Source organism: Gopherus flavomarginatus, chromosome 4 (assembly GCF_025201925.1).
Source record: "Gopherus flavomarginatus isolate rGopFla2 chromosome 4, rGopFla2.mat.asm, whole genome shotgun sequence".
Taxonomy (NCBI): domain Eukaryota; kingdom Metazoa; phylum Chordata; order Testudines; family Testudinidae; genus Gopherus; species Gopherus flavomarginatus.
In genome coordinates this window covers 81,981,383-82,232,682 of record NC_066620.1, presented here as the reverse complement: position 1 = coordinate 82,232,682, position 251,300 = coordinate 81,981,383, and the positions used below count along the sequence as shown (strand labels likewise).

General features: G+C 43.2%; 1 protein-coding gene and 1 long non-coding RNA gene across 2 annotated transcripts; both read right to left on the bottom strand.

Moving 5' to 3' along the window:
* Positions 1 to 40,133: 40,133 nt before the first annotated feature.
* IRF2BP2 (interferon regulatory factor 2 binding protein 2) lies at positions 40,134 to 46,270 on the bottom strand. Its single transcript, XM_050951542.1, has 2 exons — positions 44,285 to 46,270; positions 40,134 to 43,695 (listed from the first exon to the last, which is right to left on the bottom strand). The coding sequence occupies exons 1-2, from the start codon at positions 45,261 to 45,263 to the stop codon at positions 42,980 to 42,982; spliced, it is 1,695 nt and encodes a 564-aa protein (XP_050807499.1). The 5' UTR covers positions 45,264 to 46,270; the 3' UTR covers positions 40,134 to 42,979.
* A 90,997-nt stretch (positions 46,271 to 137,267) lies between these two features.
* Positions 137,268 to 246,750, bottom strand: LOC127050031 (uncharacterized). The gene is made up of 3 exons (XR_007774137.1): positions 245,418 to 246,750; positions 196,174 to 196,499; positions 137,268 to 137,408 (listed from the first exon to the last, which is right to left on the bottom strand). It is a non-coding gene; the product is annotated as an uncharacterized LOC127050031 (long non-coding RNA).
* Positions 246,751 to 251,300: the final 4,550 nt, after the last annotated feature.

Below are 251,300 nucleotides of genomic sequence, written 5' to 3'. Positions count from 1 at the left end.
TATCCACGCAGTGTGCAGAGGCGGTCAAAAAAGCAAACAGGATGTTAGAAATCATTAAAAAGGGGATAGAGAATAAGACTGAGAATGTATTATTGCCCTTATATAAATCCATGGTACGCCCACATCTCAAATACTGTGTACAGATGTGGTCTCCTCACCTCAAAAAAGATATACTGGCACTAGAAAAGGTTCAGAAAAGGGCAACTAAAATGATTAAGGGTTTGGAGAGGGTCCCATATGAGGAAAGATTAAAGAGGCTAGAACTTCAGCTTGGAAAAGAGGAGACTAAGGAGGGATATGATAGAGGTATATAAAATCATGAGTTATGCGGACAAAGTGGATAGGGAAAAGTTATTTACTTATTCCCATAATACAAGAACTAGGGGTCACCAAATGAAATTAATAGGCAGCAGGTTTAAAACAAATAAAAGGAAGTTCTTCTTCACGCAACGCACAGTCAACTTGTGGAACTCTTTACCTGAGGAGGTTGTGAAGGCTGGGACTATAACAGCATTTAAAAGAGAACTGGATAAATTCATGGTGGTTAAGTCCATAAATGGCTATTAGCCAGGATGGGTAAGAAATGGTGTCCCTAGCCTCTGTTTGTCGGAGGATGGAGATGGATGGCAGGAGAGAGATCACTTGATCATTGCCTGTTAGGTTCACTCCCGCTGGGGCACCTGGCAGTGGCCACTGTCAGTAGACAGAAACTGGGCTAGATGGACCTTTGGTCTGACCTGGTACGGCCGTTCTTATGTTCTTATGGATGACCTCCTGAGATCTCTTCCAATCCTAATCTATGATTCTAAGGGCCTGATCCTGCAGAGCGCTAATGCCTTCCACACCTTTGGACCACTATGGGAGTTGACGGCACTCAGCAACTTGCAGGATTAGACCCTTTCATTGATGTGAAATCAGGACCATTGTGCCCTCATTGACACTCGCCATTCTTGAAAACAGGTTTTCTCTCCTTGCTGGCCCAAGGTGGAGAACAGCTTCTTGTTTGCTACACCAACTAAAGGTGCAGATGTGCAATGCTTCTTCTCAAGTTTCCATCAAGTCCAGAGCCCTGAATACAGTGGCACGAACAATATGCATATAACTATTCTATGCAAGAAAAAGATTCAGAATATAGTGTTACTGCTCCCAGATCTGCTGCCAATAAAACACCTGATGAAAAGCATAATTCCTTTGATGCAGCCTCAATCAAGTACTTTACAAATAAATGTGGATCTAATATATGTTGTACTTGCAACATGGTAAACAGAAAGACCACTTGTGAAATCAGTATGACTGACTACTCCAGAGAAATCATAATGTAAATCTCTGAGAGCTCTGAATTGCTCTTTTGTTCTATGGACTTTGGCTGCAAATTGTTCTGGATGCTATAGGATATTTGATTGCTAATGGCTCATTTCATATAGAACTCTTAAGGACATCCTATATCTTTCGGGCTGTCAACCATCGGTGTATATTTTTCTTCATTTGCAGTATCATAGTAGAAAAAATATTAGATGAAGTTAAAAGCCAGATGATAACGGGACTGAGAATTTGTCTTCTATATGAATATTAGTTGTATTCCAGTATTATTGTGTTGGAAAATATTATTAACTCTGCAAAACAGAATGGATCTATCATTTGTTCACTAATTGCCCTTGGAACTTAATCACTCTGGGCCAAAGTGGTTAGGCACTAGTGTGAGTCAGTAGGGCTGGGTTCAGGTTCAGGGCCTGGCTTTGCCACAGATTTCATGTGTAAATCACTTAACATGATATCCTCAGAGGTATTTAGGTGCCTAAATCCCTTTGAGAAGCCGGACCTTAATCTCTCTTGCTCCAATTCAGCAAGGTACTTGAGCACATTGACATCATATTGATTGAGACTCCTTGTGGGCTTAAAGTTATGCATGTTTCAGTACTTTGCTTAATCAAGGACTCTGAGGTTCATGCCCTTAGCTATCAAAATGGTGTCAATAATATGTCCCAACCTTATTGCATGCTCTGATGCGCTCAAATATCTTGGTGATGAGTGTCACAGATAATCTTATAAATACATAAACTAAGAAATAATTCCCCCCCACACCTCCGCAGCCTGTGCTTCCCTTTGACAGCTGAACCCAACATCCTTCAGTGGAGATTCAACCCTACCTCAGTTTCCAGGACTGGCCCTCCCTTAGATGTTTTGCCATGGGAGAGCAGTCCCCTACCAGTTGCTCCATAGAAACCCCACAGGAGGATACTGCTGAAGGGACTTACTGGCTGGCCTAGCTACTCAACCCCCACTCAGTGCTGCCCATGCTTCAGGATTCATTGGCTTACTGTGGGTCCCCACTAGTTTTCTATCTCTGTTTCACTTGCATGGTGTTTCTGCTGCCAAAGGCCATTCACCAGAATGTCTGTATGAACATAGCCTTTTCTAACTCCATTTCCTCAGCTTTTAGATGATAATGAAATTATGTAATGATATAAACCATATTGAAATAAGTGACTTTTATTCCGAAATAAGTGTGTTCATGCACAGATTCACAGACTTGTTCCCAAATAACAAAAAGGTGTGATTTAAAATTAATTTAGTTATTTCAGCGCAAGTTTGTGTTTAAACCAGCTCTTATATTAGTTTAAAACTGGCTTTAGAGCAGTTTTATTTGCACTGCTACATTTACCAATGGAAGACAAAATAATATAAACCTAGCTGAAATCGAATTAAGAGTATCCACACAAGGTTTGGCCTTAACTTAACATCATACCTTTAGTCAAACAAATACAACACTGAGTGTAGGGCTACATTTCTAGCCCTTTTCCTTGTGAAGATGTAAAGTGGTGTAAGGAGATTGCTAAGGTTCAAAGGACCAATCATCCAGGTTCTCCTTCAGCTGCAGGAGACTAAGTTTGGGGTGCACCCCAGAGAATCACCTCTCTAACCCTTTTCAAAACCCTTAGCTCGGCCCTGTGTGCAATGAGATGATCATGGTGACCAGGAAATGATTACATTTAGGGTTAAGGGGTGATGCATCAAAAAAGTTGTTTCCTGGGCTAACATAAAGCTCATGCTCCAATATGTCTTTTAGTCTATAAGGTGCCACAGGACTCTTTGCTGCTTTTATAGGAATTGCTGCGGCTGGCTCTGCTTGTTGACATTTTCAGTCCTGCCTGAAGCAAGGGTGGGCCTGGCTGGGATTCACAATAGGCAGCTGTCATGGTACAAGTGTGCCCATGGCAGCTGCTGGAAAACAAACATTCCTCCTCCATCCCCCACCAGTGCTGCTAGGATTGCATGGCAGGGAGTACATCATGCAGCCCCTGCCCTGGCCAGCTGCTCCAGCAACGTGTGAGGAGGAAGAGAGGAAATAGGACCAAGCTGCTGCTGCACTGAGTATACGTCTTGCTGAAGCCATCTCCCTGACTAGTTCCACCCCAGTGTCAAATCTACAGAGCAGGTACTGGGAAAGAGCCAGGAGCCCTGCTCCTCTCTCACCTACCAGGGGAACCCCCCTGTCCCATCCCTCCTCAGTGATTTGTTCCCTCATCTGTTAAACTGCTGTATTCTCATAACTAAATAGTGCCCAGTCACTACTGTAATGGGGTCCTTTGAGGTTTGTGTAATAATAACGATGGGCAATTCTGCAGGATTTGGCCTAATAATGATTAGTAGTAGTTGTATTATGGTAGTGGCTAAAAATCTCAACCAAGCTCAGGGCCGCATTGTGCAAAGCACTGAACCAACACACAGTGAGAGACAGCCCCCGTCCCACAAAGTTTAAAATCTAAATAGTATCATTATCCCCTGTATTAGGAGATGATGCCCAAAAACCTGTTCGACTTTTCCAAGTCCATACATGAAATCTGTTGCCTGGTAAGGGACTGATGCCATTTCTTTCGAGTCCCAGTCCGATGACTTAACTGCAAGACCTGCCTTCCTCTCAGTAATAATAATCAGCATCTGTACAGCACTCTGAAATGATAAACAGCTATTTATTAGTTTAACAAGTGACACATTGTTTTATTTGTGCAAATTCATTATAGAATTTCCTTAAGGGCCTTGCTGACACTGATAAACCCAGATGAATTTGTGGGAATAACCTTTCCCTCTTCTTTGCACAATAGCAGACAGATGGAGTTACTGAGATACACATCTTGTGGGTGTGGGTCAAATTTATTCTTTAATTAATCTTGGTGTAACAACTGCATGTTTGTTCTGACATGAGAATCATTTGATGTAAAACCTTTTTGTATCACACCTTCTCAATGTGGTGATCCTTTATGATAACTCTTTTAAAAGAATTTCCTTGAGTGATCTGTCCACACCTTTCCCTTTTAGTTCCTCCCAAATGTCTCTCTGATGCTCAGGTCACCCTGTTCACCTGAAATTAAAACAAAATCCTAGTCTGAACAACCACAGGATAATCTGTGATGTCAGTTCTGAACATAAAGCGGTCCCCATGATATTATCAACTCTATTTGTTCCTCCTATCTTTGGAGCAGCATATATTTCACAATGGCAATAAATTTGGCAGGTTTTTATCCTGGTTCTTTATTGTATAAGCCCTGGGGCAAATGACAATGGAATGGAAACTTGAATGGGCTTGTTTAATAGACAGACTTAAATAACGCATCTGCAATACTGCACTAAGGTTGTGTCTATACTAGCCCTTTTTCCCCAAGGATTTCCCAGCACCGCAGTGGGAAATGCTAGTGTAGAGACAATGTTCAGGCCGTGGCTAGCACTTTAATCACTGTGTTATCTAACCTTGCCCAAAGCAGGCCTATGCTATACAGCATTTAGAAGGCTGGCAACTACCTCAGTCCAGTCCACGCTAGCATTCTCACCTTCACTACTACCAATGAGCTGTATTTTAGAGAAAACTGGCTAGTGTAGATAAGGCTATGGGGTCTGATTCTGCTGGCATGGGTAATCCTTACTTAGGAGAGCGATCCCATTGACTTCATTGACCTATTGCCTGTGTACTAAGGGTGCAGGGTCAAACCCTATTTTCCTCTAAGTTTGAAATGTCTTTCCAACATCTGACTTTGTGCTGGCAGGAGGACTGGCTCCAGGCCATGCCCTTTGTCTGAACAAGTCATAGTCAAGGTAATACGATTCCCCAAAAAACTCAAACCGGAAACATTATGATACAGTAGCAGCCTGTCTATAGGCCTAATCCTGAGAGGTTCTGAGCACCCACAACCCCTGTTGCAGTCAGTGGGAGTTGAGGTCACTCTGCACTTCACAGGATGCTCACAGCATCTCTCTGGCTTCAAGGCTTAGGATCAGTGATTTTAATGGTGTGAACACAGCTAGAGGGCTTGGCAACCGGAGTATGTTCTTATACATCTAAATTGACATCTATTTTAAATTATAAGAAGACTTTTATTTATAAAGTAACACACACACACACAAGCGCTCAGGGTGCTGAACAGCAATCACAAAACCAATTTCTCATTCATTAATAAAAGAATAGCCTGACCTCAACAGACAAGGTGGGTAAATAAAGACAACATCATGAAACAGCAGCAGCCTCAGTGGTAGTCATTTCAAAACAACTCCTAAGAAAACAATACATTGGTTTTTTTAAATGTTTAGAGATTAAGTGAGTCAGATTTCAGGAGACAGCAAGTTCCACCATGTTGGGGCTGCTACAGCAACAGTTTGATCACCTACTGACTTCAGGCATGATGGTGGAACCAAATACCATATGGTTTGAGAGTGCAAAATCCCGTCTGGGCAGGCTCAAGGAGGGGGTCTCAAATATAACCAGCGCCAACCCCATTCAGAGCTACCTAGTCCAATAAGGCTAATTTAGACTGAATGCACTACTCAATATGATCCCGATAGCTTCAACGCTTTCTGACAATGGTGATGCTGCATTCTGAGCAAGCTGCAAATCAGCTTCCCTGATAACCCAGTGAAGAGGGAATTGCATCAATCGAGGTCAGGAGGAGGTGCATTGCCACCTCCAGGTGTCACGAGATGAATAAGGGGATAACACACACAAATTGCATAGCTGAAAACCACAAAAAGGGCCAGATCCTCTGCTGGTGCAGATTGGCTCATTTCACTTCCATGGAGCTATGCCAATGTACAGCAGCTGAAAATCTGGCTCAAAACGTATTCTTTATTTGTACAACTTGCTTTATTGTCCAACCTTCAATTTCACAGATATACCAGAAAAGAATCGGATCTGTATTTCCCCTTTGGATGTGTTAAGGTAAGACCTTTAGCTGGACACATGTGCCAGAGAAGTATGCGTATACAGAGAGGGAGACTATATGTATTCTAAGGTGCTCAATCTGCAATGGTGTCATTTTTACACTGAACAACAGCACAGCATCACTATCAATTTCCCCATCCCCATCTGCTAAAAAACAACCGATACTAACTGCATACCAGAAATACCAAGTCCCCACAAAGCCTCTTTTTTGTCTGATTCACTAGATCTGTGGCAGCACTCCAAGGTTTTTTTGTTTGTTTGTTTGTTTTGGGGGTGAGTGGGGAGGATGACTTCCTGAGCATACCAACAGCCTCATTTTGATCTGTGATACTGAGTGCTTATTTCCACTTCACAGACTGTGCTGAGCAGTGCCACAGAGAGCCAAATCCCAGAAGTGGAAGAAGGGTAGTGTGGGGAGGAAAGATGAAAGCAGAAAAGAGCTGCATTTATTAAGCTGTTTTTCTTTCAGTGAAAAGCAGCATTTAGCAGTGATTTCATATATCATGTGAGAGGTGGCTTCCTGCCAATTTCCAGGGATCCAAACAACCCACTGACATCATATGCTAAATATAGAACAGCCCTTGCTTTAGGTGAATAAATAATGCAGCTGCAAAGGCATAGGTCTTCAGTTACACATTTATTATGACCAGGCTGTCAGGTTCTTATAATCAAAAGAATCATGTCCAATCCCAATAAGGAATGATTGGCAAAGAACTCAAAACAATTGCAGACAATAGCTGATTACGCCAGTCTGCTGCTGATTTCCATGCCACTGAAATGAGAGGTAGCTGTAAACCATGTTCTAGCTTTTCAACCCAGATCTGCTGTGTCCCTCCCTCTTCCTTCAAGCCGGGCTGTAAAGCTGAGAGTGGCTGGAGAGGTTATGAACAAAAAACATTGCCAAAAATGTGAAAACTTCATTAGCTCTTGTTAGGAGAGGGGGAGGAACGGGGAGAGATGGGAGAAGATATGATCAAATTATGCCAGCAGTAAAACAGCAGCCTCTCTGTATGTAACTGCTTTAATGCAAGAGACTTTCTAAACTCATTCAGAGACAATTTTTAATTGATGCCATCCAGTGCTAATCACTCTTGATTCCTCTAATATTTTTATTTAAGGGCACCTGTATCTAACTAGTAGGTAACCAAGAGCTGTAGTTGGCAATCTGGTAGCTAGGTGATGTCCCTGAAACCACCTGAAGAAGGATTAAGATTCATAATAAAATCCAACCAAAATTTTCTCCTTTCAGATCTAAAGCATCATCAGATGGGAGGGACAGTCTCTGAAACCATTCTTAATGAGGGAAAAATGGAAAAGGAGAGCAAGAAATAAGAGGACAATGCACCATAAGAGCTGCCGCAAGGTGTTGGATCAATGACAACATTTGCATGAATTCTTTTTTTACACAGTCTTGGATACAATAGAGGTTGTTACTATGGAAACTAGTATAAAAGCATCACACAGAAGGGAGAAGGTTAGAACAAAAGATGAAAAGTAAGAAAGATAAAAAATTTAGATCACACATAAGGAACACAATGAAATGACATCATCCAGGCTCATTGTTTGCATCAGTGCTCAATAACACATTGTGGTTTCTGCTCTGGACTGCTGAATGAAGAACTGTTATACTTGTGAATGATAAAGAATGCGGTAAAATTTGAGTTCAGGAATTATCACCATTCCGTCATAAACAGAAGCATTTAATACACCATGCAACTATGGAGTCATCATGCAGTATGAGAAATATTGTGCCAATGATTGTAATATTCTCAGAAAGTTATAATGACTCAGGTTTTTATTGCTATTAAGAAGCAAAGTGAAAATAATTTTACACACATTTGATCTTTTGGATATTGACAAGCCTTTGAGAAAAGCCTATAAGAAAAATATGGCCTAATTTTCAAGAGTGTTGAGCACCCACAGCTTATATAGAATTCAAAGGGAGTTGCAGATTCTCAGCACTTCTGAAAATCAGAATATAAATTTTGAGTCAGAAAGTCTCATCAATTTCCGAAATATCAAAGGTGCATAAAATTAATTGCACTTTGCATCTTAATTAGGGCCTGATACTATTCAAAGCTCCGCACCTCCAAATGAGAATCCTCAGCACTCACCTATTATAGTCCTGAATCAGGACAATATTTAAGCATGTGCTTATGTGTGTGCCTGAGTGGGAGCTGAGGGAGATGAGAATCTCTGAAAAGAACCAGTTTACATATTTAGGTCCCTGGATATAAATGAAGGTACCTAGATTTTAGGCACATGAGTTCAAAGTTCTTGGCCTCAGCATTTGGCTGGATCAGACTCCGAGTTTGCACGGAAGACTAATGAGTAAAGAAAAGTTATAACTTAGATGCTTCTCATAGCTGGTAAATAGAAAAGAAAGTGCATGTTGTGCAGGCTATCGTCAGAGGGAAGAGGAGGATGGGCATCAAAATGCTGGTGTGTGGAGCCTGCTGTACATAGGAGACTTGCATCATTATTCCAGTCACAGCACCATCAGTAAAGTTAGAAGGGTAAACCCAAAGGAACACGTTTCTTATGACTGAGAAACTTTCAGCGTGCTCACTGCACTAGAATAATGATAAGTAAATGCAGTGCTCAGCCAGAGTATAACAACTGTCAGTGCCATTGTTGTATCCTGTCACTAGACGTGCTGAGACTGAAAGTCCCAAACCATGTAGATAGCCACAGATACTGCCACTATACCATTTGGTAACTGACAGCCCACACTTCTGCTCTGGGCCAAGTAAAACATGTGACCAATTGTTTTCACATTTGTGATCAGGCTCCCCAGCCTCTGGATGGCCATCAAGCAAGTGCAAAGTACACTTGGGACAGATCTTGCAATCCTAGGGAGTATCTCTGGGGACAACTTCTGTGTATTGTTGTAGGCTAGGGATTGTATTCTACTCCTTGGGTGGCAGGTTACCTCATCTCCTCCAGGAACTAAAAACAGTTGTGTGTCGGAGGGTTGATTATTGCAGTCCCTGGGATTTTAAACAGCTCCAGAGAAGTACCACCCTTGGGACTGGTTTGCATATACTGGTCCAAACAGGTGCCAGAGGCCAAGGAGACAAGGAAATGACTTATTTTTGATTCAGTAAACAGACCTGACATTTGGTCCAAAGATTGGCCCAACCCTGCATTGTCTCCATGGGACTGAATGGGAGCTACAGGTAAAGTATTTAGATCCTGGTTTTGTTATATATGTTTTCTCTGTATGCTTTTATCCTGGAATAAATGTACTTTGCTCTGGAACAGCTGTGTGGTCCCTAGTATGTCACTGTCCTTCCAGAAAAACTAAAGATCAGAGGGATTGTTTGATCTGCTGGAGATAATCAGTGAGTCCAAGGGGACTGCAGTTTAAAACTCCTGGTCAGGAGGGACAGGGACACAGGCCCCTGCCCACAGAGAGGTAATGGCTGGAGGCCTAAGAGATTCCTGGAGCTGACCATGAAAGGGGCCAGAGATGCAGTTACCCTGAAACTGTGACAGCACTTATACAAGCAGCACAGCGGGAGCACAAACAAAATAGGGAGAAATAGTAAGAAATGCTCTGTGGTGCAGGGTCTGGCTAGTTTGAGACTCTAGATTGAAGACACAGGGCAAAGGAACAGAGAATGAGTGGAAAGGAGGGGCTGCAGGCTAAGGAGAAAGTAACAGCCACCAACAACCACATTGTTACTGGGGGTATTGCTGACAGCTGTTTGATATCAGGATATCAGCATATAAAGGAACCTATGTGAACACATAGGTAGCAGAGACATATGATTTCCACAAGGAACCGACTAACCTGACTATGTATACCTCAGAAAGAGTGGATCAAATCATTACCTGAAAAATTACCTCAGATGTGCCTGTAGTTTGGACAAGTCAGATCAAAGTTACTTTATTGGCATGACTATAATGCATGCATTGCCAAAACTAATATATAATACAAATTAAATGATATACTAAGTATTGTTTCATCCTCATCCAACACTAATACTGTAAAACGAAGAACCCTGGCCTCCTTCCTAAAAAAAAAAAGGGCATGAGAAGAGCCAAAAAAGAGCAGGTAGAAGAAAAAAATGATTCTACACTGTGTTGGATGTTGTCTTGACTAGGGAAAGTGGTTGAGTTCCGGTTGGACTTAACTAATCCATGCAGGGTAAAATCCTGTACCTCCATTTAGCTGGTCAAGTTGTAACTGAGACGCTTGTCTTTTTTATGTTCTAGCTTAGACAAGAGCATAGGGTACAACTTAACTAGCTAAAACAGAGCTTAAGAGTTTACACTACGAAAAAGGTTGAGTGGAGGTTGGGTTTTGCTAGCACTCATTAGCTAAACCTGACCTAAACTCAAGTGCTTTTCCTACTGCAGACAAATCCATTGTGGACTTTGTTTCTCTGAAGGGATCCATTGCTATCCTAATCCACACTATGTTAAGCAGCAATCACATGCCATTTTCAAGCTTAGAGGGAGTTGAAGTTGATCAAAAGTAGCAACCACAATATTCACTTGTATTAGCTACCTAACCAGCTAGAAGTCAGATCTTTTGTTAGACAGGACAGTAACAAACACCTATAATTGCTGCAGAGGTTAGATGAGGCCATCTATTGTCATTTGCTTTAGTGGCCTGAGAAAAGCAGCAGGTGTCTGAACTAAACCCAACTGTCATTCCTTAGGCCTCTTCCTATTTCCACCACTCATCTTCCCTTCATAAGCCTACAAGGTTTTCTTTGCAGGTCAGACTGTTGACCCATCCAGTCCCACCTTGTATGGTGCATGACTTCCTTCACCAAGAGAGAAAAAGACTGTATATACTTTGAGACTTTATGCTCTCTAGGGCAAAGAGAATCTCTTCCTCTTTGTAAGCCATCTAGCTCAATTTGGGCACTGCCATGATCTAAATAACAACAACCTGTTCCTTTCCTTTCTGTCATCTCAGTCATTTGCCTTCCCTCCCTTCTAACCCATACTTTAGCCCTTCCCTTGATCTACTCTGACCCATTTCTCTCCCTTTGTCCCTTCACCCACTCTTCTCTCCTGGGGTGCCTTGGAGCTCCTTCTAGTCTGAGAGGCTCCAAATTGCATTGCATACCTGAAGGAAGCACTGTGTAATGCAGGATTTCTACAATGCAGGGATCAGCTAGCATCTGGACTTTCATTTGTTCAGCAAAGGTAGGGATCATTTGAGGGAGGTCTGAAGAATGTGTGAAGCACAGTATAAGTCTTTACTTCAACTTCAAAAAAAAGATGATGATTTGGGTTGAGTTTTGATCAACAGGACAGATGACGTTTGGGTTAGAGCATGTATTTATTGAACCGGTTTATGCAGCTTCAGATGAGATTTGCCAGGACCCAGCTGACCAATTAAAATAAACCTTACCTAAGTCACAGGCCTTGGTTAACATAGCCCACTTAAAGCTCTGTCTTCCATGAATAAAATTAATCATTCACTGATTCCTTAATCAGCCTTATCCTCAGAGGTGTAAATTACAGTGACAGATGTATAATCAGGGAAGTCTTCCAAATTAATCTTTAAAAAAAAAGGAAGGATCTCAATGCTGGCTGCACTAAGCAAGGCCCTTCTGTCTATAACAAGCACAACAGCAGCACTAACAATGCCAGGCAAAACCAAGCTGAGAAATGGCCAAGTCTGAAGAGTAAGCCATTTTTTCCTAAAGCTAGTAGCAGCTGACTAGACCAGCTATCATTCTTTATCATTAAACTGTCTTCCACTGGAATAGCCCAGTCCTGCATGGTTCTGAATACTCTCTGCAAGGTACTTCAACTCAGATTTGTAAAGGTATCTAGGTGCCTGACTCCATTTAAATCACACTGATCTTTAAGCACATTGTGTTCAGTGGGATCTGAGGACACGCAGCAACTCCCAGAACTGGGCTCAGAGAGGGCTCACCTGACATCAATAGGACGACGCATGTGCTTAAACATAAGCATGTATCTAAGTGCTTTGCTTCATTGAGGCATGAGTGTTCAGCACCTTGCAGGATCCAGCGTAGAGGGAACAGATGGATCTCCTTCAGACAGCTTGCTCTGGCATGAGAAGAAAAGAACAACATTATCCAGACAGCGTATCGGTTGCTGCTGGAACTGGCCTTGATGCTTTCAGTGAAACTGCTCAAGTTTTGCCGGTATCTTGTGCACTTCCAGTTATTCCTAGAAGATACTGTCCTCCAACAGATGGAGTTGGAAGCTGAAAGGAGAGGAAGGATAATGCTGCAGCTTCCAAAATATAGCCATATCTTCCCAAAATTTCTGCAGCCAAACATGGTCATCTTCTTTTAAGAGCTAGTGTTCCACTCCATCAAAGGTGATGTACCTGGCACATGACACAGCCCTGATGATGGGTTTGCTCTTTGTACATAATATGCACAAAGTGGTTAAAGAGCCCATCCAGTGACTAACATCTGCATAGGATGTTAGAGTATTTTATTTATTCTGTCCTGGAAATGTGGAATTAAATAATTTTGTAAATACATATTTAATAAAATGGGAAATCTAAGTAACAGAGTTTCAAGTTTAAGATTTAAAACTCAAAATTGGATTCATTTGAAAAAAAAATTCTTTAGTTTAACCTCGCACTCTATGAGAGTTTTGGGTGTGATCGGAGGACAGGATTGGGCCCAGCATGCTGTTTTATGTAGATACTGCTTTATAATGTGAAATAAAAATAAAATGGATTCTAGAAAATGTTAAATGTTTAATGATATAATTAAGCCTTATTAATGTAATGTTCTTTATTTTGCAAATTAAAATTTCACAAGAATTCGTCAGACCTTTATTTCTTATTACTTCCTCAGGGAGTCTGTCATACTTATTTGTTATGTAGCTTCATAAACATTTGATTGATGTTAAATGTTTCACATTAAAAGATCAGTTTATATTTCAGTAGTCACAGCCTTGTGGAAATGTTATTAATACGAGTCAGTATTTATAACGTGCATTAGTTCTTAATCTTTCTTTTGATATTTTTATTGTCATTTGGACAAATATAGTTCATTACAGATGAAAAATGGTTTAATCTTGAGGTTCTTTACAATGATCTTGTAGAACAATTCGTTTTTAATGCTACTTTGGTTCTGCTTCCACTGCATGCTTCCCTGCTCCTTTTCTTTCCTGTTGCTACTATGTCTCTCCTCCATGTAGCCTCCTACTCCTGGAACTCCCTTCTGAATGCAGTCCACTGTCTGTACTGCCATTCTCTTCTCCTTCGAGCCCTGCCTTAAAACAAGTCTGACACACTTCATGACACATATAAATCCTAAAATGAAATAAAAACATCTCTAACATTGAAATAATAATGGGTAGAGATTTGTAACAAGTTAGCAGTTTCTAGGCTCCTCTGTTGAGCCACCCTAAGCCCAGGACCGAGACCCCTGCAGAAAGCTGCAGGTAGTTACTGTTGACTGTGACCGGAGGATCTTTGCTCCAGGAAGCATAGAAGAGGGAAAAGGAATCTGGGGCAGAAGTAATTCAGGCTGAGATAGATGAGGTTCTGCAGGGAACCCCTAGGTCCAGCCAAGTTTAAGGGAAAAGTTCAGCTGAGATTTCTGTATCGTTATTTGAGTTACCTGTACAGCCAAACATCCACATAAACTGGACTACATGAAGTGTGTTTGGAGCAGGATGGGAATACTTACATTCCAACTTTAGTTTAGCAACAATATCTAATTGTGGACCAGAGATGTGAGCCCTGCTAACCAAAGCAAGCTATTATTGTTCGAAACCTTCCTCCTTTTTTCCTCTTTGTTTTTATAATCACTTGCCATGCTCTGTCTCAACGTAAGACTTGTTCCTTCAAAACTTCACTTGTACGTGGAGTCCTTACTCTAGTGTGTAAGTCCCACTGAAAAAAATTAGACTGTTCGCTGGAGTACGGATAAGGCTCATGAGTAAGTGTTGCAGGATCAGGCCTTTGGACTGTCACTTTTGGGGGAAGGCAGCATGGGCCTGATCCTGGATGCTTACAGATGCTAGTAACCCTTATACTGGTAGTTCAACTGATGTCAGTGGGACTATTTTTATGAGTAAGAGTTGCAGGATCAGGCCCTCGTCTTCACTAGGTGTCCTTGGGCACATCCCTTAAACTCCCTGAGCCTCAGTTTCTCCATCTGTAAAAGGGATAATGATACCTTACCTTGGCTGTAAACCACTTTCTCAGATGAAGACTACATAAGTACTAAGTATTATTATGAAGGCTGGGGAGGAGGGGGTTAAGACACCCGCACACTTGCTCAGGGTGTGTAGAAATTTTGCCTGGGCAAATGGACAGAAGGGGCCAAGTAGCTTCTGCCTCCTTCCCTGAAAAAGAAAGGCCATGAAGGCCATTGATCATTTAACAGGTGGCAAAGGAGGGAAGCAGAGCGCTCCTTGGGCTGCTCCTTTCACGCTGGAGTGGGGAGTAAGCAGCAGAAGTGGAGCTGAGCTGTTAGCCCTCTCTGGAGGACAATATCGGAAGAGCCCTACAGAAAGGTGGGGCTCAGTATTAATTGATTTGGGGGGGAGTTGCAGCATTCATTGATTTATAGGAGGCACTATTCACTGGGTGCAGCGTTGGGTGAGATAACAATGATTTTTACTTGGGAGAGGGCAGAATTGGTTGGGGGATAGAACAGTTTCATTTGGGTATGCGAGGTAGAACGGACCTATTTTGGAGTGAGGGTGTGGCCATGCAAATTAAGAAGGCTTCAGGTTTATAGGTATCAAGGTGATCAAGGTGAATTTTCAAGTCCTGATTATTATTATTACTAGTCTGTCAAGCAACTTTCACATGCAAGTTGCTGTGTAAATGAAAATCATAACAACATTATATATTCCATGAAAGCCCAGAATTCTGGAAACCTCTCCGATCTAAAGTGGCCTGTGGGAGCTGACTTACAATGTTTACTTTATAAAGTATTTCTATACTGTCACATAGCTACCCATGCTTTGAAAATATGTATTTTATAAGTATGTGTAGTGCTATGTGATCAGAGAATGAAAGACTCTAAATGCCTATGTACAAAGGCCAAAGTTACCCATAGAAGTTAGGTGCAGCATCTCCTTCAATTTCAAGTGCCCCTTTCCCTTGTTTTTTCAAATGAATTGGATTCTCTACAGTCGCCTGTCACACCACTCTAAATCAAGCAACTGCTGTGTGGTTTAGATTAGAAGCACCACGCTCATTGGTGTATGTATTTGGGACACAATGACTCACAAGTGGTACATATAAAATGCCTATATTCATACAGCTACTCCTGACCACCACAGAAACCCTCTGCTACCTGCATTGGCATTCTAGAGAAAAGAGGAGAGGACAACTTTTGACAATTTGTCCACCAATTTTTACATATCATATTGTGCCATACTAATCATGGTGTAGGCACACAGTCACTGTTGTTTCCAGTTTTGGTAGGGTACTGTTTGTCATGTATGCTAGGGCTTTGCCTGCAGTAAACTAATTAGGGCCCGGAAGTCTCTGACAGCGGAAGACAAGATAGTAAAAATGTCTGAATCCTGCACTACAACTTCCACTGATGGAACTGTACAGTGGAGCATTACGACTCCCGATTTTCCTAGCATAGATGCAGGCAGCTCTCCTGTCAATGCAGTTTTGCTTGCCTAGTTTCCACTGTGGGATGTCCAAGAAGCTTCATTAAGTTTACATGGGGTCCAATTCTCCATTGTCTCGCACCTTGTATAGTCATTTACACCAGTGCAAAGTGAATGTAAAACCCTACTAACCTCAGAATGGGTTTCACAGCCACTTTGCACTCTTCTAAACAACTATACCAGGTGAAGGACCATGGTGAGTGAGTGAGGACCATGGTGACTGGAGACCTGGTGTGGCCCTAACATCCTTTCAATCAGTCATAGCTGCAGGAAGAAAACAGGTGGTGCCAAATCTATATTAATTAGGCAATAAAAGTGCCAATAATTTTTTCTTCACTTTAAACACATGCCACTTTTTCTGAAATGTAACAGCTTGGCAGCCAGATTTCCTAGCCCTCTGTTACAGCACCACATCCTAGGGCTTTAAGTTTACTTAACATTTTCTTTTTATTTTACCAAGATGAGCTGACAGCACACTGTAACAAAAGGCTTGCACTCACATTATCATTATCTGTAACTTGCCAACTGACATTTCAAATAAGCAGAGAAAATCTAACTAAACTTGCAAAGTTTTAAGTGCTGGAGGTAAAAGCAACTGTCTGTCTGAGTGAGTGCTTGCTATCAGGAATTTATACCGATTTTCATTATGGTTCCATATACTACAGGCACATATCAAATGTGGCATTACAAAGAGGTGGAACCTTTTGGTTTTCCAAGAAGTCTGATTTGGAGAAGGGACTGAAGAGTGAAGTTGCAAAGTTTGCAGATGGTACAAAATTATTCAAGATAGTTAAGTCCAAAGCTGACTGTGAAGAGTTACAAAGGGATCTCACAAAACTGGGTGTCTGGTCAACAAAATGGCAGATGAAATTCAACATTGATAAGTGCAAAGTAATGCACATTGGAAAATATAATCCCAACTATACATATATAAAGATGGGTTCTAAATTAGCTGTTACCATTCAAGAAAGAGATCTAGGAGTTACCATGGATTTAGCTCAGTGCACAGCAGCGGTCAAAAGGGCTAGCAGAATGTTAGGAACCATTAGAAATGGGATAGATAATAAGACAGAAAATATCCTAATGCCACTATATAAATCCTGGTGCACCCACACTTTGAATACTGTGTCCAGTTCTGGTGGTCCTATCTTTAAAAGGATATAGCAGAACTGGAAAAGGTTCAGAGAAGGGCAGCAAAGATGATCAAGGGTAGGGAACAGCCTCTGTAGTAGGAGAAACTAAAAAGATTAGAGATGTTCATCTTAGCAAATGGCCAGCTATGGGAGGAGGTGATAGAGGTCTATAAAATCATGAATGATCTGGAAAAAGGGAATACAGAAGAGTTATTTACCCTTTCTCACAATAGAAAAACCATAAGTCACCTGATGAAATTAACAGGCAGAAGATTTAATACAAACCAAGGGGAAGTTCTTTTTCCAGATGACACACAATTAACCTGTGGAACTCATTGCTATGGGATGCTGTGATGACCACAAGTAAAATAGGGCTCAAAAAAGAACTATATACGTTCATGGAGGACAGTTCCATCAATGGCTATTAGCCAAGATGGTCAGGGACACAACTCCATGCTTGAGGTGACCCTAAACTCTAACTGCTGGAAAATGGGAGGGGACGAAGGGGTGCATCTCCAACTGCCCTGTTCTGTACACTCTCCCAGAAGCTCTGGTGCTGGCTGCTGTCAGAGACAACATATTGGGCTAGATGGACCATTAGTCTGACCCAGTACGGCAGCTCTTATGTTCTTATGTGGTTGAACTTATACTTAGCAAATTGTTTTCTTCCTGGAGTTGATACAGGAATTTTCAGGCTGTGGGAGAATGGATAAAATGTGCAAGTCTTGTATGCATTTTCATTACCACAGTTATTATGTACACAGAATCACTACAAATGTAGTTGTTGAAACAGTACAGAATAAGTGTTGTCCCAACTCTTTCCAGACTGTGATGGTCACTTTTTCTGATACCATGAACCCAAGACTTAGATAGCGGGTTATTCCCTCCACCCCCACCTGCTTCAAATTGTTACTGCAACCTCTGCTAAAGGACAAGCACAGTAGTATCTTTTTCAAAGCTAGTTCTTTAGCACTTGTTAGTCATGGATCTCAAAGTGCTCTTGCCATGGTAGGAAAGCATTAATGCATGGTTATCCCTCTTTTAGAGACAGAGAAATGGAAGCATGAGGATGTTAGTATCATGCCAAAACTAAACACAGCAAGTTAGTAGCAATGTCTGGAATAGAATTCAGGCCTCCTGACCCTCAGCCTGTTCACTAGCTACAGCTTTCCATGAAGGGATATTGCTGCATTTTTCTTGATTACATTTGATTGGGGGGAGGCGTGGGGAGAGGAGTTGGTCAAAAATAGAAGACTGAGTAGTTTGCTGGCCTGTGACAAGCAAGTAATGTACCTGGCTGTTTGGCCACAACATACTGCTTCTCTGGTTATTGGAATAGGGGGCTCTTCACCTTGGTTCAGGAAACACATTTCACTTCTGCTGAAGGTTTCAGGATGTCTAAAAAGAAACAGAACCAGGGGTTTCTTTGAGCTATGAAAACTGGCAGCTAGAGCTGGGGAAAACTTCTCACTTACACTGTTAAAAACATACCACCAGGTACAGGAACAGAAACATTTAATGACATCCCAACTGATTATGGGAAGAAGTGTAGTCCCACTGTCTTCCACACAGTATCTAGCTCTAGACTATATTGAACAGCTGACATGTCACAGTGGACTAGGGTGAGTGAGATCCCTTATCACTCTATAGTCCATAAGGATCAGTCTCACTGTCATCTGTGTCACCACCATACAGCTTTCTACAGCAGTGCCAGCACCATTAGACCTCCTAGTGCTACTGCCGTCGCTGCATCTGTTTGCTTCTGAAGACTCAGATACTTCTGTTTAGGAATCACGACAGGGGAAAGCACTTATACTTAGGGGTTGAAATTGGAGCTGAAATCTATTCCTGGCATGGACTCTAAACTAAATTCAAGGTCAGAAATCAACAGAGTGCCTGCCCTATTGGTATGTGTTGTTAGATGCTGCTGTCACTGTTTATTTGGCAGTGACAAAGTTTAGGTTTACTAAACCCCTCTTTCTGGAGTCTGCTGATTCCTATTCCTTCCCCACCCCCATCTGCATTACTCTCCAAGCTTTGCTCAGCAACCAAGTTATGTGACCCCAAAATGAGATGCCATTCACAGCAGACTGTGCAGATGTTCACAACAAGAGCAGCCCTCAGCTTGTTTATATTCTTTATCATCAGTGAAAAGCACTCTCTTAAATTTTCTTCACTAGGGTTCAGAGTTATTACCCCATTGAGATGAATGCGAACGGTTCACTCCACCCTGAGAACTATTGTTTCAGGTTGTGTGCACATTCAGTTAAACACCACTGCATTTTCTTAGATCTGTCTCACATTCTGAAGGCTATTTTCACAACACATTATTTTCACAACTACAAGGTCTAGAGATTTAATTTTTATAATGAAAGTTCAGAGTCTGGTGCGCAATATGACAGCCACGACAGTGGAGTGCCGGCTCTCTAAAGCCTGCTCTACACTTAAAAATGAAGTAACCTAACTACATCACTCAAGGCTGCTAAAAATTTTGAGCCTTGAGCACTATAATTAGGTGAACCTAATCACTGGTGTAGAGGCAGTTGGGTTGATGGAAGACTTCTGTCAACCTAGCTACCGCCTCTCAGAGAGGTGGACAGTGGTTCTCAAACTTTTGTACTTGTGACCCCTTTCACACAGCAAGCCTCTGAGTGCGACCCCTCTTATAAATTAAAAACACTTTTAAATATATTTAACACCATTATAAATGCTGGAGGTAAAATAGGGCTTGGGGAGGAGGCTGATAGCTCGTGACCCCCCACATAATAACCTTGTGACCCCTTGAGGGGTCACAACCCCAGGTTTGAGAACCTCTGAACTACACAGACAGAAAAACCCATTCCATTGATGTAGGAAGTGTCTACATTATGGCACTACAGCAGCATAGCTGCAGAGCCTTAGCTGTGCCACTCTAAAGGCTGTAGTGTAGACATGCCCTGAGCCATCACTAACCAGCCCTATCTGGCACCTGCCCTTTTTGCTTCTTATTCCTCTCTTAAGCCTGGTCTACACCTAAACTTAGGTCGACCTAGATATATCACTCAGGGCTCTGAAAAATTTCATGTCCTGTGTGATATAGTTAGGTTGACCCAGTACCGACTGTGGATGCAGCTGGGCTGATGGAAGACTTCTTCTATCGACCTGCATACCATCTCCTGGATAGGTAGATTACCTACAGTAATGGGTAAAAGCCTTCTATTGATGTATTAAGTATCTATTCTACAGCACCACAGCTCTGCTGATTAAGCCACCGTAATATGGATGTACCCTTATTATCACAGTTAGGGAAAGTTACTGTATTTGAGGCCTCAAAGCTTGCAAGCAGGCACAACTGCTATACCTTAAAAGTGTCTGCTGCGCCTTTGTCTTGGATATAACTATGGAAAGCAACTGCCACTTTTTTTTTGGGGGGGGGGGGGGGTGCGGTTTAAAGGAAGCTGCTTGAGGGCCCAGGGCATGGTTTGCTAATGCTGCTGCTATAAAGTCATGACCAGAGTTGTCTTAGAGCAGAAGGGAAATGCTACAGCGGCTGTGTCTGCTGATCCTTCTAGCAATGTTTTGGAGGCCCTGTCACTCCCAGATCTGTTTTCTTTAGCCTTAACTCCTGCTTCTTGCAGCTCTTTAATTAGATGAGGAAGAGACTGAAATCTGTAGAATGAGCCATGTTTGTTTTCTACTGTAGCACTGAAGTTTTCACAGGTACATTTGTCTGCAGTGCCTATCAGCACGGTATCAAATACCTGCCAAAAGTCTAAAGTGTAAATGCAGAGCGATAGTTCTTTCTCTCTCTCCAGTGAGCTGGGACTAGTTTTTGGAGTTATTGGGGGAAGGATCAGTTGAAGAAGTACAGTCTGCACATTACTCTGAAGTGCTCTCTCCTGCACACGCAACTTCCACTCTTCAGGCTGACAGAATGTAGCAGCCAGAGGAGGTCATGACCATTCAGTATAAGTCACCCTCTCCCTCCGCTCCAATGTCATTTGTACGAATCTTGTGAAGGAGCAGGGGGGCTGTTTGAAGAAAAGGACCAAAAGTTTGAATGCCTCAGTATTCAATGGCCAGCCAGACCAGAGCACTGGGCTGACAGTGCTGCTGAACAGCAGGAGTGCTGTGTTTATGGAAATCATGTCATCATCCTCTGCAGTTCCCAGGAAGCTAACTACAACACCATGGGCCAGGCCCTCCGCTGGTGTCAATCGGTGAAGCTGAAGTTGTTTACATCAACTGATGAGCTGATCCCCTTAATTTAAAAGTGCAGCAGAGATGAAGCTGCACCTAACTCTGCACTTGGAGAGTCAAGGCCCAAGTCTCCACTGCTTTGTACATGGTATCGCTGTTAACATCTCTGCAACGTATGTGTAAAATGGTACCATTCTGACTCCGATGTTTATACCTATGTTGCACAGGCGTAAACCTTGCATAGCACAAGATATGAGGCAATGGACAATACAACCCACAAAGCCCTGCCATACCAATTCGCTACCACCATTTAAGAGTCATTCCCTCTTGGGAGCCATTTTTAAAGGCAATGCTCAGTGGGGATTTTGCATACAAAGGAAAGGCAATAAGGACAGTGAATAAAGAGTACAATAGTCCGAGGTAAATTGAAGGTGCTGAATGTTGCATATACAGATGGATAGGTTGTCCATCCTCTTTCCCTCTCTCTGTCTCATTGTTGGTTACACTACACTCTCTTATTGCATCTTGCCTTAATTTAGATTGTGAGCTCTTCACAACCGGTGGATAGCCAATTTATGTTAGGGTGCTCTAGAACACCCATCACCATGGTATCTGTGTGGGATTTTTGTCATTACATCACATGCAGAGTATGGGAAGAGGACTTCCTTCTGTTCCAGTATCTCTGAGGAGACAGAGGAGCTAGGACAAGTGTGCTGTCCAAGGAGAAGTGGAAAAAAAATTATGTGTGTTCATATAATATCTCTCCATAATTGCTGTTGGTATCCTGTCATTCCAAGAAAGCACATATAAGCCTTAGTGCTCTGAAGAAAGGAATTGGGAAGTATCAGACAAGACTAATGTCAACGGTGTCTCCACTGGTGGTTTGTAATGGGACAGAAGTTCTCAGAAGCCTAGAGTCGTCATTACTTCCTCCACCAGAGCCAGCAAGTGGCTTATATTACTACAATGCTCCAAATCCCACTTTAAGTCCTCCCTGAGAGAGTAAATATAGTTTGTGAGATGGCTATCTTTAGAAGCCTGTCTAGTCTCTAAGGATGGATCTTTCTCAATGTTCTCTTGCTAATACTAGACTGTTTCTTTCTCATTTGTTTACTTCTGCATGCAGTGCATCACTCAGAAAAAGAAAAATACAAGGGGAGATAGAATGTTCTTGTGGTTCAGAGACAGAATACTCAGGAGACCTGCTTTCCATTTCTGGGTCTGCCACAGACTTCCTAGGTCCAGTTACTTAGTCTTTGAGCCTCAGTTTCGCTATCTGTAAAAAGGGCTTCATAATATTCACCTAGCTCACTGGTGTGTTGCGAGGCTCATTCATTACAGTGCTCCTAGTTCCTCAGAAAGAAGTGCTGCATTTTCAAGCAGTGTTTTTTAAACATAAGGTTTCTCAAATTCAGAGGATTATTATGGTGTGGGAAAGAATAAAAGAGAAAGTAGAAGTTTTGTGAGATCAGAAGTGACCCTGGAGGTGTATATTCACCAAACTTGAAACGAAAGGCAGTGGTTAAAGCAGATTTAAACAATAGGGGGAGCTCTTACCACACCAGCTAAGGAGGGAGGAGCTGTGGGGAGCACTGCTCTCCAACAACAGGTAACCATCAACCCTACCCTTACTTGCCTTACTAAAAGAGAATCTCCTTTAGCTTTCAGCACTACAAGGCATATGCCAGTTAGTTGTACAGTTCTGTTTCTAATGTTTTGTGTGCATAATTCAATGTGGAAATCAGGAACTTGGGGCCTATTTCTGCCCATGGGTATCCGAAGGCACAACCAGGCCCTCTGATGAGTAAACTGTGTACACTCTTTTAAAAATTAAGCACAGTAGATCAAATTCTCTTCCCATTTACATGTATGCAACTCCAATTAACTTCAGTGGGAGTTCCATGCATTTAAAAGGGCCCAAATCTCCTGTCATTAAGTTTATAACAATAATACCACGACCATATAGATAAATATGTACAGTATAATGTAACACCCACCACCACCAGTATGCAGTCCTCTCTCTCAAGCAAATATGTCAAAGTGTTCCCATGCAATTGCCATTACAACTCTGTTTGACATTTAAAGTCCCACCTCTACTAGGGAATTGATTTTTACTAGTCCCTTGAGTGGTTGCTTAGGACAGATTTCATTGTATATCAGAAGAGATGTCAGAGAAGACCCTTAAACAGCTCTGTCTCCAGCACACATTAGGTTTACCCTTGTGGTGGACAGCTCCATTGTGCCTAAGGAGTGGAGATGTCAACCATGGTCATGCCGAAGCTTCACTCTACCTTTTAGGTATCCTGAGCCCAGACTACTGAATGACTTGAGGATAAGGACAAAAAAAAAAGGGATTTTGAGTAGCTGTGCTTTGGGAGGGCTTCATAATATTCACCTTGAGAACAGAAGACAAGTTTGAGGTGCTCCGGGCTTAACCAGCAACCTAGTATCCTGGAGGTTCCTTTGTAGAAGCACCAAAAAGGTTGCTTATTTATCCAAATTGATGTGAACCTTTAAGCTTCACCAGGCTAGAAGTCTCAGAAGACCAGATTTTCTTGTGAGATTTTCATTATTTCCATTTGGGCTAAGAAATACCAGGAGGGTAGGTTCTCCCATAGTATTTCAGGACTTAGAGAGGGAAGGGGTCAACAAAAATCAGGAAGGGCAGAGATATACAACACCCCACCTCACCACCAAAAAAGTTAACTACATTTTTCTGAGCCCCAGAAGCAAGTGTTGGGGCAACAGTTTTTCTCTATTTGGCCATCTCCTAGCTACTCAGGTCCAGAGAGATGAAATTTTTTTGAAGAAAATTCGAGGTATTTATTAGAGGTGAGGTAAGCATTTCCAGCAAGATATTTTAGATGTGTTTCACTTTTCTGCTGTAGATCATCTGTTTTCCTCAGATTTATTTGGTATTTGAAGTTACTTGCCAACTGCTCTTGGTTATACATATAGTTCTTGGTCTGGAGAAATCAAGTTTCAGAAACTGAACAGTGTTGAGTCACATGGACCATGCTGTTGTTTCTGCTCCCTGATTGGATGGAACTCTATGAATCGGGGTTCCAGTGAGAATGCTTTACAAGTTAGACATTCTCTTTGCCTGGATAATCTCTAATATTTGCTTAAAATTTGCTGCTTCTGCAAATGATATTGAATGATACTTCCCTAGAATATGAGCAGAAAGTGAACACCAGAGAGATGTGAATGGAGGCAAAGAGAATTCAATGTCTATTTCAGTGACTATTTCTGGAAAAATTTTAGTTATTATCACAGTGGAGTTTGGTTTTATGAACTGCTCCTCCTTGTGGCTGTTCAGCTACATGAAATAATAATTAAGTTTACTTGTAGTTTGATAAGAATGTGGCTATTTGTTTGTGATGCTGCTCAGTAACCAGGTGTATTCCAGCTTGTGGCAGTTTATTGTCATACACTGGGTCAGAGTCTGATCTGATCCCCAGCCCTCCTCAGGAGTTTAATCTCTAAAACAAATACACAAGAGAAGAGAATTGGGTCTTATATAGTTTGCCTACTTTAGCTACTGAAGACATGAGAATGCTGAATTACTGAATGCACCGCCAGTATTGCCTACACACGTTGTGCACAACTGTCATTCCCTGAAATTACAAGCTAACAAAATAATCTTTTCACTGCTAATTTTCAAACAAACACTTCCCTGTGGTGTCTTCTTTATCTAAGCGAAGCCAACAGCCATACCATAGGCAATTGGTGTAGCACAGATCTCAGCTGAGACTCCGACATAATGAAAGAGGGATTACAGAGAGATAGTTAATGGACACAGCTGCTGCTGTAAGCTTCACTCTCACAGGCTCCACTTAATATGAGAGGCATCATGTTGCAGATACTTCTCTTGTGCCGCTATATACAGTGTCACTGGGGAACTCTCCAGAAACAGAACAGCATCATTTTGGTTTTGTCTGCCAGACTGAGAACACCAATCATGCTCTTTGACAAGAAGGACCTCCCACTTTCCTCTCCACTACTGAAAAAAGTCTCTTCCAAGCTTCTGAGGGACAGATTCTGATCTCAGGTACACTACTGAGAATCTACAGCCACTCTAATAAAGCAGACAATGTTACACTAGCATAAGCAAGATCAAATCAACCCAGAGACCTTCTGTTGAGATAACAGGGACTAGAGAATGTACAGGTGCACAGGGAGGTACTATGATATAAAGATACCTAATAGCAGCCAGGACAAATTTCACCTATGATTTTGAGAATGGTAGAGAATCCAAGATTAGTTCGGAGTCAGAGGGGACAACAGCAGGAGAGGTTCAGTTTTGAGCACTGAGCAGCCTGCTGCAATGACTCTTCTCTTGACAAGAACTAAGGAACACACTGTTCAAATCTGTCCACCATTGGCTGGCTAGCTAGTAACTTAAAAAAAAAATAATCAAACATCTTCATGCCAGATAGACTGCATATAACTGTGTATGGGGCACTGCTGAGCCATCTGCAGATGCAACAGAGCTGGTGCTTTCTGCAGAATGGGTTTGGAGGCAGAATTTATAAGGTATGGTTTTCTGTCTCTATTGGATCTCCTCTTATACACTTTTCTTCTGTTATCTTTAAAAGAAAGAGAGAAAGTATAGATGCAGAACTGGAAGAGGATGCAGCTTACCTCTCTGAAGGCAGGTGTGCGATTATGCCTTAGTTTTCCAAATGACTACTGTCTTCCCAGGGCTGGTAGCGCAATTTAGCCCTCTAGTCAAATCAAAAGACACCCATCGTCCTCCAAAAAAGCCCCCTGCCTAGACTCTGGCAACCATTACATCCTTCCCCTGTGGCTGAAGGGGGCTCCTCCTCCCTCCTTATATCAGAGATCAAGCAATCCTTGGCACCTCTAGGCCACTGCACCTCTCAGAGACCTTTCTCTCCATTGCAGGGTTTTACCACTGCCTATGGTAGTACCAGAGGGAAGCCCAGGACCTCCCACTATTGCAGATTTCAGCCTTGGAACTGTGTACTATGGAACAGCAGTCTGCCCTAAACCCCAAATTGCCTTGCATCATGATTCCCAAGGCCACTTTGGTTTAGGCCTTCTCCCCAGCCTCTTGCACTCCCAGCTCCACTCCCAGCTTCCCTCCGCATGGGGATCACCACTGGTCTTATTCTAGAGCCCTTGCTATTGCTCTTCCTCAGGTGTCCTCCTCACCCGTCTCAATTTCAGCTAAGCTCCTCCCAGACTCCTTCCCCAGCTCCCTCTCAGCCAAGAGCCACCCAGGAAAGCTTCCCCAGCCAGCTGTTGCTTTCCTCTGTTCTCACTCCTGCACTGAGACCAGAAAGCTCTTTATCTCCTATTGGCCCCTTCCCAGCAGGCTTAGCCATAGCCAACAATCACTCAGTAGGGTCCTGCACTCTTTTGTGGCCCCGTCACATTAAGCAGTTTCGGGATGCTCTCTAACTAAAAGAAGAGTAAAATGTGTTTAACCCATTTGCCCCTGCATAGAGAACACCTCCATTTTTCAACTTGATGTGATTAAAATGAACACAAGAACAGACCTTCAACATGGTGTATGTGAAGGAAGAGGCAAGTTAACCTGGACAAGCAGTACTACAGGCACTACTGCTAAAATAATCTGCACCGATAGTTTGAGAAATCCCCCTTCTGTTAATCACCAATATATTCATGCATACAATTGCACACTGTAACAACCACGCTGGTCATTCCAACGGTAGGGCATTAACATGACTTCCACTTTTAGATGCAAAGGGGATAAAACTGGGCATTTGGGCAGAAATGGCCCAAAATCTGTTGGAGCGAAGGGGGCTAAGAGACATTGCACCTTCCTCCCACAGCCATCTGGAAGCCTCACTTCACTGCTGGGGTTTTGTGGGCTTAAAAGGCATGGCTGAATAGACAGTGAACACAACCATTCTGCGTACCATCATTCCTAGGCAAATCTGTTGGGATTGTCAGTGTTAATTTCCATGGTTTCTGCTCTGTGCTGCTAGCCAATACATACATGTCTAGCGTAGTATATATCACATTAATGGGCATTATGTGCAGTGAATTAATATATTATACTATTTATCTCTAGACTGATTCTTGCCTACATATTTTATACCTGTCTCTGGAAATTTCCACTACATGCATCTGATGAAGTGGGTATTCGCCCACGAAAGCTTATACTCCAATACGTCTGTTAGTCTATAAGGTGCCACTGGACTCTTTGTCACTTTTTATAGCACACACATATGTCTTGGGAAGTTATGTTAACTGAATGTATCATTCCCTCCCCACAATTCTGTTCACCCATGTCAAGTATCCTTGCTAAAGTCAGCCATGGCATTAAAAAATAGGAAGCCTGTCAAAGCCAAATGCATGAATGGTGTGTCCTAGCACAGATTGGGATAAACCTCTCCACCCAACCGCTTTGGAATGTAATATGCAAATGAAAGATAAGAAAGAGACCGAACAAAAACAAGTTAAGGAATTGTTATGAACTGGTGAGTTGGATTTTAGTGCCATGTAAAAAGTTTTGTAACTTGTAAAATCAGACTATAAATACTACTAGCTGAAAGGCAGATTTTTTGATGCACACTTTCTGTTTAAGCTGAACATGCTGTGAGAATATTCTTTTCGGAAGAAGGGCATGTCTATCTCCTTTTTGTATTGTACTGCTTTGTCTTCAGACAATGCATTTGGCTAAGTTCGGTGTTTTGAACATTTTTAAGAATAAAGCATGAATGTAGTCAAGCAATTTGAGTTAATAGTGCCATTAAGTTCCTTAAGAAGTTGGGGGTTGACCCAGGAGCAGATAAGGAAGGGACTGATATCCGGTATCTGTAAGGCAGCTGTCAGGCAGGGGGGTAAGGAGGTCTGAAAAGTAGCATGGTGGGGTTTGCTCAGTGTATAAATTTTTCAGAGTTCTGAGGATGCACACAAACCATGCCACCCGTCCTTCCTCCTGCTATTCTCCCAATGGCAAATCACCTCAAAAACCGGCACAGTTTTCCAAGTAAATGTAACTCTTACATGTTTTTTTTTCCATAGAAGGACACAGTAGGGCCCAATGTTTTTTAATTCTTCATTAGTAAGTACAATGGCAAAGCTTGAAGTGGACAGGGCCAACTAAAGTAGCAGACTGAAAAAGAGAACAGTTGAGAGCTGTGCTGGAAATCTGACACAGCAATCTCCAACAGACATACAGTGCACCATCAATATCAAAATCCAAAGGTATTTTTTTTGTAAATTTCCTGCTTTTTTTAAGAGACAACACTATTTGCAATTGTATCAATGCACATGCATGGCAGAGAGATGCAAGCACTGGGAAAAACTGGTGCATTTCAGGTTGTTAAAATAAATCTAATAGAAAAAACAAACTAAATCTGATCTGGAAAAAACTCCAGCATTTATCAAACCTGCCATTTGCCAGTCAGGGAGCACCATGTCAGACTCTTATGTATGCTCTGGTTCCATCCTCTGTCAGCTTCTAACGCTACATCTTCACTACAGCCGGGATCGATGCTCGGAGATCGATCCACCAGCGGTCAATTTATTGGGTCTAGTGAAGACCCGCCAAGCTGACAGCAGATTGCTCTCCAGGCGATCCCTGTGCTCTACCCCCAACGAGAAGAGTAAGGTAAGTTGATGAGAGAGTTTCTTCCATTGACCCCTTTGCGGTGTAGACCCTGTGGTAACTCAACCTAAGGTACATCGACTCCAGCTATGTTATTCACATAGCTGGAGTTGCACAGCGTAGTGTAGGCATAGCTTAAGTGCGCTAAGGGAGTAATAATGAAATATGCCCCAATTCACAAATTCAAATCATTTCCCTTTGCCAGGTAGTCTGCTTCTGCAACCCAGTACTAACAACACTTCCCTAAACCGCTAAGGATACAGTAACAGCATAAATAGATTTTTAAAAGCTGCCCCAACCCTAAAAATGTGTTACAAATGAATGCCATTCCTACACAGAGATCTGCAAGTTCTTGAACCATAAACCGGGCCCTACATAATTTATATCATATAGCAATGATAATAATGAAGTATAAATCTGTTATAATTTATTTATGAATAAATAATAATGTACTATTGGTAATACATTCAACTACAATACATATTTATAACAACAGGATTTCTTATAAATAATTATAACAGGGCAGACTGTGCATTAGAAACGTGACTGATAGTACACATCTAGGCCCTACTCCTACAAACACTTTTGCATGCGAGTAATTTTACACACACGAATAAGCCCATTGAACTCAGCGAGTGTATATGTTTGCAGGATGAGCCCCAGCTTGGGTCATTCCTAAAAGGAACTGATTACAAAACTAAACTTTTAACCAAGGTAGCACAGAACAATTTAATTCTAAAAAGTTGTGCTTCATTTTATGCCTTAAAAAAAACCTTACTTTTGCATTATTTTCCTTTTTTAACCAGTTTCAAAGAGAAAATAAAACCCAAATAATCCTCTCTATTTTATAAATATTATTTTGTTTAAATTTAGTCAAACTATATTTACATCCAAGGAGGACTTAATTTGTTTTATCTAATCTTGTTTGATTATTCTACACCAGGGCTATTGGTGTAGTTTTGAAATTATTGAGCTCTAGTAAATTTATGGGTCGTATGACCAAAGGCAGGTCTACACTTAAAACACTGCACTGGCACAGCTGCACTGATTCAGCTGGGCCACTGTAGCACTTAAGTGAGGATGCTCCTATGCCGACAGGAGAGCTTCTCCGATCAGCGCAGTCAATCCACCTTCCTGAGAGGTGGTAGCTATGTTAACAGGAGAAGCTCTCCCATCGACATAGTGTTATCTACAAGGGGAGTTAGGTCAGTATAACTATGGCACTCAGAGGTGTGGATTTTTCACACCCCTGAGTGATGCAGTTACACTAATATAGGCCTGTACTGTAGACCTGGCCCAAAAGACTGACATTTATTTATTGAAAAGTGATGAGAGAGGTATACCTAAAGGGGTGTGCCATATGCTGTTCCTGTTCTGAGCAACAGCAGTAAGTCTGTTTCCATTCTGCATAAAAAGGAAACTACTGCATGGAACCCATATTAGTTTGTGGCAGATTACAAAGGGCAAAATGCTTGGCTGGAAGAGATGCCCTTTTTCTCCCTAAAAGATAAAATATTAAGTAAGGAATTGATCCTGCATTCTTTATTCATTGACTTGAATCAGAGTTTTGCCTTTAAGACTATAAGATTGGGTCATAAAAGTAGGGTTTTATTCAGAATATCAGTATGGTTCAATTGGCAACATTCTTGCTTCTGTCCCAGAATTGCCACCCTTGGACTCAGTCTTATCTTCCTTTGTGATATCATAATACAATGCTGTAGCATTGAATTTTGCATGAGACATTAAAGCATGGTCCCTTATTAGTCATTTAGCCCTTTGAATTCATTTCTTGTTTCTGATGCATAAATGTTTCCCATGCATACATAGGCCTGGAGAATTGACAACACCACAATTTATGGGAAAATATTCCTTAATCTGGGCCATTATTATCCTTCCTACAGTTGGCTTACCACCCTTTCTTCACTATCTCTTTTTAGGTTTCAGAGTAGCAGGCGTGTTAGTCTGTATCCGCAAAAAGAACAGGAGTACTTGTGGCACCTTAGAGACTAACACATTTATTTTTAGCTGAATATTGTTTCATCTCTTGGGATGGCCTATGTGAAATTCTCAGACAACAGTTTTAAAACCATTTGGACTGTAGTAGATCTCGATTTATTAGAGTGTGGCAGGAAGTCATTAACCAAAAGAAACAGTACGCATTGCATATCTGTATTCATGCAAGGCAACTGTAGCACTTACTCAACTGCTTCCCTGTCAATCTCTGGGGAGGAGCTCTACACCCCAGTGTAGGCTGTTTGTAGATATGCAGCACTGTCAGTATGTTTATCTCTGTATCTAATGCATTATTTGGATAATTTCAATATGAAATGGGTACATCTCTCAGTATACTCCATATTCCTTTGTGTTTTAATTGGAAAGAAACAAACGAACCCTAGGTCAAGTCCAATGAGAAGATTTAATGCGACTATAGAATATTATGGTCTTCACTCAGTTATACCAGTACAGCCTCACCGAAGTCAGTGAAATTGCACTGTGCATAGAATCTGACTGTTATTATTTAAAAGGGTTCTAGAAGATATGGGGAGTGGGAGGTGGATAAGAAAAACATGGTGGGCAGCGCATTCACCTCAGATGATATCACACAGAATGACATTGTCTGTGTTAAATAAAAAGCACATGAACTAATAATATTGCTGTTAATTATGGACTGGTTAACTCTGGGGATTAGCTATAAAATACAGTCTCTCATCCACCAGGTCAAGTTCTGTGTAGGTTGGTAGTGACTGAAAGGTGTCACCAGAGGATGATTCTTCAGTGGCCTTCATGAAATGAGTTGGTTGGTCTCACTCCAATTCCTTGTGAAGTTCTCCAGAAAAGCAAGCCTCCAAAATTGACATGCTCAGTAGAGAAGGTAACAACCCCCAGAGCAGTTTATCCTCTTAAGGGCACATTTGTGGCAGAGAATGGAGAAGCACACACTGCTGCAGCTGACATTGGTCCCAGTTTGCAGATAATAATTAGACAACTTCAGTTTCCAGGGTTGCCAATCTGGCATCTTTAATAAGCACTAAAATCACACAAAAAAATCTCCAATCCATTACTATTAGTACTCTGAGAGCTGTGGCAGGAGGCCAAGTGACTAGCCACTCAACAAGTGCAGTAATTCCCAGAAATACTCTGCCTGGAATATCTTGCTGCTATTATGACATGGATTTCAAAAACGAAAAGAAGAAAATAAAAGATCAAAGTCAGTACTGCCCACTGACTGGTTATTATTGACATGTCTCACAACAATGGAAGCTAGTTCTGTTTGTGTCCAAAATTCTAATCCAAATAATAACTGAACCAAGATGGTGCTATTTAATGACCTCCTATGCTGTAAATACATCCGGGGGGAAATGAATATGTTCAATTATTGTTACATGATGTTATTCTTCTCTTCCAAGAAAAGAAAAAGGTCTACACAAAAACAAAAACTCCAGCAATCTAATCATACAAGGAAGTCTAGTACTGTAAAGCAATGGGGGGGAAATCAGTCTATTTCATACCATTTATGCACTTTTTTCTTCTCCTAGTCAAAGGCAGGGGACAGGGGAACAGCTCAGATGTCTAAGCTTAAATTTGGAACTACTTACCCTGCCTACAACTTCAAACGCCAGCAGGTTCCATTCAACCCTTCATCCTTCAAAGGTAGATAAACTAGGATCCATCCCCATTTACTGTATGGGGATATTTGGCCAAGGCCCCAAAAATCAAGTTGTTTCTACTTTACATGGACGTTAAAGATTCAATGTCACTTTTTTAATATGAGTAGGAGACTTCTGCTCCTTTGCTGATGTATTAAAAGATATTACTATAAAACTGTTACAGGAGATTATATTATCATGGGGCAAGCAATCACATCTGGAAAGAAAGCATAGCAAGAGAAGCATGACTCAAACTTTGAAAATGATCAAAACAGCCATCCGGTGAAGGACTTCAACACTGGAGTGAGAGACTGTCAAGTTACAAAAGTCCATAAAAGGTGATCTACAATGGAGAAGGTGGATTTATGCACAGTTCTTGTTTCATTATTGCATGAAGTAGATCTGAAAAGGTATGCCTGGGTAGAGACAGGCACCTAAGAATGAATGCAATCCACAAAAGACAACATGCCAGGCAGGAGCTGCCAAAACTAGCCAATGGGAGGGGTGTATAACATGCCTCTCTCCTTTCATGGAGTTAGGCACCAGTCTCTGCTTGTGATCCACAACTGGGAACCCCTCTCCTGGAGTCAGGCAGCTTATACACCAAAATTGTTTCTGTCAAGAATGAGTTCGGTGCCTGCTTCACTTCACACAAAAAGATGGTGCTTTGAGCATTGGCCTGCTAAACCCAGGGGTGTGATTGTCAGTCCTTGAGGGGGCCATTTAGGGATACGGGACAAAACTCTGTTGGATGATTTAATTGGGGATTGGTCCTGCTTTTAGCAGGGGGTTGGACTAGATGATCTCCTGAGGTCCCTTCCAACACTGATATTCTATGAGGGTGGTGATGCCTTAAACCTTTAGCCCAGTGATCTGGAATATGGAAGACCCAGGTTCTACTCCCAGCAGCCTGCCTGATGGGTAGAAAGGTTTTGAACAGGGATCTCCCATCCCTCAGGAGATGGCTTTACTCCCTGAGCTATGGGATAATGGGGGAGGAGAGGGCTCAGTCTCTTCTGTTGAAGCTGCTCTACTCTGGATAAATAATTAGAGATCATTGAACCAGGGGGAATTGGCTCCTGGGTCACCCAAGTGGGTGCCCTACTCAACAGACTACAGAGTCATTCCCCCTCATTCCTGGGCCCAGTGATTCTTTAATTACTTATCCAAAATGGAATAGCTTCAACAAAAGAGATTGAGAGAGCCTTACATCAGACAATAGCATAGCTCAGTGGTCAGAGCATGCTCCTGAAAGGTGGGGGACCCCTGCTCATATCCTATCTGCTCCTGTGGCAGAGGGGGGAGAATTGAACCTGGCTCTCCCCCATGAATGTGCTAACTACTAGGCTAGAAGTATAAGGTAGGTACTAGCAGTGCCACTGCCAACCAGATTTTTGAAAGGGACCCAGTGCAGTAGGCAGCCTCTGAGCACACCTACTGGATCAAACCCTGCAGGCAAAATATGCAGAAGAGCACCTGTATTCCCCCAGTTCATGGATCACTCTGAGGCCTGTCTCCTACTGAAGCATCTAGGCACTTAGTGAAGCAGCAGCACACATGCTTAGAAGCAAAAACATAGGTGCCTAAGGAATTTATACAGCAAAAATGTTGTCACCAACTGAGTTCAGGTAGCAGCAGAGCAAGAGTCTTGCGAATTGCAGTGGGGTCTAAAACTGCGACTTAGCTGCTTAAGTTTGGGGGGCTAGGGTCCTAAGTACTTCTTTAAATGTGGACCTTTAAATTTGAGAGAGGACACATCATAATATAGTTGTTAGATCAGGGGTATAGGAGTCAGGAGCACTATCTTCCATTCTAGGTCCTGCCACTGACTTGCTGTGTGATCTCTGGCAAGTCACTTAGCCTCTTTGTGCCTCAATTTCCTCCTCTGTAAAATGGGACTACTACTACTTACCTGCCTCGCTTGGATGTTGGAAGATTTGTTAATGTTTGTAAAGCACTGGAAGATTCTCTCATGAAAGATGGAACAGAAGTGAAAAGTATTATTATTAAAACAAAGCAAAATCCTTAATCATAAAATAATTAATTGTACTTACAACACTCATTACATTTTGAAAGCGTTGACAAGCAATAAGGGCTTGTCTACACTTAGAGTTGTTCCTGATTAACTGTTCCTGATTGTCCCCTAAATCAGAGGTGAGCAAACTATGGCCTGCAGGCCACATCCGGCCTGTGGGACCCTCCTGCCTGGCCCTGAGCTCCTGGACAGGGAGGCTAGCCCCCAGCCCCTCCCCTGCTGTTCCCCCTCCCCCTAGCCTCAGCTCACTGTGCTGCTGGCGCAATGCTCTGGGTGGCAGCGCAGCTGCAGAGCCGTGGCCTGACCCGGTGCTCTGTGCTGCACGGTAGCATGGCTGCCTGTCCTGGCGGCACAGTTGAACAGAGTGCAGGGGAGTTTGGGATGGTGGTCAGGGGGTGGGGCTGTGGATAGTGGTCGGAGCAGTCAGAGGGCAGGGAACAGGGGGTTTGATTGTGGGCAAGGGTCCTGGGGCGGGAGGGGCAGTCAGGAAGAAGAAGGGGAGTTGGATGGGGTGGCAGGGGGCAGTCAAGGGCAGGGGTTCTGGGGGGAGGTCAGGGGACAAGGGTGGTTGGATGGGGCAGGAGTTTCGGGGGTGACATCAGGCGGGTGAGAAGTGGGGGCAGGCCATGCCTGGCTGTTTGGGGAGGCACAGCCTCCCCTAACAGGCCCTCTGTACAATTTCAGAAATCCAATGCGGCCCTCAGGCCAAAAACTTTACCTGCCCCTGCCCTAAATCATGAACAATTCCCTGTATCAATAAGCCCAAAGTAATCCTCCCAACTAGGGTGACCAACTGTCCCGATTTTATAGGTACAGTCCCGATTTTGGGGTCTTTTTCTTATATAGGCTTCTATTACCCCCCCCCCCCCGGTCCCAATTTTTCACATTTGCTGTCTGGTCACTCTACTCCCAACTGAGTTGACTACCTACATTTCAAGGAACTAGAGAACTGAATAATCAATATGGAGCTGCACCTTTATAAGGAATCCACTTCATTCATTTACTGGTGGTGCAAAATAATAATAAATAAATTTGTAGCACAGCATATAATCCCTTGTATGAATACTACTTGAAAACATACTATTTAGGTGGTCAAATGCTCCTTAGTAATTCTTAATTGCCGGTCACAGGACAGACATGAGGCAAAAAATAAAGGACATCCCTTAAAATACAGGCAAGCATATCATCTTACACACAACCCCACCATGAGGTGAATGACCTACTGAAGGCCACACAAGTCAGCGGCAGAGCCAAAATTAGAAGCCAAGAATTCCTGGCTCCCAGTTCTGTGTTCAGGTCATTAGACCACACTGCTGCTCTTCAGAGATGGCTTTTAAAAACAGCCTTAAAATCACTCCAAACATGAGCCCCATTTCCTCCAAACACACAGGATCTGAAAGGAGTTTACCTGTGCAGGTCTCCCACCCCACCTCTACACTGGAAGATTTGCCTGATGATCTGCGCTAGGTTCAGAGCATGCGTGCGGGTGCCAGGCGTTTGATCTTTCCTGGGTTGTGCAATGCTGGATTCTCCCCCTTGGAAGAAGCAGCATCGCTAGCAGCAGCCGTTTACTATATTTGGTTCACCACGAGGTGACCCGTCCAGATAAAGAGCTGTAGTCAACACACACGAATTCCTTTCTTGGTGCGGCGGAGGGAGGCACCGAGGGGCGGCTGGGTGCGGGGGGGAGGGGGATTATCACCTTCCTGGCTTGCTAGCTCTAATTATAGCTAGCGCAGCTGGTGCAGTTCCCTTTGCTGCAGGCGCTGGAGAGTCAGTCAGGGAGGGGGAACGGGAGCCCTCAGCCCAGGCAGTTTCCGGGGCCTGTGGCTGCTCCTCCCGTAGCCCAGACTGCATTGCTGCACGATGAGCCAGCGCTTTGCTAGTGTTATTGCACCACAGTCAAGGGCTCTGTGCACTGTGACTGTACAACTGCCTCATTCGGAAGGGGACTCCCTCCGCCTGAATTCCTGTGGCAGGCACGTTTGAGTGTCTCTTGGCCTCTTTTGTGATGGGCGGAGGTTTTGCGGGCTCTCTCGCGCTCTCTTTTTGTGAATTGCATCTCCCTGCTGCTCTCCTCTGCACGCCCAGTCTGCAGTGCAGCCTGGTGAGCTAGTGCTTTGCTATTGCAACACGGGAGGACGAAATCCCAGCGTGGTCCCCCTACCCCCTAGACTGCAAAAGGATCAGGATTCAGCCTCTAGCGCTGAGAGAGAACAACTGATGGTGTGTGGCCATAGAAATCACAGGAGGAGCCTCAGTGGGGAAGGTGAACTTGGTTGTGTAACTACTCGTGTTGGGAGGGACTCAGCTTGTCTGTAGCAGAAGAGTGCCCTGAACAAGCCTCGATCAGTGGCAAAGCACGTGACTCGACTGCAGCTCAAAAGCTCTGCCTGGGAAGTTAATAACTCACGACAAAACCCCACTAATGAAGTTTACACTTGCGAGCGTACTAATAAGACGCCACTGATTGCGGTGGATACTGTGAAACCACGGCACTGACTGCTACTGTAATTAAAAAGACAAAGTGAAGGATGTAACCAGTGTGATAATTAAACAAGGTACAGCCTCCCACTGCACCTTTATTTCCCTCCCCTTCAAACAGACACCCAAACAAGACCTGAAAGTTAGGCAAGGCAGGGTTACATTTTAGTACTTTGAATTGTGCAATGAATCTGGGTCAAAGAGGCATCAGGAACAATTAACAAAATTACGGAGATGTGTACAGGGGAAATCCTGGGTGGATGAAGAACACCAGTGGGTAGGTCCATGCTCAAAGAGCAGCTGTTTTCTTCTTCCTCCATCTGTCTCTGAGCAGCTCACCTTTGTCTTGTAGGTCCTTTTGAGGCTCCTGCTGCTGCCTACAGTAAACAGGCTCCAAGCTGCCTCCAGGGCACAGCCTTTTTATGCCAAGCCTATGCACCCACCACTCCCATCCACACACACTCTGCCTCTAAAGTAATCACTTCTAGTGCACAGCAGAAACTGGCTTCACTGGAAATCATGCAGGGAAAAGAGTAAAACCATCAAAGGAGGCCTGCTTTTGAGGAACTGTGGAACCTCCCCCCTCATAGAAGTCCTATAATAATGGTGCTAAAAGATTTAAATTTGAGAGATATGAGCCATGTAAACAGCCAAATGCTGTCTGGAGTAACTGGAGCAATCTCATTAAAGACCATGGCATTTTCTCTCTGTAAATGAGAACAGAACCTAGCCCTGGGATTTTAAACAGAAAGTGTGTTATCGAGAGAAGTAGCTGGAATTCCTTCTAGGGCCAAGTTTTCCAATGTCAGTGCAGCAAATCCTCCGGAGTTTTTTGTGTTTGCCTTTGATCCTGTCTTGTTCCACTACATGTATGAAAATACTCAGCACTGGTAAGTAAACACCGCTGTGCACTGTCCTCTCCTCCCCCATCCCCCATTTATTTCCATTATGTAACTCCAAGGCAATTGCCATTCACCAGGGTACAAAGTTATCTACAGCAGTTTGGTAACACACACAAATTAAATATGACACAAGATACTGTAGCCCTGTTCCAACTAGCAGACACTGTAATATTGTTTTTTTCTGTATGATTTTCTCATACTAAAAGTATGTTGTGTTTAAGTACAAATTATTAATCTTACTATTTTGCAATGTTATGTGTTAAGGATAATAAACTTTTAAAGATCGTGAATGGTAGAAGCAAGATTGCAAGTGTTAAACTGTGATAATATGAACTCATCTGGTATCATGATTCTTCTCCATAGGGGACTTTGACTGTTTTACTGGGATAAATCTTCCCAAGCTAACTCAGTAACAACTGTTCTTCAACTGCAGAGAGAGGAGTTAAGATAGACAATGCACACCTAGACTATCTAACCTCAGTTATTGGAACAATGGATGTTATACTTTAAGTTCTCAGTCCAGCCATGCAGACCAGCTTATGCAAATTTTGTAGAAATCATTTTCTGAAGTGTATTTAAGATCTTCTTAAAATACTAGGGTTGCATGTCCCCATTTCTCTTTCTTATAAAAAGCAAACATTTTCATAAAATTTCAGCTCAACTTCATTTGCATGAAAAAGATATGATTAACAGTTAAACTGAGGCCTTAATGCTGAATTTGTACAGCGTGCATCTCCCAATAGTCTGGAAAAGGCAGTGAATCAGTTAATCCTGGCGCCCCAGCTCCAGAAAGCCTGGAGTGATGAAATGGGTAAATATGTATTCCATTCATCTGTTAGCACAGCCTGACCTTGCCCTGTAACAGAGGAAAGGCGTGTCTTCTCAATCTCTCCGACTGAACAAAAGGCAAGCAAATGACTCAGGCCTTCTATAGTGTCCATGTGATTGAACATTTTCTGAATGATCCCACTTCTAGTATTAGGAATCAGAAAGAGAAACCTTTTATGCATTACTAACCAAATAAAATAAATATATAAATGGTCCTGAGGCACTTTCTTTGGGGTCTGCCACATTGATAATATGAAACGAAGTGTGAAAAAACATTTTAGGCTTGTCTATTAATGTCAGTCTAGATTTTTTTTTTAAACAAATCCAACAAACTCTGCTTTAATTTATGGTTAGAAGGAATGTAATAGTAAAATGTAATCAAGAAGAGTTTTATTTAGAGCTGCTGTCACAGATAATGGATAAGAAAAACTGCTTTTGCAACCTTCAGGTTGCATCTTCTAAAATAAACCCTTCATCCTGAATCCCCAGCACTCCATTTAGCACTCCTTACTCTGGCTAAACTTTGACAGAAGTAACAAGTTTTATCTTTAAGTGCATGATTTAGGACCCTAAATGTAAATATTTGACACAATCAAAAGATTTACTTTTAAAAGTGGTTCATTTGTGAAGTATCAAATGTATTCCTTCCACCTTTTTTTATTTTAATGAAGACACTTTATTTACATTCTTCCATGGTAGCTTATGTTTTACTGCACAACACTGCGTTACTACAGAATGCGCCAAAAGCACCTTAATTATTGCTGCAATCCATGGCCTGATTAAAATGCCAAGTGATAGTTAATATAGCGTTTGCCATCCTCATGGTCTGGACTTTTTTTAAAAAGGATTCCAACCAACTTACAATAAAGACAAATGGCCAATCCTGCTCTCCTTCCTGGCAAGAGAAGTTCCCTGAAATCAGTGGGACATTGTTGTTATCCCGGTAAACAGGGCAAGTGGGATTTGGCCCAAGTGCAGAAGGAAAGGATCCAGGGGTTCTGTTGACATAACAAACCACTAGAGAGCACACTCAAATGTATTTATGCCATTTTCATAAGTGCTAGTTCATAAAACACATGGTTGCCAGGGCCTGGTTTACAGCATGTCTCTTTAAAAAGAAGACAGCTCCAAAAACATACCAGGTTTTCTGAGGCCACCACAAAGGCCATTTAGTCTCCCTTAGACCACGTTACTTTCCTAACCACTAGGGGCTCTGATGGACGATACTGCACCATAATGTAAAAACCAAGGATAAAAAGGGAGGGCTTTTACCCTTTTGCCCTCTACTCTTTTGGAGGGAAGGAATTTCTTTTTCCCAATTGACAATTCATTCTGCCCTTTCCATGTTTCAGCTCTCTTGTCCCTACTTTTTACTGCCTATATGCAACTAAGGACAAAAAAACCCATATTTTTAAAAAATCCTGTTGATTTTGCCACTACATCATTGCACTTCAGTGGCTATAGCCTTTCAGTTTGTTTATTTTTTAATAAAAACACTCACAGGAAGTGCATAAAGCTCCTAATATTTTATTTAATGCCAAAGATAAAAAATAGGTAAAAATAGTAATATGTTAGTTCAGCAGTTATAAACAACCAAAGCATAGTGCAGGTGATACTCCAGTAAAAAGTAAAAACTTTAAAAAGAGTAATTAAAGTGAGATTTGAGAATCACACATTCTTCATTAAAACACTTTATTACTACACAAACTATCACTTTTTAAAACGTTTAAAAAGATTAATAGTAGCACTGTTGCAGCTAAAGCACTTTTTTAAAAAAAGCTTTGTAGCCAAGGAAACAGTAAATTGGTTTAGTGAATAAAGTGATCATTGTGATGTCATAACTCAGCAAGCAACAAAATAAGACACACTTAGTTCAACTGAAATTTGAAAAATGCAAAAAAAAAAAAAGCATACTGGTTTCAAGCACTTTTGTAATAATGAAATGTCATTATGTGTATTAGAATCAATTGAGATATTGGGACTGGAAGTCAGAGCAGGTACAGTAACTTTTTAACATTTCTTTTCTACCTGTGTACCATCACCTAGTACAACAACAAGGCCTGATAATTCCCAACCTTTGAACTACTTTAAAGAACAGGTCCAAAGATACTGTTGGGCCACAATATATTGGCACACTTCCTCCAGATAAAAGATTAAGTGAAAGGCCTCCTTGGAGAGGAACACAAATGCCAGTCAGACCAGGAAGCAGGATATGCTTGAGTAGCGGAAAAGTTACCTTCCCACCTCACCTCAAGGTGTTCAAAGCTGAACAGTTGGCCAACACAGCAGAGCAATCCTTTCATGCAGTTTTTAGTAGGGATATCACTTTATGAAAAACACACACACTTCCATACTATAAGTTATTATCAAGCAACTTTGAAGAACTTGTTACCATCTATCAGCTTGAAATCCATTTTTTAATAAAGTGCTAAATACAGATTTACAGAGACCATAGTGTTAGAAAGTATCCTTTACAGTTGTATATATGTGCGTTTTTTTCCAACTTGTCTGCATGTTTACATAAGACACCAATCTGAACTATAGGTATAATTTTAAAGCATATTATTGACTCAATGAATTGGTATACCATGCAAGTCTGTATTTAATATTACATTGACCTGTAATAAGGAACATAATCTTAGTTGTGTGCTCACTGAAACATTTAATAAAAAAATGACTGTGCATGTGCAGTTCTGAATTTTAAATATTAATGATCATTTAAAAAAATCTTCCAAAAAAGTTCTACTCTGCATTAAATAGCAGCCTGAATATTATCATAACACTTGATTAAAAAGCATCCCAAACTGTTAAAAGTTAGTTGAACAGATTTTTTTTTCCCCTAAAAAAATGGAAAAATTTATATTTGCCCCAGGGATGAGAACTTGTAGTCATGTTTCTGCTCAGAACAATTGTTTATGACCAAGTTAAACACATCTAAACATCAGGGGGTTTGCAGTGTTGCTAATGAACTAAACATCACAAAACATCACTATAAGACTTAGCCATTTCTAGTAAAGATTTATTAAAAATAAAAAAATCCGCTTGCTGATTGATGCAGAAGCTCAATCAAAAGAAATGACTTTACAAAGAATACCCCGAAGTAGTTAAAAAGGCGGGGCATGCCCCTTTTGTGAAACCCAAATTGCTTTCATTCCACCAGTTTATTTTTTCATTTTCAAAAAGGTAGTATTAGGTTTGTTTTTAAAACACACAAAATAGAGATTACAAGTTTCTTCCACCCACATTTGGGTTGTTACTGATATGCCCAAAGGCAATCCTGGCAGCATCTCAGTTGCTTCTGTCATTGTACCATCTTGTACCTGCCACTACCTAGAAATATGATGTAAGAGATAGTTAACAATACCAATAGTACTGTAAGTAACTGATAAGCAAACTCAAAGTTCACCTGCACTATGTGCAAATTAAAAAAAAAAACAAAAAACTTTCGTTTTCCCCAAGCATAAATAGTATGTGAGTGGCACTAAAAGAGCTATGGATCTTTAAAGATGGCAGTGCTATACTGGTGTATACACCAATATAGTAATTAAGTTTATTACCAAAATTCTGCATTAACATTATGTAATTAATGAATAAATGCAGTTCTGTAATCTTACAACCAATCACTTGAACTGTGGTCAACTTTTCCTTTTAGAAAAAAAAAGCAAACAACCCAGAAATCCCTAACTCAGCAGCGCCTCTCAGACATCTCTCAACATCCTACTATGAAGGCAACTTCCTTCTAGAAACAGAGTGGAATTGGACTCAGTCTAAAAAAATTGCTATTGCAACAAGAGAAGATGTTTCAGAAAGAAACCACTTGTGCTTTCCAATATTCACCTGCCTTTTGGCTGTAATGGTGACATCTCATTTCACCCTATCAATTTCTTGTCCCACTACCATTTCATATCAAATCTGCGCGCAACCAGCTTGACTCTGAGCAAGACCCAAGAATAAGGAATCACAGACAGTAAGGCGATCTTTACAATGTCAGAAAATGTATTTGGCATTTTAAAAAGAAACAAGTGCATACAAATACAGCTAGAAGCATATCTGGTTTGCCAAGTGCTCTCTAAAAAAAGCAGCGCAAGTCACAGCCTACATTGAACAGTAACTGTCACCAAGGAAGCACAACAAATAGTTGCTATAACAAAAAGAGGAAATGCCTTTAGGTACATACCTTTTGTCTTCAAAAAAATATAGAAACACAATGTATTCAAAAAAATCAAAATTATACAGCCATGTTTTATGAAGTCTACATTTCCCTTGTCTTGGAGATATATATATATATATTTATAGATATATACACAAGTCAAGCAGTTTTAGTTACAGGTGATGTTGGGTTGTGAACTGGAAAAAGTCATGAGTCTCTCTCTTTTTTCACTTTCACATCTCCTGCAAGAATGGTTGCAATTTCCCCCTGCATGAAAGCCCAAGGGACATTGGAGCCCACCAGAGGGCATTTCTCCCCACTGGGACAATACACCTCGCCACTAGCTCCTTGCTGTTTGATGCTTTGTCTGGAGCAAGGGAAGCAGAACTTGTGGGAAGGGACTGAGGGGCACTGAACAAAATGGGTGTCTTCCAGGCGCTCGTGGCACAGGGTGCAGCACAAGGGAACACTGGCTGCTAGAGACGAGTCCGGGAGGCTGGCAGGATGCACCGGCTCCAAACCCCCAGCACTGTTTGTCCCCTGACTTGGCACCTCCCTGCTTGGACCCAGCCTTCTTTGGTTCATAGAGGATGGAGAGGGCGGGCTGTTGCTATTCCTCCTGGTGGTGGAGTGAACTTGGTTGGCATCTTTGGAGGAGTGGTTGCCCCCTGCATTGTCTGCTACTAAAATGAGCGCAGCCATAGGAGACTGGCCATTCTGGGCTGCTTCAGGCGGTGTGGTCCGGTTGGAATGAGGCGAGGCAGTTGGTGGTGGTGGGGACATGAACGATGTAGCAGTCATGGACATTTTCATCCCCTCTGATGAGGTTGGCAACCAGGGTTGTGACTCCCCATTGATCTTAGGGGGTCCAGCTTCACCTTCTGGTTCTGGGGAAGGCTTCCTCTTCCTCGCTGCCCGAGCCCCTAGAAATACAAAGGAATGGGGAGGAGAAATGCATAAGGAAAAATAAATAATAATGAGCAATCATATGAATGCAGCTATAAGGGGATTGCAGCTACACAAATCAAGCTTGAAAAGACTTCCATTTTTAAACGTATACACAGCCAAGGCGTCGCACACAAATACCAATTAGACAGTATGACGCATGCAAATACATACACACAACATGGCACGCAGCCAAAGTATGTGTGTGTATTCTATACAACTTGTGCATGTGCACACTCACCCACCACTTGCAGGCATGCAATCTGCAAACGCACCCCTCTAACACACAGGCAGGCAGGCGGGCGGGCTGTGTGTGCAGCGCTGCTAGCAGGCTAAAAGGTTCCTGGTGCCTTCACTGCAGCTCCTATGGCGAGGCCGTGGCAAGGAGGGAAAGCCCTCTCCCTGGCAGCGTCTACCAGCCAGCCCTGACTCATAGCTCTCTGTTGTGCTGCTTCAGCACATGAACACGTTGCCGCCTAAGCAACGGTGCAGCGTTAGGCACCAGGAAGTGGAGTTAGGAGGTCGGGGTTTGCTAAGGGGGGGGGCGACACCCTCTTTCCCCCTCACCTGCTTTGGCCACGGCCCCGTTGCTCTCGTACCCCAGCAGCCTGCTCCCCGCCATGCCGGGCTCCTTCTTGAACTTGCTCTCGAAGGGCACCGCGTGGCCCCCGTGCTGGTGCAGCGCCAGCAGCGTGTCCCGCACCGTCTTGGGCTTGCCCAGCCACTCCTGCTCCGCTCCCCCGCGGCCCTTGCCCTCGACCCCCAGCTCCTCCGCCGAGCCCCGCGGCTGCTTCTCCTTGCTCTCGTGCTCGCCCGCGCCGCCGCTGCTGCTGCTGCTGGAGGACACCGAGCCGGGCCGCTTGTGCCCCAGCTCCCCGGGCGGTGGCGGCTGCTGCTGCTGCTGCGAGACGGAGACCTGCATGGGGGCGGCCGCCCCGGAGATGGCGGCCAGCGAGGCGGCGGCGGCCCGGCTGCTGATGCTGATGGGCGCGGGCAGGGAGGCTCCGTTCATCAGCGGCACCAGGGTGGGCGGCACCGTGTGTGTCCGCCGGGGGTTCGGGCTCTGCCGGTTCAGCTCGGGCGGCTCCTCGGGCTTGGGGAACCCGTTGGGCACCAGATTCCCGTTCACCAGCCGGCTGCCCCCGTACTCGGCTCCCAGGCGGGGCGGCTGCCGCTCGGAGGAAGCGGCGGCCGCCAGCGGGTAGCGCTCCAGGGGCTGCGGCGGGGGCCGGGGCACCGCGTCGCCCGCCACAGCCGTGTGGTTCAGCTGCTGCTGTTGCTGCTGCACCAGGATCTCCTTAGCGCTGAGCGGCGGCTGCTTGGCGTGGGGCGGCGGCGGGGCCCGGCCCTCCTGGAAGCTGTGAGCCCGCTTGAGCTGCCGCGCCGTGTCGATGACGAACTCCACCCGGTCGGCCCCCTCGTAGTTGACGCAGCCCCGGCAGACCGGCTCGGTGAAGTCCCAGATCATGGCCCAGGGCATGCGGGGCAGGTCGCACAGGTAGCACGACTGCCTGCGGGAAGCAGCCGCCACCGCCGCGGACGACATGTCCCAGCCCAGGGGCAGCGAGCGCCCCCCGCGCGTCCTCCTCCTCCTCCTCCAGCAACCGGAGAGCAAACGGGCAGGCTCCGGCTTTGCAGCTGCCGCAGGATCTTCAGCCGATTGCCCGCCCCCTGCAAACAAGCGGCTCCCGGGCGCGGAAGCCTCCGGGCTGGAGTCACTGGGACGCGGGAAAGCGCATAGCCCCGTCGCTGCACACTCGGCTGCCTACTCCAGCGCGCGGCTCACTCCGCCTGTCCCGCTCGCTCGCTCACTACTGCAGCCCGGGCGCTCGCACTGGGGCGGGGACTCCAGCAGTAGCAGCCGCCGCCTGTGCGCTCTGCTCCAGTGACTCGATTCTTCGACAGTGCCTAGAAGCGCCTGCGCGCTGGGTGCCCTTTCCTCTGGCCGCCTACTGCTGGTGCTGCTCCTTGAACTTCTGCCAAGAGTCCCAAGACAACAAGAGCTGCAAGAGTAGCCAGCTCCCTCCTACTCAGCCGAGGGTGGGGGAGCGGCAAGGGCTTGCACATGTGAATGGGATGCAAATAGGGGTCTGTGGGGTCCTTTCCGCTCCTTTCACCATCTTCTTTGCAGCCTAGATAGTGTTTGTGAAGTGCTCTGAGGAGAGAAGTGCTAATTATGTTAGGCAGGATTGGAAAAATATTTAACAAAAATGTTTTTCAAAACGATGCCACCTCGATTTTAAAAAAATATTTTACAGGATTAATTTTGTGATGGTTCATTTTTGGCTGGAATTTAATCTAACCTTTGTTCTAATCCTGCCTCTGATTCGCTTCGTGGCCTTGAGGAAATCACTCCGGGCCCGATCCCTTTGACTTCACAACTTTCCCAATTTCCCCGCTCCGTTAAAGGAGTTAACGATACCCAACACCCAGAGGTTTGCGAGGGTTAGTTCATATGTGTCCAGCACCTGGAAAATCGAAAGCGCTAAGTAATGTAATTTCTTTGTAGACGTATAAGGATTGTTTTTGCATTGCAAGGTGGAAGGGACCATTATAAATACAATTGCTATTTAGCTCTTCTGGATTTTTAAATAATTGTTTCATTTGGTTCGGAAATGGGACATTCTAGGTTTCCTTGTCATTTGCAGCCATAAACCATCCGTATGCTAGTGCAGATTAGCAAGGAAACACAATCTCTCTCCTCCCCAACCTGTGGACATTTTTTTTTCCTTCTTCCGCACTAAGAATTCCAAACAGCTCGTCTGACAATTGCAGCCAGTCAAAAAGAGAAAGGGATGTTGTTCTGTTCATCTGTCATTTGCACATGAAGTCATCATTCAACCCAGAAGTAGTCCACATATATAGAGAGAGCTGTGTGTGTGATTGTGCAGAGTAAACAAAGTGGAAGCTGTTCTCTCAAACCCTTGCTTTTGGGTCACCATTCCCACAGTGCTGCTGCTGAGTTATGTAGGTTACAAAGGGAGGGATGGAGGAAGCTGAGCTCTAGCCTCTGACGTCCGCATTTTGTTTCAGGGCTGCAGCTGCGCCCTGTGCGCAGACTCAGTGAGGGACGTGACTCTATGCAATTGGCACTTGAAACCTTATTAAACGAAATGCACATTCCAGGGACAGACTCAAAGAGAGACTCTACAGCCAGCACCGCCGATGCCCCGTCACAGCACTAAGTACCGCCTCCCTTGCTGCTATTTCTGGGTTCTCAGAGCTCCCTCCCACTGCCAGGCTTAACTTTTACTTAACGTAGCAAGAAGAGCAGCATGTACAGTACACAGCAATGGGTGTGTGAGCCGCATTCTATCCTATAGTACTCTCTCCCTTTGCACTGACAACCAGCTCAGGCTTTTGTTACTCTGGTTTACTGCTCGTCGCCAGTAATTGAGACAGACTGGCATGAGGCTGATTTTCCCACTGCAGACTATCTTGCTGTTGGGAGATTTGTTACTGCAGAACCGACTGGCGGAGGGCATGGGGCTGTCTTGTAATTACAGACCCACCAGGGCTTTTGATGTTTTGTCATTTGCAGCCCGTGTACAAGATACGTAGTATGGACACAAGATATTTTTATGCAGCTAATTAGTGCGATGTCACCAAGTAAATTGGTATAATGTCCTTGCCCTATTTGCTAGCGAATGCTTTCATGCAACTGCAGAGTTAAGCTAGGGAAATGATCTTTCCCCCGCCCCCATCCTCAAGCTCAGTTTCTTTATCTGTCAACTTTTCGATCTCCACTCCCGCCCGCCCCCCAGAGAATCAAACGCCTTAGACCGCTGTCTCTCAACACCTCCCCCACTCCCAACCTTTCTTCTTTCGACTGGAAAGAGCTGGCTCTGTTGGACGAGGCGAGTGTAACTTATATGATCTCCTCTACTGGCTTGGCCAGGGGGATGGAATCTTGCTGAGGTTTCTACCGTGCTGCTCTTGAAAATGCCAGGTGCCTTGCAAGGTTTTTTTAAAAAGCGCGAGGGGACGGGAGAGAAATAAACCACCCTCGGAAAAACAATTGTGTTGATCTTATGTTACATGAAAAACCCTGTTCTAAAATTACACGGAGGACATTTAATCCCCAAACTGAAGCGTTTTTACATGCAAACGCCGCATGATTTTGTTCTGGGGGATTTCCAGAAACGGTGCCGCTTGCTAATGCGTCTTCTGACAGTGTCATTCCCACCACCGCGCGCGCGCGCGAGGTGCAACCGGTGTTGATGCAAAACCCGCTTCCCCCCACCCACATCAGTGCAAGTGCAACGAGGATTTTGATATAACACCGCCCATCCCCATACACACCGTGGAACTAGGGGTAGTACAACCCCTCCCCCTTCCCGAACCAGTTGCAACCGGTGATAGCGCAGTTCCCCACACACGCCACTTGCCCCGGGGGTAATGCAATCTGTCCCTTCAAGGGTTAAGCAGTTCCCCGCCCGTAGATCCTTCCCGAGCGAAGCAAAAGTAATGTAAACACTGCCTTGCACATTCACTCAAACCAAACCTTGCCCTTTTGGGGCTGCCCCGTCAGCTATAAACGAAATGCAAAAACATGGTCTAGTTGTAGGATATCTCGCTCCTTCTCTCTGTATACATGTACACATAAAACAAGAGTGTTCCTTTTATTTTCCCATTAATCAACCGTTAATATTTGTAACTTCATTGGGGGGAAGGATAGCTCAGTGGTTTGAGCACCGGCCTGCTAAACCTAGGGGTGTGAGGGAAGCCACTTAGGGATCTGGGGTAAAATCAGTATTTGGTCCTGCTAGTGAAGGCAGGGGACCAGACTCAATGACCTATCAGGGTCCCTTCCAGTTCTAGGAGGTAGGTATAGCAGCCCTAGTGACTTTCCTGAGGTTAGCTTGCCTATGAAATGTCTATTTTTTGGACTACACTCCCGTCCTGATTTTTTTTTCCAGGACTAAAAGGGTTAACACGTCTTGTTTTCTGCTTCACAACAGCTCCCCGTTCATACTGTGTCAAATTCTTTTAAAGCTACTTTTTTTTTCCTTCTAAAGAAGCTTTATCAATGTATACTAAGTAAACAGATCTTTGTTTTTGCCTTCCACCCACTGCCCTTTCTCTCCAGACTGAAATTGGATTCCTTCCAACCCGGCTGCAGAAATTGCTGCCTACACATTCACAGAGGAGCGTAGGGTTTCTAGGGTGAGGCAATGCGTCTGCGATTCGCAGAGACAAGGCAGGAATTGTAATTGTACTTCATCATGTGATGACTTATGAAAGAGGAAGTTAGGATGTTTTAGTCACGTACTCCTTTGCCCTCTTGCTTAGCCTCTAGGTTCTTTGAAGGAAAAATTGCATGTATGTTGGTTGGGAGCCAAGAACGAGTGTTTGTTTATTTAAGATCATGAGCTGTTTGCAGTGCAGTTAGTAAAGGCTGGGGCGAAAAAACCTTTCAGCTTGGAAGGCTTTAAACTGGAGGGCAAAATTGTAATTACTTTCCCCCCATAAGAACCAGAGCTTGTTGGAGAAATCAAGAGGAGCCATTTTAAGTTTTTAACTATCATTTAATTGCTTCCAGTTAACTCTGGAAAAACAGGAGGGAAACATTACAGCACTCATTGTGAAAAAGCTGAACATGAATGTCCTCAGGCAGTGGCTGGGTTAAATAGAAAATGTGGGTTTTATACCACAGCCTATAAGGTCCCCAAACCTGATGATTTCATGGCCTTACCAGTATGGAAGTCAAACGGGGTATGTTCAGTTGTTCTTTTTCTTTCTTTCTTTCCTACAGAATCTAGCCCATAGGGCTTAATCTATCTCAAATACCCATTATTATATTATTTTAATACTATATAGAAGAATAGAGTTACTGCTAGAGGACACCTACTGGGGGTTTGTGGTAATACAATGTTGCCTGCAGAGAACTATTGAAGGCTTACTTTACTCTCAGGGTACGTCTTCACTACCCGCCGTATCGGCGGGTAGCAATCGATTGCTCGGGGATCGATATATCGTGTCTCATCTAGACACAATATATCGATCACCGAACGCGCTTATATCGATTCTGTAACTCTACCAACCCGAACGGAGTTGCGGAATCGACATGGGGAGCCGTGGACATCGATCCCGCGCCGTGAGGACGGTGAGTAATTCGATCTTAGATACTTCGACTTCAGCTACGTTATTCACGTAGCTGAAGTTGCGTATCTAAGATCGATTTTCCCCCATAGGGTAGACCAGCCCTCGGTTTAATTGATTTCAATAGGACTGCCTGTGGGTGCATGATGAGCAGTATATGTCCCATTATAAAGAATAATGTACCCTCAATTTTGCATAGTGAGACTGTTATTTCATCAGTGCTTTCTGCTGATATAATTGAATTATTTGCACCACTAGGGGGTGGAAACTTAATAATTGTAGGCCAAGCACCATCCTCCCTCCTTTCCCCACTTCCTCCTTTGTCCCCCATGCCAGGCGCTGTGTGTGCCACCCATTCCCTCCGCGCTCCGAACTCCCCCTCCCCACTATTATTATTTCTTTTCTGTTTGTGTGGGAGATATGTCATGCAGAGTGTCAACATGTTAATTGGGATTGGGAGGATGGGCAGAGCTGTGATGGGGAGGGTAATAGTTATGCTGGAAGGTGTTAATTGGTGAAGCTCGCCCATTGCTAACAGATCCGCCCACCCCCCCGCCTAAGGGGAGGATCTACAGGACCTCAGAACCCCACTGATTGCGGGGGACAACTAATAAAAGAACAGGGACAGGAGTGAGGTCAAAGGGTCATAAGAAGGGAGCCTGACGGGGACACCGAGCAGAGAACCCCGGACAGCGCTCACTGCTCCTCGAAGGCGTCAAGGGAGCCAGTGGACGCCGCCCAGAGGAACTCCGCCCGGATACGTGAACGGACCAAGGATCAGAAACAAGCCCCACAGTCACCGGAGTCCCCATCGGCCAACCTCCTCTCCCTGGTTGCATGGATGGCCTTTTTAGCCAGGGAAAGGAAGAGGTTGACCAGGAGGTCCTGCGACTTTGTGGGGCCACGGATAGGGAGTGTGTAGAGAAGAGGTGAGGGAAAAAGTGCAGCCAGAAACGCACCAGGAGATTGGTGAGGAGCTGGTATAGGGGCTGCAACCTGGCGCACTCCAAGTAAACGTGCGCCAGGGTCTCCCTCACGCCGCAGAAAGGGCAGGTGTCTGGGACAGGGGTGAACCGCGCCAAATACATGTCCGTGTTCACGGCCCCATGAAGGAGCCATTAATTGCTGTGTACTATTGGGTGTCTGGGAAGTGGGCGGGTGAAGCCCGCCCACTGCGAAAGGATCCCCCCCCCGCCTGAGGGGAGGACCCACAGGACCACAGAACCCACTGATTACGGGGGACAACTAATAAAAGAACAGGAACAGAAGTGTGGTCAAAGGGCCATAAGAAGGGAACCTGATGGGTACACCGAGCAGAGAACCCCGGACAGCGCCCACTGCTCCTCGAAGGCGTCAAGGGAGCCAGTGGTCGCCACCCAGAGGAACTCCGCCCGGATGCGTGAACGGACCATGGATCGGAAACAAACTCCACAGTCATCGGAGTCTCCATCAGCCAACCTCCTCTCCCTGGTTGCATGGATGGCCTTTTTAGCCAGGGGGAGGAGGAGGTTGACCAGGAGGTCCCGCGACTTTGTGGGGCCACAGATAGGGAGTGTGTAGAGAAGGAGGTGAGGGGAAAAGTGCAGCCAGAAACGCAACAGGAGATTGGTGAGGAGCTGGTACAGGGGCTGCAGCCTGGCGCACTCCAAGTAAACATGCGCCAGCGTCTCCCTCACGCCGCAGAAAGGGCAGGTGTCTGGGACAGGGGTGAACCGTGCCAAATACATGTCCGTGCTCACGGCCCCATGAAGGAGCCATTAATTGGTGTGTAGCTCCTGCCCTTCGGAGCTTAAAACAGCCCAGGAGAGGGCTGGGGCTGGGGCAAGAAGCCTGGGCTGATTGGGAGAAAGCAGGCTCAGCTGTGGCCAGGTCCCAATCAGGCCCAGCTGGCCCCTGTAAGAGGCAGTGAGCCAGGAGCCCAGACAGTCTCCTTCTGCTTGTAGAGGGAGAAGGGTCTGGCTGCAGGGAGCTAGAGACTGGGTACCTGAGTGGAGGAGGGCTGGGGACAGGCTGAGGAGCTCCAGCCTGGAAAGCCCCAGGCTGCAGCCTTGATAAAGGCCAGGACAGGTACTGGGGCTATAAAGTGGTAGTCAAGGATAGGCAAAGGCAGCAGGTCTAAACCTCTCTTTGCCAGTGATGAATTGCATGTACACTGCAGTCTGCCCCAGGGAGTGGGGCTAGATGGTGACTGGCAGTAGCCATGTTCTGAGGCAAAGTGGGAGTAGAGGGTTGGGGGTTTCCCAGGGAGGGGATACCCAGATTGGTGGGGTACTGCTAGGGGGCAGCACCCCAGTTAAAAGGGCACCATGGTCCAGGGAGGGACATAGGGGCCAAGAGGACAGGTGGATCACCGGCCTGCAGGGGGCACTCCTGGCTGGAAAAGAGCTAATTCCCGAGAATAACCAGTAGGAGGCACCACAGGGGTGAGGCCGCACGTCTACATGGTGCTATCAATTGTTGATCTATAGAGAATTAAAAAATCCATAGGGTTCTCTCCATTGAGAACTAAAATATTCCCTGAAATTTTGTAATTGATCCAATGCTGTGTTCAAAAGTTTTCATGTTCTATCCAAACAAACAGAAAAATGCCATCTAGTTGAGTGTAGAGCCTCCCAAGTTGGGACAACTAAAACCTGACATTAAGTTACAGCCTTAATTTATGCACATTTTTGGTTATGCAGTTATTTTGCATTTGTGAGAACTAACATCTGTAGAGGTTCTGCTCTGAAGATACTTCAGGTTAAAACTTAAGGCCCATTCCCGAGGGTTGCCAGGTGTCCGATTTTCAACCAGAACACCCAGTCAAAAAGGGACCCTCCCCAGCCTGTTGAAAATGAGCGAGCGAGTGAGTGAGGGTGGGGGAGAGCAAATGATGGAGGGAGGGCGGGGATGGACTGAGTGGGGTGGAGCCTTGGAGAAGGGGCGGGGCAAAGGTGTTCGGTTTTGTCCTATTAGAAAGTTGGCAACCTTTGCAGCCAACATTCACATTGACTTATTGACATTTCTGCCTTGTTATTGCTATTGAAGGTGGCAGGTTGCTTGAAAGGATTTATAAAAAGGCAAATGGAAGCTGACTTTAACAGGTGATTTGCTTATTGAAGGACTGCAAGATATGTGCCAAATGGTTCAGAAGCTAAAGCAATCACAGGGACTTGCGTGTAGATAGCCACTCACTCTGCTTAAGAGAGAGGCTGTGATGGCCATTTTAGAAACCTTAGAAGTTTTCTTTTTCATTTAAAATACCATGTTCTTCTGTGTTTAAAAAAATAATAATAATTTCTATTTACAAATTTTGAAATATACAATTCACACTGCAGCGCTGGTAAGGCAGCACATATTACATGCCGTTCATTCAATTGAAACTAATCCATAAGGAAACATTACAGCAAAACTTTTCTAGTGAAAAAGAAACATCCACTGGCGAGACAAATGCCAAACGGTCCTGAAGGGGCCTCATTGTGAGGGAAGTTGAATTTGATAAAATAACAGCACAGCCAAGGTTTAAATGAAAAGTACTACATTCAAAGATGCAGCTTAAAATAGCCACACTGGATTTGCTACTTTCCGTCACAAAATGCCTGTGAGATTTTTAAAATAAATTTTTAGAAAGTAAAATCTAGGTCACATCCTGCCAGCTTTATTCACTGACTTCAGTGGAAATACTGACAAGAGTAAGTCTTGTCTTATTATATCCTTTTCTAATAGCATAGCAAGGACATAGGGCAGGGGCAGGCAACCTATGGCACATGGGCTGAAGGCAGCACGTGAGCTGATTTTCAGTGGCACTCACACTGCCTGAGTCCTGGTCACCAGTCTGGGGGGGCTCTGCATTTTAATTTAAATTTTAAATGAAGCTTCTTAAACATTTTAAAAACCTTAGTTACTTTACATACAACAATAGTTTAGGTATATATTACAGACTTATAGAAAGAGACTTTCTAAAAACATTAAAGTGTATTACTGGCATGGAAAACCTTAAATCAGAGTGAATGAATAAATGAAGACTCAGCACACCACTTCTGAAAGGTTGCTGACCCCTGACATAGGGCCTGATTCAAAACCCACTGTAGTCAGTGGGAATCTTGCATTTACTTCAATGGGCTTTAGAATAGGCCCATTGTAAGATCTTCATCCTGCAAACATTTATGTACACTTGTAACTTTATGCATGTGAGTAGTACCAGTTAATTTAAAGCCATATGTGATCTTAACTGTTTGTAGGATCAATGCCTAAACACACATGCTAATCTTCAAACACGAGTACTCCCACTGATTCCCATGGAACTACTTGTGCCTAAAATTAAGCCTGTGTGTGTGTTTACAGGAGCACGCTTATGTTTTTAAAAGCTGTTAATAATCACTGTGTTGGATGTTTCTATGTATTGTACAGCTATTGTTCACAACGGAAGCTAACTGATGGTAGCAGAAGTAAAGGGAGACACTGAATAAAAAATAAAATGCCAAAAGGCGAGATGAAGGTCATCACACTAGCTCAGTTTGGAAGAAAATGTGTCAGAGAATCAGAAAAAATCCAAACAGAAGTTTGATGTCAGCTTTTTACTTTATATGGAACTCTGTTATTGACTCTCTGAAGCCTGCTATGAGGGACTCTTTTGGAATAATTTCTCAGTGGATCTCGGATACCATGTTTGCAAGGCACTTGTGAAAAGGAAACATCAGGAAGGCCCTGATATGCCACTTGTTCACAGATAAGGCCTGAAATATGGAGATGCTAAGTTTTGTCTTATTTTATGATTTTTTGATGATTTATATTATTTTGTTATGATTTTTCCTATAAAAAAGTATTCATGCATATATGAGTATGCTAATTTTCAAGAAGATACATTTTTAAAAACTAAATGCCCAATTCTGCAATGTATAGCAGACTACTGTGCTCCTGCTGAGTAGTTTACAGCAAAATTTGTAAGAGCAAAATGAGTTTGTTGGACGGAACATGTTAAACCTTTTAATTAATTTTGTTTTTAATCCAGCAACTGACGTTTTTCATTTTCAGGTAGCATAGTTGAAAAATCTAGCAAAATGACCTTATTTCTCTGTGTTAGAGAGTCAGATGCAACAGATATTTACAATGTGTCTTGCCAGGAAGGGAGAGGATTATGAAAATATTTGAGAAGTTCAGAGGCTACTACAATCCAATTAAAAATAGAGACTTATGAGCAATGTTTTCAGGTGCCAGAAGTGAGGACAGTTGATAGGCCAAGCTTCTAACAGTTTTCCTCAGATTGATAAATAGGGAATGTCACATTCTCTATCCCTACTTCGTGTTGCTTCTTTGCATCAAAAAATGCAATCAACAATTGGATTTGTTTAGATCTGAAAGCGGATGGAGTGCATTCTGGCTTTGGATTTCCTGATGTGAGGGGTGGAGGGATGACGGTGACCCCAGTGACCCCTTTTAAAAATAAACAGGAAGTCATGGAATCTGTGACCCCTCTGTGACATAGATGTAGCTGTGTTCATTGCTTTATACACATTAGTTCAATAGGCTACTAAATGCCCCACAGAAAATGGGAAAAGGACAAGCGCTTCACAGGAAGCCTGTTACAAACTGAGACCAAAACGCAGAACTAAGACTATCATTTGGCAGGCACTATATATATATGTGTGTGTGTGTGTGTGTGTGAAGAACGCCTACTTTGGCCTGCATACAACTAATAAACAATTAATCTTTGTCCCAAGCCTACATCCTATGCTTTGTCAAAATACTATGTAAGACATGAAATTATTAAAAGGAAAAGACAGAATCCATTTAATTGCAGTCATGGACAAATATAAAAAGTGATTATGCTCAACCAACACAAATACAATATCCAGGAGCAGTCTGTGTCAGTATATTCCTAAAGTGTTGTGGTGATTTCAAGCTCTGCAACGCTTTGTCCATATGGGTCCTTTTTGAACAAAGATCCTCACATATAATAAAAGTATAAAATCTCTGAGCCAAGGCCAAAACCATCTCAAGGCTTGTGCCAGAACCATTAAAGCTGTTTGCAGTGTGGAGGTTCCAGTATTGCCAAAATGTTCCCCTGAGGTAATGAAGTTGAGCTGGTTGTCAATTCCATACCAGACCAGCTGGAATGAACATGTTCCCCACTGGCCTCTGTATATAGGCAGACCCAAACGCTGCATACAGTACAGCAGTTTAAATCTTTAAAGGGACCACAATCGGCTTGAAATCTAGTCCAATTAAAAGAAAAGTTAAGGATAGTTTCAGGTACTACCCTTGGCCTTGTTTCTCCCTGCCAAATTTTTTTTTTTTGTGGTTTTACAATCACATTTTTCTATTTGTTTAAATGTTGGTCTCTCTCTGCTCATTGAAATCAATGGGAGTTAGGCACTTATCTACAGTGCTTAAGCTGTGCCAGGGTTTGCCAGGCTGAGCCACGGCACATCTAGGCTTGGCAGTTCACAGCCCCGGCACCTCTGGGCTTGCTGCATCAATTATGAATGTAAAAAAAATTGAAGCACTGCTGACATACTTAGAGGATTTGGGCCTAAGTGCCTAACTCACTTCTTAAAGTGAGGCTTAGACTTCTAAATCAATTAGATACTTTTGAGAATTTTACTTGAAGTGCTGTCAAATAGACAAAGTAAACAAATTAAAAAGACAGAATTGTTTATCCCTCTTCTCGTTCAGTAATATTACATAATGTGTGCAACAATGATAGGTAAAAACATTCAGCTGTTAAGGCCTTTAATGATATATTTCTAACCTCTGAAAACAGCTACTACTTCATTGTTTCCATCATGCATTTTCCAGTTTGAAAAAAACCACCACAGTAAGCACTCTTGCTCACTTTGACCACCGGAAGGAGGCCACTGACAGGAATCATAATTAATACATGCAAAATTAATAATAATTAATGATAATTTGCACTTCACTCTGTGTACACTACCAATATGTCATAATAATAATGATAATGCAATTAACTTAGCTCCATAATACCCTGTTAGGCAGGTAGGTGTTAGTCTCATTTTACAGATGAGGAAATGGAAGCACAGGCAAATGAAGTGACTTACCCAAGGTCACACAGAGAGTCTGTGACAGAACTGGTTAAAAAACAACAACCCTCAGATCTCCCAGTTCTGGGCTTTAGCTACAAGATTATGTCACCAAGGATGGACTCTTCACATCACTTGTTTCCCCTATATTGGGTGTGCCTGGGGGACCATGGGTAGATTGTCCTTGCATTAGTGCCAGTGCAGCTTCAGTACCTGTATGTGAAAAGGATCTTCATATTTAGTATATGGAGGATTGTATTAGGGTGTGCAGGGTAGGCTCCAGGATTCTCTTTTATTCAGTGGTCTTAACGTGTCATTGGACTGGTGAAGAAAGAATTGCTGATGAAAAGTGCTAGGCTGACAGCCCTATGACTGAACTCTTCTATCAGTAACACAACTATACGGTGGACACATATTTCCACAGTGACTTACCAAGATCAATAAGGGTGAGAGAGTAGTGCAGTGCCTATGCCTTTTCATTCATTAGCCTTTCCTCAGAGACTGCCATCAAGAGAAGCAAACTGGAGTGGAGGCCAGAGTAGAGGAGTTTTTTATTATGGGGATATTTGTACGCTAAGAAGTAGATTAATGCCACCAAACTCATTCCACATAGGGCATCAAACAACTTTAGAAGGCAATAACATTTCAACATTAATGACCTGAGCTGGATTTTAATTGCTGACCCAGAGGTGAAAGGCTCTGTATCTCATTACCAATCCCCTGAATCATCTACTTCCCCTCCGCTATTGCTAAATGTAACATCACACACATTATAATTAAGAAAAAAAAATCAGACCAAATAAAAAAATGGTTGGAGCTTCTCAGAAACATCTCTGTAATAGCTGCTGCCTGACTCAGCCTTCAGTTAACATTTGTGTGTGTAATACAACTTCTGTTGTATCTTACGTAATATTGGTATCCCGAGGAACCATCTCTGGAGGGGGACACACCCAAAGAGAGGGATTCAGCCAATTCCATGGTAGCACATCTTCTCTTTCTCGATCCAAGGATCAGCATAGCAAGAGGGACTTTGAAATGAACTGGCTATGAGAAGAGTGGGAGTGATACACATCGACCAACACCAGTCCTGTGGCCTCCAGCTGGATTACTTTTCCAACAAACTCTCCCAGTGAAGTGCATGCCACAGCACAGGGCCCCAGCTGGCCAAGAAGAAACCTCCCCTGACTCCAGGATTCCGGGTGAGATCAAAGAGTGTGTGCATCTCTGCGCCCACCTGCACTAGAGAAGGATTTAGCCCATATTATCCATATTATATATTATATTAGTAGTTAGGGCAAGATTTAGCCCATATTATATATTATGCCACAAGCACACCTGTTAAAGGAACCTTAAGACTGCAAAGTCAAGCATTCAGAAGACAGGAAATGCCAGAATTCAACTTGCCTGTGCAACCTTAATTTGGCTCCTCGTGTGTATGCATTATGATACAGTCTTTAATTATATGATCACATACTATTATGTTCATGGAACCCCTGCTTTATTCAGTGCACAGAATGGAGGGTGTTCACTTAATGAGCAGCTATTCAATATTTGTTTTCTCCTAATTGTTCAATATGTTGCCCCAGGATTTATTTACAACAGACTATTCAAATCCTGCCCTGAACACAGAATTATTAATTTTATCATGGGCTTTTGTATGGTGCTCATCACTATTGTATCTCACTACCTCACAAACATTACAGCCCCGTGAAATGGGGAGGGGTTGTCAGTAGTGGCAAAAGATCCCTAAAGGTGAGGGGGCCACAGCTACCCAAACCGTGGCGCCATCCTCCCTGCACCACCTCTTTTGCCGAGGCCCCGCCTTCACACCCTCTCTTGCCCCGAGGCCCTGCTCCAATGTCACCTCTTCCTCTCAAGACTCTGCCTCCCCACTTGCCCCTCTCTGCCCCCCCCACCCCGTCCCTGGCCCTTTTGGCCAGTAAAAAGTGGGTGGGCCATGGGCCACTGGGCCCTCCCTATTCTGGCACCCTTGGGTGATGGTGTCCCCATTTTACAGAGCAGGTACAGATGCACAGAGATATTAAATTTGGGTGCCCAATTTGAGATAATTAGTACTTGATTTTTCTGAGTACATAACATCATATACATTTAGTATGTTCAAAAGACAATTCCCATTCACTTCACCTGCAGCTGTGAGTGCTCAGCACTTCTGCAGAGCAGACCTCTGGGTCCCAAGTTGGACACCCAGAAAATGAGGAACACACAATCAGTGAAAAGCTTTTTTTAAGTAGCTTGCCCAGCATTACATAGTAAAATAAGCAAAAAAATAAAAAAAATAAAAAAATCACATAGTAACCGTGGCAGGAGCAGTGATAGAATCCAGTTCTCCAGGGCAGTATCTTCACCATTTTTGTCTTCACCATGAGACTCTTTTCTCTTTCTGGAATCTCCCACCTCATTCGTAATACACCCTGGCCTGGAGCCACAAAGGAACTTATGTGTTGCAACGCGCAATGTTTATTCAAAGTGGAACAGGTTCAACAGAAGAGACAGAGAGACCCACATCAGAATATCCCAGTGGCGAGGATCCTCACCATTTTAGTGTGCTGGCATAGACACTGACTTTCTAATGTGCCAGGGGATGCTCCCTCCCAGCTCTGCCCCAGGCCCTGCCCCCATTTCACTCCTTCCCCCAAGGTCCCACCCCACCCCACCCCTGCCCCACCTCTTCCCGCCCAGTTCCGTCCCCTCCTCCAAGTGCACCCTGCCTTTGTCCCTCCCCTTCCCCCCCAGTGCCTCCTGCATGCCGCAAAACAGCTGATCCGCGGTGGTGGGAGGCACGGGGGCAGGGGTAGGCACTGATAGGGGAGCTGCCAGTGGGTGCTAAATACTCACCTTTTTTTTTTTCCCGTGGGTGTTCCATTCGGTGTCTATGGCTGGGGGACTAAGGAACATGGAACAGTGCACTCAACCTACTATTGTTTGGTATGCATGACCTAGTGAAACTGCTGAAACACATAGGTCAACATTCCTCCATAGCCGTAACTTCACTGATGCTATTGGACTGACACCAGGAGTGAATTTGGCCCAGTTCAATCAGAAACAATGCCATTCAACACAAGATTAAAAGGTTAAGTAGCTAACAGATCACCACAGCATTTGAGAACATCACGCCTGTTTGGCTAGCGCTGGAAACCCAGGCCAGGATGTCTAAACTGCTGTCTGTAGTGCGTCTACATGCTTAAGGAGAACTACGTCATCAGGAGTCCAACCTTTTGTGAAGTAACTTTGAAAAATATATCATATATAGGGTGACCAGACAGCAAATATGAAAAATCAGGACGGGGGCGGGGGGCAATAGGAGCCTATAATAAGAAAAAGACCCTAAAATCAGGACTGTCCCTATAAAATTGGGACATCTGGTCACCCTAATCATATACATTATAGTGAATCACATAATGTGCTCAAGCCCCTCTTCCTTTGGAATGGACCATACTGGAAAGGCCAACACAAGCTGGAAAGAAGCATGTTGATGAGAGAGCTTGCTTACAAGAATAAAAAGAGTTCCATGCATTAGCAGACTTTTTGCTGAATAGGTCAGCAGGGTGTGGAAATTTGTTCCAAGACTTTCTGCATCTTTGCACGAGTTCCTAGTTGCTCAGAGATAGCATAATACTTCCCATGAACAGGTATAAAAGAACATGTTCAAGAAGTAAATTGTATGCAGGGTACACAAAGTGACAGATATTTTTAGAAATAAATTCTGACTAGATTTTATATATTGCTTGTAATTTATACAAATTTTATTTTACAACAGTTATGGAAATTATAGCTACTGTTTATAAATACCAAACCCATTATAACATGCTCCACTAGTGCATTTGAAGTGAGGCTAGATAACATACATAAAGATACTTACACATTTCTATGATTCAGAATTTGATGCAGAGTAAATATGTAAAGAATCTGCTTGGGGCTTTTTCAACTCTTCTCCCAAAACTAGTAACTACAGGGAAAAGACGACAGCCATACATCATTTCACATATTTATAAAATAAGTTAGTGTGTCTGTACATTAGGGCTTCAGAATAAGACTTCTAGATGCCTTCCTTGCGATTATAGTGGGAGGAAAAGATAAGAAACCCTTTTCAGATGTAACCAGATACCTCATTTGACAGACTGTAATGCTTAAAATCCTTTCTAATAGAAAACATGTTAAGACATGCCTCTTTCAAATGCTGTCAAATAGTTCAGACCTCATATTTTACATACCCTCCTGATTACATTCATATGTTTGGTTTTAAAAGTTAACCTCTCCATTTCAGTAGTAAAAAAGCCAAAACACTCTTGGTAGGTCTCATGCACAAATAAAATTGGCGAGATGCATGTTTCATTATAACAGTGCGTTCACACCGAGATACTACAGTGATGTGCACCAATAGCAGTATTGCCAATGATAAAACATTCAGGTTCCCTAAACATCATGAGATTGGCTTTAAAAAATAAATCACCTTGGGATTTTTATTTGCCTGCTGTTTTTTAAGCCTTTAAGGTTTTCAAGCTTTTTTCCACAGCTATAAGGACTAGACACTTTCAGCTTCTATTAAAGTAACACAAAAAAGGGCTCTGATAAAAATAACACAATCCTGGGGTGAAAGTCTGACCCATTGAAGTTATGGGAAGTTTTGCTATTGACTTCAGTTGGGTCAATGGAGCTAGGTTTTAAGAAAAATCCCAAATATTGTGACATACAATAAAATTGAGAGTTGGCAACGCTACATATAAGACCCTGACGCAATATATAAATGCACAGTGCTTTTTGCACCTGATCCTGTCCCCCACTGGAAGCAATGACAGAAGTCCCATCAGTTTTAATGGGAGCTGGACTGGGGCCTTTGCATATGTGGACTATTATAAATTTGGTCATTCAGAGCTAAATACATGTATTTTTTTTAAACCAAATACCATTATAGATATAATTAGGAGGAATATCTGAATTTCAAGTGATTAATTATTTGTGGCCTAAAATAATCAACAGTATCTCTTTAAAATATTATTTCCAGTTTTGTTTTTTTGTTTTGTTTTTTGAGGTGGGGGTGTGCAAATAAATGGGGGTGTGCAAATAAAGAATAAAGAGCTTATCCGCCAGGGTGAACTTCACCTCTGTCCAAAGGGCCAGCCTATTTTGAGGGTTCAAGTAATGCAGGGCTTGTGCGGGCACCCTGTACAGGGGTAAATTTCACCCACAGTCCTCTCTCAGGCAAAACAATAGGACTTTTCCCAAGTAAGGACAGCAAGACTTGATCTACAGCTTATCAACCGTCTAGCAAATTAGGATTTTTAGATTTAAGCCAGTAAAATAAGTTTGACATATTTTTGGTGTTCTGTTCTCCCTTCATGTTTTATTTGGATGGTGTAATTTAAACCTCATTTGGTTCTGCTACCATTTAGCACTGTTATTACAGCCTTGTTTATGAAGAAAGAAGAGTAATCCGTATGTAAAAATAATAGTACTGCAGACGTAGACAGCAGATGGTGTTATTAAATACCTGGTCAAAGTCTAAGGTCAGAACACACTAACATTTAACAGGACATACTATCTGTTATTTAATGGATAACCTAAGAGATGTAAGGTATTTGTAATGCTGTGTAGGGTGGCCAATAGCACATTGTCAGATCTCCATTCGTGCCCTCCGTTGTATAGATATTTTGTAATGCACTTGTCTAAACTTCATTGACACGAATAATCATATCCAGCTTTGCCTCCTGTAAATTTTTCCTTCTTTGGCAACTAATTCCTCATTTTAAAATTGGCTATGACAATTAAAGCACAAACTATTGTTGCCCCCTTTTCAACCTATTTGGCTAGTCAGTTTCAGGTCCTGTGGGTGTCCAGCTGGGAGGAGAAGTTGGTGATAGTCAGATATTTCTTTGATTAAGTTTTGTTTATTTACGAAGAATGTGCAAAGTCCTGTATCTCTGAACACAGAAGGAATCAAGTAGCAGGAAACAGTTTCTTTTGCTCAGAGCACCAAGAGTGCTCTTTTCAGCATGCACTCTGATCCCCAAAATCTCTCTCTAGGTTTCTTCCAAACCACTATTTCAGTTTTCTGTGTGTTCCTCTCCACCCGAACATTTCCCCCCGTTTGTCACAAGACCCAGACGAACCCTCCACACACCTGGTGCTAGTTTCTTGGCAGATTCTATTAGGGTTTGTTTTAGATGTAGCCCTTAACTATCTCTTATAACGGTCTTAAATGGGGGACTCAGTCACACAATTTGGAGTAGGTTTAAACTCAATCCATAACAACATTTCACCCAGCTCATAAGAGTGTGCTTTCCCCTTTGGACCAGTCCCATTTAGGAGGGGGTGTATAACTCCTATGTTCAGGTCCCTCATGATGAGGAAGACTCTCCTTTCTTGGTAGATCCTGTTGTTGCTCAAAAGCAGTGACACCCATACAAAATCCTTCCCTCGACCCTTCAAAAAGTCGTGTCTCCCACCCCCTCTTGAGGCCTATGAGCCTGGGCCAGATCACATAATCTTCATCCACCAAACAGAACCACTCTATTAAAAAATTCACAGCTGTCCCTAGTAGTGTAGTCAAGGGTAAAGTGAGCTTACTCACTTCTCATTTGGGTAACATGGAGTTTAGTTTAGGTTAGTTTACTCCTGTTTTTATACCACTATACCACAGCTATGTTTTCATCCAATTGTGTGTACCCAGGGAGCCTGATACAGGAGACATAACTCTTTCCAGTTTGTGTGCTCTGTGGTTATGAAAGTTGGATGCCCTTAGGTGCTCCTTGCTGCCTTTTAGAGCTATGATGCCTATTTTAGAGGCATAAGGAAAGCCACCTGCATTACTTTTAGAGATATAGGCCTGTAAACAAGCCCACTCACTCATTCTGGGGTCTTCAGGGAAGGTGAAGAGGCTTAAAAAGTAGGCTGTGAACTGCTCATCAGGATAGGACCTATCTTTATTTTGATTATTGTACAGTGCCAAGCACATTATCAGTGCAAATAGAGTAATATACAGATAATGACCCTGTAACTTTATATATTAGTCTCCTACAAGGTAGACAATGTGAAGGAAGCAATCCTTTCAGTGGACAGAGACCAAATTTTTGCCGTCAGTAATACCTTCAATACTGTACTTTTAATCCATGATAACTACTCTCTTGCTTGGATCTATCAACTTGTGAGCAAAGTACATTTTATTATTTACAAGGTTCAGATCTCAAATATAAACAGATGGTGCCAGGATGACTCCTACTGCATAGTGATCAAGGTATTTTCATATTCATGGGCAAAGCATGAATGATTAAGTAAGCAGAACCAAACTCTTTGAAGAAAAGTATCTTATAACAATGCATACATTCACTGGGATATTTTGTGTCTAGTTATTATTCCGGTCAGAATAATTTAATATAAAGAGAGAGTCTGACCGGACTCTTCTGCCTTTTGGATAAGATCAAATCAGGTAATATCTGGTGGACAAGCACTAGAAAATCAGGAGGCCCTCTTGGATTTTTAGTAAGTTTGAGAATAGTTCCATTCTTCTATTTCTTGGTTGTAATTTTTCCTAGTCAGGATTTGTGGGCTGCAAGGTGTGGAGTATCCTCAGCTTCTAATGGAATATGGACATTGAGCACCTTAGGGTCTGATCCTGCCGCTCTTATCACAGTAGTCTTACTCACCCAAGCAGTCCCATTGATTTCAATGGGACTGCTTGGGTGAGTCAGGACTACTTGCACAAACAAGGGTTGTGGGACTGGATCCTTATTATATGAAAGCCATATTTCTTTACTGGCAATGATGCTTCTCAAGACTAAGACCGGATTTCACTGTTGCTGCTTTCACATGTGGTCATCTTGGAGTGAGGATTTCAACACTGAAGAATATTTCTGGGCAGACCCTCAGCATCACTCAGACTTGGCTTAGGTAGACTTTTTCTTACTACTAGTTACATCAGCTGTACTGAATTGTGACACTTTCCTGTGTAAGTGAATACTAGAAAACATTATGTAAGAGATTTCCAGACCACTGGGCCTGTCCTTCAGTGCTAATTTTTCTTATGGTTTTCATCTTGGTCAGCTGTTCCCCACATTTGATCACAGGTATATTTGATGGGATATTTCTGAGAGATTATCAGATAGACATTTAACTAAAAGCATTGGGAGAAAAATCAGGAAAGGAAGAGTTTACTGACATTGTTGCCAGGCAGTTCCATAATATTGACATCTTTGCCCAAATCAGAGGTAGGCCCTAGAGTAAATAGATCATTTGGGGCCTGATCATTTTCTCCACTCATGCTCTCATAGGAACCCACTCTCTTTTTCCTTGAGTTTATGGAAGCCCCTTGGGGATACAACATAAGGTAGGAATTCCATGGATTAGAAGTCAGTAGGTCTGGGACAAGCCTGGAGCATGGCTTAGTTCTGCTGTATTCACCCTCTCAAAGCTGTGGAGAATTTGCAAGCAAGGATGGAGAGCTTCCAGATGGCGATGGTCACATGCTTCTCCACATTGAATGGAACTCTCATGTTGGTGTTCTACTGCTGCAGTGTGGAGTGAGCTTTGCAAAGATCTCCAGGAATACTTCTGCTTCCTGAAGTTCTGCCGCCATAGCTGGTCATCACAGTTCTGCTTCACAGTCCTAGCCCACCTGTCATGCTGGTGGACTGAGCCCAGAAGTAACTCTCCACCAAACGCATCCACTCCATGAAAATATATGCAGAAGTAACTGCTCAATTTTATTGTTCTCCTCCACCTCTAGCAGTATCTGCATGGCATCTCGGTGGCTGCATCCCAACTCATCCAAAGCCATCCAGCTCTGTGATCGCTAATACATCTGGAGCACTCTGTTCCAACTAATGACAGCCAAGATCCTAAGGCTCAACAGTGTTTCTTCCATGCTGCCTGACAGCAGTTTGAAAATGGCTCTGGGTCACTAAAAAACAGAAGAATTATTGGATACCAGGAAAGCAATCATGGGAGTTCATTAATTTGACCCCAAGTACCAGAATTGCAGCAGGCTCTGGTAGGTATCCCACAACGCTCTGTAAGAAAAATGTCAGAATGCATAGAGTCTAGCAGCAATACATTGCACCATGGGATATCTGTGCAAAATGCTGTGTAGCTATTTAGAAAAAAACCAACCAAACAACCAAACAACCAAACAAATAAACAAAACCCTATAGAATGTGTAGGGCTCAATGATTCACATGGGCTCAATGATTCACATGGGAATAGACAGACAAAGCAGTGTGGACACATTATTTTGGTAGAGCTATAGCAAAAAAAATACTGATTTTTTTCCCCAAGAATTGTAGAATCACAGAAATGTAGCGTTGGAAAAGATCTCAAGTGGCATCTAATCCAGCCCCCTACGCTGAGGCAGGATCAAATATACCTAGACATGGGGTTCCCAAATTTGGTTCGCAACTTGTTTAGGATAAGCCCCTGGTGGGCTGCAAGACACTTTATTTACCTGAGTGTCTGCAGGTACGACCACTCGCAGCTCCCAGTGGCCGCAGTTCATTGTTCCCAGCCAATAGGAGCTGTGGGAAGTGGTGTGGGTCAGGACACCGCTTCCTGCAGGTCCGATCGGCTGAGAATGACAAACCGCAGCTGCTTGGAGCTGCGAGCAGCTGTACCGGTGGACACTCAGGTAAACAAAGTGTCTTGCGGCCCCCCCCCCCCAGGGGCTTACCATGAACTAGCCACAAACCAAGTTTGGGAACCCCGACCTAGACCATCCCCGACAGGTGTTTGTCTAATCAGTTCTTATAAACCTCCAGTGATGGGGTTTCTACAACCTCCCATGGATTACTATTCCAGTACTTAATTATCCTTATTGTTAGAAAGCCTTTCCTAATAGTCAACCTAAATCTCCCTTGCTGAAGACATGCCTGCCATGTAGACAAGGCCTAAATTAATGTTAACCCCATCTGCATACAGAATCTCATCTTCTCTTTAGAGCCACAGAATTTACTTGTGACTTTCAGGACATCCATAGACTGAAATGGCCAAGGCCCTGCTGCTGAGAAGAAACGAAGTCATGGCTCTTACAGATGTTTTTCCCATGTAGAGAATGCTATTGTTCTTGTTTAAACAGTGGAAAGCTATGCTGAAATTCTTATAATTTATGCAAAATGTCATTTTGTGGCTTCTCCCCCACCTCATCCTTCAGACCAAATGGTGTGTTATAATGGCATAATAACAATAATAGATTGTATTGCATCATTTTGTTTGTGTAATTTGCAGCAATTGACAGGGCACTCAGACCCTGTGTACAGGCACTTTTATGTTTTCCAAACTGAAAGAAACACAAATGAAATAATATGTGAAAGCTCTGATGACATTTAAAAATTACCCATATTTTTGTCATGTGCGTGTTCCATGTGAACGTGAAAGCCCTATGCAGCAGAGTCACTGATCCTAATTGTATGTTAGGAGGCATGCTGTAGAAATATTTATCTGAATAGAAAATGAAATTTGCAGGTAATTGCAATCTCCAGGTAACATATCTGTAAAACTGATGTGTATATGGGGGCAACCATAGTACAAAAATGGACACAATGTTTGTGCAATGCCCTTTCTGTGTCTTTTCTTCCTTAAATCCCAGAGAAACTTGAAAGAACTTAATAAAATTCAAGCAGCAAAGAGTCCTGTGGCACCTTATAGACTAACAGACATATTGGAGCATGAGCTTTTGTGGGTGAATACCCACTTCGTCAGATGCATGCCAGAAAAATAATAAAATTCAAGACAGCTAAAGAGCAATCCATAGTGCTGAAACACTTGTTAACTCCAAACCATCTCAATGCCAGCTGTTTAATTTACTGTTTGGTTCGGTTTTGGCAAAATGGTATTAGCATTTTTGGCAGGCTTATAAAGCAGCTTTTCACTGCCTTCACCCAAACACAACCCAGTCCTGTCTTTCATGATCACACTGCTGTACAAGACCAGTTATGGTGAGGATTAATCCAACGATTCTTTGGGATAAATCCCAAATGTAACTGATTAGTTTTCTATAGAAGTGTGCATGTTGGGAGGAACCACACAATGATGACCTCTCCAGCAACAGATGCTGCCTCAGTTTCCCCCCTTCTTTGTGCCTCAGTTTCCCAATTTGTCAGTAGACTCCCTCTTGTTCGTTAGGTAGCCGAATCTAGAGAAGAGAATGATTAAGAACATATTAGATTACAAGCAGCAGGACATGGACACACCAACGTGAATTAAACCCAGGACCCAGAATAAGCTGGTTTGCAGCAGAACAGTGTACCAGAACCTCTTTGATGCTGCCTTATTCTCCTGAATCCATGCCCTTTTTTAAAGCAAGTTTCTAGCTATTATGTTTGAGGAGACAGCCTCAAGAAAGGTGAAGCAAGTGTAACAGATGCCTGCATTTGCTGAACCTGAAACAATAGCTTTGAGAGGTGTGACTTGTCCCATTCATCTAGGGGATGCCAAGTCAGATAACAAGGCTGACATTTAAACTATTAACTATTTCACTGTTCAAAGCACTTACTGCAGGATTACACTATGAAGGCCTGCATAATCTACTGGGAGTCGGGGGAAAGGAGAGGGCAAACCCAAGAAGCCTACTAGCCCAATGGGGCATCTGAGGTTCCTTGAGGGATTGCCAAGAAGCTCAGTGGGGGCCCATGAGCCTCAATGAGGGGAAGAAAAGCACAAGAAGCCCAGCAGAGTGGAGTGTATTTGGACTTCACTGAGAGGGACACAAGCCCAAGGAGCACAAAGAGCACATACGCATGTGTTTTGAATATCTGTGCAATCGACTGTGAGCCATGCCTCACTCACGTGGGTGGAATGTATTTGTGAGTGGAGCTTGAAAGAGTTACCACCTCTTTCTTCTCAGATATGACCCCTGCCTGTTTAGAGCCCACAGGACCGGGTCAACAGCATTGTGCTACATTGTGCACATTCCCCAAATGAGGAGATTTATAAAGCAGCCACATGGGCGTGTATTCACCAAGCACTAGACTTGTCACCCTCAGGGGACATAGGCTTTGATAGGCGAGGTTTCCAAGCAGTGGTTTGAAAAAAGTTAGCCTGAGGGCCCAGGATGCCTTCTCTCCCTTTTTCTGAACTAATTGCTAGTAATGTTGCACTACTGAGGAAGAAAAGAAATTTTGGCCTTGCTTCTAAATTTCCTTTCTCCAAAACAGGGTGTCTGACAACCCCGAATCATCCCAGAATCAAGGGGCATGGAATCTGGAATCATGTTCCTTGGAAAGAAATGTAAATAGTCACACTTATCGCATGTCTCTTGAAAGTATCAGTACGTTGTTATAATAATAATAATAAAAAATTGTTTATTAATAATTGTTATTAAAGTGTAAGTGTTTCATAGCTGTTAAGTCCACTGTTCTGAGGGGTACACAACAAAGAACTTTCCACCAGCCTGACTAATCCTGTGGACAGAAAGGCCAGCCGAAAAACTGACATAGAGCGGATCATCACTCAGTAACATATCTGGGTCATGTGGACCTGCTGAAGGTCGGAGAGCTAATGTAAATGCAAAAGAGGGATTGTCCATATCCTTATGTGGAGAGGATCGCATTCTGCATCCTGCAAAAGGGTGAGAGAGTTTCTGCTGCTGCATATACTTCCCTAGAACCCCAGAATTCTCCTTGTAACACAGTCCTCTCTGAACCCCCACCACCACTGTCACCACATGTGGTTCCTTAAAGACACATTCTAGCCTTTAATCAGAATTAGCTATGCACTGTTAACTGTCAACAGCTCTTTTGTTCCTCTAATGGGTGTTTGCTGTTGCAACATTGTGCTTATTAACCTTTGTCAGTGATTCAGCATGACCCTTACATTGAATACTGGAGTTTCAAGATGGGTGAGAGTAATAAGACAGTGAAGGCTTAAACAAGCATGTCTGCAGAGTAAGTGTGGGACGGGAGGTATTCTTTTTTCCTGTTCTTATTTTAATTAAATCTTGATTCATTTTCAATATTTTTTACACAAATAAACATAGATAGGAATTAAATGCAAACAAGATGAATCTATGAATCTAAGACAATCATTAAAATGTCATTATTAACAAAGTCATTTATGTGCCTCTACTGTAGGAAGAAAGATGGATAGAAGGCATAAGCGCTAGAAAAGAAAAATAAAAGATTAGAGAGAGGAGAGGAATCCTCTATAAAGAATTCAGCACCGAAGTAAAAAGATTAAAGATAAAAAGAACAAAGAGATAGATATTAGAAAAATCTTACCCATTAGGAATATCACTTAGCAACTTTGCTTGTATGTAAAACACAATTGGTCAGTGTTAAACCAAGAAAGGTAATGTTAATCTGTAACAGACAGAATGTCCACATGAAAAAGTTGCACTGGTTTAACTTGTGTGTGGTTTTAAACAAATTTTAACATTTAGTTAAACAAGTGGACACTCTTATGTTGGTTTAAACCAGTGTTACTTTAGCTTATTTATGTCGATTCAAATAAACCTGATTTAAATCAAACTAAGAGGAAGTATTATCTTTTATTAGACCAACTTCTTATGGTGAGAGAGACAAAGTTTCGAGCTTGAAGAAGAGTTCTAAGTTAGAACAGAATATTCAAGAGCTGTCATTTCTGATAACATATTTGACCAGTCTCTGATCTTGAGAGAGTAACAAAATTTCCATCTGTGCAAGATAAGCTCTTTGGTTACAAGGGCAGCTCAAAAGGAAATACAGTCCCTGGGAATTTGTAAACAGGGGCGGCTCTAGGTATTTTGCCACCCCAAGCACGGCAGGCAGGCTGCCTTCGGCGGCTTGCCTGTGGGAGGTCCCCGGTCCCGCGAATTCGGCCGCAGCCTGCAGGAGGTCTGCCAAAGCCACGGGCCTAGCAGACCCTCCGCAGGCATGCCGCCGAAGGCAGCCTGCCTGTCGCCCTCGCAGCGACCGGCGGAGCGCCCTCTGTGGCTTGCCACCCCAAGCACGTGCTTGGCGTGCTGGTGCCTGGAGCCGCCCCTGTTTGTAAAGCCTAATTTCACCTGCATCAGTGCTAGTTTGAAAGTTTCAAGTGTTAAAAGGAATATCCACAATTAAAATGTATTCTGTCCCACACATCTCTCCAAACACCCTTCACCTTAATGTAGTCCCAGAGCATGAATATTAATGAACCCAGGAGCTTACCTATGCCACCAACATTTAATATTCCTCTTTTATGCCAGTGCATCTTTAGGAGAATCTTACATTGAGTCAACTGTAACTGTAGATTAGGTAGGGATTTTTTAAATATTATGGCTGATATTCCATTAGATCAAGGGGAGATTTAAGGGTCAGAGTCTGGCCAGCAAACATGCAGCACAGGGCCTAATGGTCATGTCCCCTTAAACCTGAAGAAGATCTATGTGTGAGCTCAAAAGTTTGTCTCTCTCGCCAACAGAAACTGGTCCAATAAAATATATCACCTCAGCCACCTTGTCTCTCTAATATCACCTTAGGCTTTTTAAAACATAAATAGCTTTTTAAAAAAGTTAAAAGTACTGGCCTCAACAGAAGTGGAATCTCAACCAAATTGGTTTGTGTATTCCAAAAGTTGGACCCTTGCACCCACAGCAACATTTGTCAATTTTGGCAATTTGTTCTGTGACGCCGTCGAACTCCAACCTTGCTATCTCGTCTTTCTCAATTGCAAGGAGAGTAAGGTCACCCAGCTATGTCTGAGCTAGCATTGAACACATGCAGTTTTTTGACATGTGTTAATGTGCTCATTGCACATTCAGCACTAGCCACTCCAACTGGTATGGTGAGAGAGAGTCAACACAACATTTCCATTTCTGGTAAAAACATCATCAAGAGAACTTGATATTATGAAATTCAGGTGTCTCTGGACTCCACATGACAAAATGAACACCTCTGTGTCCTTGGTAAAATAACACATCTTGAAAGAAATGAGCTCATGAACCAAGTCTAAGGAAAAATATGAGTATTTTTCCCTGAGTTCAAGAGCTTCCTCCTTTGACTCTTCTAGCATTATATTTTGAAGTCGGCTGGGGTGGAGGAAACCAAATAAAGTAGCTACATCTTGAAATCCCTCATACCAAGATTTTAGTTCCCCTAATATATTGCCTAAGACCTCAAAATATTTCCTTTGATGATTATCCTTTGCATCTAACACAGAATCGTGTACAAATTCATCATCCATGTGGCATGCACATCTCTTCCTGTGGCTTGGATAGTTTGCATTTTCAAAACCCATTGTTTCCCACCTGTTCTGAGATTCTTTTACAATTTCCTCATACTTTTCTTCAGATCTGAGCTTGCTGAGCTTGTTCACTTTGCTGTCAAATGGCTGGAGGACTTGGAACAGGTCAATTTTATTTGATGGAAGTGTTCCAGAGGCTGCAGCCATGATAACTAAGATCCTATGCCACCATAACAGATTTAGGTAGAACAGCGAATCCATCAGAAACAGGTTGCTTTTTGCTTGATGTATATCCTTACTATTCCTGTGTTCAGCGACAGTTTCATCTTCTAGGCATTCGATTATACGTTGAAAATTTACTATCATTGCCTCAGTGGCTTTCATTTGAGTGTCCTATCTAGTCTTGCAGAATGCCTTTAGATGTAAAGGTCTCCTTCGTTCTTCAGAAACATGTTCAATTTCATCTGCTGCCTCAATCCTGTCAACTTCTTCAGGGGCCTGAAGTGCATCATCAAACTCCTCTCTCATTTGCAAAACTGTATTTTTTTGAGCCAGAGTTTGAAGATAAATATTATTTTTAGACTTAATAATTAATTTTTCTCATCTATGGTTAGTCTGTGAAATATATAGATATTTCCTACAAAACTGAGAGGAAAACTTTCAGTTCTGGACTGGTCTTATCTTCAGCATCATGCACCAGAACTAGGTTAATTTGATGAGCTGTGCAATAGATGTCATGTGCATACATTTTTGCCTCCTTTGCCTGAAAGATATTCTGTCATTTTTTGCTTGCAATCCTCCACAAATTCCAGCCATAACACTGGTCCCATCATATACCCATCCAGACATATATTTGGGGTCTAGTCTATACTTGCAGAATAAAACATCACTTAAATGGCTACACAAGCATAGGCGCCGAATTTCTAATCTGCTGGGGGGGTGCTCCCCCTGACTGCCGAGGCCCTGCCCCCACTCTACCCCTTCCTCCAAGGCCCCACCCTGCCCTGCCTCTTCCCATCTCACCCTTTCCCCACCCAGTTATGCCCCTCCCCCAAGTGCACTGCGCCCTCGCTCCTTCCCCTTCCTCTCCTCCTCCAGCACCTGCTGACGCCGTGAAATAGCTGATCCACGGCAGGTGGTTGGCGCTGGGATGGAGGGAGAGGCAGTGATTGGCAGGGGTCCACCGGCAGGCAGGAGGCGCTGGAGGGAGAGGGAAGTTCTGGTAGGGAGTGCTGCCAGTGGGTGCTAAGCACCCACCATTTTTTTCCAGTGGATGCTCCAGCCTCGGAGCACCCACGGAGTCAGCACCTATGCACACATGGATGCAGCATCTACCTCATACTGCCACAAAACTTACAAAATTCTCTATTGTATCTACTTTTCCTTTGATATGATCAATATTAACAAAGAGAAGCAAAATGACTATTTGATCAGTATGGCTAATATCTGTGGTTGCATCTGCAATGAAAATAAACTAACTTCTTTGCAGCTATTAGGTATGTGCCTCCTGGTTTCTGATGCTAAAAAGTTTATAAGTTCATCAGTAATTGTCTTGCTCAAGTATTTGATTATCTTGCTGTCACTAATATGATGGGCAAAAGTTATATTATGTCTGGCAAGTAGCTTAACGATGCTCAAGTAAATATCACAATTGTTGCTCTCCAGCACTTCACAGTGGCCATGGAAGGGGAGACCTAAATTAGCTAAAGTTTTGACTGTGTCAAGCAATATTTTTAGTACTTATTTTTTTTATATTTTCATATGCTTCTCTATTAAAACAGCATTGATACTATGACCCTTCAAACTGTAGAATTGCCACATGACTACACATTGTTTTCTCCTCCCATGAACAGACATTGACTTTAGCATATTCTTCCAATCCCAGTTAGCCATGTTGGTTTTCAAGTTTGTTTATTTCCAAACAACCAACAAATGTGGCCGTATGTTAAATTTAAAAGATAGGAGCATGCTAGCCACTTGACATGCAAATCTTCATGCAATGCTATTGTCATTCTGTAAATTGAAGATGAAAAATGGTGGCTTGTAATAAAAAAAAGGAAACTGTCGTTTTGGCATCTCGCTTTCAGTGGGCTGGAAAGGACCAATCTATACAAGCATATTCAGTTGCTCAGCTGATGAAATGGAATCTTGAAAGTGACATTTATTAGATGGGAACTTCAAACCTATTTCATCAGGAACACTGCTTTGATGTGTTTCACTGTGGACCTGCTCATCTACAGGGCTTTTTGTTTTGCTCCTTTCAAATTGGTTTTGTTTGTTTGTTTTAAGATCACCTGTGGCTGGTTTGTAGCACATTTATTTGTGCTGGTTTCAAGCAAACTTTCTCTGGAAATATCATCACTCATGACTACAGGTGCAACTTCAGTGGTACTGCACAAATCGTTGTCCTGATTTAAACCTTGACACAAGGACAGATTCAAGCTCGCTGAATTGAGAGGCAGTTCTTGACTTTCTACTTCAGACTGCAGGAGTCGATCAGGAAGTTTACAAAATGAAAGTTTCTGCTGCTTAGGATCTTTGGAGGCAGTTTGTAATAAAATATTGTTTTTCTTTTGTAAAATCAGACGTGTTTGTATTTAGGGTTTTCATTTTCAAACATCTTCCCATATGAGAATAACTAAGTTGGAAGTATATAGGTCTAAATAAAGTGTATTTTTGTGCTGCTTCATTTTTCCTTCAGTTATGGGGGTAATCCTTTAAAAAAAAGTTGCTTTTCTGTGCAGAATCTAGCAGAGGGAGGTAGAACTAGAGTGGGGCTGGCTGGGGAGCATGCTGTTGGGCTGGGGAGAGGCTGGAAGCTGGCAGAAGCATACCACTCAGTATCCCACAGCAAGAGGAGGATATGGAGCCTATGGGAACAAACTACATTTCCCAACAGCAGCCTGTTTAGCACAGGAGCATGTCCAGTGGCTGTGACCCCTGCATGATGGGTAGGAAGCATCTACTACTACCACACTGCTGGATATGCTCAGTGCTGTAGGATTTTGCAAAGGCATAGCATTGCAGGACAGATCGGAGTGGGTCCCCTGGCAATGATACCCCTATAAAATGGGGGATGATGGCCAGGAGCTGCATTAGACACATGCAACCCATACGACTGCATCAGCCCTGAGGCAGCAAGGGGGCCCCTTGCCATGGTAACTGACTCAGCTACTTGTGAGGGTGAGGCCCCAGATTTGCGTGAGGAGGGCAGGTGGCAGAGGGGCCCATTCACTTGGAGGGCCCCGGCTCATGGCTGCTCAGCTGCACAACACATCCCTGGCGCAGGCTGCTGCCATTTTCTGCAGCCTGCTGGAGCGTGTAGGAAGAGCAATGTGCTGCTCCCCACTGCCCACGTTTCAATTTCCACAGGGCCTCCAAAATGGGGACTCTGCCATGAATTCTAGTTAGTGGGGCCACCAATCGCTGAGGCTCCATGCTGGTCGGAGGCCCCTCCTCCCCCCCCCATTGCCTGGGCAAATTCAAATGCTGGCAGCAGGACCTGGGGCGCTGCTCTTCCTAACGGCTCTGACTCTAGCTCTGGTGGCAGCAGCACTGATGTGCTCTGACTCCTGCAACAGAAGTCCTGGCTTTGGCGGGAACAGTGGTGCTGGTTCTAATGGCAGGTGCAGGGCCTGGGCAGAGGGAGCAGATGGCATAGCATGGAACTGGGCAGGTGGGAGGGCAGAGGAAGGGGAGGGCAGAGTGGGGTTACTGGGGCTGTAGGGGAATTGAGAGTTTATTTGAATGTGGGACATGGAACAGGTCATGTGGTGGCATGTGGGGACACCGCAATAATAACCTGCACCTGGGACCATCTTTCGTCTCTCTGACGCTGGCAGATGGGAGAGAGAAAGACAAGGGCATGGACCAGGCGAGGCCTGGTCAGCATTTGCTAACTGTTAAATCTGTCACTGACTGGGATACAATTAAAGTGGTCTTCAACTCAGTTTCCCAGGAGGAATTCAGTTTATCAGGGCTTACTGCTGTTGCCTTCATAAAGGTAAGAGTTTAATAAAATAGCAAACATGTCATAGTTACCAATATTTTTCCAGAGTTTTAATACATATGGTGATTCTGGAGCCGTCACAGCATTGGGACTGAACTGGTGTTCCAGGAACATTTTAACTACAGATACTACTACAAACATGATTTCTGGAGTAACCTGTACCTTCCAGGGCCTCAGATCATTTAGATGGGCCTGCTTCGCCTAACTGGGATAGAGCCATCCCACTTAATGGTTTCACCTTACTGGTTTTTTTTTGACAAGAAGGGCTGAGATTCCCCAAAGGACTGAATCCTCATATGTGAAATGGGATGGAATTTAAGTTTATGGCTAGATATCTGTGTAGTGGCTGCTGTTACCAAAGACCTTGCCAGTGAGTATCTAAAGAGGGTGGAGCTCAGCTAACAGGAAAGCGTAAAGGTGTACACTGATTTTTGTTCTACGTGTACCAATAGTACCAACAACGCCTCCTGGAGCAAATCAGCATGCAGGGGGAATGGGCTTACTGCTACAGCCCCAAAAAGGGTGGGCCCTGCTTCCTCCCTGCCCAGTTTTGAGGTGGGCAGTACCATCAGAGTCAGAGGCAGTTGTTATGGCTCAGAGAGGAGCAGGGGGAGGAGGCTTCATGCACTCTGCCTTCCTTGCACTTCTGTGCAGCAGCAGGGAAGTCTGGCCCATTGTGATTAATGGCACATCTGTGCTGGGGGGCACGTTGCTTGGGTGTGAGGAGAACAATAGATTGGAGGAAAATCTTGTCTCCTCCTACATGCCCCACAGAGTGCCAGTCAGCGCAGAACTAGTATAGTTCAACTGCTGAGGGAGGCAGGATTCCTGCACAGCTGATATTTGGGTTGGACAGGAGGCAGCATGGGTGCTAGAACTAAGGGTGCTGGGAGTGCTGCTGCACCCCTGGCTTGAAGTGGCTTCCATCATATCCAGGGTTTACAGTTTGGTTAAATAGCTCTCAGCACAGCGCCCCCACACAAAAATTGTTCCAGCACCCCTGGGGGGCAGTCTGGAAAAGGAACAGGCAGAGCTAGATGACCTGTCACTAAGGAGTTTCAGCACCCATTGCTTGCCATGGAGAGGATACAGCAGCAGGTGCTTCTAGAAGCTGTAGAGTAATGCTGCTGTCATTCCACAGAGGATTTCTTTCCTCCCCACAGACCTATGCTGCTTAGAATGGTGTAGGGCAGTAAGGCCGTGGGGGGAGAAATTGGCTTCTCTTACATAACATCATTGATCGGTACTGAAGCAGAGAAACTTTTATCTGAAAAACATACAAGTTATTTCACCTTCAGTGAACCGGTTGTGTGCTATAACGGAAGAAGCAGACAACCAGCTCCTTGGGGATTCTGCTAGGGAGCCTGGGTCGGATGACTAAACCCTGGCTCTAAGGGCAAAACTTTATCTAGGGGTGGTAAACGTGCTGATGAACTTTACCTGCTCCTGCCTCTGGAAGCAGCATTCTGTAGGCTAAAAATCTACAAAGGAGTTCTTTGTTTTGAAAGTTTTGTGTCTGTCTCTTTCTCATTTTGGTCCTTTTACCTTTTCAGTGCAGAAGAATTTCAAACTGGAAATGGGTTTTTATAGTTCAGGTTCTTTCTCTAATATACAATAAACCACAAAGGCATTTGATTCCACAGAGCACAAAGTCTCTAATTTCTTTTTCTTGTCTCTTTTTTTTGCCAGAATGTGGCTGATGGAAACCATCCCTTTTTTTGTTGTATATTTAATACAACGGTACAGTTCCCACAAAGTTACCCTTTGGAGCTAGAAATAGCAAGTGTGCTTTTCTCTCTTCCGGCAAATGAGAATGGGTGAGAAGACCCACTTAGCGTAGATTTTTACCTCTTACGAGTTATCAGAGGAGACAGTTAAAGAGTCTCTTTCCATATTTCATCACTTGAAAGGACATAGTTAGTGTTACTGCATCACTTTAGGTATCTATGAGCTGGGTTGAAAGCAGTGCTAAATGGGACAGGGGGTTAGTTTGTTTCTTTGAAAAAAACCTCTCTTTTATTCCTAATGTATTGACGCTGTAATGCTCTCCCTGTCACAGCTCCTACTTACAAACCACTCCATCACTTTCTGCATTTCTACTTTTACAAGTATCATTATCTTCAACAAGACTTTGACTCCTCAGAATGTGTCTACATGGGAGGCTGTCCTTCAGGGTATGTGATGAAACCTGATCTTGTGTTTTTTAAAGGTCTTCTTGTCTGGTCTCCTTTCCATAGGCATTAGTATGAAGCTGGTTATCAATTCTTTGAATGCTTACACCCAGGAAGTATATTCCCTTAGAACGGTGAGATATGAAAATGTTAATTGTCCTATGGATTGAATTGACATGAGAGAAAAGTAATTCAAGTTCCTTTTCAAAGTTTTCCCAGCTCATAAAAATTTCCTCTTTGTGTCTAAGATAGGATTTGATCATAGATGAATTAATAACCATGTTCCCATTGCTGACCCTTTACCTTAGGCCTGATTTAGGGTTCAGCCTCGTTTCCATTGAAGCCAGTGGGAGTTTTGCCATTGATCTGTTAATGGGAACAGGAACAGGTCCTTTCTATTTCCATACAGAAAACTTCGTTAAACAAGAGGTAGCTGAAATCCACGGAAACACGTTTTCAGCCTTAACACCCCCAAAACACAACTTTCTTTACATATATTTTGCACCATTAAAGGAATCCCTCACAAAAGTTAGCAAACGTGGGATGGACTAATAAAGGGATCCAGATAGTTCCCACTGCCATATAACCCCTCCTCATTCACTATCACCCCACTGGATGTACACTGCCCAGAATGCGGTGGTTCATCTGCCAGTGTTGCTGGTTATAGAAAGCACATTACACCAATGCTTCAAAGACTGTATTCACTTCTGGCTCACTTCTGGGTTCAGTTCAAGTTGTTTGCTGTAGATCAAGTCTTACCTCTTTAAAGACCTCATTCAGCAAAATACTTAAATATATGCTTATGTCCCGCTGAAGTCAGTAGGATTTTAAGCATGCACTTTGTGCTTTGCTGGATCAGGGCCTAATGTCCTATATAGCTTGAGGCAGAGCTACATGGAGGGCCATCTATCTTCCTATGTTCTGCCATGACAATTGAGATCAGCCATTATATTTGACCTACAGTCCTCAGCTATTAACGTCCAGAGGCTGGTGGGAGGATGGAAACACTTAGTAGAAGGCCCTTGAGTCTGATATTAGCTTCCCCTTAAAAAGCCAGACCTTCAGGGAACAGTGAATGGCCTGTTTTCTCAAGTGTATTTCTGAACAGTGAGAACAAGGGGCACAGGTTCTACCAGGTTTTTAATTTTGGGGTGGAGTCTATTTTTTTTTCCGTTAAAATTGGGATGTGGAGTGTGTTGGTTTTAAGAAGTTGCACAGACAACCAGAGGATTTTGTAATGAGTGCACTTTTATAAACTGAATAATAATTTTCATGTCCACATCTCCAACTTCTCGAGGAACCAAAATCATTCCTTGTGTAACCCCATGGAAACCAATGAAGTTGCAGTAAAGAAAAAGTTGACCCAAGGTATATTTTTAGAACTCCATCCTCTGAGGTTTGCCACTGGCTTGTTGTCAGAGTGAAGTGCATGGGGTGGTATGTGGAACTATGTAACTGAAAGGAAATGGTGTCATTCTTTTTCCTGTATGTTGAACCTTTAAATGTAGAGGAGTCTGTACCAGCCAGTTGCAGGAGCAGCTTTGAGACAGCTGCCACTTGGGGTCTTTCAGGTCAGAGGCAGAACGTTACTGACTGAGTAACACACAGTGTTGACTTACTCATGGAGACAATGGCTGAAATCCTGAGCCCACTGAAGTCAATGGGAGTTTTGCCATTGACTGTTGGGAGCCAGGTTTCACCCATTATTTGTTCTTTTTTGGGCTGTCATTGCATAATCTGAAACAAAGTCATCTAGACTGAGAAATATAGGTTTTGTTCTTTATATATGGACAAACTAGCATGCGACCAGCTGCTCTACACTTAGTTGAAAATAGCTGTCACTATAGCAAGTGTATCCACAATAAATTTCAAATAGAATTTTTTTCTGCTAGAAGTGTCTTCCCTCTTGTCACCTCCCTAAATTCACAACTGCCTTACAGTATAGGTCAAGAGAATCAAACAATTTCTGTTCATGTGGCACCTTCTGTAACTACCGGGACACAGTTTAGTGGGGAATGTAAAGCGAATCAACAGGGATTAGGCGGTGATGGAGATCACTTTGGACGCTGCTGTCAGCTACTAAGAAAATAATTTTAAATTAGACTTAAACCCCGGTCCTGAAACTTCCACCACAAGTGGTTACAAGCCTCAACGTTGTATAACTGACCAGGGCTATTTCCTCTTTTCCTAACAACGATCATCTCATTTAGACTTCTTTGGCAATTCTTGCGTACTCATAAAAAGGCATGACACAGCATATATTTTGTGGCTTACCTTGCCAAATTAAATTACAGTGTAAGTGTAGTTTCTTTGCCTTTGCATAACTAACGATACAAAGTAGACATAGAGAGAGTATTTGTGCAAAGATACAAGCATGAGTCTTTTAAAATTAGTCTTCTGTTCAAAGTGATTTTTAAAGAATCTACATATCTTGAAACTCTTGCAGATAGTTGGGGAAAGTGAGAAGTTTCTAAATGTCTATTATGTTTTAATTCTCCAACTATACTACTGAGATTAAAAAAATAATAGCCACTATTTTGCAGCAGGGGAGAGGATTGCAAGGTAGCTGTGGGGACCATGCTGTGTTAGTTTGACTCTCAGTATAGTCTAGAACAGCCTCAGGGCTACACTAAACTACACCAACTGCCAGTATGGGGTATCTGGCAGCTGGGGATCCGTGGGGCATAAGAATAGCCCAGCCACACCCACTTTTCCCTAGCCATGCCCCCTATGCCAGGGACTTATCGGGAGAAGTATGTACAAGCCACTTTGGTAGGTCTACTCCATGGAAGAGGATTCCCCTACATACAGGAATCTTCCAGTCACTGTATCTGCCAACTCTAGAGCAGCCTTGCACCAGGAGACAGGAGCAAAGCTACCTTAACAGACCTGAGAATCAGACCCAGCATTTTTATGCTTGCTTTGCTGGTTGTGCAGTGACTCTAAAACAATAGTATAAACCAAATGAAACACTGAGAGGTGATTCAACTAATCTGATTGGCTCATGCACAGAGCATTAAGTGCCCATTAAAGTCAATGGCAAACTCCCAGCAATTTCAGTGGTGTAGGATCAGGTCCTTATTTTCCAGAACTACTCTCTCTATACCAAACATCATCCGCTAAAAACAAAATGTAAAGAATCTAGGGGCCAAATATGCATTCAGATTTGCCTGCTGGCTTCAGTGAGGTTGCACAAATTGAGTAGTGGGCAAAATTTAGTCCCATACCTCTATAATTTCCTCCTCACTTTTACACAGCATCAGACCTTCAAACCCAGTCTTGTCATTTATCATCATTACAATTTAACATTTGTATTGTGGTAGTGCCTACAGGCCAACCAGTTCAGGGCCTTATTGCACGAATGGCGAGAAAATGACAGTCCCTGTGCCAAAAAGCTTCCTAGACTAGAGAAATGCCCTGCACAAGGTCATTTTAGCCAAATCTTGTTTATTTCAACAGTTGCTGATTGGAAAGATTGCACCCCCTATCAGATATCAAAGACATCGATACATTAAGTACATTGAAATGTCTCCTGCTTATCCAAAATCCTGTTTATCCAAATTACTTTCAAGTCTACTATGCTATTCGATAAACAAGGTTTGACTACACTGCTTAATTATTCAAGAGCTGTGCTGACATCCATTTATGTTCCTAGTGCCCAAAGATGTTTTGGCATAAAAAGGCACCATGTACAGTAAATTGACATTATTCTTAGATAAGAAAGGCAATGCTAATTTCAGTTCTCCTCAGAACACATGGGAAAATAAATCAATAGTTGACAAATGGGAAAAAAATCAGTATGGAAGAAGACATGATTTGCCAACTGCTAAAGGTAAGTTACAGCTGATGGCAATTTTCAAATATTGGCAACGTTCTTCTTACATAGGACTTCCCAAACACATGCTGATAAAATCTTATGGCAACCCTACCACCATGGCCTCATCTACAAGGTGTGTCAGCAGTGAGTACAGATGAATCAGCACTCAACACAGTTGAATGATCAATGCACGCCAGGACAAACTGTGCCCTACACTGGTTCAGAAATCATGGTTAAAACCTGCTGGCAGACTCCTGGAGTGAAGTTGTGTGGAGACAGTCATGTAGGAGAAGTATCACTGAACAAGAGGGCTGCTGCATTCTGCACTAATTGCTATTTCCTGATGGGATCGATGCAATCCCAAGTAAAGCACACTGCAGCATTCCAATGTGGGGCTGACTATGGCATAGCCTTGGTCTATACTATGAGTTTAGGTCGAATTTAGCAGCATTAGATTAGTTGTGTGGAGACAGTCATGTAGGAGAAGTATCACTTAACAAGAGGGCTGCTGCATTCTGCACTAACTGCTATTTCTGCCGTCACCTCCTCGCCTGCCTTTGCAGGTTCTGGTGCCACATATACTGCAGGATAACGTGTGCGCTGTTTACAGTGCTCATAGCTGCCGCAGAGATCTGAGTGGGCTCCATGCTTGCCATGCTATGGTGTCTGCATGGAAAAAAGGCGCAAAACGATTGTCTGCAATTGCTCTCACGGAGGAAGGGGCAACTGATGACTGTAGGTCATTCTCTTCTTAAAGTTTTGTCTAATGGAGAGTCAGTCCTGCCTAGAATTTCAGGCAAGCCTACTAAAGAACCACAGATGCAAATGGCCGCTCCGAGTCAGAGCCCCAGACATCCCACAGAAATGATGAGCTTCATGCCATCTAGGGGGTGCCCCTACAACAACCCTACCTGGTGCTTCCCTCCTCCTTCACCCCTCCCGGGCTATCTGGGCAGTTATCCCCCCATTTGTGTGATGAAGTAATAAAGAATGCATTAATTTGAAACAACACTGACTTTATTGCCTTTGCAAGCAGAGATCAAAGGAGGGAGGGGAGGGCACTTGGCTTACAGGCAAGTAGAGTGAACCACCATTCTGCACTTGTTCAGCCTATAGTTGGACTGCTCCTTACTACTGTCCCAGCTTCATGAGCCATGGGAGCAAGGGGTAGGCTGGAGTAGATGCAACCGTGCAGTGCTGCTGACTGGGAGAGCAGCCTGAGGCAGAAGCCTGCAGCTGGCGTGCTTTTCCAGGCAGGATGAATCTTCATTACACAAAACTTAAAGAGAGAATGACCTGAAGTCATTCCCATTTTTGTCCAGGCGCAGCCGACCGACCTCACCGAGGCCAGCCAGGAGCACCCATGGGACAACAATAATGGCTACCAGTCATACTGCACCATCTGCCATCCGCAAGGCAAGGCAAGGGGATGCTGCTGTGTAGCGCTGCGGTACCGCGTCTGCCAGCAGCATCCAGTAGACATACAGTGACAGTGAAAAAAGGCAAGAAACATTTTTTTCCTGTTGCTTTCATGGGGGTGGGGGGAGGCTTATGACATGTACCCAGAACCACCTGCGACAATGTTTTTGAATTGGGAGCTCAACCCAGAATTCCAATGGGGGGCAGAGACTGCGGGAACTGTGGGATAGCTACCACAGTGCAACACTCTGAAAGTTGACACACACCACCAATTTAATGCGCTTAGTGGGGACATACAGAAACGACAGTATCAAATCAATTTCTAAAAAATCGACTTCTATTAAATCGAACTAATTTCATAGTGTACACATACCCATAGTTAGCCATGGGAAAGCCACCTTCAAAAGAAAAAAAGTCACAGCTTTCTGACTTGTAGATTTGTAAGAAGCAACCACTATCAATTAGACATCCAAGAGCTGCTGGGGAGACAATAAAACCTCTCAGACTATGAATCTGAATTTAAAATAGCAATCACGGGCTTCAAAAAGGAGCACTGTTATAATCTCTGCTATTTGTCCAAATATTTCACTTACCCTGATAAAGGTTACCTTCCTCTTTATCTCAGACAAATAATTTATATATATGCCTCGATCTCTACCAGACACTAGGTAAGTCACTCCACTGTACTGGACTGGTTGGATGAGATACAGATTAGTGTTGTGCATAATGACTGTACAATAATCCAGATACCTCCTCATTAACTCTCCTAATGGCCCCTTACACACATTGAACAGGAAGGTGGAACAAAAAGGAATTCTGCTAAGCCCCACACAAGAGCAACCTCGAAGCAAGAAAGCTGTTGCCCAATACTATCCCCTGGGAGCTCTCAGGAAGAAAAGAGTGGACTCCATCCATCCATTCTTGGCCTGAAGGAGTGTTAGTGCAACCTTCTGGCCAAGAGTTTCCAAAAGCAACTGACAAATCTGAAAGAATCAACACAGACACCTGGAGAAGATCATCAGCCTGCACAGTCTCCAGTCTGTATCCAGGACTAAAATCAAACTGATTGGGATAAAAAGCCCCTAGCACTGCAGATGCTGCTGGAATTGCCTTGCCACAACCTTCTTGATAGTTTTCCGTAAAGAAAGAATGTGGAGAGAATGTGAGCATTAGGAGATGGTTTCTTGAACAAGTACCTAACAGTTGGTTTTTAAAGAAAAGCTGGCATCTTTTCTCTTAGGGAGGCCTTGAAAATCAAACCCAATAATGGCCACGCCACTTTTTCACTGGCCTTCAGCAGCTGGCAGTAAGATGGATCTGCAGTCCACATGTGCCTCAGAACCTCAGTGGGTGACACCTGCTGAAACTCAAGCAGAGCAAACTTTGCATTTGTGCCCTCCAGACACAGCTCTGCTATGCTGGAGGCAGACAGCTCTGTCTTTATCTGTGAGTAACCTTATCTGCAGCACAGTTTGAAATGCCTCACTGAGAAGTACTCAGTTCATCCACTAAGTGCAAACAAAAAGGGATCAACCAGGTTGTTCACCACCCAGAACAGTTAAGCTATGACTTTGCAGATGCTATAACAGAAACTAAGGGCTTGTCTACACTTACAGTGCTGCAGCAGTGCTTAGTGAAGACATTACCTACACCAACAGAAGAGCTTCTCCTATCAGAATAGGTACTCCACCTTCCCGAGAGGCAGTAGCTATATCTATGGGAGAAGCCTTCTCATTGACATAGTGCTGTCTAGATCAGGAGTTAGGCTGGTATATGGAACTAATGTTTGTGCATGGATTTTCCACACCCCTCCGCGATGTAGTTATACCGACATAACTTTGTATTGTAGACCAAGGCTAAGAAACCTCCTTCACAGCAATGGAAAACTTCTAAAATTCTTTCTTTTGTGGTTAGTCAGCCTCAGGATGAGACTCCAACACACACATAGGTAACTGTTTCTTGTTTTGGATCCTAATCGCTGTTTAGATAAGGGACATGTGTTGGGTAACTATACCTTTAAGGCAATAATAGAATTCTGTTGAGCTCTGACTGTCTGCAGAGCTGAGTGAACAGTTGGCTTTTGAGCTGCAACTAATAGATTAAAATTTCCAATAAAACAAGTGTTTGACAAGAGTATCGATGACCAATTTCATTGTGTGATTAAAATTATGCAGGGAAAACATTTGAGTGTTTGTTAATTCACACTAACACACCTGTACATTTCAAAGTAATGTAAGCAGTTTCCTTAACTTTAAGGGGTTATAGACTCATAGACTCATAGACTCTAGGACTGGAAGGGACCTCGAGAGGTCATCGAGTCCAGTCCCCTGCCCTCATGGCAGGACCAAATACTGTCTAGACCATCCCTAATAGACATTTATCTAACCTACTCTTAAATATCTCCAGAGATGGAGATTCCACAACTTCCCTAGGCAATCTATTCCAGTGTTTAACTACCCTGACAGTTAGGAACTTTTTCCTAATGTCCAACCTAAATCTCCCTTGCTGCAGTTTAAGCCCATTGCTTCTTGTTCTATCATTGGAGGCTAAGGTGAACAAGTTTTCTCCCTCCTCCTGATGACACCCTTTTAGATACCTGAAAATGGTTGCTACCATTACTTAAAGCCATCGCCTCCCATGGCTTCAACTCCTACTGCTGCAAGACACATCATTAATTTAAAAAAAAAATACTATAGTGCTGGAGATTGGTCTGGGGACAAAGTAGACAATATAATTAATATCAGTCCATGGAGGCTACAGGTCCCAGTATGCACCCTCCATCTTCCATATTAAAGGTGACCTGCAAAGGACTGTTAAAAAGTTGGATTTGTACTCTCTTTTGCATTGTTATGATGTATAAGAAGGCCTCGATGATGGATTTTTAGTTTGTTTTCCCCTGTTTATTTAATACCTTAAGAAAAGTCAGGAATGTCAAATCTATCCTTTTTAGTTTTGCTGGAGGACAGGTAGATCTCAGATGTGTATCATGAGGTCTCGCTTTTAATCGAAGAGATGGCAGTATCTACTTTTTTAACAAAGACATCCTTTTCCCCATGTATTTCTTATGCATTAGAGTTAAATAAACTGACAAAAAAATCTCTCACAATTACTTACAGTTACTCACACTTCTCAGTTACTCACCTTTCAATCTCTTACAATATCATAACTTCACTAGTTCTACTTGTTCTAGTTCCAGTTGCTAAAACAGTCTTCCAGGGTAGACAAGACCTTGTCTTAAAAAAAAAAATCGCTTTCTGACAAAAGAAGCAATTTGAACCAAAAGGGGGTAGAGGAGGAATTAGGGGGCAGATCCTCAGCTAGAGTAAAATTGTCCTAGCTCCATTTGTTGTTTAAGTGAAATAAAGTCAATTCTATATGATGGCCTGCCTGAAATTGTCTCACCACTTGGTAGTTTCTCCGTAGTTTTCTTGATTTGTCTTTGCATGTCTCTCCCATCTGAGTTTTCCCGTGCCTCTCTTATTTATTTTCTAAAATTCTCATCATTTTGGTTTTTTTAAATTGACATTGCTTGTATTGTGATAGAATGGACAAAGCATGTATTGAAACAACTGTATAATATAGAGAACAGATCAAGAAATCTCTCTCCTTTTTTTAGGGATTTTTTGGGAAAAGAGGAGTATCCTGTGAAAATTTTTCATTTTTTTATAATAAAAACAAATTTTTTACTGAAAAATGTTAGGTTTTCTTCCAAAAAACAGAAACATTTGACCAAAACACAAATTTTTTTTGGTCAAAAAAGCCATTTTTTGTTAAAAACAAAAAGTTGGCCACCTTTAATAATATAGCTGTAAACAACTCATACAAGTAAATCAAAACTTAACTACATATACAAAAAAGTAAACAAGATGAGGAAGAAGGGTTTGTAGGAAGTGACAAAGAGGAATTTGTTTGGATAAGCATCACCTCCATTCATGAGGGTAAGATTACTATGGATTCAGTGAAATCTAAGAACACCAGCTGTGTTCAAGTGAAGCATGTTAGTATTCTCGTCTCATCTGTGGCTTCCCTTGCAAATGTACATTCCAGCTTCACTTTGCTGAGCCGCTTGTTAAAGATTAAGGGGTAAACAGCCTTTCCAGCTGGTTCTGTGTAAATGTTAATAGGTTTTGAACCTCCAGAGGCTGGGATTTGATGCCTGATTCTACTCAGTGAAAGTCAATGCAAACTTTACTATTGACTTCAGCGTGTGCTGGATGAAGGCTTTGGCGGCCAAGCGTTCTCAGTGGAGGAGGGTCCTCATCTCTGGAAATAGCTTTTGGTTCAACAGATACGAGCTTGTTAACCTCCAGGGTGCAGTGCAATGTCAATCCATTCCCTCATGCTTTTACCTTAGATGGGTTTATCCAATGGGTATTTCGTTTTTAGTAACGCTCAAGTGGTGGGTTGGCAATGTTACCCTTGCATGTCTATGTTATATTACAGGAGGAGGTAGCTGTAATTTTAGGGGGTGTTTTTCTTATTGCCAATTATTGCTAGTATGTTTGAAATGGGAGTACATCAAAGTGCACTACAGAACTTTTAGTACACTGGAGCAGTGTCCACATGGGACCTTACTGTGTGGCAAGCTAGTGCGCTGTAGTCATACCCTGGCTTGCTGCCCACTGACATCCTGTATAGAGAAGCCCTCAACTAGTAAGATACAACATTTCATATCTCTCTTGCAGTATTGTAAGGGTCTTATACAAAGCCCCTTGAAGTCATGGGGGCAGGGGGTACTTTTCAATTGACTTCAATAGACTTTGGATCAGACCCAAAGAGAATATGGGCAAAATAGGAATCTGTTCTCCTCACATGTTTGTTTTTGTGAAGAACCATGCTTCAGAGACCCAGTTTGTTAACATATGCTGTATTTGGTGGTTTTGCTTACCCAATTTTCTGTTTCTATGTAGTTTCCTTCTCTTGAGGTTCAGAAACCACTGCACTTTTCCTGGAGTTTCTCAGGATTCCAGGGCAGAGAGAGCAGCAAAGGATGTGGCAGACCCAACAGTTGCTAGATAAAATGAAGTAGTCGTCAGATTTGCTCCAGCATCTGAAGCTAATTGGGAATCTTCCATAATAATTTTTCTGTTCTGGGTCAATTTGGGGAGTGCTTTCCTTTTGTGCTACTGTAGCAATTACATATTTATAGGGATCAAATATAAGGAATGTTTAAATTGCACATGTGGTTGTAATGTGCTCAGAATAAGCCCTCCTGGGTGCCTGACTGAGATGGAGCAAAGTTCACAACACCCACAGAATCCATTCCAAGTTTTGGACAAGAATCAGAGGACACTTTGGGAGTTTTAATTGGTTCTAGCCTTTCAAACAACACTAAATAAATAAAGTTGCTAGTTCTTCACCTTGATACAAAGATTTAATGTACTGCAGAAAAAGTGATAAAGTAATGAAACCAATAATGTTCTTTAAATAACGTGCACAAGAGTAGTGGCCTCTGTGCTAAGTTCAGTTTCATGACATGTTCACAGATAGGTGCAGGTACGCATGAAACCTGGTACTAATTTTCCAGATGAGTGAAATACTGACTAGACACAGGGTTATCTATTTAGCTGCATTCTGTTACTTTTTCGTGCAGTTACATTTCTCATTGATTTGAATAACACAATCATTATCAAACTCCTCTCTGACCTCCCTGTTCCTACCAAATAAACTTGTGGATTTTTCTCAACTGCCTACCGTTAAATGTCTCAAAGACTGAAGAGCTTCTCTCAAAGAAGACGAGTATTAAGTCTCCTGACCACATAGACTAATCATGTCTTCAGTTAACTAAAGAACTTTAATTTAACAAAAAAACAAGAAAAAATAAAAACAAGCTGAGTTGAGTCAGCACAGTATGAGAGGTGTTTTTTATAATTTGCGTCTTGTCTGTCCATTCACATAGTCAGTCTCCAACCAATAGGTCTTTTTGTTCCAGATTGTGAAAGTGCAGCAGCTACAAAGCATCACCATGGTTCTTAAAGCTCCCTACACCATAAGAAGTGTCCTCAAACTCAACTCTGCCATCTATATCTCCTACCTTGACCCTGACCTGCTCACCATCTCCCACATCTCTTGGAGTGTCTCTACAAGTCTGCTTTACTTCACATTTCCCATCAGTTGTAACCAACTTTGCACTCATTTGAAGGCAATGACAAAACTTCCATTGACTTCAATGGGAGCATGACTGGGCTCTGTATTTGTACCAGTATCTATTGCTCATCTTTAATCCGGCATCTAAAACCATGCATGAAATGTAATTGTCTGCAAGAGATTTTGACTACTGTGATGCCACTTAAATGTTGTTGTTTTTAATGTATATCTTCGGGATTGGATCCCGTAAAGGCTTCACACACACAGTTGCTTTCAGAATCCTAGATGAGCTAATAACAGCTAATGCCTGCAAGTCAGAAGTCAGAACACAAGAAATGCTAGGACAAAGTGCCAAACAGTTCTCCCCATTGCAAGGGCAACAGAAAGTTACATTTCAAACAAAAAGTGGCTGGCAACCTGCCAAATCAATAGCTCTACTGTCTGCCCCAGGGTTGTACATTAAAACCACTGAAGGACTAGTCCTGGAGGAGAAACTGAAGATCTCTATGCATAGGGTGACCAGATAGCAATTGTGAAAAATCAGGAAGGGAGTGGGGGATAATAGGCACCTATATAATAAAAAGCCCTGAAAATCAGGACTGTCTCTATAAAATCAGGGCATCAGGTCACCCTATCTATGTATAACCCTGGCTCTCTTTCTTGAAGGCATGTAGAATGCTCCTGACTGCAGAAGTAACAAGCACCCATCCTGCCACTGACAATAAAAAATAGGAGAAGCAACCTTTGGAATCTGACCTATGTCACGTGACTGGCGCCAAGAAATAATGTTTCTGTTCCTTGCCAGCTCTCTTGTGAGTCAGATCCTAGTTACAGCCAGCAAAATGGAACAGTCTGTATATGAAAGCCGTCAGCGCCAGGACAGGCATTGCAGCAACAGTTGGTGGAAGTGCTGCCGCGGAAATAATGACAAAGGAGTATCAGAAGCTCAAGGAAATAAAACCATAACAAAAGACAGTTACACAAAACAGCACGACAGTTGACTGTAAGTAGTGTGGTCTGCAGCATAAACCCAAACAGTATCCAGTGTTTGGAAAACTGCGTGCCAGCTGCAATGAAAATAATCATTTTGCTAAAGTATGCTTTACCAAGGGCAAAACTAAAAGATAGGCTTGGATTAAGGCAGAATCCATGAATCCAGGCCCTGGGCTGGAAAGTATCCTAAGGACAAATGTTGGATCTTTGCCCACTGACTTGGCATAAGAGGTGGCTAGCACTCAGGAGCAAAACAGGGCAGAGGATCACAATATAGCTGGTTGTGCGTCTGCCCTCACAGCTGATCTGGCAGGGGACAGCTCAGCCACACTGGGAGAAGGAGCAGCTTATAGGAACCCTTAGGCCACCGAGAGCCCCTCTCACGCTAACGGTTATGTTGGGTCCCTATCTGCCCACAGTCAGAGGAAGGAGCTATTCAGATTTGCTGGTGGTGGTTGCTGTTGGGAGAGGGCAGAAAGCAATTGAGTGAATTAATCAGGGCTCACCTCGCTCTTCTTATCCAACTGCTCTAGAGTCTGACACCTGACAGCTACTGAGCCAAGGCCCAGATCAGCTCAGTCGGCCATTCAGATTACTTGTTGCTAGGTTGAAAACCTTCCAGAACTGACTCTCCTGACTCTCTGTGTCCTCAAGTGATGGGAAAATGGCAAAGAAAGAGATACCTTAAATGACTCTGCCCCTCTGAGTTCCTCATTCTCACCTCTATCAAAGAGAGAAGAAACCACAGCAGTCCTATGGGAAGAAGAGAGAAGAATTCCCACTGCCTCCTTCTTCAGGCAAGTAGAAACAGGAAACCTTACAGGTTCCTCTCTTGACTTGGAAGCAGAAAGGAAAATGCATCCTCTCTCTTCAATGGGACTGAGGGAAACGAACTAGCGACTCAATCCTTCTCCCCCAACCATGCTTCAGTGAGGAGAAGGAACAACAGTGGTAGACAGTGGATGGAGCTTGAATGTTGATGGTAGAGGCAGAAGCCAAGGAGTGAGTGATGGTGTCAAGGTTTTTTTCCCCACTCTGAACTTTAGGGTACAGATGTGGGGACCTGCATGGACACTTCTAAGCCTAATTACTAGCTTAGCTCTGGTATACTGCCACCACCCAGAATTCCAGTGTCTGGGACACTCTCTGTTCCCCCAAAACTTCTTCCCCTCCTTGGGTTGCCTTGAGGGACTTCACCAGGAAGTTTTGGAGATTTGAAGAGCCGGGATGTACGTCTGGTCCCTCTTAGTCCCAAGAGCGAACAACAACAACACAAAGAGCACAAACAAAAGACTTCCCTCCACCAAGATTTGAAAGTATCTTGTCTCCCTATTCGTCCTCTGGTCAGGTGTCAGCCAGGTTTACTGAGCTTCTTAACCCTTTACAGGTAAAAGAGACATTAACCCTTAACTATCTGTTTATGACAGATGGGTTTAAGGACCAGCAGGGAGACAGAAAGTGGAAAGAAAGAAATGGAGGCAAAAAGAGAAGACTGAGGAGTTGAGGATGAAATGAAGGAGCAAGATATTGAGGGGCTTGGGAAGATGTGTGTGAGAGGAAATAGAAGAATAAGAGGACCTGAGGGATGGAGAAAGATGATTACATAGGAAAAGGGAGGAAGGGAAAAGAGACTCTGATAAAGCATGCCTTAGATTGTAAGCTCTGTTGGGCAGGGAACAGCTTTATTTTATGTGTGCATACAGTGCCTAGCATAATGAGGCCCTGGTCTTTGATTAAGGCATCTAGGTACAACTGCAATATAATTAAACTATAGTGAAGATGACTATGGATAAAAAATATACAATATACAGAATGAAGAAAAATTAGAGGGAAGTGATAAGAGAACACAAGCTGAGGGAGGGGACATATTGCAGCCAGTTTATTTAATTGTCTTTTTAAAATTTAAAAAAGTTTAATGTTACAAATACCAAAAATAAAGACACAAATGTTTGATTCTGTGCAAAGTCTTGCATAAACTATAAACTATGTGAGAGTATCTGAAGAGTTTGTACATTCTGGAACACACACAGAGAAAAGCAATATCATTGGAGCATTAAGTGACCTGGCTTTACCAGTGTTATAGGCAGTGTAGTTGTAGCCATGTTGGTCCCAGGATGTTAGAGAGACAAGATGGGTGAGGTAATGTCTTTTATTGGACCAACTTCTGTTGGTGAGAGAGAGAGAGAGAGCTCTGTGTGGCTTGAAAGTTTGTCTCTCTCACCAACAGAAGTTGGTCCAATAAAGATATTACCTCATCCATCTCTCTGGCTTTACCACGACAGTCCCAGTTTTTCATGTGGTGTTCCAAGAACTTCTTTCAGGGCACCTGAAATGTCCCAGTCTTTCATTGCACCAATCAAAACTCTTTTTAATAACCACAAAATGTTTTTTGAAGATACATTGGTGCACTGAGAAGAATTTATCTTTGTTTACCTGCAGCGAACAGCCCAGTGGAAGAAGTGTTCCATGTCATGAACAGTGTTTGGAGTGAAGAGAAAAGCCAGAAGAGCACAGATAATATCAAAGCTCTTCTTGTGCTCAGACTAAATGTCAATGATACTTGTTCAGTGTTTCACAATAAACTTATTCAGGATGCTAAATTACTGGAGAAATCCTCCACTTTAAGAAATATGCTGTTCTTGCTTTTGACTCAGTGTATGTCTACACAACAAAAGCTGTGCATAGCCTACCAGAACTAGCTTGAATCCAGCTGTGACGCTGTAACCCATAATGCTTTATGGGAATATGACATAACTGAAATATGTTTTGTGCTGCCTGTGCCATGTAACATATCTCTGTAAAGGTTATGGTCTACTATATCTATTCATCCTATTTGTACACATATATCATTTTGTACTTCAGGTTAAGAATATTGGCTGTATGCTTGCTTGATTTCTAAGTAAGCTTTGTGAGGCATTTGGTCAGCTTCTTTAGGAAGGAATTTGCAAGGTTAGGAAGCACTTGGGGAACGATGCATCTTGGAATGCTCCAGTCCACATAAGAAGTCTCTTGGAGACATAAGGGATACCATGTGGACAATGGCTTCTGCCTGTAAAGACTGTGAGTCATGCATGGACATGTGACTTGCCAGGTGACTCCAGAACTCCATCCTGGAGCTGGACTTTGCATAGGAGAGAGGAAGGGGTCTCCATCCACAAGATAAAGTCTATTTAAACCCATGGGAGACCCCTCCATTTTGTCTTCAGCTGGCTTAAGAGAGAGCCTCTCATCCCGAAAGAGACCTGAAAGAAACTGCAAGGGGGTGAGTGATTGCTGGACCCGGACTAACAGGAGATTAGTCTGTAAAAGGGAGCATTCTGGAACTGGTGAGGATTTTATCTGTATTCAGTTTGATTAGACATAGATTTGCACATTTTATTTTATTTTGCTTGGTGATTTACTTTGTTCTGTCTGTTACTACTTGGAACCACTTAAATCCTACTTTCTGTATTTAATAAAATCACTTTTTACTTATTAACTCAGAGTATGTATTAATACTTGGGGGAGCAAACAACTGTGCATATCTCTCTATCAGTGTTATAGAGGGCGAACAATTTATGAGTTTACCCTGTATAAGCTTTATACAGGGTAAAACGGATTTATTTGGGTTTAGACCCCATTGGGAGTGGGGCATTTGAGTGTTAAAGACAGGAACACTTCTGTTTGCTGCTTTCAGGTAAACCTGCAGCTTTGGGGCAAGTAATTCAGACCTTGGGTCTTTGTTGGAGCAGACGGGCGTGTCTGGCTCAACAAGACAGGGTGCTCGGGCCCTGAGCTGGCAGGGAAGGCAGGGATAGAAGTAGTCTTGGCACATTGGGTGGCAGCTCCCAAGAGGGTTTCTGTGATCCAACCTCTCATACCAGATAGTGCTGATAACAATAGCCATGAAGGCAGTGAAGCACAGGTTTCAGCAGGAGTAGTACAAGTCTGGCACAGACGCTTGGTACATACTCAGCTCATGAGCCCACTTTGAAGCCTGTGCTGTCTTGAGTGCTATTATTTCCCATGCTAGCTGGATTCACACTAGCTTGGGTGGGCTAACTGACAGTAGGGATGCTAGCACACACAGAAAAAAAATATTAAAGGTTTTGTATGAGTATTTCATATCTCTAAAAAAAATGTTGCCACAAAATTGTTTATTTTGTCCCAATATTTTTATTTTGAAAATATTGTATTTGAGTGTCTCTCAAAAACTGTTTATATATATATATATATATATATATATATATATATATATATATATATCTGTATACAGAGAGAGAGAGGTATATTATGCACATGCACCTCGCAGTATTGTAAACTGAGAGGGATTATTGTGGATTTTTGTGGGACATAACAAATATTGGCTAGACTTCATCTGCTTGCCTGACCAGCCCTGGGAGGCGGCGAGGAGGAAGAGAAGGAGAGTCTGTTATTGAGAAGGAAGTGTATGTGGAAATGAGCCTCAGTTGGCTTTAATCCACCTCTGCTAAAAGGCATAGACATTTCCACACTGTAACTAGGATAAACATCTGTGAGGCAACTTCTATTGAAACTGTTCTTTCTGAAGAAGCACTTGAAACTGCACAGAGCTTATGCGCAAGAAAACACATCCCTACAATGGTACTTGCACAGCAATAGCTGACCACTGGGTAGCCTCACCAGAGGTTAATTAATGGATCAATCATATCCTTTAAAGGTGACGTATAAAGGAAATAGAAAGTGAGCCAACCACAAAACAATGTGCTGAGTGCTCCAGTTAACCAGCTGGAGAGGGGGAGGCTGTCAGCGCAGGAATAAGTTTAACAATGAATCTGGAGCCAACCAGAAGACACACTGGGACCTATATATTTATAGAGGTTATTTACTTAATATTACCTTCTGTAGGGACATGGTGATGTATGTGTTCCAGTGATCCTGAGAGCTCTGCTGGCAGGAATATCGCTCCTGGTAGGGCTACTCAAGCCAGATAAGTCAAAGGGTAGGGAGCAGACGAATAGCAGCCCACTGGCCCTTTGGGTTGGGGGTTCAGCAATAGGCCAGCAACCAATACTAGTAAAAAAAGAAAAACAAGAAAACAAAGTCAAGTTCTAGAACCACAACTAGGTAGCCATTCTGGCAAGCAGCTTGACAGCCAGGAATGGCAGAGCCTCGTTCAGACCTTAAGTGATGTGTGATGGCACAGGAAGGATTTAGATTCAATACTAGCTTGGCAACATCTCTAGCTTCTCCTTATTTCTGTTCTCAAATGTCCTCCACTGCATGCTTAGTGAGGCCATTCAGTAGCTATTTCTGCAGATGGGCCCAGATGCATGTTGCAATAATAGGCCATCTTGAGATTAAGCAGTGGCATAAAAACAATTTTGATAACCATGAAGCCTGAAGTATAGGCCAAATTATACAAACAAGAAAGTTGCATTTAAGCCCATTATGACCCTGCAACTGAAGTGGCAGGGAGGGTGTTTGAACGTGACCAAAGAAGGTAAAAAGCATTTTTTGCTGTCCATTGTAACACCAGACGGAAGAGGTTTTCTTAGGCAATCGAGCATGTGAAACTCTTGGGCTAGTTCAAGGAGCATAATATATCAAAGACACAAAGTGTGCCAGGGAATACACTATTTGCATCACTGCAGCTAGAAAAAATACCCTTTAAAGTATTTTCCAAGGGTTTGGAACATTGCCTGAATTTGTAAGAGAGCTGGGAGAGAACTAGAGACCCATCGTTTGTAAGAGATCTCAAATATATGGCATGGAATAGCCACGTAGCTCAGTCGAGACATGTTTTCCATTCCCAGAGAAAGTAGAACTAGGAGATGGAATATTAATAAAAGCAGAGGGGAAACATAGTCTAGTGTAGTGGTTACCAACTGGTCAATTGCGATCGACTGGTCGATCCTACAGGATCTCCCAGTCGATTGTGATCTCTGGTGGTGCAGTGTGGCTGCTGTTAAGGCAGACTCCCTGCCTATCCTGGCCCCACGCTGCTCCCAGAAGCAGCCAGCACAGCCCTGCGGCCCTGGAGGGCAGGGGGGCAGGGGTCTCCCTCCATTCACTGCTCCTGCCTGTAAGCACCGCCCCCACAGCTCCCATTGGCTTTGAGAGCTGCAGGGGCGGTGCTTGCAGAGAGGGGAAGCATGTGGAGCCACATGCCCAGCAGCCGCAAGGGTGCGTTGGCCCCTTCTGGGAGCGATGTGGGGCCAGGGTAGGCAGGGAGCCTGCCCTAGCCTTGCTGTGCCCACCGCCAAACTGGAGCCGCCGGAGGTAAGTGCTGCCCGGTGGGATGCTGCACCCCAACCCCCATCCCTGAGCCCCCTCCTGGAGCCAGCACCCCATACCCCCTTCTGCACCCTGAGCCCCCTCCTGCATTCCAAGCCCCAACCCTGACCCCCCACTCCCAGAGCCAGCACTCTGTACCCCCTCCATCCCCCCAACCCCCTGCCCCAGGCTCAACCCAGAGCCCTCTCTCACATTGCAAACCCTTTGGCTCCAGCTCAGAGCCTGCACCCCCTCCTGAACCCCAACCCCCTGCTCCAACCTGGTGAAAGTGAGTGAGGGTGGGGGAGAGTGAGCAATGGTGGGGGGGGATGGAGTGAGCAGGACAGGGCTTTGGGGAAGGGGCAGGGCCTCAGGGAAGGGGCAGGGTAGATCCTGGGTTGGCCTGAGATTTAAAAAGTGATCTTGGGTGTAAAAAGGTTGGAGACCACTAGTCTAGTGAGTAGGGTGCTGCAGCTGGGAGTGAGCCTTCCAGCACCAGTAGTCAGACTCAAACTAGCTCTGCTCAAGCTAGTGCACTGAAAATAGCAGCGTGTACATTGGTGCACAAGCAGTGGCTGAGGCTAGCCACCCAACCTCAGACCCAGGGCTTCGAGTGGGCTTGGACTTGGCATCCGTGCCACAACGCTCACATGGGCATGATTAGCACACTAGCTTGAATGGAGCTAGCGTGAGTCTGTCTACCCGGGTTGGGAGGCTTGCTCTCAGCCACAGTGTAGACATACCATACGAGCCAAGAGACTTGGGTCTTCTCCTGGCTCTGCCATTGATCTGCTTTATAACCTTGGGCAAGTCACTTTTCCTCTCTATGTGTTGGTTTCCCCTCGCATCCATTGTCTGCCTTGACTGTATACTCTTCAGGGCGGGACTCTGTTTTACCACAAGCCAGTAGAAAACAGAGCACAGTGGGGCCCCAATCTCAGCTGAGACCTCAAGGAGCTACTATAATATAAATAATGATAAAAGCAAGTAAAATGGCTGGTATCTATGCAAAATAAAATCCTAGAAGGTTATAGTGATCTGAAAAGAAAACAAGTGTTTGTGCCCTTAACTGCTTCTTTCTGATGGATATGAAGGCCTTATCTGCATTTTCTCTCTTCAGAAACATGAAATCTTCACTCCCCTCTCTTTCAGTTCTTCTTGTGGCGCTGCAATTATTGGACGATCATGCACCGTGTTTGCAACCCTCATGACAATAGTGCAGAGCTGTGCAGGATCCATGCTTCTGTCAGAGATGGCGGACAGTGAGGAGGGCCACACGGGTGTGAGGGATTTTGAAAAAAGGCACAATAATTATGGGATATATGACATCATGGGATGGAGATGGTTACTCACTGGGAACTTGACCCCTTGCACGGAGTCATCCCAATATAAACTGTTTCTGCCCCACCATGCATGGCCAAATTTCCCAAAAGAGAGTGATATAAGCACTGCTGGTGAGTTCGTGCATTGCTGACACAAGGAGCCAACTGTGCATGCCCACAAGCAATATACTAACCATGGCAGCTGTATGCTGACGCAACTCACTTTGGAAAAACGTTGCAGTGTAGACATAAGATTCACAGCTCCACTCCTTTCCTCACACTGTCCCCTGTGCCTTCCTCCTCTTGTGCATCAAGCAGTCTCACTTCTCTTGGTTAACTTTCCACCATTATCCTCCACCCCAGCACTCTCTACTCCCACTTTGGCAATTAACCATTCACAGAAATATATTTTCTAAAATCAATGAGGACCGGTCAAACAACACAACATGTATAATTTGACCTCTGGGGGGAACATGCATGTTATCTCAGGAGTATGCCTTGCCCATTGCAAACAGGTGTCTATAACTCCTCTCTCTCTCTGTGTCTTCCCTATCCACCAATGTTCTTTTATTTTCCTTATTACACATCTGTGAACTATATGGGCCAGGTACAATACCTGCTAGCAGGGGAGTCATTTCAGAAAAATTTGAGGAGGGGAGAAGTTGTCAGCACATAGACTATCATATGTGACTCTATTATATCCTGTGAAGTCAGGAGGGGAAAGGACACCCTCTGGATCTCTGAGAAAGAAAGGAGCAGAGCTACTCAAGAGTGACTGCCTGTGACAAGGTAGAAGGGCACTGCACAAGTCCCACTGCATAGTGGGTTCTCACAGACCTCTGCCTGTCATGTGGATGATCTGGGTGTGGTGGGGTGTTTAAAGGCACAGGAGAAGGGGCTATGGTGGCAGTGGCTACTCAGGGTTAAGGGTATGTTTCCCGCTCCCCTGCCATCCTTTCATCTAGCTCAGAAGCTGGAAGGGTGTCTGCCAATTGGGCCCCAGTGCTCTGTGTAACTTGTTTTTGTTTGGAATCCTTTGTTTATGTAACTTAATAATAAAGCCCTGAGGCAAGGGACTGAAACTCTGCCGCAATTCCGCTAGGAAGAGCGTTATTCTTTTTCTCCAGCTGTTGGTCCTGCCCACCAGCCCACACTATCCTGTGTCAGCCAACAGATCTGAAAAGATCAGCACAGAAACTAGACTAGCACCATGGGTAAAAACCCAGCCTCACTGAAGAGCTAAATGGATACAAGTCAAAACAAACAAACGCAAAGCCCACCTCATTGCCCAAGCTTTTCCTCCACAGTATCTGCACTATTTTGTATTCATTAGAAAACCAAACCTATCTCCTAGTATTAAGGAAGGGAGAGAGAAAAGAACCATTCCTGTCATTGTTTTATTCTGGGAAGGCACTCAAATATTACAGTGATGGATGCCAGTATCAGACCCTAGACAGTAAGATAGATCCAATTGGTACTAGAGAGAGACAGGAAAACAGACCAAATGGAAATCCATTACTGTCACTTTGGTGTTTGTGGGGAGGAGTCACCGGCACAAAAATCCACCTCCAGAAAAGAAAAGAAACAGCAGCATCCTTTTAACAATTAGAACCTACAGAGGAAACAAAAATATTCTCAGCCTCACCAGGTGGGTTACTACCAGTGCAATTGGGGTGGATATAGGTTAGAAGGATTAAGACATACAGATCTTTTAAGACAAATAATTAGATCTCAGCATAAAAGGTACATAAGACTGTCATGTTATTAATATGCAAATGGGTAGAAAATGACAAACAGGGCTTCGCATAATGCAGATAGAAAGACAGAACTGGAGCCCCAAATGCTCCTTGGCATAGACCTAGATATTGGCAGGAAGGGCCTCATATCCTGTTCTGTATATTGTTCTGCTAACTTGCCTCGTGGCTGGGAAAGTTTCTTCCAGCTACTTACACTGTCCTTACGTTGCAGCTGGTTTGCCTCTTAGCTATTGATTCGCTTCCCCAGGCATTTCTCCGGATTGTCGTGCTCTTGTCATTGCGTCAGAGAATTCATTGGATTTGGGGGGTTGGTTTCAGACTGCTTGCTGCCAGAGCAAACTTTCCTGCATTTCCACATTTTTACCCACTGAGAATAGTAAAAGCAGATGTGTGGATAAGTGAACTTTCAGCTGAGTTACAGGTGGAGTTTCAAGGGATCCCAGCTGCCTAATATGAGAAAACATGCATTTCATTACCCAGTGCTATTTCACTGGATAGAAAACTATCTTCCATATTTATTGTTCCTGTTTCTTAAAAAAAACCACACCCCCCCCCATGGGGTGCAAAGTCTTAGCACAAAGAGCAACTTTTTATATTTTATCAGTCCCCCCCCCTTATTATGTGTATATATAGTCAATATATCTGATCCAACTGTAATTGTTGGGTAGTGTGTGCAGCTTGCTTCTGCTTTGAATTACTTTGTGCATTGCACCTTTAAATCAAGAATGGTTCACTCTCCCCAACCTTTTTGCAGAGCTAGCTGCCATTTTGCCTTCAGCTGCAGCTTGCTGCAGAGGAGGAACATCTATGCTCTGCTCGTGGAGACCTTATTTTGGTTCATCCTTGTTTGAATCTTCTCTACACAGACAACGCAGGTTGTTAGGAAAGGGGAAAAGTCCACTCCAGTGTAGAGGGCCCACCCAAGGCATATTCACCATTTGAGTGGGCCGTCTGTGGTGCATATGCTTTGTACAGCCACTCTGCACAAGGGTAAGTTGTGTATGGTTGCTCTTTGTGTAAGACTAGGTTGGTGGACAGAACCACTCACAAACCTGGTAACAGGAGCCAGCACCTTTAACATCTAGGTGACTGATTTCAGCCTAACCCAGATGGGTTGTGTAAGTTAAGCTATTTTTTGTTTAAAATTATGTGAAAGAACACCATGAAGAATAGAGAAACTGACTGGAAATGTTTCAGTAGCCATTTGAACATGTGTATAAAAAAATGCGTGCTGGAACCCTTCAAGCATTGGACGTAGTCAGCAGTACATTGACCTCAGACTTCCTAACGCACTCGATAGATGACACCATAGTTGCAAATCCTGTCTTGCATTGTTGCTTATTTGGCTTCAAGGCAAATGGTGTTTTCAAGACTATTTCATGATGGGTACAAGGGAAAACAAAAAACATTGAACCATTTAATGACAATGACGACCCAATGCAGGGAACAGCAGGAAGACAGTAGGCATTGATGCTACTGGGTACAACCAGAACTTAAAGGTGACCTCAAATAGTCTGTTTAAAAAAAGAAGAGAGTGTCATTATGTCACAGGCTGAATGACCCTGTAAGGCATTGCCTGTAATCAGACAGCTATTCCCCTAGCTGTGTGAGGGAGACTTAATTATAATGCTTGATCCCAGCTACAAGGGGTCAGAGGGACTACTTAAACAGAGCCATGAACTCAGCTGGGGGAGTAGGGTTGCCAGGTGTCTGGCTTAGTCTAAAAGGGACCTTGGTGGTTCCAATCAGCACTGCTGACTGGGCTGTTAAAATCTGGTCGGCTGCACAATAGGGTTAAGGCAGACTCCCTGCCTGTCCTAGCTCCGCACGACTCCTGGAAACAGCCAGCATGTCCAGCCCAGCTCCTAGGCGCAGGGGCAGCAAGGGGGCTCCACACACTACCCTGACCTTGAGTGCTGGCTCTGCAGCTCCCATTGGCCAGGAACCATGGCCAATGGGAGCTGTGTGGGTGGCGCTTGTGAGTGGGGGAACGCACAGAGCCCCTGTGGCTACCCCTCCCCCTGGGAGCCAGAGGGACATGTCGCAGCTTCCATGAGCTGCCTGAGCTAGGCGCTGCCTGGAGCCTGCACCCCGAATCTCCTGCCCCAGCCCTGACCCCACTCCCGCACCCAAACTCCTTCCCAGAACCCGCACCGCCTCCTACACTCTGAACCCCTCAGCCCCAGCCCAGAGCCTCCTCCTGCACCCCAAACCCTCATCTCTGGATCCACACCAAAGCCCACACCCCAGCTGGAGCCCTTACTCCCTCCGCACCTCTGCCCCAGCCCAGAGCTCCCTCCTGCACCTGACCCTCTCATGTCTGGCCCCATCCTGGAGCTCGCACCGCCAGCCCAGATCCTGTACCCAAACCCATCATCTCCCGCCCCATACCAGAGCCCGCAACCCCAGCCGTAGTCCTCACCCTCCCACTCCAACCCCAACCCCGTGCCCCAGGCCAGTGAAAATGAGCAAGGGTCGGGGAGAATGAGTGACAGAGGGAGGGGGGAATGGAGTTAGCTGGGGCGGGGCCTCAGGGAAGGGACAGAGCAGAGGCAGGGCAAGGGTGTTCCGTTTTTTGCAAGCAGAAAGTTGGCAACCCGATGGGAGAGAGGAATCCCAGGAAAGAGGAGCAAAGGGAGATCTCTGGGAAGGGCCTGGGGAAGCCAGACTGGAAGGGACCTACAGGAAATAAGTTAGGCTCCTGACAGGGAGGTCAGAGGTTAGGGCCTGTAGGCAGCAGGGAAACTGCCAGAGTCCCTGCGGAAGGGAGACAGTGGGAGAATCCTGCTAGGGAAGAATCAGCAAAGCCAAGAATCAGAGGGGTAGCCATGTTAGTCTGGATCTGTAAAAGCAGCAAAGAGTCCTGTGGCACCTTATAGACTAACAGACGTATTGGAGCATGAGCTTTCGTGCTCCAATACTCACCGTATTCACCCACGAAAGCTCATACTCCAATACATCTGTTAGTCCATAAGGTGCCACAGGACTCTCTGCTGCTTTTACAAAGCCCAAGAAGAGCCAAAGGATTATGAGTTTGGATATTTATTTGGACTTATAGTTGGACCTTCGTTACCCTGGAAAGAGTGAGAAGTTTTAAGTGACCTGGCTGCAGGGCCAGGCCATGGAAGGCCATTGTGGAGCCAAGGAAGTGGCTACCAGGGGGTGCTAGAGGTGAAGTCACTTGCCATGTAGTGACCTGACACCAGCAGGTGTTATGGCAGCAAGAGCAACTGTGTACACATGAAATTTCAAGCCCTTTGGGATGTGGACCTCTCTGTTCTTTGGCAGAACCTACTTAATGTATGTCTTCACGTCCCTCTACAGCGTGACAGAAATAAAGGGAATGATGAAAAAACACAAATAGCTATTTTTTAAAAAGTGTTTTAAGAACCGAAATATGTAACATCTATGAGCAAACTTACAAATGATAAAAGGCATTTTAAAAAGCTGGTGCCACTCAGAGCAGAATTTGGCTCCAAATGTCTCCGTATTGCTGGTGTCAGATGAGTCTGTTCAACTTGGTTTAATTAAAAATGATTATTAATTAGTATTTATTTCTATTGAGGTAGTGTCTAGGAGCCCCAGTTATGGCCCAGGTCCCCTTTGTGCTAGGCGCTGTACAAACACAAAAAAGTCCCTGCCTCAAGAAACATGCAGTCTAAATAAACATATCATCCCCTGCATGGTTTATCCCTTAGCATTTTGGCTGTCCAGAGGGCCCTTACAGAAGGGAACAGAGAAGATCCCTGTGTGGAAGAGGAAGCCAGTCAGCCCAAAAGAGTATTTGGTTACCCGAAGGGCTTTGCAGCAGAGTGAAACTAAAAATATTTTGCCGCTCTTCCTCAGAGGAAAAGGACTAAAATGAGTCACTTATTTGTAAGAAGCTGTGGATGTGATCAAGGCCAGCACACTATGACGCATGTACAATATTCATTGATTGTCTCTCTTCATTGTTGTGAAAATTGTGGACTGTGTTACAGAATTAGAGAGCAGATTGATGTTCTCAAGAAGTTCAGTGACTTGAGATCTGGTTTTACAAGTCTGGTTTTAGATCCAGGAGGCCAAAGTGCAGCCAAGGGAACAAATGCAGGGCAGCAATCTGAATTCTAAAATGTAGAGGTGCAGATTTGGGAGACTATAGCTTTGTGTTTGCAATCTGGATCCAAGCAGTATCCATCCACACCGAGCAGATGGCCCTTCAATTATAGCGCCTTTCCCTTCCATGTGGAGATGTCTGTCTGAAGCTTGGTCTTCACTCCAGGCCTATATCAGTATAACTACATCACTCAGGGGGCATGAAAAATCCATACGCCAAAGTGACATAATTATACCGACCTAACCCCCTTGTGTAGACAGCACTATGTTGACAGACTGGCTTCTCCCATCGACATAGCTACTGCCTTGTGGGGGAGGTGGAGTACCTATGCCAATGAGAGAAGCTCTCCTGTTGGCATAGGTAGCATTGTCACAAAGTGGCACAGCTGCCCCACTCTACAAGCCCTGAGCCAGTAAGTTACTGCAAGAGCTGGTCAGGAATTTTTTGACTACTTTTTGTTGTTGTTGTTGTTGAAAAATGCCAATTGGTTGAAACTAAAACTTTTCATGGGAAAGGGTCAGTTTCTCAAATTTCTCTACTTGAAAATTTTTGGACAAAAGGTTTAAAAATTGTCAAAAGGGCCTATTATCCACATTTTCAAAACATACAAAAAAAATTAAGGTCTCCAATTTGAAAATACTTTGTTTTGAAATTTTATCTACTTCTATTAGAATGCTAAAAAAATTGGTTGAAATCAAAATGACACATTTGAATTTACCTGAATTTTGTGTTTATTTGCAGAAAATTTCAAGCTTTTGACTTTTTGTCCTGATTCAGAAAAGGAGAAATTTCCAAAAATTTGCACAGGATAGTTAAAACTCAGCTCTAGTCATTTTCTTGGCATGATTCTTACTAACAATAAGACCAAAACATTCAGTTTTGAATATTGCTTTCTGCTGAACAGTGTTTCTTGCTACTGGTCAAACACATGGACATAGTCACATTCTCTGGAATTAGCCATTTCCTCCCATTTATGCCAGCTCCTTGATTGTTTTCTATCTATCTGTTATCTAGTGAAAATTGACATTTAATTTCCACAGAAACTTTTCAGACACAGATTTCTCCCCAAAGCGCTATTGCTGTTGTGCTCTTTAAATCTCGCAGAGAAGGCCAAACAACCCCATTATTAATACTTCCTTACAAAGGAAATTGCGGTCTTTTACACAGCATTCTAGCAGAAGATACAGACATAGATTTCTAAGATATACAAATTATTAGCCTTCTCAATATTTGTACAGCTGAGAAGAATATATCAGCTAGGCTGGATGGTGTTATGGAAACTGCAGAGAAACAGAAAGGAAGTAAGAGTCGTGCAAGGGATAAAAGTAGTGGTGTGACATGAGTTTTAGTTTTAGGTCTGGCTACCAAGATGGTTCGGAGGATGGGTTCTGTGAGGAAAGCATGTTGTCGTGTGGATAGCTCTCTATCTAACAAACCTGGTTATCAGGACAGTGATTAGTCTTCCAGGAGCCAGATGTAAGGACAGTACAGAAAATGTGATTAGCCAACAATACTGACAATTAATTTCTTGTGTGGGATGTGTGAGAAAACTCTCCCTTCCTGTTGCATATTGATAACAGAGTGCCATCTGCAGCTGCAGTCCCCCTCAGACACAAGATGTGAGTAGCTGGGGCCAGATTCTGCTCTCACAGTTACACTGGGTGGAGTAACTGGATTTACTGGAACACCGTGTGTATGTGAGATCAGACTGACATCCAGGGGCTTGTGTTTAATTTATTTGCTTTTTGTTGTTTAGTTTCCTTTGTTTTTTCTTGCCACTTCAAACAAAGCAAAAATATGCTGCTGTCTGCACTGTTGTTGTTGCTGTGTTGCTCCATGTTGGCTGATTTAGGTTCCCAGAAGAGCTCTGTGTAAGCTCGAAAGTTTCTCTCTCGCCAACAGGAGATGGTCCAATTTATGATGCTGACATTTGAGACTCCTTTAGGGGACCCAGGTTTTGTGTACTCCCTAACTTGAATTCTTGACTGTAATATCTATTATTGAATACATCAGGCCAAATCCTGTTGCCAGTTTCACTGAGGTAAATGCAAGGTAACTCTCTGATTCCAGTGGAGTTTCTCTGGATTTACAGGGTGTAAGCTGATAGCAGGATACTGCCCATTTTAAACACCTTTTTATAACGTGGTTACTGTGCAAGCTAAGGGCTTGTCTACACTTGTACTGCAGCTGTGCCGCTGTAGCCAGGGCCGGTGCAACCCATCAGGCGACCTAGGTGGTCGCCTAGGGCACTAGCATTTTGGAAGCAGCATTTCGGGTCCTTCAGCAGCGACTGCGGCGGCCAGAACTTCGGCCGCCCCGGTTGTTGTCGGCATTTAGGCAGAGGGACCTGGGGCAGGGGGGGCATGGGGAAGGGGGGGTGCAGCACACAGGGGAACCGTTCCCCGCCTCAGCTCATTCTGCTCCGCCTCCTCCCCTGAGCACGCCGCCCTGCTCTGCTTCTCTCGCCTCCCAGGCTTGCAGCTGCAATCAGCTGATTGGCACTGCAAGCTTGGGAGGCGGGAGAAGCGGAGTGGCGACAGCATGCTTGGGGAGGAGGCGGAGCAGAGGTGAGCTGGGGCGGGGAGCTGCCGCATGGGTCCCCGGGCCAGGGGAAGCTGCTGCAGGAGGGCGCCTCGGGGCGGAGGGGGGGGATGGGAAGCTGCCACAGGGATCGGGCAGGGAGTGCGCATGTTGGAAGTTTCGCCTAGGGCGCAAAACATCCTTGCACCTGCCCTGGCTGTAGCACTTAAATGAAGATGCTCCCATCTGTGTGATTAATCCACCTCCCAGAGAGGTAGTAGCTATGTCAGTGGGAGAACTGTCGACACAGCACTGTCTACACCAGGAGTTTGGTTGGTATAACTGTGTCACCCAGGCTGTAGATTAAGTTTGTAGTGTAGACCAGGGCTAGGAGACAAACACTAGTCTAAAAATCTATACCATCTTGGCCATTTAAAGTGATTTGTCTTGTAAATACTAGAACAATGTAGGGCAGGAGTGATGAAAGGCCTAGTGCAATTCAGGGATTTCTGCAATGAAGCCTGCACCTACCTTCATCTTCCAAAACAGATGCAATCTGTGAAGACTAGTCATTGGCTGGTGTAATTCAGCAGAGCACCATTGACGTCAGTTGCTGCCTGGATGTACACTAGCCAACGATCCGGCAGAATGGGTCTCAGCCATGTCTCCACTGCTGCTGCGCTATCACAGCTATGCTGCTATTTATACCCACTCTGGCTTTCCTGAAGCTACAAGTATGTATCCCTGAGCAGGGGAATTACACCCACAGGTTTGTAGTGTAGACACAGCCTAAGTGGCCTTTGGGCTCTCTGGCTAGTTCCCAATGTGGGCGTCCATTGGGCACAACTTGGCCTTGACAGCATTATGGGTTAACCAGAGAGCTTAGCAATCTGTTATTGTTTTTTAAACAAACCTATTTTCTAATTACAGGAATGCAAAAAAGCTTTTGAGATGAACAAACTTCATTTCTTTTTGGCTGCCTTTGTGTTACAGGTGTGCAAACAGACGCTGCTGTTCGCAGACAAACAATTACTCCTAGGCTGAGGTTTCCTCTGCCAAGTTTCAAAGCACAGCACATGTTTGAGTCCGTATTATTAGTAGACAGGTCCAAATTCTGCCTGCCATCTCCCTTGGGTATCTAGGGCTTGCCAAGCAGTGGAACTAGTGTGGATCTGCTGAGTGGGGCCAGATTGCAGGAGCCCTCTCTGAGAGGCTCGAACACCTCCTGGGTGCTGTTGCTGTGTTGTGCTCCATCTGTAGTTCCAATGAAGGTGGGGGGAGGAGTCTGAGGTGTGGCCAGTGAGTGGATCCACCAGCCAAACACCCTACACGGGGGGAATGGCCACAGAAGCGATGGGCTGCAGAAATAGCCACAGAAAGCACCACACAGCCTGGGAGGAATGCTATCCTATCCTCCATCATGATGGAGGGTGGGGCTAGGTCAAACCTGAGTGATCCTGCAACCCCACACACTAAGTTGCAATGCCACTCAGGTGTCCCCCCCTTTCCAGTTTCCATCATGCACAGAGTCCCAGAATTCCTTACTTCAGCACTGGCAGCAGGGGAGGATTTGTCCCATCCTATGAAACTCCTTATAACTAAACGAAAGCATGTTTTGTTACAAACCACTCCTCCCACCCTGGACCCCGATCAGGCCACATTTACCAGGGCTTCTCACCAAAACCTAGCTGGCAAGTTCCCTTTTCATGTCAGTGACACAAGAGAGTTACTTAATGGAATGTCTCTGGGCCACTTGCACCCAAGCAAAGCACAAAGGAGGAGGCATCAGAGCCATAAATAGATGCACATTAGAAACTCTCTAAACATCCCCACATTTTGCATAGTTGATGACTTTCCATAATAGATATGGATGATAAACAGCTTTAAATAAACTAAAAATGTATCAGTGTCACTCCATTTATCACCATTATGTTAAACTGAAAGGTATGGAAAGAAAACACGGTGCATTCGCTTGAAAAGCTCTGTGCAAATGTGATGAAAGAAGAATAAACTCAATGGGCCAAATCCTACTCTCATTTATACCTCAGCAACATCGCTAATGGGGATTTATAATGGAAGTGCTGACAGTGAGGAATTAGATATGGACTAAATAAAAAAAAATTATTTGTAATATTCAGTGCACAAACTTTGTGGGCTCAGTACATGAGTAACAGAGTGAGATTTAATAGCCTGTAATATGCAGGTCTGACAAGATGATCTAATGATCCCTTCTGGCCTTAAACTCTGAGATGCTGTTGTCTATGGGCTTGTCTTCACTGCACTGTTAAGTTTGTGAGGTAAACTCAAGTGCTGCCCTCCACCCAACCACCAGGAACACACAAAAGTCTCTAGCTCAGGTTAAGTGGTGCTTAAAACTCAGGCTCAATTGCCCATCAGTGGGCAGTGGGGGAGGGAAGGGGTTGACAGGGTTGATGCTCGAGCTAAAAATGTAGCCCAGGACACTCGGCCTCTCTGCACTACTAATAAATATGCTCCATGCAGCCTGTTGATTTGCAGTGTGGTCTCTGTTAACTCAAGTGTCCATGACATATGCTAACCCTGCAACGAAGACAAGCCCTAAAACAAGCAGAGTCAGAGCAACAAATCCAAACAACCTGAGCTTGGAACGTTCTGATTCCAATGGGATCCAAATGTTGTCATTCGGACCCTTCTCTGAAAGGAAACCTTTTTGTAACGAATTCTGCTCCGTGGTTAATAAGGGAGAATTTGAATATAAAGTGAAGAGGAGGAGTGGATAATTGGAGCCAAAATATAGGGCTTCCTGTCAACAAACTCCTCCCCTTCATTCTCTATTCAACACCAGTTCAGGGGCACCTTATGGTGCGGATCACCAGTGTCAACAATGTGTCAGTTTTCTAAAGCAGACAGTGCTTTAATGAGGGATTTAAATCACTGCATAATGGAGTTTTATGTAAAATGTTACAAATTTGAGGGGATTCTGAGCCAAGAGGTAAACAAAATTGCTTAGTTAGGATTGCAACAGCATATCACACCGCACTCTGATATCTGAGCTACAGGTGACCTTTTCTATGGCATATGACAACGCGTTAAGGAATCGTCTGTATTCTGAAACTTCATGTTCTTCATAGTTTTTTCAAAAACAATTGACAGTATCTCAGAGAGCTTGCTAATCCCCTTGAGATCTGTATCTTTACAACATACTCATTTGTATATATTTAATGCTTCCAGGTTTTACCTACTGGCTTTTTGTCGATACCTATACTGACAAGTTCAATCAGAAGACTCATCTGGAAAAGTAAGAATCCTTCAGAAAAGTTGGTTTGGAATGCCAGCTGCATTTTAAACTTATGGGGGAAGTCAGGCTTTTCTTGTGACTGTCACTAAACGTGATGCTCGTGAAACCTAGAGATTGAAGTATCTTTATGCAGAGAACAGGCAGAGCATGAACAGTAGCTATGAGCTACCACACCATGTGCCTTATGCCTGTTAGTGTGAGTGGGAAGTGCAGTCTTTTGGGCAGATCCTCAGCTGATGGAAGCTGTCATGACTTTTTTTGACGTCTCTCATGACTTCAGTGGAGCTATGGCAATTTACACCATCTGAGCTCCTCCTGGTCTATTCAAAGCTTTGCTACTCTGATGAGGCAGACAGCAAGGTGCCAAAGGAAAAAGCAATCCTGACAATTACTTTCTATGGCTGGTAAAATAATGGAACCAATGTTGAGGGGTAACAGGGAATGTTCCTGTTAAGAGGGGTAACAGCAGTGTGAATGATCAACGGCATGGATTTAATAAAGAACAAATCATTCCAGAGAGAATTTTTTTAACCCAATTATAAAATGTGCCCTTGATTCTGCAGTGGCATCAGCTCGTATGAACCCATGTGCCCATATGGAGTCCCACTGACATCAGTCAGACTCCACAATGTCACAGGGGTCTGTGTGAGCATATCCTGATATAGGATTGGCGTCTGAGTCAGAAAGAGAGAAAAACAGCAGGTCCGGTATGTCTGGTTTTCAGTAAAGCAGTTGACAGAGTCTTGTGAAACCTTTCTTGAAATTAATTCAACTTGGCTTGGATTTGAGTATTTGCGCATGGACTGAAAGCTGGACTGAGTACTGTAAACAAAGCAAAACAAAATGAGAAACAGCAACATATCACACTGTGAGGGGCTGGCCAGTGGAGCAAGCAAAGGATCAGTGCTAGGTCAAGTTTTATTTCACATTTTTATTAATATCTAGAAGAAGAGGGTAAGCAGCACACTAGAGGCCCAGTCCTGCTGCCACCACTCTAGGAGTGGATTTCCCACTGACTTCAATAAGATGTCCATGTGCATAACAGCAGCAGGACAAGGCCCTAAACTTGCAGATAATACTGAACTGGGAGGATCTGCAAGCACCAGAGAGGAGAGGACACAAACAGTGTAAAGGGACTAGGAGGGAGTCAAAATATGGATACAAAATTATACCTGTCCAGGAAAATGCAAGCTTTGGAAGGGAGTGGGATGAAGGGTAGAGCAACTTGCAAAGCAGCAATGCTGAGAAAGACATGGGGTTGAGTAGACAGCAAATTGGATATGAGCTTTTAATGCAGTATATTGGCAAAACAACCTGACATGCTTGATTCTCCAGCATCCTCCAGCCACATTAGTGATGGATGGCACTCTGGTGGTGCAAAGCAGACATAGTCCTGTTTTAAATGGGCCTAGAATTATTTTCCCCATATAGAATCTCAGTCTTGCAGGTATAGCAAGCCCTGCCATAGCCCCCTCTGAAGGGGGTCTGGCCAGGGAAAAGGAGATATGGCCAAGGCATTGTTCCACCTTACCAGTCCTTGACTGCTGTTCTTAGTCAGGATAAGATAGAACAACCTTGGCATTGAGCTAGCAACCACTGGCCACAGGGTCAGGGAACCGCAAAGTTGACATAAAGCCGTCTTTGCATCTCTCCAGGCTTGCCCTAAGCACAGCTCAGCCAGCCCAGAAAATCGGGGCTAATGTATTTTGGGGCTGGGTGACTAAACACATCTTATTTTCTCTCTCTCTCTCTCTCTCTCACACACACACACACACACACCCCAAGGAACTGATAGTGTCTTTAGGCATAGCACTGGTTAGCCCACATCTGGAATTCTGCCTTCAATAAAAGACAGATTGAGAGAATAGCAACAAAAATGATGAAGGGACCAGAAGATGAAGATTAACCTATGAAGAAAGGTTACAAGAGCTAAATCTGTGTATTTTAGCTAAAGGATGATGGCCAAAGGAGATATAAGTCTACAAGCAATGGATGTGTGTAAAGAGCAAGCAGAGAGAGGAATTGCTGAAGCTGAGTAAGTATCTGGAAATATTTGTTTCCCAACAGGGGGGTAGATTAGAGAGTGGCACAGTCTCTTAAGGGAAGCCCCATCACGTGTGAGTGATTGGAAACTAGACTGGACAAAGTACTGGATGATATCCTAGAGGGAAGAACTCTTCATCAACAAGGATAGGGGAATGAACAAGATAAATTCATAGGTCCTTCCCATCTCCAAGAATCTATTTAAAGCACTCACTTTTCTCTGTGCTTGAAAATAGACATGTTTTAATCAAAAAGGGGCTGATTATGATGATGTGAAAGCTCTGGGGCCTCATCTGGCAGAGTTCCCCTTGAGATTCCCAGAAGCAGAAAAAGAGAGCAGCCATTGTACCTTCACTATGGAGTGTGGCATGCACTTCCCCTGAGTACGGCCATGGTTCCCCTCCTCAACCATTCTGAAGCTAGCACCTATCTCTGTGCTAATCTCTACACGCTCTCTGTACTCAGTGTATTTGTGGTCAGCTCCTGCAGATACATGAAAGGAGAGGCACTGTAGGCTAGTGGCTTGAGCACTTGGTGGAGACTCAGGAGATCTGAGTTCTATTCCCTGCTGTGCCACTGATCTGGTAGGGAAACCTCAGGCAAGTCACTTTACCCAACTGAGTCTGACTGTCCCCATCTGTACAAGAGGGATACTAACCTCCTTTGTAAAGCACTTTGAAATGTGTGAATTAAGAGTGAGGTATTATTCATATTACATGCTCTTTTTGCCCCCTGGGCACCATACAGCCCCAAATCTCAGAAAATTCATCATTTACTGCAGGAGAAGAACTGGGGATTACATGGCAATCAATGAAACTAAGAAAACAAGAAGGTAAAGCTCATTGATATGAGCAGTAGGGGGGAAGGCATCTTTCTATCAATGAGATCACTAATCCATTTATGATGATGATTTAGCTCTCAGCTAGCGCTTTTCACATATGGATCACCAGGTACATTACCAAGGTGGATGTGTTCTGATTGTACAGTGGGGGAAATAGAAACAGATAGATTAAGGTCACACGCTGAGCCACCAACCTTGTTTCTAATGCCGTGTTCTGACCACTAGATCACATTGCCTGTCTACAATTATATTCCAGAGGAAACATGAATGCACTCCCCTACCCTAGTGCTGAACCAGCCTCCTCAAACTCTGCATTCAAGGACCCTGCATTTAAGGAAACTGCAGGAATCAGCATATCTGGATTGCAATGGATGAGCCTCATCCTAGGAAAGCCACCTTCCAGATCATGGTATCTCCCCTGCCAGCTAATTACATAATTATGTAGTTGTTATTAATTATTTAAGGATCTTAATTCTTTGAAAAGGTGCCTTCAATTATTAATGGGCAGGCTCTGGCTGGAATGACTGCCTCCAGCCAGCCTCACGGGTACAGTATACACATCAGCCATTCGGAAAAAAGCCACTGAATTTTCAGGCCATTGTTTAGTTAACCATTAACAATTCATAAAATTCCAGCTCCCTGCACAATAAGCAGCATTCTCTGAATGGTATTAGAAAATCCTATTTCTAGTCTGTTATGAAACAGAGGGTTTGATGTGCTGCCAGTTTTTATGTGGAACTTTGGAAACAGAACACTTCCTGCACTGCGAGTCTTAGACTGAGTGGCTGTTACATAAAGCTTTCCAACCAACTCAAGTTTATCATCACGTACATTGTGCGTGCGCGCGTGCGTGTGTGTGTAAGAGAGAGAGAGATCCTACCAACTCAAGCGTATCATCACATACATTGTGTGTGTGTGTGGGGAGGAATTGAATCACCAAATGCAAAATAATAAAAAAATTTTAAAGTGGATCATTCAGCTCTTCCTCTTTGTCCAGTGCTGACAAATATTCAGTGATTTTTGTCAACTCAGAAAGTGAAGGCAAACAAAGGAAAAATTCAATATGCTAAATTGTATAAGTACTGTATATAGGGGAGATATATATGGCTGCAGAAAGCTGTGTATATAGAGATGGATTTTTTTTTTGCCACTGACTAAGCTTTCATTTAAAGCACAGAAATCCCCTTCAGGCCTCTCACACTGTCTCTTGTGCTGCAGTGATAAAAAGGAAGTAAGCGTTACATCATTAGATATGTGCCAAGTGAAACAAACATCGGATGGAAAAACAGCATATTTAAAGAAGAGGGATACAAACCTTATATTCAAGATATTGGATCCAAACGTATATAGATCATTATTCAGTTGTTTTGCTGTGGGAGGGGATGCAGAACTCCAGTGGTTTATTGGTATAATTCTTTGAAGGTGAAGGATCCATAAAGTGATCTCAATACTGAGGAGTGAAGCAGCACCACATAATATAGTTAAACAATAATGCAAACCACAGAAGAATCCATGGAAGAGGAGGGAAATGAATTCATCTAGAAAAGATTGAATATTTAAGTCCAGCACAGAAAGATGTTTGGAGTTTGTGGGGAAAGATGGAGAATTCCCTGGTTTCCTCTGCATTGATCTCCCAGGCCCTGCAGTGTATAAAAGCCTCCTAAATAAAACTACTTTGTTAACAGACTGTAGGACTAGAATAAAGATGCACTCCAAGCCCTGGATCTAAACCTCGATTGAGATGTTCAGATCTGCTGTTCCAGTTCAGATCCATCTTTAGATTCAGAAATATGGCATTGACTCCTAAATCCCATAATACAAGAAAGGGAATCAGCCAGGCAGGAGTGTTTAAATTGTCAGACAACTCATAATTTGACAGTGATCCCTTTTTAAAGTGGGGGAAGATGCAGGCTTTGAGTGATTCAGATTGATCACCTTCTAATCTGCATTTTAGGTTTTGAGTTTTCATTATTACAGAAGTGATTCAAAGAAAACGGACTATCTTATTTATATATAAAACTATTAAGTGCTGTCTGCACTCAGGAGCCAGCCACATGTTCTGCTGCAGGGTATTGTAAGGGACAGGAAAATCTGGGAAAATGCCTGCACCAAACAGTTTTGTTTTTCCGATGTATATGCGGTGTAATTAAGCTGCATATAAAATCAAAAGAAGATTGGGTAAGGGGGGAGGCTATACAGTGCATAAACGTGTGGGCCTGATCCACAGTCCACTGAAGTCAATGTGTAATGATTGCAATGGGCTTTGAACCAGGCCCCCTATGCATGGTAACCAACATAGAATACATTGCAGCAATGGACATAGTACTGTAGTTTAAAATGAAGCGAGAGCAACATTTTTAAGATAGGGTCTTTTTCTTGCTGCAGGCAGGTGATAGAACTAGCCTCCAGACATGTAAACTCCCAGCAGCCAGCATGATCATCATGAGCCAATTTCTATTGAAATTAGATCAATACTATTGTTTTCCCTTCCCCTCGCTGGCTTCTAAGTGATTCATGAATCTGAAAACTAGTTCATGAATCTGAAGGGAAGTGGGGAGAGGAGGAGGCAGAATATCTGCAGTCAGCAAACCTTGACTCTGTTTCATGAATCCAGGCATTAGTTACATAATGTTCTGCTGCCTGCTAGTTGAAACCAGTATTTAGGTTGCTGTTTAAAACTTTTACTTATTCAATTCCGCCCTTCCTCTGCCCCCCCTCCCCATCGCCCGCTGAACTGGGTAGAGCCACGTTCTTTTGTACACACACCACACAGCAAAAATCAGAGCCATGTTATACAGCAACTGTTTGAGTGTATGTGCATGTGACGCACATCTTAGCCACATTTTGTGCGTGTGTGTGTGTGTGTGTGTGTGTGTGTGTGTGTGTGTGTGTGTGTGTGTGTGTGTGTATAGAGAGAGACAAGAATCAGTGCTGCACTAGATAACGTAGCTCTGATTTCTGACACACCCATGAGCGCTATGTAGGAATTATCTGAGTGTCTGTGTGCTTGTGACAAGGCGGAGAGCCACGCTGGGTAATGTGTGTATATGGAAAGACAGACAAGAAATATCACCACATTACCTAGCGCTCGTATGTGTACTTGTATGTGACAAGAATAGTTTAACCGGTTATGGGCCCTTTAAATCTGTAGTGGAGCCAAGTTTCTTTCTCTGTGGAGTTTCATAAGGAAGCACATGATGAGAGCAGTTGGAAACCACAGCTCTGCGAGTGCTGATTACAGCCGACTGAGGAAAATGAGATTTTTATCTTGCAGGAATTCAATTATCAAAAAAATAAAATACAGCCCGTCAGCCTTTATTCGGCTAAACTCACTGCACCGCAGTGTTTTTAATTTAACAAAAAGCGGTGCAAGAATTACTTAAAACATTGTGGTTTTTGTAAAGGGGAGAAGTAAAAAAAGCCAAAGTCACCCTGCTGGCAAATGAATGCAGCAGGGATGATGTCATTGGAACAGTTGGAGGAGAAAAGAGAAAAACAAGTCTGTGTGTGCTAATCCTGTTTGCTGCCCTAAAGGGAATGGAAGGCAGCCAAGACAAGGAGTTCTGGGAAACCATATAAGGGTGCCAAACAAGCTCTGCCGCCAACATTAGGAACTGACATCTTTGTTCTTTGTAACTTGGAAGGCTGCCAAAGGCCTCATTTCAGCTCTGCGGCATGATTACACTGGACATCTGCCAGCTGAGCTCTGTGAGCTCCTTTTCTTCTCTTGAAGCTTTTTGCCAAATATGCAGCAGTTGCCATGGCAGTGGAAAGTAAAGTTAAAATATATATATATATATAATATAAAAAACAACAACAAAGCAGAAGCACGCCTTTATCCAGCTGTGCCACATGTGCAGATATAAAAAGCAAGCTAACCTATTAATCAAGGGTTTTTCACCAGGACAGACTGATAGCCATGAAAGCAGAAAGGTGACGCGAGGATAAAACAATAAGCACACACACAAAATGGCCTGGCTGTGCAGAGATGAGTCTATAGGATGTTTTCCTTCTCTGTGTCTATTTAAGTTAGATGACACCAAATTCAAAGCAGACAATGCTGGGGTTTTCACTGTTTTTAAAAAGGCTTTAAAACATGAAAGAGGTTTATTTATACACTCTGCTCAGGGATGGAAAATGAAACAACTGAAATTCAGTCGGCTTGCTAGAAGGAAGGGCTCTGTGTCAGCAAAGGTGCAGGCCAACCTATAATATTTCAAATTTTGCTCTATACAACTAACAATCAATCATCCAGGATTCTCGTGTTTACAACAAGGGTTTTATTTAAATAGGCAAGCATTGCCGGAACCTGATGGGCAGATTTCTGCACACAATAGAAGAGGTGTGGTCCAAGCTTGCTTTCTTTTTCCACCCAGAGAGGCATACAGTAGTTTCAGTTTACAAAGAGGCTATATATAAAAAGTTCACTGCCCAGTGATTTAGATTTCACTCTACTATTTTTAATCAGCTTCATTTTTCACCCTGTTAGAAAGCGGAATATCTACTGGGAGGTGGCAAGTAGCTTTCAAAACCATCAGCAGATATAGCTGGCATGTTTCTGAAGTCAAGGTTGGAGAGAAGCAGGGACAGGGTTTCCAGCTCCTGTCCCCTCTCTCCCTTCCTCTACCACCTCATCTCTCCCAGGAGTTCAGTGATATCCTCAGAGCATCCTCCCCTGAAATGCACTGTCCTGAGAATTAGAATTTTTTACAGAACCATAAGTGTAAGCAACTCACTACTGCGTCTGTAACAGGCAAAGGTCCCTTAGGAACAAAGGAATTGCCATAGCAAATCAAACCAGTGGATCCAGCCAGTCCAGTATCCTGTCTGGGGGCCAGTACCGGATGATGCCAAGGAAAGTGCAAAACACCTAGAACAGTGAAGTGAACAAATTAGATAAATAATTTTCGAACCAGTGGAAGCCTCATCCATAACACAATCATATCAGGGCTGGTTCTAAACAGAGGACAGAAAATGAATTACCTGGAAAACAAGTGAAGAGAGGAAAGCTGTTAAGGCACCAGCCTAAGAATCAAGAGCTCTAGGTTTTATCTCTGGCTATGCTGCAGATTTCATGTGTCTCCATAAGTCACTTAACCTCTTTGTGCTTCAGTTTCCCTAGCTGCTCAGACCTAGGGTCCCAAGTTGATTCATACAACGTGTGGTGCTTCAACTTCATTGCTATTTTTATTCAAGCTAACTCAAAGCTAGTTCAGGTATGTCTAAAAGTGCTGCAGTCCCACCTCTGACTGCAACGTAGCCATGTCCTCAGGCCTGTGGTCTAAGTGCTAGCCCCCATTGAATTCAATGGAATTTACTTGCTTGAATTCACGAGCAGAACGTAGACCAACGATAGCTGTCTGTGGATAACAAACATGATAATCTAAGGAAAACTGATGCATTTCTGTAAATTTTAGCAGACAGCTTTGTTTTAATTTAAGGAGCTGGGTGGTTTTCTCTTTCTTTCTTTCTTTCATCAGGTAATCTTACTAAATTACTGTATTGGTCTGGCATATTTGCCAGGGATAAACATTATGACCATCATCAAGGGTGGTTTCCTCACAGCTGTTTTGACTGTGACTCAATCTTGCTTCTGCTGAAGTCAAGGGCAAAAGAACAATACAATAATATCTCTTCTATGGTGCTTCTCAGCCACGCAGCTCAGCATAAGAGAACAGAAATCATTATCCGCATTGATTATAGATTACACAGAGAGGGAAACAAAGACAGAGGGGTTAAACAACTTGCCCAAGGGAATAGAACTCAGGGCCTGACTCTCAGTCCCATGCTGCCTTGACTTCATTGGGAACAGGCTTTCCCTGCAATGATCATCATGTTGACTCTCACTGAAAATGGATCCAATACACGCCATCTATGGCAGATGCCCTAAAACCAAACCCATGCAGGGGAAGTCTGTGTATGTCATCCTTACACTCATCCAAGGTAAATTATCAAAATGAGACATCATATTACTCCTTCCAATTCCTAGTTAGCACTGAAAGAATTGCACCAAAGGATCAAAGTATTGTTTTAAATGTTTATCTATCAAAAGTAGGAGACTAAGGTGATCTTCATTCCCGGAGATGAGAAACTGCTGGTAAATGAAGTGACCTTACTTTGCACTATATAGACAGCTGCTTTAAAAAGACACATACATTTCAAAATCTCACTCAACTGAAGTGAAAGTGACATTTGCGAACAAGTTGCCTTGCCTGTACCAGCTTTCCTGTTGTCCCTAAGATCCTGGAGCTGATTATTTTCCCCTCATTACCAAGCCCAATTTAATTCCTTTACCCACCTGCACGGCAGAACTAATTACTTGCAGGCATTAAGCTGGCACTAAAAATCAATGTACAGGCAGATTCCTGTTTGCACTGTTAGTCATCATGAGCCTCCAGAGCTTTAAATGGGAAACAGAACTCATTGCTTTCTAGATAGACAAGTGAAACTTTAACCAGTCCTCCAGCTTTAGAAAAGAGCTTGAATCATGCACAGGACTGGGTGCCACGAGTTGCCCAGCTTTAATCCTAGCTCCACCACTCACTCACTGTGTGGCTTTCAGAAAAAAAAAACTCTTAGGGACAAACCCAGTTCCTTCCTCCATCATCTGTGTAAGCCCTAAAAGCAGCATAACTGCTGCAATTCTGTGGAGGGAGATGTGGGGCGGGCCAGAGAGCGAGACTATATACAGTACCAGGGTAATACTCATTTCCAGGACATCATGAATGGAGTTGAGGGAAAGGAAGCACTGTTGTTGATGGGTCCATAAGCTATATGACCCACCAGAGGAGGTTATGACTGGGGCGTTGCAGTGTCTTTGCAATGCCCAAGTTCCAGGCTGAGAGAGAGGACTCTATTTCCTCCAGCCCCAAGACAGGTCTCCTGCACAAAACTTGGGGCAGGGGCACGGGCACAAAAATGTAAGTGTTCCCACTCTCTGCCTCAGTCCCTGTCTGTGCAATGGGGAATGACAATATTGCGCTCCCTGCCTCACAGGGGTGCTGTGAGCATTAATGTTTGCACAGCACATTCAACATGCAAAGTACGAAATAAGTGCGACACATTATTGTCATTAAATGTAATTTTGTATCTTTGAATTTCATGGGATTCAGTACGAATCTTTTGAACTAAGAAATGTAGCTCCCTGTACTGTGCTACTAAAAGCTCAGACTCCTTGGTAAATATAGTATAGTAATATTTACTGTAAGAAGCTTAGAAACAGGATTTAATACTGAAGGGTTATTCTTACATCAGACTGTTAGGATACTCACAAGTTTAGAAGGCCAGACAGCTGGCCTGCTCCAAAGCTAAAGTGGAGAAACCTTGAGACCCCGCGCAGGAAGGACTGAGAGGTACCCCACATGCCCTGCAGGGTTTGTCCTCCCTTGTGGGCTTGTCAGCAGAAGGGGAAGATGTGGCTCTTTGAGAGAGGGACTTTCATACTAGCAAACACTAAGCATTTGTTACTAATCATAAACTCCCATGCCTTCACCTGTTTTTTCCAAACACTTCCCAACCCTTTCTCTTGTTAAACACAGATTTCCTCTCTCACTTTCCATCTGCCACTCCCACTTATCCTACAGTGAAACGAGAGTCAAATTTATCCCAGATGCAACTCCACTGAAATCAAGATCCAGTCTCTGTTGACTATCCCAGGGCTGCCCCAATCATGCCCGGGAGTAATTTGACTCATAGTATTAGACATTATGAACCTGATGTAACTCTTGTTGAAATCAACATGGATCTTTCCAATGACCTCAGTAAGAGCTGGATTGGATCCCAGGGGAGCTGTATAGGAGGGGATGTACAGTAGGTGACTAGGAGTTATGAGTTCTGGGTTCTGTTCCTGCTTCTAACACAGATTTGGGGCCTGAGTCTGTTTTGATGTTAACTCTGGTAACACACCATTCAATTAACATTGGTAGAGTTATTCCAGATTGACACTAGCATAATTACAGTTGGAATCAGGACCTGGCTATGTAACATTGGGCAAATTCTTAACCATGCTGTGCCTCAGTTTTCACACCTAAAAATGGGAATAATACTTCCTCATAGGACCAGAGTAAGGCTTAATGTGCAAATGTTTATCAAGCACTTTGAGCTCATCCAGTGGAAGGTGTTGTAACAATGCAAAGGATAACGAGAGTTCCAAAATTAAGATGTAGTGTTTGGATCGAGGAGTTTGCTTTAGACTCAATTAATTATGGTATCTGGCTGAGCAAAAGAAATTACTGCATGAAAGTTGTACATGCCAAAAGAAACACTTCAGTAATTAAGGTAAAAAAATCAGGTTATTTTATTTAAAGCGGGTTGGGTGGAGTATTGCTAAACCTAATCTTGATAACATATTTTCATTATTTTTTCCAAGTGAAACAGATTTGTTTGAATTTCAGCATTTCCATGCAGTGTTTGCTAAGCCCCATCCTAGGTTCTGTTGGGCCCAATCAAATTGCCCTAAGCACAAAACACTGGGGGCTGGCAGGGATGGTTTGACACCTGAGTTTAGGGGCTGGGGATATTCTGGGATGGCAGCCTGGCAAAACAGTCCACTTCTTCCTCCTTCCCGCATTCTGGGAAGGGGTTGCTGTGGGCCAGGGTGTCATAGATCTTGCAGAGGCCCCCATTGCTGGATGCTGGGCAGGGTGTTGTCAGGGGATCCAAATGCTGAATCCTACGTGCCCTTAGCTTGCTGGGGCTGTGCATATTGTAGACACTGTTCCTGGCATCGAGCCTCTAGACATGCACCCCAGGTCAAAAATCATGTCTGACACACCTCTTGGCAGTGGGGCCCTCACACCCTGAGTGTCCAGGTTCTGAAACGAGAGTTGTCTCACCCAAGCCTCACCAGCATCTCTTGCATGTTCCCAAGAATCCCACCAAAGGGGGCATGCACTAGTGAAAACCAACAGATGAACAGACAGACTTGGCACTGGATTCTAAAACACCATTACTCTTCACTTAGTAACACAAGAAATACATAGCTCTATACACAACGACGAACACCTTATATGCACTTCCCTGACCCCAGTTCCTCACCACTCTGGAGAGTTCTTTGGGCTTGGACAAATCCTCTGAGGTGTCCAGGATCCTTCTCCTACAGGTCATGGTTTCTCTCCTCCTGCAGCTAGCTTTCTCTGACCTTCTCTGCCATTAAACCAGACCTTCCCTTCCCTCCCCACGTCCACACACTCTGAAACCATGCCCATCTCTGTCTTGTCTCCTGCCCGAAGCTTCCTGTCCTGTCTCAGAGCACTGCAGCACTGTAACAGCATAGTTGCACTGATGCAGCATGTCTGTTGATGATGCTCTAGGCCAACAGGAGAGAATGCTCCGATTGGCATAATAAAACCACCTCCGTGAGAAGCGGCAGCTGTCCACACTGGCACTTATGTCGCTTAGGGGGGACGGTTTATTCACACCCCTGAGCAACATAAGTTATGCCGACATAAGCTGTTGTATGTACATCGCCAGAGACTCAGGAGTTTATAAGTCCCCCTATCATCACCAGGTTTTTTTGTTCTGCTGCTGGTGATTTTCTGCTCACCCTCCCTGCAGAGAAGTTGGAGGGATTAGATTCTCCCATCTTCAGTCAACCCATTGTCCCAAGGTGTTTCCATCTAAGTAGACAACTATTAAGAATCTAATGACCCACCCTGGTAGCTTTTCTGGGAGAGATGGGCTACCTACAGCCTAGCAGCAAAGGTGGATTCCACATCCACATAGAGTCATTCCACGATACAGCAATTTCATAATACCAGCTTCATAACATCAACCAGGATTCAGAAGTTGTACACAGACTGATTCCCCAAAGAGTCACATGGGGCCCCCTGCAATGGCTTATGCATGTCTAGGACAGGTGTAGTGTAGGAATATGCCTCCTGTCAGAACTGGCTGCCTTACTGTTGGATCATGCTCAGTAATAACCAGTGAAGGCATTTTCTGTCGCTCTGATGTTTGCATGCCAACTATAGCATCAGGCTAGTGCAAGAGAGTCAGAAAAGAACTAACAACAAACCAGTCTCATCTCAGAGGCCAAGCTGAGTTAATGGCAAATAGCAAGCAAGCAGCATAAATGGTAAAAAGTGAATATAATTTAAAATCATGTCATTGTTCATTATCTACAGAGTCATATAATAGGAATACAGCAGGAAATTCTAAACATACTTTTTCTTATGAAGATGCATGGCCCTTTAAAAATGTTCTGGGAGCTTACCTCTGGGTGGCCTTTGAGGGTGTCTAGCAAAACAAACTCTGCCATGACTAATCAATGAAAACTAAAAGTTCCTATTACCTGTAGTGTTTCACAACTGTGTGAGATAACATAAAACTGCAGGCAGCATCCCGGAAATTAAATAAAACTCCAACAGTTCAGCCCTTGGCATCGTACCCCCCTAGTGAAATGCTTAAGCAAATTAGGGTTGTACAAACTGTGAAATACCCAGACTTAGCATTGAACTGAGAAAGCTGCCAGGACCATGCTTCATAGCTTTCAAATGTATCCAGCTCCTCTTGGCAGACAGGTTATAAATCTGCTGATGTTTAACATATAGACCCCAATTAACAAGCAGGTAAAAGAAATAAAAATGAGTCACAAAGCTGGAGCCGCCTCCCTCAGTCGCTGCTGTGTGTATTTATCAGGCAGTGCTCTTGCAAAATCTAAACTGAGCATGATCCCTCCTTTCACCTCTTCCACAGAAAGGAAGCTGTGAAATGGAGCACAGCACTTGATAAATAACTCTGCTAAATAGGCTGTCACAGGTATAAGCCTCCACTTTAGCTTATGCAGCCATTGTTGACCTTATGTTCTGTGAGGCTGGCAGGAGAAGTGAAAGATCAGCAGACTGGTGACAGCAGGCAAGATGAAAGTCTGGGGGAGGTGGAGTAGGAAGGGAGAGCATGCCAGTGAAAGAATGCAGGGTCTAAAGGAAGAGGATTATACCCATTTTTTTCCTGTTTCACTCAGTCCTATAGTGAGTTAGTACCTGATTGTAAATCCTTTACAATTACTGAAACCCTGGTCATTAATAGAATACTGCAGTTGGTATAGATCTGTTAAGCTGCAAAGCTGGTGCATACAAACACACACACGCATGCATGCACACACACTCGAACCAACTACCACGTGAATTATCAGGATGTTCTCAGAGGGAGTTCCTGGTTAAATGCATATTTGCACGGCAAGGCCCAATAAGGGAGAAAGTTTGGCGCTGCCAACCCCATCCTTTAGAGATTTTCTGACGTAGCACTTCAACTGCCAGGGTCATTAATTCTGAGACCCTGTCTAAAATTGCTCCCAAAGAATGGATATAAAGCAAGACACACAGGCAGCAATCAGCTCATAAACGGAACACTGAAACCTGATGTCTCTAGCTACCCTCTTTGGAGAGTGGGGCACGAGCTACACAATTCAGGTCAAGATTCAAAACTCCTTCCAGTTTATGGGGCTCTGGATCCCAGTTTTGGGTTGGCCTATGACAGAGAGAGGGGGACAGCCAGAAAACCCGGCGGTGTTTGGAATTGGGGGTTTGGGGCCAGGCCCACTTCTGTCATTTAACAAACCTTTATAAACAGGAAAGGAGGTAGCTGTTGGATTTATCTCAAGAAGGTAGTGATATGCAGTGATTATTCATGGGCAAAGGTTGTGTTTACAGATTCTACTCTTTCAGTTAAGGCGGTGACTCAGCAGCTCTTAGCCGCCCCATTCATGCCTTTCCTCCTTGGAAAATCCATACAAAGACCAGAATGACAGCCTCAAAATGAACACAGGAGGTGTGTTCCGAAGGCAGAGTTTTTGGTCAGCTTTCAAGTAAATTGGGTAGGATGAAATCCTAAAAATAGCTTTGTTCAACAGAACCCAAGTCACACTCTATTTTATTTTATTTTATTTTGCCACTTTGTAGCCAGAAAGAGAGACAGGACGAGAAAGGTTTAAATAGTTTGCTGGACTCATTTAATCAAGAGCTAGTACACAGCACCCCAAATTAGTCCATTTAAAACAAAGTTATTAAACTAGCAGCCTCAGAAGTTCCAGGATGTTTCCCCTCTGACACACACAAATTCCACCCACCCCTCTTTGTGACCTAGCTCTCTAAAGCTACAGAAAAATGGCCATCTTTCAGCATCATCAACACAAAGGGAGCTATCTCCCCAATGCAGCGCTGCCACTGGGCTTTGACTTCAGAAAGAACCTCCATTAGATACATCAAAAGATTCCAATTCTCATCTAAGGTGAAGGAAGTGCTTCATGGGGAAAGAATAGTATCTGTAGGCAACTGAGCAGGTGGCTTTCCCTCTTGCTATATGACCCAGTCAGCATTGCCCAGAGAGGGTCAAAAGTCACCAGCTTTCTGGAGTTTGACTTTATGAACAAACAACTGAACAGTAAAACAGCATAAAATCCAGCCCAAGCTATATCCGTAGGCTTAACTGCTCAGCACTCTAGTCAGGTAATTCAGTCTCTCTTATCTGTAAGCAGCCCCAGGCTGATGCTGGGTTCCTCCTATTTTTCACTTCCTCCAGCTGGAGTCTTGACATTGCTGACAGGTGTTATGGGGTGAGGCTGGCTTCAGTCCCTGTATTCAGGGCTGAGCATTAATTCTTCACTGGTGCAGTGTGGGATTTTACCACCTCATTACAGTAACTATTAAAAAAAAAGGCAAGCCAACTCATTTTAGAGCAAGAAGCCTTAGCAATATAGAATCTTAATGAGAGTGCATCGCTAGGATTGTGCAATCTGCTTCCTGCTAGAATGAAGAGCCCCGGTACAGTATTGCTCACAAGCTGCTACCTGTTTCACTGCAATGAGATGCTCAGGCACAGCTAGATATTCCGGGTATTTTCAGAAGAGGAACCCCACTGAGGTTTTGTGATTCTGTTGCCATGGGAATATTCATTGCTTACAGAGGAGTTGGGGGAGCCAGAGGTTCAGGAAAACAATATAAAAAAAGCTGTAATGTGGTGCATTGCTGCAGCTCCAGTCACAAACAAGGCAGTACTGCAAACCAAATGGAAGAGATGTGATTTATCATGATGGTTCTCGCTCCAGGTTTCTGGGACCCGCGTTTCCTAGTTCCCCACTGTTGCATCCGGCATCACATCCCCATAGCCACATTCAGTGGGTGGATAATACACTGCTGCAGAGGGCCGGGTTTCTGTCAGGGAACTTTAAAAATGAGTTAAGGAAAATTGTAGTATATTTGCAAAACCTTTGCAATAATCTTTCTGAAGTTTACAATTTCCCCTGCAGTGGAAGATTAATTAAAAGAGTTAGCTTTGTTTTAAGCAGCCCTGTATCTCTTATTATGCTCCCACCTCTTGCCCTTGTAAAGCTTCCTAATCCCTTAGTGGAACCCACAGAGCCTCTTTTTTCCCTACCTTGACTTCTACAAACACTTTGCACTTATACAACTCAAAAATATTTTGGGCAGATCCAGATGTCGGAGGATTTCTCGGCAATGTACAAATATCCACTAACTCCCGTATGTGGAAGATAAATTTTAAAAAACCCAGCCATCTAGCACCTCCTCCACTGTCATTATCCTGTACTCCAGGGCCATTCAGAACTTCCTGCTTGAGAGAAAGAAGAATCATCATTAGCTGTGAAGGGTATAGGGCTTGTGATACACATTTGAGCAGTTCGGATTCTGGCCAGTAAGATACACAGACACTAGGCAGCTAGTTACACTATTCACATACCCATTTTAGAGTTGGGTAGATGAAGGAACAGAAAAAGGTTAATTGGCTTGGCCAAGGCCACATGGTCAGCTGTGACCAAAAATAACCTAGGAAGCTTGACTCTAAAGGCTTTGTTCTAAAACCAGTCAGCCACATTTATCCCTGCAGCAGAACTGAGCCTGGCCTCAATAAGGGGGTGGGGGCAAAACTGGCTTTATGTCACCTTACGGCTTCCTTCTCTTGGGCGAACCAAGGGCTGTTTCAGCACCCAATGCAGTTAAAGCAGCCAGACATCTGCCCCACCTTACACTCAATTACCCACAATCCTAAAAGGCCATTGAGGTGGCTGGGAACAGCTAGAGCACATCAGCACTTTGGCCGTGTCTCCATTCTCACAAAAATGCCGCCAGATACTCTGCCTGTACCCAGGCGCCTGTTAGGAGTGACATGGAGCCAATACATCTGTGAGGGGAAGAATGGAGATCAAGGCTCAATTCCTAGTTCCAGGGTCAGTGCAACCATTTAGGCGACCTAAGCAGTCACCTAGGGTGCTAGGATTTGGGGAGGGGGTGCCATTTTCTTTGGCAGCGACCAGATCTTCGGCCGCCCCGGTCGCCACCAGCATTTAGGTGGAGGGAGCTGGGGAAGGGGAGCGTGGGGAGGGCCGCCTGCAGCAAGTAAGGGGAGGGGCGGCATGCAGGGGAGCTGCAACGGAGGGGGGCGGCACCTGAGGCGGGCGGTGCAGGGGGGGAGGAAGGGCGCAAAGTAGAAGTTTCGCCTAGGGTGTGAAACATCCTTGCACCAGCCCTGCCTAGCTCTGCCACAAATGTCCGGTGTAATCTTGGGCGAGTCAGTTAACTGCTGGGTGCATCAGTTTCCCATCTGTAAAATGGGGATAACACTTATGTTCTCCTTCTCTTTCTTATCTGTTAAGACTGTGAGCTCTTTTGAGTAGGGACTGTTTCCATCTGCATGTATATACAGCTCCTAGCACAATGGGGCCCTAATCTCAGCTGGGACTTCGAGGAGCTACTGGAATGAAAATATTAAACAACAACAATCTCCAGAGCCAGATTCACTGGCAAAAAGGGGTTATAGGACATAGTGAATTGGGACTACAGACTATTTTGTCTCAAATCTTCCTGGAAGGTTCTAAAACTTATTGGAAGTCATGACCTGATGCTCTTGCAGATAGTCTTGCTTGTTCTGTTTATCTGAATGCACAGGAGAAGATGTTGGAGAAATACATATGGTCAGAAGTAAAATCTGTTCTTTCTGCCTGAATCTGTCTAATTTGGGACAAGGACTGTCCCTAACACCGGGGGGCTAGGTCCATGTTTAGGGGTCCTTGGTGCTATGATAATACAAAGAAATAATAATTTACTTCTTCGACGTGGCTTCTGCCTACAGGTTATACCTATAGAAACAAATATAACAATATATGGTGCCAAATCATTACATCTCAAAGGCCCTGCATTAGAGCCCTCCCTCCAACAAGGACAAACAGCTGTGATTCTCTCAAGAGCTCAGTTTATTATTATAATAATAAATGACGACTTGTACAGTGCCTTTGATCCAAGATTGCCAAAGTACTTTACACACAGATTCAGAAATTATGCACAGTATAATATTCAATTTACCCATCACTGGAATGGGGCTGGAAAGTGCCAGCCCTTTAACGGTGCTCAGCTGCTCTACACAACAGTTCAGAATACCTTACCCACATAAAACAAGATGGGGATTTCAAGTAGGTGGAATGTAGAGTCATCTTTAGGGGAACCTGGCCAGAACCGAATACTGGAGCTAACAGTCCTCCTAACTGTGAAAAATGACACAAGGTCTTTAATTACCACGGGTGGTTAGGGTTTTGGTTTTAAGTCTCATTGGAAAGCCAGTACCTCAAGCAACACAGTTCTCTGCTACCTGTCTGAGGGATTGGTACCAGTGGCATATTACCATACAGGCCCACAAGGCCCAGGCCTAGGGGCCCCTGCTACTTTGGGACCCCCAGAAAAATCTCCCCCTACTGTGGCCTAGGGTTGGAGGAGCTCCTGCAGCAGGGGCACAGAGATTCTCCTGTCTCTGGGCTGCAGTGGGGGGAGAGGCGGAAAGGAGCGAGGGGGGCATGGGGGAAGGGACGAAAGGGAGTGGGGCCATGGGCAGGGCCACAGGTGAGAAGGGCGGAACAGGGGCAAGGCTGCAGACAGAAGGCTGGGGAAGGCCCTAGTTCTGGCACTGGGGCCCCCCCACTTGCTCCAGCCCAGGGTCCCAGGAGACCTTAATCCACCTCTGATTGGTACAGTAGCGGGTCAGAGGGAAGAGTGGTACATTCTGAATCACTATCCCCATTTTATAGTCTATATGGTTTATGGCACCCTTCTATTATTGATAGGGTTGCCAACTTTCTAATCGCACAAAACTGAACATATTTTCCCCTGCTGCTTCCCCCCAGGGCCCACCCCCACTCACTCCATCCCTCCCCCCGTCGCTCGCTCTCCCCACTCTCACTCATTTTCACCAGGCTGGGGCAGGGCGTTAGGGTGTGGGGAGAAGGAGGAGGGCTCCAGCTGGGGGGGTGGGCTCTGAGGTGGGACTGGTGATAAGGGGTTTGGTGTATAGGAGGTGGCTCTGGGCTGGGGCCGAGGAGTTCCAAGCAATGGCACGAGGTTGGGGCATGGGCTCCAGGAGAGAGTTTGGGTGCAGGAGAGGGCTCAGGACTGGGGCAGGGAGGTAGAGGTGCAGGAAAGGGTGTGGGCTCCTGGCGGAGTTCACCTCATGCAGCTCACACAAGCAGACATTTCCTTTGGCTCCTAAGTGGAGGTGCGGCCAGGCAGCTTTGTGCGCTGTCTCTGCCCACAGGTGCCACCCCCGCAGCTCCCATTGACCGTGGTTCCCAGCCAATGGGAGCTGTGGAGCCGGCGCTCAGGGCAGGGCAGGGACAGCACATGGAGGCCCCCTGGCCATCCCTCCACTTAGGAGCCGATTCAGCTGAGGGACATACTGCTGCTTCCGTGAGCCTCACAGAGCCAGGTAGGGAGCCTGCCAGCCCCGTGCCAAATGTCCTTTTAACGTCTCAGTCAGTGGCACTGACCAGGGCCGCCAGGTTCCCTTTTTGACCAGGCATTCCGGTCAAAAAACAGACACCTGGCAACCCTAATTATTGAAGCACAGGCATGGAAGGCCAGGATTGTGTCATTAAGATGGCAGCTGTGATTGTTGATTAAGGAAGTCCTGCCTGCCTCCCCTATATGTGAAATGAAAACAAGATGCAGGGAAGATGGAAGTGACATTCTAAATGAAGTTAGCAAGGAGGACGCAGGTAAGGTGAGATGTAAGTGAGCTTCAAAGGATTAGATTTTTATCAGTAAGTATCAGTAAACGTTGGTTTCACTGAACACACAAACCAGTGGTAAAAATATTTCCATTGATAATAATCAAAATTTACTAATCGCCAAAGAAAGAAAAATGCTGCTTGACAACTTTTATTAGGGTTTGATTTAAGGACATTTACTTTGTATATTTTGACTTGTGATATTGACAATTTGTGGTTTAAGAGTCAGAAAGCTTTAACTTTTTGAATCTCAGCGTCTACTGTCAGTAGAATATTATTGTTTGAGCCTCCCATTGTCTGACTCCCTGTAATTTTGCACAACTGTGAAATTTAAATTGATAAAAACAGAACAAATGCTTACAAACAAACATTGAGATTATTGGTCAAAACTATGAAAAAATAAAAATTGAATTCTGCCAAGCCTAGATGAAAGGAATCTTGCAGGACCTCGAACACGGTAACCAAGAGATCCACAACTCAGTTGACAGGGACTGAAAATCTGTTTAGTTTATTATTGAAATTACAGAACTTCTTTATAGTTATACTGGATTCTGTGGATATGGAAATGTGACTAAGTGGTAGGGGGTGGAGGAACAGGGTGAATATTACTTCCGAAAACTAAGTCCCAGAATTTTCACTTAACGCTGCTGCATAAAATTTACTCTACATCTCCCCCAAATTAATCCTCAGCCATAACTGACAAATTAGCACAGGCAGGATTCAGGGAAGGAAATTAAATAAGAAAACTTGAGGGAGTGGGTCTGAGTTGGTTCTCATCAGAAAACCAGCCTTACATTTTCAATACGTCACAATGTATAGCCTAAAGACTCTTGCCTCCCAGATAATCACATCATAACCCTATTGATCCTATGATAGGTCTTTCTAAGCTGCAAATTAGCTTAATCAGTTCTGATCCTGGGAAATTACCAGCATTAGAATGTTTTGAAAGTGAGATAGTCACAAAGAACTCTTTGAGCCTCCTTCCCTAATCTTCCATGCCAGCCAACCACCCTCTCTTTATTCCTATCCCTCCTTAAAAACAGGGCCCTGTGCAGGGGCGGCTCCAGGCCCCAGAACGCCAAGTGCATGCTTGGGGCGGCATGCCACGGGGGGCACTCTGCCGGTCGCCGGGAGGGCAGCAGGCGGCTCCGGTGGACCTCCCGCAGGCATGCCTGCAGAGGTTCCGCTGGTCCCGTGGCTCCAGTGGACCTCCCACAGGCGTGCCTGCGGGCGGTCCATCAAAACTGCGGGACCTGCGGACCGCGGGACCAGCGGACACTCCACAGGCATGCCTGCGGGAGGTTCACCAGAGCCGCCTGCCGCCCTCCCAGCGACCGGCAGAGCGCCCCCCATGGCATGCCGCCGTGCTTGGGGTGGCGAAATGTCTAGAGCCACCCCTGGCCCTGTGTACTCCACCATTCTCTGACTGCAGAATTTGCTGCAAAAGCCCCCCCTAGCCACAGACTTCTGCTCCAGAATCTAAGCTTTCATCATCATTATAGCTTGTCACTCCCAAACTACAGCCAGGACCTGGTGGTGTCACTTACCTCAAATAGTTCCTAGAGAGCAGAGGATGTTGCCAGAGGCATTGCACCAGGCAGTGTTCAAGTGTTTACAAAGGCTCTCTACATTCATATTTCGGGGTCATTCTTTAGCTTCCACTTGGTTATATTGTCACTAGTCTTTATCACCCCAGCTCTCACCTGATTTAGAGTACACCTGTGTTTTCATTCAACGTCAGTGCCCAGAGGGAGTTGTTCTAATGGAATTCGCTTCTCCCAGGTTTTCATGTAGTGAGAAGATGGAATTAAGTTTCTAATGCTTGTGGCTATAAAAAAAAAATCACCCAAGTGTAACTGTGATGTCTGCCCAAGGCCTTGTTTTACACTGAAGATCTGCTCCAATATCCTGAAACAGTGCAAACCCCTAATATGGGTTAGGAGCAAACCACTAAAGCCAAGATTTGCCCCAGTGGAGCTTACTGCAGCTTCAGGCGTTTGTACACTCTGTTGGTGCAAATAATGGCTTTGCCTTGTCTGTACCAGGGATTTGCCCTAGTAAAACTTTATTGACAGCTGACATCAGGGCAAACCCCCAATGTCAAGAAGGCCTCATTCTGCAAACAACCTGAAGCAGTTGCTCAGTGAGTGGTGTGACCCGTCCCATTCATCTCAATGGGGTCTTAACTTTGAAATGATGCACATTTCATTAACAACATCCTTGATTATTTCCCCACTGACGACTTTAGCATCCAGTTAAAGCACTTATCCCACAAACCCCAAGTGTTTCCCACACCTCCTGAGGAGCTAAAAGCGCTCACAATATCCTTCCCAACTGCCAAAAACCTCCAGCTGCCTCCTAATCATACCTATGATACGCTCATGCATTTTCAGTACAAAATTCTGCAACACACTGAATATTAACAATGTAAAGGCCTCATAAAATTAACTAATATCGAGAGCACCGGGGCAGTGCAGTGAGTACGTCACTCCTTTTCCGATTTGATTCAATGAAGGCAGATATCCTTTAATCTGAAGCTGCTGTGCAATGAAGTGCTACACTGAAGCACAGCAGAATTTCATCAATGCATACATTTTAAGGTAGAAAGGACCACTGTGATCACCTAGTCTGACCTTTTGTATAACACAGGCCATAGAATCCCATCCATTCCTGTATTAAGCCCATAACTTCTGGCTCTGTGGCTATGGGGAAAGCGGTGGACGTGATATATCTTGACTTTAGCGAAGCTTTTGATACGGTCTCTCACAGTATACTTGTCAGCAAGTTAAAGAAGTATGGATTGGATGGATGGACTATAAGGTGGATAGAAAGCTGGCTAGATCACCAGGCTCAATGGGAAATGATCAATGACTTGATGTCTAGTTGGCGGAGTGCCCCAGGGATCGGTCCTGAGGCCAGTTTTGTTTAACATCTTCATTAATGATCTGGATGATGGGATAGATTGCACCCTCGGCAAATTCACAGATGACACTAAACTGTGGGGGAGAGGTAGATATGTTGGAGGATAGGAATAGAATCCAGAGTGACCTAGAAAAATTGGAGGATTGGGCCAAAAGAAATTTAATGAGGTTCAACAAGGACAAATGCAGAGTCCTGCATTTTGGATGGAAGAATCCCACGAACTGCTACAGGCTGGGAACTGACTGACTAAATGGCAGTTCTGCAGAAAAGGACCTGGCGATTACAGTGGATGAAAAGCTGGATGAGAGTCAACAGTGAGCCCTTGTTGCCAAGAAGGCTAACGGCATATTGGGCTGCATTAGTATGAGCACTGCCAGCAGATTGAGGGAAGTGATTATTCCCCTCTATTTGGCACTGATGAGACCACATCCGGAGTATTGCGTCCAGTTTTGGGCCCCCCACTACAGAACGGATGTGGACAAATTAGAGAGAGTCCAGTGGAGGGCAACTGGTCTGGGGTTATTTAGTCTTCAGAAGAGAAGAGTGAGGGGGGATTTGATAGCAGCCTTCAACTACCTGAAGGGAGGTTCCAAAGAGGATGGAGCTAGGTTGTTCTGAGTGGTAGCAGATGATAGAACAAGGAGCAATAGTCTCAAGTTGCAGTGGGAGAGGTCTAGGTTGGATACTAGGAAACACTATTTCACTAGGAGGGTGGTGAAGCACTAGAATGAGTTACCTAGGGAGGTGATGGAATCTCCATCCTTAGAGGTTTTTAAGGCCTGCCTTGACAAAGCCCTGGCTGGGATGATTTAGTTGGGGTTGGTCTGCTTTGACCAGGGAGTTGGACTAGATGACCTCCTGAGGTCTCTTCCAACCCTAATCTCTCACAGTTCTGTTATTCTTTGTGAGCTATGGCATATCTTTTAGACAGACATTTAGTCTTGACTCTCAGACTGCACGTGATGGAGAATCCACCACATCCCAAGGTGAATTGTTCTTCTAGTTAATTACCCTCACTTAAAATGTTGCACCATAGTTTTAATATGACTTTATCTAGTTTCAGCTTCCAACCACTGGATTGGCCATGTCTAAACTATACAGTTTTGTTGACAAAAGTCAGGTTTTGTCAACAAAACAGTGGAGGTGGACACACTACAATGTTCCTTCTACCAACAAAACTCTCCTGCTGTGATGACAAAATAAAACCACCCCGACAAGAGGCGTAGAGCTTTTTGCAGCAAATTTATATCGACAAAGTGTCAGTGCAGACAATCCATTTGGTTATGTCGCTATAAATGGCCTCCAGGAGATGTCCCACAATGCCCATCCTGACCGCTCTGGTCAGCAGTTCGAACTCTGATGCCCTGGACCTAGGTACACAGGCATCCACTCATCCCCCTTTAAAGTCCTGGGAATTTTTGAAATTCCACTTCCTGTTTGCTCAGCGTGGAGAGCTCACATGGCATCTTCCCAGCTGACCATGGTGGCTCCATGCAGCAAACATCTCCTGCTTGGAGCACACCTGAGTTGTTGGGTCTGCTGGCACTGTGGGGAGAGAAGACTGTGAAGTTCCAGCTCTGCTCCAGCTGTAGGAACTTCAACACCTGCAGGCAGATTTCCCATGGCTTGTTGAATAAGGGCTACGAACAGGACATGCAGCAGCGCTGAGCAAAGACAAAGGAGCTGAGGCAGTGCACCAAAAGGCAAGGGAGGCAAACCCTCACTCTGGTGCTGTGCTGAAGACCAGCCACTTCTGTAGGGAGCTGGATGCCATCACTGCCAGTGACCCCACCTCCACTGCCCAGAGCCCTGTGGATACTTTGGAGTGGCTGGAGGCAGCAGACCTAACCCTGAGGAGGAAGTCAAGGACAAGGAAGTCAAGTTGGAGGACGATGTGGAGCACACGGCAAGTGGCATGGCAAGTCAGGACCTCTTTTCCATTCCAGAGATGTCTAGCCAGTCCCAGCCATCCGTCTCCGGCACGCATGGTGCAGGAGAGGAGAGTCCTGGTAAGTGATCTTTTTGAGTTGATGCTGCTCGGTTATATGAGGTAGAGCTGTCCTCTACTTTATATATTCTAGAGGTGGGTGAAGGCTAGGGGCGGCTCTAGGTATTTTGCTGCCCCAAGCATGGCCGGCAGGCTGCCTTCGAGGTCCCCAGTCCTGCAGATTCGGTGGCACGCCTGCGGGAGGTCCGCAGAAGCGGCAGGACCAGTGGACCCTCCAAAGGCATGCCGCCGAAGGCAACCTGCCTGTCACCCTTGCTATGACTGGCAGAGTGCCCCCCGTGGCTTGCCTCCCCAGGCACGTGCTTGGCATGCTGGTGCCTGGAGCTGCCCCTGGTGAAGGCATAGAAATGTACATGACTAGTTGTGTTTGCGTGTGCTTCACATTCCCCTGTGGAGCTAAGCAGTGCAGTGGAACAGTGTGTTGATGCACACCAAGATTTCATGGGACTACTCCAGAGACATCTCTAGGAAACTTTCCTAGAGGTACTCCTCAATCCTGTGCTGAAGGTTCTTTGGCAGAACTGCTATATTCCTTCCCCTGTTGTAGGAAACTTTCCTGCACCAATCAACAATCATTTGTGCAGGGACCAAAGCGGCACACAGGCGAGCAAGCATAGGGACTGGGTCTGAAGCTGCATGCATGCAGGAGATGCACCCTCGCATCCTTGCTTACCCTCAGAAGAGAGATATTGGCTTCAATGACCACCAGCTGTGGAAAATGACGGCAGAATTTACAATATTATCCCTACTCACCTGCACTGATCCTCTTAAAAAAAAAAAACCCTAGACCCTTTGCCCCATCTGAAATGCCCAACCCCCACCCAGGCTGAACTCACCAGCGTACTTTTAATCTGCCCAGGGCACATTCCGCAGTTGTTCTGCACCTGCTCAACCTATTGTTGGAGCACTCCTTGCTGCTGTCCTGGTTTCTTGTGTAAGACTTCATGAGCCATGGGAGTAAGGGTACGCTAGGTCTCCCAGGATCACTGTGGGCATTTCAACATACCCCACTGGAATCTTCTGGTCTGAAAAGAAAGTCCCTGCTTGGAGCTTTCTGTACAGGCCAGTGTTCCTAAAGATACACACATCATGCATCTTCCCTGACCACCCTGCACTGATGTGTCAGTGAAATGCCCAGGGTATCCACAAGCACCTGAAATAGCATGGAGAAGTACCCCTTTCTAGTGATGTGCTCCATCACAGGATGGTCTGGGGCCAAAATTGGAATATGCGTACCATCTATCGCCCCTCCGCAGTTAGGGAATCCCATTGCCACAAAGCCATCCACTATTTCACGCACACTGCCAAGAGTCACAGTCCTTCATAACAGGATGCAATTAATGGCACTGCATGCTTGCATTAACCCAGCCCCAACTCTAAACTGATTCATGACCAACTGGCAGCAGTCTGGTGTTGCCAACTTCCACACAGGGATTGTCATGCACTTCTCCACCAAGAGGGCAGCTTTCATTTTGGTATCCTTGCACCTTAGGGCTGGAGCAAGCTCTGCACAGAGTTCTAGGAAGGTGGCTTTCTGCATTAAAAAGCTCTGCAGCCACTGCTTGTCATCTCAGACCTGCATAACAATGCAATCCCACCACTCAGTGCTTGTTTCCCAAGCCCAAAAGCAACAGTCCACCTGTGTAGACGCTCCATGAATGCCAAAAGTAATCTGGTGTTCTTTCTTTCCATGGCACACAGCAGATCAGGCAACTCTTGATCCCTGTTCAGATTGGATGCTCATGATATACTGCATGACCAGCTGCCATGTTTTAATAACAGTGACAACAACAGAGTTGTGCAGGATCCATCCTTTCAGACGGAGATGGCAGGCGCACAGTAAACAGGAGCCTTTGAAAAATGCTGCAAAATGCAGTCGGAAACCAATGGAATGCTGGGATGGAAAGAACTGCATCGTGGGACACTGAGCCCGCACCCATGATGCACTACGATCCACTCTGCCTTCCCACAACTCCTAGCTGCAGAAGGTAGAAAGTAGCAAGTGGGATAGCTACCCACAGTGTATTGCTCTCACTGTTGATGCTAGAGCACCAAGTGTGGACACAATCTGCAAACAGAAGGAGCATAGTGTGAACATGGACATGCGATGTAATTACACCGGTTTTTGATTGTTGGTTTAATTTACATCGACAAAACTTGGTAGTGTAGACAAGGTCTTAGATTAAAGAACCATCTACTATCAGAAATCTCTTCCCCGTGCAGGGACTTATAGACCATGACCAAGTCACCTTTTAACTTTCTCTTGGCTAAATTAAATAGATTGAGCTTTTTTAGTCTTTCACTATAATACATGTTTTCTAGACCTCAAACTATTCTTGCAGTTCTCTTCTGAACCTTTTGCATTTAGGTCAAGCCTTCCACAGTGTGCATGGTGCCCTGCTTAAGAAATGGTTCTTCCTCAAAGCCCACCAAGGCATCAAAGAAGGAAGTTACTTTACATAGCATGGGCCTAACAATATTTTACTCTTAGTTTTTATTTATTTAAACACAAAAGCAGTATCGATGCCACGTGCCGACACAACCACCATCATCATACTTTGCGTAAACTGTTCAGTATGCGAGTGCTGAATTCACAGATACTGTGATCAGAGGACTGTCTGAGAGGAATGGAGACAGCTCCTGCCTGATTGTCAAATATCAGTAATGAGTCCTGTATGACCCCCAGGCTATCCCACTACCTTCACTGCCAGAAGGCAGGCACATTTGATGGACAGCAAGATGTTGATTCTCACCAGTTTCTCAAAGCATTTCCTACTTCCAGCTACCATCACTAGTCTGCCCAAGAGCAGGCAGCCTGATGCAATTCCCATTACTTCCTGCCAGGCAGGCAAAGCCACAGGAATGGGCTCTTTTGCATTTTCTCAACAGGCTGGAGGGGGGAAGAGGCCTCCAAAAAGGGCAAATAAGGAGAAAAATAAAAGTTAAGTTGAACCAAACATTTCAGAATGGCCATAAAGGGTCAGTTCTGGTTTGGATCTAGAGATGGGTGCAAGGTTGGGGGAAGGCTGATATTTTCCAGACCTGTTCACCAATCCCTACTTTTTATGCATGTTGTTCTCCACAGACAGTCATGTACCCTTTCTCTTTGTTAGAACCTGAAAGCACAGCCCTGGATTCCTTACACGAATCCCCATAGATACACATCGTAAAGCACCAGGTGAAATATGGCTGCATCAGCCTCTCTCTTTATTATGCTCATTCTGCTAGGGGACATAATCAGAATCTCTCCTTAAGTGTTTGTTTTCAGATCTTGTTAACTTTTCCCTTCCTAGAACAGTGTTGACATTTATTTTGGCTTCTGCAGTTTACTGAGGACAGGACTGATTTGGATGCACTAAAGCATTTGTCCTTAACCTCAGCAAGGTTAGTCAGTCTCTAATTCTTTTCAGGACTCCCTTCTGTGGAGAGATTTCCTCTTGGAATTATTGGCTTTTTGTGGGTAGGAGATTTACAGGGCCAAATTGAGCTCTCATGGTCATCAGTATAAACCTGGAACAACTCCTGTGGTTTCCAGGGAGTCGATCCAGATTTACACCTCCCTGGCCACACTATAGCAGACCTTAAGGTGGCCATCCTGCAGCAAAAATACTTCAGGACCAGACTCCAAAGAGAAACTGCTGAGCTTCAGTTCATCTGCAAATTTGACACCATCAGCTCAGGATTAAACAAAGACTGTGAATGGCTTGCCAACTACAAAACCAGTTTCTCCTCCCTTGGTTTTCACACCTTAACTGCTAGAACAGGGCCTCATCCTCCCTGATTGAACTAACCTCATTATCTCTAGCTTGCTTGCATATATATATACCTGACCCTGGAAATTTCCACTACATGCATCTGACGAAGTGGGTATTCACCCACGAAAGCTCATGCTCCAAAACGTCTGTTAGTCTATAAGGTGCCACAGGATTCCTTGCTGCTTTTACACATTTACACTGGCATAATAGATATCGGAATCTAGCTCAACGTGGTTGATTTTGCTAGGAGACGAAGAGCTGATTGAGAACAAGAAATCTATGAAGGTTGGAAATGTCTGACAGAAAATGGGTCCAGGCTGAAGTCTCAATAAAGGTTTTAGTTTTTGCATTTATTCATTAAAAGGACTTTGTGAAATCCCATGTATCATAATGTTGGGCTACATTCTGTAGGCCTCACTCAGGCCTTACTGTTCAGTGAGATGTTTGCCTGAGGAAGAACTAAGGTGGGACTGCAGGAGTTGGCCCAACACCACCGTCACTCCCCACTCATTCTGCCCTTCCCAATGCAAAGACTGTGTGCTTGCTTAACTTCATGCACTGTGAACAGTCCCATTTAAGTCAATGGGATCATTCACAATACGGAATGTTAAGTGCATGTGTAAGACTTTGAAGGATGGGGCCTTAAATCTATAGTCTTTAGGTCTGTCTTACTACAGAGTTAGCCTAGGTGTTGGGCATGTAGATCTGAGCCCTGTGGTTAGCCTAGGCCAGGTGTGTCTGTCTCCACTGCAAAGCCCTACCAGATTTACTGTGTCCTTCACAGTTTCTGCTTTCACCCATGTGTGGCTGGGGGCACATCCCTATGTCACAGGGACCTACATGTACCACACCACCAACTCCTCCCCAGATCTTCACATAAGCCTGTCTCAATGCTTGCGAGATCTGCAATCTTCACTCTCAGCAAGGAATTCACCATGTGGGTTCTCCTGCTCATCACAAAGATAACTATCTATATTTCTAATAATTGAATCCCCCATTACTATTACTTGGCTCTTCCTAGTCACTAGGGTTCCCTCCCAAGGAGGGGTATCCTCAGGGTGAGAGGATACCATGGTATCATCTGGAAGGAGGGCCCCAACAATAGGATTGTTTCCCTCTGCTGCAGCTGCATGTTCTCCTGCCCCAAAACTTCCATCCTCCTTTGTAACAAAGAGACTGTCAGACTAGGGGTGGGACCCTCTACTGTGTCCCTGAAAGTCTCTTCTGTGTACATCTCTGTCTCCCTTAGCCCCCCCAGTACAGCCACTCTGGCCTCAAGAGCCCGTACTATGTTTCTGAGGTCCATGAGGTGCTTGCACCGTATGCACACATCTGCCATGTGGACACAATGCTGGTAATTATACATGCTGCATTCAGTGCAAGAAACTGGATAGTCCCTGCTCTGCTGCTGGACTTCTGCCTGCATTATTTGGACTCTTGCAGAGTTTTTTTTGTTTGGTTTCTTTGGGGAGAAGCAGGGTGGTCATTGGCCTAAGTTAATTTTAGAGAATGTTTGTTAGGTGTGTCGGCCTCTCAGGGTACGTCTACACTACCCGCCGGATCGGCAGGTAGCGATCAATCTATCGGGGATCAATTTATTGCGTCTAGTGTAGATGCGGATAAATCGATCATCGATCGCTCTGCCATCGACTCTGGAACTCCACCATGGTGAGAGGCGGAAGCGGAGTCGACGGGGGAGCGGCGGCCATCAATCCCGCACTGCGAGGACGCAAAGTAAGTGATTCTAAGTTGATCTAAGATACGTCGACTACAGCTACACTATTCTCGCAGCTGAAGTTGCGTATCTTACTTTGATCCTTCCCCCCCCAGTGTAGACCAGGCCTCAGACTCCCTCGCAAAATTACAGTCTGCTGTTCCTGTTTGCTAGCTCCTTTGGTTGCTTAGGAGTGGACTATTTAAACCTCTGTTCTCCCTGAGTTAGCCCTGCCCCCTTGTCAAAGGATCCTAAAGGAATTAGGGATCAAATGGTAGCAGACCAGAGCCTCTCAGTTTAACCAGGCAGGCTGCTTGGCTTAGCAGATAGCTCCAAAACAGACCACACTATAATCTTCAAGCAGGCAAGGAAACAAACAAGACCACCTCACCCCAAGGAGCATGTAGTCCCACTTTCTTCCTCAGAAGAACTCCCACACCAATCTCCCATTTGCTGCTCCTGTTCACTAAGTCAAATTAGTTTCAGCAAGACATCAGAAACTGGGCAGACACCAGAAGACTGGAGAACAGCTAGTGTAACGGGCAGGAGCAGCAATCCTGGCAATTCTTGCCTTGCAAGTCCAACGTAATGGGACATTACTAAATGAAGAAAACAATTAAGTATCTAAAAGGTGCCATGATAAGCAATAAATAGAAGGGGTTTATAAACAAAAGATGATTTTGCCAGACAAATTTGATTATTTATTCACAGAATTATCAATAATTAGGAAGAACAGGAAGTGGTAGCTGAATGAACTTGGATAGTAGTAAAGCACTAGATGCATACATTAATCCAAATGAATTTATGTAGGGACATCATCATACAAGTTGAAAGGTAAACAGCAAAGTGTCAAATTGCAAGGAGAGAGCCCAAGAATTGGTGCTAGCTCTTGTTTATTACTACATTCATTAATGATCTAGAAAAGGAAACAGACAACATGATTATTAAATTCTCAAATGATATTATAATAGGGAAGAAATTAAAAAACCAGCAAAGACGAAAACTTGGAGAGAAAAATGACAAAAATGAGACAACTTAAAAAATGCAGACTAATATGCCTGAGGGGAAATAATCCAAAATAAAGATATTCAATAGAAGGACAAAACCAGGAATGCAGCTGTGCTGATCATACAGGAAATTAGATATGCGTTTGCAATTTGTCACAGCAAAAGGCCCACAGTTTTGGGCTGTGCCTCATATCCCAAAGCAGGGAGATAAGAGATGTTCTCTATGGATCTTGAGTGATTAGACCTGGAATATTGTATTCGGTTCTGAACACCTCATTATCAGAATGACTGACAAACTGGAGGGAGTTCAGAGAATGATTGCAGGCTGGAAATATTGACTTACAAGGAAAGAAAAAAGGAGCTGAATATGTACAGATTTTTTTCTAAGAGATGACTAAGGCTTGGTATACACCTAAAAAGTTTTAATTGTATAATTATGTCAGTAAGAGGTGCAATTTTTTTTTTTAAACTCACATACTTATGCTGGAAAAAGGCTTAGCATTGATGCAGTTAAGGGGTTTTATACCATTATAGCTTTTTCCCCTTCACCAAACCAGAGTAACCTATACTAGTATAAGCACTTTTATACAGCTGTAATTGTGTCTGTACAAGGGGAGAGGGTAGGGTTGCCAATTTTAGATGGACATATTCCTGGAGGTTTCATCAAATGACAATTTTTAATTAAAGATTAATCTTTAATTCCTGGAGACTCCAGGACAATCCTGGAGGAACTGCCATCTTAATTATGCTGGCATATTTCACGTGGCCAAACTTTTAAGTGCAGACAGAAGGTCTAAATGGGAATGTAACAGTCTAAACAGGGGTATAATTAAGAATAACAGAGTGAAATCAGGAAAAGGAAAATGTAGGCTAATAACGTCAGGACAGACTTTCTAACAGTGAAACATGGAACAATCTCCCAAGGAAGCAGTAGAAGTGTCAGAGTGACTTTAGGAGATTTAAAACTAGAAGAGACAAAACATTAGGAAGTGTACTATAGAGAACAATCCTGCACTGATGCAGGGAAAGGATCAGGTTGGCCTGCGAGGTCTTTGCCATCTCTAACGTCTATCATACACTAAACAGACCCACACAATAAGCCAAGACATTCTACCCACACCCAAATGACTTAAAATTTAGCCAAAGTCTTTGGCCTATAAGTGAATAAATGCACTAGTTACTTGTTTACCATCACAATCTAGTGCTCTTTAAAACAGTTGCAATCTGATGGAGAGTTTTAGTGACTTCTAGTTTCTACGACTCAAGTTGCAGAGAATTCAGAAACAGACTGGACAAATTGTGTGTGTCCTCTCCAAAAAGCAATACTGTGTGTCCCCGAGTTCCCCTTGCTGGTTTTGCAGCAGCAGTTAACTAGCAAGCTTGGTTTCCAGAACTGTGCTGACAATCAATGCTGCAGATATTTAAACAAGCCAACAAAATGAGCCATATCATTTTAGCTGTATTCAAAACACAGAGGGAGAGGAAATCAGTGTTTGTCAGATGGAAGGCCACAAATCAGTAGGAAAAGAAGTGCCATTTTCAGGTGTTTGAAAGGGTATTATTAACAAAAAGAAATAACTCTAAAACTGTACTTGATCGAGTCCTTTAGAGATGAGATAAAGGTGTTTTCTTCCTCAGTTTCGAGCCTTTTCAGTCAGTCTTTGTCCAGCTGGGTTTGGCGATTGAGGTCTGAGAGTGTGATTGTGTGTTTGTTCCAGCTGATATTAGAGTATGTTTGCTTTGAACAATATGACTTTGTTCTTTTGTTGAATGTGGCAGTGCTGGAGCTCTGGCTCAGAAAAAGGAGCAAACATATTAGGGAGTTACGAAAACTGAAATTCTGATTTGCTTGAGAGAACAGTGTGCTTGAGGGAGTGGAGCAGAATGATGTTTGAAGTCTGCTCACTGGGCTTGCAGGAGGCCACCAAGCCAAAAGTTTAAGAACAGACATTCAAAGAGTGACACTCTCATGTTCCCCCCACCTTCAAACCACATAACAGCTTCTTCTCAGATATGCCCGTAGAATCTTTTACAGCATTCCCTGCAATGTTTCATAGGAGGTGGTACTAGTTCCCACAACTCATCTAAAGAGGTTCAGTGGTTGCTGGCTGAGTATTTTGGGGGGCATTCCTAATACCTAAGGACCAACAGTTGCAAAGTGACTCTGCTAATTTTTATGAGCAGAAGACTTGAAATGAGGAATAAGAGCCGGCTTGTAACCCCCGCTGTCCAATGCATGCGAAGGGAAAATTCTGCACAGAATTTGTACAGAGTGACATCTATGATGGAGCCAATTTGTGTGTATAAAAGTGTAAACTTGCTGGTTGCTGAGAGGAAAAGGTTGGACTTTCACAGTTAAACTCTGCAGTGTTCAATCTCTTGATGAAATGGAAGGAGCCAGGAAGGATTAATTTGTCAGTACACATGAGGGCAAATAAAATAGTTGGGTAGGAATGGTGAAGTTACTGAGCCTGATTATGCTCTCATTGACACCATGGCCTTTAATGAGCTGGCTCTTGATTTACATCAGTGTAATAGCAGAAGCAGGCATGTAGAATAGGTTACTTCCCCCAACATAAAAGACCCTCACAAACAGGTTCTTCTTATTCACATGAGACTAAGAATAGTGGGAACTGCACTATGAACAAAGCTAAAAAGAAACAGAGCAGAATGTTTCCTTAAACTCTCTCTCAGCTCCCGTGGGGATTAGGTGATATGAAACCGCAGGAGCCCAGATGGAGAAGATTACTTTACTATTGTACAAGCTCCTACTGGAGACAGGGGAAGGGCAGGGAGTTGTGTTTTATATGCTGGGATCAATTATATTGGAAAACAGAATGAAGGGCATAGAATGAAGTATTTGGGGAGGAAAAGTATATTAAAACATATACAGATGAGTTGAGCAATATCTGAGCAAACGACGGGCTTCTTCAGACAGGTAGAGGGAAGAGTTTTGCAAAGTGACTGATGCATGTTTGAGGAGGTTTGGTCCAACATTCATCTGAACACATTCAAATTAGTCTCAGGCCAAATTTTGTCTGGCAATAGCTATGACTATGAACTCAGAACTACTGGCAGGAACAAAGGGTGTTTTTAAACTCCCTAACTGTCTTTCTGAATGTTGTGCATACTATCATGGTAAATGATGTATGAAGTGAAAAACTGTTTCCCCAACCAATGTATATAGAGGATGCAAAACGTGCTTAGCTACTTCCATGCACTAAAATTTATTTGCATTATATGTTTAGTTCAGAGGAAGTTAGAAATACGTAGAAAATAAAAAATAAAAATTAAAAAAACAGAAAAAGAGAAAGGGTGGAGACTGGATACTCAGGGTAGCTGATACAAAGCCTTATTCCACTAGATTGCCAGTTTGAGTCCAGTCCAGGTTACTAGTGAGGTGGGGGAGGCATGTTCCTGGCATGAGAAGAGGATTGACTGCAAGTAAATGAGAAAATCCATTTAACTTGAAGGTCAGAGAGAAGTAACAGAAGTGATTACCACCTGACAGCTATTTAGTGGCCTGTGTGAAATAAGCTGGTGGCCCCCGTCCAGTTCCTAGAGGGAAGGTATTTACACCACAACACCCACCACCACAGCTAGCACTCCTAGGGGAAGTTCAGTGAAGGCTCCAAGGCTTGAGCAGATCTGGAGGCAGATTTGCCTCTCCAGTAGCTCCTCCAGGTCGGGGTTGACCCAGCTAAGGCACGTTAGCTGCTGCCTGTGCTGTATCTGTTCTGGGTCTAGACTGGACTTCAGCTTCCAACATGATGGAAAAGACCCATGGAACTCATTAGAACACAATAACCTTTCCTCGGGGATTTTTTTAACAATTCTAGTAAGGGTAATTAAAAATCCTGTCAAAAAGATCTCATTTTCTATTACATTCTGTAGGCTTTTAAAGTAATTTTTGTAGAGCCCTATTGGTTTCATTCTTATGAAATTCTCTAGGATACTTCCATAGAGGCAGGGTTGTGAGTCCATGAGAGAAGGATCTCATACTTTCCCACAGGAGTTGTTTCAAACCAAGAAAGGGAATTCTTTGTAGGTCACCAAAGTTTTCCCCCACCTGGCTTTTTTTGGTTAGGCTAGTGTTTACTGGGTTTATTTTGGAGCTTTTCTACTCAATGCTGCAGATTATATGTTGTCTGTCTCTCACTCAGACATGAAAGTGGCTGGCTGCAGAGCCAAAACACAGACAGATATGGACACATGGCAGTTTAGAGAGTGGGAACTGAGCAGTGCTGTGGGACACTTAGTATTCTATTTTTCCATACACAAAGAGCAACCATATAGACAGAAGGAACCTGTTAGACTGAGAACAACAAAATAATGAGGAAAATAATTTCCCCACAAGAGCTCACAGTGTGTGTCTCCTGTGTAACAATCTGCAATGAACTGAGCAAAAGGACTGTAGAGTGCTTCAGCATGTATAAGTGCAGGACAAAGACAATAAAGGCATAAGTTTCAGAGCTGAAAATACCACTCTTGGCAGTTTTGGTTTGCAGAGGGTTCAGTAGGATCCCACACATGGAGGGCTTGTACCCCTAGCTGGGATGCAGGAATCTGAGGAGATTCAGAATGTATGCTCTTATACCAGGGGAACGGGGGCCGGGGAGGCGGCTGAGAGAGACCTCCATTTTCTCTGTCTCAGAGATATTTTATTCATTTATGTTTTCTTTGTTGTTTCCCTTAATCTAAAATAAGTCACTTTCCTGAAGCTTATAACAGTACAGCCCAATGGATCATGTCACTTTATACGAGCTCATGATGTTCTTTTGTGCCTGTTACACTGCACTTTTACCGCTCTATCAAAGCAACCGCAACTGCTGATAATTACCTCTGCTGTTCTAAAATTTTCAGGAGCTGTTATCTAGTTTGCTTTGCAAAAGATTGTGGGCCAGACTTGGCCTTCAGATACATAGGATTCAAACAGAGCTGCACACATTCATCCAAGGACAGGTTTTGGCCCCATGCCTAGAGTCTGAAACTCTTTGTATTGTCTCTGACTGATAACATGCTTACATGACACAAAAATACGTTTTAGGGTAACACTGAAGACATTGATTCACAAGAGATTAAATGCATCAAAAACGTTTAGTGGAAGGATCCTCTGTTTTTCTGACCAGGACTTGGAACAAGTGGAGACTTTCCCCAAAACAATTACTTCTAAGGTTTACCCAAGCCCCAGTGCATGTTAGGACAGGACATTGGAACATTAGCTAGTTCTGTGCAACTGTCCAGACAGCATGGATGTGTTTCACAAAGCTGATAGTCTGTGATAATAATATTGAATTTTAGTTTGCTCATTCCAAACTCCCAGTGTTCTGGGACACAATATTGACTGGATGTTAACCCTCGTAGCCAATTTTGCTCTCTTATAGGAATTCCACCAGCTGACAAATTGCAACATGTTACTGGTAGATATGTATACATTGTATTTGTTACTGTAACTTAACAAAAAGGGAATTTCAAAGAATTCTCCTTGTATAGCTCTGTTCTCCAGATCACGTACATGGAAAACGCAAGATCCAAGCATAAGCATTCAAAATATGGTATCTGTTGTCAGACTTTTCATGCATATTGTTAACTATGTAAACGTACTATGTTTTCAAGAGACAACTTCTAGGAAGAAATGGAAATTATATTTTAACAAAATCAGAGTAGAAGACAATTGCTGTGTTACTTTCAAAATGTCATCACCTGAAATCACTTTGAATGATGCAAGTTACTATACCCTAGAACCAGAAAACTACTGATTAGGCAAATGACTGAGTGACTGGATGGCTTAGGGATCATTAACGAGTCTTTCTGCTGTTGGTTTGATTCTGTACAAAGTCAGTAGTGATCAAAAGCTCTTACCAACTTATTAGACAGACAAGTGGGACCAACATGGCTTCAGCAACACTGCAAATTTACCATCTTTTGTATGATGATAAAGTAAGTTGGTAATCTCAATCTATGTCCTAGCAGACAGGAATCCACATCACAAAAACATCTACACAGCTGTTGCATAAGCCCATGTTTTTAGACTCCCTGCTGTGGGTTTAAAGGGCAGTTTAGATGTACTTGTGGGTACTTAGGAACCTGCATCTCATTAAAACTGAGTGGGACACAGGAACCTCTCTTTCAATTATCAAGGGTAGCCATGTTAGTCTGTATCCACAAAAACAACAAGCCACTTCTCTGAAGAAGTGGCTTTTTACCCACGAAAGCTTATGCCCAAATAAATCTGTTAGTCTTTAAGGTGCCACCAGATTCCTTGTTGTCTTTCTTTCAATGACACTTAGGCATAGTGTAGACATAGCTATGTCAACAAAACATATGTTGCTCAGAGGTATGAATATTCCACTCCCCTGAACCACATAAGTTACACCGACATGAGCGCTCATGTGCTCAACACTATGTTGGTGGTAAAACTTCTCCCACCAACATAGCTTACGCCACTCATGGAGGTGGGGGTTTTATGCCTACGGGAGAGCTCTCTCACAATGGCATAATAGAATGTCTTCACCAGATGCGCTGCAGCATATACATATATACATTGCCTTAGGTTCCTAAGTGCGTGTCTCTTTTGAAAACATGGGGCTTAGGACATATCTAGACAGAGATTTAATGCAATAGGTCAAAGCGCACTATGGAACTTTAGCAGGATCTAAGTGTGTGACACTCTGCAGTGCTGTAAGGTTTACACCCCAGCTTGTTGCACACTAACTCTCTGTATAGACAAACCCAGAGGCTCTTAAGTCATGTAGGAGTTTTTGAAAAATGTACCCCAAACCTGTTTTACAAAAATTAATTCAGTACGAAGTGAGTTTATTTTTCTCTTGTAAGTTGGTGACTATTTTAGCAGTTACGTTAAATACTTTTCCACACTTTTTCCACACAACAATCTTCAAACTCTCTCCTCTGAGAATGTTTTTATTTAAACATGAAGAGAAAACAATTTTCACAGATTCCATATGTAGTAGAACCTACGATATACATTTCAAAAAATAAAAAACTTTTTTTTAAAATACTGGATCTCTTTGAATGGACAGCTTGTTTGGAAAAGCTGGAAAATAAAATATTAGTGCTTAATTCAGTCTTTGCCCTTCCAAAGGTTTCTAAATTATTCTTAGTCCAATATTTTCCTTGCCAGTTTCATGTGAGATGATTTGGACATGTTTCAATTCAGGCAGAGAGAACACCACATTTGGCTAAACCTTTCAACTTGGTTCTGAATTCTGGCTCAGAACTGAATCTTGAAAGAAGCCTGAATTTTCTGTACATACTGTCTATGAAACCAGAGAGGGGGCCCTAGAGTGGCATTTATCTACACGTAAGCTTTGAATGCAATCACCACCCAATGGTAATACCAGATTCAGAATGCCACCTGCCAGGAAGTGCACAATCTACATTGCACTGCCCTGTGCCAACAGAGTTCAGAGGCAGCATATTCATGGAAAGTGTTGGTTGGTATTTATATATTAATTATTATCATCATCATATTTTAATTAATGGGTTGCCCTGTGCCCAAAGGCCTCTTGGCTTCTAAAATAGTATAACTAAAAACACGTTTATTTACAACACAAAACAAAAGCAACAAATAAGAGACAGCATGGCCCAACAGATTAAAGAATACCTGAGCCTTTACAGCAATGAGAAAGTGGGAGATTAGGAAACAGGAGCAAAGAGAGGAGATGACAGCCTAGAAGCTTTTAAAAAGATGGAAGAGGAAAGTGATGGGTGCTTCAGAACACAGAGGTAGAGAAAGAGCTTAGGTGTTGAGGCTCCCATACTCCTCTGTGCATCTGTACACAAAGGGGAACCTTACCCATGGGAAAGGGAAGTTCTGCCTCTGCTGCACACACACTCTCTCTCTCTCACACACACACACACACACACACACACTTCTAGCAGCGAGGGACAGAGAGGGTGTCATCCCAGCTCCATGGAGTTGGAGGAGGATCTCCTACTCCTTCAGATACATTCTATAAGATGTATTAGATGTAAAACCAATAAGGTCCCATAGTGGTAATAACAACAATCCATAGAATTGTATAGATAATTATAACTTTTCTATAGGTAGCTGGGACAGAATTTTCTCTTCCTTTCTATGGTTAGTTCAAAAACCCATGGAAAGAATTTTATAGTGAATTTTATAAGAAACTTTCATTAGCTTTTTGAGCTCCCCTGTGGAATTTAACAGAAAATTCTACCTATAGAAAGGTTTTTAATTAGGAAAATAGAGGTTCCCCCTACTCCTTGGGAAATGTTTTTTATTTTTTTATTTTTTGGCAAAAAGGTCAGCCAAAACCTGAAATATTTCAGTCATAAACCACAATACTTCTGGGGTTTGACAAATGTTGAGATTCTCCATGGAAAGCAGACACTTTTCATGAAAAATTGCATATAGGTGAGAACCTGATTCTTCACCAAAAACAGCTGAGATAAAATTTGCAACCAGTTCTAGTTCTTGTTCCCTATACCAATCAATAGGATTTTTCCCTAAGAGCAGGATCTTCAGATTACAGGTTGGAATCTATGGCATTTCCTATGGAGGAACCACATCCCCATGGAAGAATGAATAGGAAACTCTGTGAGCTATTCCTGCAGAGGGGGACCCTGGGGCCTTAAAACAGAAAAGCAGGCTCGAAACCTGAGAAAGGCCTGGTTGATTTCCTGGAAACTGAGTGATAGAGAACAGGAGAACAAAGAGAGAAGAAATAAAGACCTGCACAAGGACCTAGCCAAGGGAAAGATCTGTCCTGCCACTTTAACTTTTAAGGCTAAGGCAGGACAATGAAAATCGGTTAAGAGGTGCCTAGCTAAAGCACAGCTTGAGGTTTGTTTTTGTGGCACACAATGTCAAATATTTTTTGACAAACAGGATTTAAAGCAGTGATATTACTGGGCACTTATAGTGCCCAATCCTGCCATGTGCAGAGTGTCTCCAGCTCCCACTGGAATCACTGGGGGATAAGGGCACTAACTTAGTGACATTAAGGATTGGACCCAGTCATCAACTAATCAATCCTCCCCAACCCTTTAGGAAGTAGGTAAATATTATACCCTGGATCTATCAATGGGGAACATGAGACACACACGTTAAAGTTCACATGCAGCTAACAAAAATTCCTCATTTTTGTTATTAGTAATACTTTAGACCATTAAAAGGGAAAGAATATTCAAAGTCTAATTTACTTTCTGTGATTATTTATTTCTTACATTTCACTCATGGGCTAGATAATAGTCCTGCCATGAGTGCAGGGGGCTGGATTAGATGACTTCTCGAAGTCCCTTCCAGTCCTACGATTCTATGATCAGCTTGGTCAATGAAAATAAATGAGTGAACGTGATTAAAAATCAAGTTATTCTTTCACTGCTGCTTCTTACTGCACATAAAGAGTCTGTGGAAGGGAACACTTGCTAGCCAATGGAGTGGTACCAGATGACAGTGCATGGGCTACAGATGCTTCAGCACCTTTCAAGTTCACTTCTCACTTGGGTTACTTGAGTCTTAGTATTTAATTTAACATTTTCTCTGGCAGGCTGCAGGTGGCAGAAATTTCTGCCAAGCAATATTTGGAAAGAGGAGGTGTTCCCCTTGCTTCAGCAGCTCAAGAGAGTTGGAGGTCATTTTCCTGAGAGATTCTTTGATGTGTGCACTCAGGAGGGTGGTGTTGCAGACAGACTGTTAGCAGAAGCTGAACTGCTCTCACAGGTGGCGCAGGTAGCATGCGTGGGCATGCAGCTGAATCCCAGTGTTCCAAACCCAGAATACTGAAGCACCACACTATCTCAGATTTGTTTTCAATCATATATCTGACATGTATGTTGAAACCTAACACTGTTTTTATGAAAACTCAGTTTTAGGAAGGTCTGAATGTCTCCCGAGTCCTCATAAAAAAACCAGGGATAACATATACTATGGAGGCTGCTGCTACCATGGTTCTACTGAGAAATCAGATGCAGACTTTTGTTTCTGTTTCATTTCACTTTCTGCTTTCCATGCATTGACACTCTTCTGCAATGTTTGGCTTGGCAGGAGGGGAAAACATTGACATTCAAACTCCCCCCCCCCCCATGGTTATTTTTAATTCCAATAGGAAGATTTGTATTGACCTTAGGATTTGTAAAGCCTTCTTTTAACAAAATCTGAATTCAAGTCCAGATTGCCCTGTCAATGTGCCTTTAAGTAATTTGCAAAAAAAGACAACACAGCAAAGCAGTTGCAAAATCAGGACTAGAACCATGCATTCCTGACACCCAGTTCTATGCTCAGTCTACTAGCCCTCGCTTTGTTTTGAATAACTAAATCCCCATAAAGATATTGTTTGTTCCTTTCTTAATCTGTTTTGTGGTGCATAAAATGCAATGTGTTTTGATTATCTTAGAGCTTTGACTCGAGGCATGAAAGGTTCTCTCCTTACCCTGTACTGTAATGTCCAAGAGATCCACTAAAAAGAAATGAGTGAACTGAGTGTTTGTGAATAGCTGGATAGAAGGCCCTGCAGGCAGAAGTCCTCCAATTATTCACAGAGCAAGTCTAGCCCCGCAACAACTGTTCAAGCTTCCCTGCATAACCCCGCCAACATGCTTTGAGCCTGACCTGGAGGGGCCACCTGTGAGGGAGTTCTCCATTCATTCATATCCTTGGCAGCTTTGTGGAGACTGCCAGGTAAGGTGCCAATTGCGGTCATGGTTTCTGTGATGTGAATTGTATAACTGATGTAGCTGGTGATGGATGTAGCTACACAGCACATGACATTGCATGAGCTAGATGAGACTGACACAAATCCTGATCTTCTGAAAACATTTCCAGCAGCTCTGTGTATATGGGCAAGGGTCTGAGTTTTTTTTTGTTACCGAAACCTTAGGTTCCTGTTTACCAAACATTTGTTCACTCTTTATACAGAGGGGGAATGGGGAAATGAACCACAAAGGTGAGTGCCAAAACTCTGCTTTACGTATGTAAATCACGCCCATGCAACTTTCTCTGCCAACTTCAAAGTTGAAAAACCAAACCGTCTACCACAAGTTCATTGTTTCTCCTGAGATTTCCCCTGCTTCTTGGTTCAAGGCAGAAACAGCATGAGAGCAGCCATTTATTTGGGGGGGTGGGGGGGAGGGCGTTACAGTGGTCCCATGAAAGTCTTTATAAATGCCAAGACAAGCAGTTAAGCTCACTGTTTTTTCCTTGTTATTTCAGTGTTTCTATCGCCAATAATATATCATATGTAACACAAACACATACTCCCTTCCTTGCCAGAGAAAAGATAGAAAAGACCTATTAAATCATTGAGTCTGTCTCTCTGGCAGTGCTGATATTTTTCTCATTTTCTAATTTTTGCCCATTATAATGCTAAGTGTCCCAAGCAATGGGGTTTCCACCCCTACCTGTGGAGAGACCCTTCTACGGAAGTAGTAATTTTTTAAAATCCCACTCTTGATTTTTCCCCCTTGTGCACCCAATTTTTCCCCTCATATCTCTGAACAACCTCTAATTAGACAATAACTCTAATTAGACAATATTTCTTTGGTAATGAAGTGTCCAGAAATGTGTACAACCATATAGCTGCAGCTTCACCAAAGACAAGCAGAGAAGGACAGGTACCATCTCAACTAAGCACGAAATGAGATTTTGTATTTCTGATGTAAAGGAGAACAAGTATCACATCACTTGAGAGCTGCAAATATTTTACCACTGCATTTGAGTCAAAGTAGTACCAGGAATTCCACATTTTGTGGCAGATTTTACCACTATCCATCGTAATGTTTGTTCACCTTCCTAATAGCGCATAAAAGCCCGCTTTTCCCTGCTCCATTTTTAAATAGTTCCTTTTTAGACATTAGTCAAAAGAAAGATGGCCCAATTCTGATTTCATTTACATTTAGTGAGCATCAGGAGTAACTCCACTGAAGTCAATGGAGTAGCACCAGTGTAAGTGAGAGGAGAATCAGGCCCATGCCCTATACACTGTTTGTGAAAGGTGAGGAAATACCTGTTACTGAAGTCTGAAAAATGAAGCCGCTACCTCCCTGTTCACCCCACAAGCCCATCCCCGGCCTCCCAATTTTCATTCTCTCTTCAACACGTCAGTACAAAGGATATGGGAGGCACCCACCATCCTGCAAGTAGAGGGTATACTTTATGCACTCAGCAGCTGCAGAGCTAGTATACCATTCCACACCAAATGTGACTCCCCAGGGCATAACCAGACTAAGGATATTTTTGAGATATACAATTCAGGGAGGCTATTTTCTCAAGCCTGCAGCTTGTGAGGAAGAGGAGGAGGAGGAAATACAGCCATTTTTTCTCCAATGGTTCCCATCTCTAACAGGCCATAATTTCCCTTTTAAAAAACTGGCCTCGTTTTATGCACTCAAGAGTGTTTCAACTCCCTCTGCCCACCACTCCCCCTCTCTCCTTCTGTGAAAGCCTCTCTCTTTCTAGAGCTCTGCTGCTCTTGAGCTCAATCGGGAAATAAAGCTGAGGCAAAGTGATGGGAGAAAGGGTCCTGGGGACAAGGAGTACCTATCACCAAGTGGAGAAGCCATCAAGAAAGAAACTGAACAGCAGCAGCTCATGCTCTTCAGAGCACAAGGTAAAAATCTTGCCTTAAAAAAAAAAAAAGAGAGAGAGATTCAATATTTACAGACAGGTTTCAGAGTAGCAGCCGTGTTAGTCTGTATCCACAAAAAGAACAGGAATACTTGTGGCACCTTAGAGACTAACAAATATATTTGAGCATAAGCTTTCGTGGGCTACAGCCCAGAAGTGGCAGTTGCAGGATGCACTTCCAGCTGACCAGCAATCTGAAAAAGGGTCTGGGGGGCAGGTCTGGCTCAAGGGTTTTTGCCGCCCCAAGCAGCAAAAATAAAAAAAAGAAAAATAATAAAATTAAAAAAGCCATGATCGCGATCTGCAGCTCTACCACTGCCGCTTCAGTCTTCAGCGGCAATTCAGCAGCGGGTCCTTCGCTCCAAGAGGGAGTGAGGGACCTGTCGCCGAATTGCCACTGAAGACCCGGACGTGCCGCCCGTCACTGTTGGCCACCCCAAGCAGCTGCTTGCTGGGCTGGTGCCAGCCCTGCTGGGGGGGGTTGAGGGGGGCATGGTGTGGGCATTGTCTGTTTAGCCAGAGATTTTTACTAAGATACCTTCTAGTAATTTTGTTTTGTAAGGGAGCCATTTGCTAGTGGGCAGGAGAGGCATCTCCACATGTCCCTAGGGCTAATACCCTTGTATTCTGCATTTCTCTCTAAATTGCTTCTCCTGGTTGCTTAGGCCTGCACGTTTCTCTCTTCATCGCTTTACTTCACACTGTATCTGCAAACCTAAAGGCTCATCTACCTGAGAACCAGTTTAACTAAAGGTGTGATTTTATAGCCATTTAGTGAAATCAGTGCAAAAGGCTCGGTGGAGAGTTATTTCAGTTCAAACCAGGCCTTTTTTTTTGTTTAACTTAAGCCAATTAGGAATCAGTTTAAGCTAAACCAAAATAGGAGTGTCCATGCAGACGTTCAGACGCCAATTTAAGGTGAACCAGTGAAAATGTCCCATGTAAAATAGGCTTAAGGGGCCAAACTTTTCCATCACTTACTGCCATGCAACTCCATTGAAGTCAATGGGCTAAAGTCTGCAGTCAATTGCATTTTGGCAGCCCCATTGAATTCAGTGATTTGTTTTGATGTCAGAACAAAATTTGGCCCATAATGTTTGCAATGAGCAGGGTGAGAGCCAAATTTGGCTCTGTACTTCTGCGGAGGTTTAGTCTTTGTAGCTGTAGGCACTGCTGCCCTTTTGTCTCGCTGGATTATTTTGAAGTAGAGTATGTAAGGATGTAACAGGCCTCAGTAATCACAGGGGCAGGTGTTAGAATGTTGCATAATCATCATTAAAACTCCTACATGTAACTAAAAAAGGTGACCCTTGTCTCGCTCTCTGCTGAAGCATGTTTGCAACTCTATCACTAGGTGAGCCATAGGGTTGGAATGCTAGCACTGCAGAGCCAAAGAGTTGTTTGTTTTAAGCATCAATGAGATGCACGCAGGCTGTATTCCTCCTCCCTTGCTGTGGATGCAGGCAGAGGGTTACCGCCCTCTAGTACACTGCACATGCACAATGACACTGCTGCGCAGGAATACTCCCGAGGCCTTCCTTGCCTGCTGCAAAGAGAGAGAGTCGGAGTTAGTAATATCCCCCTGGACTCAGCTTTCACTCCGAAGGCCAGAATATCTTCTGACTTGTCAGTTACAGAAACGAGCTTCTGAAAAATCAGGACTATTTCCTGTCATCTTAAACTTCCTTTGGTAAAAGTTTAATTACAAAAATCTATCCTGGATCTAACCCGTAGGAATTTGGTACTTGCTAGGACACCAGTCCTTTATATTTCTTCCTTGGAGAAGTCACCTGCCCCTAACTCTGCATAAAAGCCCAGAACCATTTGTGAGTGTGTGTGTGTGTGTGTGTGTGTGTGCGCGCGCACACACACACAGACTGCTACTAGGAGGGTCCACACTCACACACACTTTGTATAAAGTGGAAAGGGAATTTGGGTGCTCAACTTGGCACAACTTAAAAGAGCTGGATATGCAGAGGGTGAGTGCTTAACGCTTTCTGAAAGCCAGGCCTCTTTGTAAGGTGTCTCAAGCCAAGCACTCTAAAATTGAGGCACTGTAAATCACTAGACACTTGACAAATGAGGCCATAGACATACACATACAAATGCATACATACACGCACCCCTCCTGTATATCCATAGAAATATCCAGAATGAGTCTATGGTGAGAGAGTATTCAAAAGGCTAGCTATGCATTGTGTGGGGTAAACTTTCCCACCCCTATTCCTCCTATAAAGGGTATTGTTGAGATGTGTTTCAAACTCAGTTTTTCCTTTTGCAAATTGACCACTGGTTTAACTTTTCTGTTTGCTGTGGTTAACCTGACCTATTGTAGAAACTCAGACGGGTTGTTTACTACTTGACCTCATCATTGGACATTATATTTTTGGCGGTTGGTTTCATTTTTTTTCTGAGTCATCAGTACATTCTGTAGCTGCTATGGCATATCACACCTGCATCTTGTTTAGGAGACACAAGTGAAACAGCACAACTTCCATCATATTATGTACCCAATAACACCTGGAAGTTATTTGCTTAAAAACTCATATTTACCTTGCTCATCTTACTCAAGCAGGGAGTATGTGATCATTAGTGCTGGTGCAGTAATAAACTATCTTTGGCCATTCACATAGGACCTGATTCTGCAAACCTTATTTATCCAGGCAGTCCTACTGACATCAGCGGAGCTACTCATGTGAGCAAGGTCGTCCAGGTTTGAGCCCCTGATGGTCATACAGAAAAGTCACTCAAAGGGCACAAATTCTCTACCAGTTCATTTCATAGGCTGCAAGGCTGTAGCTGAGAGAATTTGGTTCAAAGAATAAAACATACTGGTTTATTATAGCTATGTATTTGGGCTTGGCTGCAATGCAAATATCCCTATTACTATTAATAATTTAGTTTCTAGAAGTCCCAGTCAAGGATCAGACCATACAGGGCTAGGCTCCGTACCAATAGGTAGTAAAAAGACAGTCCATGCCAAGAGGATCAAATATAGTTTTAAGACAAGATGTGATCGGTGACTGACCAGACACGTTCCACTGGGCGGTGGGGGACAGAGTGGAAGAACAAAGAAACAGTAAACAAATGCTTTGTGTGTAGTTGTCAGTGTTCAGTTCATCACCTGCCTATCATCATATTGGGGTAAACCCAAAGAAACAAAAATACCCTGGAATGTGTACTGTATGCATAGGCGCTGACTCCGTGGGTGCTCTGGGGCTGGAGCACCCATGGGGAAAAATTAGTGGGTGCTCTGCACCCACCAGTAGCCAAGCTCCACCCTCTTATTGGACTGTGTACTTAGTCCTCCGCCTACCTCCCAGTGCTTCCCTCCGCCAAACAGCTGTTTGGTGGTGCTTATGACTTTCCAGGAGGGAGGGGGGAGGAGCAGGGACGTGGTATGGTCAGAGAAGGAGGCGGAGAAGAGGCAGGGCAGGAGCAGGGACTTGGGGGAAGGGTGTGAGGACTTTGGAAAGGGGTGGAATGGGGATGGGGCGAGGGCAGTGCAGGGGCATGGCCAGGGGTGTGGGTGGGGTCGAGCACCGACTGGGAACAGTGGAAGTCGACGCCTATGACTGTATGTATGCTTTTTCTAGATATTTTGTTGTTTGCCTCATGGAGACATCCTTGGGGACAAATTCACACGAGACCTAATCTTCTCATAGTATTACCACCCTTCAGGAATTTAAATATCATGTGAAGCCCAGAACTGATGGTACTTCTGCCCCATAAATGGGTCCCTTGAGGCAGTGAAAAGAAATACAAATAAAGTCAGGTACTTACAATGCAAACACTAGAGTCCTGTACACAGGACTAATATGCTACCCCAGCGACAAACACACACAAGTCTTTCTTGCCTGTTCATTGTTTTGGAGCAAGATTCATGTGCTGAAGGGATGTCAGGATCAGAGGGGACACATTAGGGAAGAGATGGAGCACTGTATAATCACAATTAAGAAATAGTAATGACACCTTTTAATTGGGAGAGGATGTATACATAGTAACTCCCCAGTGGAAAACACGATACACAATCCATCCCTTACCACCTTAGAGGAGAACAATTCAGTTGCAATAATAACTATGCCTAAGAGATGATTCACTCGACCCCCAGTATGAGTAGTCTGTTTTTGTGGGTAGGATCACTCACTAGGTGGTTGGCAACACTTGTATCATGCTTGTTTGGGTTGCTCTAGAGTGTGACTAAGGCCAAGCTTTGGTAGCCCAGATGTTCTGTCCCAAATCACCACCAAAGGCATCAAAAAACAACCATCATCTAGTCTCTGGCAGGAAGCACCTTCCTTATTTTGGTCGTATGTTCGCCATACAAGCTAACCGTAAGCCTGATGCTACCAAGTGCTAAGTACACTCAGTTCTTTTGTAGGACTGGGGACTATAGGGGAGCTTTTGTGATTGCAACTTCTCTAACCCAGCCCAGTAAACCCTTGTTTTAAAATAAAAAGAAAAGGAAGCCAAAATCAAGGAGGAGACACTGGAATCCATCAGGTTAATTCAGACTAAATAATTTCTCAAGGTTTGGGCTAAATTCCTTTAAAGGTATTAATATCAGTGAAAACTATTACTGCTTCTTGGTAAAATCTTACTTAGTCTTGGACCTCCCTGCTCTGTATGTAGAATTAAATGGCTTTATAAGCTTTATAAATAAGGTCACTTGACTAAGCAGGGCAAACTCACTATCAAATGGGCTCTCCTTTATTTATTGTTGTTTATAAAGCTACTTACCTATATTATATATATTCATTCTGTCTCTATACAAATAAAATAGCCTGGAAACTTCTAAGATTATACAAGACTATGGGGCTAAAAATGGGGGACAGCCTGATACAACCCTGGCCTGCAAAACACACAGAAAAGAACTTGGAGCATCCACAAACAAGAGTACAATCTTCAAAGAATAGTCCAAGGACTAGCCTGTTCTGCCACACACTTCCTGTGTGACCTTGGACAAGTTACATCACCTTTCTGTGCCTCAGTTCCCCAGCTGTAAAAATGAGGGTAACAGCACCGCCCTAACTCACAGGGGTGTTGGAAGGACAAATACATTAAAGATTGCAAAGGGTCTACTAATGAAAACTGCTATATGAGAGCGAGGTACAATATTATTATTATTTTCAGTCAGGCCCAAGAGTTCAGTCACCAGCATCATTATGAAATAGCTGTGGATAAGCATTGTGGGTATTAGTACACAAAAAAGGACATCACATTTTGCTTCGAGAACGCCCATGATTGTGCACCAAAGACCTGTTCCAGTGGCAGAGCACCCTCCAGTCCCATTGGAGTCACTGTACACCAACTTCCTTTCCACAAGGTATGTAAAAGCAGCAGAGTCCTGTGGCACCTTATAGATTAACAGACGTATTGGAGCATGAGCTTTCGTGGGTGAATACCCACTTCGTCGGATGCCTTTATTCACCCACGAAAGCTCATGCTCCAATACGTCTGTTAGTCTATAAGGTGCCACAGGACTCTTTGCTGCTTTTACAGATCCAGACTAACACAGCTCTGATACTTGATACCAGGTATGTAGTGGCTAAAATTGTGGAAGGTTTTCCCTTTCTCTAGTCCCCATTTCTTTGTTATTCTAGAGGTTTGACCATACAGCTGGATCTGCTAATGATGAACCTCAGTAGAGTGAAACTTGAGTCTTTAGTAGCACACTTTGTCTGGGAAGTCCCTGATCTAGTCTGAGAAGCCTCTTTTGCCCTATCTACATGGGATCAGTACTAGCTACAACCATGTGGAAATACAGATATTTCTAATAGGGCTGTAGCACAAACTATGTTAACTGACCCATTCTATAAACGGCATGCCCCTCCACTCATGTAGTCTATAGCATGGTTCCATACTATTGTTATAACATAGTTCCTATACAGCCACAGGAAACAAACTATACTGACCAAGAATACCATGCTACAACCCTGGAAGCAGCACATGTGCTTCAACAAGATTGTAGGAGTCATGGTCCCGATTCTGCTGAAAGGAGGGCCATGGTGTGGAGAAAGGAAACCTCTGAGCTGCAAGTAGCAGGGCGGGTAGCCGTGTTAGTCTAGATCTGTAAAAGCAACAGAGTCCTGTGGCACCTTTAAGACTAACAGATGTATTGGAGCATGAGCTTTCGTGGGTGAATACCCACTTTGTCAGAGGCTCCAGTACATCTGTTAGTCTTAAAGGTGCCACGGGACGCTCTGTTGCTCTGAGTTGCAGGTTCTGTCCCATTTATTTCTTTGAATTTTAGTTAACTGAAGCAAACAACATGGTTTCAGGTCAGATTAACAAAAGGCTTTGATTCAGAGACAGTTCTTCACAGACAAGCACCACTTCACAGTGGGGAAAATATAGTGGTTACCTAATGTATTTATCACACAGGGCCTCACCTGAGAGAGAGAGAGAGAGAGAATCTCCATTGTCATCTCCCTCCACGACCTTAATTTAACCATTAACTGTTCTTACTTCCCTTCCTCACAGCAGATCAATGTGTAGATCTGGCTATTTAATGATACAGTGGCATCAGTTAAAGAGAGCAGCTTTGTCACAGAGGAATCACTAGTTGGTCAGGAAGCAAAGTGGACTGTTTGCTGCCGTGTTTATTTGCACAGCCAATCCCACAATGCAATTCCTGCTCATTGTTAGCTAACAGCTGAGCTCCAGAAACAAAGTAAAGGGTATGGTCTGTCTGTATGCATGGTGAGTCCTTTCTGAGAGCACACTTTACTAACTAGACCAAAAACATTTCTCAAAGCATTAGCTTTAAAGGAGACATTCGTAATGCAAGACATACAAGAATGGGGTGACCAGCTATTCTACTTTCAATAGTGTTGTCCTAGTTTTCAGGAAGCCAATCTGCTTTGTGCATCTCTAAGGTAAAGCGGCCAAATGTCCTATTTTTTTGTATACTTATGTCCTACGTGTCTTACCATGGGAAAGAAAGGTATGTGACTATCCACAGTAGAAAGGCAGAAAACTCTCCTCGTTGTGACACAGCAGAAGGTGGTTAATATACATATAAAAGGTAAGTAATGTGTTTCCAATTTACATTTTACAATTCATACCATTTGTCATCTTCCCCCTTTGTGATAGAAATACCCCACAGCACCATAACGTTTTTATTTTAACTGTTGCTATATTATTTGGCTTCATTCATACACTGATGCAATATCAATTGTGCAATTCCACCTCACTAAAACAGGCATTCCACTTCTGGGCTTTAGACATCTGGTCACCTTATACAAGAATTGCCTGAGCATGTCGTCATACTGGCCCCAATTCAGCAATGCACTTAGGTCTTTGCTTATGCCCATCCCTATTCAGCAAAGCACTTCATCATGTGCTTAAAGTTAACTTCAATGATACTTAAGATGTGCTTAAGCTTCAGTGCATATGTAAGTGTTTTGCCGAAAGGAGGCCACTCTGCACATACTGGTACATTTGTGCAGTAGATCTTGTAACTGAACTATTTAATCAATTTGGAAGTCATAAACTTCCTAAATGGCTTTGAACATAAAGGTTTTGTCAGGAATTAAGGCCCAGCAGAGCCAGTCGGAGCAACCTACCAAGTGCAGCTGGCCTGTACTAAGCTGCCTGGTTGGCTACACCGCCTGAGTGGTGGGAAGAGTCAGCAAATTGGCTCTTGCGCCCAGTAGCACTCAGTGTCAGCTCAGAGCATTTGCCCATGGCTGCATTAGCCCCTGTGCCTGCTTGTTCCCAGCCTTGCCCCACTCCCCAGTCCTGACTTCACCTTTGACCCTGGGCTTCTCACTCCTGCTCTAACCACGAAGCCCAGGGCCTGGCCTCTCACAGGCTTCTCTTGGAAAATGCTTGACAAGCAAAATGTATCACCCTCTGTCAAGTTACTAACTTAAGTATTGGTAACAATAGCGGCTTTCCTGATCCAGACCGCAGAGAGACGAGAAGCTAACATGGCAATCAGTTTTAAGTTTTCATGAAAATGATGCACATCAAGTTAAAAAATATAATCTCCAAATTAGCTCCCACCCACATCCACTCCTTGCCTTTTCTCTGGCAGAGTTTAGTTTTAGACTTTTTTTTTTTGGTCTGCTGCTGCTTCTCAAAAATTAATTTTGAATATTGTAACTGAAGTAGAAACTATTGTGTCAGTTATTTATAAGCTTTATATTTATGTGAATTCTTTTAATGTTGGTGGAAGGTCCTGGAGGGTCAGCCCTGAAGAATGCAACACTAGGACCTAGAATGAAATCACAATGTCTTCCAAAGACCCATTGAAGAGAATGGGAGCCCTGAATTTGGGACTTTCAGCTATTACTCACTTAGGTCAACTTTGAACCAGTGATCTAGAGGAGACACCCAGGCCCAGATCACTGAAATCAATGGTAGTTAGGCACTTAAATGCCTTTGAGGGTCTGGGCCTCAGTTTCCCAATTACTGGTAAGTTTATGTACGTGAAGTCTCTTAATATTTCAGAATTCCAAATACTATACTGCCTGAGTTTCTTGATCATATGTAAAATTACACTAAGTGGACGCACGAGACTGACATTACACATCAGTTCTGTTCTCTTTGTTTAATGTTCCAGTTACCAAACTTCATAACCCTAGTTCAGAAGTTTGAACATAGAGTGGGGCTAGGTTGTCTTTTTTTTTTTGGTTGATTGGTTTGGTTTGGGGTGTTTTGTTTTGTTTAAATACAAATAAGAAGCTACCCTCCTTCCCTTCTTCAAAGCTATAGCTACATCTCAGATATCAATTACTGGCTTTTATATAAGATGGGTAATGCATTTTCAAAGCAAGTGTATTCCAGTCCCCCCCCCCTATGTTTTGACAGTTTGGCTTTAGTTAAAGCATAATTAAACATCTCAAAAAGCAGGGCAAAGAAATTCAATCACTGTTTACACTTTGAAGAAAAAATCATTCTGTTCTTACTTGCAAGAAGTAGAATTCATTTGTCTTTGACTCTCTGCACTGAAAATAAATAGTGGGCTTAAGCAGCCGCTATTATGGCAGCGCACAGCCGAGAGTGGAAAACATAACATCTGAAACAGACTGACCACTTGATGCTACCTCCGTATGACAAATGTTATTAAAATAACACCCCTGGTGAGTCACCAGCGTTCTGTGCATATCCCCTCACAAGAGCAGGAAGCGTGGGCATGTGTTGTATATAAAATCCTCAGGCAACGAGAAGTTTTCAAAGAAGTTTAAATGGCACTCCCCCTAAACATACCACGTCCAATTCTAATTGTGGTATTAGCGCATCTGTAAGCTGAGTGATGCATCTACAAAGTATTTGGCTGATCTGCAGTAAAAGTGTCTGTTTTTTTCTAGTTACTTGGGATTTCCTTGAATACTAAGAACATTACTTTAAAAAAGTACAGAGTGAACACATTTAAAGCAGTCGGGGGAACATACAGACTATGAAAAGATGACAGGGTCAGTTAATCTAGTGTTCAGCAGACTCTTGTGGTTTTGTGGGGAGAACATAGTTACTGCAGATTTTTGATTTTAGAGAGATATTAATTGACAGCTATGCTCAGTATATAGAGGTGGATCTCCCTGGCTCCTTTGTTGATATTAAAATAAGGGGACAAAGTGAAATTCAGACTTTGCAACAAAAAGACAAAAGCCATTTTGTGAAACAAGCCAAATGTGGTCAGGAAAGACATTTATAAACCCCCCTAACCTTGTTTGGTTAAAAGCGGAGGAAGGAATGTTTTATTGTACTCAGTGCATCTGAAGTTTACATGAGGAGCAGAAGGGGGAGGGGCTCTGACCTACCCAACCAAAATAGCAAAGCTGCACAGCCCAGGAGAGACAAACAAGAGATAATGAGCTTAGACCTGTTTTCGTTGCAACCAATACAACTTCAGCAACGGCAGTGGGGTTAGCAGCAGAATTTGGCTCGCCTGTTATCTCATTGTACTAACAATTCCCTTTTCCTCCAGTGTCACAAGATACATTTTTAAGCACATAGTACACAATACACTGCTGCTACCGCTTGTGACAATTTTGTAATCGCCTCATTCCCTTTTTGTGTCATTGTTCCAATTTCCAAGCAATAGACAAGAAGGATTTGTATTCCTGGACCAGGAGAGAAATGAGTGAACACAGATTCAGGAAATTCTTCCCTAGTCTATTTTTACTGAAAGTTCAGTTCCTGTTATTACCTTGAACAAAGATAGATTAACAGCAAAAACTGCAGCAAAGTGAACTTTTCTTTACTTCACGGCTCCACCAAAGCACAGATCAGTCTTCAAGATAACTAGCAACACTGCTTCTCTGTCTGTTGCTTTTTCGAGGCTCCGCTGTTGACTGTTGTATCTCAATGGCTGTGCATACGGTTGCCATCATTGCTAACACTGATTCAGCTGCACTAAGGTCAACAACATGGGAGCCTTAAGTAGGAGCTGCTGGCCTCAGCCATGGTTTTAAACACTGATGAGCACCATTCCCAGCAGGGTTGGAGGAAACAAATCTGACTCAGTGTTAACACTGGTGGGATGTTTTTGACATGCTGTCTCCATTCTGTGGTGTTGCATTAATCCCCACCCTGGGTTAAACTTGTCCAGAGTAGGTGAAGGGTTTAACAATAAACCATGTTACATAAAATTGTTGCTGGAAGAAATCAGACGGGAGCCAAAGAAGTGGAGCAAGATCTTTGTTTCAACTAAAGGAAACATTAATTAGGGGGAATTTGAGATTTCTGGTGAAGTTACTTTATTGATATAGTGACAGATCAGAATCATTTCAAAATGAGAGCAAGCATCATTATTTGGACCATCAGAAACTTGTGTTGATTGAACACTTTTGATCTGACAAGGTTGCTGCCCATTTTGGGTAATTCTCATCTGAGAAGCACTTGGCAACTTTCTCATCTGACAGGGAGATTTGGGCATCATCTCTATCATTGCTACTTGCATATTTTGGGACCCAGAGATTTACCATCAGATCACTGGGTTTTCTTTTTCTTGAATTTAAAAAAATGTTCTGACTAGACCTAATGAAGAGAGGGAGCGAGATGACATCACCATGGCATGGCTGTGTCAACTCCTGGGATGTTAACCTAAGACACTGCTAGTAGATCAGTTCCTTCCCTCCCCACCCCCAAAACTTATCCCTCTTGCCACCTTCTTCTTTTCCTTCTCCTTCTCCTCCTGTACAGAGTCCAACTTAGCCAGCCAGGACAAATCTATACCTGCAGTACTTTCCTGTAAGCACAGCAAGTTGGAAATGACCATCAACAGCCTAATCTTGCTGAAAAGCACTGTCTCCTGTATGCTGGCCAGAGGAAAATTGAGCAACTGAGCCAAACATTTTCCACAGACGGGGTAAAACTGGGGTCCAGGAGCGGATAACTGGGTCATGTGCCCCACCCTAAAGCCTTCCAGCAATTAAACAGCAACTATAAGAGCCAAAAATGCCACCTACCTGCATCCACCATCGGCCATTTGATGGGGCCAGCAGCAACAGTCCTAATAGCAAGGGAGGGAAACAGTCACCAAGGGCCAGCAGGAAGCTCCTATCCCTGGGAGTGTCTGGCATCTGTTGGCCAACTGGAGAGTGGGGAGCTGATTGGCTGCATTCCCCAGCTTCCAAGATTTAACTCAGCAAGGGGGTCATGTGGAGCCTCTTTTGGCTCTTTTCCAGCAGCCCCACCCTACCCACCCATATTAGGAATGAGAACCTGGCCTGCCAGATGATGCCAATCTAGCTGATCGCCTGTTCAGGGGGTCAGGAAGGAATCTTTTCTCCATGAAGCAATTGGTGGAGGCCCAGGAGTTTAGTGCCTTCCTCACAGCACCTCCAGGCCACGGTAGGTTAAGTAGGAATACGCTTAGTACCTAACTGAGGCACAGGGGTGGAGTTGTTTATTTGTCACAACTTGCAGCCAGTTTCCAGTGCAGTTAAGAGAATAAAATGAATGGTTTCCATAGGTAAAAGACCTGGGATTTTGATGAATGGCCTTGGGCTCATGTGATAGAGTGAGGCCCTGGGGTCTTTGCAGACCCAGGAGCACCCTGCTGCATTGCTGTCCCCCTCCTGAGAGGGAGGGTGTAAGACAGAGAGGGGAGTCCTGGAGGGTAGGCTGAGGTGAGCCACCCCGTATTATGGGTTATATGGTAGGGAGCCCTGCAACCCTGGTGTTAGTTACAAGTTATATGCCCTGTAACCCCCACAATGGAACCAATTAAATGTCTGGTATAGAAGAGTGGTGCTGATGGATGGGTAGTGCCCCTCCCCTGTGTTACAGTTTAATAAAAGTTGCAGCCTGCTGCTTAATTCTAAGCATGTGTGTGCCACCATTTGCCGCTGCGTCCACATCAAATTGCACTTTTCTAGCTTTTGCTATTCTTTTCTTTCTCCAGCTTTGTGTACGTCTATCTTGTTTTGTCTTAATTAGAAAACAGGATCAATCTGTAATGGAATGTGAAAACTACCACATAAAACGGCCTCTCATTCCCCCCACCTCCCCCCAACATTTAGGATGAGATTTTCAACCGTACCTAAGGGCTACAGGCACCCAGTTCCCATTGGCTTTCAGTAGGAGTTGGGCACCTAACTGCCTTATGCTCTTTTGAAATTCCACCCCTAGATATCATTTCAAAGGCTTCCTAGCAAGGGGTTTTCGCTTTAAGGTAAGAAGAGAGAGAGGGAGGAAGGGAGGAAGAAAATTGTTAAAATAACATTTTCCCTTATTTAATTATTTTAATTAAGTACTATGCAGTGTACAGTGTTATAGTGCCTCATGTAGACCCTTCCACCCAAGGAGTCACAGTGCAGACTGACTTTTAACAATTATTATTATTTAGTGCCTAGGAGCCCTAGCCCAGGACCCTATTGTGCTAGGTGCTGTACAAACAAATCAGACAGTCCCTGGCCCAAAGAGCTTATACTCCACGTAAGAGACAACAAATGGACAGACGGGAGTGCAAGGGAACAATGAGACAATAGTCAGCATGGTAGGCAGTGGTCTCAGCACACCGGTGACCCAGCCATTATTAATTAGTTTGAAGGCATCATGGCAAAGGAATAGCATCTTCCATCCAAGGATTTCATAGTGCTTTACACACAATAACCAATCCACACAACTCTAATGCTTGCTAGGTACCTTATCCCTATTTTACAAATAGGAAGGTAAGGCACAGAGAGGACAAGAGATTTGCCCCAATGCCCTAGAACCATAAGCAAAATCCAGATCTCTTTACTACTACTCAACAGCCATCACCACCATCTCCATTATGGTTCTCTCTCGTCTACCCCCAGCACTTCCCTTCTCCCTCTCCACCACCAAGAAAAGCCTTCTTAGAAACATTTTTTTTTCTAAAACAGAGCAGGGACTACTGCAAACTAACTGAAAAACTGGAGGAGACTTAGCCAATTTCAGCATTTATTGCCGCAAAACTATTATGGGCCAAATCCCTCACCACCAAAAAAACCCCTGACTCCCACCCACCCACCCCCCAAGTTGCCTTATTTTTTATTTATTTTAGATTTAAATAATAAAAAGCACTTACAGGAAGCCCTACAGGCCCTCACATAATTAATAATACAACTAAATATGTGCCCTTGATATTGAAAAATGCTTCTTGATATTCCCTTCTCTCGGCTTCAGACAGTTGCGTACTGCTGTCGTATGGTGGCAAGGGAGTCTAGCTTATAAAAATATGCCAGTGCAGCACTCTGGAGTTTATCTTTTGACCTCCCATTCCCCCTCCTTGCCATGACGTAGCCACACTCACTTTTTCTAAGTGCAAAGTAGAGGCCTGCTTCTGCTTCCACAGAAGGGAGCAACTCCAGTGATGACGATGATTTATTTCTATTATAGTAGCACCTAGGAACCCCAGTCAAGGATCAAGGCCCCATTGTGCCAGACAAATAGTGCAAACAAGTAATAATGAAGACAGCTCCTGACCCACAGTCTAGGTGAGATCTTACCTAGCTACTTTAGAAATGTAAATAGACATTTTGCCCCTGACCTCAATGGGACCAAGATTGGGCCTTTGTTTATCTGATGAAAACTTGCAAAAATAGCACAGCAAACAGGAAGGGTATTTGTTTGGGACACTGTCCTCACACACGTCTGCCCAAAACCTGCTAGTCTCACATTATGTGCAAGGTGTTCTCCACAGGATGTGAGCAGTAAATAGAATCTGAGACTTTTCAAATTGCTATCGCAGGCTGCACCTTCCGACTTCTGGTTCAGCCTTTAAGTAGTCTCTTTAAAATGGGACTGTGTTGGGATTGTATAAAACAGAAGCCTTTAGTTCTCTGTCCCCAGCCTCCCGAGGATTCAGTTGCAGTTCCCAAGCAACAGGGCTGGCTTTTATTTGTCCTTTATGTTAGGAGGGCAGGGGAGTATATTTGAGAGCTTTAAAGAAAGCATAGATTAGTCAGCACTGCTGCTTGTTTTACTGTGTGTTATTAGCAGTAAGAACATGTTTACTGTAAGCCTAACTGAGTTTCCACTGTTTTGTGGCACAGATTCAATTCATCCCAAAGCACAATGAGATGTAAGCCCCACTTAGGTGATGTGCGCTACTGTACTGCCACCATTACACATTATATTACTCCTTACTCACCTAAGAAATCCCACTGAAGTCAACGGAACTTCTCATGTAATTAGATACGACACATGCATTGTCAGGATGGTAACTGTAGAGTCCTAAAGAACCATACATGAGGTAAGAGAGAACCCTGAACTGCACATATTTGTAGATGTCATGAAGAGGCAAATTGTCTCTGCCTGACACAACTTTGTTAAGTGTAGAATCTTTCATAAGAAATTAGTCAACATTTTTCAACCAAACTTTTGTGGGGGGTGGGGTTTGGGGGGCCATTGTTTGATTGATTGACTGTTTTGTTAGTGGCTTTTTTAGCAAACAATTTTTTTCACAAAGTTGAGGACAAGCAATTTTTTTCCATTTTCCATGAAAAATGTCAGGTACTTTTACATCTTTTTAAAACATTGGTGAAATAATTATGATTTTGGTAATAAGTTTCAATAACATTTTCTATAATGAATCGTTTTTAATTGAAAAACATTTCTGCAAAAATATATATGAATTGAAAAATTTGTACATTTTGAGAGGAAAAATGCTCATTTTCCAACCATCTCTATACAAAACTGATGATCTGAATTCAAACTTTGGGGTTGTCTGGGCCTAGGCTTTTGATAAAGTCCAACCTCTAATACAAACTGCATCTAAGAATACTTATAGTTGAAAGACAAGGCAGCAGATACTCTATGGTATTAATAAGTGGTGTAAAGAGATTGTGTCTGATTCTGTGGTCATTCATTACATAGAAAAATCTCCCTTTCCATGAGTGTAAAGTTTTAGTGTCAGAAACAAACTAAGGCATGGATTCGTAAGACCAATAATTGAGAGTGAGAGAAATAGTAAAGGAGGGGCACAGAGAAGAGGAAGTACACGCTACAATGATGTTTGAGAAGAGATGGAGATACATGAACATTGCTTTAAATAGCCGGGAAAAATAGCTTTAAATTGCAGGAAAAAAGGGTCAGGACAGGTGCTGGAGGAGCTAGGAAAGAAAGGAGCAGAGGCAAAGTGTGTGTGGGGGCATACGGGGTCACGTACCACCCCAGATTTGCGGCATGCCTTGTACTGAGCATGCTCACACAGACTGAGCGTGCTCAGTAACACTGCTGAAACCAGCTGCCCTCACTCTTCCTCCCCACCATAGGCAAGCACAGGTCCTCTCTGGAGAGGAGAATCCTGGTTCTGGTCTCACTTACACCAGTGTAATTCCACTGATTTCAGTGCAGTTACTCCCTGTTTTCACTAGTGTAAGTGAGAGCAGAATCAGGCTCATGAGGTCAGCAGACAAGTCCATATAGGGTTTTCAAAATTATGGGCCCAGTTCTCCACTCCACCAATCGTACTCCAGTATTAATAGGGACATGTTGCTGTAACTGAGTGGAGAATCAGGCCCAGGGGTCAGATTTTAATCAAATCCTGAAATGAATGGGAAGCCAGTGGAGTTCCTTACAGTTTGAAGATGGGCATGATGTGGTCATACATCTTGGAACATATGAGGAACAGGCACCAGCATTTTGTACATACTGAGAACTAGGGAAGTGGAATGTGCAGAAACAATAGAAAGGCAAAAGCCAAGGCTAAAAGGGATGGAGGGATGCACAAAGGTTTTAGCATAAGTGGAAACAAAGCAGCGGCATCCCCAGAACTGGTTGTGTAGAATTATAGGGTTAAAAGGGACTGTGAGGGTCCTTTTTAAGGGTGGAGATGGAGATAGATTTATAAACACAGAAGATGTGGGAAGAGAAAGAGCCCAAGAAAACACACTACAATGATAGAGTCTGACTATAATAAACGACTAGTTTAAACAGCTTAGTAACATAAGTATTATTGTGGGCATTATAATGGTACACTGGTTGCATCCATTACGTACTGACAGAGATTTGCTGATTCAGCTGTGATGGCTTTGGAAATGACAGCAGCTGGATGTGCACGAAGCTTTCTTCTGTCAATTTTAACTTACTAGGTACATTTTTAACAAGCTGCCACTTCTTAAACCTGGCGCATGATTTTCAGGAGATCAGTTCTCTTTCAGCAGCTTGTCACTTGCTCTTGCTCATCTGGCTCCCTCCTCCCAGATATGCAGTGCTATGCTACTGAAACATCTATGCAGTATCAAAAACAAACCTTTTACAGCTACAGAAGGGCTCCATTCTAGTAAAATTTCCCCACAGGCCACACTCTGGTAAAAATCTGTTTGAATGATGACAACTTTAAAATTCAGGTGATCCTTACATAACAAATCCCCTAATCATCATTTTCCATCAATAAAAGGTTAACATACTATATTCTGGGTATTGTACTGACTAGAAAGACAGAAAAAAGTACTAGAGACATTATTTGTATGAAAAAAGCTTGAATTATAATCAGGCTAGCAAAAACCTTTAAGGACCAGATTCTAGAATTTCAAAAGGGGCTGGACAGTTACATGGATATCAAGAATATCCAGAGTTCTCATCATTCATGATAACAAAAAGGCTTAGGAAGGGACTTTAAACCTCATGTTTCAAGGCTTAAGCCAATCTCTAACTATCAGAGGCAGAGGTACTGGCTTATTTTTCCCTGGGGGTGCTCCACCCTTGCTCTACCCCCTGGCCTCATCCCCACTCCACCCCTCCCATGAGGCCCTGCCCTTTCGCTGCCTCTTCTCACCCTCTTCCCAGAGGCCCCCGCCCACCAGCTGCTCACTGCACTCAGCCCTCCCCCCACCAAACAGCTGGGGCTGGTGGGTGCTGAGCACCCACTATTATTTTCCCTGAGTGCTCCAGCCCCAAGGCACCCACTGAGTTGACACCTATGATTAGAGGTCACAATGAGACAAAGTGGGGGGGGCAGAGGGGGTTCATCCCTGCCTATTGCAGAATTCTTGCCCTTTCCTCTGAAACATCTGGCACTGGCCACTGTCACTCTAACCAAAGTACAGGTGTTTGCATAGAAGTGCAATGCACTTTCATTAGTACTACACAATGGTTGTGACAAATCATAGTTTCACCCAGGGACAGGGGAACTAGTTTATATCAATTAAAATTCAGTCTCTTTGTACTCAGCTCAAACTAAGACTCGGTTGAGGTTTTATAAAGCTAAGCTATTTTGAGTCCCCACCCGATTTTTTCATGTCTTTGCACTTCCCAGTTTGGCTGGAACCCAAAGTACTAAAATACCATAAGAACAAACTCTCAGAGCTTTTCTAACCTTGCTGGGGCCAGAAAGTACCAGAGGTGTTGGGACAAAAAAACCTGTTCTGGTGAATTTTCCAATCCAGTTTCTAAACTGAAGAAGTTCTCTTTGAATGAGCATCCTGAACAGAGATACGTACAGACCAAACCCCAGATCCAAATACCCCCAATCTTTGGAAGGGAGGTTGCAAAACATGGATCTAAATTTAGGGGCTTGAGCCTATCTCTAGTCCAATTTTTGGAATCCCTTCTGAACTGAACCTCTGAGCTTTCTGAGGCTCACCCACCACTGATTTTAGAAACTTTACCCTTAAAGTCAAATTTTGTCTTTGGGTGCCCACTATTGCTCCCATTGACTTCACTGTATCTAGGAACAGGATTCCCAGCCAAGAAAATGCTTAGGAAAACATAACAGAGTAAAAACTGTGGTAAATTTTAACACTGTTTGGGTCCTTTAGTTTATTATAAAGCCTCAAGTCTGACTGTGGTATTTTTCCTCAGCTCTGAATCACGGGGCCCATTTTCAATATCCCTTGTGTTATTATCCAGGAAGACAGGGCTGTGTTTCAACTTCTGCTAGCTGGCAGGATGGGAGCAACATAGCAACTGTAGTAAAGGAGAATGACAGCTTGCTGAATGCTGAAACAGCCCAGTACACATTCTTTCCAGGGCCTCTGCCATCGCTGCAAATATCAAGAGGCTACAAATAATGATAGTGATTCAACCCAGCCAGTTGACCCAGATGTACACCACTCCATGCTCAGATAGCACAGTGATAAGGGCAGATGCATAAAACAGAATAGTCAGAGTCCCTGAAAAGTCTATAATAGAAAAGACCCTGGATTTAAATATTTCTGAGTTCTCAGATGAAACCAACTTCATAACAAGGATGTCGTAAAGCTTAAAAGAAATCAGCTCATAGATTAAAAAAACTGGGTCAGACTTAACCCAGGCAAGAAAGTGATGATGCTGGTCAGAAGGGAAAATGTTTGAAGACTTAGCTGGGATATTGTCAAAGTGGTGAAAAGCCACAAGGTCCTGTTCAGCTCATCCCTAAAAGTCTAAGTGAAATGGCAGCATCTGTGGCAAAAAAATCTTCTGATTTCCTGCAACTTTCCAGGAAACTTTATCCTTTCCTCCAGGAGGAGGATTTGGCCACAGTGAACGCTGACCCCAGAATGGATTCGCATAACTGGGACAGGTTTTGGACATAACGCAGAGGTTCCACTTCAGGAGGGGCTTCTATGAACTCATCAACCCTGAACTCGGATCCCTCCTCTGGCTCCCCCAGCTGTTTCCACTGCCAATTCAAAATTTTGGCTCAAATTATAAAGCCATAAATGGGCCAGGAACCCAACTACTTCAGCAGCCACATCTCCATTCATGTCCCATCAGGACAAATGCTCTCTCTGGGCAGATGAAGCAAGCGAGGATCAGAGACAACACATTCTCGGTTATGAGGGTCCCAGCTGTAGAACAAACTTCCAGAGGAGACTGAATTAATCCAGAATCTGATGAATTTCAGAAAACTCCTTGAAGTCCTCTAGAAACCTCAGCATGCAGATTTCATTCAGTTGGGAAGCACTTAAATACTGAAGTGATGGCTGCTATAGAAAATGCTAAAACAGAGAGATTTCCTCATTAGATATGTGAGAGGTTTTACTATTTGCAGGCATGGGACATCAAGAAAAAAAAGGCAGCTTCTTTGAATGACCTATTTACTTTTTCTCTTTATAGTTGCCCCTTTCTCATTTAGTAGATCAGTTTGCTTTTGCCAGATAGATTCAAAGTCACCACAGTGATTTCAGTTTTTTCCTTGTTTCTTGGAAAGCACCACGCGGTACCATGTCAAGAAAAACAAACAGAAAAGTTTGCTTAGGATCTATTTAAAGCAAATCATCAGTGGTAGTTCCAATAACAAACCAGGGGCCAGCATCTGTACTTGTGACAAGACTGGGGCTACTGTGCATTAAAAGGGGTAGCACCATTGCAGAATTACAGTGAACATCTTGCCTAATGTGGCTCTTTGTAAATTCAGCTTCTACATTTGCTATTTTCACTCACAAATTAAAATAAAGGTAGAAATCTTGGCAAAAACTAAAAACTTTAAAGGGACAGTGTCAATTTGATTAAGCCCAAAATTTAGGCTTTGTTTAAAAAAGCTAGCAAAACTCAACATAAATTAATTAAAATATTAGACAAACTTCCACTCTCAACTTTTTTTAAAACATTCCCCTGAAGTGTTGGAAACCCCCAAGCCACAGCATCGTGCTAGCACATGGGAGCCAAGAAAGTAACACTTCCCACCAATGAAAAGTGAAACTCACTTATGAAAAAAGTCAACTAGTTTTACTTTCTTAGCTGAATGAAGCTCACTGGGGAAATAAAGACCATAAATGGTGAACAGGAGAGATGGGGTGAGGTGGTCAGATTTTGGTATTGCATAACCAAAACTAGGTTATTTGGATCCAGCACCCATTTTATCCAAAACACCAATGTTTGGGGTTACTGGTCAGATAGGAAAAAATTTGGGGCTAGATTTTCAGCTAGTGTAAATTGACGTAGCTCAGGGGTGGGCAAATTATGGCCCGGGGGCCGCATCCAGCCCTTCAGACATTTTAATCTGGTCCTCGAGCTCTGGGGAAAAGGGTTGGGGGCTTGCCCCGCTAGGCATGTGCCATGACTCCGCACAGCTCCCAGAAGGAGTGGCATGCCCCCTATCTGGCTCCTACATGTAAGGGCAGCCGGGGGCTTCACGCACTGCCCCTGCTCCAAGTGCCACCTCCGCAGTTCTCATTGGTCAGAAACTGCAGCCAATGGGAGCTGCAGAGGTGGCACCTGCAGACAGGGCAGTGCACAGATCCACCTAGCCGCACCTCCATGTAGGAGCCGAAGGGGGCACATGCCGCTGCTTCCAGGAGCTACTTGAGGTAAGCGCTGCCTGGAGCCTGCACCCCTGACCTCTTCCCATGCCCCAACTCACTGCCCCAGCCCTGATCCCCATCCCGCCCTCTGAACTCATCGGTCCCAGCCCAGAGCCCCCTCCCGCACCCTGAACTCATTTCTGGCCCCACCCCAGAGCCCACACCCGAAGCCCTCACCCCCTCCCACACACCAATCCCCAATTTCATGAGCATTCGTGTCCCCACCATACAATTTCCATACTCAGATGTGGCCCTCGGGCTAAAAAGTTTGCCTAACCCTGTCAGCTCCATGAACGTCACAGAAAATAGCCAGATTTACATCCCCTGAGTACCTGGCTCTTGGTTTTTGACCCATTTTGTCTTGGGCTCTGTAAAATGCATTGCCCCAGAGAAGAGCAGTCCTAGTAATGTGGGGATCAGTATAGCCAAGTCTGGACCCATTCACAACTTTGGAGAACAGCAGCAAGGTTTTGAAGTGGCAATGGTGGCAGACTGGAAGCTAGCAGAAGCATATGGGCAACAGGCTCACAACACTTCAGCCTGTTGAGCGGGCAGGCAGCTGTTTTCTGCACAAACTGGAGTCTCTGCACTGCATACACATTCAGTCCCAGAAGCGGGATAATAATACCTACCTACCTACCTCACAGGGGTGTTGTGAAGCTAATTTCATGAGTGTTTGTAAAGCACTTTGACATTCTCTATATAGAGTGCAAAGTATTATTCAACAGTTCCAGCTGAGAGCATAACAAAAGCTATACCCAGCACAGCCAGTAATGCTCCCTTTTGTTTATATAGGGCATTGTGATGATATTGTACCCTGGGGCAATGGTTAGGACACGATATTTACCAATATCTTCACTAATTGAAATGGAATGATACTGACCGTGACTCTAAAAGCAATATCATGGATATGGCTATTACAGTGGGATTCCCACTTTGGCCCTAACAACAAGCACACACCTCTCTGGTTCTTGCTTTTTTTTTTGTTTTGTTTTGTTTTGTTCCCCTCCCCCATGTTTGTAAAGGAGAGATTCACAACTGTGAACTTCTTAGCAATGAACCTAATGCAGCAGCTATCCAAGGCATTCAAGAACAGAGAATTTCATAGCACTGGAATTTTTCCAATGCCAGCGCCTTTTCATCCTTAAGATAAATGGCTTTTACTTACAGGACTAAAGGCTCTGTTCTTTTCAAAATACTTCTCTGCTTCGGAGCGGCCATGGAAATTGGCTCTGCACCTAGCCAACTGATCCAACCTGCAAAGGCCTCATTTTCTTTTCTGCAGCAGCAAGAGGCAGTTTGGTGTGCAGCAGAGCTGATGCAAATAGGTTAAAACTTAAATCATCAGAATTCATTTGATCGTCACGCATCCAGCGCTGTGCACTGAATTTCCGTGTGGGGTGCATGATTGCCACAATGCATCTACCGAAGGGGAAAACATGCAAACACATATTCCAAAATCTAAAACGTTGTAAAGATGACCTTCCAAATCTGAATCATAGAATATCAGGGTTGGAAGGGACCTCAGGAGGTCACACTTGTGAATCCCCTTCACACACTTTGAGGTCATAATCCAGCGCTGCCCATACATTGCATATATATGCGTACATATTTCTAAGATACTTGCCTCTTCAAACAATGGACAGAGGTTGACTTATTTATTATTTGTGCCTAAAGCATCCAACTGATATCAGGGCCCCACCATGCTACTTGTTTTATGTACACATTGCCCCCAAAAAGCTTTCAATCTAAACAGTAAATCTAAACAATCCCTGACAGTAAAGGGAGAAGGGGAAACAAAAGCACAGAGAGATGAAGTGACTTGCCCAAGAGCACATAGCAGGTCAATGACAGAGGCCGGGACAGAACCCAAGTCTATCAACTCCCTGTCCAGTGATCTACCCACTAGAGCTTGCTACCTCCATTATGGGTCCAAACCAATTTTGGCATAGCTGCATATCTCCTCAGCTCTAGAATATTCTTTCTGCCTTGCTCAGGGGTGAAAGTAACTTAAAGGACCTACCGGTACGCCGGAGTCCTGAGTGGGGCGTGGCCTCAACCAGAAGAGGCATGGCCTTTCAAGATTTAAAGACCCTCAGAGCTACCAGCTGCAGAGGCAGCTGGGAGCTCTGAGACTCAAGGGCGAATTAAAGGGCCCGGGGCTCCAGTCGCCGCAGAGCTCCAGGCCCTTTAAATCACTGCGGGAGCCCTGCCACCACTACCCCAGGGCGGCAGGGCTTGGGCTAGGGCTGGGTGAGGCGGCAGGGCTCCGGAGGTGATTTAAAGGGCCCGGGGCTCCAGCTGCTGCGGGGAGCCCTGGGCCCTTTAAATCGCCGATGGAGCCCTGCTGCTGCTGGGGTAGCAGCAGCCAGGCTCGGGCGAGAATTTAAAATGCCTGGGGCTCTGGCCGCTGCAGGGAGCCCCGGGCCCTTTAAAGCACCACCGGAACCCGGCTGCCGGAGCTCTGGTGGTGATTTAAAGGGCCTGGGGCTCCCCGCAGCAGCTGTAGCCCTGGGTCCTTTAACACACCACCGGAGAAGCTGGTCTGCTCCAGCATGGTATACTGGCTTTTGCCAGTACACCGTACTGTACGGCTTACTTTCACCTCTGGCCTTGCCTCATTTGAGATGTACGACAGCCAGCCTACTAAGCCTGACAGCCAAGTGAGCATGCTTGAGCTATCTGTGTAGGGTCCCAACCTGTGGGTCAGTTTTCACTAACTGAACTAGTAAGAGAGCCAAGTAGTGTCCTCATCCATGCATGCAGCTCCCATTGAGGACAAGAAATGCACAGGCAGAATGAGGGCATGATATGGCACAAAGGCTCATACTAAAAGCCCAGAGATTAAATTTCTCCAGCTTCTCTGAGTCAATAGATATGCCAGAGGGCTTGTCACACCAAGAAGATAATCTATATATTAGACAAATTACTTTTTCTCCAAAATAAGCATATCCTAGATATATAGCTAGTACTCTAGAGGTACTGCCTGCCTCTCCCTGACTGGCATCCTACAGGCAGTTTAATAAGCTAGCCCTTCACGTCTGGAGACTTGGCTTCAGATCCTGGTATAAATGCACCTTCTCATTGATGCTCCCATTAGTGCACAGTTCTAAACCACTACAAACGTAGCCCCTTCTGGCAAGTCCCTTCTCAAGAGATGCCTGTGTCTGGAATAGCCGGAGTGTTGAAGGCAGGGAATGGGATGCTTCATAGAAGCTTATACGGGGATTGCCCATATTAAACTTGACCTGAACTTTTGCTGTTTCTCCCTCACTTTCATGAGCCAGAACAGTAAGAATGAAACAGAGATTTCTTTCCTGATGGAGAAACCAGCCCAGCATTGCAGCCCCACAGGGATTCCGTAGAGACTTCCGGAGGTCACTGATGGGGGCTCTGTGCTAGGGGAGGGCATGAAATGCCTAATGTGGAAATGTTTGCATTTGGGGCTATATGAAGTTACATTTAGCTTTTAAGAGCTGCGGCGGCTGTTTATTGTAGCGCAGAATCCTGGAGATATTAGCTCACTTCTTGACAGTGACCAGACTTAGAGTGGAATGACTGCAAGTCTGGCATAATATTTGTGTGTTTGCCAAAGTCCCAACAATACCTTTCCTAATAAGTCTGACATATAAATAATCATTTCTATAGTTGAAAAACATACGTCCTCAGCCCATCATAGTGCCAGAAGAGTTGAGGATTTTATTTTAATCTGTTGTGCAAGTCCTTTTCCCTCCCACGTCACAAATCTTAAGTGATTGATTAGCTAGAAATGTTTTGTATATAATTGCTTAACAAGAAAGCTGAACCTTAGTGCTAAATTCTGCAGTTTGCTACATCCGTGTTACAGCACTGAAGACCAGGAGGTTGTACTAGGATAGTAGGGAGCAAATGTGCCCCTTAACTAGGGTGACCAGATGTCCCGATTTTATGGGGACAGTCCTGGTATTGGGGGCTGTATCTATATAGGTGCCAACTACCCCCCACCCCAATTTTTCACACTTGCTATCTGGTCACCCTACCTTTGATTTACATTGAGATGTGGCAGGAGGACCAGGGGTGCACCCAGGTACACTTGATTCAGGATTGTTTGTAAATGGAGGAGAGCATTTCATAAGAGGCTGTTTTCCCCACATATATCATTGTGTTACTGACTGTGTTTGATGCCTTGGAAAAGAACTTCTCCTTGTTTAGAGTTCTAGCATTACACAAAAGAAATCTAACCTTGCAGCTGAACTGCAAACACATATATGTTTTGTTCTGGAGCACATCTGAACTGTAGTTCTGAAAGAAGAACAGACTGTGCTGCCACAGAATGTTTCCCAGCAACGCACTGTAGATTAGCCCTGACTTGCAAAGTTAAAAAAAAAAAAAAAAATCACGCTCATTAGTTATGTTTTCTGAGGACCCAGAGAACCATATCTTTGTTGGAACGGGAACTGGATGTTGGAACAACATCAACACTATGAAACATAAGATACACTTCACTGGTTCACACAGTTTATGACCTTGGATAGCTGATAAGCCACTGTAATATGATTTTTGAGCCCTATGTTTTGCAAGCTTCAGGTACCAGGTGTTATTGAAGGTCAGCACTAAGAAAAAGGGCTCTCCCACAACCAGGAGAAGGTTACAGAGAATGGTTTTTATGCAACATAAGCTTGTAGATGATTAACAATTTTCTTTCAGTTAACCACAAAGTTAATAGTTATTCAAAGCACTCCATTGTAATGGGAGTGGAGATGGGAAGATGTACTATATTAACCATTAATCTTGGACCGTGTAATAAAAATTAAAATGGAATATGGCACATAAGTCTGATTAATTCTGCTCAAGAAGAGAGCATATGGCTGTTGGGCTGGGATATTTTTGTTCTGATGTTGGGGGTGGTTTCAAGGAGCAGATGAGGATCTGTTGCTTGTAATGTTGCATTCTTTGGCACTGTGCATTATTCATTTTAGTTACAAAGATCAAATTGCAGTTCACCTATTTCAAAATGTGCCTGGCAAATTCAGAGCCTCCCCAAAGTCCCCAAACCCTGAATTGTCTTTTTAATTGCAGAGGGAAGAAGGGGGAGTGATGGACGGAATTTGGCACATTGATAGGGGTAATGAAAGAAAGACTATAGCAATGGCTAGAGCCAGACAGTGTGAGCTGGAGCTCAGTGCTTGCCAACGCATCTCACTCCTGATCTGTAACACCCCGGCTCCTCTCGAGAACTGCAATCTTGTTGATTCCTGTCAGACTGTTGTGTGTTTGTGTGGTGGGCAGAGATATCTGCTAAGGAACAGGCTGAGGCCATCAAGCTCATTTTCACTTCCAGTCTAAGTTGGATTTAAAAACAGGCCTTCGGGGGCAAAGGCTGATATTGAGATGGGCCTGAGTTGCAAACTTTGGATCCATGTTTCCCAAAGCTCAGGGATGTTTGGATCTAAGGGTTTGATTTAGCCTATGAGAGAAACAGGAAGAGGTTGCAAAATCTGGTCCAGATCTGAAGTCCCCCCCATAAAAATCTGGGAGTTCTGACTTGGGATTTTGATTTTCGCCCATCTGTAGCTAACATGAGTGATGAATGAACTGATTCAAGAACAATAAGAACTAACAGAATCCAAACCTGAACCAAGTTCCTTTTAAAATTCAAGAATGTTTGCAACAGCTGTTCATGCTTGTGTTCCGTTGGACTCCGCACTTCCTGCGTCTGGCCAGAAGTGGAAGTTGAAATTACTGGAAGAGCTTCAGGTACAGAATGGTGCCTTTCTGAACATTTGGATGTTTCATGAACCACACCAAACCATCAGCCTGCCTATTGATCACTTGTCTATAAGCTAATACACATTGCACAGGCCTCTCTGCACTCATTATTTCTGATAATAGTGCCAACATCGCCTGTGCATTAAAAAAGAGTGGCCACAAAATGAAAGATCACTGGAAGGAAGGTCTTATAAGAAAATTAACTATATTCCTTGTTCTCCTTTTCTTCCTTACTCTCCTTGGCCATTTAAAAAACTGATTGATTGATTCTTCAAAGCGCATTGGGGTACATTGCATAAAAGGTGCTATCGATTCTGTAGCCTCAGCCATCTCTCCAAGCGAGGTCAAAACAGTGAAATGAAAGGTGCGAATGTCCCTCTAACAACCATATAAAGATGCTAAAGAAACAGAAAGACATACAATAACACTAATAGCCTCGACAGCAAAGCATGGGCCTGATCCTGCTAAAACTGAAGTAAATAGTACAGCTCTCATTCATTATAATTGCATGGCCTAACTATAGGCTTGATCCAAAGACTACTCAAGTCCAAGGCAGTCCTATTGATTTCAGTAGACTATGGATTAAGTCCTAACCATGAACGTGGTTAAGAAAAGGTTTAGTTTATTAGCCTGGATGTTTTTACATCAGCCCAGAGTATGGCAATCCTAAGGCAATTCAGTCTTTGTATCCATCAGTGGATGGATGCTTCCACAGGGAAAACTCTAGATTCTGTTAGGAAAGCCGGCTATAGCCAGGTCTTGCAACAGCCATCTGAGATTCACATGATCCAGCATGTATTCTGACAGCATCTTTAGGGCCAGGACAGAGAGTTGTGCGACAGGCCCTGCTTAGTGCAGACAGTCTAAGGCTCCTCACTTTGTTCAGCGTGAATATTGGAAGACTTCCTTGCTCACACTGGTCCACCTGCCCCTGAATTACACAATGGAGAAGGAGGCAGAAATAAGGAGAAAAGGAAGTAAAATAAGGCAATGACTGTCCTTATCTGCACAGCCAGTGTTGCCAAGCACTCAAGCACAAAATCCGACTGCTGCCAGCTTGCAGGCAAACAAGAAATCAAACGCCTTTGTTCCATGACTGCTAAGCCCTCTGTATTGCATTTCATACGCCCATTGTTTGTGGATCTATTAGGGAGGAAAGTACAAATCACAGTTAAGCAACGTGTATTTTTTTCTTCTCACTGTTCTCCTTTCATCCCCTCTCCCTCGTCTGTCTGATTCTGTGTTTTATTACTCCTGTTTCCTATTGGCAATGGTGTTGGGTAGTTATAGTTAATATTTGATCCAAGGCCAGGCAGGCACTTTGGGGAGATTTATAATTAGTTCAGGTACCAAAGCAGCTCCATTAGTGGATACTTTACAGGTTGGGTTATTATATTATTTGGGCTACATTATAGCTCCTAAGGCTCTGCCTGAACTGGGATTCACTGTGCTTTTGCAAAGAGGCTGCCCAGCAGTGGGAGTCAAGCCCTCTCAACCCTTCTGGCAGAGTCAGCCAGAATGCCTCAGTGGGTCCCGAGGAAGCGCAGGTCAGAATGAGAATTGTGCCACACGAACTCTGGTGCAGAATGGGCAACCTTATGGCCCTGCCCAAAGAATCAGGTGCTGTTAGACACATGCAGTTCTTGAAGTCAGAGAGGGCAATGCTTTAGAGATTGTGTCACAGGAGCCAATGGGTGGAAAGTCTTTTTCTGTTCCCACTTTGCACACCTGCAGAGGGCCACCTACTCTCCAGTCCTTTTGGGACTGTTTGGTGACAAGGACCAGAACCCACAGTAAGGGTTTCAATTCTGTGTCTCATCTACAATTAACTTGTTTTAATATAGTTGCACATTTGGACCCAATCTTCCTACATGTCGTCAGGCAAAACTCCCCTTGCAATCAAGGAGAGTTTTGCCTGAGGAAGAGCAGCAGGATCATGCCCATTCTATACTAATATGCTATATTTTAAATGGCCTGGATACATTCCAGTGTACTTTGTGCATTTAATAGTATAAAGAATTACAGCATTCCTGCAGAATTGCATCTTTACCATAATACTAGCACCTAGGTACCATGATGATGCATGCTGGAAATAATGCCTGGATAGATTAGGTGGATGGAATCCTGAATGCTAGGATTTAACCCATGTATTAGCAGGACCATGTAAATTGTTTCTCTCTGTATCTGGAATAATTTCCAGTTGAACCAAGAATGCAGGTGAAAGCACAGTTAAAAACAGACATTTCAGCTGGATCAGAATCAAGTTCCCTATTCCTCAAAGTAGTGCCAGAATTCCCACTGCCTTCCATGAAGTGGGAGGGGACCTGGAGTTTGCCATGCATGACAGTTTGGAAGGTGCCTGACCACTGTATCGCAAGGCTGAATATTTAGAAGGGTGCAGCAACAAGATTAAAGGAAATGAATTCAGCAGTTCAAAAAGGGGGTATTTTTATGAACAATTAAATGCATGTATTAATACTTAGTGCTGCTTTGAGTGCAGGGGACTGGACTAAAGACCTCTTGAGGTCCCTTCCAGTCCTACGAGTCTATGATAACTGGAAGCTGATCTAAACTCTTCAACAGCCATCCCAAATGAAACTCTTGTGAGTGTGCTGTACTTGGATTCCCACCCGCCCACCCCATTTACTAGCAAAAAATGTAATGAGAAACCAAAAATTCACTGGAATGGAATGTAATTGCAACAATAATACAGTGTACACAGTGAATCTATATAAATCCTGTTCAAACCACCATTCAGATCCTGGCTTGCCAAACACAGAGGAAAGAAAACATGCCCCCAACGGGCATGGCCAGATCCTTCAATTAAAGTGTGCTTGTGAGTCAATTTCCTGTATTTGGCACAAAGATGTGGAAGGACTCCCCCATAGCCTCCAGACCTTTACTGAGCAATGGCATGCATTCAAATCCTCCTCCCACCAAGAGTATCACTCTATAGGAGGACAAACAAACCCAGCAGACAAGTGTCCACACCATGATATCTACCAGGTGGCACCCTTGTTAGTCCTTAAGAGGAGTAGCTAAGGATTGAAGGAAGAGGGAACCTAAACTACCCTCAACTTAGAGTTGGTCTCTCGAGAATAGGGTTGAAGCAAGTTAGCTGGGTGCATGGTGAGGCTTCTACTACCTTAGTGCTCACTGAAACTCTTCTGTGGACAGAGCACTTCGGTCTCCAGGGCTATGAAACTGGTGCCTGTCATAAGCCCTGAAGTAACTGAAAAAGAAAACCCATAGCCTTTCCCACTCCAAAATGCTTACTGAAACAGTCTAGATCTTTTCTTTAAAAAGCTACAGCGTTCATAAAGCCTCAAAAAGCTCAATATTCTCTAAAGTTAAAAAATAGCTAGCACTCTTCTTTTAACACATCTTTAGATTGAGGTCTTTATTTTTCTATAACTCCTGAATTTCAAAAGTTTCTAAATGGAGAAGAACCTCATGCCAACAGGAGAGGAAGCAGAGAAGAAGAGCTCCAGCAACTGGAAAGCTCGCCACGTACAACACAAAACAAACAAACACTTTGCTCTCCCAAAGAGAGAACCTTGTCCACTCCACTGTACAGGGGTAAGCAGACAGCGGAGAAACGGAAGAGGAAGCTGGATGTCTCAGACTCTCAATCCCTGATGTTCTAAGGAGCAGTGGAATGTGTTGATAGCACTTTACTTCTTTGATACAGTGGCTGAAAAGGAAGGGGATTCTGAAACCTCTTCAAAAAGAGCTCACTTTGGCTCAGCTGCCCTCGCCTCAAAAATCTGTCTCCTTTGCACAGGAGAGAGTAGAGGCAGGCAGTTCTTGAGAAGTGGTCAGCCTTAGATTCAAGAGTTTCCAGGAATAAGCAAAGAATAGGACACATGGAACCCAAGCTTAAAAGAACAAAGGATGTACAAACTGACATATTTACCTAGCGAACGCAGTTTTTAGCAGGAAAAGAAATTAGATGCACTTGGGAACCAAGACAGGGTTCAGAATATTCCCATCCTTAATACATCAGTGATACTGATTCTGAGGCCTGGGAAAAACTCAACCCTGAACTCCTGAAATTGGACACTATGGGTAAAATCCTGTCCCTACTGAAATCAAAAGTTAAATTCTCATGGACTTCAGTGAGGCCAGAATTTTACCAGACATTTTATACACACCCACCCACATTATATGAAATATACACATATTCTAGATCACATGGAATCGCTGTTGCACATGAAGAAAAAAAAAGTGGAAGGCAGTGTAAGCACATTGTGAGTGTTGGGAAGACATGCTGTGGTGGTGTTCATTTTGGCCAATGCAAGATGTGACTACCAAGGTAGCTTGGGGAGAGTTGGACATTGGTATTGTCCTGAAATTCCCAGAGGAAGGGATTGACCAGCACATTGTTTGAGCATCTCATTTCAGGACTGGTACAGATGTGCAAGTAAAGCAAGCTACAATTCGAATAAACCTAGACTCAGTGCCACTGATTTTCTCCTCCAACAGGAAGCCACAAATAGAATATGGAGATGGATTATAGGATCCCTACATGCAAAAAACCAGGAAGACAGGCAATTGAGGCAATGCAAATCCTGCTATCAGACACTCCTCGCTTCCCACACTGGATATAGAATCGTAGAAATGTAGGGCAGGGAGGGACCTGGAGCAGAGGCCTTGGAACATTTTTATAGTGGGGGTGCTAAGAGCCATTGAACAAAATTGCAAACTCTGTATATGCTGGAAAGCACTTCAAACCAGGGTGCGCTGCCACACCCCAACACCCCTAGCTCCAGCCCCCCTGATCTGGAGAGGTCATCAAGTCCAGCCCCCTGTGCTGAGGCAGGACCAAGTAAACCTAGAACATCCCTGACAGGTGTTTGTCCAATCTGTTCTTAAAAACCTCCAGTGACAGGAATTCCACAACCTCTCTTGGAAGTCTATTTCAGAACTTAACTCCCCTTACAGTTAAGAAAGCTTTTCCTAATACACCTCTATCCCGATATAACGCTGTCCTCGGGAGCCAAAAAATCTTACCACGTTATAGATGAAACCGTGTTCTATCGAACTTGCTTTGATCCACCGGAGTGCGCAGTCCCCCCAAGCCCTCCGGAGCGCTGATTTACCATGTTATAACTGAATTCATGTTATATCGGGTCCCGTTATATCAAGGTAGATGTGTATCTAACCTAAATCTCCCTTGCTGCAGATTGAGCCCATTACTTCTTGTCCTACTGATCTCTGTACTCTTTATAACAGCCCTTAATATATTTGAAGACTTATCACGTCCCTCGTCAGTCTGCTTTTCTCAAGATTTAACAAGACCAGTTTTTGTAACCTTTAATCATAGGTCAGGTTTTCTAAACCTTATTATTTTTGTCACTCTCGTCTTGACTCCCTCCAATTTGTCTACATCTTTCCTCAAATGAATCCTATATAAAAAGCGAATCCTAAAAGCAGCTAAACCATAGGGATGATCACTTGCCAATTTCATATCATACTGTCACACGCACTTCAGAAAGAGTTTGTACCTCTTAAACAGGCATATGAAAAGGCAGGAGTGGAAACCTACTACTCCTAGCAAAATTCTGCATTTGTCAAGAAAAATCTTTATCTTCAAGGACACAAATCCAACTAATGCTTTGCTGGGGAAAAAAAAAAAATCTTTCAAGCCAACCAGCCCAACGCTTCTGAATTCGCAGAAGGAAGAGGAAGATAGCTAATATGTGTACATTTTAATTGCCGTCCCACTTAAGGGAATCTGGATCCAAAATGTGTTTTATTTGCCATGTTCCTTATCCTCATTTAACTGTGGATTGACTTACAGTCTATCCTGCACTGAAGTGCCTTCTTATCTCCTTTTTAATTGCTTATAGCTATATTAAGATGACAGTGCACACAGTAAAGACCATTAGGAGAACTTTCCTAGGCCTTGAGACAAAAGTAAAGTAAAGATTTTAGTTTACTATATGACCAAGTGTACTGAAACAAGCTAAATGTCTCCTTTTGGGGAATGAAACTTTATTAAGTTAGCTAATTAATTATGGTTTATAAAATAGGGGTTTGACCTGTGTATAACTGTTGTAGCTCATTTACTGTCCCAGTCTTTATCTCAGTCTTATTTTATTTTACATAAAACTCAAAAAAGTATTTGTTAGGGGGGAAAAAAGTTTACTCATCCATTGGATTTTGGAACCATTTAGTCTCTGGTAGCCATTTTGGTTACACACTAGAACCTCGGAGTTACGAACAGCTCAGGAATGGAGGTTGTTCATAACTCTGAAATGTTTGTAACTCTGAACAAATTGTTATGGTGGTTCTTTCAAAAGTTTACAAGTGAACACTGACAGCTTTGAAACATTACTATGACAAAGAAAAATGCTGCTTTTAAAGTTAACCATCTTAATTTAAATTAAACAAGCTCAGGAACAGTTGCCTTACTTTGTCAAATCTTTTTTTTTTTAGTAGTTTACATTTAACACAGTACTGTACTATTTTTTTTTGGTCTCTGCTGCTGTCTGATTGGACACTTCCAGTTCCACATGAAGGTGTGGTTGACTGGTCAGTTTTTAACTCTGGTGTTCATAACCCTGAGGTTCTACTGTAAGTACTACTGTCTGTTAATGTGCACCAATACCATCACAGAATCAAAGTAAACGTAAAACTTCCCCCATGCCAATCGCTCATTGGGATAACATAGTTAAGGCACATCCGTTTCTTAGCCAACGATACACAAGAGAGTGTTATGGCCAGCATCATATCCAACCACTTTTGCCTGCCCTAACCCCGTGGATCAGGTACCCATTTTTCAGCTGAGTAAACTGGAGGCAGCCTTTCAATGTGAGATCAAGCAAGACTCAAACCCACAACCTTCAGGTACCAATCAGTTTAACCAGGGCTATATTTCCAACTACCAACTCCCCTGAAGCCAAACAGTTATGCCTTTGTAGACATTTGTTCTGAGATGCTGTGCAGTCTCACAGAAGGGGACTGCTTGCCAGTAGACCTACGTTCCATTTCCAGTTCTCTCACTGACTCACTGGTTTACTTGGAAGAAGATACAACCTCTCTGCTCTTCAGTTTCCTTAAAGTTCACTACATTTTTGCTGTGTTATTGTTAGCTACTAAACACAAACATTCAAAACACTGCAGACACAATCTAGTCAGTTTTGATTTTGCACAAATGGAAGAAATTAGTAAAGTACCTGTTGGCACTTAACCAAGTCAATAATGGAGGTAGATTAAGCAATACACACACCTGGAGTCAGAAGTATAAGATATTCTTTCTTTAGTAATTAGACAGCAATTATGAAGTTAACAGCAACTCCAGAAAGGATACATATTTCACAATATAATTGTATTCTTAGTCTGTCAGAAACAGCCACACCAAAACAAGATACAGCTCTGAAACTGAATTGTCACCTCCCCTGGAGGCACAATTGCTCAAAATAACCTTGGGAGGGTGGGAGCTTTTACTCTGTCATAATTAAATGAGTACTTATTAGCAGAGTGTAGTTGAAGCTGGTACTTTAACCTGACTAGCTAGCTTACAGACATTTAGAATGAAAGCCAAGATGAGGGGAGGAGTTTTGGTATTGGATTACCGAAAGCAGAGTTTTGGAAAACCAGAGGCAGTTCAGAGCCAGGTTTCAGTGTATCCAAGCCAACAAAGTTAGGAGCTAGATGGTCTGGATTAAAAGGTTCTGATTTTGTCATCTCTATAATGGTCAAACCAGGGTGATTTAGGTCCCAATTCGGTTTTATCCAAACCACCAAAGTATGATGGAGGAAGGAAGGAAGGGGGAAATATAAAAGGGCCCAATTTGGACCCTTCTCTAAATTTAAGATAAACCAAATTCAAACGTGACATGAGCAGGCATAACCCCTCCTGAAGTTAATGTGAGACTGCTTATGCTAAGGCTGACTTTGGCCCAAAATATATATATATATATATATAAAATTTTAATCTCTTGCCTAGTCTGAGAGAGAAAATCTGCCTTGTTCCATGTATACAACATACACCAGTGCTAAACTAATCGGGTGTTTATTTCCATTGATTACAAGTGGTAATAAGGACTAAGGAGAATACCAATAGATTTTAAAGTCAGATATAACTTATCACCTGATCTGATCTGCGTAAAACAGGCCATAAAATTTCACTCTGACTCCTGCAGAAAGCCCGTTATTAAGCTCCATTTCAATCTCTTTTTCATGGCTCCTCTTGGCCTTCATTTCCTTTGAGAAGTGAAACCTGTTGTGGTTCACTTTGATAAAGGTAGAGTAAGTTGTTCAGTGTTTTCAGGCAATAAGGTAATTTTGTTATCTCTTTGCCACATCCCTAGCAATGCTGAAAAGGTGGCATTGTGGTTTGATGGCTAAGATATTAGATCACCTCTTAGTAGAATGATGTATTATCTATTTATTTATATAGATAATTAATTCTCATAATTGTCCCGTGGAAATTGAAAAATGAAGTATTATTCTCATTTTCCAGATTGGAAAAATAAGATATGGTATGGTTTAGGGAGCTGTCCAAGGCTATAGAGTGAGTCAATGAAAAAAGCGTCTATACCACCAAAGCCGAAGATTTACACATCTTAAGCAGTGCTCTCATCAGAAGGTCCAATGCCTATTGAAAGATCAATTGGCAGAGGCCTGGCCACAAATTTAGAGAAGACAAGGCCTCCCCTCTGGCCCACCAGAGTGAGCAGCTGAGAAACATGTAGTGGGCTCTGAGGGGGAGAGAAAGAGTAAAAAGGCAGTAGAGAAGTATCATGACCCTACTCTTCTTTGCTGTAGCTCTATCCTCCCCCATCTTCCTTTTCCTCTTCCTTTATCCTTTCTGCTTCTATATCCTCAGCCCTCCTCTACCATTTCACATCTCTTGTCAGTTTTCCACACACCCCAAATAATTTTAAAAATTCTTTTGCACAAGAAAATTAACTAAAGTATCTGTATATGTCTCTAGTTCTGGAGTCTACAACTCAAGAAGGATGTTGATAAACTGGAGAGAGTTCAGAGAAGAGCCACGAGAATGATTAAAGGATTAGAAAACAATGTCTTATAATGCTAGGCTCAGGGAGGTCAATCTAGTAATTTTAACAAAGAGAAGGCTGAGGGGTGACTTGATTACAGTGTTTAAGTACCTACATGTGGAACCCATATGTGATAATGGGCTCTTCAGTCTAGAAGAAAAAGGTATAACATGGTGCAGTAACTGGAAGTTGAAGCTAGATACATTCAAACTGGAAATAAAACACATTTTAAATAGTGATGGCAAATAATGATTGGAACCATTTACGAGGGCTTGTGGTGGAGTTTCCATCACTGAATCTTTAAATCAAGATTGCATATTTTTCTAGAAGATCTTCTTAGGAATTTGGGGCAGAGGGAAAGTTCTATGGCCTGTCTTGTACAGGAGGTCAGACTAGATGATCACAATGATCCCTTTTGGCCTTGGAATCTATGAACCAATATACATACGTTTTGTGTGTGCGCGAGCACAGGCATATGTTATCTACGCAGGCACACACATCTATAAAATCCCCAAGAAGCATGCAAAATAGGTAAATAAAATGGCTACGGCATCTTATTGCTATAATTCTTATTCTCCCTTTCTGCTAAGCTCCTGCTGTCTGACTTCCTTTGGTATGTTTTATCTGTGCTTAGATTATAACATCTTTGGGGCAGAGACTGCTTCTTTCATACGTTCCAGTGATTTGTCTATCAGATTGTAGGCACTCAAGTCACTCTAAGAGGAGCATACTACATTATTGTGTTCTCTGATAAGCTTCTGGCAGTGAGAATCTTTAAAAGCAGAGATCTAAAGGGATAGACGTGTAGTCTTCAAATTCCGCCATCTCAATGAATTTTGCATTCTCCTCTGTCTTCTTTATCCATTCCCTTCAAGTGAACCACTGTGCTGAAGACACAGGCAGAAGGTGGGTACAAGACAAAATTTCTGAGGGATTAAATGGCATAGAGCAGTACAGTTAGAAGGCATATCGTAAATGGCTTTCCCATGGGTGCTGAGGGTGATCTAGCCATGTTCTCCGAGCTGTCTACAGCTGAGATTTGACAGTGACCTCAGGGAAAACTCCAACAAATTAAGAGGACATGTGAAAATTGCCTAGTTCCTTTTCTCCAGCCTCAGTCCATCACATTCTTTACCTCATCAGTAGCATCTATTAGCCTTGGCCCAAATCAGTCGCTTCCCTACTCCCACCCTGTATTCTTAGTCTCGTGCAGGCCTTTGGCCTGAGCAGAGGGACCATATTTCGAAAATGAACACCCTAAATACACTTCCTCTCTCACATTCCTATTCTTTAATACACTTCTACCCCGATATAACGTGACCTGATATAACACAAATTCAGATATAACGCGGTAAAGCAGCACTCCAGGGGGCGGGGCCACGCACTCCGGCGGATCAAAGCAAGTTCGACATAACGTGGTTTCACCTATAATGCGGTAAGATTTTTTGGCTCCCAAGGACAGCGTTATATTGGGGTAGAGATGTACATCTATTCTATTTATTTACTGGGCCAGAAAGATAGTGAGAATGACTCTATAGCCTGGGCACTTACCTGGTGGGGAGACATCCAAGTTCCAATTCCTGCTCTAATTAATATTTAATTATTAATACACAGAGGAACTGCTCCAGTAGGAGAGATCGAGAGAGACCTATTCCAGTATATCCTTTAGCAAGGTACTCACTTGCAATGTGGGAGAGCCAAGTTCAAATGAGACATAGTGGGGACTTGGCTCCAATAGACCACATCCTGGGTGAGTGCTTTATCTCTGGGGCACAAGAGTGGCATCCCCATCTCCTCTGGAGATTTTCTGAATGGGGTTGCCAAATGTCCTTTGCTTTTCATAGAAAAGCAGTTAAAAATGCCCAGAATTGGAATTAAATATTTTGTTTAGGGTTGAACAAAACATTTGGTTTGACCTGAAATTATTTTTTTTCCAGTTTTTTGTTTTGCTAAAAACCATTTTGCATTTCAGGTCTATCTGATATCATCTCCTCTTCCCTCCCATGCCCATCCCCGCCCCAGCTGACCAGCAAACCAAATGATTATTCATACAACTCTGCTCATCATGGATACCTTCCGAACAATAATAATTTGCTGCCCTTTCCTGGGGTTTATAACATTTAAATACATGGAAGATGGCATTCTTCTTGTCATATCTTGCTGCAGTTTCTAAATGGCAGGGTGCCAGAGGTGGCTGCTGGATTTTTTTTTTTCCTTTAGCTAAAATAGATGACAGGTTTTTGGATGTGCCTACCATGTCTGTAGAAGCCAATCATAATGCAGAAAGGAGAGAGCAAATTGGCCCAAAGCAACAAAGAATGAGATGTGGGCCAAATTCATTCCTGAAGTAACTCATCAGAGTTGTAACAAGGAAGAATTTGCCCCACTATGTGGATAAGGCTTCCATCATCAATAGCTTTGACAATATTAGCTCCCTCAACAGAAATATCAAATCTATCTCCAGAGCCTGTGCACACAGCTGACTGCATTAGAAACTGAGAGCAGATTTCCAAACTGTCGGAAGTGGACTGCGTGGAGGGTTTTTTGTTTTGTTTTCTCTCTTTCTTTTTTTTTTTTTAAATCAAAGTACTTCTTGAATAAATGTTCTGTTATTTTAGGGAACTTGAGTATATTCTGTTAAAAGAGGAGAGAGTTCTCTAGTTACACTGAAACAATCTGGTTTAGAACAAGCACTTATCAGCTGTGAGATTCATTTCCCCTGCAACAGCGTGTCTGAGTCAAGCAGGAGAAATGACAACTTATTTCCAGTGAAGGGTGAAAATGTGACTTCTTCAGATGCTTCCATGCTGCACATAAAAATTTATGCAGCCTCAACATCACACCTGCATTTGCCTCAAAAGAGGAACTGATATGGATCCAAAAGGGCAGTTTGTAGTAGCCCTTTGCACCACACCCTTTGCTATTTTAAAAATGTGTTAAAGTGAAGAGCATAGTAGGTAGAACAGATAACCCACCTCTTTGAAGGGGTATGGCATGCACAGCAACCACCTCAGATGGAGAGTCAGAAAAACGGCACCAAGGAAATGAGAGAGAAGGGTATCTGCCAAACAAAGACTCCAGACGGATCCAAACAACCCAGAACATGGGTGGGGAGGAGGGCTCAGAATGTGAATCCAGATCTCAGTTTAGCAACCGATCTGTCCCTTCCTCTGTAAAGGGCCATGCCAAAACCACAGACCCAAACACACCAAAAGTTGGGGAAGTTTATTATTAGTTATTTGTATTTGAAATCTGGATCTGAATTGTGCAGCTGGAGCCTACTATAAAAAAATGCAAACAATAGAGAGACAAGGTGGATGAGGTAATATCTTTTATTGGACCAACTTCTGTTGATGAGAGAGAAGCTTTCCTGAAGAAGAGCTCTGTGTAGCTTGAAAGCTTGTCTCTCTCACCAACAGAGGGTGGTCCAGTAAAAATATTACCTCACCTACCTTGTCTCTCTAATATCCTGGGACCAGCATGGCTACAACAACCCTGCATTAATGCACACACTGCAATTTCAGAAGGTCAAGCCAGTTGTGGGCACTCCCTGGAGAACATTTCCCAAGGTGCCAAGTAACCAGGCTGGCAGTTTATAAAAGACTTACTGCTCTCAGCTGCCTCATGCCAAATCAAATGAGGCTGTACTATGTACTCTCACATGCCCACATCCCAGTACTGAGAAATGAGCAAGTGACCCCATTTACCTCTCACCATGAAGAAACACAGAAGCAAGTGATGTGTTGTCACCATCCATTTAGAAATACAAGCCTCATCCAGGATGAATGGTGAAACTGGTCTGTTAACTATTATCAAAAAGCAACTTGCTATTTGCTTGTGGTAGTTTCCACAGTTATCAGTATAAATATTATAGCAGTACCAATCGACCTCCACAAAGACTGTGCAGAACACCTAGCCATACGGGGCCCCATACATTTAATAAGACAGGCTCTCCCTGGAAGAGCTTATAGATTAAGACAAGATTTGGGGATGGGGGAGGAGGAAATACTATTAATCCCATTTGACAGATGGGGAATTTAGGCACAGGGAGGTTAAGGTACTGCCCAAGGTCAGATAGGAATTCTGTTGCAAACCTGTGAATGGAACCCCATTCTCACATCCTAAATCACATCCTAACCACAAGACCACCCTTCCTGTACTAGATGCCACAAAAATGCCAAAGAAGGTACAGTCCCTGCCCCAAAGAGCTTATCACCTAAAAACCAACAAGAGCTTGACATCTAAAAATATGAGAGGAAAAACATCTAATTCCAACCACATGATGACAGTTTCCTGCCATCCTCTTGGTCAATGTGGTATGTGTATCTGTGAAGAGAAGATTGTATGATACATCTGATGTGTAGTTGCCCATTGTGACTATGCCTCGCTGTTTTCTCTGCCATACCACAGCTAAATTGAGGCCTGAGGTGGCCCAGCTGGCCTATCACCACCACTCAGCTGCATCATATTCTTTTCTTCATTGACAGCACAGACAGTGCTGCAGCACCCATTGCTCTTTTAGTGAGACCCCAACTTCTTTGGGCCTGTCTTCTGTCTCTTAGAACAACAGAATCAGAACTGCAGGGCGCAAGGGACCACAGGAAGTCATCTAGCCCATCCCCCACACTGTTTAGGTATACCTAGACCATCCCTGACAGGTATTTGTCTAATCTGTTCTTAAAAACCACCTATGACAAGGATTCTATAACCTTCCTAGGTAACCTGTTCCAGTGCTTAAATATCCTTATAGGTAATACGTTTTTCCTAATATCTAACCTGAATCTCCTTTGCCACAAACTTACCAGATTACTTCTTGGCCTACCCTTGGTGGACACAGAGAACAACTGATCATCTTATAACAACCTTTTACATAGTTGAAGACTGGAAATTACATCTAAGAAGGGGACATAGCAGCTTTCCAATCAAGCTAGTGTGCAAAAACTAGAGGTATAGCCCTCACAGCACAAGCAGCAGGATGGGCTAGCCACCTGAGTACAATCACATCTGAAATTCTAGGTACATACTCCGGTGGCCATTCTCTCACTCACACCGCTGCGCTGCTGCTACACTGCTAGTTTTAGTGCATTAGCTCAATCAGAGCTAGTACTGGTAAGTCTACCCAAGCTGGCAATTACGCCTCCAGCTCCACTGTGGACATACCCTTGGGTCTTCTCTTCTCTAGAATAATGCCCAGTTCTTTCAACCTTTCCTCATAGATCCTGTTTTCTAAATCTCTGCTCATTTTTGTTGCTCTCTGTGCTCTCTGCAATTTGCTCACATCTTTCCTAAAGTGTGGCACCCAGAATTGGATATAGTACTTCAGCTGAGGCCTCACCAGTGGCAAGCAGAGCAGAACAATTGCCTCTGGTGTCTTACATTTGACATTCTTGTCAGCTCATCCCAGAATGGCATTCCGGCTGCATCACATAGTTGACTCATATTCAGTTTGTGATTCACCATGGCCCCCAGATGTATTTCAGCAGTTGCAGGAATAAGGGGGGAAGTACAAGGTGAAAAAGACTGAAAAAATCTCACAAAAATTATAAAAAGGATCATTTTTAATATGCAGGGGAGGGAGGACAGAGAATAATTAAAATACAATTGCTTTTTTTTTTTTTAAAGTTCAGTATTTTATCCAAAATATTTTTGTCAGAAAAATAATTTAAAAACACAGTAAAACCTATAATTGCTTGATTAGCTGTGTCCTTCTTATTGTTTGAGAGAGGCACTGGGTTGGGAACAAAGCTGAAACCACCCAAATGCTGTCTGAGCAACTCTCAGACTTGCTGGCTGAGGATAGTGGTGGTGGACAACAGGAGGGAAAAGCATTGTGGGATGGAGCTGAGAGGACTGTCTGCACCAGTACAGCTACAACACCCAGTTGTGGAGAAGCATCTCAAGTCTTGCCCAGAGCTGATGCAGTCCCTGAATGGGGTTTTCAAAAGCACTCAGCACTGACATAAAACTGATCCCACAGAAGTCAGTAATAAGACTTCTTTTGATTTCAACAATCACAGAACCAGGCCAATGCTGAGTGCTTTTGAAAAATCCCACCCACCGTGGTTAATGAGAACACATGGGAACATTCAAGCTCCTTTTGTGTGTGGACGCAAACATCCAGCTTCCTTGTTGCAATGAGCCTTGTGCAGGTATTGACAGCTGTGCAAAGTGAGGGCAAGGTGCGTGTAAATGGTTACCTTCTGATTTTATAGTGTTTTACACGCACTTTACTCTGGTGTTTATGACCACATAAGGTGTAGCGCAAAAGAGAATTCGGCCCAATTTTTTTTAATAAGAATTCCAGGTGCTTTGATGGGTACTGCCAGCACCCGCATTCTCTAGTATAGACAGGATTACAGAGTGCTAAAATGTGTCCCATAGCCACATATGTTTAATATGCAGGTGCAGCCTATGTGTCCCATCATGCACTGCTCTATCTTGACAAGAGTGATCTTTCACATTGGTGTAATGATTCAACAAGATCATGCATTCAGATTAGTACCCAGTGGAGAAGTCTGCTCTGACTGCACCACTTAGGTAGTCAAATTCCTCTTCTTGGACTCAAGGGTGTGGCCCTTGTGTTGACCAATTGCCAGTATGGCTTTTGGGCTAATTTTGAGTACCTCTGCTCAAGCATGCTACACATTTACTCTCTGCCTACAAATGACAAAAGGGCGTGAATCTAGTTACTATCATTTTCACAATGTGCTGACTTAGCTATAGTGCCGTCAGGCAGTTTACAGTAAATTTATTTCACTTCTCAAATACTATTTCCTTAAGTGCAATGAACTGTGTGCAGGGAATTACTGACAGTTCCTCTTCCTTTGCTTTACCATACCAACCAGTTCTCACTGTGGCAGGGCTGAGATACTGAGAATTGACAATCTGCTCCCTAACCTGTATTGTGGTAGAACCTGGAAGCCTCAGCCAGGTTGGAACTCTATTGTTATGGCTACTCTACACACACACAGTAAGTTACTGCTCCTGCCCCCAAAAGCATACACAGAGAGATGTAAGCGGCTGTGGCAAGCTTGTAGTTTTGAAGCAGCACAAGAGAGCTTTCAAATGAGAAATTAAAGAACTGTGACCACCACCTATCACCTGTAAAGCAAGGCAGTGTTGTTGTCATCATTCACCCTTACGAATTACACTTTCACACACTTCAGATCCATTCTATTTTACCTACCTTTGCTGGAGCCCACGGCTTTGCTCCTACTAAATGCCATTCAAAGACTTGCAGTATTGTGTTACTCATGTCCCCTTCACTTGATTGCAACTCTGCCTCTCATCATAGTTCACTTTTTCCTTGGATGTAGTATAGCCTGGATTCTTGGCACTGATATGCCAATGATCAACACAAAGCGAAGGATCTTCTGTTGCTGAGTAAGGTTACGGTCTAGCAAGAATGAGGGACTTGGGAGACTCCCTGTTTCCTGAAGAGGACACAATTTGTTCTTCATAAGCAGAAGCTGGGCTTGGACAGTCTTTGTATGATGGAGTGGATAGTGTCAGCTGAAAAATAATGTGACATGGATGGGATTATTGAAAATTTGGAAACATTAGCTAAAGAAGAATGACCTATTGTCCAATAATTATGCAAGGGGAGGCAGCGATGCCCTGGGGTAGGGAAGGATTCTAACTTCATTTCAAACAGAGATACATCTATTTATTAATGAATCAGCACCAGCAAGAAAGCAAGCAATTGTCTTTGGAGAAGGCAGGTAAATCATCTATGAAAGTTCCAACAAGATTTTACATTAATGCTTCTTAAGAGATGGGAGGGGGAAATCCACCCTGTTTTCCAAGGAAAATGGAGATTTATCCACTTCTCAGGAGAATACACCAGCACAGACATTGGAGTCCCACGTTTTATTCAAATAGGAACAAGATAGTTATTTTGACAACACTGGTTGAAACCTGACCTTTTCAAAGAAATCAAAGACATAATTTGCAGACCGGCATAGACACTAGGAGGGATTCTGGGTAGAGAAGGAGGTGGGGTCTCTCTGCAAGACTGAAGCTCAGTGGCACAAGGGGCTGGAACTCAGACAATGAGGTGAATCGAGAGAGAGAGAGACAGGGCCTGAGATTTGCCTGACAGTGCACTAATGATGTGAGCACCTGATATGTGATAACTTTAAAGGCTTGGGCCTACCTAGGCAAGGCTTAGGAACCATAGGCACAGGTATGTTTTGTGTGCCATTCATCTTTGATTTCAGTTGGTTTTTATTTAAAAACCTTTTGGATCTTAGACTGTCTGGCACAATGCACCACAGTTTGTCCAGAGGAGAGGTCAGCAACCCTTCAGCATCTGGGGAGACAGATTCTGCATCTAAGCCACACTCAGGTCCTCAGTGAAAGGATCAGGCAGGGGTTCTGTCCCATAGGTGTGGTCCATGCTCTGGCTGGATTCTTCCTTAATGTTCTTTCATATATAAAAAGAGTAACCATCTAATCTAAGAGTAACCATCTAATCTTTCAGACTGAAAGTAAGGAAAACAATCCAAAAAAGAACTAATGTAAAATCACCCTACAAGAGCATCGTGTGTTTGCCTTGTTTTATCTGAACAGCCATCTAGAAAGTAAAAGTGCTTTCCAAAATGGAGAGCCTCACAGCACATTGGCAGAAAGCCTCCTGTCATTTAAAGGCATAGAACATAGAAAACTGAATGATAACACTTTCGACAAGCATACGTAAACCCTTGCATCCTGAAGCATGCAGTGTGCAATCACAACAGGCAACAAACAAACCTGAGGGCAGGGCCAGCTCCAGGGTTTTTACCGCCCCAAGAGGCTGAAAAAAAAAATAAACATCTGCGATAGGCAGCAGCTCCACCGCACCGCTTTCTTCTTTGGCGGTAATTCGGCAGCAGGTCCTTCCCTCCAAGAGGGACCAAGGCACCCGCCGCCAAATTGCTGCCGAAGAGCCAGACGTGCCACCCCTTCCCCTTGGCCGCCCCAAGCACCTGCTTGCTGAGCTGATGCCTGGAGCCGGCCCCACTTGAGGGGCAAGGTGACATCTTGTGACAGTAGATCTTTCCTCATAGATCTAATATGGCTCCTCAGCCACTGAAATGCAGCTACCTCTGGGGTGCAGGACCAGCTCTAGACACCAGCAAAGCAAGTACATGCCTGGGGCAGCACAATTCCAGGGGCGGCATTCTGGCCATTCTTTTCGGTTTGTTTGTTTTTGCTTGGGCGACATTCCAGCCACCTCTGGTTTTTGTTTGCTTAGGCAATTGTGCTCTTGGCGCTTGGGGTGGCAATTTTTTTGCTTGGGGCAGCAAAAAACCTAGAGCCAGCCCTGCTGGGGTGGAACCAAGCAGCAGTTTACAGCACCTAGCATAATTGGGGCCCCATCCTCATTGGTCCCTAGGCACTACTGCAATAAACAATTAATAAATATAAATACAACAAATAAAAATGGTGCAGAATAGTTTAAAAGGAACACCCATTGTCTAGGACTTCAAATGGTGAAGGAGAAGTTTCTCCTCCTAGAAGCTGATGCAATGGTTTAAAAAAAGATGTCTACTAATAATATCAATACTACCACTGTTACTTGAGATTCTGAAACAGAATCATCCTGCTGTCATCTGGTCAGAAGAATGATCTGCCTCCACTCTATGAGGCCAAGTTCATATTACGTACTAATGCCATATGTTGCACTTTCTTCCTCTTCTCACACTCTGACTGCATATTGAGCAAACAACAAAACCCCCTCACTGTGTCTGTTTCAGCTCATATTAATTTTATAGAGTCTTTAAAAAACTTAAAAAGAAGAACTGATTTCTGAGATTTTCCTATTGCAAGAAACTTTGACAACTATCGTCTTTTTGCGTGTTTGCTTGTTACCGCTGCTGTTTCTGGAACTGCAGGGCAGTTCCTCATTGACTAAAGTACTTGATTCAGGGCCAGGCTTTCTCAGCTTTCTTACTGGCATTCAGGATTACTAAAGTTTACAAGTAATTGCATATAGAAATTAGGCACAGAATTGCATGAGTATTTTTACATGCATCCCTGAACTCCTGGAATTTTAAAAATCAGGCTGACAACATTCAGTGAAAAGTAGGGCTGTCGATTAATCACAGTTAACTCAGACAATTAACTCAAAAAATTAATTGTGATTAAAAAAATTAATCACAATTAATCACAATAGAATACCAAATGAAATTTATTACATATTTTTGGATATCTTTCTACATTTTCAAATATATTGATTTAAATTACAACAGAGATACAAAGTGTACAATGCTCGCTTTATATGATTATTTTTATTACTAATATTTGCACTCTAAAAATGATAAACAAAAGAAATAGTATTTTTCAGTTCACCTCATACAAGTAGCGGGCAGCATTATCTTCTGCAAATGTAAACAAACTTGTTTGTCTGAGCAATTGGCTGAACAAAAAGTAGGACTGAGTGGATTTGTAGGCTCTAAAGTTTTAGATTGTTTTGTTTTGGAGTGCAGGGTTCTTTGCATAATTCTACATTTCAAATTCAACTTTCATGACAAAGAAATTGAACTACAGTACTTGCAATGGGGGAACTGAAATATACTATTTGTTTTTTACAGTGCAAATATTTGTAATAAAAAATAAATATAAATTGAGCACTGTACACTTTGTATTCTATGTTGTAATGGAAATCAATATATTTGAAAATGTAGAAAACATCCAAAAATATTTAAATAAATGGTCTTCTATTATTGTTTAACAATGCGGTTAATCGCGATTAATTTTAATTGCTTGACAGCCCTAGCGAAAAGTAATAACAGATGTGATATACAGTATTGGCAAAAAACTAGTATTCAACTACCACAGGGGCACCTAAACCATCCCTTCTAGCCTGATGCCTAACTTAGCCTTAAACATGTCCAGTGAAGATGATTTCACAACCTTCCTCGATGGTTTTTTCCATACAACTTTTCTGTACAACTTTCTATATAATTTTTTCCATGACTCTTCTTATAATTCTCTCTTTCACCAGTACTTTAGTACAAGGGCCATGTACATAAGTGTAGGAATGTATTTCTTCCTGAGGCAATCAGTTGTTTGCAATAATATGATACTTCGCACGACTATAGCGATTTTTAGATCCTGCTCTTAGTTCATTTTCCAAACATTAGTGAATGTTTTATCCCCATGTTACAGATATGAAAATCCAAACAAATCCGTGGCAGAGCCAGGAATAGATATTAGAAGATTCTGAATTCCTCTGTGTTGCAAATAAGAACTTTGATTTCTTTGTGTCTCTGTGCTTATGTCACACCTATCTGCATCAGAAAAAAGACACTTTTTACAAAATGTGTATATGCCTCATTATATTCTACTTTGATAATATAATAATTTATACTTCCCTCTTATAACTTAAAAAAAAAAAGTACTGCAGGATGCTACAGCAATGATCCCAAATGCTGCACTAATATTATTCTAAATGACAGCATTTTGGACTATTATTACAGAATACACTAACATAATTTTGTAAAACAACTCTACTTTTCATGCAGAGCTCAAAACGCTCTACAAAATTAATTAACATTGCTCTACTTCCCATGCCAGCTTTTGATTTTTGATAAACCCTAATTATGTGGGAGAGTTTTTATCAATGTAATAGTTTAATTGTAACCATATTTGTCATTTCCCATCCCTTGCCTTTGCTTCTTATTCAAATATGCGTATGCTATGTTATACTACGCTGCCAACACCTGTGACCTGACCGTTGCTTTGTTTATACCTGCCAGCATGTTTCTTGTGGTTGTCAGCTGAACTGCATGGAAGTAGCTGGACTGTAGGAGTGTGCACACGCTGTACAGTGTCAACTATTTGACACTCCATTTGTGCCCCAAATCTGAGGAGAGGCCCCTGCATTCATAAACACCACACTGTAAAACAGAATAGTGATTTAAATGGAGTAGGCAGGGAGATTTAGTCTACAAAACTAAAAAATTACCTACTTCATTTTATAAGTCATTTGGTTTCTAATTCTTGCCCATGGGAATCACCATCTCAAGGGCTTTGATACAGGAGGTATACGGCTTGTATACCTCAGCATACATGTCCTGTGGGCAACATTACATAATATGGCTGACATTTTTACATCCCGCTTTCTCTTCACAACCTCCTGGATCCCTCCCCTCTAACTTCATCCACTAGGATCATGTTATTGAGCAAACTGTATGTAATAGCAGGTATTCTTCAGAAGATTACGGGGACATTGCAGGTGGAGTCAGTGCCATGTCTCAGTCAACCTGTAAGTGCATTTCAAATTGCTAATCCAAGAGTAGTTGTTTGCAAGCAACTTTTGCCTCTGCCCTCTTTGGAAATGTTAGATGGCAATTCAGCAGCAGATTTCAGCTTCAGTTCCAGAGCAGAACAACCCACATACCGCCTTCCTTTTCTCCCACTTATAACCCTCTGGTCCTCCCTATGTTTTTAAAGTTACTTTGCCTTTCCACTGCTACTTGCTTTGTGGTTTCCCTTCAATATTCATGATAGACAGACTGTGAAGAAAAGTATCTTAGATAAAGAGAATCATTCATGTATGCCATGCTAGTTTTTGTCTATACCTGGGCTGGCAATCTCAGAATTCATACATCTTTTTAATGTTCTTCTCAATGTCATCTTAATACTGTAGTTCTCTCTCCATCCCCACTGGTTACATCTTCACCTACATCTCAGAGTCCTCTGAGCAGGAGGTGTATATATATGTATGTGTACCAGGGCCGGCACCAGCGAAGGAAGCAGGTGACTGGGGAGGCCAATAGAAAGGGGCTGCAGTCCGTCCGTTGTTGGGGTGGCACGTCCTGGTCAGCAGCGGCGGCACTTCGGCGGCAGCTGAATCAGCCCGCTTCAGTCTTTGGGGGCACTTCAGCGGCAGGTCCTTCACTCCCTGTCTTCCTCTTCGGCGGCAGCTCAATCAGGTTTTTCTTTTTTTTTTTTTTCCCACCGCCAGGGGCAGCAAAAAAGCTAGAGCCGGCTCTGATGTGTATAAATGTGTTACACATGAAAATGACGACTGTGGAATTAAATCTACTTTGCAACAATTCTGCCTGTTCCTGCTCCATACCTGATTGGGGAACTTTTTTAAACAGATGTGTGAAATAAGAGGTTTCTTCAATCATCATGGTGAAGGGGTAGGTGAGCCTGTGGCTTGCCCACTCTTTCCATTTTCAATAGGGAGTACATAACAGCAAAGAAAATGTTAAGCTTAGAGTACAGGAAAATTCAATCTATAAAATGATATAGGTGATTTTTCGATGTCATTTGGTCCTATAATAGTTACTCTTAGGCTATGCCACACCATTCTATAGCATGTTTTGCAATACTGGTTTTGCAGGGTTTTCTGTTATATATAGAGATGGATCTGGATGTGTCCCCTAAATCCAAACATCCCTGAACTTTGTGATGAATCAGAGATTTGAATTTTACAGAAATCCCATTTCTCTGACTTGAGGATTTGAAAATCTGCCTGTAGAACTGATTTTTGCAGAAAGAACTGATGTCTTACAGTATTCCCTTTGATTCAGATGTACAAAGCTTCTTTTATCTCTCATCTCCATCCCTCATGGAGCTAGAAGTACTCTTTCTGTACCATTTTCTCTTCCATTCCCTCCCGCGTAGCCCCCCTTGAGGCCCTGTATCATAGCTATATTTCATCTGTTTCAGAGAAAAGGGGTGAGAACCAGTGGAGCCTACAGTAGCTGAAAGAAAAGATGGATGTATCTAGCACATGCCAAGAAAATAAACATCAAATCTCAAGCGTTGTCTGATTCCCAGGAATTCTGAGAAACTTGCCACTTTCTCACTTTGATTTGCTTATTTTACAAGCTCAAAGAATAAAGTATTGGATGTTACACAGCAGCTGCCCCAGGAAATAATTCACTCATTCCACCACTCTAGACTTCAAGGAAAAAAATCAGTAAAGGGGGAGGTGGGAAGCCAATTTCTCCGCAAAATATCCAGTTTCTCAGTCACTTTAACAGTCTCTAAGTGAAAAGAATGTTTTGGTTTGGTGTCCTTCCAATTCTCGTGGTTTAGCTGAGGATTTTGGAGAATGTATTTACTACATAGCTAACTGCTAGAACAGATTTATCCTGCAGTTTGGGCCTTGCCATGTGCTGAATGATTATACAGGCCTGGAGGGAGTCTGAAAGCATAAACATTTACTTCATAAAAGAGATTCTGCAGACAGGAGGCCCGAGACAATTGACTCTGGGTAATCATTTGTGCTTCGCTTAAAAAAAATAAATTAAAAAAAAATCCTCAGTTGCCAGAAGCCATAGCGGAGACGCACACACACTGCAGGAACACAGGCCTTTTCCATAATGGGCAATGAATAAATCAGGACTGGTCTAGGAATAAAGCTGCCAGTTGGCTGAATGCTATTCACAGAGTTTTACAATCCAACCATCCGCCTCGTGTTTAATATAGAGATAAACTCAATGAAGATTAGAGATTCCTGCATGCATTGCTTTGTCTTGACTTGGGTAGGCAAATTAACAAAAAAAATATGCTTTTGGACCTTGTTGAACCAGTGAGGTGATTCACCACCATTTTGCTGTTCTCCTGTGGGCTCTGAAGAGTTTTCATAGGTTCCCATTCCAGTTCAGACTAAGTAGAAATATCTCCAGTATCAAATGTATAGTATTATGCTCAGATACCACAGTGATAGGTGCCTTTGAAATACACAGGCAGGTTTCCCTTAGAGGCTTTCCTTCCACCCTTGCACAGAATGGAGATCAAATGCAGAAAGAGAATAGGAGCTTAACTGTCATCCCTTGGGGGCTTCATTCCCATCACCATATTCTTCCAGCCTGTTGTTTCCCAAGTCTGTATCCCTTACTCCTATAGATGCTAGGCATTTTTCTGTCCTTCTCCAGAGTGCAAGATTCCTCCCTCCCCCGCCACAGCTCTCTCTGCTTCTCACTGACCCCCAATTCCCCTTAAAAAACTAAAGAGCAGAAGTTGGGAAAATCCATCATTTTTGTGGACTATATTTCTCACACTAAAAAACACATATGCATGTGAAATGCCATAACAAATGGTGAAATGTTGCCCTTGTGACCCAACAAGGCTTGCCAGCCATCTTGAAATGTATGGGTCAGCCCCAATTTTCAAGCCTCATCTGACTTGCAGAGCTTGAGGATGATTGAAGACTGTGACTTCATGTATAGCTTCACAATAGACCACCACCAGTTTGATGTGTTGGAGCAACAAGGTCACATGTGAAGTAAAATATTGTGACAGCTTCCTGGCACCACATTGCACTTATTTTGTCCTGCAGAAAAAAATGGATAAGAGACCCAGTTCCATCTATCAAAATAACTAAGCAAAGACAAAGCCTAAAGAGGACTTAATAGTCATCTCTGGGATGTCCTTCCAGATGATGATTTGCTGAGGATGAAGATGAACTAAACTACAGCTTTCTGGTGAGCTGGTGTGATGATAGAATCTCACTGTTCCAGGGAACGCCTATTGCTTTGCTAGGAAAAGCATTAGAGCTGGGGTAATCAATTATTTTTTGTCACGATCCAAATTTCTTGGTCAAGGTATAATCAAGATCCAGACTTCAGAGAAATATTTTTCACATCACAATAACAATAATGACAATAAGTAAATAAAAAGATGTCATGGTCCATTCGAAAGCATCTGGTGGTACAGATTTGGCCCACAGTCCACCTATTGACTATCCATGTATTAAAGAGTGTGTGCTTGTGAAACACTTTGAAAATGCAAAGCACTTTATAGCTGTAAAATATTATTTTATGGTATAGGACCTATGAAGCCCTAATTGGTCTTGGGCACAACTTTCCCTCTCTCCAGTCACAACTACTGTGATCTTCTGCTGGATTGCTCTTGCTATCAGTTCCTGGTGTTGAGCTCTCCAAGGTCAGTGGCTCCACAGTTTTAGAGAAAGATCAGAATCTAAGGATGAAGGCCTTTCTCTCTCCAAGTGCCCCAGGATCTGATATGGTAAACTCTGGGCCACAGTGCAAGACTTACCTTTTATAACTGCCCTCTGGACTATTTTTCCATCTGGATACATAGGTGAATTGAACAGTCATTTTTAGACCTTAACGTCACTGATTTTGTATTTGTAGTAGAATGTGGCCACATGCAAAAGCAATGGGTGCTGGTGTTTACTATACTGTGATGCAATAAACAAACAACAGTGGAAATTGGTGTTGCCTGTTGTCTCAATTAACTTTGTTTAAACAGAGCCCATTACCTTGCACAACCAGTGATTAGAAAGGATGCCATATGGTCATCAGTGATTTGAGGACTTAAAAATGGGCAAGGACATTTAGAACTACAGGATCTCCGAGGTGGCTAAAGGCCTTCTTGAAGTTACAAAGAGTCCTGTGGCACCTTAAAGACTAACAGAGGTATTGGAGCATGAGCTTTCGTGGGTGAATGCCCACTTCATCAGACGCATGTAATGGAAATTTCCAGAGGCAGGTATAAATAGGCAGGCAAGAATCTGTCTGGAGATAATGAGGTTAGTTCAGTCAGAGAGGGTGAGATCCTCTTCTAGCAGTTGAGGTGTGAACACCAAGGGAGGAGAAACTGGTTCTGTAGTTGGCAAGCCATTCACAGTCTTTGTTTAATCCTGAGCTGATGGTGTCAAATTTGCAGATGAACTGGAGCTCAGCAGTTTCTCTTTGAAGTCTGGTCTTGAAGGTTTTTTTGCTGTAAAATGGCTACCTTTAAATCTGCTATTGTGTGGCCAGGGAGATTGATTCCCTAGGAGGACTATTGGAAAGGATATAATTACATAGTACAATCTGTTCCATAGGGACAGACACAGCAAAACTGAAATGCAGATAAGATTGACACTTTGACGTAATCACACTTCACTGAGCAACAGTCAAAGCTGTCAAACAGCAACAGAACGCAAGTGGCATGTGAGTATGAATATTAACCTTGTAACCTCAGCTACCTCTAATTTTCATCCAGCATTGCCTGGTCAGTTAATGACCTACACTGTGCTGAGTTCACCCACTGGAGAGAGTAAGGCAACAGCATTAGTGAGCTACATTCTAAAGGACACAGGGGAAAGTGTCTTGAAACAAAGTACTAGAAAAAATGATGGCACAAGAAACAGAATAAAGCAAAGAACGTGGGATTGGGTCAACCAATCCCTGCAATCTATGCTCCTGAATGATGGAGGAAGGAACTTGTGAAGGATATCATGCACACTTGATTCGCCCTTGGGCGCACAATATTTGCAATGTCTAGTTCTTACTGATTCACCTCTATCCAAAGGGAGTCAAAGTCTGGAATTTTATCACCTAGCTTATGTACCAAATGTTCATAAAAGATGACCTTCTGCCACACTCAGTTCCCAGTTCCTAACAGCAGTGCTATTCCCCAGTTAACACCAGAGCAATGCCTTGGCACAAAAGAGGACAAAAAACTAGTTCTGATTGAATACGATGTTTTAATTGTATTTGGTATCACAGAAAAGTTCTGGACAAAATATTAACTGCAGCAAGTGAGTTAATCTGGGAAGTTTTAAACATTTGTATTGAGTTTTATCACACTCAGAAATTGAAATTAATGGCAAAATTCCCACTGACTTCAGCAAGAGCAGGTCCATTAAACTCTAATGCAATTGGCATTAGAACACAAAAATCACTGATTCTCCTCTCACTTTATATATATATATATATATATATATATATATATATATATATATATATATATATATATATATAAATCAGGAGTAACTTCCGCTGGTGTTAAGCAAGTTACATCAACACAGAACCAGTGTAAGTGAGAAGAGTTTTGGACCCCATTTCTGTTAGCAAATCTCATTAGAAATGGGTCTGAACAGGAACCTCAGATCCAACTTCACTCTACCAATGAGTCCCCTGAATTATGCGGAAATTCAGTTCTATATCTAATCTGGATTCCAATATCCTGGCTTGAGTCCATCTATAGAATTTGACTCCACGTTCCTGAAACAAAGGTTAAACCAACTCTCCATTACCCGTCTTACTCACAGGACAATTTGTGAGCCCAAATTTTGTTCATTTCTTCCAGAAGCTTAAATTGCATTCAGAAGAGGGCAGTGTCAGTGCTGTTTCTCACCTGCTCTCAACAGGGAACTGCCAGTACAACTAAACCTCTACTAGTGAGATGGGATTTAGCAAGTTCTTTTCAGAATTTGGAATCAGGTACGTTTGCTTGTTTCTCATCCCACACAGTAGGTACTATCTGGTTTTACAATACTGTGTATATCATAAGATAAGGAATCTATACAACTAGAAGTTGAAGATTGTGCCACATGTAAATGAAAAATCAATTTGCATTAAGATATCTCGGTCATAATGTTAATAGATTTGGTGGTAGCACATTATTTCTAGAGTTTAATGCATCTACAATGCACATACAATTTCTTGGATGTGTAGCTATGCTAGTATTGGGATTAGAACCGAGTGGAGTAAGAGAATACTAGTGTTTGAGTGAACAGTACTGTTAGTTTTTTCATTATTTGAGCAACTAAGCATCCACAGCTAGAGAAAGAGCAAATATTAGAAACTTAAATTCAAACTGCTCTGATTTTCAGGTGGGTTCAAGGTCAGATTCCTAGACCATGACCTGCTATTACAGGTTGGTACTGCGTCAAATCTATGAAGCGCTGTCATTCTCACGTTCCACCCAGGATGGTGGAAACTGTACTAGAACAGATGATCCCCATCAGATTCCCACCATTCAAGATAGCAGGAATCTCATAGTATCTACTATTTGGGGCCAAAACTTTACAAGAACAATTTACATGGTTTTAGCACCGTTGTCTGTAAACCCAAGTCCTATCCTCAAACCTGAACATTAGCCTAAACTTGGATCCAGCTCCTGATCCAAGCAGAACCTCCTCAGACCATCTTTATTTACAACCATGAAATGAACATGTTTTGCATTTCCTTTTGACTTGGGCAACTTTTCTTTCTCTCTCTCTCAAATGACAAACTACCTCCTAGCCCTATCTCCAGGCATTTATTTAATTTCTGATATGAGGAAAGGAAACTATTCTCCCCCCTCCAGGGTCCAGGATTTTGTACCATTAAAAATTGAAAAATAAATAAATAAAACTACAAACAGCTACAAAAATATTCGTTAAAGAAGTTGCAGATGTTCCTAGGAGAGCTACTGAATATTCTGGCACCTTTGCGCTGTCACTGAAAGCAAAACATGATATTTAATTATGGCTGTTGTGTGATTTTATAAAATTTAAGGCAATCGAGACAAATAGGTACTGGATAGAACCACAGAGAACATGGATTAGACAGGCCAAATTGGTTAAGGTTTTCAAAAGCACCTAAGAGATTTAGAAGCCTAAGCCACTGAGTGAAATCCCAGTCCCACTAAAGCCAATAGCAAAACTCCCAGCAACTTCAGCGAGGCCAAGATTTCACCCTTCAATTTTCAATTAAACTTAAGTTTTTACAAAGTGGCTCAGACACTTAAGATGAGACTTAGGTCATAAGTCACTTAAGTGCTTTAAAAAAATGTACCTATTAAGACTACAGATCAGAACCACACTGTGTGATGCAGGAAGGTGTAAATTATTCTGCCCTATTCCACTGAGAAATTGGACACTGGAATGAAAATTCACCCCAAGAGAGAGCAAGGTGATTTTTGGGTTTCCACCAGAAACTCCATTCAGGCCTGGCTTGTGGGTGTCAGGGAGAGAACGTTCTGAATCAGTGCACTCCCCAGCAGTCCTAGCCATACTCCTCTCTCTGAGCTCAAGGCAGGTTGTGGTTAGTTTGTGTTGCTTCTACTTTCCTCTGTAGTGGACTTACCCAATTTCAAACGCCTCCAGAAAACATCACGCCCATCCACAGAGTACTTTCCATTCCCCAAACTCCTTGATCTTCCTCTCCCAGACTCCTCAAAGGGATAGCCCATCTCTGGCTTCCTCTTTCTTTCCAACACTTTATTTCCCCCTGACCACGAGGCTGAGATCCCATGCATAAAAGAATGCTGCCTTAATTCACCCTAAAGACAAGAGACATAACACCTAGCCAAGTCCAGAAAGGAAAGGAAGTGATGCTACATACAGACAGTGGAATCTAATCTATCAGTTATGGGGAAGAAGGCAACACTAATACAAACAGAGTTTTCTTTAAAAGACATTGGAAAGAGAATGCCTATTCACAAAACACCACCACCAAGAGGAATGTAACCAGATTGTCTAGTGGTTAGAGCATAGACCAGGAATCAAGAACATGAATTCTAGTCCCAGATCTTTCATTGATACACTGTGTAACTTTTTTGTGTCTTAGCTTCCCCAACAATAAAGTGCAAATAATATTTAAAGCACTTTCAAAAAGTGGGTGAGAGCTTCAGATGAAACATACTATATAAAGTGTTATTACTGTTACCAAAGGAAAGCCACATCAGTGGTGAGTGAACCCCCCAAACTTTTACTTATTTGGGGTTCAGAGAAACATTTAACAGTTCAAAGTCTTATCTGAAACTGTCTGAGAATATGACAGTCTGATGAATCTACAAAATTTAGCTGGTTGTCTCAGCTCTCTCACAAGGTTGCGAGCACAGCCTTTCCCACAGTACTTCAGGACCCCAGATTTCAGTCCCAGCCAGGAATCAGGAACTGAAGATGTGCACAAGAAAGGATTATTATTAAAATAATGTATTTTTAAAAAATGTATTTTTCCAACACCAAAGGAGGGTTGGTACGCATTCAGCTTCAGGCTGGGAAAAGTTTTGAGTCAGTTTCTATAGACTGTTAGCTCACTGGAGCAGGGACCATCATTTACTCTATGTTTGGGCAGGACAATGGGGTCCTGACCTGGCTGAAGTCAACAGGTGCCACTGCAATATGAATGGTCAACAACATCTCACGTGGTTCTCTTAGTCCTACCATTGAGGCGCCCCAAGTCAACAGCTGTGATGACATTTATTATCAACATAGATATCACAGCCGGAAAACATTTTTTAGGTCATCTAATCCATCCCAAAGAAGTGCAGCATTTCTCCCAAAAGTATACTGTAAAATTATCTCACTAAGCGGCATACCATAGACTCTCTGCAAACAAAATGTCCATCCAAGAAAGAGACATTGCTGCATTCCGAAAAGTACTTACATTTTGATATGCTACCAACTCTGCCTGGCAAATACTGGATGGGAATAATGTCTACAGAAAGAGAAGAATGTGCATGTCCTGGAGATGTAGAGGGGGCCCAAGCCATAAAGTTCAAATCCACCTCCAAACTTGCCCAAAGTTCATGACTGTTTGGGTGTGAGATTTTGGTTTCAGCACATTTATAAAGAAGAGAAAGAGGAAACCTATTTATATGGGATTTTCCCCCTTAACAGCATTCCAGCCCTCCTCAAACTTGCCCACTAATGTCTGATGAGCAAAGACAAAAGATCAAAACTCCACAATACCTGAGTTTGATTGAATGACGACAATTCCACATTAAAGAACATCAGAGCCTTCCACAGCTGCATCAACATCATCTATTAAAAAGCATGACACTACACAAAGCTTTGTCTATGAAAGCCAAGAGCCTAAATCAGCCAAGGTTTGGAATGAGGCCATTTCTGAATTCTCATGTAAAATGATGCTGCCATATTGCTTACTTTCCACTGAGGTTTTCCACAAATTAACAGCTGTAGCAGACTCACAAGAAAACATGGGCTCCATCCAAGTCTTTATTCTTTGAAAATGTTGTTTCTTAACTTTATTCTGTTCCATATGGAGAGAATGGGGTGGGTGGGGGTGGGTGGAAATAACAGCCTAAAACCAAAATCTGAGAAAGAAATTGGGCACAAATCTAACATATAGTGCAATGGAAAGAAAGCAAGTAACTAAAATAGCGAATGTGGTGGACCTGAATCCCCATTCCATTACCCTAGTGTGACAGAGTGGAGAATCAGACCTATTAAAACCATATTTGAGACAGCCCTTACAATCTGTGACCATCCTAACCACTGCAGCAAGATCAGACCCAGTCGGTATTCTTTCCAGTCAAAAACCACCAAGGGCCAACTCATTCCTATTTAAGTCAACGATAAAACACCCAGGGACTAGAGTGAGAATACAGTTTGGCAGCACACACGGAAAAAATTGCGTATTTTTGTTGGTTTGTTGAGGTGCAACTGGGAAGGTGATATCAGGCTGCTATTGCTGGTTTCAAATCATTGTTTTTGCTTTTGGTTTGAACTTGAACATTAGCTGTTTTCATCAAGCACCATCCTGAGTGATATAGAGGGATTTATTCTGAGTGACAAACAATGCAACCCCACTGAAACCAGAAAGTACTTTGATTTTCAACATGTGCAGATGGTTTTTAGAGTCACTTGAGACAGAGAGAACTACCAAGCTGGCAATAAGATAAGAATTCTTAGAATTAGAAGAATTGATTCAAACATGGTGTTGCCTTCTAGAGATGTGTAACTGACATTCTAATTAGGCTTGGCAGGGTTAGAGATTTTTACTGGTAAATGTCGATTTTACCACACACATGCACAAACTGACAAAAATTTCTGTGGATAATAAATCTAAATTTACAGATAGGCAAAGGAAAAATGCTGCTTAAGAAGTTATTAGAGTTTGATTTAAGGATATTTACTTTGTATATTTTGATGCAATGTTGGCAATTTGTGTTTTAACAGTTATAAAGCTTTAATTTTCTGAATCTCAACATCTACTGTCATTAAATAATTATCTGATCCACCTATTGACACGCCATAATTTTGCACAACTGTGAATATGTAAATAGATAAAAAAATCTTTTAAAATACTCACAAAGATTGATATCCCTCAAAATTATCAAAAAATAAAAATCAAGTTCTGCCAAGCCTTGTTGTTATAATATTTTGCATGTAGATAGGGCTTTTCAACTGGAGGACTCAGATTTTACATAGTTTCACTGCCAATATAATCCAGGTATACAGTCCATTATGGGTACTAATGTGTAACACCTAACAGTAACACTTGCATAGTCTACATCTGGCTGTGTTTACCCAGAAAGATGTTTAAAATCTACCTTACTGTGTAAGGCCTCAAGAAGATGCATTTGCAAATAAATCACTTCTCTGAAGGGGATGCCCAAAATATGAAATGGAAAACAGCATCACTGATAAGATTAAATACTAATTTGACTTACTTTGCAAACCATCTATAGAGGATCTGAACTCTAGTCTTTGAGGCAATGTTGTCCAGTGGATAGGGCATTAGACAAGGAGACCTGGGTTCTATTCCTAGGTCAGCCACTGATCTTCTAGATGACCTTGGGCAAGTCCTTTCACCTCTGTCTGGTTCCCGTCTGTTTAGATTATAAGATGTCTGGCGTAAGGCACTCCGTGTTTGTACTGTGCCTAGCACAATGGGGACCTGATCTCACCTGAGATGCTCAGGTGCTCCTGCAGTGCACACAGTAGTAATAAAATGCAGAATGATGTGTTTCAAACATTTTATCAGTTACAGGTAGGAAATCAGCTATGTGAATGGCAAATAAATAGTGCATGGAGCATTATCCGTATTTTACAGATGCAGAAACAGACAAACATCGAGATGAAGAGTAAAATTTTCAAAAGTGACTAAGGGTCAGATTTTTAAAAGGTATAATTTAGGCACCTAACTCCCTTTGATTTCAGTGGGAGTTAGGTATCTAAACACCTTTCAAAAACTGGCCTTAAATGACTTAAGAACCTAAATCCCATAGAAAGTCAGTGGAAATGAGGCTTCTATATCAATCACTTGGATCTAAGTTTTAAAAACTCTTAAGTGACTTGCCCAAGGTCACAAACCACGTTAGTGTCAGAGCCAGGGACAGAACACAACTGTTTTGGAGCCCAGTTCAGAACACTATTCACTGAACCACGCTGGGTCCCTTAATGCTACTTTCACACCATCTACCAATACAGAGTTTGTTGCAAGCAAGTTGGCCTAGACTCAAAGGTAGTTAGGTACACAAACCCCACATATAGGCAACTAAGTCTGGGTTTTAGCACCTAAGTCCTAGTTTTAGGCTCCACTATGATCTATAAAACTCCTGCTGAATCCCGTAGATGCCTAAACTCATTTAGTGCCTACATTTTCAGGGTCAAAACTCCATCTAAGCCTATGTTCCAATCATGGAAAGTCAGTCTTAAAGAAGGATCTGAATGAAGCAACAAGTGGTTTGACAGACCAGAACTGGGAGGCCCTTCTGTGCTGTAAGGAGTTGCACAAAACAAGGCACAAAGGTGGCTGTGGACAAACAACACATTGAGGTTGGCATGGCACTGCTAGCTCACTCTAGCCATCCGGATGCCTATCTCCTGCCTAGTCCTCAGAGTGATTCACAAACCAAGGAAAACAGGCATTCAGTTGCCTAACCTGCGTGGAGGGCCCTATCCTGAAGGTGTGTTCAGAGGATACCTACCAGATCATGTCCCTTTCAAAATCTGGCTGTCTTATAACTTTTGTCCCAGTGGTTACAACATTCGCTTGGGATGCAGGAGACCCAGGTTCAATGACCACCACTATCTGAGGAGAAGGAAGGATTCAAACAGGGTCTCCTATCTCTCTAGAGAGCACCCTAACCACAGAGCTATGGGATACTCGGGGGAGGGGGGGTGTTCCCCTCAATCGCTCCTGTTGGAGCTGTTCCATTGCATATAAATACTTAAAGAGCCACTGAGTCATAGAGCATGACAAATGACACTGTAGCCCGGTGCTTAGCACACCCAGGCAGGAGGTGGGAAACCCAGGCTCTGGTCCCCCTGCCCAAATTACTCTTTAATTAGTTATATCGAGGGAGCCCTATTTCAGACTATCCCATAGCTCAGTGGTTGGAGCATCCTCCTAAGAGGTAGGAGAGCCTAGTTCAAATCTTTTTTCCCTACCAAGCAGAGGCGGGAGTTGAACTTGGGTGTTCCACCTCCCAGGTGAGTGCTCTAAACATTAGGCTAAAAAGTTGCAAGGTGGGCACCACCTCCTCCAGCCAGATTTTGTTTTGTGTGTTTTGCAGGTGCCTAACTCATTCTCGCAATAAATTCACATGCCTAAGTCACCTGATTCCTGGAGAAGGCTGTGAATCACTAGCAGAAATAGGCACCTCACTGCAGCCTGGTCTTAGGCAGCTATCTCAATGTGGGGGGGGGGGGGGGATAGGGAGGCTTAACACACATTTCGCTGGCATCTCCCATTGGTCAATTTAGGCAGCTCCTCTCCTTGTGTTCTGGTTTTTGTGACTCCCATTCTTAGACACCTCCCTCTCCCCATTCGTTGTATAGGAAGCCTTGGCACCTAACTCAGGCTTTGTGAATTGCAGTGTTGTTCATGTGATTTTTCTAAGAGCCTAAAAGTTAGGTGCTCAGGTGCTGAGCATCACAACGCCAAAGTGTCTTTATGAATCTAGACCATTCTGACAACTGCTCTTCATATTCATGAAATGCATATCGCAAGGGGAACCTTCCTAAATCAAAGAACTCTACAGCAGGACTAAGTCTACAGCAGGACAAGTCTTTGGTCAAACAACAATATGGCACAATAAGAATTTGGGACACTCATAACCAATAAAGCATAAATATTCACCAATAACAGTGCTTCCAAGTGACCCTGCAGGTTGTCGACCCTTAAGGAAAGGTTTTATTCCTATTTTGCTCATCTTGGTATACCAAAAGGTTACACGTTTGAGAAAGACTTTGACACTAACTAAACAAACTGGGAACTGCCTTGTATTAACATCTGAGCCTCAAGCTGGGAATTGTCACCAATCGATAACAATGTACTGACGCCATTATTGAGGGGCTCAGCATCAGATGTTAAACCTGCCCCTCACCTACTTTAATACTAGCTTTACAATCAAAAATAACTTTACTTTCCAGTATTACAATAAATGATTTAACATCGGTCCATCTAGAGTGGCATCCCACATTCCCCCAGCACTGGCCAAAAGTAATGTGTCAGAGAAAGGCAGAATACAATTCACTGTAGTGTCAGATACATGGGGGAAAGAAGAATCCCTTCCTGACCCTTGCACATAATCACCACATGGTCTGAAGCAAAAGATAGGATTAAATGTTCCAGTTTAGAAATAGCTATTGAAACAGAACATAGCCATCTCTGCCATGAATTCCCCTCACAATGCAGTCAATGACACAAATGATGCCACTCTCATCTACCAACTACCTAAGGCAACAATTCCAGACATTTTCAAAAGAGCTGAGTATGTATTTGGATGGGAATAATACTGTGAGAGGTACAACTTAGTTACAAGAAAGGGGATCCCAGGAGCTTGATTCAAAGCCCACTAATGTCAGTTGGAGTCTTTCCGTTGACTTCAATGAGCATTGGATCAGGAGCTAGTGGAGTTACTTGGTCTGCTTTTCCTCCCCATGTTTCTCTGCTTGCCCTGTCTTTAGGTTGGATTCCTCTCCATAAAATAATCAGTCACATTTTTTAGAACTTCTTTTTGTGTGGATCAAAGTAGACATGCATGACAGGGAAGGACAAAAAGAGCATGATACATTCTCAGTCTTCTTTCATTTGCAGACTCAGCACATTGGCATGGAATGTCACTTTAAAGAAGTAATTTTACAAACACTCAACAACTTTTTCTTTTGTGGGGAGAGGGAACAATGGATGGCTAAGGAGACTGATGAGAGAATTTTTTATCCTTAGATCAGCAAAATATGTATCCCAGGCTGGTAGTGACCAAAACTTGTTCCATTTTGTTGGCTATTCGGTGGCCTATGTGAAATGGTCTCAATCCAAATACTAGCTCTCAGATGCCCACATTACACAAAGAGCGTCAAGTTATTAGACAAAATAAGAAAAATAACTTTCAACAACTGCCTACAGTATACCTCTGCTGGAAACATTATAGAACTATGTTTATGTATAACAATGACTAGCTGTGGGCAAGAAAAATAATGTACAAGTAATCCCGTAAATACAGTTTCAGATTACCCCTCCAAGTTGAGGTTAAAAAAAAAAGTAAGTTTACCAATTAGGGGCTCCATACTCAGCGTATTATCTTCAATATCTAAGAAAGGATGTACTGTCAGTGTTCTCCAATTGTTTCCAATAGCTGGTGTGGTTATTTTTGGCAGTTGGTTTGTCATGAATTGACACTTATTTTGCCAACAGATCTCAAGTGAAACTGCAGCCCCCTCCTTGGAGTCCTTTCAGAAATATACAGATTACTCATTATGGGTTTTTAAGAACCTTCTAAAGGTGGCACTTAAAGTTTGCATACCAATCAGTGTCAGTTGTCCTCCTACAACAGCTTAAAAATAAATAAATTTTGAATGGGAGGAGAGAGGAAAGGAATGCTCAGAAAGGAGAAGTCATTTTCAAGACTTTATGAGTAAATCTGGAACTGTTCTCATGAAGAAAAATTATCTCATTATCTTAGCTGTCATCAGCAGTCACATTGTCAAAACTAGACAGGTGAGATATATTCTTGTACATGGTTTAGACATAACAAATCCTGCATCTTGGTAGGGGGTTAGACTAGATGGCCCTTATGGTCCCTTCCAACCCTATGATTCTATAAGCAAACAGAATATTACTTTCACAAAAACAGTCATGCAAAATGGGTAACTGCAAGTGCAAAGGGTCTGTGTCTCACACACAGGTACAGGTTTGAGATATTGTCTACTTTGTGTATGCAATTATCTGATTGAACATTCATGTGGTAGCTCAGTTTAAGTGACTATTTTTGGAAACAAGGTGCTATGTGTTCTCTCTCTAAAAGGGCTAACTGTCAAACAAAAAAGAAACACTATAAGAATTTGTATAATGCCATTCATGACATGCATCCTAAAACACCACATAGTAAAATAAAAAATAAAAGTGTAGTATATAGTGACACAACATGAAATGTTTAGAATATAAGCCTAATAAGGACAGAGATACAGATCAGTGATTGGTGTCAGAGAAAGCTGGGAATTCTAAAGCCTAAATTCAGTAGAGCTACACTGATTTACACCAGCTGAGGATGTGGCCCTCAGAGAAGAACTACACTATTTACAGGCTACATTATATCCCAGCAACATAGACCAAGATTTTCAAAGTGTCTCAGTTTCGGAACACTCACTACTCTTTTGTGTCTCTCAAGTTGGGCACCCAAAAATGGAGGCACCCAAACTAATCAGATGCTTTTTAAGATCTTGGCCTTAATATCTGAAGAGATTAGGTGGACAGAACTAAGGCCTACAAAAGGAAGCTGGAGGGTAGAAGAATTAATGTGAAATTTTGTAGCATGAATGAAGTAAACCACAGATTGGGAGATGTGTCACAAGTTGTGTGTTTATGAGCTACCTTGTCACAGTTGGGTTTTGGAACTATTTCAGCCTATGTCAGGGATCAGCAACCTTTCAGAAGTGGTGTGCCAAATCTTCATTTATTCACTCTGATTTAAGGTTTCGCATGCCAGTAATACATTTTAATGTTTTTAGAAGGTCTCTTTCTAGAAGTCTATAATACATAACTAAACTATTGTTGTATGTAAAGCAAATAAGGTTTTTAAAATGTTTAAGAAGCTTCATTTAAAATTAAATTAAAATGCAGAGACCCCCGGACCAGTGGCCAGGATCCAGGCAGCGTGAGTGCCACTGAAAATCAGCTTGTGTGCCACCTTCGGCACATGTGCCATACCTGCCTACCCCTGGCCTATGCTAACAAAAAGTTTTTCCCGTTGACTTAAATGGGAGCAAGATCAAGCCCTCGGTTAGTAAATAATGCAGGATCTCTGGGAGTTTTACATATACAGAAAGTTCATTCCTCCTTATACATTAGATCTCACCACTGAACCTACCTCTTTGCCATTTACACTTATCTAACACCTTCTATGTAAACTTCTGGGAGCCCTTCATTTGGCAGTAATTACTTCAAACAGATAAAAGGCAAAGAAAAATAAATCTGAGAACACTTACTTCAAACCACGCTAGACAACATATATGAGAAGAAAGTCAGTTCCATAACCACAGGACGTTAAGAAACAAAATCTTCTCTTTTCCCTCCTAAACAGCTACTCTGAGACTGCTCCAACTTGTGCTGGGAGACAAATCACCTCTGTCCAGCCCTAGAATTTCTGAGAAGGAGGTATTCCCACACTTAAGAGTCCTGTGCTGAGCAGTGTGTGACCAAACCCAAGGCTTGGGCCCAATGAGCAAAGGTAAACAGTATCCAGGGCATGACATGAGGAAGGATAGAGCATTATGAACATGCTGTTGCTTAGTTTTGGCACACGCCCATCTTGACTTCCAAATTTGTTTAAATATAAAAATAATTATTAACTCATTTTCTGTCAGTTTCAGGGAAAATGTGACTCTTAAAGAGGGATCTGAATGAAGCAATTTGACAGACCAGAACTGGGAGGCCCTCCTGTGCTTAAGGAGTTGCATGAAAAAAGGCACAAAGGTGGCTGTGGACAAACAACACATTGAGGTTGACTTCATTGGCTGGAACACAAGAGGAGTCTGGGGGACATTCTGAGAGACCAGATCTGATATGGAGGAAGAAGCACAGTTGTGCAGGGCCTGGAAAGCAAGGTCAAGATTTTGGCCTCTGTGTTTAACACAATATCACAGAAGATACCACGGAAAAAGAAAAGTCCAGAGGAGGCCACAAAAAAGCTAACTGGGCCAGAACTATTCACATCTGCAGAAATCTGCACAAACCACAACTATGGTCACTGAAGAAAGGAAGGTAAAATAGTATGTTATGATCAAGAATAGTAAGAGTAAGAATAGTAAGAGTAGATATACAGTGACCTTTGAACTAATGGTCCCTTGGTCCTGATCTTGCTCTCACTGAAGTGAACAGGAGTTTTGCCATTTCAGTGGAAACAGTGGTAGGGTTGCCAACTCTCCAGGATTGGCCTAGAGTCTACAGGAATCAAAGATTATGTCATGTGATGAAATCTTCAGGAATACAGCCAACCACTCGAGAACTAGCCCGCTACAACATTGATATAGCGGCATTAAGCGAAACAAGATTGCCTGGGGAAGGTTTCTTGAGCGAACCAGAAAGTGGTTACACCTTTTTCTGGAAGGGTAAGACTGAGACAGAGGACAGAATACATGGAGTTGGTCTGGCAATAAAAATCTCATTGATGCATCAACTCCCAGACCTTCCAGTGGGTATCAATGAAAGATTGCTGAAACTACGCTTCCCACTAAATGGCAAACATCATGCCACCATCATTAGTGCACATGCACCCACTCTAACATGCTCTGACAACTCAAAGGAACAATTCTATGAAGATCTCGACAGACTGATCAAGGCCACACCTGTAACAGACAAACTACTCCTATTTGGAGATTTCAACGCCCAAGTCAGAGCTGACAACGAGAACTGGAAAGGAGTAACCGGGCCACATGATGTAGGCAAAATGAACAGCAATGGACTACTCCTTTTGAGCCTTTGTTCTGAAAATGACCTGACCATTACCGACACTCTGTTCCGACAAGCGGATAAATACAAAACGACGTGGATGCATCCTAGGTCCAAACAGTGGCATCTGATAGATTATGCCATTATTAGAAGGCAAGACATCCGAGACGTAATGATCACCAGAGTAATGCGAGACGCAGAGTGCTGGACAGACCACAGATGAGTCAGGACATCTCTCCAACTTTACATTGCTCCCTCCCGGCACAGACGCCTTAAGCATGTGCGACCTGCTTTCAATATAGCCAAACTGAAGGATGCTCAATGTTTCAACAACTTTCAGAAGAGTCTTGATGACAAACTGACATCCCACGGACAACTGATCAGTACTGCAACCGAAAAGTCAGACCAGTTCAAGCAGATGGTAACTGACACAGCAATAACATCTCTTGGACCAAAGAAAAGAACACAACAGGATTGGTTTAATGAGAACTAAGAAGAAATATGCTCAGCTCTGGAAGTAAAGAGAAAAGCCTTTATCAAATGGCAAAATGATCCCTCCTCAGTCTCCAAACGGGACCATTTCAAGTACCTTCAGAGCAAAACACAGAAAGACCTTTGTCAGATACAAGACAACTGGTGGAGAGCAAAGCCAAAGAAATCAAGCACTATGCTGAGACCCACAACACAAAGATGTTCTTCAGTGCTATTAAGTCTGTCTATGAACCTTCTAAACCAAGGACCACCCCACTGCTCTCATCAGACAACACAACGCTGATTAAAGATAAACAAGGCATCAATGAAAGATGGCGAGAACACTTTAGCAACCTTCTCAATAGACCATCAACCGTGAATAATAATGTCCTCAATGAAATTCCACAACAACCTGCTCTGACAGATCTTGACTCTCTGCCCACTATAGATGAGATTAAGAAAGCTGTTAGCCAGATGAGTTCAGGAAAAGCTCCTGGAAAAGATGGGATACCAGCAGAGATATACAAAGCAGCAGGTCCAGCAGCACTAGCAGCATTACACAGTGTGATCATCAGCATCTGGGAGGATGAAAACATACCACAGGACCTCCGCGACACTACTATTGTCTCTCTTTTCAAGAACAAAGGCAGCAAAGCAGAATGTGGAAGCTATAGAGGCATATCCCTCCTCTCCGTTGGAGGGAAAATCATCGCCCACATCATCTTGAACCACCTAATAGCCAGTATTTCCGAGGCAAATCTACCTGAAAGTCAATGTGGTTTTCGACCTGGCTGGAGCACAGTTGACATGGTGTTTGCTGTCAGACAAATACAAGAGAAGTGCATTGAACAGAACATGCACCTGTATGCTGTCTTCATAGATCTGACAAAGGCATTTGATACTGTCAACAGGGAAGCCCTTTGGACTATTCTAACACGACTTGGCTACCCAAGAAAATTTGTCCAGACTATACGCCTTTTTCATGACAGCATGACAGGCGAAGTATTGTCTGATGGAGCCACATCTGCCCCCTTCAACATCACCAATGGCATGAAACAAGGATGTGTTATCGCTCCTGTCTTATTTAACCTGTTCTTTGCATGCGTCCTCAACCATGCAACAAAAGATCTGGATCAAGGTATATATTTGAAATACCGGCACAATGGTTCACTTTTTGACCTCCGTTGCCTGAATGCAAAGACTAAGACAGTGCAGAAACTCCTTCTTGAGGCACTCTTTGCCAACGACTGTGCCCTCGTGGCTCACACTGAAAATGATCTTCAGTACATTGTCAACAAGTTTGTTGAGGTCTCGCAACTCTTTGGACTAACTATCAGCCTCGGAAAGACAGAAGTTCTCCATCAACCTGTACCTGGATCAAATGCTTCTGTCCCGAGTATCTCCATTGATGGCACTCAGCTTAAAGTAGTGAAGAACTTTAAATACCTGGGTAGTGTCATATCCAGTGATGGATCACTGGATAATGAGATCAACGCACGAATATCCAAAGCAAGTCAGGCACTTGGCTATCTGCGTGTCAAAGTTTTAAACCACCACCACATCCAGATGTCAACAAAACTGCTTGTGTACAGAGCTACTGTTCTTTCATCTCTTTTGTACGGGTGTGAAACATGGACACTACATAAGCGTCACATCAAGCAGCTCGAAGCATTCCATGCGTTGCCTCCGCAACATCATGAAGATCCGATGGCAAGACAAAGTGCCCAATCTTGAGGTCCTCGAGAGAGCCCAGAAGACAAGCATCAAAATGATGATCATGAAGTCACAGCTACGTTGGACCGGTCATGTCAGCCGCATGGATGTCAACAGAATCCCCCGCCAGCTTCTCTATGGTGAGCTCTCCCAGGGCATCCAGCATATAGGTCATCCACGAAAACGTTACAAGGACGCCATCAAAGCCAATCTGCAGTATAGCAGTATCAAACCCAGGGACCTTGAGGACGCCGCTAGCGACAGAACACAGTGGTGTGCAACAGTCAGGAATACCTGCATCGCCTTTGAGGAAGACCGCTGCCGGCGTCTACAAGAGGCATGCGAACAATGTCACAGAGCACCAGCAGCGCACAACTCACTGACTGTGAACTTCCCATGCACCATCTGCAGCCAAATGTGCACCTCTAGAATTGGCTTGTATAGCCATCAGAGGGCACACCATGAGACCAACAATAGATGATTTGCTCAGATTTGTCACCATCGGATCGATGGACTACGGAGACATCCAACCAAAAATTAGCTTCCCTAAGTCTGAGGCCCCCGGACTTCAGGCACACGGAATATAAAAATAAGAACACAGGGACAAGAGCATTTAGTAAAGAGCTTTCAAGCAGAGTCACACAACTGTAGCAATTAGAGATGAAAAAGACCTGTTAGGTCCCATCTAGTCCATCCATCTGTAAGGGCAGGATTGTTCCCTACAGAACATTGCCTTGCACTTTATCCAAGAGATGGCATCTCTGAGGGAAGGCCACAATAGTAGCAACCAGTATTGCCATTTAAACAGATATAGCAACACAGATATTTAACAGGAAAGAATACCACAGCTTGTTTGGTAGCCAGGCTGAACTCAGCAAACTCCTGTGTCTTTAACATACTATAATTCAGTGACAGTAGGGCCTAGCTGAGTCGCCTCCCAGAGATGTTGGGGCCCCATCAGACCTGCTGCCTCCTGCTGCCGGTGCTGCTACCACTGGATTGCAGGAGAAATCTATCCCAGCACTTTTCACACAAAGAGGAGATGCTGGCAGAGTGAGGGACAAGTGAAGATGTGGCCTCCATTCAAAGTGGATCTTGTTCCTGAAGGGGAAGTCATCCTAGGGCATCCCCTGACAGAGGTGTTGCCCTCAGGAGAACAGTAATGCCCCCAGAGATGGAAGGAGACTTTTTACTTCCTGTAGAAGATCTTACCATTAACTTGTTGCCCATATTATCAATGTTAAGGAGGGTATGAGAGATTGTCATGGGAAAGGAAGACGACAGGGCCTACCCAGAAAGTTGATCATTGGAAGAAGAGAGAAGGGACTGCTGGAGGTATTAGGAAACAAGAGAGATGATAGGGAGGCCTAAACAAAAAAAAAATGTTAGGTTAAGCTCTGAATAAACATCAAGACTTCTCAAGCCTTTTCTGATCTAAATCTCTCAGTCTTTTGAGGTTCACCCATCATTAACAACACTCCCCATAACTTTCTCAGCCTTTCTGTTTACACAAGCTAGTGCTTTCATACATAAAACTTGGAAATGAAAACATTAAAAAGCAGCTGGCGCCTAATGGAAAGCCAATAAAAAGTCTGTTTCCAAACAGTCCTGCTTCTATATCATAAATTTCTGTATTTCTCACTCCCCTCGTTCTTTATTACTAAGGACATTTCCATGAAAACTGAAATTTTACTTCTTAAGAGTTCACCTGCTCCTGCTGTTTAGTTCCCATCTGAAATCATAATCCCTTGGGTGTGACATCACTATTGCGTGTTCTGGGAATGATTATGAAGTCACAAAGAGAGGATTAGGACTTCAGATGGGGAATAAACAGCAAAAAGACAGAATCATTCTTAGTGCCAAATCCAAGTCCTTATCCAGTTTTTACAGAGGCAAAACTCTCATTGATTACCTAAGTAAGGATTTCAGGATTTGGGCCTTAGAAAGGTAAGGTCTGTTTTCATGCTGTTGCCTTGGTTTAAAAAAAAAAAAAAAGATTCAGGAAAAAATACATAAAATAGAATACGTTCTAGATTGGGGATGGGATAAATCTTTGATATAAGTCTTATTTGTAACTGGATCATAATTCTGAAGACATTTGGATAAGTCAAATAGTGTTCTCAGAAAAAACACAAACGATTATGAGTTTATAGCATTTAATTAAATCTTTCTTCTGACATAAAAGTGTTTATAGAAGTTCGGTCAAAGCCAAAAGACACCCTCACCCACCACCAAGCATATACAGCAAATAGATAGTTTATGGATCAAATACTGCTCTCATATGCGTAACTCCTCTGACGTGGCAGCCAGTGCAACTCCACTAGCCCATAGACTGTATATTTATTGTAGCTGACCACATAACTTCAATGGAATTGCATCAGTGAACAGAGTATAATCTGGCCCTACATTTCCCCAAGATTCTTCCAACAGTCTGCGGTAAGCATTACTTTACATGCCTGCCCAGCTTCCTCTGGCCGACCCACCGTCTACTCTGGGCAGCTGCTGCTGCATAGTGAGGACACGTATCCAGTTCGTGCCTGCATTCCATGATTTGGAGCCCTATATTCGATCCAATGCTGCCGCTGAAGCCTGCTCTCCTGATATTTCAAGGATAGAAAATATGTAATCGATACCAGTGGCTACTATTTAGTATTACCTTAAATAGCAGGAGTATGGGAGGGGAAAGAGGAGATTCATTTTATGCTTCCTTTGGAAAGCAAAATTCTCCTCTCAGCGTAACTAGTGCAATTTCATGGACTAACTTAGGGCTGGACTGCGTATAGTCTCCTCCTTTCAGAGCCCCAAGAGATATTGTGACTCAGGAGGAGCACTTATCCTGTACCATCCCCGTGGATATTGCAGCACACTTCTCTCTGTACCCAATTAGCTCCTGAGGCACAAACCCTCTCAATCCTCTTCTTGGATTGATGCAGATTATACAATATCCTACTCAGCTCTGCATTTTCCCCATGCACCATGTACCCGTACAGGAGCCAGGGACAATCGGGTCTTTAAATGAGAAGACAATTTGGCCCAGAATATTTTCCCAGGTTTTCTGTAAGGTCTCAGTAACTTTTATAAATTGGGATAATTTACGATGATGGCTAAACATCATCATTTGAAGTTATACGTGTTTGGAAAAGGCAACTTGGCAAAGTTAGTGTTTCTGCCACTCTCAGTTTCCTGAGCTGGGAGAAGCTTTGAAAAGTTGCAACTGAAAGATGAAAAAGGGAATGAAAATGTAGCCATCATTCACTCTACTGCATTCAGTGCCCCCTCTCCCACAAAAAAAGTGGGGAAACAATTTGAAATTGTGAACATTTTTTTTCTTTAAAAAAAATCAAATTAATTAAAAATTTCAATTTTATTTTAAAGATTTTCCGTAAACAATATTTTTAAATGAAAATATTCCTGTCTAAATTTTTTGCAGGGAAAAAAATGTTGTTTTTAACCCATCTCCAAAAATGAGACTGTAGAGTTTCCTGTGATGAGCTCCAAAGACACTGCTGAGTCAGAGGACGAAAGGGACCATGTTACAGATGGCCAATAAGTTTCCTGACGTTACTGTTAATTTTTCCATAAACCATAACTACAGGGAGTGCCACACATAAGTGCTTATGCACTTTCTGGAAGGGGATATCACACTGGTGAAGGGTTAGGGGTTCGATTCGCCAAACGTCTGCTCATCCTGACTGGATATCGGGGGCTGCAGGCAGGTGGCTATTGCTACCTAATCCAAAGCCTCTAAGCTCTGAGGCAAGTTAGGGCTACCTATGAGTAGCTCTAACTTACACCACTGGCATAACATCCCCCATCTTATACCAGTTGAGGATCAGACATAAGTGAGCTCTGCTCCACCACACCATCCCCTCCTCTCACCTACCGGCCCTGCCCCTGGAACACCCCTCCCACCTACTGGGAAGAGTGGGGTAGAAATCAACTAGTCAAGAGACAGAGAATACCCATGAACAGGTGGAATTCTTCACTGGCCATCTCTGATGACATTAAAGCCACTCTCCACACTTGTGTGACCTAAAATGGCCTCAGCAGACCAGAGAATCTGACTATATCTGAAACAATTACTGCTTGACATACACAGCTTGCACTGCATAGTGCTCTCTCCCTCCCCCGCTCCACCACCTTCACAGTGTAATATAGCACAGTGATGACTAATAGCCTGCCTGTACCATTGAAATGTTCTGTTTCTCTCCAGTTTTCTATAGTATAATGTATAAGAAATTTCAGATTCCAATTTCTTTCAGTTTAGTTCCTTGTTATGAGCCAACAATTGTGACTGTTTTAGTTGGAATCTGCATGTAATCTCATCATGCTGTACTTCCTGTGTACGGAATGCATGTTATTTAACAGGGCAGCTTTGATTGTTTTGGAGAGATGCTCATTTTTTTGGAAAGAGGAGAATATATCGAAGTTGACTGGCTGCTTTCGCCTATTTTTTCTGACTGTTCTTTTTCCTCTTTGTATAAAATGTCAGATACTTTGAACTGAGCAATCGTTCAAGAGGGCCACAATGCCAGTGTCACATGCGGCTTGCATAATAGAATTGGGTAACTCAGGTCTATCATGTAAAGCATGCAGTAAAGTGAGATGCACACAATGCACAGAGGTGGCCAAACTCTGCTCTCAGTTACATTAGTGCACACCCAACAAAGTCAACAAGAATTTGGTCCAAAGAAATTAACAGCAGGAAGAGGCTCATAAAGCTCCTTTTACTGCTCCGTTATGTATTCCTATAACATCTTACCCAATAGTAGTGTCACCCAGCGCTATCTGGGAAAGTTTACTCATCCCCTTAATATATTTGAGAGTGAATTTTTTTTCACTTCTCAAACCAGGACAAGTCAAAATTTTGAAAATATTCATGAACAAAAAAAATTAATTTCAGGTCAGTTGAAACATTTCCTTTTGATCATATCCAAGGGGTTTGTTTTGATTTAGACTTTTTTCTTTAAAAACAAAACCAAACCAAACAAAAAAGCCCACCTCTTCTTGGTCTAATTAACTTCAATCCCTAAACAACAAGTCATTTCAACTTGGAAAAATGGATTATTTCATTTTGAAAATGTCAGATGGAACATTTCCACAATTCTGAAACTTTTTTTTTTTTAATATTTTTTTGAGCTGGGAAATTCATCGAATTCAACCCTGTTTTGGGAACAGCTTCAGTTTCAATTAAACAGGGAGTGCCACACATAAGTGCTTATGCACTTTCTGGAAGGGGATATCACACTGGTGAAGGGTTAGGGGTTCGATTCGCCAAACGTCTGCTCATCCTGACTGGATATCGGGGGCTGCAGGCAGGTGGCTATTGCTACCTAATCCAAAGCCTCTAAGCTCTGAGGCAAGTTAGGGCTACCTATGAGTAGCTCTAACTTACACCACTGGCATAACATCCCCCATCTTATACCAGTTCCATTTGGGTTTGTGCCTCAGGAGCTAATTGGGTACAGAGAGAAGTGTGCTGCAATATCCACGGGGATGGTACAGGATAAGTGCTCCTCCTGAGTCACAATATCTCTTGGGGCTCTGAAAGGAGGAGACTATACGCAGTCCAGCCCTAATTGAATTTACAATGAAAAACAATTCAGTGAAAAATTCCTAACCAGCTCTACTATCATAAGAGGCTAAAGCAGATTCCTCCTCCCACATCTCTGAATAGAGTCCTTCAACACACAAGCAAAGAACACACAATAGGGGATAAATATTTTAGTGCAACTAAAAGGCACGACTGCGATTTTTGCTGAGAACCTCTGTGGCTTCCTCCTCCTTCCTCAGTGCTTCCCTTAGGACAATTCACTCCAAAACATTTCCATTTCCTCAGAACAGCGCTAGCATTCCGTGTAAGAATCGCTATTGTTCATTCTAAGGAGGGGGGGAGATGCTCCCTTTCTCTTTCCTTCTAGCCCTTGTTTTTCCATTTCCTTACTTTCAGCTCAAAGTACGGTAATGTTCAAGGTCTTCCTCCCACCTGGCTCCCTAGGCAGTTTTATTTTAGCCATGATTTCCTTCTCCCCTAAACCTCTAATTTTTTCCTGAGTCTGCACTATCAAACTCTTGCATCTTCCTTCTCATCTGTTATTCTAGACCTCCCAGGATCATTCTGTTCGTTCATTAGGACACTCTTCCACCCACTCCACAGATTCAGTATTCTCCACCTCTGCTCTTCATAAATGCTCTTCATCTTAGCATTAGTCTAATTACTATTACTTCCAGAAGCTGCTTTTTATTCTTCATTAGCAGCCCTCGTCACTCCTCTGGGCTTTAAATGCTTTAGAATGTATATTCCTCCATGAGCAGAGGACAGGGTGTTGTAGCAGCAACAATTGCTACTCTGGAACTGTTGTTTATTTCAGTTGATAAAAAATTATCAGACCAATTCAAAAGGAGCCCATCCTTTGTTCTGGGTATCCTTACAGCCGGTATCAACAGCAAGAAATAACACTGGTTCATCCCGCCATCCCTGCCTCACTCCCATAATGCTCCAAATGACAATTAAAGTGTCACATAAAAAATCTGAAAATCCCTTCCCTTCTCAGGGCAACCTTCTCCTGCAAAGTCCTCCTGAGGAATAAAACTGGGCCTTGATTGAAGCATGACCAGAAAGCTAACAAAGCAAGACTATAGCAGACCAAGGGGGATCTGAATTCCTTCCCAGCAGCCCCCTCCCTTTTATTGTGAGAGGACTCCAGCTCAGGCACCTTCCCCAATCTCAGCTGTGCACTGTGGCACAGAGCGAGGCGGTCTCTCTGATAACTGTAACCTAAGTTGTTTGGGACTTGTTAACATTAACAATCAAATCCTCCTTCCAGAAAGCCTTTCTGCTCGACACGTTCATATATAGTACTGTGTGGAAGATGGCTCCTATTTATGTTTTGTCTGGGCTTGCCCAGAAAGAATTTTGCTGTCCACTTCAGAAGCTGAGCATGGACACTAGCTATCAGTGTCATCCACCTAAAGTATTTGAAAGATCAGAGTCTACACCCTAGCACTCACTTCATAGGAAGTCATGTTTTGAAACCCTGTGAAAGATAGGGGATAAACAATCTGTTTTCTCCACTGTCTTGCATGGTATTTCTCATTGGGCCAAACTCCCAAGTGCATGAAGCAAACTGATTTAGGTTATTTAGTATTAGAACCCAGGTTGCACCATCACTATTCCAGTAATCTGCATAGGGTGACTTCAGATTTTGAGAGTCTGCTTGTAAGTGGAATGTAAGAGGGTAGGAGGCTCACTTATACTAAATAGCAACAGGAAATCAGCTCTTTGAGCAAGGACTTAAAAGCTTGATGATTTAACATGGTTTGTTGATGTCTTTGTTCAGTTATGAGGACTGTCACTTGTTTACAGAGCTCTGCCAGATACAATCCTATGTTCCCTGCTGGTACATAAAATAGTCTGTGCTTAGAGAGCACCTGCTGGGCCTGTACTCAGGTTTCAATGGCACCCCACTTAAGAGAAAAGATATTAAGTAGGACAACACTTACCATATCCTATTCAAGCTCCTCAGCCTCACCTAGAAGGTCCTGCTTAATCTTTCCACCAGCTACCTCTGTTATCCTGCTCTATACATCATCTCACTCCCTACTCTCTTCCCAATCCCTGCGTCTCCCTTTCCCTACCACATGTGGTTTCCTTCTGTCCCACTAAACACATTTTGTGTCATCAATGCCAAGCATCCTCTTTCGTCCTTCTAACCCTTCCACTCTTCTAACAAATCCTTATAATTTATGATCCCGACATTCTGCATCCCTTGACCTGCATTCCTATGTCTTATTTAGACTGTAAAGGCGGGAGGCATGGAACTTAACGTACAGAATGTAATGTACAGTACCATACAAAAGTTCCAGCACAACATGAAGTAGTCAGCACACCATATCCTACGTGATTAGCATCTCAGGCTTCAGAACCAGATGAATGTCCTCCCTTCTATGGCCGAATTGTGGAGAGAAGCACCAACACATTTAATTCCTCTCAAATGCTGGGATCTCCCAGAGACAGAGAAAAGAGATCTCTCCATTCAACAAATGTACCATTAAAAGAACCACCAGGGACTTTCTTCTCACATCTGAGAGAGCAATGATGCAGTAGTATCAATTCTCATGATGTTGTCATGAGTCTTGTGATAATTATTGTTTTCATTAAAACCCCAGCTCCTGGAGTCAAATGGATATGTGATTATTTCAGCCTTCATTTTTAAGCAAAAATAATTTCTAGCCCAGGGGTCAGCAACCTTTCAGAAGTGGTGTGCCAAGTCTTCATTTATTCACTCTGATTTAAGGTTTCACGTGCCAGTAATACATTTAAATGTTTTTAGGTCTCTTTCTATAAGTCTATAATATATAACTAAACTACTATTGTATGTAAAGTAAATAAGGTTTTTAAAATGTTTAAGAAGCTTCATTTAAAATTAAATTAAAATGCAGAGCCCCCTGGACTGGTGGCCAGGACCTGGGCAGCGTTGAGTGCCACTGAAAATCAGCTCACATGCCGCCTTCAGCACGTGTGCCATAGGTTGCCTACCCCTGTTCTAGCCCTTGTGGCTGTGCAGAAAACTTCAAAAATGTGGCCCCAGTGCACCCTTAGAATATTAAGGTTGGAAGGGACCTCAGGAGGTCAACTAGTTCAACCTCCTGCTTGAAGCAGGACCAATCCCCAGACAGATTTTTGCCCCAGATAACTATATGGAGATATATCAGCTCATAGAACTGGAAGGGGCCCTGAAAGGTCATTGAGTCCAGCCCCCTGCCTTTGCTAGCTGGACCAACTACTGATTTTGCCCTAGATGGCCCCCTCAAGGATTGAACTCACAAAGTCACAACCCTAGGTTTAGCAGGCCAATGCTCAAACCACTGATCTATTGCCCCTCCTGCTTAAGGCTCAAAAAGCAGAAGGCAAATAAAAAGAATACCAAATTTTTATTTTTACATAATCTCATGATTTTAAAGCCAGCCTCATGATTTTTGAACATGTGGGGCTGGCAATACTGATGACGGCCTCCACTGTAAAAACCAGGTACAAGGGCAACAGTAATGTTCTTCTAATGAATTAAAACGTATTCAGATTTGTTAGTGGAGATCTTCCCCTTAAGCCTACTGAAGTTTCTGCTACACAAATGAAGAGATCAGGAAATTGTGAGGAAGCCCTGGGGAGAGGGAGCTTCTGGAATCTGCATACAGCAACAGGAAAGCAGCACAAATAAAAAACAGTTGCATCACTATAATCCTCTTTCTTCCAGCCAGCCTACTCTATTACTCTGGAAAACCTGTTTTACTATGCAGGACTTTGTCCTCTGTGTTAGGTGAGGAGAGATCTGCAGCTCTGCATGCTAATTCTATTCTATTTAGGTTCTGATATTACTACGACCGCATGTTTCAACTCTACTGCATAAAAGCCAGGAAAAGCACTGAGGCAAACCTTTCTCTGTTATACTCTTGTAACTCCACTGATGTCTGTGGGGGGTACAGATATATATCTGAGCAGAATTTGGCCCATTTTATTTATTTTCCATATACTGTATGTCTGTGTCTTCTGTGGAGGGATCAGAGGGCACATAACCTTCTGATCTCATTTTTCCAATTCCTCTCACAAAAGCCATAGATAAGGGTCTGGATAGCTGACAGGATTTGTACTGGGTTATGAAGCCTCTCTCCTATGTGTCATTGTTTCAAATTACCTCGGATGGATGGTAACTGAAGAGTCATTACTAGCTATTCCTACATGAAATAAGCGTGTTTTTCCAATGCACATCATGCAGAGTGCCATCACCACTGACACACATACTAACAGCCTGAATGCAAAGGCCAAAGGCTGAATAAGCAGTGGAGACTGAACTATCCTCTCATTCCCTCAGATCACTCTGGTGAGATAGTGAAAAGAAGCTTTCACTTCCGCCAATGCTCTTCCTTCTCATTAGAAAAAGAGCATTTCATTCACCTGGGCTGAACACCATAAGCACAAAACTCACTTTGGTGAAAAACAAACTAGGAGCCACCCAATGCCAGTGAATATTAAACACACACATGCCAAGAGGGGAGGAGGATGCAATAGTCTATTATGCAATAATCTATTTAGTCAACCAGTAACACTTAGTGCACCTTCAATGTCAGAATTAAAACCTCTCAAGACCGATCACTCTCTACATGCTTCAAATTTGATGTTAGGATCAGTCAAAGTCCCGTGAATGCTGCTCCTAAGGGACATGGGGACTCTACTGCCATTCTTGGGGGAAGAATGGGTTCCCATGCTGCCGCCTCTGATTCTCTGGGAAACAAAACAGGACCACCTGCCACTATTTACTTCAGCTGGGTGGGCAGAGCCATGGCACAGGTGAGAACCAAGGAGGAGTCCCATGATGTAGTGTGCCTAAGGCCCCAGTTTGCTGAGGACAGGGCAGGCTTAAGGCAGCAAGGGCAGTGACTGCAATAGGAAGAGAGACTGAGCATTAGGAAAGCCTGCAGTGGTGTTGCCTCCTGCCTTAAGATCAGGAGGGCCCTAGCTTGCTGTGCATTGTACACACACACCTTAGAAATGCCAGTTCTCATCCTGAGGAGTTTATTAATTGCAAAGAAACACATCCCATTTTTCCCAACAGGCCGGCCTGCTGAGATTCTGAGTCTGTTTATGGTAGATTTACGACTCTCAGACTGAACTCTAAAGCTAGTTTTGCCACAAAGACCTAAATAAAACAAAGATTCAAATAAGTCTGGATGAAGTTTGGCTAAGGATTAGAACTGAGACACCAGAACCTTTCAAGTCTTCAGAACCTTTGAAGGTACGCCCAACACTAACTGAAGACAGACACGATTTATTTTTTGAGATACATTAGACGTAACCTGCCAAGGGAACATAGAAATGGAAACCACCATAGAAATATGCTCTGAATGTCCCTACTAACCAGGCAGTGAAGGGTGGTTGTTTTTTTTAATTATTTTGTTAAGTCCCAAAAAGTCTACTGGCCTGTTCCCAAGTTTGCTGCTGATGCCCCAAAATGCATCATTCTGGGTTGTTCTGATGTGACAGATATTGGAAAATTCTTTTGTAGTTCCAAATTGATGGTCTGTAGAGCCTCCATATACAAAATGGCTTTCATTTGGTCATTTTTGCATATGGTGTTGTTTTCAGAGCTTCCTAAGCATCCCCAGTCTGCATATATTCCAGTGGTTGTTTCAATATACACATTTTCTTTGCAAGAACCATATTTTCAGGGTCCACATGCATTTTACTGTATTCCAGAGGCAATAGAATGCATTCTTTCCTATCAAATGTATCACAGCTGAATGCCAGCAAATCCATCTAACAGATTTGTTGCAAAGGTAAATCTCGCAAATGTTCAAGAACCAGAGCTTTTCTAGATAGCTAAGCAGAAAGCCCTGCATTTGTTTCTCCCACTTACAGAGCTGTTTTGCTGCTTAGTCAGCTGTTACAACAATATGCAAAACCTTTTCTAAAAGAATTGTGGTAGAAAATAGCTGATCAGTAAGTCAAAATGTCAAAATTGTCTGGGTAGGTGGAGGCACTAACAGGAAAGCAGGAAACCTAGTCTGTAAGCTTAAAGCTTGTGGAAAGGCAACAGTTTCCATTCAACACAGAGATTGCAGAACAACACTCACATGAGGGCTTAGACAAAGCCAAAAGTCATTTTCTCTATCCTAGTTTAATGATTTCTGCTTGCTGCAGCTTAGCACTCAAGGGAGGAAGTGTGAGCTTAGTCTACATTTAATGCTTTTCATTGTTCTTACTATTGGTACTGAAGCTGTGGGGGGAGGGGAGAAGAGTGTGAACACATATTGCACCCACAGTTGTGCTTGTATATAAAATATCCCCAACTGAAATCAAAACCAGAAAAAACTTAACATTTAGCATGTTTGTACTAATTTTAAAGTCAGCACACTAGCTTGTTTAGAAAGGAACTACATGCAGTGTAAACACAGCTCACCCAGACCAACTGTACAGACTTTTACTGGCAACCCTATGTGACAGGGCACACTCACTCAGATTTACCTTTTTTAAAAGATTTTAAGGTTTGCAGCAACATAATCATACAAGGGCTACATTCTCCCTTCAGATCCTCATAGCTGATCTCAGTTCTGGTATTCACCTCTCTACATGCACAAGACAGTCTCACACATGAGAAGAGCATCATGGATTAGATCAGGGGTCAGCAACCTTTCAGAAGTGGTATGCCGAGTCTTCATTTATTCACTCTAATTTAAAGGTTTTGCGAGCCAGTAATACATTTTAACGTTTTTTAGAAGGTCTCTTTCTATAAGTCTATAATTGTATAACTAAACTATTGTTGTATGTAAAGTAAATAAGGGGTTTTAAAAATGTTTAAGAAGCTTCATTTAAAATTAAACTAAAATGCAGAGCCCCCCAGACCGGTGGCCGGGACCCAGGCAGTGTGAGTGCCATTGAAAATCAGCTAGCGTGCCGCCTTCGGCTCACGTGCCATAGGTTGCCTACCCCTGGATTAGATCTTCCATGCAGACCTAAACTCTGCACTAACAATGGGAAGTAAACTGACCCTTCAGGATTCCTCACCCAGACCCCTCATTCAGTGAGGGCAAGAGAGCTTTCCATTTTAATTACAATGATTTTCGTGACACTGTAAAACAAAAAAAAGCATTGCAAATCAATGAGGAGTCACTTTGGTTTACAAGTTTAGAAAGTGTAACATCCTCTTAGTTCAGTTCTAAGAAGAGAAAACAAACAACTCAAATAAAGTGGGCGGGTCTCTGGGCACTCTAAATAATCAGCACGATTTGCTTTTCGCATACTGCAGTATTTGGCAGTGACTGAGTTCACATATCTACGTTGCTGGCTAACAGAATCAGTAGTTTAGGTTTAGCTATGTCCACGCATGGGTCTTCATATGTCATTATGTCTAGTCTGTATCTCATTCTGGTTGACCAATCCAAAATGGGCACTTCACCACCAGGCAATCTATACCAGCACAGGAACTTAGATAAGCATCATATGAGAAATAAACAAACAATCTATGGGTGACTTTGCAGCATCCAAATAGCTGCTTAACCAAGATATGTATGAGCAGGAAATAGAGAGAAGTGTGGTCTGAACATAAACCTGAGAAGCTGAAGTTCCCAAATTCTTATCCCAGAGCTGACACCAACTCCTTCTGTCACCAACGGTAAGACACTACAACTCTTCTCCATCTCCCAATCTGTAAGCTAAGGACAATTTTTTTTTATCTATCCCAAAGAGGTGTTTTGAGGATTACTCAGCTATCGTTTCTAAAGTGCTTTGAAGACTAGAAGTGTTAAAAATTACACTAAGGCATTGGATCTCAAACTTTTGTAGTGGTGACCCCTTTCACACAGCAAGCCTCTGAGTGCGACCCCCCTTATAAATTAAAAACACTTTAAAAATATTTAGCACTGTTATAAATGCTGGAGGTGAAGCACGGTTTGGGGTGGAGGCTGACAGCTTGCGACTCCTTGAGGGGTCCCAACCCCCAGTTTGAGAACCCCTGCACTAAGGGCAGTGTCGAGTGGTTATAAATGTGCCATGCAGCAGGATAGTTTTAAGGAATTTTCTGAAGGACAGTGAGGGAGCTCTGACTATGAAGTTGGGAAATTGTTCCAGCTAAGGTACACACAGCTCCCCCAGTCTCCTCCTGAAAAGTCACATGCAGCCAGAGAACTCCTGACTGAATGCACATTTGATGAGGTTAATGTGTTCTGTTTATTCCAGAAAAGAAACAGAGCAGTTATTCTAGAAGTGGGTGTAATGTATTTTATGTATAATACATGCGGAGAGGGGGGCAGTTGGGTCAGAGAATGGGAATTTCCTATTACCCTCACATTTTGCTGTTCACAGATCAGGAGAGCTTAGGTGCCATTTCATTTCATCCTTTTCCCTCCTTGTTATTTACAGCTGCCAAAAATTAACGTATCCACATACCTCCCCCCAAGAATAAAGAGGGAATACCCCATATACTGCTCTGACTGCCTGAGAGGGTCTCCCCTCTTCACCCCCTCAGTCACAGGTACAAGTGATCCCTAAACATCCAGTCTGAGCAAGAGGACTCTACACACTGCTGGAGGGGATCTGTTTGCACTGCCGGAGCCTGTAGAAAATAATCCAAGCACCAATCATGCTAGCTTTTAGCCAGGCAGGAAACTAGTTGTGAGTGGGACTGAAAAGGAGAATCGAGGGGCCTCTTCTGGACTCTTCAGGTTAGCTTTCAATCTTCTTCAACTAGTAACTCCAGGGTTTGGGAATGGACAACAGGTACCTTTACACTAGGCAACAAGTGCCAGCCCTGAGCATGCTGTGATCCCAAAACAGGGGGATTCCCCCATAACTACGAGGGCCACACATGCCTTCAAGAAGGAGAATGCTTGTAGCATTGGTCTGGCACTCAGGAGATTTGCGCTCAATCCCTAGCCTTGCGAGAGATTTCTTGGGAATGTCACAATCCCTTTTTACCTCAGATCCCCATTTTACCAATGAAGAACATAATACTCCTCCTCAACCTTTGTCTGTCGCTCCTGTAAGGTTGGTTTTATCCCCATTTCATGGTTGGGGAAAACCAAGGGACAGAAGATGGAGACTCTCACAAAAGATTTGACTCTAGTAGTCTTAGGTGGTTCTATATTTGGGTTCTCAATCTGAATTGCCTATGGCCTGATTTACCATAATTCTTCGTGTTTGAAATGTAGGGACATGATCAGTGCTCCATACCTTAGACAAGTCAGGCCCTAGGCACCTCAGGCTATTGGTGGAAACTTTTGAAGATGCTACCATTAGTTACTTGCCCAAAGTCACACAATGAATTTAAGAGAACTGCCTGGTTTCCTGATTCCCAGTCTTGTGCCCATCCTTAAGGAGGCAATGCCTTTTACATTGTCCTCTGTATTTTACAAGAGCACATTCAGTATTCTGTGTTTTCCTGGGGTAATAAACGTTCAGTCCTGCTATGAGCAGGAATGAGTGCAGTGCTCTATATAGAACAAAATTAACTGATTGAGAAGTTGAACTCCATTTTCTTTGTCCATTTTATAGTCTAGACATTCCTGCACGTCTATATTTAAAAGGACAGAAGAATCCCTGGTGTTTGAAAACTTAAAAAAAAAAAGTTTTCTGATGCCAAAGCTGACAAATGCCTGTGCTCTGATGGAAAAGGCAGGAAAACGGGGCTGTTTCTGGGGGGAAATAAAAGTTTCTTTCATTTCCTCTCATCTTCTCTTTTACATGGGTTACTATTAATTTTAAACAGCCCTGGCATTTCACAATAAATGGGGGGGAAGCTTCTTCTTGCCTCTGAATGTATCAAATGGGTCTAGTTCTGATTTAAAACCAAACCTCCCCGAAGAAGGTGCAGCCTCTTAGTCCAAATAAGGTCCACAGCTATTTCATAGGAACACAAGATTTGCTCTCTCATTTCAGACAGCTTACTTATCCATCAAATCTAAGATTTATCCTACGAATGGCCCATATCATACCTACTGCTTCTGAGGAAGGCGAAAAGCCTCCATAATGCACCCAACCATAAATATATGGAAAAGTCCTGTATAATTTAATAAGAATAAACAAATAGCATTGTATAGAAATTATTTCTAAACTCCTAGAAAGATGAATAGAGAATGATACCCTCCTGTAGAGTCTTGTGTTGGGTAGTATAAACACTTCTGTTATAGTCTATAGGCAGTAGTGAAAATCAAAATAGAACATAAAATGCAAAGGAACCAGAACTCTTGGTGCCTCATCCTGAGAGGTACTGAGCACCCATCACTCCCACTGCATTTCATCTGAGTTGTGGGCGCTCAGCATTTTTGAGGACCAGGCCTGTAGTGTGTAAAGTTAACCTTTTAAAAAATATGTAATGATACGAAAATAGAGAGATACCTGGCAGTAGCATGAGGAGAGATTTAATGGCGCAATTAAGGGTCAGATTCTTATCTCTGATACATAATGTATGAGGCTACACAATTTAGAAACCTGCCATGGCCTTGTAATGATGCCCACTATAGCTGAACAACTGAGGAAAATATAAAGCCAGCAGAAAAACTACAAAGCTAGAAGAGGGAAGAATAAAATAAAGAAGAAGCATGGTTTTTAATGGCGCCCCTGAATTTCTAATCTAGATAATGCTCCCTCCAGCCCACTCTGAGTAAAGAAATCATCATGTGGTATGTATGCAGATGTGCATACTGAAGAAGAAGGGGCGGGGGCTTGTTGTTTTTTTTTATAATTTGCTAACCAGCCATCCTGATTTTTGCAGGAAAGTGGAAGGATCAAACACTGTAAAGAGAGACAGGGCCGGCTCCAGGCACCAGCAAAGGAAGCAGGTGCTTGGGGCGGCCAATGGAAAGGGGCGGCACATCCAGGTCTTCGGCTGCAATTTGGCAGCAGGTCCCTCAGCCCCTCTCGGAGCAAAGGACCCGCTGCTGAATAGTCGACAAAGAATGAAGTTGTACAGTAGAGCTGCCACCAAAGTGCCGCCGACCATGGCTTTCCCCCGCATCCCCCGCTTTGCCACTTGGGTTGGCAAAAAATCTGGAGCCTGCCCTGAAGAGAGTTTATTCCCCTGGCACCCAATCCTCTCCATCACAGCCTCCTTTCTTCAACAGGAGACAATACTTCTACTCCTAACTCACTCTCAGATTCTTCATCATAGAATCATAGAACTGGAAGGGACCTCGAGAGGTCATCTAGTCCAGTCCCCTGCACTCGTGGAAGGACTAATTATCTAGATCATTCTTGACCGATGTTTGTCCAACCTGCTCTTAAAAATCTCCAATGATGGAAATTCCACAGCCTCCCTAGGCAATTTATTCCAGTGCTTAACCACCCTGATAGTTAGGAAGTTTTTCCTAATGTCCAACCTAAACCTCCCTTGCTGCAATTTAAGCCCACTGCTTCTTGTCCTATCCTCAAAGGTTAAGAAAAACAATTTTTCTTCCTCCTCCTTGTAACAGCCTTTTACATACTTGAAAACTGTCATGTCCCCTCTCACTCTTCTCTTTTCCAGACTAAACAAACCCTTTTTTTTTTCTCTTCAATCTTCCCTCATAGGTCATGTTTTCTAGACCTTTAATCATTTTTGTTGCTCTTCTCTGGATTCTCTCCAATTTGTCCACATCTTCCTGACATGTAGCACCTACAACTGGACACAAAACTCCAGTTGAGGCCTAATCAGACCGGAGTAGAGTGGAAGAATTACTTCTTGTGCCTTGCTTACAACACTCGTGCTAATACATCCCAGAATGATGTTCGCTTTTTTTGGAACAGCGTCACAGTGTTGACTCCTATTTAGCTTATGATCCACTATGACCCCCAGATCCCTTTCTGCAGTACTCCTTCCTAGGCAGTCATTTCCCATTTTGTATATGTGCAACTGATTGTTCCTTCTTAAATGGAGTACTTTGCATTTGTCCTTATTGAATTTCATCCTATTTACTTCAGACCATTTCTCCCGTTTGTCCCAGATTATTTTGAATTTTAATCCTGTCCTCCAAAGCACTTGCAACCCCTTCCAGCTTCGTATCATCTGCAAACTTTATAAGTGTGCTCTGTATGCCATTTTTTAAATCATTGATGAAGATATTGAACAGAACCAGACCCAGAACTGATCCCTGCAGGACCCCACTCATTATGGCCTTCCAGCTTGACTGTGAACCACTGATAACTACTCTCTGGGAATGGTTTTCCAATCAGTTTTGCACTCACCTTATAGTAGCTTCATCTGGGCTGCATTTCCCTAGTTTGTTTATGAGAAGGTCATATGAGACAGTATCAAAACCCTAAAGTCAAGATATACCACATCTACCGCTTCCCCCCATCCAATGCTGCCTAACTGCTTTGGAGATTGTTTTGGCTAGAATTAGATGGATCCAGCTTGTCCTTTTATTTTCTGTCCCCAAACATTTTCCAACACTTAGTTCTATTTCATCACTTCCCAAAACCTCTGCATTTAATGTAAAACTTTAAATCACCAAACCACCAAAGAAGCAAAAAGTTATATACATTCAGTCTGATTCCCTGCAATGTTGTGTGTCTACTAGGGAATATACTACATTTATTCAACACCTTTCATCTCAAAGAACACCAGAGCACTTTACAAACTGCACAGTGATGACTCATCTGCTGAAGAATGCAGCTACCCGTAGGGTGAAATGCAACTAATATTTAACAGCACACACACAATACCATAAGAACCAAATCCTGCTCATTTTACTCATGCAAGTAGCCACACTGACTGTAGTGAGCTATTTGGGCAAGTCAGGCAAAAAGAACTTAACCCCAGTTGAGGACATGGGAATCTCTTACTCAAATGAAATTCTAGATGGTTTCAGGTGGCAGAATGTAATTGCCCAAGCTGTTATGTAGCCAGGACATGGGATAATACCCCTGCAAGTCTGTGAAAAGTGCTGCAGGAACTTTAATCAGGACTTCAGTATGTTGTTGGAGTCCTCATACTTTTCCCGTAATATAGACCACATCTTAATAGAAAGCGAAAAGATGGTCCCCCGAACCGTTTCCCTTCCTAGTCATGAGTGCACAGACCCAGTCCTACAGCAACTACTTTACCTGGAAAAGTGAAACTAGGAAAGGTTTCATGTAGATTTAGCTGTGAACATAACGGCCATACTGGGTCAGACCAATGGTCCATCTAGACGATTATCCTGTCTTCTGACAGCGGCCAATGCCAGATGCTTCAGAGGGAATGAACAGAACAGGACAATTATTGAGTGATCCATCATCCCCCGCCATCAGTCCCAGCATCTGGCAGCCAGAGGTTCAGGGACACCCAGAGCATGGGGTTGCATCCCTGGCCATTTTGGCTAATGGCCATTGATGTACCTTTCTTCCATGAACTTATCTAATTCTTTATTGAACCCAGTTATGCATTTTGCCTTCACAACATCCTCTGGCAACAAGTTCCATGGGTTGATTGTGTGAAGCACCACCTCCTTTTCTTTGTTTTAAACTTATCATGTGTAATGCAGTAAGTGGATCATGCTTTTTGCAAAATATTAAATCTGTTGTCTCCCTTGGCTCTTCATCTCCCCTCCCCTGCACGTGTTCAGTTCCTCCTCCCCATTTCTCTGCACATGCTTCCCTGCTGCTTGGTCTCTTTCTCTCTCCCAGCATGTACCTCCCTACCACTTAGTTCCCTCCTCACTGGCACAAGTCGCTCAGCCACCTGGCCCTCTTCCCTCCTCCAGGCTTTCTTGGATGTTCCTCTTCCAGTGGCACCTCTGGTTGCTCAAAGTGGCTCCTGAGTCCTCTCTCTCTCCATACAGCAACAGCCATTAGTAGAGCTAGTCAGTGCTGAGCCCTCCTCTCAGTTTCCAGATGCTTTTGCAGGCCTTCAAGTTCTTCACTGCAATGGAGAGCCTGGAGCCCTGCAGAAGCTGCTGGAAAAAAGAGTAGCCAGCTAACAAGCACTTTGTGAGCCAACAGTGGTTCGTGGACCAGAGTCTGGGAGACACTGATACATTGACATAAAGTGGGCAAAACATTTGAACTTCACAACCCTGTTTTATTTTTTAAAGTGTTGTTCTCAATGTCTTTATCTTGTATAAATGGCGGGTGGGGGGGAGAGAGAGAGAAGGAGTTTGGTGGTGTGCCTTGAATTCCCTCATATTTGAGGTAAAGAATAAGAAGGCTACCAGATGAAGGGCAAAATTTTCAAGAGAGTTCAGGGCCTGATTTTCAAAGCCCGGGCACCCATAGCTAGGGCCAGATATTGGAAGGAGCGCAGATCCTATTTAGGAACCTAGATAAGGTACACATTTTCAGAAATGCTCAGCACCCACTGTGCCACTTATGGCTAGATTTTCCAAAGAGCCTCAGCACGCAATGTGCTGAGTGTTTGAAAATCTGGATGCAGCTTTGGAAATCTGTTCCGAAGTGTCTACCACAGAGGTCAAAGGTGCATCTAGACACTTCAGTTCCATGAATGCAATCACAGGCTAATTCAGTCTCACTAGTTTTCTAAAGCAAACAAACAAATAAAAATGATAATTGCAACCAAAACATTCCAAATGTTTAAAAAAAAAAAGAGAGAAAAGAAAACAAGCAAGCCAAGTTAGGAAAAAAATAGTTCATCCACCTACAAATGGGACAGCTATAAAACAACTACATAGAAAAAGGACTATCCATTTAAATGGGCAAGTTAAACAAGAAATAATGAGGCCTCACTTGGTTTCTCACCCTTTCTTTTCAAGTCAGCGCTTCCATATGCGGGTGTATGAACCCCAGGAGGGGGCCAAGTAAGCCCCTAATTGCCTTATTGTCTAATATGATCATTTTAATGGTCAACTCTCTTCTAATGCGACTTCTTTTATGGGTCTCATTTCTTTATATGGCCAAATTGCTTTTCTAATTATCTCTAAATGTAATTTATTTATTTTTTATTGGATGAAAAGCACAAGTGTTCAATCACTGAGTGTTTCACTGCACTGAAAAGAAAATTCTTACGAGTCTGAATTTCTTCATAAAGCAATGTTTCCATTTCACATTTTCCAACTGCAAGATCGGTCTCTGGGAGGTTGTTTCCCCCCACCCCTTTAGTGAAAAAAGCCAATTTACAATCATTAAAGAAACAACTACATTCTTCAAAAGTCTCTGTTTTGATATATTTTACATATACTAAGAGCAAATGGATAGTTCCATCAGAATGAATTATTTGAGATTAAGACAACAAAATAAGAACAAAAGTAAAGTCCTCACCAGGCAGCAACACAAAGTGTGCCTCTTGTGTCAATCTGTACTGATCTCTCTGGTATACTGAAAACTCTGTTAAAATTGTAAGTGGTCGCTTTAAATTTAAGGGGTTTTCCTGATCCTACTGGTAGGCTAGGGTGCTCTGTAGGGAAGCATGCAACCTGGGCCTAACTTCAGTCAGTATGCAAACAGACAGCCACCTAAAATAAGGTTGCGTGAGATGTGCCTCTCTGTTTCAGAAAGCAGCCAGCTTTGTCTCTCTGTTTTGGGGTTCTTGTGTATTATGGTTTTGAATTCTAGGAAATAAAGTAGCATTGCATTGCAACTTTCCAGAAAGAGTATTTATGTTTTTTAATCTAACTTCTCTGTTTGCATGCCATGAACAAACTCTACCTCTCAAAATGCTTGCCTGGAGCTGCACACTCCTAGAAATGTAAAAGGGGCATTACACAGAAAACAAGTAACTATTATATTGATACTGCAGCAGCGCCTAGAGACCTTAATCCATGATCAGAATCCCAGTGTACAGACACACAATGAAAAGACAGTCTCTGTCCCAAAGACCTTACAATCTAAGTATTACACTCTAAAGCCCTGATCCTGCAAAGTCTAATGCATGCATTCAAATTACACACATAAAGCTCCACTAATGTCAAGAGACTACTCTCTCCCCTAAAGATTACTGTGTGCGTATGTCTGTGCAGGATTGGCACCTATGTTTAGGGTGACCAGATAGCAAGTGTGAAAAGCTGGGATGGGGTAGAGTGGTAATAGGTTGCCTATATAAGATAAAGCTCCTAATATCAGGACATCTGGTCACACTACCTACATCATAGCAGCTATAAACTACATACACCACAGTCAGGTTGGTCTGGTGGTGGCTTACAAAGCTGCACTGTCACAAGAATGACTCAAAGTTCAGCTTTTCTCCTCAGTGTCCAACTCCCCAGACTGGCTAGCAGGGCACTGCTGTGGCTTCATTACTCTCTATCTGCACTGAGAAGAGAATTCTAGCCTATCTACCTCGCCCACGATTGCCAGAGATGCAGTGTTGTATCCAGCAGATAACAACATGGACTTAACTAGAGGTGGATCTGAACTGAACTCCGAATCCAAACACCCCCAGACTTTGCGAAAGTTAGGATCCAGACTTGTGGCTTAGTGCCATCTCTAGTTAATCAATGGAATTCCCTTCGCCACCAGATTTTCAGCTGGTGTATGTTGGTGCTGCTCTACTGCTTATCAATGAAGCCGTGCTAACTTACACCAACCAAAAATCTGGCCCAGTTGCTGCATATTCTCCATACAATCACAGCTGGCATTCACTCTTATTTGGTTGTCTGTCTTTTCCCGGCAGAACCAGTAGGAACTCTGCTAAGCTTGTGGCAGATGGAAGTCACTCCTTACATAGGTAATGCTCAGAATGGCAAGGAGAAAAGGAGAATGAGAATAAAAGGAAGAGGTAAAACATCAAGGATTCTCAGGGCACTAGTTGTTTTGGTCTTGGTTGGACTGGGTAAGCCGAGAGAGATCCTGCTATTGAAACCAAAGACTAAGTTACTACAGTAACTTTCAGAGCTCATTTTCAGAGCTCTATTCATTTATTCCCTTACAGTGGTCAGAGGTAGCAGATCCCCAGCTTCAGCCAGGGGAGTCACAAGTTTAGTTAAGGAGCCAGAATAATTTAACTCTCACCAAAATACATCCACTCCATGTCTGTAGGGGAGGATCAGTGAGGCATGGAGGCTTTCATCTTTGTACCATCAATTCAGGGTCAGCCCAGATCAATAGTTACTGAAGTTTGGTGCCATCTGATGGCTACTCTGCAGGCTTTTTGAAGTGGGCTTGATGGTCTCAGTCCAATCACCCCCATTTCTTGGCACGTCCTAGTAAATGGCCAACCATTGAGCTACCGTCTCACCACTACAGATGATTCCTCCAGGTCAGAAGCGTATTAATTTTGAGAGACATTATGGGCCCAAAGAGTCAACATGTTAACATGACTCTGTCACGGACCTACATTAAACAGCATTAAACAAGGTTTGGTATATTGAGACCTCAGCCTCCTTACTGCCACGGCAAATACATAATTAAAAATCCTTTTAAACTATTATGAAAGATACAGAAAAGAAGGGAAAACAGGTAAAGCATTTGAAATGTAAAATATTAAGCAAGGCTTTCATTTCAACAAGATCTCTAGGTCCCTTTCCCTTTAACTTGGAAGAGTTTTATAAGTTTCTTTAGACAGTTGTTTAGATGGTAATAACTGTCCTTTCTGGGGGGAAAAGAAGTTAGTTCAGATGGGTGGGAACTGTTGTCATTGCTGTTGTTAAAGTCTTATCCCGTTTCCTAAAACAACTAAACAAGCCCCCTCCATGGCCACATCCTTCCTCTCCTCTTCCCCGAGGTCTAGCCCCCAGCCCAGCCAGAACTAGCCGCCAGCCCATGTCCCCCCTCCCCCAAGCCCCCCACCCAGGGCAGGTGGAGGGACCCAGGCTCTCCACAGCAGCCCAGCCATGGTAAGAGCCACACAGGCAGCTCTGGGGAGTCGCAGATCCTCCACCTGCCCTTGGCAGGGGCCCCTGGGGGGGACATGGGCTGAGGGCTTCTCTCAGGGCCCCCACCCTGGGCAAGTGGAGGGTCCACTGCAGCTCCCTACAGCTGCCCGGGGTCCCTCCAGCCAGGCTCCAGCTGCTTGTCTGGCTGGGGGCATGGCCTCAGGGGAAAGAGGAAGGGCAGGACCTATGGTGAAAAGTGGGAGGGCCATGGTCCCTTGCCCCCCACTCCCTTTTCTGGCATCCCTGAGACACACAAGGGGAGAGGAAAGAACAGCAAAGAGAGAAAACAGCTTCTGTCTCTGGTGGTGACTTTCACTTGCAACCTCACTGCTGGAGAAACACAGGCCCTGCATATGGGCTGATCAGCCACTCATTCCAAGAACTGGCAAATTTGTACCAGCACCAGGCTGTTTAGGGCACTGCTTTTAGCTGCCTCTTTCTGGTCACACACTCACAGCAGTGTTACAGAATATACAGCCTTGGCCAGCTAAGCTGAACTCTTGCTGAAGAGAAGGCAAAAGGAAGGGGACAGGAAAGAGAAGAAATAAGGTGGGGAAGGAAAAAGGAGACAGTGGGGGAGGGGTGGGTATATGATAAAGTCTCATGTCACCAGTGGTGGTGAGGATTTAATCGGAGCTGGTGATGTCATCTGGTCTGGTCTGGTCAGGACATCTCTCAGGATTAGGATGAAGAAGGTCCAGTATCCCAGGAGATGGTTGGGGTGACAGCCAGGGTGGTGGTGCTCTTTCCTTTTCCTTCTCTCGTCTTTCAGCCAGTCTCATCCCAGACATGACCTGTGCCTGCTGATAGTGGGAGGGCACAACCCCAGAGCTGTTTGAGTCATGCCCCACCACCAACAACCATAGTCCCCTTCTCCCAGTAAGCAGCGCCTCTCCCTACAGCTTCCAGCTATTCCTCCTGCCTCTGACTATCCCTGCCCTGCACAGCTCGCAGGCTCAGCTTCTCCACAGGGTGCCCCCGCATGCCCCGCATCCTCTGTCATGGTCTGTTGGCTTCCCCTCAAATTCTCTTTTTGAGGACCCCAGAAAAGGAGTGATGGGTGGAATAGCGAATCCTCATTATTTCATCCACCAGTTAGGCCTAGTTTCCAACACCCATTTTCAGTTCCACTCTCTTCCCCATCCCCCATTCTTTTTTTTTTTAAATTTACCAGGCATGATCTTAACACAGTCCTTGAATTTTTCATCAGGCCTCTTTGTTTGCACTAATTCAGTCTGTCTCCCTTCCCCCCCCTTTCCCATTAACGTTTGCTGTTATAGGTTATTGTGACCTCTTATGAACTTACACTCAGTTTTTATAGTTGAGCTCACAATTAGGGTAAATTTGTAAGCCCAGTCATCATAAAAGGCAAGTTGATAGGTAGCATAGAGGACTCATAGGCTTAATATGCAGATAGGGGGACATATTTTCCAGCGCTGTCAACTCAGTACTTCATCGGCATTAAATTTACTTCCCCTCCATTTGTTGCCCACCAAATCGCTCGCCCTCCAGTAATGCAATTATAACTTTTCACCTGTAAATAGCTCTCCATTTCCCCTGTGCTCCATAGATGCCAGTGCCTCTGTGACTGCAGACTTGCACACAAGCGGCTCAGGGCATAGAGTCGCTTTTCACCGGACTGAAGCAGCCGTGGAATTCAGCAGCCCCCTTGGTGACTGAGCAGTCCTAGTTAGGATCACACTGTTCACCTTGGTAGTATGAGAAAGGGGCTAGAAAAGATGCCCTAAACATTATCTGCTTCACCTTAACCTTGGTCACCATACTGTGGCTGATGGGGGATCCCGCTATAAGCGGTCAAAAAACTCACATGAAAAATAAAGTTCAAACTGGTCTGATCAGCCACTCACATGTTCATAGAAACCAACCCAAACAGTGATGTCATGGTCATCTTCAAACCTGAAGGATGTACAACGACGACTATCCCAGAGACCCTGCCACTAAAAGGCTTTGGGGCCAGTAAAACCCAAATTCCCAGGAAGTTGAACTACATTACATGCTATACTACACTTCTGCTAGTCTTTCCCTGATGCGTGCATCTAGAATAAACGACTGGATTGTAGCTGGAAGAGAGCTCAGATCCTTGATTCGACATGTTGGAAGAGGCAATTGCTTTGAAACTGATCTGAGCTCCCTGGCGAGGAGTAATGGCAATACCATTAAACACAGTGCTAGGATGAAGAGAGCAGGGCTGCTGCAAGCACCTCCAAGGCACCCTGCAAAAATCATTTCGACATGTCTTTTCCATATGGCCCACCCTGAGCAGCTGTTCTCGGATTCACTATCTCGGGGTCTCCAAAATGACAGGTTTGGCAGCCTCTCGTAGGCAGTCCCGAAAGAGGACTGCAGTTTTGACGCTATATCGCCTATGGAAATTGATACTAGTTTTTCCAGCACAATATCTCAACTGCTGTGAAATTAGTTGGCACCCAGTATAATCTGAGCATTTAGATCGCTGTTAAGACACCGCTCTTACTTTTATTTTTAAATGAAAGGCTGCTGACTCTTAGCTTGTATGATGCACTAAAATGAAAATTTTGCTCCGCATACGCAGAGAATAGATGGGCATGAGTCATCAGTTTGGGGTCTGAACTTCTCCATGATTTGGGGGTTGGTTTGGACTCATTGTTAATTGCAGCAGAACAGCCTCCCTCTTGGGCCATCAGCAGGGTTTGAAACTGGGACCTTCAGATGCAAAAAGCACAGGTTGCTACCATGTGAGCTAGTAGCAGTAGTAGTTGCTAGTCCTATTATGTGGACAAGACAGACAGACAATGAGCTAGTGGCTACAGCAGCATAATAGGGCAACCTGAAACTGTCACTTTGATTGAGATGGCAAAAAGGCTTGGACAGAAAATCCTAACAATGAATGATGATTCCCTTTCATGGAGACAACTTCCCAAAAACATAAAAATAATAGTTTTTCCCAACTTCCCTATCAAATACGAACGTGCTGGCGGGGGGGGGGGGGGAGATACACATGATAATAGAATACTGTGACTGCCTTTTAGTGCCATTTGGGAAGCTGTTGATAGAATGCTGGAACAATCACAAGACTTTTTGGATGATAAAAGCGGAATGAGTCAAGAAGTAATCTGTGTCCTATGGAGAAATATCGTAGAAAACAAAGTAATTGGCTTGTAACGAGATGATCTAAGCTCCATTTTTCTTTTATTTTCCTCATTGTAAATTCATCACTTAGTGTTTACACCCATGTGTACATATATTAATTTTGATGTATGTCAGCTAGAACTATGGATAGGTGCACCTTAGTTTAAGTACCCAACAATTTTTATATATACATTGTTATATTAACAACTCTCATAACCACCTAACATTAGCCTTTTACACAGAGAGTTACAATAGACAAACTTCTCTGCCATATTGTCACTCAATTCTTCTCCCATGCCCAAAAAAAGATGGTCTTTACAGGTGAACAAATTCAGATTATTTTCGATCAAGTGAGGAAAAAAGTTGTATGCATTTTCTTAACTTAAAAAAAAAAAGAAGAAGCAGCCCCACAAACAGTAAAATATGGGCTTAATTTTCAAACAAGTTGGGTTGTTGCATGCTTAAATTACACATGCAATTACCACAACTGCATGCAAATGACAAATGCCATTTCCATGTCAATTTGCCTGAACTGCACACGCAGCTGCATAAACTGCCTGCCCAAATGTGACATAAAATTGCATGAGCATTTGCACACCTAGACACTTTGAAAATCTGTGTCTCAGTGGATTGATGTGCATGAAGGAAAAACTGACCTGCATTTTTCTATTGCAGCAATATGTGGCTAATAATGATGACCACAAAAAGTTCTCTCAAGCACAAAGCTTGGAGTACCTGAACTTTGCAACCCTGAAGGCTGCATTAGCAACTTGATGAGAGACCCTTATTCATTATACATTAAAGACACATTTTATTGTTTTAAAAAACACCCACCACACACATACTATTGGCTTCTCCAATCAATGCCACCTGGGGGGGGGGGCAACTGGGGCAATTTTTCCCAGGCCCCGCAAGCCCTGGGCCGGCAGCAGTCTAGGTCTTTGGCGGCAAGGGGCCCTTCAGTCACTCCAACTCTTCGGCAGCATTTCGGCGGTAGGAGGCCCTTCAATACTGCCGAAGACGCGGAGCAACTGAAAGGCCACCTGCTGCCGAAATGCCGCTGAAGACCTGGACTGCCGCCGGGTGAGTACAAACGCCGCAGCTCCCCCACTTTACCCCAGGCTTCCTGAATCATCTGGGTGGCCCTGTCCCCCATTATCTTCCTTAAGCAAGATCAGCACCAATTAAAACCTGCCATCAGCTTTATCTTTGCCTTGCAAGTCAGAGAGAAAGTAACTACAGACCACATTTTGGGCATGCCTGCCACAGTGAATAAGGATGGTGTTCAAATGTAGTAAAGAAAGAAATCTACGAAAAAAAAGAAAAAGATCCTGCTTTGGTCCAGAAACATTGCTAGCCACCAGCTGGGACCACATATTGCTCTGTTACACAGTGTATCCAGAGTAACTCCATTGGTTTACCCTGTTGAAGTTAGCGGAATTACACCATATTTATACTCGTATCACGGAGAGCAAAACTTGGCTCTGGGTGTGAAATGGGCACAAGATTGCTGAAACTCTACCAGCTTGATACTTCTTGATGACCTTACAGACCCAACATTACTAGTTAATCTAAGGTATTTCCAGAGTGCCTCTTGAAAAGAGAGTGTGGAGCACATGCTGTTTGTGCTGTCTCTCTTTTAGAGCGTGACCCCTCTTTGACCTTCCTGTGTGCTTCCCTCTAGCTGTGTGTGTACAAGCAGCTCCTTCTGGGCAGCAATGAGAACCTCTTCCCCTGAGTACTATAGCTAAACAAGCCATGGGTATTTTGGCTGCTAAACCTAAATCTGTAGCGTATCTGGTTCCCTGCTGTGACACAACAGCTGTCACTGTAGTGCCGAGCACTTTTTATAGCACCACATCAGTGGGAGAACTGAGGGCCCAGCAATGCAGGAAGAAATGGGAAATGGAGACAGAGAGTGCTGTGGAGGGGCTAAAGAGAGGCTCTATTTCTGAGCTGAAAGCCTCTTTTCTCTTCTCTTCCTGGCTGGCAACTAAATATAAAAGTTTCATTTAACATCTCCACAGTAGAGAAGAAAAGTTCACTTTAGAGGCACTTTCATTTTTCTCCTCCTCTCTCAGTCTGTCTGATGCTCAAGGAAAAAAGAAAAAAAAAAACACTTAAAAGGGTTCTTTCTGGTGCTCCTCCCTTTCCACCCTTCCTCCGTGGTCTTCTCTAAGGCTCATGAGGAAAAGCACTTTAAACTGTCTCTTTGGGGGCGGTTTCATGTGTGCTTTGCTGTATTCAGGTCTTCCTCTCTCAGCCTCTCTGATGTTCGGGGAGTGAGCACTACTGAGAGTGAGTTTTGCTGCTCAAATCCATGCTTCCCCTCCCTCATTCTGATACTGGGAGTCTCACACAGGCACAAACGCATACACAAAATCCCATTCAGAACACCACTACAATGCAGAGATCTCGTCCTGAATGTCAACTTTATAGTTTTAGCAGCTCTGCTGGCTCCTGCCCTTGGCTAGGTTTCCGTTTCCCTGTGGCTCGGGGAAGTGATCTGGGGCAGGATTTATTAGGCTTACAAAAAGGTGCAATTAAGTCTAATGGGCAAAGGGCCGGGATTCCCCCCAGGCTTGCTTTTCACTGCTGGTTTAAAGGACCAGGCAATGAGTTGGCAAAAATCCGGCCTGTTGGGCAGAGTCTGAATTTCTGGCCAAAACTTTGCTCCAACTCCAGTTAAATTGATTTCCTAACATTTTCAAAATATATTCTTGAAATTGACTGAACAGCCTTAGAAATTCCTGTTGAATAGGCAATCCAAATACTGTCCTTAAGGACCAAATCCATTCCTGATGTAACTCCACTACTGTCAGCAAAACAACATCAGGGCAAGGAGGCGCAAGCATCCAATAAAAGGTGGTGTTGAAAGTGGGGAGGCGAGGAAGAGGGGGCAGAGAGTGGAGTGCAAGAATGAACTAGTCCTGAGCCACACGTTGGGAGAACAGCAATATGTTGGGAAGGAAATATCCTACTTATTTCCCTCCCCCACTGAGTGGTTGCAGCTATGTATCAAGGAGACATTTGACCAAATAGGACAGAGATAAACTCAAGCCAAAACCCCTTATCTGAACAACCTAAACTTTGGAAAAGATCATCACTAGGTCTAAACTCTGTAGCTTTTACCCATGTTTAGTAAATAATAACCTAGAGTTCTCGGTGCATTTTAGCTATGTAACCAGCATGCCTTTTATTTTCTAGTTATGACCCCTTTAAATCTGCAATGACTCTGCTGCTGTCTATAGATGCAAGCAGTCATTTTGTGTTCAGTTCCACAAAGACTGCTACCCAAGGTGCGCACGCACACACACACACACACACACACAAAGTATAACAGCCATGATTACCAAAAGTGATT

Coding starts and splice junctions, on each gene's coding strand:
- IRF2BP2 (XM_050951542.1), bottom strand. CDS start 45,263: ATGTCGTCCGCGGCGGTGGCGGCTGCTTCCCGCAGGCAGTCGTGCTAC. Junction 43,696..44,284: donor CGGGGCCGTGGCCAAAGCAG/GTGAGGGGGAAA, acceptor TTGTATTTCTAG/GGGCTCGGGCAGCGAGGAAG.